At 51.4% G+C, this 288,358-nt stretch overlaps 6 protein-coding genes across 13 annotated transcripts; 3 read left to right on the top strand and 3 right to left on the bottom strand.

The window, feature by feature from the left end:
* The first annotated feature begins 103,504 nt into the window (after positions 1-103,504).
* Positions 103,505-149,816, top strand: LOC144943225 (leucine-rich repeat and fibronectin type III domain-containing protein 1-like). Of its 2 annotated transcripts, none has more exons than XM_078870527.1 (3): positions 103,505-104,463; positions 119,497-120,934; positions 147,427-149,816. In XM_078870527.1, the coding sequence occupies exons 2-3, from the start codon at positions 119,517-119,519 to the stop codon at positions 148,490-148,492; spliced, it is 2,484 nt and encodes an 827-aa protein (XP_078726653.1). In that variant the 5' UTR covers positions 103,505-104,463; positions 119,497-119,516; the 3' UTR covers positions 148,493-149,816. The 2 variants fall into 2 exon arrangements, with proteins under 2 accessions (XP_078726653.1, XP_078726652.1); XM_078870526.1 differs by having other exon boundaries at positions 119,494-120,934.
* VTI1B (vesicle transport through interaction with t-SNAREs 1B) lies at positions 149,048-237,872 on the top strand. 2 transcript variants are annotated; one of them, XM_078870529.1, is made up of 7 exons: positions 149,048-149,052; positions 232,859-233,032; positions 234,073-234,131; positions 235,412-235,603; positions 236,579-236,752; positions 236,948-237,009; positions 237,153-237,872. In XM_078870529.1, exons 2-7 carry the CDS (start codon positions 232,933-232,935, stop codon positions 237,244-237,246), a joined length of 681 nt encoding a protein of 226 aa, XP_078726655.1. In that variant the 5' UTR covers positions 149,048-149,052; positions 232,859-232,932; the 3' UTR covers positions 237,247-237,872. The 2 variants fall into 2 exon arrangements, with proteins under 2 accessions (XP_078726655.1, XP_078726654.1); XM_078870528.1 differs by lacking the exon at positions 149,048-149,052 and having other exon boundaries at positions 232,810-233,032.
* On the bottom strand, positions 181,339-190,547 carry L3HYPDH (trans-L-3-hydroxyproline dehydratase). 2 transcript variants are annotated; one of them, XM_078870700.1, is made up of 6 exons: positions 190,412-190,547; positions 188,421-189,537; positions 187,826-187,995; positions 184,928-185,050; positions 184,104-184,241; positions 181,339-181,948 (listed from the first exon to the last, which is right to left on the bottom strand). In XM_078870700.1, the coding sequence occupies exons 2-6, from the start codon at positions 188,998-189,000 to the stop codon at positions 181,823-181,825; spliced, it is 1,137 nt and encodes a 378-aa protein (XP_078726826.1). In that variant the 5' UTR covers positions 189,001-189,537; positions 190,412-190,547; the 3' UTR covers positions 181,339-181,822. The 2 variants fall into 2 exon arrangements, with proteins under 2 accessions (XP_078726826.1, XP_078726827.1); XM_078870701.1 differs by having other exon boundaries at positions 188,421-189,461.
* LOC144943324 (potassium channel, subfamily K, member 16-like) lies at positions 200,024-207,641 on the top strand. The gene is made up of 5 exons (XM_078870698.1): positions 200,024-200,404; positions 200,791-200,905; positions 204,949-205,115; positions 206,564-206,732; positions 207,259-207,641. The coding sequence occupies exons 1-5, from the start codon at positions 200,189-200,191 to the stop codon at positions 207,639-207,641; spliced, it is 1,050 nt and encodes a 349-aa protein (XP_078726824.1). The 5' UTR covers positions 200,024-200,188.
* Positions 216,828-231,801, bottom strand: VIPAS39 (VPS33B interacting protein, apical-basolateral polarity regulator, spe-39 homolog). 4 transcript variants are annotated; one of them, XM_078870522.1, is made up of 20 exons: positions 231,454-231,801; positions 230,116-230,202; positions 229,865-229,982; positions 229,049-229,243; positions 228,846-228,911; positions 228,591-228,652; positions 227,623-227,682; positions 227,012-227,104; positions 226,399-226,432; positions 225,384-225,486; positions 224,845-224,872; positions 224,653-224,726; positions 224,343-224,418; positions 223,270-223,404; positions 222,763-222,804; positions 222,562-222,651; positions 220,949-221,035; positions 219,676-219,765; positions 218,821-218,925; positions 216,828-218,126 (listed from the first exon to the last, which is right to left on the bottom strand). In XM_078870522.1, exons 1-20 carry the CDS (start codon positions 231,460-231,462, stop codon positions 218,106-218,108), a joined length of 1,575 nt encoding a protein of 524 aa, XP_078726648.1. In that variant the 5' UTR covers positions 231,463-231,801; the 3' UTR covers positions 216,828-218,105. The 4 variants fall into 4 exon arrangements, with proteins under 4 accessions (XP_078726648.1, XP_078726649.1, XP_078726650.1 ...); XM_078870523.1 differs by lacking the exon at positions 228,846-228,911; XM_078870524.1 differs by lacking the exon at positions 229,049-229,243.
* Positions 237,873-246,583: 8,711 nt separating the features above from the next.
* LOC144943222 (cysteine-rich motor neuron 1 protein-like) lies at positions 246,584-286,613 on the bottom strand. 2 transcript variants are annotated; one of them, XM_078870519.1, is made up of 16 exons: positions 285,140-286,613; positions 269,878-270,132; positions 267,796-267,916; positions 267,264-267,382; positions 262,689-262,871; positions 262,108-262,305; positions 258,486-258,614; positions 258,121-258,277; positions 257,291-257,412; positions 256,711-256,920; positions 253,872-254,087; positions 252,739-252,981; positions 251,815-252,006; positions 251,338-251,454; positions 249,728-249,933; positions 246,584-248,388 (listed from the first exon to the last, which is right to left on the bottom strand). In XM_078870519.1, exons 1-16 carry the CDS (start codon positions 285,450-285,452, stop codon positions 248,215-248,217), a joined length of 2,955 nt encoding a protein of 984 aa, XP_078726645.1. In that variant the 5' UTR covers positions 285,453-286,613; the 3' UTR covers positions 246,584-248,214. The 2 variants fall into 2 exon arrangements, with proteins under 2 accessions (XP_078726645.1, XP_078726646.1); XM_078870520.1 differs by lacking the exon at positions 262,689-262,871.
* Between the last annotated feature and the right edge of the window lie 1,745 nt (positions 286,614-288,358).

Genomic DNA, 288,358 nt, shown 5'->3' with positions numbered 1-288,358 from the left:
CTCGCAACATTTTTTAAATGTGATATATCTTTTCAATAACATTGAAAATTGTAAAACATTTAAAAATGAAAAACTTTTACAATTTTAAAAATGTTAACATATTTTATAACATTAAATTCCGAGCAACAATTATCCATTTTACATTCCAGAGTTTTTTTGCATTGCTGCAGGTGAAATGAAGTACCCAGGGTTTGTCTTGATCCCCGACAGGCATGCCGAAATATGCCTTGTCGGCCTCACACATCTTAGCAGATGCTTCAGCAGAGTACTTTTTCGATCTTGTCTTGATAAATTGGCCGCAGACATAGCAACATGCGTCTGCCGGATGCTTGCAGCCTCTTGATGCCCTCTCAGAAAAATGCAGATATGTATCCACTTAGGCAGCTGGAACTAAACTGAACTGGTAGGCTTAAGGCCCTTGTATTTATACTACTATTTATATTACTGCGAAGTTCTTGAATGTTCTAAAAGTTTCTCCAAGTTTACTAAGCACTGAATCTATCTGGAATGTTCTTGAAAATAGGTTAATTAAAAATATCACTGTCCTGGTCAAAAAAGCAAAGCTTGTGGGGAATGATAGCCATTTTTTTACTTTTTGAGATATAAGCAATTAGGAAATTCCACTTACTACCCAGGAACAAAAAATAATACGAAAATTGTTCCATAATGTAATGAGAGAGGGTCAAACACACATCTTTTGTCGTGGTGCACGACCACAAATAAGAAAAAAACTCAACACAGTCGTTGATAAGCTCTGTGTGCGTGGCCCTAGTCAGAACAAATAAATAAATACTAATGGTGACGTTTTGGGCAAGGATCCTGCTTTGTGTTTTTGTTGTCATGAATAAGGACCATTACAAGAAACGTCGCCTATTGTACATGCTGTATACACGGCAGTGTCATTGACAAATGTGTCGAGGCGGCTGTTTTGTTGTTCGCTTGCTTTTCCGTTTTGCCGGCTGCAGTCATCAACCCAAACGGTGCCGAGGAGAGCGACTGCACCGGGCGGGGACGCTGCACAAAGGCGGCGGCGGCGGCCACTACGACACCGACATCTCAGCGAGGAACACGACACCCCAAACAATTGCCGGAGTAATTGACGCGCTTGACGGTTAACGCAGCATCAATGTAACGACTGAATTAATAATAATAGTAATTACATTTTTTTTTTTACTTTTTCCCTCCCATTTGAACAAAGAGGTAAGACAGCATTTTGCAAAACAATTTTTTTTAAATTATAAAATCGCACCTGCAGCCGAGCCGTGCAGCGCCGCGATGTTCGCCGCCCTTGTCGATCGCAGTTGCCACCACTCGCGATTTTGAGAGATTATTTTCTAAACATGCCTTCCTGCCACAATCGCTTCTCCCCTCGCAGTGGAAATGTCCAGCAGCTTTAATTTCTTGGACTACATCCCCACTGCTCAGTCCCCCACTCCCTTCAAGCACACGGCACACAGCACAAACTCAAATCAATCCTCGCCACGCTCTCGAGCTTTTATTGAAATTCCTTCACAGCGATGTTTGGTTAATTTGACAACGCTTCCACTTTGGATTTTCTTGCCAAAGCAGTGAAGTCCTCCGTGGAACTGACACTCACGAAATGACAGCACCTCTAAAATTTACCGAACCGAATTTTAAGTTAAAGTTTGATTCATGGTATGATCTTCAATTTTCACAACATTAATTCATGTACATGAGACGTAAGGGGTGCATCGGTTGATTGGTTAATTTTGTATTGATGTGTAGTGGTGATACGCGCTGGGTGTATATGTCGTGTGCCAGCGCGTATGTACGGGTGTGTGTGTGGTGACGCGCGCTGACGGGGAGGAGCAGGCGTCAGTGCGCGGGTGGGGGTAGTGCTGCTGATTGGCTGTGTGCCGGTGACGCGCCCAGAGGGAGTGATCGGGTAGCAGCGCGGTGTGATTGGTCGGGGAGTGGAAACACGCGCTGAGCGGAACCGGATCGTAGGGATAGCGCGTGGGGATTGGGTAACTGAGGAGCGGTGCCGACGTTGAGGTCCGCATCCGCTCCGTCTCCCGGGAAGAAGGGGTATATAAGGTGATGCACAGAGGAGCAGGGGCAGAAGTGGAACCATCTAAGAATGAAGACGAAGGTGCAGAGATAGAGCCCGGAGAGGAGAGTAATGGAGAGTAGAGGAGAGTAAGGTATAAGTGTGTAGCCAGCGAGAGAGAACGGTCTACACGAGTTGAGTAATGTATAGTGTGTAGCCAGCGAGATAGAACGGTCTACACGAGCTGAGTAATGTGTAGTGTGTAGCCAGCGAGAGAGAACGGTCTACACGAGTTGAGTAATGTATAGTGTGTAGCCAGCGAGAGAGAACGGTCTACACGAGCCGAGTATGCATACGGTGTAGCCAGAGAGAGAGATGCAAAGTCTACACGAGGTGAGTGGAGAGTGTAGCAGAGGCGCAGAGTCTACACGAGGCGAGAGAGGAGTGTAGCCGAGGCGCGGAGTCTACACGAGGCACAGAGAGCCGGCAGCACAGAATCCAGAGTCAAGAGAAGCGCATTGTGAAGAAGAAAGGCCACGCGTTGTATTGTTACAAGTCAAGATTTAATAAAAGAAGTGTGTTCCCGTCAAGGAGTTTCCTGCCGTCATTTTCCAATACTTCATCTGGCGTCAGAAGTGAAACGGGCTTCCAAGTATGGAGACGAGGAAGACCCGTAGGACCCACGGGATTGACCGCGAGGAAGACCTGGACGACTCGGGGCCGCTGGTGGCGGGGGGTGAGGAAGAGGACTTGCCCACGCTGCAGGGTCCGTCGACGGCGCCGGCCGAGCGACCGGGGACAGACGCCGGGCTTCGTGAGGCGCACTCCCGACTGGCGGAGCTGCTGCTCGCCGCCGCGTCCATCTTGGCGGAGATCAGCTCGTCGGGAGGAGCGGGGACGGTGGGGGACATTTTACAAGGTCGCCCCGCAGATTCCCGCCAAAACGAATGGGGGATTCCCGCCATTGCGCCTGGGCCTACTTTTGGCGGGAACGGCGAGCGCCACGTGGTGGTGGGTTCCCAAGCGCGCGCATCGACGTCATCAGCGCGCGAGGGGGTCCGCCATCTTACGTCTGCTGCTGGAGCCGCCATCTTAGACACCGACGGACAGGCGGAGAGGAACCACGAGGCGGATGACTTCATTTTTCAGCAGCGCCTGCCCACGTTGTCAGCCTTCAAGGCGGAAGGCGGAGACTGGGGCCAATTTCAGCGAAGGTTTTTGGCGCATCAAGAGATGTCAGCGTGGTCCGATGCTACGGCGCTGCGGGCATTGCCCGCCATGCTGGACGACGATGCGCTCGCGGCCTTCAGGGCTGCACGGAAGTCGGACCGCTCCACGCTGAAGGATGCGCTGGGTTTGTTGGCCAGGGTCTACGGGCCTCCCTCTACATGCCGCCATCAGTTCTACGCAAGACGGAAAGCGGCCACGGAGACCGCGCTGGCCTATCGCACGGCGTTGCTGGCTCTTGCTGATGCTGCGTTCCCTCGGATGGACGAGGAGGGCCAAGACGCGATGGTTTTGGAGCAGCTGCTCAAGTTGGCGCAGGACCTGGGGGTCCCTATCAACACAGCTGACGAGATTGATATTTCTTCTTTGAGAGTCGCCACGAGTATTCAAGCGCACGAGGCCCTACAACGGAAGCAAGGCGTTGGTTGCAACGCTGCTGTCGTCGCAGCCCCGGGTTTGGTGGTCGCCGAACCCCAAGTCGTCAGCCCACGAGAGGAGGCGTTCGCCACGGGACGACCGGGGGACTGGAGGCCGGGGGCCCGGTCGCCTCTGCGATCGGGCCGAAAGTCGGAGCAACCAAGATCTACTCCGACCCTCGTCACGTGCTATAACTGCGGCCTCCGGGGCCACGTGGCGTCCGGGTGCCGCGCTCCGCGGCAGCGCGCCATGGGAGCTCGGCTGGACGACGACCGAGAGCCCAAGTCATCTCTACAATCCCCGGCAAGTCGCGGCACCTCACACGCTCGGCCTGTTTATTCGGCACACATGGGACGCCGCGTTGCGGCGGAGGAGGGCCGGTTAAGGTTCGGGGATTCGGTTCGGCGAGGAGGGTTCGGCCGGGACCAGGGAGATATTGAATGGGCGGAATTGGGGCATAGAATTGTGGCTGCTTCGGCGGGTTCGTCCGTTGTTACGGGATCTATTGATGGGGTTGAGATTAGGGTGTTAGTGGACACGGGGGCATCGGCAACTATTATATCGGACCTCATTTATAATATTCTTCCAGTCCAATGTCGTCCGCTGCTTCCAGTGGATGTGCCATTTTACGCCGCTAATGGGGGATCGTTGGGCATTATCGGTCAGGTTAGGGCGTCCATTTGCATTGGAGATATCAAATTGTCGGGGCCCGTTTTCGTTTCATCTTCTTTGGCAGTTCCGTGTCTTTTGGGCACTGACTTTTTGGCTAAAATGCCCATTAAAATTCTTATCGATCAACGATGCATTGAACTGCCATCGGGTCGCCGGATTTCATTTTTGACGGGCCCTACTGACATTCGGACGGCGTGCGCTACGATACAAGTGGTGGCGACGCAGACAGTGCAAGTGCCCCCGGGTTCACAGATGTTGATTCCCCTCCGGTTGCGGAAACCATGGGTGAGGGAGGCTTCGGGACAGAGTATGCTTTTGGGTCCTTCTAACAAGGCTGTCGGGGGTCTTGATTTATCGGTGGCTCACACTTTGGTGCGGGCTGACAGGGATCCGTTTGTGATGGTTTTGAACGCGGGGTCGCGACCAGCTGTCATTCCGCAGGGCACCGTGCTGGCTCACGCGGCGCAGGTCCCTGGGGATGATGGGTTGGTTGCGCAGGTGGGCTCGAGCCCCGCGCGGAACGTTGAGCCAAGGGAAGACCTTGAGTGGGTCCATTCGTTATGTGCCGCCTCGGACGATTTGTCGGCGGCGCAGTTGGGTGCGCTGCGCGAGTTGCTCATTGAATTCTCTGATGTATTCAGTAAACATAAGTATGACATTGGGTGCACGGATTTGGTGCACCATCACATTGAAACGGGCGATGCGGCGCCGGTCAGGCTAAATCCCTTCCGACTGAGTCCCGTGGAGAAGGAACATGTTCAGTCGGCTGTTAACGATATGCTAGAAGCCGATATTATTTCGCCCTCCTCTAGCCCGTGGGGAGCGCCTATTGTGCTGGTTAAGAAGCAGGACGGGTCCCTGCGATTCTGCGTTGATTTCCGTCGCCTGAATAAGATCTCTGTGGCTGACGCGTATCCGCTCCCCAGGATGGATGAGTCCCTCGATGCATTGTCTGGTGCGCGATATTTTTCGACTCTTGATTTGTTATCGGGGTTTTGGCAGTTGCCGCTCGACGAAGAGTCGAAACCTAAGACAGCATTTCGGACTCCAGGGGGGCTGTTCCAGTTTAACCGGTTACCCATGGGACTTCACTCCTCTCCAGCGACGTTTCAGCGACTTATGGAGCTGGTTTTGTCGGGCTTGCAGTGGGATACATGCTTGATTTATATGGACGATGTCATTGTTTTCAGTAAAACGTTTGAGGAACACCTCCGGCGATTGAGAGGGGTGTTCTTGCGAATGCGATCGGCTAAGTTGAAATTTAAACCGGCCAAATGTCACCTCCTTCGTAGGTCCGTTAGATACTTGGGTCACATTGTCGATTCTTCGGGGATCTCCACCGATCCCGCGAAGACGGATTGTGTCGGTTCGTGGCCGACACCTACGTCCGTTTCCGACGTGCGTAGTTTCATCGGGTTTGCTTCTTATTATCGGCGGTTCGTTGAGCACTTCGCCACTATTGCAAAACCCTTGCACGCTCTAACGGCGAAGGGAGTGAAGTTCAAATGGGGACCGGAGGAGGAGGCCGCGTTTCGCTCCCTCCGGGACGCCTTGGTGGGTGCCCCACCCTTGTGTTATCCCGATTTTGCCAGTCCCTTTTTGCTGGACACGGATGCTAGCAACACGGGCATTGGGGGGGTGCTATCCCAAGTCGTTGGGGGTGTCGAAAGAGTTGTCGCCTACGGTAGTAGGGTGTTGTCTCCGGCGGAGCAGCGCTACTGTGTCACCCGTCGCGAGCTGCTTGCCATTGTTTTTTTTGTGCAGCAGTTTAGGCCATATCTTTATGGTCGTCACTTTACAGTCCGAACGGACCACGCGGCGCTACAGTATTCATTGAGGGTCGCCCAGCCCTCGGGCCAGTTGTCGCGTTGGTTGGAAGTCCTCCAGGACTATCAGTTTACGACTACGTACCGTAAGGGGTTGCGACACACGAATGCCGATTGCTTGTCGCGGTTGTTGCCTTGTGATGAATGCGCGTGTTTGTCGGGATCGGCGCGCTGTAAACCGACGCTTGCGGGGGAGATGGGGGCACTGGCTGCGACAGCGGGCGCACCGATCGGGGATGATTCCACTGCCTCTCAGGGTCGGGACTCGCTGCTCTCGCTGTCGCTCAGCGAATGGGGCCGCCTCCAGATGGCGGACAGCTCGCTGCTAGCATTGCGCCGCAAGGTTGGGGGTCCCGAGGGGGACCAGGAGCGTACCGGCTCCTATGTACTTGAGCGGGGCGTGTTATTGAAATGGGACAGTTTGTCCCGGCGGAACGCACTCGTGGTGCCTTCCGCTGTGAGGGGGAGGGTTGTCTTGGCGGCACACGAACGCCTCTTGCACTTGGGAGTTAACAAGACGCTTGCCCTGCTTCAGCGTGACTATTACTGGCCGGGAATGGGAAGTGATGTGGTGCATATTCTGAAGGGGTGCGTTGAGTGCGCCAGGCGTAAACCACCGGCCGTGGCAGCTAATCCACCGCTGCAATCTATTCAGGTCTCGCGTACCAACGAGCTCGTTGCACTCGATATTTTGGGGCCCTTCCCAGTCACGCCGAGAGGGAATAAATATTTGTTAGTGGGGGTCGAATACTTTACCCGATGGCCTATGGCGTGGCCTCTCGCTAACCAGTCGGCAGCGGCTGTGACGGATGCCTTCGTCCAGGGCTATGTCCTGGACAAGGGGGCTCCCGAACGCCTGCTGACCGACCAAGGTAAACATTTTTCGAGTAAATTGTTGCAAGAGGTGTGCGATCTGTTGGGTACCAAGAAGGTGCGTACCTCCCCGTACCACCCGCAGACTGACGGGATGGTGGAGAGACTCCACAAAACCTTGACTTCCATGCTGTGCCAGCAGGTGTGCGAGGCACATGTAGATTGGGACCTGCAGGTCCCGGGAGTCCTTGCTGCGTATAGAATGGCCCCCCATGCAGCTACGGGGTTTTCCCCATTCTATTTGATGTACGGTCGGGAAGCTGACCCGCCAATAGAAACGCAACTTGGCCTGTCCGCTCCACGAACTAATTCTAATTTGGCAGAACATATTAAGTTTAATATTCACAAGCTGACAGAGGCGAGGGAGGCCGCGCGGCTTAATTCGCGGGCTCGCCAAATTGCTAATGAACGGTTGCGGGCACGGAAGGTGTCCATGCACGAATGGAAACCAGGTGACAGGGCCTGGCTGCATTGCCCTCAGGCACCCTTGGCTACGTCGCCTAAATTGTTGAGACCGTGGAGGGGACCCGTGGAGGTCGTGCGTGTTGCACGGCCCCAGTGCGTTCAGATAAAGTGGGGAAAGCGCCGGTGGTACGTTCACCCCTCCCGACTGAAACCGTTCTCGCCTCCATATGGCCTCCCCTTGTGTCGTGATGGCCGGGCGTGTGACGTGACCGGCGACCCAGAGGGGGAAATGTCTCTGCCTGATCCACACGTATTTTCGCCTGATCTGCTCCCAGGTGTCTCGGAACTGACAGCTGCCGATCACCGGCGGCCGGATCCCCGCGGCGGGGCCGGCCCTTTCAGGCCCGTTCCGCGCCGTCTGGAGCAGCCGGAACCGCCGGACGGTCGTCAGTGTCCCGCCCCATACGATGGACCCGCCAGACGGACTCGCGCCAGGTCGTGCTACTTTGCATGACCTGCCTCGTGAGGAGTCGGGGCAGTTGGAGCGCCTCGTCACTGCGTGTAGTCGCAGGGACGTGGGGCGCGTTCGTTTCGAATTTGCTCGTATCGTGTTATTGTTGACTTTTCGGGTTCATTGTCAATCTGTACATAGTTATTCTTGTTGTTGTTGTTGTTGTTGTTGTGTTATGTTACGGGGCACACTCGGGGGGTTACGGGGTTTTTTTTTTGTTGGTTGTCGTTTTATCGTCGCGGTTGGTTGTTGTTAGCAGCCGGGCCGGCTGCGAGCTATGTGGGAGGGGGTGATGTAGTGGTGATACGCGCTGGGTGTATATGTCGTGTGCCAGCGCGTATGTACGGGTGTGTGTGTGGTGACGCGCGCTGACGGGGAGGAGCAGGCGTCAGTGCGCGGGTGGGGGTAGTGCTGCTGATTGGCTGTGTGCCGGTGACGCGCCCAGAGGGAGTGATCGGGTAGCAGCGCGGTGTGATTGGTCGGGGAGTGGAAACACGCGCTGAGCGGAACCGGATCGTAGGGATAGCGCGTGGGGATTGGGTAACTGAGGAGCGGTGCCGACGTTGAGGTCCGCATCCGCTCCGTCTCCCGGGAAGAAGGGGTATATAAGGTGATGCACAGAGGAGCAGGGGCAGAAGTGGAACCATCTAAGAATGAAGACGAAGGTGCAGAGATAGAGCCCGGAGAGGAGAGTAATGGAGAGTAGAGGAGAGTAAGGTATAAGTGTGTAGCCAGCGAGAGAGAACGGTCTACACGAGTTGAGTAATGTATAGTGTGTAGCCAGCGAGATAGAACGGTCTACACGAGCTGAGTAATGTGTAGTGTGTAGCCAGCGAGAGAGAACGGTCTACACGAGTTGAGTAATGTATAGTGTGTAGCCAGCGAGAGAGAACGGTCTACACGAGCCGAGTATGCATACGGTGTAGCCAGAGAGAGAGATGCAAAGTCTACACGAGGCGAGTGGAGAGTGTAGCAGAGGCGCAGAGTCTACACGAGGCGAGAGAGGAGTGTAGCCGAGGCGCGGAGTCTACACGAGGCACAGAGAGCCGGCAGCACAGAATCCAGAGTCAAGAGAAGCGCATTGTGAAGAAGAAAGGCCACGCGTTGTATTGTTACAAGTCAAGATTTAATAAAATAAGTGTGTTCCCGTCAAGGAGTTTCCTGCCGTCATTTTCCAATACTTCAGATGCATAAAATGTGCAAAGACCAGTTTAACACGTAGGCTTCCGCGAACAATATCGTCCATAAGTGTTTTTTTTTGGGTTAGACCGTGTAAATATATAAATGTGTCGTTTTGCCAGTAATTAAAACTAGCTTCGTCAGGCGACAGCCAGATACAGCCAGATTTGTGGAGAAGTCTAATAATTTAAATGCATGACTATGAAGGGCAGCATACTTCAATAGGGGTTACAATAGGGATTACCGTTGGTACGGCTATTTTAATACACACAATAGACAGTAAGTACAACATCAAAGGGCTCGCATTACGCATAATGTACGTTGCCTCAGTAATTCCCCCCCACCCCCCACGTGGTGCAAGAGCGCAGAAGGGTGGTCACCACATCGACGCCTCTATATATAAGAAGCGAAACAGTAAGACTTCTCCACAAATCTGGCTGTTGCCTGATGACGCTTGTTGTGATTACTGGCGAAACGTCGTGCTCTGATTGTAAATGTTGTGGCTTAGCTCTCCAACACACAACCGGTGGTGCTGTACTAGTGACGAATTGGCACGTTTTGTTTACGTGACAACCCTTACTAGTTGGCTGTGTCGGGTGGTGGCGGGTTTTAACGACACATTTATATATATATATCTTGAATTTGCAACGACCATTGTTTACTGAGTGAAATATTGCAAGTTGCAGGTGAAGATTTGCCATTATCTTCGTAACCATAAGAGGCACCATCACACTCGTTGCCAAGTTGAAAAAGAACTGGGCTTAAAATTAAATTTCAGCTCTGTTTGTGACAATGCATGACGTGACCTTGATGGGGGATAGGTTCAATAGGTCCACTCCTAGCTTACAAATCTGAACATTTTCCAAGTAAATGCTGATACTGTGCACGTTGTATAGATGCATGAATTCTCATTGCAAATATGGAAGCTTGAATCCCACGAATCTTTTTTTCAGTAGGGTGCTGCTCCACACTGAGATGTTTGGCCAATTCCATGAAGGTTGTTTGTTGTTGCTTCGTGCAAACGAGGGGGTAACACTCGGCACTCTCGTCTCCTGCCCACGGCGCAACCTACAACACCTGGCAAGCCCTGGTGGTTACTCGTCCAAGTGCAGGGCAGTCTTAATAGCCTGCTTAGCTTCTGATAACCAGCGACATTGGACACATACAGATTGGTCAAATGTCTGTTGGACTTCTTTCGCACCGTACGTAGTCAACCGTGCCTATCGGAGGTGCGGCACGGCTGGTGATTGCCATACCAAAGAAGCTGCGTGAGCGAAAAAACGAGAAACGACTTTGTTCTCCAGCGACAGTCAAGCGCGTGTCATCGTGTTTTAAATTAATGACAGCATGCCCGCTGCATTGTTTTTGAAAATGTTGCGCTGATTAAAACATTTTTTCTTCCAAAGGCCAAACTGTGAGGGGGCTACAGTTGTGCAGCAGGAATCCATCCCATGGCAGCACGGTGCCAGAGCTAATTGAGAGTAGCAGCATTACTTTCCCTTGGACAAGGACAGAAAAAAACGAATTTATAAGTTGAGTAATGACATCGCAAGCCAGGAATCACTGTTAAAGTTTTTTTTTTTAATTAAAAAGGAAACTGCTCCATTTTACAAGAAACGCGTGCCGGGAAAAAAAAAAACCTTTACCAAATATTTATTTAAATGTTGCGAAAATAGCTACACATGCACTTGTCTCTGGATCCACACACGCATAAGAGGATGCAGGAAACACTGACATTTTTGCCGTGATAAAAAAAAACATCCCATTCGCTAAATTAATCAGTAAAATAGCGTTGCAAACACTGCACGTTCTATCTCTAAATGAGAATTTAATATGACTAGTGAACGCAAACAAATCATTTCACCATGGCACGTTTTTCCCGATGGAAAATAAATTTCATATTTATAACCTCGCGAGAAAATATTAAAGGGATCTCCATAAAGTCTACCTCGCATATGCTCTACATATTGTATCATTCCCATATTGAGCTTCGCCTTGCAGCATTTTGGGCGAGGGGGTGGGGGAATTGTACACAAACACCAAGCGTCTGAACCTTCGCATTTCTTGAAATTGACTCCCGCGCTCTGGCAAATGCCTATGAATGGGTGTTTGTAGTTCACGCAACCCTTGAATGAAAATACAAATTAATCACACGGAAACAACGGTGACCTTTTGTACCATGAGTGATGCGGAGCCCTCGGCTCTTGGACATTTTCCACGCACACACGAGGTCAGCGAACGGAGAAAACATTCTGAGTGGTCCGTAGCCTTTGTTCACTGCTTCGGCAAATACATTTGTATTTTTTTTACCACGATGAATGTTTTCCAAATAATTTATGATACCTTTCTTCTTTTTCCCTCTCTCCGTAGGTAAGTGCGTATACGCGCAGGCATAACGTAGATAGAAACAACAACAAAGCCAACGGAAAATTCACGTGCGGTTGTTTTCTGTTGTTGCGAAATTAATATTTCAAAAGTCATCCACTGGTGTAAATAGGAAGTGCATGTTATTTGTGATGTGCAACGCCAGGTCGTCACTAGTGAAGATCAAACAACGGGCTTGCGCTAATATCAACGAGTAGCACTTGAAAGGCAACGAGCGACACGAGGAAAATGTCCTCGGTGGATCAACGCTCCCCTAGATGCCCTCCGCCTGGGTGTGGGCCCTGGTGGGAGCATCGTGTTCACACGCCTTCACCGTGACCGCTGGAAATGAAGGGTGCCTTAATCCTCTTCATCAGCAACTGAACCCTCCTCGACGAGGTGAACTCATGCAGCTCACCGAGAGACATTCCTCTGGATGCGTTGAGCATGCAATGCCAAGCTTCAAGTAAAAAAAAAAAGCCACAATTGTAGTACAAAAATATAAAGGCCTACTTTCATTTGCTGGCACTCAACGTTCTGAGGTGAAGTTTAATATAAACTTGGAGAAGCTTCATTATTTTGTAATAAAACTGTCGCATTACAACTCATTCCTGCTCTCGCAACTCATTGTCTTCTGGTTACTTATGAAAATCCGTGTCATTAACCGTTTGCGTGAGGGCCACGGAAACATTAACGCTTAAATACAAAGCGTCACAGGAAATGTCGGCAAATAAATCAAATTCGGTTAAACAAGTATTGATCGGGAGGAGATTGAATTCCAGATTAAACAAGTGGATACAGTCTGGGATTGGAATGGAGAGAGCATGTTTTAAGAGATAAGGTAGGGAATGTGTTTTTTTTTATGTACGACGTGTATGATGGGTGGAGTGGTGGTATAGTGGTTAGCACGTTGCGTTATGAATCCATCGTCGCGAGTTCTAACATCAGTGGCGAGTGATATCATAACCGGGGCAGCCTTCCACTCACTCCTTCGCTAACTTGCACTGACCGGCGTGGTGAAGTATGGTCAAACTAGCCGCCATTACGACACGGTGTGGGGAGGCCATCATCCAGCAGCAGATTGACCAAGGGTTGAAGATTATTGCTGAAAAAATATTTTTAAATGTGCATTTCGCTGATTTGCTTAATTCTTTAAGCGTTGATTTCCGCAACAAAATTGCATGCAACATGAATTTCAAGATTTATTAACGTTTGTCAAGGAAGCACAAACCACCGGAGCTCTACATTTATTTCGTGACAAAATCAAATGGACACTGCGCAGTGTTTGTTGTGAAGCCCGCCACTTAAAATATACGAGCAAAATCGTTGCTGTACACGTTGCTGTTATCGTCGTTATAAAGACGATTAGACATCTCATAGGGAACCGCGGAGCCCATACTTGAAACTCGATCAAATGAGCTTCTGGGTTCTTTGGCAGCGGAAAACACAAGCCTCGAATTTGCTTCCCCCAACTCGTTTCTGTTGAGAAGCTCTTACACCGTGCCGCCTTCATCATGGGGTAGAGACAGTGCTCTGTCTATGCCCTGCGGGTACATGTGTTTCTGAGTTTCTAGCTTTGATGTTGGAGCACTTTGCGAGCTTTAAAGACGGTGCTGCTTTGGATTTAGGTTGTGAAATTGTTTGAAATCTACCGAAATGCACATTTATATATATATATACACACACAAATGTAGTATTAATGGTACCTTGTATCATACCAGTACCCATAATAATCCATGCCTCGAGTTCCCTGGCTGGCTGTTGACTGGTCTCTTTTCCACCCCAACCTCCGATTAGCACGGTTGGTTACGTACGGTGCTAGAGAGACGTTCTTCACACATATAGTTCATGGCCGTGGACCATTGCCACAGAATTTAGCTGGATAACTAGCTAAACGGAATTTTCATGTAACATAATAAACAATGGATTGAAATGGTGAAATAAATTCGGAAGACATTTCATAGATCGTGACACCTAAGAGGTGCCGAGTGACCAATACAAAAGACTGGCACGGTTAATTTAGAATTTATGTAACCTTTCAATGTCCCCGTATTAATGCAATAATTTTTGCCAGAATAGTATGTAAATCGTAGAAAATGTAAAGGAAGAAAATCTCCCGATACATATTATAGATGCAGTGCGTAACAAAAACAACCTTGAGTGCTCCGAGTAGGGGGTTGTGAGAAGAGCACGACTAAAAAAAAAGCCCCCAGCTGTCTCTTGTTTTTAATTTGCAGAGCAAACAAACTGCGTCTCTACTCAGAGTGGCACGGAGCTCGAGGCCCTCGTTGGAGCTGTCCGCGGTGCTGATCGCAAGCCGCGTGGAATCGACGGAGCGACGCCGCCGTGCGCCGCGGTTGACCGGAAGACTTTCCCCTCCTCCCAACGCGTAGCGGCGCGGCGTCTTCTCGACGGCTTCAGAGAGTGAGTAGGCGTTCATTTGTCCACGTTCATGAACAGCGTGATTTTGAGTCGTGCCATAGATCATTTTGTCACGTGGGTTTGGGCACTTGTTTGTTCGTGATAATGCCATGCGAGAGCACACAGTGAGGGCACTTGCTATTCACGAAAACACAAGGAAGTGGCTGAAAAAATAATAAATCTTAGCTTGACCTATAAACTCCGTGGCATTTTGCAGGCATGTTTTACAAAATGAAACACTTTTAACGAACAAGAACATTAAATAAAGATGTAAAATTAAAACATGAGTAATGACCTAATGTTCGTACTCGGACATTCACATTCTCATACTAATTGTAAGAAATGCCCCTGCGTAATGGAAAGCCAGACGGATTTAAACAAATGTGGTTATATAACGATTTAGACCACATATATCTTCAGACGTTTTGATACCATTCCACACGCGTGCCTCGATTCTCACAGCACGGCCGATTGGATTCAAAAGATAAATGAGTTGTGGTAAAACTGCTTCTTTTCAGATAATTAAGAGGAGCTGTGATTATTCATGCGATTGGCATAAGCGAAAGCACACTCTGGTCATGTACCGGAGACACATTTCCCAGGAATATTCTGGATTCTGCTCACACGCACACGCACACATTTATCAACAGAAAAATGAGTGACATTGTGCAAATGTTAAAGAACATGCAAATGTATTGCGCACAGATTGTCTTTGCAAGGAATTTATTTTAAAGGGACGTTTTTAAAAAAAAAATGACCGTAAAAAGTTATTTCTCGAAAAATGTATTTTATTAGTATTCCTCGAATGCAACGAGCAAGACTGATTTGGGCCACTCTGACTTATAAATGAGATGAACCCATAGTAAATGTGACATTTTGAGGTTAATATTGTATGCAGGGATTATGTCGGATTTTGAGCATTTAAGTCTGTTATATAATGTACCACGGCCACTTTGATTGCAAGGCAAAGGAAGGCGATCCTCTGAATGCTGTTCAGAAAAGCCGAGTGTTTTAAAAGGGATGCCGCGTGATTCCGTCTCACCACAGTATCTTGCAGCTCATGTCACTGTCAAAACAAAGTTATATACATCACTGAGGGCCAGAGTTCAACTCCAACTCTTTCCTGCTGAATTGGCAAAGTGTTTTACCTTTGTGACAGCCAAATTGTGTTAAATTGACTCCTAGAACCAGAAATTTGTTTCCCTTCAAAACCACAGAGCCAGAAATAAGCGCTGGGCCAACTTCCATACTTTGAACGATAACAATAGCTGGGTACGGTGTTGGTCACCAACCCCGGCCATGCCAAAGTGACCTCAATCACAGCGCTGTCCAGACCGCGTAACAAGCGCCGTGAGAACGCGTGTCAGGCAGCTGACACATCGCGATGTGTCACTGTCATCGCGCGGTTTCTGGCCGGCTGGGTTCGGTTTGAGCATCGATGGGCCGACTCCACACGAATTCTCCGCTGCATTCGCGAGGGACGCCCCTTGATGAGATGAAATGCCCAAATGCTCGGCTTGTTCATTCAGAACGGGGCAACAAATACCCTCGCCGTGGCAGTCCCTGGCAGTGGTGAGAAGGGATGGGTCTCTGATAGGCATCACTTCCCTGCCTCCGTTGGAAGTGGAAAATAAACGGGGCAATTTGGTTTCCATTTTCAACCAAGCAACCTCCAAGTACAGTCGTGCACCCCAACTCCATCAGCGTTGGTTATTTAGCCAGGAGAAATCCTGGTGCAATGCCACAGCATCAAGTCACCATTCGACCGAGGTGATGTTGCATGTGTGTGGGTGCAGTGGCATAGTGGTTTGCATGCTGCACTATAAACGCAAAATCACAAGTTCAATTCCTCGACATGACTCACATCAGCGGTGCATGCTATCTGCCTCCCGTTTCCTCGGCCTGCACTGACCAGCATAATGAATTATGGTCAAGCAAACCCGATGACTAACCTGTCATCGCAAGGCCTTCTTCCAGTAGTGGATTGATAAAAGTCTGAAAGTTGTTATTGATTATCGTGCATGTAACCAACGTTTGTCTTTAGTTGTTAAAATGTGGGATTCAAGCCCCAACCGTGGCACGCAGCTGGATCGTAACAGTCTGCTCGGTTGCACACCACACGCAGTGTCAGGGAAGCATTTTTTTCAATTGCTTCCACGGAGGGTCCATAACAATTTTCTGTCAACTCGGCGGCCTGACCCTTCCTCCTCGCGAGGAGAGAGCGGACCGAGTCTCAGCGCTTCCCATCCTTGGCCGTGAGTTTCTACAGAGGCTGCAGCAGCAGCAGCAGCCCGCATCGCTCTGAATAAGGCGTTCAATTCGGTGCATCAAGAGACACTTTGGGAGGTCCTGCGACTTTGTGGAATTCCTGCCAGGGTTATTGATTTGATGTCTGCTTTGTACTCCGAGACCCAAAGTGCCTTTAAGTGTGGATGCGGTATCTCTGGCTTCATCCCAGTAGTAATTTGGGGTGAGGCAGCAGCATATATGTGCTTACCCCTACACTTTGTGGGACGCGTTTGGACCGGGTGATTGGTCGGTAGTCTTTGCGGATAATATATCGGAGAAGTCTGGGTCACTGACCCTGCCTTTGCTGATGATACTGTGATTTTTGTGCAGTCGTTCAATGTTCTTGTGTTGGTTATTGATGTTCTGCATGATTTCTTGTCTACACAGAGAATGTACTCCGAAAGTAAAGATGAAATGTGTCAGCTCAACAATACGGGACCACTAACTGCAGCAGTTTTGGCGTGACGCTTGATTTTCATCAGTTGACTCTGCCCACAAATATCTCTCTGCAAGGGCAAATTCTGAGTGGAGGGAGGTCAAGATAATTAGGCATCATCCTCTACAGGAACCAGAGATAACATAGGTTCCACAGGCTAACTTGGGTCCCGTAGACTAACGTAAGACCTATAGACTAGTAGAGGAGCCATTGACTAACATTGAATCCATAGACTAGCATAGGACCCATAGACTAACAAATGACCCAAAGAATAAAAGAAGACCCACAGACTTACATAGGCCACATGGACAAGTATTAGACTTGGATGGGTGTAGGGACTACGGGCCCCTAACTGCAGTCGATTAGCACGGTTGGATATACAGGGTGCGAAAGAAGTTCAACATAGATGCATACAAGCGCTGACAGCTGCTGTGGCGAGCGAATGTGTGGCAGCAGGGCCTCACTCGTGGTGTTACACCAATAGGGATCGAGGGATGGAGTCCGCTGGGTGGATAATACCGCACATTGTAATAGGCATATGCTCCCCCCACATGCCTCAATTGGTGCGTAATGGCAGAGACTGCAGTTGTTCCTCACAGCACCCCCTGGCCGCGACTACAGAAACTAAACCGCGGGTTCACTGTGTCTCAGCGGCGAGCGCTTTGGCTATTGGGCCAGTGAGCTGCCTACAGACAGCACGCGCCACCGCTAGGCGCCTCCCGTGGGGCCCGTCATTCCGTCTCGTGGCAATAAATGAGCCGCTATCGGATGCGTTCCGACGTCTGCTCGACGTCTGTAGCCCGTGGCACGGGCTGGAGCATTCTCAAGTGCGGCGTCAGCACATTCCCGAGACCCGTGACCCCTTTGCTGGCAGCCTCGACCACAGGCACGTCAGCACGCGTCACCGGGCTACGTCGCTCGCGGTCACTTTGTTTTGATCAAATCGGCGCAGGGCCAGGCGAGAAGCCAATGCCGCTACGTCGGCGCAGACGGGGAGGTAGAAAAAGCAGCGGCAGCAGCAGCAGCAGCAGGCCTCCTAGATTCGGTTTCAGGGACGGTTTGAAACCATTTAAGCATCGTTTTGGCAAATGCACGGTCCTTGAAATCAAAACAACAATCATGAAAGGAACGTGAGGCCCTTTCATTGGGACATTTCCGAGCTACTGTCGTCGGATTTGTGCGCGAGTTAGACTCAAAGATACAAGGCGCATCAGCATTCAAGTGACGCCTCTGGCATTATCCACCTCTGTCCGCTGGAATTAAGGCAGTGAGCCCCTATTTATGAACAAAGTACATTCCCTGATGCCCTCGAGAAAGCAATTTGGCACGCGCCGAAGCTTAGCGCCGATGCTTTGCGGAGAAACCCAAAAAATAGCACTCGTCGGCACGGTCGTCCCGCAACAAAACATGGGCCCCTTCCGACACGGGTCTCTTAACCTTGGCCGTCGAGTTGGACCCAATCGAGTCCGCGCGGATGGTGCCATGCCGGTGGCAGTAGCCTGGCAGCAGCGCGAGCGACGCGCTCTGCAGCCAGCGAGGCTCTCTCCTCCCGCAGCGGAATGCACGACGCGAGGTGGAAGTGTGTCGATGTGCATGAGCGCCCTGCCACCAAGCCAGCACCAATGCACAGCGGACAGCTCCCGGTTCCTCACAGGGCTAACGACATAGACCGCGCAGGACCATTTTAATGAGAGTGATGGAAGTAAATAATGCCACTGTGTGCACACTCATGAGTTCCTTGGTAGACTACAAATTGTTCAGAATTTGCGGCAGTCGGGGTGCTCACCATGACGTGACCACATTTCCCACGGTTCTCTTATAATTGCACTGCCTTCCGGTCTTGACACGAGTCGAGTTTAAGAACCTTCTTACTCGTTTTTAAAGCCTTGCATGGGCTGGCACCACCGCCATATATTCACGAGTTAATTCATCCAGACCACCCCCTCAAGGTGGTTAAGATCTGCGGACTCCGCCCTCCTGCGCGTCCCTCGATCCCGGCTGCGTTCATAGTGGCGAGCGGACCACTTGCTGTGTCGGCGCCACGGTTGCGGAATTCCCGACCGCTGGCAATTCGTTTATCCGATAGTGTGGTCACTTTTAAGTTTCGTCTTGAAAACCACATCTTCTTATGTCAGGTTATTCTATTTAGCTTCTCTGTTTCTCTTGGCCTTTCCTTATCCTTATTCTCACAAAGCCGCCTTAAGACATCAGTGGAAGGCGACATACAAATACATGTAAATTATTATTATTATTACCACACGTGCTTTCGTCATGCCCTCGTTTGACTGTATTTAATAATTTTTATCGCAATCAATCGTCAATAATCGATTATGAACAACTACACGGAACGATGTTCTTGATCAGTGCGTACTGCATGGAGCGACATTTCGATCAGAAACATTGACACCGAGAAAGAAAACTGAATGGAAGCTGAAAAGTGTGCAAATAATCATGGAGACCTGGATGCTGGGAATTACACTGAGCGAGAGAAAGAGGAAGGTATGGATCGGGGAGCAAAGACCATGGCATTGCATGCTATTACAATTAATTGAGTTTGGGCAGAACACCTCGCGAGAAGGGATGATTGCCGATGGCTGAGTCTGGGGACAGAGTGGCAGCCATGGCAGGGAACAGACCCGTGAGGGTGGCCGCAGCGCGATGGGTGAGATGGAGTGGTGAGATCAGCCCATGGGCAAGAGCGAGGTGCGTTGTGGCATCTCAGGACCGTGCTGGAAGGCGAGAGCATGAGGAGGCCTTCATCGAGCAGCGGGTATAAAATGGCTTATGATGCTCACCGCGACACTATGGGTGTTCAGTATCGGTGAACAATGAAGGTGAAGCCAATAATGACAACAATAACTGACATATGCGGTGATCGAGGTAGAGCAGCGGCAGTATGGTTCACGCACTTCGCTATTAGCCCGGCGACCTGAGTTCAATTTGTTCTGCTTCCCGCGCGCCTCGGATTAGCACGGTTTTTCTACGTACGGTGCGAAAGAAGCTCAACGTACATGCATACACGACTAACGTCAGTGCTGAGTGATATTGAAACCGGTCCTGGGACTCCCCTTCACCAATGTCCACAACCGATGTCCACGGACCATCGTGGTGAAGTTACGGGCAGGCAACTCCCACGACCGACACGCCGCAGGGGAGGGTTAATGCGTCGGCCCCGTAAATTATTCCGAATGTTTACGCGGCAGCTTCGTCGGTGGCTTCATCCGCACGGAGGAGGCAGCCAGAGGAACCCCCCCCCGCCTCCTCGCTTCAGCGTGCCCCATCGATTATATCGCTTTGCGGCTGCTTGGGCAGCGGCGATCCATGCGGTGCGGGGGTCTCGTCGTCCCCCTGTCTCGGAGTGCGGAGCGGAGGGGTCCTTAACGACTCGGACCCCTGTAGGGAAAGTGTCCCAAGTGACTACTTCAAAGCGTCGTGCGCGGGGCTTAATTGTTCACTGGATATTTAATTTGCACGTGGCTGGTTGACTGGGCCTGGCAGCGTGACTTGTAGCCATAGGCATAGCGAGAGGGGTGTTGGTGTGGTGTGCCGGGCACGGACATATCTTCGGGTCGCTAGGAGTCTGTACCGGGAAGGAGGCTAATAGTCACAGCCTTAACAAGATGTATTCTGACTTAAAACTTTCGTGAATGCAGGAATTCATATTGTTCGTGGTTTTTTTTCCACGTGACTTTCCCGAAATAACCAAAAAATATGAATATGTACAATGAATGTGGTGTACCGGGCGCGAATATATATCGTGCAGTCTAGATTTGAAGTTTTCGTGACTGCAGGGATCCATACTCTTTGGTTCTTTCGATAAAGTCACGTAGGTAGAAAATAAAATATTTTTTATAAAATAAAATAATTTTTATTTGATACCTACGTGACTTTACCGAAAGAACCAAAGAGTATATTGTGCCGTGTTTCACCAACCCGGATGTAGAGACGCGGCCGAGATGAGGCCCCGCGCCGGTTCGGTGGATTTATTCGCCGCGCGACATCAAACAAAAAAAGTTGCGTAACTGAAAAAGGAGCAGATCAAATTTAGCGGCAGATCGTCGCTCCGTCGCGGGCACAGCTCCCCGCCGCCGACTCTCACCGCTCCTCTCTTCGCCAGCGGAGCGGGCCGGCATTAAAGTTTCATCGAGCTCGCCTTCCCAGAAGAAACCGTGGCCCACTTGGCCCTCGCAGCGACCAAATGAACAGCAGTCGCGCAAACGTGCGCCGGTCAATAGCAGCTGCTGATTAATGGCGTAATGAATTTGTTGCAACGAGAGGGTCGGTTAAACTGGAGACCGTTTCTTAACCCAGCGTGTCGCCCAAATGCAAATTGCGGGTATCGATCGGGCTGCTGCTGCTATATTTTAGGTCCCAATTGTGACTACATTAAGCATTACTTAATATTTGTTCGTGATTCTCAATTGCCTTTCCTGGGCCACCCGAACGTACCTGCTGGTGTGCTTTGAATGTAAATGGAAGCGTCTGTGATCACCTTCCCACTCACGCCGCACAGCAGACACAGGCGTGCGTTGGTTAAGCAGCAGAGGCTTAATTAAAAGTGGATGATTGCATTTTTCAATATAATGTAGCTCGCAGTGAACGCGTAAAAAAAACAAATGCAAAGTAAATTCAAGGAGACAAATGCACGCTTTGTTTTCAGAGCATATTCAACTTTTGAGATTATACCAAATAGCTTAGTGTTGCTTTGAAATGTTAAGCTTATTGCTATTAGTGTATGAATTGCTTTTTTACGAACTTGCCAGAAATATATGATAATACACAAGCTAATATTATTACCAACATTGATTTGTAGATGTGTAACAGCACATTATGCAATTGTTGGCTTACCATTGCCAGGGTATTTTAGTTTTTATTTTCCGTGATTATATTACTTTGAGTGATTCTATTGCACAACACTTTGCATGGGATTTAAAAGCAATGAACAGCGAGGTAAAGAAAGTAATTTGATTATACTTCAGACTTTAAAAAGCGAACAGCTCTCCGCTCGCTATCTCAGTGCATTACTCGGCATGCATTAAATAACGGCAGGACTGCCTTGAGGACACATAGGGGTGTGAGCCTCACTTTGGAAGGACCCGACGTAGGCCTGAGAGTGAACACGACAGACTCGACCCTTGACGTTGGGCGAACTGCGTCTCTGGGCTGCACAGTTCCCACGGCTCTGCAGCCTCGCGATGCTGCACTGCGCTGTGGCTGGTCGAGTTTTGTCTCCTCTGTTACTGCGGCTCAGCACTACAGCCAGCAGCTTGTCAATCGGAAGCTTGCGAGTTCAGTTCCTGATGAGGAGTTGACTCAGCCTATCATCCATCTGGGATAGATACAATGTATGTATGTTGAACTTCTTTCGCACCGTACGCAGCCAACTACTCTAATCTAGCACCGCTTTGTAGGGAAGTGAACAGTTGGTACGCCCCATTGATAAGCTCACCCCTGCCATAGTAATGTGGAATTTGCACCAGAGGCTCAGGGCTGCAAATGGGAGATGAGCACCACCTCCATGCTTGTTTTGAGAAAGAAAAAACGTTGACTGCTGTCGTTGATTTGGCTATTATATTTCGATTTAAAGCTTTCGTGACTGCAGGGATTCATATTGTTGGTTCTTTCGGTAAAGTCACGTAGAAGGGAAATAATAAAATATCGTTGTATTTTTATTATTGTATTATTACCCTTCTACGTGACTTTACCGAAAGAACCAAGAATTTGGCCACTATAGTACGTGGCCATTGCCTCTGTACAATTGTACTGGTCGTGATGCGGATTGGAACTGATGCTGCACCGCAGCCGATACAAGTCCTTTGTTTCGCCCCTCTGGGCCACTTGTTGTTTGCGAGCCTCCGAAGCCGCGTGTACGACGCTCCGTCGCTTCTTAATGACCGCAACCTCGTGCCGTCTGGCACACGTGACGCGTCACGTGCGTCACACGTGACGCGTGTTTACAGGGCCGCGACCGGCCAGAGCGTCAAGTCTCGGCACCCCTCTGCGATGCCACCCTCGGTTGTGACGTGTGAGCCCCCACCCGCCCCCTCCCCTAAATAAACGGAGCTCTCTGATGTCGACTACGTCTTGCAGGGCAGAAGGCGGCACACGAAAGAGCATCAGCATAACAAGCGGCGCGTCCGTATGTCTGTCTGTCTGCACGCGTGTTCGTTTGTCTGGAGAAATGCTCCTAGACCACCCCCCCACCGCCTCACAACATTAATTGATTAAGGCGTCAGTTGAAAGGTCAGGATATGCAGGGTCTGTGAATGAGGTCGATACAGTATTACAAAATAAAATTGATCTTTGATGTGATCCTTTTGGATAAGTTGGCAACAGCTGTCCTGGTACCGCTTATCCGCTCCACCATTTACAATCGTCCGGCACAAACTGATGAGGCTCTTTTCAATATTGTACAATGGATAGGCGTGCGCCGTTTGGGATGGTCGAATGTGAAATGTAGTGTTAACACATCAGCCGATGGGCTTTCCAGAACAATATTATCGGGCGGCATTTTAAACAAAGAAAAACGTGGACCAATTTTGGCCTTTTGCGGGTTCTTATCAGCAGAGTCAGGCTCGTTAAACAAACATTGCCGGGTCGACAGATCGCGTTGGCAAGCGCGCTGCCTGCCTCTAAACCACTGGGGCCTGGTCAGCACAAAAAAGCCCAAATGAAGTCGGTTAGGTTAACAACCGTGCCGCATGTGGGAAAACCTGGAAGAAAACCCAGCACGCAGATGACAGGTTATCAATACTATTCATAATCAACGTTTTTGGGTTTAGATCGCGTTATTTATAAATGTGTCGTAACCCTCCACCACCCGACACGGCCAATAAGTAAAAAAAAATGATGACGTCACCCTGCTGCTGCTGCTCTATATAAGAACGGGAGACAGAGGAGAGCCTCACCATTCTGGCGAATTGCCCGATGATGCTGGATGCAATTACCAGCGAAACGTCGTAAATGTTGTGGTTTCACGCTTCAACACACCGGTTGGCTAAAGCAGTGAACTATTTGTCTTTTGTCAACGTGACACTTTTTTACTGATTGGCCGTGTCGGGTGGTGGAGGGTTACGACACATTTATAAATAACGCGATCTAAACCCAAAAACGTTGATTATGAATAATATTGGTCGCGAAAGCCTACGTGTTAAACAGGTTATCAATACCTTCAAAGCTCTGCACAGATGGATTAAATCCACCACTGTGCTGTTAATGTCTGGGCCACCTCGGAGCTCGGCGGGCTTGGGAGGTTGGCGGTTGTTTGTGGTCCATCGAGGCCTCGCCGCCAAAGTGCTGGATTACTGCACCCGGCTATTTTTGCTATTTTTTATTCATCAATAAGTGGTTCTTTATTATCTGCTCAAATATGCATTTCGCCATTTGGAAAGTACACCTGTGGGGGGGAGCAAGCCCTCCGAAATGCCCTGACGCACGAATTGATGAGGGAAGCTTGGAAAAAAGGGGTCAATGTGGGAGGGAAGGGGTTGGAGCGTGGCAGCCACAAACCGATTCAGTACATTCAAGAGAGATTACACATAAATGTGCTGTTTTTGTACACGCATCCATGGGACTGAATCATCAGAGCGGGGGCCGAATTGAACAGTGATCTGCAGAACGCGCTTTGGTGTGGACACCAACCCAACACTGGCACTGTCTGTGTGTTTGTGGCTTTGCGCACAGGGTCTCAGCAGGGCCCTCCGGCTGCCTGGCTCTTACCCGCCATGTTGTTTCCCAGTGCAAGTTCCTGGTGCACGCTAGCACCATGTCATTCGGATATTACCCATGGGCATCACTGTAGTCATTATTGTAACACTGATATAACCCTAATCGTCACTGCCGTTGTCATCATCACACTGATAAATATCATCATAATTATTGTCTTGATGTCAGCATTATCATCATCATTGTCATAATCATCACTGCTATTGTTCCCATTATTAACTTAATCGTCATTATTGTCACCAAATCGTCGTGGCCAATGTCATCGACAATATCACTTGCTAACATAATCACCATCGCCATTGTCATTATTGCCACAATCGTTAGCATTATCATTGTGGTCAATATTATCACCGAAACCCATTCCCAACTCGCTGGCAGGTGAAGACCCTCGCTCGCAATGTGAGTCCATGCAGCTGCAATTGATCTCACTCCCACACGCACCCTGGTTTAATCTGGTCGCTCCGTCTCCTCTGTTTTTTTGCGCGCCCTCCTGCGCATTGCCACTGCTGCCCACCGCCGTAACACTCCATCACCGGTGAGTTTCCAGCACTGCTCTCGGCGCGTCACAGCCCCCACGCTGTTGCCCCGACCACTGAAACCGGCCCGCAGAGGCTAAGCGATGTGCAGCGGTGGGGAAAGAGGACACAGACAAATCAGATTTGCTTTGAACCATGATGAATGGGTGTTTCAGTGTCTTCTTGCAGAATACAACGCAGTCTGGAGACAGGAAAGTTACAATGAAAAAAAGTTGTTCCTTATTTCTTTCTGTTTGTATCAAAATCTTTTTTTTTCTTCGGATGAGCCGGTCAATAATTTTCTGCAGTTTGACTTTTTGAAGACTGTGCAATTGCGCGTGTAACAATAGCATTTCGTTTTCTTCCGTTCACATTGTTTACGTATTGTATAGAAACAATGTTACGATGTCCCTTCGGCTTGCGAAATATGTTTTCATCGATTTTATTTTTACGCAATAACTACCAAAATGTTTCTTAGTGGAAAATAAATAACATCGAGACTTTGCATTTGATAAAAGCCAATCTATCACTCAATAGGCCTTGTTGTTAAGCAATTACCAAACATCGCTATTCTGGCAGCGCTGTGGCACTCAAATCATAAATACTGTTTTAAAATGTGTTTAGGATTCATAAAGATGTTTAATGGAAACTACTGTGTCAATCTGTGCCTTTTAAAAGAGTGACGTTCGGCCGCACGGGTTAAGATGCAACTTTACAACATGGGCGCGTTATGGGAATATTAATAGCCCAAAGTAAACAGCGGCAGGTTCAATTTTCATTTTTCGAAAAGTACGGAACCTTTTAACGGAATAACTCTAAGTGGAGGCACACTTAAGTACCCAGCTAATGATGAAACTAATTACTGATTAAGGGTTTTCAGAAGCCTCCAGTAGCAAATTTTGCCATCTGTCATAACAAAATTACGAGCACAATTAGCGAAAATTCCCCCTCGTGTTTCTTTCCCACTGATTGCGAGGAGGAGGAGGAGGGGGAGGAGGAGGAGGCGTTTAAGGAGTGCAATGCGAGCCCCGACCAACCACGGCACTGTTCCCAACCAAAGCGCGGCCGCACCGCTGCAGTGCTTGCGACAAAATCAAATTGCTAACGACACAACAGCCGACACGTGTTGCCAGTCGTTAACATCGAGGCTTTACATGGAGAAAGTAAATACATGTCAAAAAGGTGACGCGTCAATGGCCAATCCTTAAGTGTTTTTTGTCGTCTTCTTCCGAACAGATACATATGCATAGCTCATGACATTTTGTGCGCGCTCTGAAAAAGGGTCATTGCCCGAAACGTTGCCTGTTATATGTGTTTTTGTCCCCATTTCAGGAAGCTCTTCCAAGCCGCTCTCACGTTGACAACACTAAGCCGTAGCCACGCGGTAACCACTCAAATCGTTGAATAAATTGGCTTCTGAGTTAAACACAAAGACAAACGCAGGCATCAGTCCAATGTGACTGTGTGCACATGCCCGCCATTATATATGCAGATACGCTTGCTGTTCAAGTGTGTACTGCATTTTAATATTTGTACATTTATTCTCTGCCAGAAATTTCCGGGCCAACTATCGGTCATTTTTGTTTGTTGTATAGCGTGCATTAATCACCTCAATTACAGAACCTTCGATGTGGCTCTGCACCCGAGGCTTGTTTTAAACATCACGCAAAACGCGATTCTTTCGCTGTACAACGTCACATATGTGACTCCGTCGAGGACTGAGGCATAGGCTGATTATGAGAACAAGTCGGACGTTGAACTTCATACGAATTGGCAGTTACATCGTTTCACAAACACCGCATTTGGGTGTGGGCAGTCAATCGGCCAAGTCAACATACGTGACGGTCGGATATCCGACGTTGAACCTGCGGACACACACGCACAGTGGCGGTGACGTCACCACCGCGCTTGTGCCAGGCTATGTACACTTTGAGGCCACGTGGAGTTGTCGATCGCTCCCGCTGGCAGGAGGTCACGGGGCAGACCCAGGTGCCATGGGTTGACTGAGATGACTGGCCGATGGACCACCTGCATCGGCCAGTCAACACACACACAGCAGCACGTACACGAGACCAGAGGTCTCAAACGGGTTTTGATTCCTTACCCGTACCCGTATCCGGCCGCACCAGGGTCGCAAACGGGTACACGTACCCGGCCGTACCCGTACCCTACCCGGCTGGGTACGGGTAGGGTACGGGTATCGGGTACCTGATTGCGACCTCTGGGATGAAGCCATGTTGCAGGCGCGGGTGGGTTGATTCTAGGAACCTGAATTGTGAGAAGAGACAAGACGTTGGGAAATGAGTGACAAACAGTTACTTACCAGTGACTCACGGTCTACCCGTACCAGGCCGCACCAGGGTCGCAAACGGGTACCCGGCTACCCGTACCCGGCCGGGTACGGGTAGCCGGGTATCGGGTACCCGGTTGCGACCTCTGCACGAGACACACTGACGCTCGGGTGTAGCTGTTACTTCCAGTCTAGCACCGCCACAAGACGCCCTCTCACACGCCACGTAATTAACGGATGAAAGTTAAGTCATCGGGTCGCTCGCGAGCCGCAGTGATTTTGCACGTGAGAATCGGTGCTTGATTAATGAGCTCATTACGGGCCCCACGGTCTCTAAACCGCCCCGTGGCCTGCACCGCGCTGCGGCCTCGTCGGGGTGACGAGGAGGTGTGGCACCCATGGCGATCGAGGTGGCCGTACCGAGCCAACGCACGGTGCGACGTCACAAACAAGCGCCTTCAAGGGGCGCCCTACCGCATTGTGTTAAATTCACTCTCAGCACGTTGCAATGCAATTTACGGCCAATTAAATTCAACTCCGGGGCCCTTGTTAAGTGACAGTTTTCTCTCGGAGAGCTGTGCCCGTACCTTTTCATGACCGAGCCGCCGTCCCTTGATTATTAAAACCGCAGATAATCAGTAATTCGGCCAGCAATTATGGAATCATTAAGCACCTCCCGTAAAGGCTGGCAATCAGTCATAAGTAATAATAATGCAATGATAAGAGTAGATAATTACAGGCTGCCTTGCACGGGGTGTGGCGATCTGGAACAGGAGGGCCGAGCCCGTCGTAAAGAAATATATCGTTAAGTTTACTGCCCCTAAAGCAGTTGTTTGCAGGCAAATGGCCTTCGGTGCCCTTGGCAAAAAAAATAATCAACGCGACAATGTAGGGGTAGGCGTGATTGTTCAGACGCACACATTCTATACGACAGGCGAATGGGTAGCACAGAGGTTATCCCACGGCGCATATGAACGTGGCGACCCGAGTTGGATTCCCAGCAGCGATATGGGATCAGCGATAACGAGGTCACGTTCCGCAGGTCTCCTCCCCTTGCGAAGCTTGGTCAAGGGATTGCTCGCCCTTAACATAAAGTTACTGTAGACACCAATCAACATCCTACATAAATGTTGAATATTCACAAAGCTGTTCCTTATAAGATCTAAGCCCCTAATTCCAAAATCTTTAGACCCCTCTGACGTCGAACATGCAAGATGGCGTCCAGAAGGAAAACTATGAAATTATCCCACTTGAGAAACCCATAAAATACTGCCTAATGTCCTCCTAACCCACTTGACGAGAAACCCCAAACGTGGAATAGGTGCAATCGGTTAAAGGACCTCCTTTCCTGCTTGAAACTAACAAGGGCCACAGTCACACACACGCCGGCTCAGAGGGCAGCGGCGTTTACCGCCAGTCTAGGCCACGTGGTCCCAGCTCGTAGCGCTCTCTCCGCTCCACCAACTTGGGATCACCACGCAGAGCCATGAGCTGGTGGGAATTGTTGGGACTGTGGGATCGTGAAGACCATTAGTCGTGGAGAGTGAGCTCAAATGTCCCACGGTCTGAGCCGGGCCAGGATTGCTCAGCTCGGCCAGCTCCAGTTGAGATATTATTGGCACAAATGCTCGCTGTGGGTTCACAGTGCAATGTGCTAGCCCCTGCGCCACCACTCCACTCGTCTGTCGACGTGCCCACCTGCACATCTAACATCACCCAAGAAATTGTGCCAGGAAAATACTTTCAGATGCCATCCAGACCTATGAGTCTGTGTCGTCGACCACCACCCCCAGAGCCATTCACATGACCAGCATACCACAGCCTGAAATGACCACCGGCCAGTTTATCCCTGATGCCCTTTACCCAGAAATAAATCAATAATATCCCGTGCCCTGAGTGTTGGCCAGGACAGAGCTCCTGCTGCAAAGCCTTCACGGAGCTGGGCCATCGGCAGAGGAGACGGTGCCAACGTGAAGGTATTCACAGTTGTGCTGAACAGCTCTCCGTCGCGTGTTTGTGTTGTACCGAACGCTGTTATGTGAATGCACCTCCCAGCACGTGGAGCGAAACGTCGGACATCGTGCTGCCGAGTAGAGCACGCGGTGCGAGCCGAACGCGCGTCGGTGAGCCAGAGACGACTGCATCGCCGATAAGTCTGCCAGCCGGTCAATTCACGTGCGCGAGCATCGTTGTCAAGAATGAAAGAAAGAGAAAAGAAACGGGCGCATGTTGTTTTTTTTATGAGGACCGCGAATTCTTTACCGGTCGTTGCCGAAAATGAAGAATCGTTGTAAAATCCACATCTATATTTTACGTTTCATTGCGCTGTTTATGAATGAGCAATACGTGGGCAATAACGCATTTCGCTGCATCATCAATTTGTCCTTTCGCGCTTCCAATACTGGGGCTCGCGGCATATCCCACATGGATAATGAGAGAAGCGTTGCCTTTTTGCCGCTCTGACCAAACATTTGGTTTGTAAAACAATATCTGTCTGAGCAGCATCTATAAAGTTGTAAAGTGATAAACCGTTTTGTTCGGATTCGAAATGGAATTCAAAGTGTGCCAAGCACAACGACCGTAAAATTGTTATTCGAGTCTGGGGGTAAAGGTTGTTAAATAAAAATGTTGAGTCAGTGTGGATATTTTAAGCAAATGTTAGCAAGTGACACTTTTCCATTGTGCGCTATAAACAGGCGTGCGGCTCGTCATTTTTGTCGATTTATTGATAGCACAGTGGATGTTGTGCATGCATTTCGTCGTCTCTTCGTGAAACGTTACCAACAATGGTGTGGGAAAATGTTTCTGGAGGTTGCAAGTCACAAGGCATTGTGATGCGCCCAATTTGTTCCTTGTAAATTGATCCTGGCAGAACCTCGTGCACGTACGCGCACATTTCTCTCCCGCTCCCCTTCTCCCCATTGTCAATTCAAGTGGCGCGCATCTTTTCGGCATCGAAGCGGAGCATCGCACAGGTGCAGCAATAGCTATATATTTGAAAAAAAACGGGGCGTTTTGAAAATTCTCCCCGCTCAAGAAGGTCACTGCGAGTTGCTCCAGTCGGCCTCCGTGGCGGGAAGGCTCCCCGGCCGCCCGCGTTTGCTCCCAGGTTGCCGTCACCCCTCCCCTGCAGCATGCCAGTGAGACAATTACGTGCCCACTTCGCGCCAGGCCTTGGCTTCTTTGGCACTTTCACGAGCCTCGGAAAATTCTATGAAAAATAAACTCGCGCCGCGGGGGGGGGGGGATTGATGAATCGCGTGCGCGCGCACGCCGCGGGTTCCCGCACGGGGAGCGCGAGCGGCCGTCCAACCTGCGCGGACGAACGCGCGGCCGCGATTTGGGTCACTCGGTTTTTTTCCCTTCCGGCGGTGATGAATAGGTGGGCGCGTGCAGGCGAGGCCTCCGTGGATTGAGCCGTAACCTTTCCGCAAGTGACCATCACCTGCGCGCGCAAAAAAAAAAAACATGCTTTACAATGAGTCTAGAAAAAACGGATAAACGGGAAGGCGTTTTTGTGTTTCTGTTGAGGGATGACATTACGTTTCACTCCGTTCGGCCGCATGACCGCAGCATCGGTGGAAATTGAAAGTTAACGCCGCCCGCTCGTCTTCGGACTGTCGTTAACGATCGCAGCTGAAGGGGTTAATGGCATCTGCAGTAGCTTCCTTACATTCCCACAGCGCTAGGTGAGGGCGAGGTCGCGGCCCGTGTCGTGCGCTTACCCTGTTGTTCCAAGCACCAGCGAAGGAACGCTTATTTATCCGTAGGGGGCCTTTCCTAATAAAATGGCACAAAGTGTCAAATGCAGCGCTTGGCTGCGTCACGGCAGTTCTAAATTGCAACCCTCCGACACGTTTTCCAAAGTGTAAACACAACACTTGGGGTATACTAAGTGCTTGTTGTCGCGTTCCCCGCAGACCTCTGTTCAACTCTCACACCTTCCTAACGCCCCCCCCCCCTCCTCGTCATCTCACCTCACCCCTCACCGCGGGACACATTTTGCCGATGTTCCTGGAAGTGCTGGAATTGCCGGTAAATGTTCTCCTTCGCCGCGTAAACACCACATGGGGCACTGCCTGAATACACGAAGCACCCACACCGCTAATCTTTAGCTCAAGCGCGTAACCAAACGGATCTCGGTGAAACAATTGTGCCGTCGAGTACGCAGTACCTCGTGGGAAGATATTGAGCTGGCTTCAGATGCGGCTTTGCACTTTGTGAATATATGTTTTAGCAAGGGGAATTTTTAAAAAATATATTTAATCAAAAGCGTGCCACTTTCTTAGTTCATAATTTAGTCCCGACACGTTCTGTAAATGGTGACAAAAGCCATGGCAACGGCAGAATACGCGCAGGCTGTTAGCGCACAGCAGTGTGTGCGTGAAATGTGCTCCTTCGCATGACACGCATGCAAGGGATGATCGGGGTCGTGCCTTCTTCGCGCTGTTGATGAGCGCGCCTCTGTGTGTTGTTGTTTTTGTTTCGTTTTACTTCGGCTGCCCCTTGCTTGACGTGGCAAACTTGAAGTTAAACAGCACGAACGCTGTGAAGTAGTTAGTGCATATTCATAATAAACGTTGTTCGGTTAGATCGCGTTATTTATAAATGTGTCGTAACCCTTCACCACCCGACACGGCCAATCAGTTAAAAAGTGTCACGTTGACAAAAGACAAATAGTTCACTACTTTAGCCCACCGGTGTGTTGAAGCGTGAATCCACAACATTTACAAATTTTGAGTACGACGTTTCGCTGGTAATTACATCCAGCATGTCGTACTAAGCGAAACGTCGTGGATTCACTCTTCAACACACCGGTGGGTTAAAGTAGTGAACTCTTTGTCTTTTGTCAACGCGACACTTTTTTACTGATTGGCCATGTCGGGTGATGGAGCGTTACGACACATTTATAAATAACGCAATATTAACCCAAAAAACTGTATTATGAATAATATTGGTGGCCGAAAGCCTACGTGTTAAACTAGTTAGTGCATCATATGTGTTTGTTGGCCCTACTTGTGTCTATGATGATGAACTGCTTGCTATATTTCTACGTACAAACGACGTACAATGAGTTTTGCGGGTGGCGTTGTATTCCTTTAAAGAGCATAGTGCGTTCAACAATGTTTTATTTGTAAGCCAACATGAGCATGCTTTTGTGCGCGCACATGGATGATACGATTCTTTTTTTCTCAGGCCAAATAAATCTTGGCAAACACGACTGCTTTATCCCGCTGCTGGTATTTAAATTCGCGTCCCAGTTTAATTGGGGGGAAAAAAATAGAGGCTCGTTCACATGCAAATCGACTTTTTTTGCAAAGCCTTCAAATATATTAATATTATTTGCCTTATTGGGTCCCCCATCTCGCAACCTCTCAAACCACAAAGTAATAATAAAAGGATTTAGAGATCTTACAAATATATATGATAATTTGTAATACAAACATGCTGTTCTTCGTTGTAAAATAAATGTGTCGTGGTTAGCGCACTGCCCTATGAACCCTCGGTTCACATCAGTGGTGTTGAGTGATTTCCCAGTGGTGGTGATATCCCAGTGGTGGTGAGTGATATCCCAGTGGTGGTGAGTGATTTCCCAGTGGTGGTGATATCCCAGTGGTGGTGAGTGATTTCCCAGTGGTGGTGATATCCCAGTGGTGGTGAGTGATATCCCAGTGGTGGTGAGTGATTTCCCAGTGGTGGTGATATCCCAGTGGTGTTGAGTGATTTCCCAGTGGTGGTGATATCCCAGTGGTGGTGAGTGATATCCCAGTGGTGGTGAGTGATTTCCCAGTGGTGGTGATATCCCAGTGGTGGTGAGTGATATCCCAGTGGTGGTGAGTGATTTCCCAGTGGTGGTGATATCCCAGTGGTGGTGAGTGATATCCCAGCTGATCATAAACCAGTCCTTCTACCCGCACACTGACCAGCGTGGTGAAGCAAGGTAAACAACAACAACAACAACCCGATGACTGACATTGAAAGACGGATATTTCTACTTCGACAGTGGCCGGACAAAAGGCCGTGATATAATTTCTGTTTTTTATTGTGCAGAACATTAAAGGGAAATAACCACATCGACTCCCTCCACCACCAACGTCCCAATCAATAATTTAAGACACTTGAAATAGTTTAGGACAATCCCCCCCACCACCCCAGCAAATAAATCTGTGGAATTTGTCAACAGCGCGTTCGTTCGCACAGTCCACACATTGAGTCTGTCCGTGTCGCGAGTGCCATTCTCGTGGCTGCATCACGCAGCAGACGGGCGGGTGGGGTGGTGGGTATATCTCTGCCCCTTTTGCCGTTCCCTCTGTCGAACGCCGCGAACAAAACGAACTGCATTTCATTTCATTTCCCCCGCGCCGCGATCCTTGCCATTGCACGGAGCGATTCCCCGGTCAGCGATCGACGGCGCCTTTGCCATTGACAATGGTGTTGAGTATTTTTTTGCGCGACAGTGGCGCGGGTAATTATTTCACGGCGATGTTAATTGCCGTTGTTAACCCCCAATGAACGCAAGAGCGTGCGATAATTGGGATAATATCTTTGCGGAATGACGCTTCGCCTCCGCCATCTGCAAGAGACCTCTAATGGTGCACGCGTCTAGGTTTACTTAACGGATAGTGTGTCTTGCAAATAAACGCTCGCAGAGAAGGCGTGGCAATGGCACACAATATGGTTGGGCAACCTTGCTAGAGATTTGCCTATTTTTATTATTATTAATTCACGATTTTATTTAACTCACCTCGTCTGTTGTATCCTCAAAAAAGAAATCTTGTAACTCAATTTTTACGCACTTCCCAATCTGATATCGACTGCAAACTTCGTATAGGTATGTCATGCTGATGACAACACGATATTCTATCATAAAAAAAAATCCAAACATATTTTAAAACTTTTTACACGCTTTCATTTAACTTACTGTATGTGTTGTCGTATCCAAAAATCTTGTAACTCTATTTCAACCGTATTCCCAATGTCGTATCGACTGCAAACTTGGTATAGCTATGTCATACTGATGACAATACTATATTCTATCATTAAAAAGAAAAAATATATATTTTTAAACAATGTTTTTAACGGCTCTTATTGTCCACGCTCAACTGACGTTGCCTGTCAATCACCACGTGGTCCCTTACGTCACGGCAAGCCTCGGGGAGCCACACCCAGGGGCGGGGGATGTGGAAGGAGGGGAGGGGCGATGGGGGAAGGGGGCAGGGGGAGGGGCAGCTCGGACAGGACATTTCATTAAAGCGTGTTTAAAAAAAAAGTATTTTTAAATATTTTATTACAATATTTATTTATTCCTTGGAGGTTTTGTTGTTATTGTTGTTGTACATTCTCATATAATTTCAAACCTTTTTTTTCGTATTGCTGAAAGTTTAAATTAACAAAACGTAGCATGGTGCATCTGATTGATTTTTTTCAGACTCAATCTAAATAATAATGCGGAGAAAGTTTTTTGCAGGAAACGGTTCGCGTGGCTCATCGTCTGAACTGACGCCTGCTGCGTCCAACGGGAGCTCGCGAATTGATGTCTGAGCGCCCGCCTACGTCAATCAAGCACGGAGCCCTGATAAGTGCTGCTTCATCAGCTACGGATAGCGTTGCACCAGAATTCCCCTCTCCCAAGGGACCTCTTAAAGCTCTGCACTCTGTGGATTTACCGTTTCAGATTTTTTTTTCAGAACATGGACAAAAAATGCAAGTTTGCCTTGATCAAATAGTGGGTTTAGGTTGTGGCTATTCACCCAAATGAGTTCAGTGAAAATTAATTAAGTGGCTTTTGACATTGATTTATACATGTGATCTTTATACATAATTTTAAATATGTAATTATATATTGAAATGTCAGAGTTTGGGCCTCATGCCTCATCGTCTGTTCCATGCATGCACATATACATACCTGAATACGAAACAGTTGAATATTCTCAATGATTTTTGCTTTCAAGACAGAGACGTAATTAATAACATAAGCAAGATAGAGATACTTAATTTTGACTGTTGTCAAGAATCGGTGTGGGCTTGGGCCAGACACGTCGCAAGAAGGAATGATGACCGGTGGTCAAGACCATTAACGGAGTGGCAGTCAAAGGAAGGATCATGCCCTAGAGGCCATCCACCAGGGGGATGGAGCAATGACATCGGCGAGTGTGCAGGAGCTCGATGGATAGTTGCATTGTGAGACTGTGATGAATGGTGATGGCTTGGAGAGTTCGTCACCCAGCGGTGGATAAGATGGTTATCATGAATATTGAAACGTTGATAAATCAATAACACCCAAAAAATGACAGTACATATTTTTTTATCGAAGCTGAATACTGTGACCACATGAAGAATGGAAACTGTGGCTCATTGTAATGTGCTACCGTTGTCTCAACGAATCTGACCTTGGCCTGGGACTCGCTCTTTAACTTGCAAGTCACGCATCCTCACCATTGTCAAGTCCTTTGTGAAGAAGACAATGAACAGAGAGCGGAGTGGGTGCTGTGCGAAGCTCGGTGAGAGGTCTGAACCGAGTGGGGAGTCAAATCGCACAATAATCCGAAATACGGAAGACTATATCATATTTTTTTCGGGAAATAATTAGTTCCACAATTTTCTTTTTGCACTGGTGCCAAATTGCCAGTCGCAAAAGACAAAACTCTGCCACTTTCATTTTTCAGCATTTTTCTCAGCTGCCTGTGATTTTAAATGGAACGTGGCGCCATCGATATTTCACCTAACAGTTCACAGTCTCTCTACACACACAGATGTACTGTATAAAACAGTGCATTGTGGCTGATGGCGACTGTCTGCAAGTGTTTAATCTGCAAGCGCACAGCTGTTTGGCCATTTTTTCTGGGGGCAAATGTCAGGGCGGTGCAGATTTGGTGTGGCTGCCCTCTGGCCAGCACATGCGGCCGTGATCCACTGGGGGATTTACGTCTCTACAAGCTCTGTGGGAAAACTTTTGTGATACATATAATTGCTGTTGTGCCAGTAGTCCATAAACAGGCAGTTGTGGCAATAGTGCGCGTGCAGCACACGTCCTGATGTGGCGCAGCTGTTGAGAGCGTCGATTGCTGCTGCACAGCACCCAGCCCAGCCACCCACAAAACACAAATCAGCCTCAACTTTTCTGACAAGAACTCAACACCTTTTGTTGAAAAAAAAATCGCATATAATAGGACGTATTTTGGGCAGTGCGCCTTCTTCCATATGTGCTGTGAAGAAGGGGCATAGTCAGGAACGTCGCCTGTTATATATGTACTGTATATAAAACCAATTTTATGACGATTTATTGACAGATGTTTTCAGTTTTTGTTATTTGTGCTTCTGCTGCACTGCCAAACCAGATTCACAAAAATGTGAATAAATAATAGTCTATTCTTTGCGTTTTTCGGTAAAGTCACGTAGATCTAAAAAATAATAAAAAATAATAAAATATCACGTTTCGATCGCAGCACAAGCGGTCATCATCATGAAAAATGGGGTTAGCTTTTTAAAGACAATTGCTTATAAAGGTTTGAAATGGGTGTAGCCCAAATGTCAGCAGCCAATGCCAATGCAAATGGCGGGCAGCGACTTCAGCGGTGGTGGGCTGTCCACCAATCACAGGGCTGCCAGGCATAAATTAGCATGTCAATGCAAGATCGCCGAGACTCCTCGACGGCGAGTGCGCCAAGGTGGCTATGTTAATTTAAGAGATTAGCATGTTCATTTTAGAAGCTAACCCAATTTTTCTTGATGTGTTGCGATTGAAACGTCGTGATATTTTTTTACATTATATTTTCTATCTACGTGACTTTACCGAAAGGCCCAAAGAATATGAATTCCTGCAGTCACGAAAGCTTTAAGTCAAGATTGAAATAATAATCTTTACGTCAATTACGCAGACACTATTGCAATGGCCATCCGCTCATGTACGCCCAATGATGTGCCAGTTGTTTCGTTTGCCTCGCGTAAAAGAAGCAAAGGAATTTATTTTCGGATAAACCTGTATCAGAGAAGTGGCCCGGAAGATGACGTCACGAAACTATTTCCAAAGTCACGTCAAGAGCCCCCCCCCCACGTCCGCGCTGCACACAGTGTTCACCACGCGTCTATCTGACGGTTAACATTGAATGCGATTTTCTTTTGGTGCGGTCATTTGTGTCCGTGGGGCGAACACCATCAACTCACTGCAACCTGAGAACCCGGTGTTAAACGCGGGCAGCAGAAGCCTGGACAGGGAACCGATGGCCTCAGCGCTAACCGCTCGAACCCCCTTGAGCCTCCCGGCCTCTTCACGCTCACATTATTGAAATTGCTGTTCAATTAAGATAATTTTTGTTGTTCTGTTTATTTACCCAGGAAAGCCTGAGTCTCAACGACTCTTTGTCTTCAAGAGGGTCCTGGCACATATTTCAGCCGAGCATGAAGATTGCTGTTTGTTTTTGCCACTGAGTCATTTGCGGGGGTAATTTATTACAATTGGGAAATTTGGACCATTGCACAGGCACACTACGGGCCAATTCGCGCGAATGACGTCACGAGTTCTTTAACAGCCACCTGCCTTCGTGCAACATGAAACGACCCACCAGACGTTCTTGTCGGTAACAGTTTGTACCATTACCAGCGTTGATTATAATATGGCAAAACAGTTGTTAAAAATTACCTAATCTTCATTAAATATTTCATCAGCTATGGAAATGCCAGCAATGTAAAGGTTAATAGCATTTTAAATTGGCTCCCCCCTTATAAACCGAAAAAGTGGACGCCTTTAATTAACAAACTTGTTTACTACATTGCAAGAGCATTGGTTATTGGAGAAACTGGCGCTGTTAACATTATGCATTTTATATGTATTGAAATAACCTTAATCTATCATCAGTGCACTATAATTCCACACAAAATCACACACACCCGCACGCACGCACACACATCCATCTCTGTGGATGTGCGCAGGTGGACACTGCGGCTACGAGAGTGCCCAGTCAAGGTCGAGCGGGATCTTTGTTGTTGTCCTGGTCGGCGACGCCAATAATGGCGAGCGGCCGTCGCTGCAGCTGACAGATGATGTGAAATGTACGCAACAGCAGTCGGCTAATTGGCAACACCATTTCCCAGGTAATGGATATCTTGGCACGCTTTCCGCAAGTACATTGTGTGGCTAATTAACGTCCATTTACATGCTTTTAGTAAACCCTGCAACTTGCGCTACCTGCGCATTATCTTCAGCAAGGTGGTAGTCGGACAAAACCCATCCGAGAGGCAATCTCTCTCTCCTTAATCGACTTAATTCTTTAGCGCTCCGCTGCAAATAATTTGTTCTGGACGTGTGCGCTCGTGCAGACCGAGGAACGGACGCGTGATGGATGGAGCGGCTGACTCCACTGCTTAAGGTGTTCGCGGTTGTGCTGCTGCCTAGCTCTATCCCATGCACCTTCAGGTTGTAGCCCGCGTTGTTCAGCGCGGTGTCCGATGTGTTGGGAGCTTCATCGGGAACTCTAGTGAGGAAGCTTCCGGCACATGGAAGAAATGCATTGGGGAGCGGTAACACTGTGTATCAAAAATAAACAAAATTTTGTCCCTGGGTAGTAAGTGTTATTTCCTATTTGCTTATGCCTCAAAAGTTCAGAAAATGGCTATTATTCCCTACAAACTTTGCTTTTGTGACCAGGACATTGATATATTGAAATGTACCTATTTTCAATGAGAAAACCTGTGCTTTTGTGTCATTCCTTCACGTAAAGTCCTGGTCACAAAAGCCAAATTGTGGGGAATAAAAGCCATTTTATATCATTTTTAGGCATAAGCAATTAAAAAATTACACTTACTACCCGGGGACAAAAATCGTGTTACATCGTGTAATCAATCGCGTGGAAATGACAATAGATGCGGTGGTGTGGTCACCCCTCGTGCGTGTGGGTGTTCTCCGGGTAACTCTGGCTTCCTCCCACATGAAGCCAAACTCTCTTTAATGGAATTTGCCAAGCAGCCTCATGCAGGGCCCTCCTATATAATGGGTTTGACACTCGGTGAGGCTTTTCTGAGTAAGTACTTGGCAATATAATTTACGTCGTCGTATGTAGCACCAGCAGTTACATCTAATGACGTGTCACATTGCTGGTGGAGCAATGCACCACCAGCAATCTGATGAGATGGGAATTGTGACAATTTGGGCTCATATTTCGATCCGAGAATTGACTTTTTGTTTTCCTCATCGGTGGGTGAATGGTAGCGCCTCTAGTGGCTGTAGAGGTGATGTGAACCCATGACATTTGAGAATGGCAAAATTGAAAATTACCCGGCGATTTCTGCACACGCGTGCATCGTGAGCCCACGAATCTATATCACTTGAGCTTATGCATGCCTCCACCTCTGCAAGTCGTAATTGGCATCTGGAAGACTTCTGGATAGCGCTAGCATGCAGGTCAAAGAGCAGAGTTCAATGCTTCCATTTCCCTCATCATCAGCCATGATCAATCTACTGGGAATACAATCCGCAGCGCTCAGCGGAACGAATGCCTTAGTAGACACCAACATGTGTGCGCACGCGTGTGTGTGCATGCGTGTGTGCGTGCGTACGCATGTGTGAGCGACTGACAATATGACGGGAAGTGTCGTGGATAGCGCACTGCGCGACAGAGTCGGTGGCCGAGTCCATCTCCCACTCGCGACCAATATCTGTGGTCAATATATGAACCGGTCTTTGGACTGCTCCGAGGTTGACTCAGCCTAAAATGAGTACCTGGTGTGGTGTGTAAAATTCAGCACTGGGGAGACAAAGGAGGCTGGATGTGGTGTTGGCCACCCACCACCTTGGGCATTCATAGATGTTCGCTAACAGGACTTGCCCCAACAGTCTGGTCAAAGTATATACCGGGGATCTGTGTCGTTGTGCCTGAAATGACAAACTAGCAACACAAAAAAACTTTGTAAAGGTCTGTTGGTATTGTTTTGATTAATAAAGGGGAAATCTGCAATTCTCACGTCGACTATTGCACAAATGAGGCTGTGCACATCTCTGGCACACGGAGTGCTCGGAGTTTGTCTCCAGAAAAGCAGGTGATCGAGGTAGTCTGCCTCGGATGAGCCCGCGGGGGATTGCAGTCGTGCCTAAGCCTCAATCAATGGGGATAATGTCATTAAAAATATATTGCACGGGCAAACATTTTTATTGGACTTTTAGTTACTGTGCGTGCTCTTAGGAGAACGCTTGAAACACTACTCCGGAGCAAACGTACGGATGCCGCCGCCGACGGCGGTGACGTTCAGCCTGGAGACTAAAATGAACACAAATTCAAATCAGTAAAAATAAATCACCGCGTAGACAGCCTTGTGAGATGCTCGCATGGAGGTGTCACAAATTTATCTTCATTTGGCATTGCTTTACTGTAACCATATGCTGTTTGTTTTCCTTGGAGTTTCTCACTCCTGTGTGCTGTGTTTTTCTTGTGCGGCGCTGGGGTTTTATTCCTGCGCTCGCTAAATTAATGTCTGCATTTGCCCCCCCCCCACCCCTCATTTTTTGGGGTGTTCAAAATAGAAAATATCAAAAACAATGGATTCAATGTCAATAAATATTTGGCTAAATTAATCGGTTCAGTTGCTGAAGAAGCGCTCAGCTCGTGCAGCGAAACGAACAACGCGGCGGTACGACCCTACGTGGTGGTGCTGATGAAAAGGCAAACGTCATTTGGGGTTCATTGGTGCCGACTGCCACATTTGCTTTAACATTGCAATCGTCTGAGTGTGAGGGGTCTTCTCAGATGAGCAATGTCCACTTCATCGAACTGGCACACTCGAGAGGAAGCTCGCGTAAATTCCATTGACTGTTTTTTTTTTGCACACCACTTTGAGGATTAAATTGCATCACTATAATCGGTAGTTCTCTGCCGAAGTGGTTTACCGCCCTTACTGCGCCATCACAGCACATTCCCAAACCAAACTATGCCACCTCTTTTATAATAAAAAAAAAATGTCAAAAGCCAATCGATGTCATCATAAAGAAAAGTAGGTGCTTGTCTGCCCAGTGGCAGATCTCACATTGCAAATGTTAAAATTTCAGTCTGGTAAAATTCCAGTAGAGGATAATATAATACTCTGTGAATGGCCTTTCAGGTCTCTCTTGCAAAGCAAATATTCCATTGCGGCGGGGCCCTCGCGCAGTTAAATAAAACCGCATTGAAGAGTTTGTCATGAAATGGATGGCGCTCTGAAAATTCGTCTCGCCAGGATGGGCCGGCTCTGCCGCCCTGTGCAGAAAACAGTGCTTGGTCTGGTTGAGGCGGTTGAGGGGTTTGAGCCAGTTGGGGGGGGGTTGAGGCGGGTGTGGCAGTTGAGGAGATTAATGTAGTTGAGGGGATTAAGGGGGTTGAGAAGGTTGAGGCAGTTGAAGCGGTTGAGGAAATTGAGGCGGTTGAGGCGGCTGAGGGGTTGAGGCAGTTGAGGGGATTGAGGGGGTTGAGGGCTGGTGTGGACGTGCGTCAGAAATGAAACGACGCCGTTTAAGCGCTGAGTTGCAGTGCATCAATGCAGGCGGCGTGGGCTGCAGCCATTTCATTTGCTGAGTAACGGAACCTTCCAGGGTGAAGGGTCCACACTTTATTGCGTCTCGTCCACACATTTCCTGCCCCCGCCCTGCAGTGAGCACTCCCCCCCCCCTTTCTCCCCATTCAGGGACTATTTTCTTCTTGTGGCTTAAGGCCATAGAGCCGACTGCTGTGATCGATGGCACATTTTAAAAATCAATCTAAATCGCTCCGTTTACATAGTCAATAGCATTTGTGAGTCGATATGCTGAATCACGTTTCTCCAGATGTACTTAAATGTGAAACACAACGGGGCCTCTCACAGCTGGGGATATTAAATTATCTATGCACATGATCACCGTGGGCTGGACTAGTGGCGCAGCGGCGAGCACACTGCGCCAAGGACTCGGCAAACCTGAGTTCAATCTCCCATCGCTGCTAACGGTCATTGGAGAGAGAATATCTGCAGCGGTCCTGGCACCTCCACCTTCACCAACACGCACTGACCGGCACGGTGAAGTAAGGTCAAACAAGTCCCCGTCCACATGGTCTGGGGAAGCCATCATCCAGCAATTTATATTCTTGCGAATGATGTGGGAAATATCTTCAAGATCTAAATGCTAATGCTAAGGGCTTTAGCAGACAGTTCGTGTAGTTCTGCAACTATATGGTTCATAGTTTGGGTTGCCTGACGACAGTCGCACCAATGTGGCTTGTCTTTGATTATCATCTCTGAAGGAGATGTGCGCATTGGCCAGTTGATGTTCTTATGCGGTTGATGGTTACACCATCAGTGTCGTCGAGGAATGTTGAAGCCAGAAGGTGCGATGCTTGGGTTCCGATTGAGGTGTCTATTCTGGACGCCCGTGTTGTTTCACTTTGTTCACTAGCGTTTTCTCTAGGAAAGGGGATCAGAAGTTAATTTGAGGGTTTGATGGTTGATGGTTAGGTTGTCACTGACGACAATATGTATAAACTCCCTTGCAATTTGAACATCTCTGCGGATAAGTTTGGCAGAATGTTCGCCAGGGGATTGGCCATCCATCTCAGTGTTCCATTTGTGATGCGCATTGGGTTATTTCACGGTGCATCTAATCGGTGTTGTGTATGAAGCTCCCTGGACCACACCGGAGCGCAGTGACTCTGCCACTGAGTAGCTCAGCGAGAGAGCGGCAGCACATCAGCTGAGGCACCCTCGGGTCGTTCCTGTAAGTTTCTGTAGCGGGGCGATTCTTGATTTGCTCTTCATACGCATCTATTTTTTGCTGTGGAGCTTGATATTTCAGGCTTGTATTCACGATCACCTCTCGATATCTTGAGGTGGGGTCATAGGGCACTGGGCTACCACAGGAGGACACATCAAGGGTGGCATCCTGTGCATGATTGTTCATGTGGAAATCGCTTGTGGTGGATTTGGAGGGATTTGGAGGGATTTGGTTGGAGTCTCCATTGATGGAAATATTCCTCCAATAAAACTAGATCAGCTGTTAGAGTACTGGCAGCTCTCTCTAAATGTGTGCCCTGTGCTGCAAGGGTTACAGTATACTGTGTATGAACTTGAGAAATTATATACATGGCAGGTCACTAATATATGAATATGATGTTAAGTAGCGACGGTGCTAGTACCGAGCCTTGAGGGAGGCTATTGTTCACAATTCTCTTGCGGCTGTGTTCACCAGCGAGGTGTTCACTCCAAAAGTTCGGTTTCTAAGCATCGCCTTGATTAGGTAAAACGTAGATCTGTTGCTTGCGGTAATTGACTCAATGTGCATGACTGCTGATCTGCGTTGGCTGTTCGGAAAATTGCCTGATTATTGTTTGTCCTTTTAGATGTTATCCCTGGCTTCGTCATCGTCTGAGTAGCCCCATTGTATCTGCTGGTGCTGCCGCTGGCAGAGCTGGTGATGGCCATTCTTTATTCGGGGGTTTATATACATTGATGACCATCACGTGATCAACAGTGACGGTTATTGCCAATGTGCCGCCGCTCATGGTGGTGGAATTCAGAGGATAGTCCTTTAGGCCTTGCCTGATGAAGGTGTTGAGGCCATGTTTAAGGTCGTGGATAAATGGCAGCAACAAGGATATATTGTTATTATTATACACTTATTCTGTGACTCGCCATCCGTTTGCTGTCCTCAGCGTGCATCTTCTGTAAGGCAACGACGTCAATGTTGTTTTCACTTGGATTTCTGGTCAGGAACTTCACATTTAGTTCTTGAGAGTTATTCAATACTTGGTTGGATCACGCAAAAACCCTCGTCTGATAGGTTTCTTGGCCTTAACAGGACCTTCTTTTGGCATTCGGCTCGACTACTCATTGAATCTGGATTCAAAATCAACGATGCTCATTTTCCTCCCGATGCCGTTGTGCGTTCGTTGTGTTTACGGCGACGTCAAAACACGTGTAGTGTTGTAAAGGACGGGCTTCTAAACTTCTTTATGGCACACACTGTGTATTATTTTAATACACAGTCCCTATCACACAAAGGGGGTATATGGTCCCCTCACCCGTTACCCTGAGGAGACACAGCCTCCGGACCTTGCAAGCTATCTAATCTCCCTGCTATCCCAGCGTCCTCTGGCTGGACCTAGGGGATCTCTCCCCGATCAATGGTTACTCTGAGCCTTAGCCCTGATAAGGGCTGGAGGGCTTGGTCCAGGGTCCTAGATGTCTTCGGCCGACTTGGGTCTTCGTGTAGCAGAACTGGCCAAGAGCTTTCAGCGCTCTGGCTTTTATACCTGTTCGTGGCCGGCTTGTCCAATCCCCGGCCACCTTGTGGGACCCTCCGATTGGTCCTTCCCAATCTGGCGTTTGGATCCTACCTCACCCCATTTGACCCTGACCGTTTGATTGAGCGGGAAAACCTTGTTTACGATCCGCTCTCTCACAGTTTGCGAACAGCGAGTAGTTAACACCACTACACACGCAACACCACGTGGGGCCACCGCGAGAGGGGCCACCGTCTTACACCCCTCCAGCAGCGGCTTGACACAAGGCCCACAACACACGTGGTTACGAGTCTTGTATCTGCACAGTGATATTTCAATGGGTGCAGGTGCATCCGACAATGTATTGGCGACAGCACTACTTTATGCAAATGAAATTATTTCGAGAATCGCGTTTCCATCATTTAACAAGCATTAATACACTGCAGGTGATGTGCAGATGTACATCGCCTCTGGCTGATGCGTGTGTTGACGTATTTGGCTTGTTTATTATGCAGCGTAATGGCTAACAAACAGATGTGAGCCACGTAAGCCGTGCAATTTCTTTGTGGCTGTTTTTACGCCCTCGGCATTTGCCATTCTGAAAGATGAATGTGGTCTTCATTCGGCAACGCAGCTCTCTCTCGCTGTCTCTCTGTCTCTCAAATAGTCTTCCTCTACCCGTGTTTACATTTACAAAACTTTGTTAATTGTAAAAAGCGGTTACTTTTTCCAATTACATGTATGATCATTAATCATTGAGTAAATTCATAATTATTTTTGCAAGTTGTGAAGCGTGCGTTGTCCATAATTCACGTAGATTTTATTTGAAAAACTGAACAATAAAATCCTTCACAACTTCTCGTTTAAAAAAAAAATGAAATCACTTCAGAGGGTTTGCCTGGAAATGTTTAATTTCACGATGGCAATTAAAAATCATTCGTGCGACTCCTATTTGTTTTGTATGAATTAGCGGTGGTCTAAGCAGGTGGTGTGGTGAGGTTATGTTTGTGTGTTTTTATGTTTCTTGCTCACGGTAAGAAATTGGAGAAATATTCAGCTCAGCATGAAACGCCACTCCTGCTGCTGGTGCCTTGGATGTATCCAGGGGAATATGTCAGCGTTAGGACTGTGCCGTCGTGATTTATGATGGTCATTACAAAGGATGAGATGTGCCCCTTACCCAACCCAACAATTCAACATCAAGGCTGCCAGAGCCCGAACTGAGGAGACCGGGCGTGTGTTTGTTAGATCAAGATAAAACAACGGCTTCCGGATAAAAATATCCGGAAGCCGTTGTGGGAAAAAAATATATATTCTGGCGGTGACATAAATATTTATACGTCTAAAACGTGGCCATGACCAGCGATATTTTCATATACTCTGCACACCTCACTCAAATGTGGGGGAAAAAAATTGCAATTTTATATCCGCTGCTTTTGGTGGCATCTGAATAAGGTTAAAATGGAAATGGATTGATGGACGGGTGGGCCGCTGAACGAGTGTGGAAACGCAAGCTCTGCATCGCCCCGCCACAATTCGGGCGAGGAGAGGAGGAGGAAGTTTCCTGTTTCTCTTGCCCTGAGGTCGTCTCAGGGTCACGCGGGACCTACCGGGCGCGTCTGTCTGCACGCGATCCGAACGAACGCCTCGCCGCACCGGCGAAGCTGCCACCCTCGACGCCGTCAACACCAAACGCGTGCCTGCCGCGACGCGCAGCACGCAGCACTTTGATGTCTCCCGGTGAGCTCGCGGGCACTTCCGCTCGCGCGGTCGTTAATTGAATACGACAAACTCATCGGAGCAATAATTTCGTCAAAATGAGATCTTCATCGCTGGTCGAAAGGAAAACTGGCCATGAAAATCAACCCAATGCCCTTCCTCTTAAATCGTGGGATGGGGGGGGGGTGGTTGACCTTCACTCGTGCACGTCTGTGCAACGTGGCGGACGGCAATAAAATACCGCCAAGTGAAACCAGCCTCGCGTGATTGCCGAGTTGTGCGCACGCCACCACCACCACCGAGCGTCGCACCGTGCGGGGATGGGGGGGGAGGTGTGAGAGAGGGGGTGGCTGAGCCGTGACCCCGTGGCTCAGCGGCGATGGTGCTCGCAGCCCCCCCACCACCCGCGCGGAGCACCGGGCCTGCGTCATCCCCTCGATTCGCATGCAAATGAGGCGCCCGTTCGAGTTACGCGATTTAAGCAAAGCTGCGGGCTGATTGGCACGAAAATCCGTGCCTGGCGGTAAAGCCGCGGAGATCTGCGATTGTCGGCTAATGCGAGAGCGGTGGCACGGTGGTGAGAGCGCCGCTTTGCGGAGCCGCCGACTACGTCGTGCTCAATTGACGGGCACGGCTAACGTCGTTTGGTCGGCGGTGAGTGAGAACCGAATCGGCCTGGGGCACCCGCGGATTTCAACAACCCCGGCGCTAAGCACTGCGGTGAAGTATGGTCACACGAAACCCCCCCACGACCCACGTTAAGAGGCCTTCATCCAAGCGTGTGCGTGGCAAAGGGCTGATCATTTTAATGTGTTGACGTTGTCGTTGAGTTGATGCTGGAAACGCATTTTAGAAATATGCGAAAAAATTACAGAGCCTCTTTAACCAGTTTGCTGGATGTATCGTGCTATAATTACTGTCAACGAGGATTCCAAAATCCCTCCAGCACAGCGCTCCGTTACAACTCACTCCACTACAGCGCTCCGTTACAACTCACTCCGTTACAACACACTCCAGCACAGCGCTCCGTTAAAACTCACTCCGTTACAACACTCCAGCACAGCGCTCCGTTACAACTCACTCCGTTACAACTCACTTCACTACAGCGCTCCGTTACAACTCACTCCACTACAGCGCTCCGTTACAACTCACTCCACTACAGCGCTCCGTTACAACGCACTCCGTTACAACACACTCCACTACAGCGCTCCGTTACAACTCACTCCACTACAGCGCTCCGTTACAACTCACTCCGTTACAACTCACTTCACTACAGCGCTCCGTTACAACTCACTCCGTTACAACTCACTCCACTACAGCGCTCCGTTACAACTCACTCCGTTACAACTCACTTCACTACAGCGCTCCGTTACAACTCACTCCGTTACAACTCACTTCACTACAGCGCTCCGTTACAACTCACTCCGTTACAACACACTCCACTACAGCGCTCCGTTACAACACACTCCACTACAGCGCTCCGTTACAACTCACTCCGTTACAACTCACTTCACTACAGCGCTCCGTTACAACTCACTCCGTTACAACTCACTCCACTACAGCGCTCCGTTACAACACACTCCACTACAGCGCTCCGTTACAACTCACTCCGTTACAACTCACTCCGTTACAACTCACTTCACTACAGCGCTCCGTTACAACTCACTCCGTTACAACTCACTCCACTACAGCGCTCCGTTACAACACACTCCACTACAGCGCTCCGTTACAACTCACTCCGTTACAACTCACTCCACTACAGCGCTCCGTTACAACTCACTCCACTACAGCACTCCGTTACAACTCACTTCACTACAGCGCTCCGTTACAACTCACTCCGTTACAACTCACTTCACTACAGCGCTCCGTTACAACTCACTCCGTTACAACTCACTTCACTACAGCGCTCCGTTACAACTCACTTCACTACAGCGCTCCGTTACAACTCACTTCACTACAGCGCTCCGTTACAACTCACTCCGTTACAACTCACTCCACTACAGCGCTCCGTTACAACTCACTCCGTTACAACTCACTTCACTACAGCGCTCCGTTACAACTCACTCCGTTACAACTCACTTCACTACAGCGCTCCGTTACAACTCACTCCGTTACAACTCACTTCACTACAGCGCTCCGTTACAACTCACTCCGTTACAACTCACTTCACTACAGCGCTCCGTTACAACTCACTCCACTACAGCGCTCCGTTACAACGCACTCCGTTACAACTCACTTCACTACAGCGCTCCGTTACAACTCACTCCACTACAGCGCTCCGTTACAACACACTCCACTACAGCGCTCCGTTACAACTCACTCCGTTACAACTCACTTCACTACAGCGCTCCGTTACAACTCACTCCACTACAGCGCTCCGTTACAACGCACTCCACTACAGCGCTCCGTTACAACTCACTTCACTACAGCGCTCCGTTACAACGCACTCCACTACAGCGCTCCGTTACAACTCACTTCACTACAGCGCTCCGTTACAACGCACTCCACTACAGCGCTCCGTTACAACTCACTTCACTACAGCGCTCCGTTACAACGCACTCCACTACAGCGCTCCGTTACAACGCACTCCACTACAGCGCTCCGTTACAACTCACTCCGTTACAACGCACTCCACTACAGCGCTCCGTTACAACTCACTCCATTACAACGCACTCCACTACAGCGCTCCGTTACAACTCACTCCGTTACAACGCACTCCACTACAGCGCTCCGTTACAACTCACTCCGTTACAACGCACTCCACTACAGCGCTCCGTTACAACTCACTCCGTTACAACTCACTTCACTACAGCGCTCCGTTACAACTCACTCCGTTACAACTCACTCCACTACAGCGCTCCGTTACAACTCACTCCGTTACAACTCACTTCACTACAGCGCTCCGTTACAACTCACTCCGTTACAACTCACTTCACTACAGCGCTCCGTTACAACTCACTCCGTTACAACTCACTTCACTACAGCGCTCCGTTACAACTCACTCCGTTACAACTCACTTCACTACAGCGCTCCGTTACAACTCACTCCGTTACAACTCACTTCACTACAGCGCTCCGTTACAACTCACTCCACTACAGCGCTCCGTTACAACGCACTCCACTACAGCGCTCCGTTACAACTCACTTCACTACAGCGCTCCATTACAACTCACTCCACTACAGCGCTCCGTTACAACTCACTTCACTACAGCGCTCCGTTACAACGCACTCCACTACAGCGCTCCGTTACAACTCACTCCGTTACAACGCACTCCACTACAGCGCTCCGTTACAACTCACTCCATTACAACGCACTCCACTACAGCGCTCCGTTACAACTCACTCCGTTACAACGCACTCCACTACAGCGCTCCGTTACAACTCACTCCGTTACAACGCACTCCACTACAGCGCTCCGTTACAACTCACTCCGTTACAACGCACTCCACTACAGCGCTCCGTTACAACTCACTCCGTTACAATGCACTCCACTACAACGCTCCATTACAATGCACTCCCTTACAATGCACTCCGTTACAACGCACTCCATTACAATGCTCGTTACAACGCTCCGTTACAACGCTCTCCATTACAACGCACTTCGTTACAACGTACTCCATTACAACACTCCGTTACAACGCACTCCGTTACAATGCACTCCGTTACAACGCACCCCGTTACAACGCTCTGTTACAACGCACTCCGTTACAACGCACTCCATTACAATGCTCCATTACAACGCTCTATTACAACTCACTCCGTTACAACGCACCCCGTTACAATGCACTCCATTACAACGCTCCGTTACAATGCTCCGTTACAATGCTCCGTTACAACGCACCCCGTTACAATGCTCCGTTACAATGTTCTCCATTACAACGCTCCTTTATAACGCACTCCGTTACAACGCACCCCGTTACAATGCTCCGTTACAACGCTCCGTTACAATGCTCCGTTACAACGCTCCGTTACAACGCTCCGTTACAACGCACTCCAGTATAGTGCTCCATTACAACGCACTCCAGTATAGTGCTCCATTACAACGCTCCGTTACAACACACTCGAGTACAGCGCTCCGTTACAACGCTCTCCACTACAGAGCTCCGTTACAACGCACTCCGCTACAACGCCCCGCCGCGGCCATTGCGGCTGCGCAGGGCTGTCGGGTGACCATCTCGGCACGTGGCTCGAGGATAAAATGGCCGCACCCGGGCAGAGCCCCCGAAGAGACGGCGCCTCGGAGCGGCGGGCCTCGTTGAGCTCGCCACCTGCTCCCCCCGACCGCCCCACGCTCGCAGGCGCCGTGCACGAGGGACTCTAGAGCTCGAACTGAGGGCAACGCAGATGCCTCGTGACCACTGCCACTTGAAGGGGGAGGGGACTGGGGGAGGTCACTTGAAGGAATCTCAGCGATGACTCCGTGACATCCACTTCTGTTGGGCCGCTTTCCAACAGGAAGGATAACGCATTGCTCTGAGAGATTCGATGGTGAGACGCCGGATGAAATTGGGGGGGGAGGAGGGGGGTCCGGGCGTGGGGGAATGGCCAACAAACAAAAAATCGCGGGCGAGTCCGGATCGCACCCTGGGCCAAGTGCTCGGTTTTTAGTGGGCAATGCGGTGCGCTTCACCCAGCGTGCCACATGGCGCCTCTGAATGCAGCTGGGCAGGCCGCCCGCGGAAGCGCTTTTCGACTTCCCAGCGTGAACGCTCGGTGGAGACATCCCGCTGAGGTCAACTTCACGGCAGCGTTTTATTTCATTTTACTTGAAATACAGCAACAACAGCAAAAAAGAAAACGCACCAAAACGACAGATGATTGCTTGCCTGATAGCATGGCCATGAACCGAGTTTGAAATTTTGACTTAAACTGTCGTGTTTCAAGTCGTCATTACTATTTTACTGTTGTTCTTTTTTCTACCTACGTGACTTTACCGAAAGAACCATAGAACATTCTTATGTTTTTTTCTGTAAAGTCGCGTAGGTAAAAAAATAATATTAAAATTACTTTTATTAATTAAAATGTTTTACTTACGTGACTTTACCGAAAATACCTAAGAATATGAATCATTGCAGTCACGAAAGCTTCAAATCTAGAACCATAGAATACTCGTTAGAAATGTAACCATGGATTCAATATCATTTCTTTCCAGCAGCAGAAGAAGACGTGCACGCTTCCTTGCACCGGGACAAGCATCGTTCTGTGCGATGCCTGACCAGCGACACGCGTGGCACTGCCTGGGTTGGGTTTCTCATGGCCTTAGCGACGCCGCGAGATTCCCTGGAGGGCTTAGGGTCCAGCTTACCATGAGGCGTTGCACGCTTCCATTTTGCCGTACTTACTTATTGCATTTGACTCCGCCGTGTCGGCAAGTTTCCCAGACTGGGTGCCCAAGCTGGGCTAACAGAATGTCTCCTCGTGTTTTTTGGTTCACTGGTATCTCGCCCTGCTCTCTGTTCGACACAATTCCGAAAGCTGCACCAACAACTCTTGCGTTGACCGGCTTCATTGTTAAATATATCATTTACATGAAACGTTTATTAGTCTATCTGCAGTGCTTTAGAGGAGTCATTGAGACCTGTATTGCTTCAACCCCACATGCGAAACGATGAATTGTTGACATGCGGGGGTCACGATTTGAATCAAGAATCACTTATTTGTGTTCTGACATGCAATGCCTTGTAATGCCTCCAATCGTATCTCACTCAATCCGATGCTTCACGAATCGTGAGAATAAGAATCGACTGATTTGATTAATCCATGCAACATTGTACCCACACACAGGCCATCACACCTCCGTATTATTCAAGAAATTTCCTCTAAATCGATTCTAAAACAGCCTCAAATGTACCGAACCAATACTTTGACAGGGATCTCAGCCGCCCTCCCACCGTGCGCCTACTCTACCCACCTGCAGCACTTACGTGTTTTTTTCTAGCAGAATTTTGACTTGTACCACCCGCTTTCAAGGTCAAGCTGCCTTTTGCCACTCATGCCGCGAGGAGGAGAACATCGCCTACAGCCGACCATGCACAACCGCTCTCTGAGCGCCGTGCCAAACATCCCGACCGTCAGAGCGACACAGACGGAGAGGGCACACGCACGCACCCGCGCCTGGCCATACACAGAACCCATCGACCTCGGACAGAGCTGTCTAAAGACGAATACAACGAAAACAAAAAATCGGTCGCCATTTCCAAACGCGCGAGGCGTGACGGCGAACAGAGCAGAGCAGCAGCGCGCCACGGCAGCCTCCCTGCCCTCTCCTCCCTCTCTTCCCTCCCCTCCCCGCCCCCTGCGCGTGGCGAACTCGTTCGAAGCGAGCGTTTCGCACGCTGCGACGCGCGACAAATCTGGGAACGTCACGCACCGCCGAAAGGCTGCCCCCCGCCTCGACCACCTCGCCCGCCTCGCCTCGCCCCGCGTCTCACGAGAAAACGCGATTTTGTTTCTCAAACGGCCACGGTGCCGATCGACACGACGATGGCCCTTCGGAGAATCCGAGCGACATCCACCGAAAAACGCTGCTCGCGAAGGGAGGCCACTCGTGCCGATGATGATTTCCATGCAGCAGCAGCGGCGGCGCAGCGTCTGTTGTTCAATGTTCCTGCGGGACAAGGTGTTGTATCGACCGTGAGCCCAAGTGCCTGCATCACCCTGTGTTGTTTAGGGTAATGTGTGGCTGTTATTGTCGTTGTTGTTGTTTTGGCTGACCAGTGGTATCAACATTGTTATTGCACCCCAAGTGGCATTTGGGAACAGGGCTCTGGTTACAGGACTTGGCTTTGAACTCGTTCCCGCCCCCCTCCCCTGTCCGCACTCGGAAAGCCCCAAAGTTCTGTGCAACATCTCACCCCCCCTGCTCCTGGCACCATCATCGGTTGCTGGCGTAAGGGGCTGAGATGTATACGTAGAGGCATTAACCCTATTTCGGCGTTTTCAATGCTTTCCAGGTAAGGCTGTGCAGGTCTACACATCTTTCTGGACAATGGGAACAGATGAATCCTTGTAGAAAAACATCCAATATAAACACCTTTTTAAATAATAGTTTCAACTTGTACTGCTATTCGGAATTCCCCTGATAGAAAATCAGCCGAGTTGACGAGAGGGTTGCGCAAACTTCAGCGATAAAACGTCAGCACGATAAAGGATAAGCCTCTCGGCCTAGGCGATGACGCGACATGCCGTGCGTGCTGTGCCTCCGAAAGGCGTCGTCTATGCACGATGCCAACTCGCGACGTCACGCGCCACGCGCCACGTGACGTCGTGCGGCTCAGCGGCCGCCGTTCATATCGCTCATTCAACACCTCTGAGGATACACGCACATTGGAACACTTGACAGAAGCCGTGCGTAGCTAAGTTTAACCAGGAGTGAATTTGTCCGCAAAGCAGAAACGCTGCCCTTTCACATCCATTGCTTCGACTTGGGGGGGAGGAGGAGGGCTGGTTTGGGCTGACATCTTACACACAGCGACATGCTATTGGTAAAGCAGCAAAATGGTTTTGTCATTTGGAACAAACTGTTTTGTGCTCCGTTGTTGACCACAAGGCAGATTAACCCGCTTCCGAAAAGCCACTTGTCAGTGTGGCTACGTTGGGGCGTAATAATTTGCTGTCGGTACTGAGCCACCGGTTTACTGAAGTTTTTGGGCACCGTGCCCCCTAGTTCTACAAGGACTGTGCACGTCGTGCCTTGACTACGGGCCCAAGGCTGACGTGTTCATTGCCCTCGCAAAGGTTCTGCGCTTGAGCTCATTTATGTCGCACTCCCTCTCCCCACGCGCCACCACCCCCGAAAAATGTTTAGTCGGTGATGATGATTGTTAAGAGCATTACAATAGCGGCAATGCGCGAGTTATTTTTCAAATTTGGGACCATGGTAGAGGCATGCGATGGTCCACTCTTGCGACTAACATCCTTTTGAGTTCACTCCAGTGGAGGCCCTTCTGTTAGCAGTGGCAGAGGCAAGCAGTTGCAGGGCTGCAGCTTTATCACGTAAATGCTATATCGCAATTGTATCATTGTAATTTATGTATCAGGACCGTAATAGTCAAATGTAATCAATGAACACGTTCATCGTGACATGTTTGCTAATTTCACGACGGTACATTACAATGTGGATTTATGTAACGTCGACGGACACCCGTATCTCCGGAAGCTGTGCTGAACAATGGGACATGGTCATTGCTCGGCAAAGGATGCTGATACTGGTAGGAACCTCCTGGTTACACCAGCCCACAGGGGATTATTGTGTCCGTCGTGCAGGGAGGGGTTGGGTGGGGAGGGAGGGGCTGGGTGGGGAGGGGAGGGTGGGGAGGGGAGGGGCTGGGTGGGGAGGGTGGGGCTGGGTGGGGAGGGGCTGGGTGGGGAGGGTGGGGAGGGGCTGGGTGGGGGGCTGGGTGGGGGGGAGGGGTGGGGCTGGGTGGGGAGGGGCTGGTCACCCCGTGGTGCCCTTATAAAACGTTTAACCTACTCACGCCGGCTTGTGCCCGCCCTCACAGTCGGGAATATTTGCGGAATACACCACGCCGCCGTTGACCCTGGTCATTAACCGAGCAATCCAACGTTCCTACCAGCTCCCTCCGCAGGAATGTGTTGTATATTTTTTTTATCTAAATAGAAAGAGGCAGTCACAGACAGAAGAGAAGAGGGAGGTTTTGAGCCTGGACTTGAACAGGGACATGGAGTCTACAGCACAGATGGCTGGGGAAGGGAGTTCCAGAAATCCGTGGTTGCTGGAGCAGAGAGTGCGTGAAGGGGAGTAGAGTGAGTTTAGAGGGGACACGAGGGGCACTCGTGATTGTATTATGTCACCTAGTGCAAGATGTATTTGAAACAAATAGTAGATTTGCTCTTTTACTTTTGACAGCAAATCTGAAACAAAAACTTCCCGTCCACGTTGCTCTTGAAAAGGGAGAGCTCAAAAAAGAAGAGGAAGGATCATCGGGACTTTCTGTCGCGCAGTTGGAGCGATTAAATCGGCTCATGTGCGGTAATTATCCAGATTGTTGCATCGCGAAACGATGAAAAATTGGCGATGTCTCATTGAGACCTTCACCCAGCCGTGGAGAGACCGAGATTGGCGACGGTAATGATTGCAACTCGCAACTTTTCGCTGTGCCACCTACCCCACGGCACGCGTCCTGGCGCTCTGCACTGCCGGGTGGCGCGCATCCCACCCCGGGCATCCCCCCCCCCCCCGCGTGGCCCCCCACCCCAGCACGCCCCCACCCCCTCGCGCGCCCTCCTCCCTCGTGCGCCCCCCCCCCACCCGCTCACCGACGGCGGCTTCCGCCTGCTACGGCAGCCGCTCTCACACTGTGCGCCTTAGCTGTATCAGAGAAGCGCTCCGGGACTTTACGGGAGCGCGGCTGAGCTCAGACCATCCCCAGGGATTGCGCTCACTGCCTCTGGCGTCTGATATGCACGGTCCAATTCGGCACCGGCTGGAATCAATTTGAAGGCGTTCTTGAGCGAATGAGAACTGGCCTTATGCCTGGATACATTTACGGACAAAAAAAAATTGGATTGTCATTCATTTTTTTTTATTCTGCTAATAACCGACGAGGTGGCTCAGTGGTAGAGCGAGGAGCTCTCGGTCGGTACGTTGCGTGTTCAACTCCTGACTGGGGGTCGATTCATCCCATTAACTCTTCGGGGGAAGTCAAACGGAGATGTCCTACTTTCTTAGAGCTGTAAGCACGAGGTGAGCATTGCCTCGATGCTCATTTGAGCAGAAAATCGCTTTGTTTAACATCTGTCAACAAGGTGAAGCCAAGATGGAAACAATTGGCAAATACTGGGGAGCACTGTCGAATCACGGGTCACTGAAGCCTGGATTTAAACCCAGGATTTCAACGATGATCGCTCAGTGTTTTCACCCCTAAGCACAATGCAAATGATGAGGATTACTTTTGGACAATCAGGAAGGCGTCGTTTACTTTCTGGCCTTAAGTGATGGACAATTGCGTGGCAGGCCTGTTCTCAGCCAAGTCTCGATGCAGCCCTTGCTGAAAATATTTGCACAAATCACCGAGAGATGCACAGATGCCTGATTCATGACTGTTTGTAAAAACAACTTTACGTAGCAGGAACGTGTTGTATGACGGGTCGTGAAATTGGCTCATGAATATTCATATCCCTGTCGTAAACTTGGTTCTCGGGAGGAAATTGGACAAAAGTGCATGGTGGAGCACTCAAAACAACTTCGCGTCCCGTGTTATGAGCATCAGTTCTGATGGAACAAAAAATAACCCCAGGTAAATGCAAATACAGTAATGCGAAGTAGCTGTGGAATTAAAGTCACAACACTATAAAACAAAATTGATGGGCATGCATAACGCCTCTGTCCGTTGGAAATTTTAATAACCCACGAATAACTGTGCTAATCAGGAAAATAAAAAAACACACAAAATTCAACCCATCATAATGGTATATGCAGTAGTTCGGGCAAAGCCCAGGCTGCGAATTAAGTGTGGCTTTTTCTTTATCCGTGCAGAAAATTTACCGTGCATAATTAAAAGTGTAAACTTGTACAGTTATGTGGTTTTCACTCTTGGTGGATTGCGCGTTCCAGCATCTCATTACCAAGATAGTCTGACTTTATGTTGGCCTAAAAAGGGCCCTGCTAAACAATCCATTTTGAAATGCTTTCAATGAAATGAGTCATTTAAATTCAGCATGGAGCCTTAACTTTTGCACATAAAACACACGCACACAAAATGGGAAGAAAAAAAAAGACATTAAAAAAAAACATGTGAAATGACCGACCACAGACGTTGTGAATAATCGTGGAAATGGAGGCACCTGGATTGCTCAAGTTCTGCCACATGTCATGGTTTCGTGATATCTGCAAAATTGCGCATTCAAGCTCTGCGGGGTCCCATCTCGGCGCGTGCATTGACGCGGCGGCGTATTTATGGGGGCTCCACCCAGAGCTGCAGTTTGCTGCGTGCGAGGCTTATGCTCTCCCTTCTTTACGGCTTCTCTTCTCACCCGTGGGGAAATTGTTATTCTTAGACCCTTTTTTGTTGCAGAGTTGGATCTCATCCAAGATCGTACAGTGAGACTTCCGAATAGAGGGAGGCCACCGGAGGTAGAAACACATGCTTTCATCGCTCATTGTTCACAGCAATAGAGTAATCGCGATGGAGCAATGGAAATCAGGGTTATTACATCACATGATCCATAAGAGGTGATGGGGGGGGGGGGCTTGAGGAGGCCTTCGTCCAGCAGTGGATTGACCATGGATGATAAATAAGTATTGGCTCTTTGCCAATCCACTGCTGGATGCACGCATTCGTACTGCTTTGGCCATGGCGGAGGCTGTTTGACCACACTTCAACAAAGTGGGCAGTTGCCAGTGTTGCCGCTCTTGTGACGGATCAAACCCGGATATATTGTTCGGTCAGCCTAGATCTGACAACACTGCAGTACACGATCAATACAATTCAACGCAATAACGGTTACAGATCTCGGTACAATTCGATTTCTGCCACCCGAACACAAGTGGCAATACCCGGCCGACCACGGTGAGCGCGGATTGGTGAAGGGGGCATGACCCCAAGACCAGTTCAGGAACCGCTCGCCACTGATGTTAAACCGTGGTGGAATTACGAATCGGCGGTTGCCAGCTTTGAAAGCGCCGTTTCTCTAATTACTGCACCACCCCATAACTCGTATCGTAGACAGATCGTTATGTTTAATGAAACGCGTTTACTGATGTTGTTGTTGTTCAAACAATGGCTCAACCAAAACAGAGGAATTAAAAATGTTTTTTTTTATTAAAAAGCTCTGTGTTGGAGATAAAAAAAACAGTTAATGACACAATCATCGGGAAAAGTATGAATCATTTCTTGACCGCGTTACAACGCTCGCTAATTCCAGAACACCGCCGCGGGGATTTTAAAACCATCTCCAATTTCACTGGGCTACCAATTTCTTGCCAGAAAGAAAGTGTAATATTTCAGTCAAATTGTTCAATGAAAGACCCTCATTTTCACTCACAGATTATTAAAACTAAGCTCCCAAATTAAATGTTCACGTAAGATGCAACAGGAGAGTGGACATTTAGTTTTTTTCACACCATTAAAATCTATTGGATATAATTATACTGCTGGATAGGAGAGATTTGAACTGTGTGTTTAAGACAGGAGGTTGGCATTCGTGGTGCTGCAATTGCTCGCGCACTGCCCCATGAACCCAGCGAGAGCTGAGTTTGATTCCAACTCACGGCTAATATCAGTGACGAGTGATTCGAATCAATCCTCATCCCATCCCCATTCACCACTCCACATTGACAAGTGTGGTGAAGTATGGTCAAATAGCCTACATTGCTAACCCGTCGTAAGAAGACCATCTAATCCTGGATTTACAAACGGCTGCAAATTATTATCATTATAACCACTCCCAATTAATGATATTACATATTAAATATACACAACTCATTGGTTTTATATAATTGCACAAAACAACGAATGTGCTTGGTGAGCTTGTGTCTCTTGGTTAAGTGGTCACTCTGTTTGTGTTGATAATGATTGCGGTTTATCGTTGCCACGCTTGTTGAGGGATATATGATGGTGATGGTCCCTGATGGTGATGACCTCTGATGGTGATGACCTCTGATAGTGATGGTCTCTGATGGTGATGGTCTCTGATGGTGATGGTCCCTGATGGTGATGACCTCTGATGGTGATGACCTCTGATAGTGATGGTCTCTGATGGTGATGGTCTCTGATGGTGATGGTCCCTGATGGTGATGACCTCTGATGGTGATGGTCTCTGATGGTGATGGTCTCTGATGGTGATGGTCTCTGATGGTGATGACCTCTGATGGTGATGACCTCTGATGAGTACGGTCTCTGATGGTGATGACCTCTGATGGTGATGGTCCCTGATGGTGATGACCTCTGATGGTGACGATCTCTGATGGTGATGACCTCTGATGGCGATGACCCCTGATGGTGATGACCTCTGATGGTGATGGTCCCTGACGGTGATGACCTCTGATGGCGATGACCCCTGATGGTGATGACCTCTGATGGTGATGGTCCCTGACGGTGATGACCTCTGATGCAGGGCGAGCCTTGTGATCTTGTCCTGTGCGTGCTCTCCACAACACACCCGGCTCTTTAGTTGATACGTCAATGTGTCGACTTTACACTCGACATGGCGTAGGTGGAGGTGGATACATCGGGTGGACAGGAGGATATCGGCGTCCGGGAAACGATTGCGCGCTTTTGCTCGCTCGCTCCGCTTGGTAAATGAGGCGAGTTTGTGTCGAATAACAGAGGCGCTGGGATGAGGGCGAACGAACCAGGGAGGCAGGGAGGGTCGCATCGTCGTGCAGGGACACGCGTGCTAATGGGAGCGTTTGATTCCTGAGCTCCGCTGGCTCTAGCGCCAGTGGCATTATTCCCCACTCCTACCTGCTGTGTGTAATAAAGTGCCTTCGGGCAGTGTTAGAAAACATATTTCGAGCCCCATTTCGCGTCGTTATTTTCCTCGGGGCGCTGCTCTGCGCTGGCTTCTCACCGCGGCTGTGAGTCACGAGACCACGTGACGGGGTAAAGGGGGCGAGGTGAGGACCGTGACCCCCCCTGCCTCACGACTGTGAGTCACGAGGCCACATGACGGGGTGGGGGGGGTGAGGACCGTGACCCCCCCTCACTCACGGCTATGAGTCACGAGACCACGTGACGGGGTGGGGGGGGCGAGGTGAGGACCGTGACTCTCACCCCCTCCCCCCCTCACGGCTGTGAGTCACGAGGCCACGTAACGGGGTGGGGGGGGGTGAGGACCGTGACCCCCCCCCTCCCCCACGGCTGTGAGTCACGAGGCCACGTGACGGGGTGGGGGGGCGAGGTGAGGACCGTGACTCTCACCCCCCTCTCCGCCTTCCCCCTCCGCGCCCATCGAGAGCGCCGCCATCCAATCGTAAACTTGTCCCGAACACACGACGGTCAAAGTGCTGCGGTCGAGATAATAATGATAACCATCGTCGTTTGTCTATCTGGGAAAGAACCGTGCAGTACTATGGGAACCTCATTTGCCAGTAAAAATATAATTGGTTCTTTACCCTTCTATCTGGCAACAAAACTGACACCTTTTTACAAGGAGTCATGTTTGCATAGACCGCAATACCTGCAGTCATAATACAAACAAAAGAACATAACTCTGATAATGTGCACTGTCCTTGAAGTTGATTGGTCCACACCCGAGACAGCTTTCCTTAGAGCCTAGTCTCACATGGGTTGGACCAGATGACGCCAAAAGGCGCACAACTCAAAGACAATGCACCATCAGAGTATGAGAGCTCGGGGCAAGCATCTACACTATGGGAACCTCATTTGCCAGTAAAAATATGATAATTGGTTCTTTACCCTTCTATCTGGCAACAAAACTGACACCTTTTTACAAGGAGTCACGTGGACCAATCCACTTCAAGGACAGTGCACATTATCAGAGTTATGTTCTTTTGTTTGTATTATGACTGCAGGTATTGCGGTCTATGCAAACATGACTCCTTGTAAAAAGGTGTCAGTTTTCTTGCCAGATAGAAGGGTAAAGAACCAATTATCATATTTTTCCTGGCAAATGAGGTTCCCATAGTGTAGATGCTTGCCCCGAGCTCTCATACTCTGATGGTGCATTGTCTTTGAGTTGTGCGCCTTTTGGCGTCATCTGGTCCAACCCATATGAGACTAGGCTCTAAGGAAAGCTGTCTCGGATGTGGATCAATCAACTTTAAGGACAGTGCACATTATCAGAGTTATGTTCTTTTGTTTGTATTATAACTGCAGGTATTGCGGTCTATGCAAACATGACTCCTTGTAAAAAGGTGTCAGTTTTGTTGCCAGATAGAAGGGTAAAGAACCAATTATCAACCGTGCGGTAGTTCAATTATTATTTTTTATCTCGGGAGAGTCCCGCAAACATTAAGAATATTTGGCCATTTCCATCAAAGCGTGTGGGAGGAGATAACCCGCCACACACGAGGGGGATAAACACTCGACGCTTCATGAACACTTCTCTGCCCAAGCGTCTAACTCCTGGGCAGTGACCTATCCGAGTGGTAACCAGGCTCAAGTCTGCGGAACATCAGGGATCCTGAACGATCGGATGCCCCCTCGGCGATCTGGTGCCAGTCGGAGCGAACACGCTGATGTCCTGCGCAGGGCCGTAGCGCTGTGTATCTGTGCAATAGCCTCAAGTGTTGAAATGATCTTCCACTGTGTAAATAACAAACAAAAAACATCACAATTGATTCATGAAATCTGTAGTGTAATGTAATGTGTCTCAATCGGGCTTTCGCTTGTTATAAACCAGCAGTTTTTAAATTGAATAGAATAATTGAATAGAGTTCAACTTTTGAATGTAGCGCTTTGCCTTGATGCTCTGTGTAATGACCGACATCGCAGCAGATATCACAGCTATGAAGGCAACACTCAGACTCCACATGCCATTTGTGCCTTAGCCACACAAGATTAACGTAAGATCTCGCTCGCAATTTCAGTAAAACTCAAATTTGACTCGAAGCCGTCTGCAGGTTTTCCTTCTGCCTGAGCGATAATAACAACGCCGTTATTCCTCCAGATCCGCCCCAACCCCCGTAACCCATCCCCTCCTCAAGTAATTAGATTTTTTAATAAGTCAGAGATAAGCATGCTTAGCCATAAAAGTCACACCTAATTCTCGCTTTATTACACAGTAATAAAACAATGCTGTTGCAGGAGCGGTGCCCTTGCCGTTCATCACGTTGGCAGTATTGTGCGGTGTCACCGTGGCCATGAACACCCACAAGACTACACAAATGTCAGCCCTGAATGAGTTACGCTGAAGCGAAAAACAACGCGCCGCTCCCTGGATTGATTCCTGGTGGAACGCCGCGTGTACTGGAGTCAGCAAAGCTGTTACCTTCCCACCGCAAGCAAAACAACCAAACGAACAAAAAAACTGCCACGCATGGACGAAGTATGGATAATGCATAAATATGTATGTTTCATAATCATAATCAACGTTTGTGGGTTAGATCGCGTTATTTATAAATGTGTCGTAACCCTCCACCACCCGACACGGCCAATCAGCAAAAAAAGTGTCACGTTGACAAAGGACAAATAGTTCACTGCTTTAGCCCACCGGTGTGTTGAAGCGTGAAACCACAACATTTACAATATTTGAGTACGACGTTTCGCTGGCAATTGCATTCAGCATCATCGGGCAATTCGCCAGAATGTATGTTTGATGAACTTCTTTCAAGCCGTACGTAGGCCACCGCGCTGTCGTGGCCAAGTGTGCTCCTGCGCAATGAGTATGGAGGCATTGCTGCTCACCTCCACTTGACATCCTCGAGCCAAAGGTGGTAATTCCACATGCATGTGGCGAGGGCGAATCTCTCCAGAGGACAATCGCAATTGACTTCCCCACTAAGTGGTATCTACTTTATCGACCCCGGAGGGATGATGGGCCAAGTAAACTCAGGGATTTGAAGTCGCAACCTTCCGATTGCGAACTGCTACGGCTGAGCCAGCCAGCTGCGTCGCGCGAGGTCTGCATCGTGAATAAAAATCACCGTGCAGCGCTGCTACACACAGCGCCTGGCATCAAGCGAAACATTCGAACCAAGTCATGTAGATAGAAAACAACAATAATAAGAAATACAAATTAAAATAACTTTTTTAAATAAATTTGTTTTTAATAATAAAAGCTAAATTGCTATTTTTTGTTTAATGTAAAATGTATTTTATCATTTTAATTTTAATTTTTCTATCTACGTGACTTTACCGAAAGAACCAAGAATATGAATTCCTGCAGTCACCAAAGTTTTAAGTCAAAATTCGAACCATCCCTTGGCAGCGCTGGGACAGCGACGTTTGACTCCCAAAATCTGCGCTGATAACTTCATGTTCCCTGCCACGCCCCGCCCCTTCCCGCCCGCCCCCCTCCGCGAGTCTCCGGCACCGCTCCCCATGTGCGGCACTCCGAGGGGTCATCGACGGCAGATCGGCACGCCGGCGCTGAAATGCCACAGTGAGCTCGGACACGGCTCCCATTGCAGGGCGCATTGGCAGCCGTGACAACTTATTGACGGTTTGCGGGGAGCGCTCGACGATCACTGTCACGTTCAGCGACGCTTACACGCCACGGTCAATACGACGAGGGGGGTACCTGCGCGCGCACACGTGTGCACACGTGCGCGCGCGTGAATCCTCTGAGCGAATCGAGATGTGCAGCAGCGACGAATGGTGAAAACCTTTGGAGCACGGAGCGACCGGAGATGAACTTTCCCAGGCGAGCGCAAACACGAGCTCTGTCGAACACGCTCGTCGGTGAACACCTGATGTTTGCAGACCCTGCGTGAGCCTGAGAGAGGCCTTGATAGAATCAGCCCCCCCCCTCCCCCCGTGAGATTAGCTCACGTCACATCAGTGCCAAGATGCATCACCCACAGCAGATCGGGGACATTGGGTTTCTGTTCGGCGCGGTGACCTGTTTGCCTTCTCACACGGCAGAGCAAGTGCTCTCTTGCAGCCGTTTGGACGACGAGCAAAGCCTCCCCAGGCCCTTCAGGCAAAGCAATGACCAATATGTTCCCCTGACTCCCCAGAGGACGGCTCGCTATAATTATACCATCTACACCGCGGGCAGTGACCACGCAGGGCTCCAGTTTGCCGCGGGGCGTTGAAGAGGACACGAAGCCGAAAACCACTGTCTCCCGACACAGGAGCTGCGGCACGCTGGGAAATCCATGCAGCACGGACAAGGGGAGATGTCATCTCGCAGTGGCCTCAAGTTGCCCCAAGTTACCCCAAGCAAATAGTAACTTGAACTCTGCGCGTGCTCAGGCCAACTGGTAAATATGAATATGTTTCAACAGAGTCGGATAACATAACAGTCATCACCTTACCTGGTTGATTACGTTACATTCAAGTTGTGCACGACATAGATCGGCTGGATATATAAGTGTGTTTCCTAGAGTCCAACTCACTGATGCTTGAAGGACATTTAGATAACATTCATGTGTAAGGCCGCCCCAGATGTTCCAAACAACAATACAGTCCTGCTACTACTAGAGGGCTGCTACAATTTGGCTGGGGTGGGGGTATTGGCATTGTGTTAATGGCACTGGTGACTTGAGTTCAATTCCACACCATGGCTAACATCAATGGCTAATGACATCTTAAAATATCCTGGGCCAGTGTGGTGAAGTATTGTCAAACAACCCTTGATAGGCACGGTTAGGGGAGACCTTCATCAAGCAGTTGAATTGTATCATAATTATTATTCTAAACGTATGTATTGTGAGTTTAGAACAGTATGCAACGAAAATATTGCTCTAAAAGGACTGCTGCACATCACGGAAATTTAGAAACTCTGAAATGCATGGGATTATAGGATGATAAGTGGAGAATTTTATAAATCAATTGGTCATATATATGCAAATTTGAATAAAAAAAGTGTGGAATGTTGGCCACATATAACACATTAGAGAAGAGTATGGTAATTGGCTACCATAATGCAGAAATATCAGCATTTTGGAAATGGAATTAGTCCCGTAATTATATGCACGTGGAATGAGCGCAAGTTATGTGCAAGGCCCTTTACTCTACCAGGAGGGCTACCCAAGGATTATGACATATCTTAGAGTATTGCATGGACAGGGGGGAGCGGTGGTACAGTGGTTAGCACACCGCAATATTAAACCGTTGACCCGAGATACATTACCATCCACGACTGGCATCAGCGGTGAGTGATGTCTGAATTGGTCCTGGGCTTCTCTTCGCCAACCTGCACTGACTTAGGTGGTGAAGTATGGTCAAAATAGCTGCACGGCCGACACAGTGTGGGGTGGCTCTCGCCCATCAGCGGATTCACAAAGAGCTGTAGATTATCTCTCGCGGAGATGCGCCGTGTACGGAGGTCTCTTCCTGACAAGGGTTCTTCACCTTTCTTCTGACCACCCTGACCATAATCCGAGTGCAATGTCAGTTCTCCCAACGTTTTAAAGTTTAAGTACAATCTTGAACAATTCCAGAATGTGCACGTTTAATAATGCTCTGCTCTCCATCGCTATTACACGCATGTGCATTGCAACAAACTCATAGGTTTTTTTTTATCACCAGCCCGCAATCGCCAGGGTGGTGAAGTATGGTCAAGGATTCTCCACGAGCGGAACGGAGAGGGAAGGCCTTCATCCGGCAGCGCATTGCCAGAGAGCTCGAAATAATCTCGGTTTATTATTATTGTTGTTGTTTAAAAATCACTTAAACTTGGAAATTCATGTCACTAAACATAGCACCCAATCTATTTCTAATTGAATGATATCAAGCCACGAGATGCGGGATGGTCAACAGCTTCGTTAGCAATGTTCCAAGATGAACTGATCAATGCCACTACAACACGCCGTCACACGGCAACCCCTCGATTTAACGTTTTAATGCTGACCATCACCGCCACGCGGATGATGGTCAGCCTCTACACCTCCATTGACTCCATTAACCCAGCCTCGCCACCCACTCTCAGCATCCTGTCCTGACACGGTCTCGTCCCCTGCTGAGTGTTGCCAAGACTGAAGAAGCAACAACTCCTCATCGGCAAACAAAAAACTTCAGTCTGAGTAAAGACTCCCGTTTGAGCTTGCGCCTCCTAAACTCTGACACGACACTGGCAAAGAGTGGCCAACATGCTGGACTTGTCATTAATACAGAGTTCCCGTTCTATCCCCGCGTATATAAGTGCTGCAGGACCTCACACATCCATCTGCACATCTCCTGCAGCTGTCGTTTACTTATCTCGGTGGCTGCCGCTGAGACCCTGATCCAGGCTTTCATCTCTACTCGACTACTGCATCTCCCAATCTCTGGCTTAATCTCTCATCTCTCAACTCCAATGATCCAAAATTCCACGCTGCGAAACGTCTCACCCGCACCTGCACACGAGACCCCTTGATGCAAATACTCTAACCCCTCTCCCGTCTCACAGTTAATCTTGAATCAATTTCAACACGGCACTCCGCAGACTGGTTCCCGCTGCTGCCTACCTCTCCCCCCTCACACACTCTCCTACCTCTCTGCCATCTCATCGCACTTCACTCCGCTCGACACACCTTCTGGCAAAGCCCCCCAAATCAACGTTGCTCAGAGAGAGGTTGCCCATTCTGCTCTGCTGCCCCAGTGCTCTGGGACTTTCTTCCCCGCAACCATCCGTGCCGTCAACGCCCCTCGCCCCCGTCGACTCCAGGGACCCCCGTTCCAAGTCCGCCGCCTGAACCTGGCCACCGTTGTGGGCAGCGTGTTGACATGACGTCAGCTTTAAATTCTGAATCAAACCAGACTGTGTTCGATATGAATTCGTGTTATTTTGTGCTGCTATTATGTGTTGTTGTCTATTTTACTCTTGGGAAATAATAATGTTTACAACAAAACAAAACTAAACACGTGCCAAAACATTGGGGGCTAAGGTCTTGTCGAGCTCTATACCACTTCAGAAAATGTAATGAGAATCATTACATTATTTGTAAAGAAAAAAACTACAACTATACACTGTGTACACCCTTTTCAACAATTACCCGTACGCACCCGGGGAATGCGCGTCCTTTTGAAAGGTGTATTAAATTAATTAAGAACGTGAAACGCTACACAATGGCGAATAATTACCATATCATAATTACAAATCTAACGGTGCGTGGATTGGGTACGCGGCGTGCCGCCTTAAAAGGCGCAACCGCACTCGAGGGCGAGCGAACGGATTGGGTCGTTTCGGAAGAGAATGAACCAAGCGACGACGAGTCGCGGCTCTCGAACGCCGCAACCCCGCGTCCCGCTCGGCGGAGTGGGGGGCCCTTTATGCAGACCCGGCAAGCCGATTGTGAAAATTGCGTAAATAAAAGATGAGTCCCTGAGATGGCGCGCGTAGAGGAGGAGGAGGCAATGATTGCCGCATGGGCGCGTGGTACGTGGGGGGCGGGGGGGGCACGTCGCCAGGCGCTTTGTTTTGTCACCGACGATCGCCGTTCGAATCTGGCAGGCGGCCCCGGTTAATGCCGCGAGGTATCCGCCATGAAATAGCACGCGTCTCACGGCAGCGGGGCCGGGGGGGGGTGGCGGCGTTTAAGATCCCGTGGTGCTATTCGGAGAAGAGCAGCCCATTGTGCGCTGGAGCCGTGCTTCAAAGTCGCCGCGGTTTTTTTTAAGTTACTTGCGAAGAACTCGATTGGGAAGCAGAATGGAGACTCAATGAGGCTTTACTGGGCAAGCGAGCAGATTTAATAACTAAAAACAAGCACGCTCTCGTGCTTGTTTTTAGTTATTAAATCTTTGTGCTGCATGGGTGGCAGACGCTGCCTTGTGTTGGACTGTGCTTCTATGCGCCAGACAACCGCATCACGTTCACGCGGGATGTGCGTTTGTCCCCTGTCTTGTCGCGTCGTCTATTCAATCATCGTCGTCGGGGTGCCCCGCACTTGCTGTCCACGCGGGGTCCCTCCGCCTCTCCCGACCTCTCGCCACCATCCCCGCCGTTGTTCTCTTTGTTTTACGATCAGAGGAAACACGAAGATGTCTCGGTGTAGTCGGCACTTTACTTCGTTCACCATTTCGTTTTTTTTTTCAATCCTTTGCTTTATGTGCCCCCTCCCCCCCCCCCCTTTTCGAATGAAATATTTCACGAAAGATTGTACGCTCTGCTCTCCCCCTTCCCTCTCTCTGTACCCCCTCTCTCTACCCCCTTTCTCTCTACCCCCTCTCTCTCTCTCTACCGCCTCTCTCTCTACCCCCTCTCTCCCTCCTCTATGTCTATGTTTTTTTTGCCATCCCGCGGTGCCGAGAGACCGCGTCTGCTGGGGCTACCCCCCCCCCCCAATCCGATGCTGCAATGGTCCGTGGCGTGACACCGAAAGCGCAACACACGAGTTCAAATCGGGGCAACAGCATCAAACAAAAAATGAGCCGAAAAAAATATCAGCGGAAAGATCTGAGGATGCAGCAGAGGTTTTTCTTTAAATTTCTGAAGTGCGCACCCCACGATCGCAAGGCTGTCCTTTAAGCAAGGCCTTCCGCACTATGAAATCAATACCAGCACCGTGAGTGCCTCGCTGCACAAGTGTGGTTCGTGAATTATGAATGCCCTCTTTGATGTCCTCCGTGACGACCTGTGGCTGCTGCTAATAATAGGACAGGTCATTAGATTGTCTATCGCGCCGCAGAGACAAACGCTTTGCCACGATCACCCACGCCGGCTCTTTAACGTGGCGTAGGAACGTCTCATCATAACTTTAGAAAGCCTCTTGATATGCAAATTCTTTTGTCAAGGCGCTCTTCTTCCCCCCCTCCAACCCAGCTTAAATATACGCTCCAAGCTTGGTGGTGCTTCATTCTTCACCTGAGGACGGCTGCTTGCGTTGTGGCCGAAACGTCGTGAGAATTATTTAATTATGTTTTATTTTTATTATTTTATTACTTCCCTTCTACGTGACTTTACCGAAAGAACCAAGAAGATGAATCCCTGCAGTCACGAAAGCTTTAAATCGAAATTTAGAAAGCGTTTTCAACCCTTCGACGCATTTTGATACGTTGTACGCGACGGAACTGACACGTTCTCAAGACAATGCGTGTCTACTGTATACAGAGATCACGGTTTGTATGACATGTCCCAGTATAGAAAGTATATTTGTTTGAATTAATTGTATTGTGTACGTTCAACACGCGTCAGTTACACATGAGAATTAAGGCAAAGCAGGTGAAATAGCAAAAAATGTTTATCCTCAAAGATGAATAAGTATGCTCTTTCACGAATAAGCTGGGAATTAAATGTATGTATACATTTATTTGAGTAATCTCATTCTCATAACGTGTTGGCTGCTTCTCAGTAATGCACATAAATATAAGAACCACGATGTGACGCAAGCGCATTGACGGGGCCTTCTCTGTTATTGAGGTCTCAGCTCCTGAGTAGGTTTGAATGGTGAGAATTTCCATCTTCTTGGTTTTTTCGGTAAAGTCACGTAGAAGGGAAGTAATAAAATAATAAAAATAAAACATAATAAAATAATTCTCACGACGTTTCGGCGACAACGCAAGCAGCCGTCTTCAGGTGCGTTGTAGCCGAAACGTCGTGAGAATTATTTTATTATGTTTTATTTTAATTATTTTATTACTTCCCTTCTAAGTGACTTTACCGAAAAAAACAAGAAGATGAATCCCTGTAGTCACGAAAGCTTTAAATCGAGAATTTCCATCTTTATTTTTTTCAGAGAAAAAAAAATCTTTACTCTTAGGTTTTTTCGGTAAATCTTTCTCTTGTAAGTTTTGCCGAAAAATCTGCTTTAATTACTTAAATAAAAACGACAGTTGCTGCTTCATTAAATGTGCAGTTTAATGAACTGTCGTTGTTATTGAACATAATATATATTTTAAAAATCGTTTTTAGCTGAAAGGTCGGTCTCCTTTACTTCATTGATGTAGCACTCGCTGCTGTATAAGTATCTGCACATCAGCCACGTGTGTGTGGATGTGAGCTTTGTTTTAATGGCCAAAACTATTTAAGTTTCTAAGCCAAACCCAGATAGCAGAGTGCCACATTAATTGGCCTTCACACGTGTGGATTGAGTAGGGTAACATTTTCAAGTACGGTAGAAAGTTTTATGAATGTACCTTTTGGCTGTGAGCCTTCTCCTTTCGAAAGAAATTGGCCAGAAGGCGAGGCAATTATTCCGCACAGTTGTTAATTATGTTGTGAGTGTGAACCGTTTGCATAAATCCTCTCATTACTTTCTCGACGTCTTCATTGGCCATCGTGTCTGGTGGGGGCGATATAGTGTTCGGTCCACATTGGCTCACTGCCACTCACGCGCGTTCGTAACACACAGATACTTCTCCTCCTTGTCCACCTGCTCACACTGGGACCCCACAGCGCTCGGTCCACAACAGCAGAGGGGAACTCTCCGCGTGTGTTAAGGCAAAACGTCGCACGTTGCAGATACACGGCCACTGGAGAAAAAAGTTGAGTGCTTGAACAGGCCGGAGAGGAGAATACTGAGATGGATTTTGGGAAACGAAGGGGGAATTAAAAAGTTAGAACCTTGGCATGCGTCACTTTTATTCTGGAGAAGTTAAGGGAGGTGGGACTTAGATGGTTTGGGCCTTGTGTTGTCGAAGATACAATTAGAAGAGAGATTAGAGACCCATAGACACAGAGAGAGACCCGTAGATTAGACGTGAAATGGAGATGCCACCAGTGCAGGGCAGAAGAAGCAGGTGGGATACTGGGGGGGGGAGAGATGGGATTATGCGGTGGAACGATATCATGAGCTCCATACGATCATCAGCAATTATCTAGAAAGGTCCCGCACCTAACAGGGGTGGAGCGTTTGACACCTCTGCATCGGAATGTCTGGAGATGATGATGATGAGGAGGAGACCCATCGCAGACTACCACCACTCAACTCTCCACCCCCTCGTGGCTTTTTTAATATCCAATCAGTGCGCTTCGTTTTGTCATGTGGACACAACCATTGTGATGCATGCATGACGGTCGAGGCAGTGCTCATCATCTGCGAACAGCCCTGAGCCAGTGGTGGAAATTCCACACAACCCATCATGGGGGGGGGGGGGGGGGGTCATATTCATATGACAACTACTTCTCATATAAGTACTGCAAAGTGGTAATGTACCCATCTGAGTCAACCACCGGCCAGGAATTGAACTCGGGAACCGTCAAGACTGCATGGGCGGTTCGCTTAATGGTAGAGGTACGTGGGCCAGTGCGGACGGAGTGGTTTGTTTAGGCCAGCAGTTCTTAACCTGGGGTGCCCTTTCTGGGGGTGCGAGACATGCCAGATTTTTTGTTAAAAGGTAAATAATCTAAAACACAAATTAAGCACGGGCACGTAAGTGTAGTGTTCTAATTCACAGACACTAGTAGGAGATACTCTCTCTTTTATTCCGGCCTTCACAGCCCCAGGGGATAACTACATACCGGATCCGGACAGCCAATATGCTGCCAGACCCAGAGCTTGAAGAGGGCGAAGATCACGATGACGAATGCACGACGAGTTCTACTCCAGATTGCAGCAGCCCCAACTGTTTATCAGAGCTCGCCTTATATCCTGCCCAGTGTGGCCAGGCTTTGCCCTCAGCTCCGCACCCCTCTGGATCCCCGGGCTCCGTGCCTTGCCCACAGGTCCAACTGGTGGAACGGCCTGTTACCCATAATTCTATTGTCTACCAATCTTACAGTGGCACGCACTACAGTGACTAATTCAATGTCACTACATTGCATGAGTCCCGGCTGACCTCCATACTTCGCGTAACGGGACGACGAACACCGCAATATCCACGCAACATTCGCAATGCCTGGCAACAATCCAGCCCCCAAAATAACAGCAACCCAATGACGAGTAGGGGCGGTCATCTGAACCGAACCATCTTAGAACGGGTCCTTGTCGCCGGTCCCTCGTATGGGCCTAGCACAGGTCCCCCTAGGGACCCCGGGGGTGACTCGCAGCTGGCCCAACGAGCACGGTTCCCCATGGGACGAAGATGGAAGAGAGGAAGAAGTGGGTGGCGGTTGTACCATCCACCCCAGTCCGCCTGTGGGTGGCACCACCGGCAGTTCCATGGGCGTCAAGCCCTGGGATCCTGCGGATGAGTCTCGCAGAGGCAGAACCTTCGTAAATGTACGCCCGTCCCCGTCGGACACATTACAGACCCGGCCATCAATATGGTGGAGATGAATTTCCCTCATGAGGTGGAAAATAGGGTTTCAGCCGTGACGGGTGCACATACCAACGCCTGCGACCAACCTGGATCCGTACACACTGCAGCCTCCTAACCTCAATTACCTCCACCGTGCCCTGCCGTGGCCTGTGTAATTTAGATGTGCCCATGGGCACCTGAGGGCAATGCAGCCACGATTTCCGATTCCTTAAGCCCAGCCAATGTTTCATTTGCAGCCTGCCGTTGGGCCGAATTTCCCCAGGACGCCTCCTGTGTTTCCGTCAACCACTTCAGGGTGAGGCTCATTAGTCCCGGCACAGCGACTCTCTTTTTGCTTGGCTCAATATTTAACTGGGCTTCCATGGGGGGAGGGGGGGGTCGCATTCTCTCCCGTACATCAAAAAAATAGGAGAATCCGGTAGAGGCATGAGGGGCCATCCTATAGGCCGCAAGAACTCCCTGAACGTGTAGGTCCCACTCGGAATGTGCCTCGTTGACTTGTTGGCACAACATGGACGTAAGTGTTCTATGTAAACGCTCTACCATCGTCAGTCTGAGGAGGGTAGGGCGAGGTTCGAATTTTCTCCATACCCATCAAATCACATACCTCTTGCAACAACTTTGTAAAATTTCGGCCCTGGTCCATAAGGAGACGTTCCGGGGCCCCCTTATCCAATACATAACCGTGCTGGAACGTGTCCGTAATGGACGCTGCCGACTGATATGGTAGGGGCAATGCCACCGGCCACCGTGGCAGGTACTCTACCCATAGCAGCAAGAATTTATTTCCGCTCAGAGTGGTAGAAAATGGCCCAAAGATGTCGAGAGTAACAAGCTCGTTTACACGGGATACCCCAATGGAGGACTGCAGCGGTGGTCGGGTCAGTCTCGGCGGGGGCTTCCTGCGGGAACATTCTAAACATCCCTTGCCATCCCGGGCCAAAAGAAGTCCCACTTCAACGAAGACAACGTTTTCTGCACCCGTAGGTGCATCTGTAGTGTTGTTCAACACTGAGGCACACACTCTGGACTGGGAGGCAACACTTTTCTTTAACAACTTCCCTAGCGGGTAACACTGAACGTAATTCGGGTTCTATCGTAGGTGATGTGGCCAACTATGTGAGTAGGGAGTTAACTCTAGACGAAGACCCGGAGACGACAAGACACGAGACCCAGGCTTGATTCCACAGACGAGCCAAGAACATGCCCGGGACTGCCCCTTTATGCTTCTGAGCATGGCCTCGCTCCGCCTTCGGCCACGCCCCTTTCGAGACCTTTCCCGTAGGATCTCAGCTGAGCATCACGTGCCCTCCCGGGTTCAGTCAGGCCATCACGTCATCACTTGCCCTCTCAGGCCATCACCAGGACCATGCCCCGTAGGGCTGGCGGACATGCCGTACCCACTCTGGTGCTAGAAAGAGGCTCCAGACGCATAGCTGCACTCCTGTAAAGCAGCTGGCGCGAACACCCTAGTGACACCATTTACGTCACTTCACATCAAATCGCACATGGGCAGCTCTCGTTACTCTACCCCGCAGAGCAGTTGGCACCACGATACAGTACCGCTGTACCTCCGTATCCCAGCGCATAAGTAGCCCATCTCGGAGGACCACGGGGTACATACCCCCTGGATCCTGCCTATCGCTTGGTGCATCAACAGGGCGCCGTAACTTTAGTAAGGAGGCATCCTCCGCTTAGAGGCGCCCCCATTCCTCGTGCGCAAGACCAATATTATTATCGTGCGCCATCCCCAGTACGCGTGGCGGAGCATCCACCGATGCTACCACGGCTCCTGGCTCCCCCGCAATCTACCTGCTTACAATGGCCGGCGCCCATCAAACATGCGCACTGGCTCTTCGGCGATAACCGTGACAAGAGCGTCCGCGTTGCAGTGGCGCAACCCTTTCCTATAGGTGACTTCGAATGAATAATCTTGCAAGATTTCTAACTATCGCAAGAATTGCGCAGACAGCTGGTCAACGCGTAGCGCGTATTGCAAAGCCGCGTGATCTGTGCGTACCATGAACTGCCTACCGTAGAGGTACGGGCGGTACAAAGTGCACGATAGGCAACAACTTGTGGCATGTAACACAATAGCGCTGCTCTGCGGGGAACAGCACCCGGCTACCGTAAGCGACCACATTCTCAACCCCGTTCTCCAACTGCGACAATACAGCACCGATCCCGGTATCACTGGCGTCCGTATCCAACGTAAACGGCAAGGAGAAATCTGGGTATCGAAGGGGGGGGGGGGGGGGTGCGTTCACGAGGCCATTGCGCAGGGCAACAAATTCGGCCTCTTTCTCAGTCCCACAATGAAACCTCTGGGCCCTTTGCCATGAGAGCATGGAGCAGTTTCACGATGGTCGCAAACCCGGGCATGAAGTGGGGGGTAATACGACACGAACCTCACAAAACTGCGGACCTCACCCACCGACGTGGGGGCTTGACACGACCCCCATGGCACTCGTCAACAGCCTCCACACTATATATTATTGGTGCTTTCGGTAAAGTCACGTAGAAGGGAAGTAAGAAAATTATCTGTCGGGGAGACAGCGTCTGAACGCTGTCTCCCCGACAGACCTGGTCTTCACCTGAGGACGGCTGCTTGCGTTGTGGCCGAAACGTCGTGAGAATCATTTTATTATGTTTTATTTTTATTATTTTATTACTTCCCTTCTATATAACTTATGTTTCATGAAACCTATGTAATTGTTAACATGACAAGAACCACTGGTTGAGGCCGCAGTGAGTTCTGGCCTTGGGGGACTGACCGAGGGAGTCTCCGGCCTGGGCGGGCAGTGCCCTGCTGTGGTGGGGGAGTCTGTAGCCCACCAAACGTCATTAAACATCAATTAAGCGGTGCCCATTGTTGATCACGGAAGTATCGGCTTCTTTTTTTTTTGTCAAGATGTCTCGGTCAATAGCGTGGCGAAATTGAATTTAATTGGACCCGTAATTACCGGTATAATTCACGTGTGAAAAATCTCAGTGTGTGCGTAGCCGGCCGCTGTTAATTGTAATGTGTTGGGACATTTCTTTTGCCGAGTGTATTATTATTGAATATAATTATACAATACAATATAATTTGGTTTAATGTAGCGGTGATAGTTATTCACAGTGACATTCGAATATTTTTTTTATTCTTGGAAATTGGATTGAGAGAAAAAACATGCACCGCGGTAAACGGAGGATATACAGGGTGCTTAAAAAACTGTTAACACTTATATGGGACTATCGTTTTAATTAGAAAAATAACGGATAATACACTGGAACATGATAACAAATGTATGTTAATAGCTGCAAAAAGACATGGAGTCTTCTCCAGGTGGTAGTCCAGAGCCTGGAGGCACATTTCTCGTGGCGTTGTTGCAAATTCTCGGAAGTGTTAACATTTTATTGAAGCACCTTGTGTTAATCCGACTCGTATTTGCCGATGACGCAGCCGTTGAAACGAGCAACGGGAGAAAACCCCGCGCGTTGCACGCGTAGTGAACAAAGGGGTGAAGGCTGCGATAATTGGCCTCGAGATGAATTTCGATGTCTGGGGGAAAAGTCGCATACGTCAACTTCACTGAACAAACAAAAATATCTGCTGGAGAAACACGACCAAAGACCAAACCACAACCGAGCACTGTGTACCTAAGGGGCCAGAGTCACAAGCGACGACACGGGGCCGGTGTGCTTGTGGAATGCACAGTCACATAGCCGTGGGCCCGAATGAAGGGGGTTTAAACCTCGAGTATTAGCCGCTCTGACATACGTATTGGAAACAAAGACATGGGCCAAGAGAAGGTGGAGAAATCTGAAAGAGTACACACTGATTCGTGGCAATGCGCATGCGTAGAATTGCACCGAGAGACGGAGGAACGCGGGGATCAGAGAGCTCACACAAGTTAGAAACATATTCACTGTTATGAAAGGGTAAGGGAAGGCTTTGGCAGAACCCATTGCTCTCAAAGACATGCTGGCCGAAGGTCAAGACCAATGATGCAGTGGGAGCCAATCAGAGAACACGAAGGGAAATATGTGACCTACACGCGCCAAACAAAACAATAAATACAGGGAGCATGGTAAAAGAAGAAGTTAATTATTTTATCCTTTGAAAAAAAAAGGTGACACATTTTTTACTGTTTGGCCGTGTCGGGTGGTGGAGGGTTACGACACATTTATAAATAACGCGATCTGACCCAAAAAACTTATATTAAGAATAATATTGGTCGCGAAAGCCTACGTGTTCAATTGAGTATGATAATCATTGATACGAGTCTAACTTATTTTTTATTATTCTCAATTCTATATTTGTTATTTATTGTTTCAATTGTGCATTATTAAATATATGTAAAAAAATAATTGTCGTTGTTAGAGTGATGAGTCAAAGGATATTCATAATCTCTGCTGTTCGGATGCTGGGGTGACAAGTGGGCTATGTCCTTGCCAAATTTTGCCCAGCTGACTCAAAAACTTAACAAACAAAAACGTGTACACAGAACAATGATACAGCACGCATATATGTACTGCGTCATATTTCTTATATACAATGCACATTGAGGGATGGAGTAGGAGTCCTGTGGTTCGCACACTTCACTAAGAACCCCGTGACCCGAGCTCACTTTCCCATTCATGACTAACATCAGCAGCGAGTGACATCCGGACCAGTCCTGGGCGACCCCAGCCCACCAACTTCACCAATACATACTGGCCAGTGTGGTGAAGTATAACCAAACAACCCCTTTGACCAAAAGATTTGGAGAAGCCTCCATCTAGTCAGTGGATAGATAAAGCGCTGAAAAATCATTATCTTGCATTATTTAAAAGGCCATCGATTCTTGCAATATGATGTCTGTTTGTGCAGTGGTAAAATATTTGACGCAATTTTTTTTTCAATCCACCGCCATAGATTTCGTGTTCACGAATCTTACTGTAATCATCCGTATTCATCAATGTGTAGTGAACGCACGTGCGAGCTATTTTTACCGTGGTGGGAAGTAACAATTCAGTTCCGGCAAGTCCCCTTCCACAACAGCGCCCCCCCCCCCCCCGTGACCCCTCTGCCACGTGCGAGGGTCTGGCCGGGCCGTGGTGGTGCCCCAGAGGTTCTGACCTCGGCGCCCTCCGCGTGCGTTCTCCCCGCCGTGAACGTCACCATTTAAACGTTCCGCTCAATGGGTTTGGTTTTTTTCCGTTTCTGCGCGGTCGCGCCGTTGTGTGTGATGCGTCCCCGCTGGTACTTGACACATCACCCCTCCCCCCCCCTATCACCACGTTCGCGCCCTAATCAGCCGGCTACACGTTTTAGCGCCGACCGTATTACAACCGGATGCCCCCCCTCCCGCCAATCTGCCCCGCCGGTATTTGAGACGGGAAACAAACATCGCACTTCTTATCTATCAGCGAAACGCAGCACGCCCGGAGCAGATGAACAAACAGTCCCCGAAGCGGCGCGGGCCGAGTCGTGAGCGTGCGCTCGGCACAGATGAGATTCGCGCGGACCACCATCAGCGCATTGTAAGCGACGTTGCCTCCTTTGCTGCAGGGTATTAAATATAACATTGTAGAGCTGTCAGCAATCTATTCTGGCATTGCTCTGGGCGCTGTCTGCCGGGGAGCACTTTGATCTCCATGTAGCACGATTTAGATGGCGTTTTCAAGGCAAAATATCAGATCCTAAATTTTTCTCTCGGGCAGGCTGGGCCTTCTCTGCCTCGACGCAGTTCAGAGGCAAAGCAAGCGAGGGTCTGATCAATAGCGGTGCCTGATGAAAGGCATGAATATAAATGTGCACCATATAAGTTTGCCGTTTGGAATAGACAACTCAGCCGGATGATGATTTTACGGATGTGATACAATGAGGTATTGATCGCCACATATCTGCACTGATGCATTGGCATTATGTATTGTGCGTGGTGCCAATCAGAATATTGCGTGCGTCCCAGTTTGCTTGAACGAGCAAAGAGACCCGGGCACCTGTTGCCATTCTGCTTGTCGCGTTCGCTTCAGCCCCATGTCTAGCTCCGTCGCAAGGATCTGTAGTCGAGTTTACAGCCTCTGCAGGAGCTTCCGTGGCGTCAGGTCAGCACCCTGGACATGCAATCCAGAGGTCACCGGATCAATTTCATCTTCTGGTGGCGCAGTTTCAACAGTGGCGCAATTTTTTATTTCTTTCAAATCGACCCCCAAAACCCCTCGCCACTGGCTCCCTACACCCAACGACTACACCCGCACTTGTTCCATCGGCCGGTCGATTGTCGCGGGATAAAGTGTGGGTACGCCCGCTTCGACCAACGCCTCGAGTCAAAATGGAAGAGCAGACCAAACACCATCCGATGTCTGCCGAGCATGAGGCCCTTCTGCCAGCAGGGGCGTGAGCAACGAGCAAGCAGCTGCACGCGCCGCACCCGCTGCTTGTTCTCCAGCCTCTACGAGTAGGACCTCCGTGCCAGCCATGCGCGACCGCAAGTATGTACGGTATGGATGTTGGACTACTTTCGCACCGTACGTAGCCAACCGTGCCAATCAGAGGTGCTTGGCCGATCGCACTCGCGTTGTCGCCGCTTCACTCCTCACTCCTCTGCCCCCCCCCCAAACCCCATCTCTAGGCTCGTGGAACAATCTCCCTACCGCGGCGTGGCCTGGCCGACTGTACCCGTGGCGGCTCGCGGACAAGATGCGGTTGGAGGCATCAAGGGGAGGGGTGGCTGCCGGCGGTCGTCCGCCACCGCGGCTCTCAGCGTGCAAAAAAACACCCCTCTTGAACGGCGATGTCGTCCTTTGTTGTTGTTGTGCGCGCGTGATCTCTTCTCGCCCGAAGCACGTGGCTCGGCTGCAGCAGCGTTGCGACAATTATGTGACAGGTCGCTTTTTTTCTCTTTGAAGTACCGCGTTTTGTGTGTGTGTTTTTGCACCTTGTGAACAGCAGAGTCGGTTATTTAAAGGGTTATGGCAGGCTGACGGGGTTGAGGAGGGGTGCGGAGTGGAAGGCGTGGGGGGGATGTGTTAGTTTAAATTGTAATGATTGTAAAAAAAAAATACTCGAGTTTTCAGGGTTTAGGAGAAAAATGTGAAAAGCTGAATGGTGTCCTAAATGTCAGGACGTCGGATCGTACTTTGGCTGCCATCCTTCGGCGCTAATTGGATTTGGAGAAGAGCTCATGTACGCTATATACCGGTCCTAATAGCCTAACATCTTGCTAATAGACAGCGCATTAATTTTCTGTAAAGGAATTCAGCATGCCCTTTGTGGCACACCGTCGGTAATTACGCCTTAAACTCGGGTGTCCAAGTTTTAGGAAAAAGTTGTTCAGCTGAACAATCAATTAATTAATTTACATTTTTTAATGGATTTTTTTTTTGGGGGGGGGGGCTGATGGGTTAAAAACATTTCTGCTGAAATTTCACAAAAGTAAAAGGGCAACAGCTGCCTCTTGCGTTTAGTGAATACAGACGTTACGGTTATTTTTTTTTCTTCAAAGGGCTATGCATGATAACATTAACGTGTAACAACATAATCTACGTATAATCCAGTAGTAACCAAAGCAATGTCAGCTTTCCAATCCCACCTTGCGCAAGGTCACGACTTTGCCTATTCTGCCCCCCATGGTCTGGAACTCCCTTCCCCCAGCGATCCGTGTTCTCCATTATCCTGCGTCGGTTCAAGTCCAGGCTGAACATCTTCCTGCCGTCCTCTTCGTACGACCGACTCTTAAGTTTTGTTCATATATATATCAATCGTGGATATTCCACCTCGCATGCAGTCAGCTCTAGGTTATTATTCTGCGATAATAGGGGGGGGGGGTGTAGGGGTTGGAATGTGCCAATGTTAAACAAAAGCACGTTGCAAATGAAGACGGTGAAAAACCCGCTGCGTCTTTATTATTTTGTTTATTGAAGTAACCGTGACCCCTGGGCACCGAGTCACGGACCCTCGACGAGTGAGGAGCCCGCAAATAACTGAACCGCACCACGGTAGCACGAGCGATACGAGCGTGGCTGATGGCACGGCCAGGGATACATCCACAGTTATCTCGAGATGCATTGAGAAGCAGGTTGCGTCTAATTTTAAGTGCTGATGATTTTTCTCTCCCCAATCGTGCCCCATGATCATTTTACAAGCGTACAATTTCAAAACAGAACAACATTATTTAGAGATAAATAATCACCGAACATTTCTGGCAGTCAAGCGTGAAGTCTTCTCTGTTTACCCGATAGCAATTCCATCTTCAATCCCGCAGGGTACCTGTGTTTCATGTTGTTTTTCTTTTTCTACAGGTCTCCTTGTTATCGAATGGATAGATAAGTTGGGCTACATTTAATTTATCAACCGCATGCGATGTTTTAAAATAAGTTTAGATTCACCCCCCACCTCCCCGATAAGAAATAACGACGCTGAAATGGTTTTCATCACGCGGAGTCATCGCTATGCACAAGCGGACCTGTCATGGCGAGCGGCGAATATTAAAATCGCAAATTGAAAAGCACTTTGAAATACCCACCAGGAGGTGTGGCGTCCGCTCCCCCCCCCCCCCACCCCGTAGAGGTATTCGTACACAGGGCTGCCCTCCTGAGATAGAAAGAAAAAAAACCGGCAAAATTCTTCGATGACACACAGCAATTAGCAAAATCATATTTTGATTGATTGAATGCAGCTCTCCAAATGAGAACCCATTGAGACGACGAGTCTCTTGCAAGCTGACCCAGGTCAACAAGTAAAAAAACAACAACAACGCAATGCAGTTGAGAGATAAGCACGCCGGAGCTGAGAGATTTACAAGAGACATTCGGTTGCTCGGTGCGAGTAGAGACAGTTTATCAATACAGATTGCGCATTGAGTTGTCGATAAATACGCAGTGTGAATACACGCAGCGTAAATCGACACAGAGTGTGAATAGCAACGGATTGTCACGAGACGCGTGCCGTGCGTACACGGAGCCGCGGGATGGGACGCGATCCGAGAGGATGCCCAGCGGGGAGACGGAGCGATTAAGCGAGCGCTTGTGCTGCACGTGCTCCTGGGATCCTTGCAACCCGCACGAACTTGAGAATTGGCGGCACTTTGGAGAGGCACTTTGTCCGAGCAGCGAGAGCACCCCCGCTGTTACTCATCTCTCGGCTCGTCGCAGGTGAAGATGGCGCCAGCTTCAGGTTTGGCAGTGCCAGGGCGCGTGCCATGATTGCTGTGGGAGCACGTTACTCAAAGAGGGTGGGGGGCGGGGACAACTCTCCCCCGCTGCCACTTGCTGTGCCACACGTACCACGTGTGATAAATATACGCACGTATTTACCAACACAAAACAAAGATTCCCCCGTGTAGCCTTAACAGACTGTTGGGGCAAGTGCTGTGGAATGGTAGTACTACGCCCAACCGCCTTTGTCTCCCCAGTGGCGATGTTTATACACACCAAACCAGGTACTTATTTAAGGCTGAGTCGACCTAGGGGAGGCCCATGACCGGTTCAGATAATCGTCACTTGGTGTTGGCCGTGAGCGGGAATCGAACTCGGGTCGCCGGGTTCATAGCGCAGCTCTAACCGCTACACTACAGCTCCCCACAACAACAACAACCGCCATTCGCCACTAAGTGGCGGTGACGTCACCACGACGCTTGTGCCAGGCTACGTGCACGTTGAGGCCACGTGAAGAATCGAACGCCCGCTGGCAGGGGGTCACGGGACAGACCCGGGTGCCACGGGTCGACTGACACACTCCCCACACACACGTACACACCATACACACGTACACACCACACACACACGCACACACCACACACACGCACACACATGCACACACCACACACACACACGCATAAACCAGTGGCTGCTGCGTTGCCAGTCGTGCTCACGAGCACATAAGAAAAGAAGATCAACACGATATGTGCTATGAAGAACGACCATTTCCCCGAAACGTCGCCGATTATATATGTGTTTTTCTTTTAAGGGCATAGTGTCGTTGACGAATGTGTTGAGGTTTTGTCTACGTATACAGTGACTTGCGAGCCACTGAGTCAGTGAGTGATGTAAATTCTCATGATGCTCTCGAAGGCCGTTGGAGCTCAAATTTGGCACGAATATAGTCGAGTATGTTTACAATGAGTAAACCTTCTTTAAAAAAAATCTTGCCCATAGCAATATTGGGACGGTAATTTTATTCATTTATTTAGCTTTGAACCTAGGTATTCGAAAATATATTTGGGGGAGTCTTGAAGAGTGCCAATTAAAATATGATTTCAGATATTTGGCAACTACCTTTAACGATCCATAATAGAGGCTTTTGGGTGAGATCGCGTAAATATAAATGTGTCGTTAAACCCACCACCACCCGACACAGCCAATTAGTAAGGTTTATCACTTAAACTAAACATGTCAATTCGTTACTAGTTCGGCACACGGGTGTGTTTGAGAATGAACCCACAACATTTACAATTCGAGGACGACGTTTTGCCATTAATTACAACTAGCATCATCAGGCGGACGACACATTTATATTTACGTGATCTAACCCAAAACCTGCTATTATGGATAATATTGGTCGCGAAATCTACGTGTTATTCTTTTGACGAGTTTTCTCACGGGATTTGAAATAATGTGACGTCAAAAGCCAACACAACCGAACCAGTGCCTTTAAGTAGCATCATCATCATCCGCCATGGTCAATCCACAGCTGGATGAGGTTTCGTCTTCTCTCATGGTCATGGGACGTAATAATCCACGTAGCACCTCTGCACCGACCAATTTAATCGCTTCATCTCCAGGGTGGACGTGCAGTTAATCATATACATGGACTATATCTTATACTGCATATACTATTCTATGCATATAGGAGCTTTAAATACAAGCCGGCACAATGAAAATATGTTAAGCCTGGTTGCCCTTTGATTGAAAATACAGCATCAGCAGCCGTCTATTATAATTTTATATTTTCCATACAGGCTTGAGGAAATGGCATCCCTGGAATATCTCACACTGACAATCATCGAGCGGTTTGATGACACACAACGGAGGTGCGCTGCTCGCAAACAATTGGAAGGCACAACTCCCATAATGCATTGCGTGCGTGTGACCACCGCGCAGTACGTATAGTGCTCTCAGCCTTGCCTAAACCACCAGCGTGTGGCCCGTACGTGTGTCGTTAGATCTGCTTTTTTTTCCCTCGAGCCTGCACGCGTGTTCCTGTTGTGATGGGTTTTCTCAGCAGTCACATAGAGTGATGGGTTTGAGATAAGCACAGAATGCTGGATTGGTTTGTGGTTCCGTGTTTATCATAAACGCATGCGTATGGGTCTTGTGGGGAAACCCGCATTAAGAAGCGTTGACCTCTCATCCTGTATCATTAAAGCAAATCCCAGACCTCACCTGATTGCGGCATTTTGCGCTCTGCACAAACAAGTAAATTACCTTTCTTAATGGTTTTTGCCTAAAGCTTAAGGAATCCTCTTCATTGCCGGCTATAATTTCAGTCTCCGTCGGGTCATTACTGGCACATTACATTCCGGCTCCAACGCACGCTTCCGCCAGAGCCGCTGTGAGGAAAAAACGGCGCCCTGGACAAAGGTTTGCGCGAAACATTCATGAATTTCTAATCGTCCAAGAGACGTAATTATCCACGTGCGCCCGGTGACCTGCACCAACGCAGGCTCCTGTTGGAATGCATATTATTATCCAAGTATGACCTCGGGTTACTGCCATGCATATCGTTGAAAGGGCCTTCCCTTCTTGCCAGCGGCTGACATGCCCCCCCGTACAATCATCATCGTCATTGTTTATTCATGAGCAGGTGAAGCTCGCCGAGGTACAATAGCAGGAATCGCTTGACACGAAGAGCGCCCGAAGAGAACACGTTCCCACCGCGTGTCCTTCAGAACATAAAACACCGCCGAGTCGCCATTTAACCCGCCGCGTCGAGCAGCCCGCAAGACGCCGCGGCTGCGCGATGTTCAATGGTTACAAATGGACTTTGCACGGGCATCCTAAAGCCCCGTTTCGCGTCTCGGCGTGCCTCTCGTCACGTCGGCCGCCGCATCAGGTGCGGTGATGAGCAACCCGCCTTCGCCGCTCGCGGGACCCGGCCGCCTTCAAGGCGTACGGGCCAACGTCTTGCAACGCGTCGTCGAATAATTACCCATCAAATGGGAGGGGCCGGGGGTCTGGCAGCGGGAGGCCACCCGGTAAGTCTGTTTTTAAACAAAGCAAATGCACTATCGATCGCGGGCTCTCTCAAACGCCAGAAAGTCTATTAGCTCTGGTGGCCACGTTTATTTATTATTATTATTTTAAAAGCCCACACACACCTAGAGACGTGCAGCAACACCAGAGAAAGCTGGCCTTGGATGTGTAGCAGCATAGGAAATGCGCGGCCCATTATTGCCAGCGTGCTATTGAGAGGCTGACTGTAAGTCCTGTCATCTGTATTGCCTCTCTCACCACTCACACGCAGCCCATTAGCTCCGCGTGTTCAACCGCGTATATTGGTGTACACAGCGTTATGCGTGTGCATGTGCAGTAGAAGATGGTCTAATGATGTACATAATAAGCGTGATTTGTTATAGATTTATTATTTTCTGTAATGACCTGACTGAAATAAAATGAAAATTCATGACTCAATATCAGCGCCATTGAAATACGATAGTAATCATCCAAAATAGATTCCTCTTTTAAGTTAATGTAGCAGGGCATCGCTCCTTTAGCCCGAAAACATATTTGGGTAGATCAAATCCTTTTGAAAATGTATCACGATAACAGCCCCGTGAGGCAAATTTGCAACGTGAACATTGAAAATGCTATTTGATAATGGCAGAAGAGCGCGGTGGCTAGCTCGCAATGCTCTGAACCTGGTGACCAGAGTTCAGACTCACACTTTATTATTTCAGCTGATGAGGCCCCCTTTGAGAGTGACCACAGCCCAAGACCATCGGCAGTGGCGGCAATTACAGGACATTGGCAGGGCGGAGGGAATGTGCAAACTAACACGAGCAAAAACAAGAGTTTAATTGACTGACCACAGTGGCAATTGATTTATGAACCAGACCCCCCCCCCCCCACTTACCAACACTGACCAGTGTGGTGAAGTATGGTCAAATTAACCCCAATGGTCGAGGCCTTAATGCAGCAGTGGATCGACCCGCTGAAAATCATTACAATCAGCATTATTGTAATGATACATGAAGCGTTTGAGTTTGGAAATACTCCGACTATCCGATGCAAACACGTTTATGTACACAGAACCATAATTGTTTTGCCATCTGCTGTTTCTTTGTTAACATTGCCCACTCCACCGGAAAACTGTTACGATGTTTCTAGGGTGGTCAGTGGCTATAGGCATTATGGTTGCTGGTTTTCATGATTTTTGCTTATTAACTTGCCAATTTAAAGAAAATGTACCCACAAGGCCCGTTTGTTTGTATTGCATTGGAACGTCCCATGCCAGAGACGTCATGTAACCAAACGCACCGTGGCTTTCATGGTGCCGAATTTCAATCTCGTCATTCATATGCCAACGACGACGGTGACATTTGTGCCAATTATTGATCCTCCCAAAGCAAACGTTCTCCGAGTCTCAAGATTTTCTTGCAGGAGGGTGATGCTAAAATTGGGATGTTTTGCTAATTCCGTTAATGAGCGTTTTGCTTCACGTGGGGATAAACCTAGGGCACCCAGAGACAACCCAGCACGCATACGAGGGGGGTGACACTCAGTCGCGGCAAATCCTGGCCACATCTCGCAGTCCCACGCCTACAACACCTGGCAAGCCCTGGTGGTCACTCATCCACGTACTAACCTTGCTCAAGTCTGCTGAGTTTCCGGGATTCATTGGGATCGGGCACGTCTTCGAGTGATTTGATTGTTAGGAAAGTCATCGTGAATATACATGAATTAGTTGAACACGTAGGCTACGTTAATTAGTAATGCCATTGATGTCAGTGAGGGTTGGCGGATCGCTCAAATGTTGTGAAACTCCCTTAACGTGAGCGTCGAGTAGGTGACCATCCCTGGTCCACCAGGAGAAGGCAGGACAGCAAGTGGGTTATTGGCCATCCGTTTCCATTTGTATGGGACCAGTATTTCCCCTTCAGTTTCCTCTCACATCTTAAGAATAACAACAACGCAGGACCCTCCTGAAAATGAGACTTACAATGCAGTGCGGCTTTCCTGGATAAATACATGTAAAATAGTCGTATTCATCACATACGACGAAGATCGGGATGTTGCAAATCCAATATTGCGCCACTCAACATTTATCCACTCTTGTTTATTTTTTTTTGCTGAAATGTCATATTTCACTAATCGAGCACACTTCATCTATATCCCTACATCTGCAGCTGTAGCAGCTTCTTAGTCATATGACACAATGCATTTGCTGGTAATTTCAAGGGCACAAAAGCTTAAAATGCATGCGCAGCACGGTTTGAAATGTACCCTGCAATCTATATTGTACTTGAACTAAAAATGCTCCTTTCCAGTTTCAACACCGCATATTTTTTTTTATTTCTCGCAAGGCCATTTATGGTTTCGTTGGACAGGAGCGAATGTTGCGACTTTAAATGTCTGAAGCTCGTCTCTAACAATGCAGCTACGGTGCTGGAAAGAGCTGGCACTCGTTATGCTCGTGGCAAGGGGACAGCGCTGCACACGAAGGGTGGCCATCACTCCGCATCAGATTTGGCTCTCTTGAGTAATTTACTCCAATGTTGACACTAAGTAAGAAATATGTTTTTTTTCAGGGGGTGAAATGTAACGTTACCTTGAAGCCGTGAGTCATTTCTCAAAACGCCTCGCATTCGGGAATGCCATCTCACACGGCATGCGTCACCGAGAGCCGCCTCACACACTTCGACTGCAATGTCACATTGGACTCCCGAACAAGCAAAACAAAAAAGCTGAACTTACAATAAAAACACAGACAACAGCAGAGTAAGTTTCTCCTCCCCCCCCCCACGTAATCTATCTCTACCTTCGCTTCTAGCCCCGCCCACTTCCCCCCCTCCCCCCCAGGTATATAATCCCTCTTCACAACCATCCCTTCGGCATACGCCAGCGATAGTTCTCTCGCTGTGGTTGTCCGCAACCGATGACGGACGCTTGTGTTTTCATTTCGTTTATTTTCACCTACGTGACTTTACCGAAAAAACCCAAAGAGTATGAATCCTTGCAGTCACGAAAACTTCAAATCTAGAACAGTTAAAAGGATGAGAATGACATCCCAAGACGGTCTCTCGATAACAATCCTCCACGAACGTTGATTTCGTTATTTATTACCCAGAGCAAAGGCAGGCCGACGCATGAGTTTGGCGGTACAGCAGCGAGGGTCACCTGACCGCTCTCTCGCCCTAGCGCACCCGTCCGATTACTTCCGTCGCGGCGGACTCAAGCTGTGCGGCGAATTCGCCACGCGTGTTATTGCGAAATTTAATTCAAATGGCCACGCGTAACTGGTATTTTTAATGCGTCGAAATGCTCAGAATGCCAGCTTATCTCGAGCGCCGCAGTGTAGCACTGAAAGTGGTGTCACCACCGACAAGGAAACCTCTCCCACCACCACCCACCCCCAAACTTCATGACCTCTAACCCCTCTCTCTGCGGGCTTAACTTCGGCGTTATCCCGCGCAGGCACGAAGCCACGTGTACACGGGTGACCTATTTTGTAAGTGGTGATTACAGAGGGCTATGTGCAGCATGAGCGGTTAATGCCTCTTGTGTTTTCCGCTGGGAATAATTTTTAACACTGATCTCGCACCTTACAGCCAGTGCACATCACGGCTCGACAGCGTTCAGACGCGAGACCTGAAGGGTGCATTACGGGCGGGCGAGAACGCTGCGTGAGTCATAATATATGTATGATAAGAGATTACTCTTGGAGATTGAAGTCCTGAAAACACTCCATTGTCCAATAAAATAAAACAAAAAAAACCCCGTCTTGGGAATACCCTATTTAGAGGCCATAAATGGACGGGGTCTGGCGAACGCTAATACGCATCTGCTTTGAGGTGAGCTCAAAGGGTTTTAACCCCATTTGGCGGATAAGCATCTCTTAATAGGTATTGTCGGCAGTTTCGCGAGCGCAACAAATGCATACTAAACGAGACGAGCCCGAGGTCGCGGCATAGCCGGATGGGGCGGGGGGGGGATGATCTGACTGGCACGCGTCCACAGCGCGGTGATTCATGCCTTCGTAGAGCGGGCGAGCGGGGTGGGGGGGCGAGGGTTTGCAGAGAACGGCAGCAGCTTCGGCCGTGTCGATAGCTCACGTGGCAATGGACAGACGGCGCCAGTTACCCTTTCATTTTTTTTCCTTTCACGTGTAGGTTTTTTTTTGCGGGAGGGTCACTGCTTTCCCATTAGATTTTGTGGGCCACAACCCATTTCCCCCTTCAAGTGGGTATTTTTTCTTCACGCCAGAGGACAACTCCCTCCCTTTTGGATCTCATGAAATCGTGATTCATAAGTAACGGGTGCAGTGGGTTTGTGTGTGCTCAGTAGAATGTGAGTGCAACCTTCGCCCTGCGGAAAAAAAGATGTGTTGTGTTAGCCGCGCTTCGCTTGGACAGGTTCGCGCTGTCCCTAATTTATTGTGAACCCCTGCTCGCCCCCCACCCCCCCCCCCCCCACTGATTTTTATTAAAGGCATTCGGTAAGAGTGAAAGCTTCTTCTTGATTCTTTCGGTAAAGTCACGTAGAAGGGAAATAATAAAATAATAAAAATAAAACATTATAATATATTTATAATAATTAGTTTATCATTTTATTATTTTATTATGTTTTATTTTTATTATTTTATTATTTCGCTTCTACGTGACTTTATCGAAAGAACCAAAAATGTGAATCCCTGCAGTCACGAAAGCTTTAAATCGAAAAAGAGTGGAAGCTTGTTAGTTAGTTCGTCGAAATGTTAACGAATTAAACCGGCGAAGGTGTGTGGAACACAACGTGAGGGCTGCTTTCCATTTCAAATGAACATAACTTAGCAAACATCAGAGATGAAACATCGTTTCCAATATCCAAGCACATTGTGGGATTTCAGTCTGATCATATGTGTGCGTGCATGCAATTTTTTACATGAATTTTATCTTTTATGGTAGAGCAGTAGCACAGCAGTCAGTGCGCTGCACCACGAACCTGGCACCATGAGTTCAATTCCCTGCCTCGGCTCTCATCAGTTGGTGACATGTGAACTCGTATGGGCCCGTTCCCTCCTTGCATCAATCTGTGCTGACCAGCTTGGTGAAGTACGGTCAAACAACCCCCATGATGGACCATGCACAGGCTGACCTTCATTTATATTTTAATTTACGTAGTTTTGCCGTACCAATTTTCTCGATATATAAAATTAGATTTTTTTTTAAATAACCCTTTGTCAATGCACTGGCTACGTACGGTGCGAAGGAAGTTCAACAAACGTAGATCAACTGCTTAATGAAGGCCTCCCCGTGGAGTGTCAGTTGTGTGGTTATTTCATCATACATCACCACATCGGTCAGTGTGGGTTTGCTGAAAGGACGGTGGCCCAGGAGCGGTTTAAATTTCAGAAGCGACTTGGCCACAAACGATAGCTCAGCGAAGTGGCTTATCATTGCAAAAATATGTAGCGGCCACATACTGAAAATGCGTGATGTTGATTCTAAATGTGGAGGGAAAAGCTGGAGGACCCGGAGAAAAATCCGCGCGACCACGGGGAGAACAAGCAAACTCCAAATACACAGCAGGCATAAGGGTCGGGATCGAACCCACGACCTCCTGTATACCAGGCGAGGGAGTTAACATCTCATAGCCACCGTGATGATGATGAGAGAGAGACACCACAAACTCCAAATACACAGCAGGCGTCAGGGTCGGGATCGAACCCACGACCTCCTGTATACCAGGCGAGGGAGTTAACATCTCCTAGCCACCGTGATGATGATGAGAGAGAGAGACACCGCAAACTCCAAATACACAGCAGGCGTCAGGGTCGGGATGGAACCCACGACCTCCTGTATACCAGGCGAGGGAGTTAACATCTCCTAGCCACCGTGATGATGATGAGAGACCACGGGGAGAACAAGCAAACTCCAAATACACAGCAGGCATAAGGGTCGGGATCGAACCCACGACCTCCTGTATACCAGGCGAGGGAGTTGACATCTCCTAGCCACCATGATGATGATGAGAGAGAGACACCGCAAACTCCAAATGCACAGCAGGCGTCAGGGTCGGGATCGAACCCACGACCTCCTGTATACCAGGCGAGGGAGTTGACATCTCCTAGCCACCGTGATGATGATGAGAGAGAGACACCGCAAACTCCAAATGCACAGCAGGCGTCAGGGTCGGGATCGAACCCACGACCTCCTGTATACCAGGCGAGGCAGCTGACATCTCCTAGCCACCGTGATGATGATGAGAGACCACGGGGAGAACAAGCAAACTCCAAATACACAGCAGGCATAAGGGTCGGGATCGAACCCACGACCTCCTGTATACCAGGCGAGGGAGTTGACATCTCCTAGCCACCGTGATGATGAGAGACCACGGGGAGAACAAGCAAACTCCAAATGCACAGCAGGCGTCAGGGTCGGGATCGAACCCACGACCTCCTGTATACCAGGCGAGGCAGCTGACATCTCCTAGCCACCGCGGCGCCCATCGGAGAGCGCGGAGTGCGCGGCAGGCCGTGCCGGAACGCGCGATCGGCCGCCATCCAACCGAGGCTCAAATTAATTTGCGTCGGTATCTGGTAACGCACCGACCCCCGCCTCACAGCCTCATCGCACACAAACAGTGGCAGGCGAGATCAAATTACTGATTGGCTTTGTGCTCAATATATCTCGTCCAGTGCTCAGGCTTGGGTAAACACTGTGCTCGCTTGTGCATTAAGGACGTGTTTTACAGAGCCATTTTTCCATTCAAATGATGAAAAATGCATCCAGATTTACAGCGCGTTTTTGACTCCGTTGGTGAGCATTTCTGAAGCGAAGCCCCTGTCAGCGTCCATGTGCAAGCATTATAATAAAGTAATTACCAGGAGTAGCTGCATTACAAGATTTCTTTGCATGCATCGGGGACATTTGGAGAATAATTATCCACCTTTATCTGTCCCGTTTCTTTTTTAAATTTAAATGTCTTTAAAAAGACATCCTCACGCGTCATTCAAGTGGGTGACCTAATCTCGGCGCGTACGCCAAGAATTTACAATGAGCCCGATTTAAATGAAGCCGTGCACTTAAAGTTTCGTTTTCTTTTCCTCCCGGACTTGAGAGAGAATTATATATGTGTCCGTTCTTTGCAAGAGGGGTCCTCACAAAATCACCGTGCATTTTACCATCGCCACCAAAATGTCACCTCTTCACAAATACATCGGTCCCAAGTTCTTACGTTGCGTCTCGTGCTGGTAGAGACCGACCGTTTGGAAGGATGTAGTTTTGGCTCTCCTATGCAATTAATTGGAAAAACTCCAGACAACGTGCTGCACAAACATCGCAAGCCGTGCCCAGCGACACTCGGGACGACTCGAAAACAACGATGGGACGGAGAGCTTCACAGCGGCAACAACAAAAAATCCGACGGGAAATGGAATTTGGGAGCCGAGAATGTGGCGGTCCTCGGAATGTGGTGAACTCAGAGGCTGGCAGGGTGGTCGATCAGACCACAGGGCATGCAGATAGCTCGAATGCCCCAGTGGTTACAACATAAAACATAATAACTTTTCCACATGCCACGATGGTAAAATAAATTTATACCCAAAGACCTGGTTTGCATTATATCACTTCTTGCCTCCAGCCAACCAGCCCACACCCTTCATATATCTGCACGGATTTTCTTATTTATTTATATTTTTTATCGCAATTACTTTTTGTTGTTTTTCGCTGCACTTGGTGGACCTTATTGTAGCTTTCTACAACGTATATAGAACGTTATGTTCAGACGCTGCGAAAATTACGAAACAGATATGACATTTTATAAACAATTTTCCAAATCATTTAGCTTATGCTGCTGCGGTTTGAATTGTCCTGAAAGCGATTTACGACGAAGCTTAGGGTACTCAAGTAACACAGAGCAAACGGTGAGACGTTCCTCAAAATGACAACGGCACTTGCCTGCTTGATGCGTGCTTGTGTGCCGTGTGTGTCTGGGTGGGTGCGCGTGTGTGTCTGGGTGTGTGCGCGGGGGGGAGCGGTAGTGTAGCGGTTAGCGCGCTGCGCTATGAACCTGGCGACCCGGGTTCGATTCCCGCTCACGGCCAACACCAGTGACGATTATCTGAACCGGCCCTGGGACTCCCCTAGGTCGACTCAGCCTGAAATGAGTACTTGTGGCGGTGTGTAAATATCGCCACTGGGGAGACAAAGGCGGTCGCGCGTGGTGCTGGCCACCCACCCCCTCGTGTACCGTTCCGGCCTTCATAGGTGCTCGCTAACAGCACTTGCCCCAAGAGTCCGTTAAGGCTATACGGGGGGTCTTTGTCTTTATCTTTTGTGTGCGCGTGTGTATCTGGGTGTGTGCGCGTGTGTGTCTGGGTGTGTGCGCGTGTGTGTGTGTGCGTGTGGGTGTGATTGCGTGTGCGCGCATGTTAAATCCACGTGAGCCGTCGACATTCGCTTTAACGTCATCCAAATGTGAGCCATTCCTTTGCTCCATACGTAACGATTTCTTGTCGAACATCCTAGTATGTCGCGCTCACGTTAAGTAATTTATCTTAACATGTTGCAATTAATTATACTGCTCCAGGCCCGTGTAAGACATTGCGAATATACATTATAAAATTGTATAAAATTCGCCTCTCGTATCTGTCACGGCCTTTGACCCTGCCGCGCTAGGAAAACAACCCAGTAAATCAGACGCGTCACGTTTCTGCAACATGCTTGGACAAATAAACTGCTCAAACGCGCAAGTGAATGAATACGTAAAAAAACAAGTAAATAAACCGCGCACTTGTAACTGATGATATTAATCCTCCCATCTTTCTCCTGTGCATTAGAGTATGTCAGTGTAGTGCTCTTGTATATTGATTGTCCTACCTCGCTGCATTGCGGCCAGAAATAGAACGCTGCGGAAAACGGCAGGCTGAACCAAAAAAAACCACACGCACACACACACACATTCGACGCACCACGCTGCCCAAGAACGCGAGGAAGTGCCATCGAACGCCAGCCTCGGGTCGCACCTCACGCCTGGAAATTCGTGCCTGACGGGCGCCGTGGCAGCTGTCGCGTGGCCACCGCCGGTGCCACGTGCCGCGATCTCTGCCCGGGCTCCCACGACTCTCCGCTTGCCGCCGGGCTGCGGAGGCTTTCGGACGCCGGGGGGAACGCGCGCTCGAGCTGCGAGCCGCCAACGAAATTCTTGGAACGCATCGGGAACCGCGAGCCTTTGCTGCGGCGTGCAAACAACATCGTGGTCGTCGTCGTCGTCATTATTGTCAGCCGTGATTAATCCACTGCTGGACGAAGGACTCCCCAACACCGTCGCCATACCAAATGGCAATGGGTTTTAAATAAGCTCGCTTGCTGTGTTCCCCGTGGCTTGATACAATTGCCCGATGGTGGCCCGGTAATAATGGGTTATTAGTGGAGACATTACGGGATATGCGCAGTTATCGCGCGATGTTACTGTTATCACGTGCTGTTAAAGGTAATTCCCAGGTTATTACCGTACAAATATTAAACGTAATCGTATTTGTTATAATCTGCCATTCACAGGATATTGTGTATTATTGCCGCTTATTGTCAGGGGTTTCATTTTTGCACCACTTAGTGCGAGAAGCGTGACTGTTGTGACTGCGCCCGGAGAGGCAATGATTTTGCACAATGCCGAGTCGCTTTCATGGCGGGTGTATGTACCTTAGCCGCTCGATGAATGTGAGCTTTTCCCAAAAAAACCTCATCAAATCTCCCGGCCGCCTCTGTCTCATTTCTCAGTTCAGCCTTCGACTGCAATCCATTCCATTTTACTTAGGTCCGTGCCTGTTTCTTTCAGCTCTCTCTCTCTCTTCGGCCCAAACGCCCCCCCCCCCCCCCGATCCCCCCAAACCCCAGCCGCTTCTTTCTCCGATGAATCTCTCTCTTCCATTCTGTTCCCAAGAGCACACCAATTCTGGCAGCCACTGCAAACTATATATTTATATATTTAATCCTGATGCATCCCAATTACCACACACACACACACACATGCCGACTCACCAATTACCACACACACACACGCACACACACGCGCGCACGCCGGCTCGCCAATTAACAATCACCGAGCCATTATTTTTTTTATCAGCCCCCGTGACCACTGATGTACTGGATGTAAATTCTTGAAATTCTATCATATTATTCAAAGTGAGAATGAATTCATAATCTTTGACATGCACTGTATGGAATCACAATTTGAATCGCTGATGGCAGACAAACTGTGAAATTGCAGTGCGCGCGCACACACACACGGGCACGCCAAGACGTTTATTGTAGCTAATGACAAATAAAATGTGCATTCGTCTGTGTACATGCGCGTCGGTTCACAAATCCTCACACGAATTTAAATCATCCGCAGTATCAATTCCAGTGGAATTTGGAAGCAAATGCTCACTTCGATGCAAGAGGTTGGAGGTTCCGCTGCCCATCACGTTTCTACTCGACAGGGCCGGTGCAATTGGACAGAATCAATAGCAATATTTAGCAAATGTTAAGTACAATATTACGGCGACCGCAAACCCGTGACCCTAAAGGTCACTCGATCTCGACTCTCCACGTTCCACTCTTTTCCTTGTTGAGCAGGCTATGAAACTCGTGGCTCTGCCTGAAACACATCGACTTTCAGTGAGAATCGATGAGAAATGCTATGTATTGTTTTCTTTTTTGACCTCCGTACAGTCCGAAGAAGTCTATTTTAGAGCCGCAGAATTCGCAGTGAATATTTCGTGGACTTCAACGGGGAGAAGGAAAAAAGAAAACCGGAATCATCAAACGGGCTGCCGGGTTTGGCAGGCACCTTCACTACCCAGACGCTGTCCACAAGACACCCCTGCAGGTCACATCGTGCCATTATAAATAGCCACTCGGTAGATTTTATTTTTCACTTAAACTTTAATCTTTTTGCTTGCCGATTGTTTCGGAGTCTTTTTCTTGTTTGTTATTCAAAAAGTCAAGATGATGTATTGCTCAAGCAAGCATTGAGGCGGCGCTCCTCTGCCATTTACAGCCCTGAGCCGGTGGTGAAAATTGTTGTTCTATCCATAGCACAGCCACTGTTGACTTCCCCACGAAGCGGTGCTCATTTTTCTCGACCCCCCCCCCCCCCAAAGGGATGATGCGGCGAGCTCACTCGCAACCGTCGGATTGTGAGCCGTTGTCCCTCCCCCGCCGTGATGCCCGCTCGGTCGCGTGACTAATCATGCCCACAATCCCATCGGTGGGAGGAGCGAACTGCGCGGCAGCGATGGTAGCTCGGGGTTGGTTGCTGGGCCGGTTGCTCGGCCCGCAGCCGAGGCTTTTCCACGGGGAGCGTCCCAGCCACCACCACCACTACTATCGGTGGAGGGGACGCGGGGACGCGTGGCGTCGTGGGACCCGGGCCATCGTGGGCGCAACGAGACGTGTAAGTGTGCGCTGATGGTGCCCACCACCTTGGTGGACGAGTGGGCAGTGCCCACAGCGGTGGGCGTAATTCCACTTTTGACGTCCCTTTGCTGCCAGCTGTAGTTGGAAGGATTGTAATTGCAGCAGCAGCGACACATTTGTTTAGTCATTGTTTTGCGCCGAGAGTTTGCCCGAGAATTAATAAGGGTGCATAACTATACAAACACTTCGTAGCGGCTACTGCAAATATCCTAATTGATGAATTGCATGTGCCATTTTATTGATTTAATTGTGTACACAAAATTAATGTAGGTGCATGGGGAATTATTTAATTGCTGACTTTACAAAATAACTACGTTCAAATCACCACTTTTCGGTTGTGACATCGCACGGAGAGGACAGATTCATGATTTAGCATGTAGGTAATTTATTTTAATGGCAGAGTTCACATCCTAATGATACCCCAGCCAGATCCTCTCATAATGAACGGAATAAAATATATATATACAAACCCTGCCCCTCAAGTTAATAAGCACATTACATTGTCATCGGAATCCTAACAATGCTCGGGTGTTGTGTGTTTGCATTCACCTTGGGTCAGCTGTGATTGAAATGCCACGTGGATGCGCTGGCTATGACTGTCGTCAGATCTGTGAAATGGTGGTGGCAATTAACAGCTTCGTCTGCTGAGGAAAGGGTGAAAAAAATCCGTATGATCTCAATTTTAGGTGTAATAAGGACGTTATAAATAACCTCACTTGAGCCTTTCACGCCTGAAATCAACAGCTCCGCGGTATAAATATGGGCCCGCGTGGGCCGTCACCAGTGACATGAAATGCACAACTTCCCTCCGATGCCATGCGCTTCACGTGGGGTAGGCGAGGTGCGAACAACACATCCGAGTGACCTGTGCTTGTTGTGTAAACAAGGACTCATTACTCTTTCATTAATACTCCGCTTGTGCACCGAGAAAAGCCTCTCTGGGTCTCATCACTCCTCGTCAGGAGAGTCCTGCTACAGTTTCGCAGTCGAAAGCCGACTAGGATTGCCGTGTCTGCCAAATTCAGTAGCTGGTGAGTAATGTTTTCAAATTTGAACCGTGACGTCGGCACACAATGCACTGCTGCTCTTTGAATGGCATCGCTGCATCTTTGGTGTCCATTGTGTAGTGAGATTGTGTTTTATTAATCGTGACCGGCTGGATTCGAACTGCGAACCTCTGCAACTTATAGCGACCGTGCCACATCTGGGTTCATTAAACCTTAATCAATCAAAGTTGTGTCACCGCCAGACACTGCACAGAACGGACACTGTGGTGGACGAAACTTAACCCGGCCAGAAGATGTCATTATCGAGGTCACTGCGTACGCCAGTCACCGCACGCGGTTGAACGCCGGGTCGGTCCTCTTGGTCACGCGGTGCCACGTGTTAGCGCACTGGACTCACCGCTTCGGTTTTCCAACCAGCAGTATGTATGGGTAAACCACAGTCCATTGGCAGGTGTGGGGGGGTAAAGTGTGGGTATTTCCACCTCTTCCACAACGACTTGGCTGGCGTGGAAGAGTAGGCCAAATTGCTCTTCGCAGGAACTCTCAGAGCTCCTTATCGTCGAGTTCCTACCGGCATGAGTGAGCAATTGCAGGGCTGCGCCTTTGTCAGTTTACCCACAATTCCCGTCATTAGCTGTGGCCCGAATTCACCCGAACGAGCGACTCAGATCCGGCCGCCGGTCAGCGGTGGCCGATTGCGTCCGAAATCAAAATTGTGCAAGCGACCCCCAGAAGCGAGTGTTTTGTACGCCGCCGTAAAAAATGCACTTCCGCGGTGAGATTAAGGAGAGGAATTTTCGTTACGAAACAAAAGACGCGTGCGGCTTTAATGTGGCAATAAAGGTGACATGGCGATGCAGAGCTTTGGGGCGGCTCCATCCATCTTCGCGCCGGGCGCACGCGGGCGTCCACGCTCACGGCGCGGCAGCTGCGTTTGATTTTCTTTTTTATCTCGCGCGCGTGCGTTTGACGCTGCGTGCGTTTGACGCTGCGTGCGTGCGCGTCTCAATTCAGCGCGCGCAATCCCCCCCCACGCCCCTCTTCATGTTTACAAAACAAAACCTTTTGGCGGCGCTGCCGTTCGCTGACGCTACTTTGAATAATGAAGGAAAACAACAGAGCGAGTCTATATGGCGCCCGGCTAAAGCAGCTCTTCTTGTCTTGCGCCACTCCGCTGACCCCGGATAGCGACGGCAGGTTTACGCTGTTGAGCACGTGCCCTCGTCGGAGCCTTAATAATGCGGTGTGCAGTGTGGGACGTTATTGCAAGCTCCCCCACCCCACCCTCTCCCCCCATAGCTTTACCGCTCTGGCCTGTTGAGCATTAATACGAGGGAGCTTGAGGTCTCCGGGTGGCTTGGAGGTCCTGAGCGTTGAGACGGCACCGCTGAGATCCTGGGTTCTAATCCGGGTTTCAGCCATCCTGTGATTGAACGGGGATCGCAACAAAGTGCGTGTGGTGAGTTGGATGGCGGTCACACAAGTGGAATAAATTGAGGGAGCGAAAATACTAGACGTGTGAATGTAATCTATGGCGGAGGGTGAACATTGCCGGGAAGCCATGCCAGTCTCCCTGGATGGCCCGAAATCAGATTTGCCCCCACACGGGCGACAAGAGACACATGAATTCCCACCCCCGCATCAACACATTGACATCAGTGGGCCGAGCTTCCAGGCCTGTGTGTGCAAGCACGTGGTGATGTCTTGATGAAGTTGCAGGGTCATGGAGCACAGGCAGTTGCCTGGTTCGTGGACTCCCAGTGGGAAAAAAAAAACTGATTATTGAGCCTCCCACATCGATGGACGGCCACTCCCCACAGCGGCTGCAGGCGCGCTGGACATTTGTAAAATGCAACAATAATATCACCAAAAGCACACACATCCATTGGTGAAACCGTTGTATTCATCGGAGCTCCCCACCCCTCCTCCCCTCCCCACCCCCCCATGACACGGGACCCCACGGGAGCAGGTCCTCCTGATGGGGCAGGCCGCCCTGTCGTTGACACGTGATTGGACTTTGTGTTGACGTGACACGGGGGCGATTTGGTGATTGGCCTGCGCCCTGATTGGACACTTTGGACGCTTTGATTCGCCACACCTTGTGATTTAAAACAAATAGATTGCATTTAATGTAATGAAACATTGCGACGACACGGCGGGGGTTGAATCTGGACAATTTGGCTCATCACACGTGGACGGTGATTGCGATGTGGGCCACACACAAAATACAATCTAATGAAATCGTGAAGTGGATGCCTGGAATTACACTGTGAAGCTGAGAGAGTAACACGTGCATTAAAGAGCAAATGAGAGTTAGAAACAATCTATTTAGGGTGCTGACACGACCCAGCCGATGGGTAGCGCCTTCAACTCTGGCAGACCGCGCTAGTTATTTCTGCGGGTGTATACTGACCGCATAATACGTGTGCGCCGTCTTTCTTCACGGTGGAGCTTAAAGATCCGCCGACGCCATTGCGGACGAGTAGACCGCCGTCGTGATCCAAATTTGTAGAAAATAAAAAAATAAATTCCTACCGACAAACTACTCAACAGGGATTACACAGCAGCAGCAGCATCACGACAGACTAAGCCTGCGAAGCAGAGCGTCTCAATAATAGCCCTGTGCCTATAACAACTATTTTTTCTACCTACGTGACTTTTACCGAAAGAACCAAAGACCAAATGCACTCAACGGTAATCTTTTCTTATTTTATTTTTCTCCAAAAAGTATTTTTAATAACAAAACGATATCGGGTACACAACGTAGAGGATATGAAAGGGGGTTCTTGACACCAGCGCAGACAACACATTGCGGATTGCAGTGCAATGGAAACTTTCCTAAACCGCACGTTTCAATGAACTGTTTTAAGAAACTCTACAATCCCCCGGTGTCTTCCGAAGCTTTGATACCCCCGAAGGGAAAAAAACGGAGCAGAGGGGGGGGGGGGGCTAAATGCCATAATTAATGCTCTAAGGAATGAATGCCCACTGGAGGTGAGGTAGTGAAGTGATTCCATGTTTGGTGGTAACCTTCCTCCCTGCCCAGTGATATTATTCTTACGCAATTTTTTTCTCACGCTAAACATTTGCAAATCTGTCGGAAGGACACAACTGGAAAACGATGCAGGGGCATGTGTGTCCGAGGACTGCTATTGAAGACAACCATGATCACGATTATGAAATGGGGCAGATGGGAGCAGGCTGGAGTTTTCTTGCAAGATTAAACTTAGCAACGAAATGCAACAGAGCAATGCGCCTAAAGGATACAAATTGTTACTCGAGTGTATATTCCCCGCTGTGGTTCAGAGATATAAACATTGGCAAAGAAAACGGAACAACAAAACAACAACAAAAAAGTGTCACAAAGACGCACGGAGAGATGCGTGCTTGGAATTAGCCTGAGAGACAGAGGCGGGAACAAGTGGAGTGGAGAGCCAACGCACATCGGAGACATCATCTTGGACGAGTGATATCCGAATCAGTGTGGCCCTCTCGCATTCACCGACCCGCACTCACCGGCATGGTGAAGTATGCTCAAAGAACCCTCGTCACCGACGTGACGTGGGTGCAGGCCAGGGAGCATGCCGACCAAGGCATGCAAGTTGGTGAAAGCCTCGCCGTCTATTGGGCCTCAGTGCCCGCGTGGTTTCGTTGGCAGGTCAAGTGCCGTTGTCAGCACACTGCCAATGCTACACACCTGGCAAGCTGAATTTGATTCTCGACCACGGCTAATATCAGCGGCGAGTGATGTCTAACCTAGTTCTGGGCCTCCCCTAGACGAGCTCAGCCTTAAATACGTGTTCGGTGTGGCGTGAAGGCCTGTAATCCAAGGCGAGGGTTGGTGGATCACCGCAACAAATGTTGCGAAACTCCCTTCCCGTGAGCGTCGAGGTACCATAACCCTGGTGCGTCAGGAGAAGGCAGTATAGCAAAGTCGTGGACACCGCCTGATCCCTCTGGACGGGATGTTTGCGTCTCCTCCTCGCCCACGTGGCTTTTCTGCGAGTGCTCCGGTTTTGTTTCCCCGTGCGTAGGCCGATAACACGTGAATATGTAGAGGGCCGCAGAACTTGGGCAATCGTGGGCGCCGGTTGCTTTCCGCATGGCTGGTTACTGCTGGCTGGCTACATACGGTGCGAAAGATATTCAACGTCCCGTACATGCACCACCCCCACCCCGTCGTCTCTGGCTCCTTCTCCGGCCTTTGAGTCGTCGTCTCTCTACGAGAGCGAGCCGATACTTTGCGGTGACGCGTTGCTAGTTGACGCTGTTATTATTTTTGTTGTTGTTATTTTTACGGTTGTTGTCGCGTTTTAAACAACAGACATGGGGGGAGACAAAGGAGTGGCGCTGGATACACCGCCCCCCACCTCCCCCTCGTTAGTGGCGTTGTGATATCTCAACCTCGGGAACTCTCGCCCTCCCCCACTTTTCGCGAACCTGCACCGACCAGAGCGAAAGAAGGCCTTCATCCAGCAGTGGATCGTCGGCAAATTGCCTGTGCATCGCGAGGCGTACCTCGACTGCGAGCGACGCACATCGGATCGTGTCGCGGAACGATTGTGAGTGGTTCTTGCAACGAGGCAGGGGGAGAGAGAGAGGGAGGCCTCTCTCGATCTCCCGGATTGCCACTCGCGCCCGTTTCGACTTGTCCCGGAAGACGGCCACAGTAGTGGGTGCTCCGTGTACGCGTGCGTGTACACGTAGGTGAGCACACACACGTGTACACGTGGGTGGGCACACGTGTACATGTGAGCACACGTGGGTGTACACGTGGGTGAGCACACGGCCGTGCAATTGCTGCTTTTTTGCTGCTACAAATAAAGTGTGACACAGCCCACGGGTGAATTCACCCAACATTAACCGTGCTCATCCACGACAGGACAGAGAGAGAGAGAGAGTTCTACACTCGTTACCAACAGAGGCTGCGTTTCGAGTCTGTCTGAAGCGCTCTAGATGAACATTAATTGATCACGCTGATTATGATGATGGTTCGGGTTGATTTGATCAGATAGGGAACTAGTGGTATTGAAGTAGGGCGCTTAGTTAAATTGATTGTGTAACCGAAGATATATTTCGAAACGCTGCATCATTAATCATGCACGCACTCACGTGTGCTACAAAGACTAAGATCCCCCTCCCCTCTGGATGGTTGCACAGGCCGTTGGGGCAAGTGCTCTCATCGCTCGCACTCGCACGTGCACGAAGCGATGATTGCGTGAGCCACGACGTCTCCGCACGGTGCGGGGCGACACGAGGAGGAGGAGGAGGAGGTGGGGGGTACACACACCACATGGGTAACCTTGCATCTCGTTAATATGCCGAGGTGGAAGGCGCGGAGTTACGCTGAGTGACTGCGACAGGCGAGATCCGGTTGCGGGAGCGGAGAAAAATCACGAGGGGCTCCCAGAGCTCGCGGCGCACAGAGCGCGGGGAACGAGAGAGGGGGGGACGAGAGGGGGGGGGACGACAGGGGGGGGGGGCGAGAGGGGAAGTCCGCAACGGGCAGCCGGGCAGAGGCGGCGCAAGGGAGAGCGTTGCGGGTGGGAGGATTGGAGGGAGGGCGAAAGCGGGGGGGGGGGGGGCGTGAGAGCGCAGCTCGGGGTCGGTCTTGTGGTGAACTCGAAGAGGAGGAGGATGAGGAGTGAGGTAAGGGGGTCGGGGTGAGGTTTCTGCGGGGAGCGATATGAAGGTGCCGAGATGGGGGTGGGGGGGCAGGGGAGACGTAGAAAGGGAGCGAGGGGAGAGCGATGGGAGGCTGGGAGCACGAGGCGAGGAGAGAGGGGGGTGAGGAGCAGGAGAAAGGTCTGGGATGGGGAGCTAGAGAGCAGGGAGGGGAGAGGGGAGCGGTGCAGGAGCGGAGGGGAGCGGTGCGGGAGGAGCCAAGCGCTTCTCAGCCTCTCTCACCTCCCGAACGCGTTCCTACTCATTCCCCCACCCCCCACTCTCTCTCTTAACCCCTCCCTCTTTTCTCCCCCCCCCCGCTCCCTTCTTCTGCCACCTCTCCGCTCTCTCTCCCTTCCCTGCTCCCTCCCAGCTCCCCATTCTCCTCTTCCTGTCTCCCACCTCTCTCCCTCTCTTGACTCCCTCCCTCCCACTCTCTCCCTCCCTTCCCTCCTCCCCCGCGGTCCCAGTCTCCCCGCGCCTCCGTCGCCCGTTCTCTTTTGCTCTCCGCTCACTCCATCTGCAGCCTCCCCCTGCCTCCATCCTCCGAGCTGCTCCAGGGCTCGTCCGGAGAAAGGGCTGCAAGATGGAGTGAAGCTGCTGCTGCTGCAGGGAGTCTTCATCTTGGCACCAAGGGAAGAGGAGGAGCAGGAGGGTAGGGGCTGGCATGGGCTCTGCGGGTCACTCTGACACCGGTTAATGGGATGGGACTGCAAGATTAAAGGGGAACACATGGGATTTCAAGCGGCACAGCGAAAGCGAGAAAGAGGTTTCTCGCGTTATCTTATCTTGCTGACCCAGCCCGCGCGCACCGCTCTCCACGGTGCCTTGATATGGATGGAGTCCGCTGCAGGAGATCTCAAGCGTGAATCTGTGATGTGTGACACGGCGGTCGTCGGGCGAGTGCAAACTTGAGAATGAGAGAGACCGGCGGGCAGACGGGCAGGCAGGGTGGACAGCGAGGCGCTCAGAGAAAGCAGCAAGCCAGACAACTGATCCTCTCATCAGTCAGACAGCCCACGAGCCGCATCAACTCATCGGCCACCCAGGCGCCTATCCGGCTCGCCATCCAGACAGCAATTCAGGCCAGCGCGTCGTCTGATCTGTTCTACATCCAGTTCGCCATCCAATCTGACTAGCTCTAATCCACTCGCAATCCAGCTGTCCAACCAGCAATCCAGTCCCAGCTAGCTGTACATCCACTCGCCATCCAAGCATCTTTACAGCCATCAAATCCAGCTAGCCGTATACATCCACTCGCCGTCGCAGCCGTCCCGACCAGTTTACTATCCACCCAGTCCATTCATCCATCCAGGCATGCATTCAGGGCCAGCCATCCTCCCATCTTGTTGAAACGCCACCGGGCGCCCCGAGTTGAAGAAGGCGGCTTTGCGAGCCTGAAGAAGACAGGGGTAAGGGTTGAAAGAGAGGTGGGTGGGGGGTTTGGGTAGCGGGGGGGGGCGTGGGTGCTCCGGCGGCGAGGCCAAGGATGAACGCGCGATCGGCCACCTATTCCCTATCAGCGACAGCGAAATCCCTCGCCGGGCTCCGGGCCAGCTTGAGATAATTACCCGCGATCAATAAACCGGCGCGATATCTCAAAAGTGGTTGGCCTGGGAACCCCCCCCCCCCCAAAAAAAAAAATCAAGAATCATCTAAAAGAGGAAGAAAAAAAAGCGAAGCATAGCCGAGCGTCGTATATGCACACAGATTCGTACAGCCGCATACCAACACTCGCGTCAACACGTACACACACAGTTACGTACACCTAGACACACATCACGAGCCGGGGGGGATCGGGCACGGACAGGCAGGAGATACGCGCAAGGCTTCTGCTGCTTCTGCTGCTGCTGCAGCTCGCTTCGCCACGCGGGCGTCTGAACGGGAGCGGTAGGAGGAGGAGAAGGAGGAGGAGAGGGATGAGTGGAGGGGAGTGCGCGCCCACGGGATGAGAGCAGCAGCCGGATCCAGTCGAGCAGAGCGAAGCGCAGCGCTCGGCGAGGAGCACTGAGAGCTCCGCGCGACAACAGCAGTGGAGCAAAGGGGGGGCCAAGGGATCCGTAGCACGAGAAAGAACGAGGAGCGCTGAGCGGGGTAAGGGAACGCCACTCTCTGCTTTGTCAGTACTGGATAGCGAATTCATGCAGCTGCTGCTACTGCTGGACAGCTGCTGATGCTGCTGCTTGCTTCACAAGTCTCGCGCTAACTCGACAGCAACAACAGCAGCAGCAGCGTCACTACCGCTGGTCGCGATAACTCTACTGCTGCAGGAGTGAACAAGCGACGGCATGTGGCACACGCCGTAGCGGACTCAAGAGGAGCGAGCGAGCGAGCGTTCGGGATTGCGCTGCGGAGCGGAGGGAGCGATGCTGGTGTCGAGCGGAGCGCAGACGCAGCCGCGCATCTGCATGTGACCACTCAAAGGTACGCGGCGTCTGTGTCTCTGTGTGTGTGTGTTTCACCACCTCCCCGCTCCGTGTGGCACAGAGAAGGCAACACACGGTAGCATTGCCTTCGTGTATTCGTAAGGCGTGGGCGCGTGTACACGTGTTCGTGTGTGTCGGGAGCGGTGGTGTAACGGTTAGCGCGCTGCGCTACGAGCCCGGCGACCCGAGTTCGATTTCCGCTCACGGTCAAGACCAGTGACGATTTGCTAAACTGGTCCTGCGCCTCCCCTGGGTCGACTCAGCCTTTAATGAGTACCTGGTGCGGTGTGTAAACATCGCCAATTTGGGAGACAAAGGCGGCCGGGCGTGGTGCTGACCACCCACTCCTTTTTGCGCCGTCTTGGCCTTAATAGCTCGTCGCTAACATAATTTGCCCCAACACTATGTTGAGGTCTACAGAGAGGATCTTTGTCTTTTGGGGAGCGGTGGCGCAGTGGTTAGCGCACTTCGCCGACGAAGCAGGCTACCTCGGGTTCGTTCTCGGCCACAGATAACATCGCTTGGCGAGTGGAAACGAAATCTATGATGCGCTGTCCCTAAGTCGACTCAGCCTTAAATAAGTAGCTGGCTCGGTGTGCAGACATCAGGACGGGGAAGACAAAGGCGTGGCGCGTACCACGCCATCTCCTCGTCGTGCGCCGCTCCGGGCTTAAGAGGAGCTCGCTGACAGCAGGTGCCCCACGAGGCTACATTGCTGTTGGGGGGGGGGGGGGATCGTTGTCTCTGTTACATGCTGCACGTCACATGTCGCGGGGGTGATGTATGCTCGAATCACGGTTGCTACGCACGATGTAATGTACATGTAGCCGATATGTGTAATCATATACCGTAATTAAGAGGAATGACATTAAAGCTTTCGTGACTGCAGGCAGTCATATTCTTTGGGTCTTTCGGTAAAGCCACGTGGATAGAAAAAAATAATACAAACCATCACGACGTTTCGATCGCAACACAAGCAATCGTCATCGGGTGAAAAACAAAAGTAATGCCATTCATTCTACCCGGATAGTCCGACTGAGTCTCAAGACTCTTTTCCGGCAGGGTCCTGGCATTGGGCTGTTTGGCCTGTGCCGATCATCCACCTTCACGAGTTTATTGATGCTTATTGAATTGTTATACCTGCGCGTGCCGTTGGTGGTCCAAAAAAGTGTTGAAATTCACGAGCTTTCATTTACCCGTGCGGCACAATAACTTCCGTCCGATACGAAGATTACCGGAGAGCCTCCGTACTCATCCCGATGGTTCAGTCGTCAGGGCGGCGTGTCGATCTGCACGTAGTTCCACTCGTAGCGTGCGTTCTTGGGCAGTGGGAAAGTGGGGGCAGGCGGGCGGGCGGGCTAGATCGGTTCAGATATCACTCGCGACCCACACCCGATGTTCGCCGTGGCCGGGAATCGTTAGGTCAGGGGCTTCGAGGTTTGTAGCGCAGTGTGCGCGATCCACTTGCGCCACCACTCCGATACAGTCTGGATATGTCACTGGGTGGTTGTGGTGTTCTAACGCCGCGCTGTAACGCGAGTGCGCATCGAGACTGAGGTTTGATAACTGAGAAGGGGGGGGGGGGTGTTGTAACCGTCCCGCGGTGGGGTCGGGAACCCCGATGTGCGGAATGGGATCCCGCGGTGGGGTTAATGACACCCTTGGCTGGGTTCCATGGACGCTGCTCACGGTCCTCTTTCATCTCCGGGGGGGGGGGGTGCTGCGCTAAGGCACGAAGCTAGATGATTAGACAGGGTGTTGATTGGTCGCAACTTTTGGAAGGTTGTGTCGCGGACGCTGCTGTAAGTCGCATACAATCAGCTCCCTGATGTATACAACAACAACAACGAGGATGACGTGAGGTGTTGTTAATCGCGTCGGTGCTGTTGTTGACACCTGTACCATGATCGCGTCGTGAGATCGACCCGCGTCCGTTTGGCCCGAAATGCAAGTCGCTCGGCAACACGACGAGTGGCGGGAGGGAGCCTCTCGAATCGGTTCGAGCAGACGGCTGCCGCTCGCTCCTGAGTCACTCACTCATCGCCTGCTGCTATGGGCGGGGGGGGGGGGCGTTGGTGTGGCGCCGATAATTGATATCTGGAGAGATGCTGGCGTGCATCGGCAAAGTGAAATGTTCAATTACGGGACCCGCGGTAAATTGGTGTTTGTGTCGCGCTCTCGTGCGGTACGTACCGCCTGGCCCAATTCTCACATCGTAATCACCAAAAGTAGTGCTTTATCTTTTTTTTTTGTCTCGCCTCAGTGTTCGCAATAATATTGTCGATAAATGGATGCTCTCGAAAATGTATACTTCGATACAGGCAAAAAATAAAAAGCGTCAGCGTTCTCTTAAAATGTTTTACCCGTGTGATAATTATTCACCAAGTCTCTACGATTTCCTCCCCCTCCCCCCGCCCCGTAGACATTCGTGGTAAACAGATACACACACAGCAGATATAGTGGTCGCGTGGATGTGTTTGGACTTTTCTACAAATAGTGCACGGGAGGCTTTGACCAATTAAACTCGGAGCAGTAAATCAAGCGAGACGTGTCTCCTCCACACTACGATAGCTCCAATCGCGTCTAATTGGCGTGCTGTTTGTTGTTGTTGCTATTATTATTAGTGTTGTTATTTGCATCTCCCTTCTGCTCTCGGCGTAGCGCTCTACGTGACCTAGAAAATGTCTCGCACCCACGCCGACCCGAGGAGATTTTCACAAAATCCAGTCTTGGGAAATGGCAATGATGGGCCCTGCCGCATGCGACTCACTGGCGTTCCGCAGGACACAAAGCGACCTAAATGCCTTCAGGGTGGCCCAGTGACGCGCCTTCTTGGGACTGGCTGGCCAGGTGGACCCACCTGTTTGGGTGACCCACCTTTGATACGGGTCAGCCAGGTGACCTATCTTGCTGGGGCTGGCTGGCAAGGTGATCACACCATGTCTATGGTGGCGATGTGTTCTACTCTCGTTGGGACTGTCCAGGTGACTCACCTTGCTGCAGGAGTCAGCGAGGTGGGACATCTTGCTCGGGGAAAACTTTCAATGTGACCCACGTGGTCTGGGAACAGGCGGGTGACCCGCGGTATTGTGAGTGGCCACGTGATTTGCCTTGTTGAGATTAAGCAGGCGAAGCGCCGAGCTGGGGCCAGACCTGTGACCTGCCTCGCTGCAGTCACGCACAGCAGCTATGCTGATCTCAGCTGCTCCAGAGACACTTTAATACGATGGATTATATTCCATTGAGCTGTGAGTGTCGACGGAAAGTGCGTAATGATCATCACGCACTTCGCGGCAAGGTGATGATGGAATATGAATAGCCAATATCATGTCCCAGCGTTACAAGCGCTCTGCAGTAATGGATAAACCTGTCATCTCACCTGATTTAGGTGTCCCAAAACAGGGCCCTCGTTTATGTCGTTTTGCTTTTAGAGAGCGATGCTGTCCTTTTAAATATGTGCCAACAATGCGTGTGTTTGATTTTGATAATCCATTCAAATGTGAATGTTAAGTGCGTGGATGGATATGATTGTTGTCGTTGTTGTTGTTTTGGACGGGTGTATGTCATACGTGAGTCTACCTCTGAGCACTTTCTTAGGTCACTCTAGCAATTGATTACTGCCGTCCAATACAATCAAGCCGCGTCACCATCACACGGCAGTTCTATCACTACATACGTTGGAAACAAAATCAAGCCATCTCATGCTAATGGCAATGACAGATCTTACAAAACTGACAGTGTGTGTGTACACTCACTCGTGTACACCGCAGTTGTGTACACCACGTGAGTGTACACCACGTGAGTGTACACTCCGTGAGTGAGTGGACACTACGGGAGATAGTGTACACGAGTGAGTGTGTGTACACGAGTGAGTGTACACTATCTCCCGTAGTGTCCACTCACTCACGTAGTGTACACTACTAGTGTGTGTACACTCAGGGAGTGGGTGTACACTCTGTAGTGTAGTGTGACAATCCTTGTGTGCTGGTTTGTTGTGTGCCTCCGCTATTAAATTGATTGAGTGTACACGGAGCAATACAAGTTCGTGTGACATTTAAGCAACGTTGGGCGCCCTCGCACATTCCGAATATTCGCGACGCATTAGCATCGCATTTTAACAACCAGTGCGGCGTGGTTATACCATTAACACAGCTCGTATTGTGATCAAATATCGCGTTCCATTCCATTAACACCACGTAATGATTTTTTTTTCCAATATAAAATCGCGCACTGCCCTCCAGAGTCGTCAGACGTACAAATTGCGTAGGTATAAGATGGATCATAATCCTTTAATCAAAGAAATATAATGCTCCGTTGCATATCCTGACCATTTGTAATTGATGGGCGCGCCAGCGAGCAGTAATACAGCTGTGTGAGCTGCAAACAGCAAGACGGATGGCGGCCGCGGCGGAGGAGGAGGAGGGTTTTCCCTTTGCAAGGACTTTAAAAAAAAGGCGTAGAGGTCTTTGGCTCATATCGCTGAAATGTGAGACTCCGAGCAGGGAGGGGGGGCGTGCGATCGAGTGCGTGCGATCATCCTCACGCACCGAAGGGGCACCACTCTGCACCCCCCCCCCCCCACCTCCTGCTCGTGGTACAAGCGAGGTGCGTGGTCCTCCCGAGCCGCGCGCTCAGTGGGATCGTCATTTGGAGTCGTGTTCACGCGAGAGAGCCTTCGGGAGGGCTCCCTGTCGCCGGCTCGCCGCGGGGTAAAGACGACAATAGTCGCCTCGGACACCAATGTGTGGACAATTACGCCGTGACCCCGATGCGATGCCATTATTCGCTCGCCTGCTATAAATTCGGTGTGCTCATTGAGAGCATCGGCAAGGCCTTGCTTCCTTCCATTGTCCTTCCCATTGTTACGCTGCCTGCGTATCCATTGCCCAGTATATGGACGAGGGGTGAGTGGGCATCCCTCCGTGCGCCCGAGTGCACAGATCGGTGTTACGCGTGCCACCGATTGTGAAGGGTGCGTTTACATAAAAGAAAAATACAAAAATGGGTAATTGGCGGTGTTGTGTCTACAGTCAGTGATGGGTCAGAGTCGTCAGACTAAACGGTGAAAAGAACATCTCTAAACAATAGTGTAAAAGAAGAACAACAGTGTTTTGCCACGATGTGGAAAATCCACAATAACCACGCCAAGGAAATGGGAAAGCTACCCTTGTCCGCGGTGGCCAAGTCCGTGCGTGCACCTGGCGTGCTGCGTGACGGTGTGAGCGTGGCGCAGACACAAGACGCCACCTTCCTAAGGACAGGGTCAAACAAGGCGCTCAAAGTGATGCATCTCCTGCTTCACAGTCCTAATGCGCTGAGTTTACGTAACGGGGGAAATGTTATCTGGGACATTTGATGAAGAATGTGAACGGACTTATAGGTTAGATAAATATCATTGCCGCTTTCCAGTATTAAAGTATGTAAAAAAAAACAAGAATAGGTTTCACTCTGTCTGGCAATAAAACAGACTAGGCCCTAAATGAGGCTGTTTCTGGTGTAGGCCAATCAGTTTCAAAAGACATTGCATATTTTGAACATCTTAACACATCTCGTTTCATTGCCAGAAAGGGTAAACCCTCTTAAAAATGTTTATATCATTACCGCCTGCTTGCATAAACACAGTGGTCTGTATGTGAAATACATAATGATAATAATGTACAGCCCTGTGTGAATCCACTACCGTGCACATGAATTCCCATGCTATGTTTGTTTGACCATACTTCACCATGTAGGTCAGTGCAATTTTATCATCAGCCACGGTTCATCCAATTTCGAATCATGGCCCTCCCCATGTCGTCGCCACCCATGCTCCAATGCCGCCATCTATCCCACTCCTTCATATGGAAGTTGTTTTGCCATACTTCACCACACTGGTCAGTGTGGCATAGCGATGTGGGAGAGGGGTGCCCAGGACCGGTTTCAGTTATCGCTCGCCACTCATGTTAGCCGTGGCCGGTGTGGAAACGCGCGCGCGTGCGGTTTTAATGCAACAGCGCAACTCGTGTTCTGTGTCTCGACGCATGAATTAAACTTGTGTGTTTTGGTCCAACAGGCTACTTGGCTTTGCCGACCAATTTTCATGAAAGAGGATTTGTTTTAGTAAGCTCTGGAAAGCGTTCAGCCTTCTGGGTCTCATCAGCTTAGCAATTTGTAAATCATTGAGAGCAAGGCGTGAAATGTGCCCAAAGTTTGACTTCCGGAGTCACGGTGACTGACCACGCGTTAATGTGACCTGGCAGTCTAGCCCAGACAGACAAGGCAACGTTCCCCCGTATAGTCTCAACAGACTGGAGGAGCAAGTGCTGTTAGTGAGCATAGCTCACGTGGGGGTGGGTGACCGGCACCACGCCCGGTCGCCTTTGTCCCCTGGTAGCGATGGTTACGCACCGCACCAGGTACACGTTTGATGCTGAGCCAAGGCTCGTGCCATGATCGGTGTGGGAGCGCCGTATTCTAAGGGGGCCCAACTCTCCCGATGCCCCATGCCGTGCCACACGGACCACGTATGATATATATACGTACAGATATACCAACAAAAAACAAAGATGCCCCGTATAGCCTTAACAGACTGTTGGGGCAAGTGCTGTGGAACGGTACACATGGGGGGGTGGGTGGCCAGCCCCACGCCCAACCGCCTTTGTCTCTCCCAGTGGCGATGTTTTTTACACACCGAACCAGGTACTCAATTGAGGCTAAGTCGACCTAGGGGAGGTACAGGACCGGCTCAGATAACCGACCCTGGTGTTGGCCGTCAGCGCGAAACAAACTCTGGTGGCCGCGTTGGTAGTTGCGGTGCGCTAACCGCTACACCACCGTCACCCCCGCAAGACGGACAACGCCACCACGCACACACACACAGGCGCTGCGTGCAGGGCGGGCGGTACCTTCCCGTGATGGATGGCGAGCACCCCCTGCTGGCGCCGTCTGCCCACACTCAACCGCCAGCGATCCGTGCCAGTGGTTGGCCGCATTGCCAAAAGGGCGCTGCTGCAAGCAAAGCCTGCTGCTGCTGCTCGCTGCTGTCCCGTCATGGCCGAGAGCCACGGATATCCATTCGGCCAGAGAGGTCTGTTCGCGTCGGCTGGCCAGGAATTTTTTTTACCGTTACCCAGCACACCACATCAAGTATAGCTCTCGCTATGGCTAGGACTGACAGTCAAGTTATGCCTCCTTCATTCTATCTGCAACAGGGGCGTTATTCAGTGATCCATTTGTCTCTGTGCGAGACTGTGGGGCTGTGTGTGTGTATGTGCCTCTATGTGAGTGTGCGGGTCACTATGTGAGGTCAGGGCTTCACTATATCCGGGCTCGTCCGGGTCATTGCCCCAGCAAATAACCCCGTACAGCGACGCAACGCGTCCCTTCGCTTCTGCCGCTACGGCTGTGTCTACTACTCACGTGTCACCTACTCCGGTCCAGAAGCACCGCTCAGAGCCCACACATTCTGGCACTGTAAACCCTCATGCAGGACACATTGCGTGGAAGCCACGGTGGTTGTAGTGGTTGGCGCGCTGCGCTTTAAGCCTGGCCATCTTCAATTGATTCCCGGCCAACATCAGTTGCAAGCAGCCCTGTAACGCGATCTTGGTTCGAGCGGAGTGGGCGGTGGGGTGTGGAACACCCACGCGGGTACGACACTGCACTGCCATTTGCTATGAGAATTCTAATGGGGGTTCAGCCTTGAGCGGGGGGGGGGGGGGGTTCACCCCCCTCCAGTCTCCCTGGCACGACGGGGCTGGCTGGTGGGGGTGGATAACCGAGCTGGTTCGGGGCCCCGCGCACTGTCCGGCGCGGTTGGTGAAGTATGGTCAAACGGTCCACGTGACCCCGCGCGGCACTGCGGGGTAATGCCTTGACCCAGCGGCGGATTTGCCGAAGGGGCTGTCTCGAGACGACACTGAACGAAGGCGACCTCCTGGCGCCGCGGTGGCTGGCGAGGCAAAGCGCGCGTCGCTCACGGCGGAAGACGCGGAGAGGTCTCGAGGGCCACCCGCCTCGACGCGATGCGCGGGGTGGTCCGCAATGATCTACGTTAGGGGGGGGGGGAGGCGGGGTCATCCGCACTCGAGCACCTCGTGTGTCTCTCGCAGGGGGCTCGCTCTGTCAAGCCGTCCGTCGACCGCTCGCCAGCTCGGTCATCTCACCGTGCCCCGCCTATGCCGCTCGTCTCGCTTATTTTTTGACGATCAGAGGAAACAAGAAGATGCTCGGTGTAGTCGGCTCTTCGCTTCGTTCATCATTTAGTTTTTTTTTTCAATGCTTTGCTTCATGTTTTCTCCCCCCCCCCACCCTTTTTAAATTAAATATTTCATAAAAGATTCCACGCTCTGCTCTCCTCTTTCTTACCCCTTCCTTTTCTCTATACACCCTCTCCCTACTCTATGTCTATGTTCCCCATGTTTTCTATGTAATATTTTTTTTCTCTCTCCTGCCGTCCGTCTCTCCTCCTCTCCATCTCTTCTCTACCTGCGATCACCACCAGAGTCGCTTCTCGAGACCCGCTCCTCTTGTACCGGACACGGCGATCGCCTGTTGTCCTGGTCCCGTGTTTGTTTTCTTTCCTTCTTCCCGTCTGCTTTGTTGGACGCCACTCACAGGCGCAAGAGCGCGGATTTGTGGCTCACGGATGGTGCCGCGTGACTCAGCAGGAGACTGCGTGGAACGCGTGGCAACGCTGCCCGAGCCCGGATTATGTACTCCGGGGGAGGTTATCGAGTGGCTTTCTTTCCGTCCCGACGTAACTCCGCGCAAACAAGGAGCAAAGCTGGGATCAGCGACGTCCCCCTTAATATTCAAGGCGCTACTTCGGCGCTGTGGACACAGCTGCCGTCACTCAGAGCTAACGTAACAAATCACGCGTTATGCTAATACACGGGCAATTAAGATCTGGATGTGACACGTGGTCACGGTCGCTCGTTATTGCAGACCCGCCATGAGGGTGGGGAGTGGGGTCAGACAACTAAATGCATTTGATGTACACACAAATACAAAGATCTCCCAGTATAGCCTTAACAGAAATGTTGGGGCAAGTGCTGTTAGCGAGCACCTATGAAGGCCGGCACGGCTCACGATGAGGTGGGTGGCCAACACCACGCCCGGCCGCCTTTGTCTTGCTCGTGGCGAGGTTTACACATCAAAACCAGGTACTCATTTGAGGCTGAGTCAACCTAGGGGAGGTCGAGGACTGGTTCTTATTTAATCATCACTGGTGATGGCCGTAAGCGAGAATCGAACTCGGATCGCCGGGTTCGTAGCGCAGTGCGCTAACCGCTACACTAGCGCTCCCCACACGCACAAGCAAAGGCAAAGATCGTCCGTGTAGCTGTGCCCACTGTTGGGTCAAGTGCTGCTAGCGAGCGCCTATTAAGGACCTCCTGACGCACGATAGGGGTCAAGTGGATAGCACCACGTCCGGCCGCCTTTGTCTCCCCGGTGCTGCTATTTACATATCGCACCAAGTACTCATGTAAGGCCGATTCATGCTCAGAGATGCCCAGGACGGGATTCGATATAATTTGTCGATACCGCAGATTCGTTCAGCTGTTTAGCGGTGGCCGCGGTTTAAAACCCGAGGTCACCAAATGTGAGGTTTCCACGGTCCTTTATTAAAATGTTATATTTCGACTTGAATCTGGTCTGACGGCACGTGGGACTTCATAATCAATCGCTACTTCAGTCGGCCCTCCTTCCAGCCGGTCTCCATGGACCACAACGGGAAACAGCGAAATACGACTGGGCAAATACAACGCGGTGGTTAATTGTCCCAGTGAGTGCAGCTGGAATGTCCACAGACGGCGACTCTGCCAAACAGCAGCAGCAGCAAAAGCAGCCACTCTTGAACAGCGCTGTGCTCCACAGACTGCGCTCTCCCCCTTTACCAATGTGCGCTGAGCACCGCGGCGAAGTGTGGTCAATTAGCGGCGACGTACCGCGCGCGGCTTGGAGGAGGGCCTCATTCACGTGCGTCTCTATTGAATTGGACGAGAGGCACTCTGAAGTGGAATCACGTGGTCGCGCACATTCACCCCCAGGCGCTGCCCACTCGAGCCGCGCGCCTACTTCAGGGTTACAAACTTGGGAAACAAAAAGCACGATCGCCATTGGCGTCTATTCACCCCAAAAGAAAAATCAACAACAACCCCGCAAGCTCAAGGTCTCCCCGTTGAACGAGGGACGGCCGCCGACGGGGCTGGGTGCCGTCGCCGGTGATGAAAAACCGGAGAGGCCGTGCGGCGGCAGCGGTCCCGGCTTTCATCGGGGCAGCTGTCTGCGAGGTGCGTCCCGCGGTGGCCTTGCGAACGCGAGTCAAAGGGTGCTCTCCGGGAGCGCCTTTCAACGCCGCGGGTTGCCCGCGTGTCCGCGCTCCCGCGAGGGGGCCGGGTGAGGGGGCGGTTGGCGAGGGGGCGGGGGGGGGGCACTTCCCACGGGCCGCAGGCTGCGCAGTGGCGCGCCCGCCCCCCCCCCCCCGCCGCACGTGAATAATCGCCGAGGCAATGCAGAAATCTGTAGCTACCGCTTGGAGGGAATATTGAGCCAGATGTAACAGAAATATTTTCCATGAGATTTTTGGGTGGTGGGGGGTTATTCGAAAGATGTATTCCCCACGTTGTCACTCACTACATTGGGCTGTAATTGAAAAAAAAACTCATATGAGACCGACATTTTGCTCTGGGCTTGGCAGGCTCAGCGAGGACGGAGGGATGTCAAACAGGTGATGACAGCGGGATGACAGAATGGGAATGCCACAACAGAAGCGGCGACAGCAGCGACCACACGCTTAGGGTGGTTGCCTCGCAGTGCATTGCGTCTTTTGCTGGAACTGATCTACAGACGGTCCTTTCCAAGTGAACGACTACAATAACAACAACATGTAAATGTGAACAATTATGCACAGTTAATAAAAGTAATAATGGAAATAAAATAAAATAATAAATCACGACGTTTCGGAGGCAACACAAGTCTCCGTCATCAGGTGGGACCGTCACAGTTTAAATTACTGCATCAATTTATTTTATTTTTCCATTATTACTTTTATTAACTTTTAATTTTATATTTTACCTACGTGACTTTACCGAAAAAAACCTAAGAGTATGAATCCTTGCAGTCACGAAAGCTTCAAATCTAGAATTATGCACAGCCCCCTTGATCAATCCACCACTTAGTCCATGAGCAGCCCAGACCAGAAACCACAACTGGCGGTTACGCCTGAAGGTGGCATCACTTTGGCGGCTCCAATTTGTTTACGTGGCCAATGACAGTGCATTTACGTGATAATCGTCTGACGTGAGTTCGATTATCACGTGATGATTCGCTCTCATTGGCCGTGTACATGAAGTCGGAGCCCGTCAAGTTTCTGCGACCTTGGGTGGCACCGATTTCCGTTGTGGCCCGTGGACTCGGTGGATGAAGATGCCATGGGAGAGATCTCGGTGGGGGTTGTTTGACTTCACCACACCGGTCAGTGCGGCGAGATTAAGTGGAACCCTGGACCACCAGTCAACCCCAGAAGATATGAATAATAATAACAAATGGGAACAATAAAAGTAAACACAATTCTAAATGGGGAACCGGGAAGAGAAGAAGACATAACAGAGGAATGGCTTGTCGACATAAGATATGTGGTGCTTGAAAGACGTGGCACTACTTGACCATATTGGCACAAAGCAGAGAAAAGTGGAAACAAATTACGAAATGTGCAGTGGCTACCTACGGGCTATCTACCTATGGATCGTGATGATGATGAAATCTGGATACTCGGTACGGTTATGATTGTGACAAATACAAATCTTTTCCAGCCAGGTGGCTCAACGGTAAAGCGAGGTTGCCAGTTTAAATCCTGGTTGAAGGTTAAGTCAGCCCTCTCAACACAGAGCCCCCCTTACTCTCCCCCTTCCCTTGTTGTAGGAATGTGTAATTTCCACCCCTGGCTCAGGGTTGAGCCCTTTGCTTGAGTTTCTCGCGGTTTCAGCCGCCCATCCTGACCGCCACTCTCGCTGCTGCCCTTGCTCAGCAGCGAGCGGCCCCGTGCCGCCTGATCAATCGGACAGACGTTCAGGTGTTTGATGTTCAGGTGTTTGATCATCTTCCCGGGCGGAGTGGCTGTGCGCGTTCGCTCAGCTGGTGAGCTCGTTGGTCAGTGGGCGTTTGCGCCATCAACATGCAGGTGGGCGGGCGGGCGGGTGCTGAAGCTCCCAGACTTGACAAAGTCCGGGAGCCATGAGGCCAAGTCCGATTTCAAGGCCCTGTCGCGACGTGTGACGTCACACAGCGTTAGCGGAGGCGAGCGCATGACGTGTGACATAATCGCCTCGGTCGACAAGGCTTACGCGCTAAGTGATGGGTTTTTTTTGTACGTTTTGGGCAACAGTTGGATAAACTGGGCCAGCTTTCTCGAGGAAAGGTCCCTAAATAGCAACACAACTTTACACTGACGTATCGTGCATCCTGGTTCATCTTTACGAGAGTTATCTGGACCGCCCTCTCATACGGAGAGAGCTCATACATGACCTCTCGTAACTTTGATTACACGGGACCATTGCGAAGCATCCAAGCCCTCAAAATCCTCAGACTGAAGCCAGAGCCCAGACGCCAAGATTAAGGATTTTTTAAAAGTCCAAAGTGATTTCCTGCTCAAATAAGCATTGAGGTGGTGCTGAGAACGTGTTGGGATTTCCACATTCAAATAGCAGGGGTGAGCCTCTCCACAGGACAACCACTGCTGAATGAATGATCTGAGTCAATGCCCAACCAGGATTTGAACTCGCAACCTTTCCTTATTGCGAACCTGCTCGCGCTCTCTCGCTCAGGTGCTGAGGCACCGGCCCGGGGTGAGGTGACGGACGATGGCCTAGAGCACGATAGAATGTTCTAGGCCGGCCTAGGGTCTGAGGACCAGGCTCGAGGGCCCAAGACTGAAGGCAGCTCTGCATTGTGTGTGGGGCATTGATCCCTGCAGCAGGGCCCAGCTATCTCCCCGAGTGCTCACCGCCGCGTCTGGCGAGGCTGCCTGGGCCCGTGCAGATCAATATTGATCTCTAGCCCGCGCACGGCACCCAAAGTGCATTCCCATTAGGCGTCGGTCTGGTTCGAAACTAATTTCAATTTCGCAGTCGTGAGTATCAACATTATCTTTTAATATTCGGCCGAAATTATCCGGGCCCTTACCGCGATGTTTGCGCGGGCATGTGAAGGTGGGAGTCACATTGGTTTGAAAAATCTGCCGGTCACGTTGGGTTAAGAGGGTGTCATTAAGCTGAACGGCAGATGTGAAATGTCTCTCTCGACCAATCTGTTTTGGAATGTGTTGCAGCTGGAAAGTCTGTCTGGATCGTAAAAGCAGTGGAAGACACTGCCGGCGTGACGATTTTGCTGAACGACTCGTGCCTAATTTCTTTACAGATAATTTAGCATTTTCTCATCGCCGTGGACGGTTCTTCAGGCTTCGTCATTCACGGTGCACGCTCGCAACGCACAGAACCACGGACAGCGACCACTGCCACTGCTGAGCGCGAGTCTGCGAGTAATTGGGTTACGGGGCAAGGGGGTAATTCGTGGATTTTTTCCCACCAAAAAAAAATGTAGACTCGCTTTGCCGCTTGTTAATCATTTCCATCCTAAAATGTTTTAAATAACGAGCAGGCAATTCCACGTGCAGTGACCACCAATTTACATCTCGTTGGCAATAAAGTTTTCTCAACAAATCCTGTTAGCCGCCAGGACTGCACGCCATCCCTCTTCTTGGCAGTAATGCGACGTGACGAATGTTGTTTTATGCCCCTGTCAGGTTGGCATTGCGCGCGTAGAAGAGCGAATGCTTAAGGAGCTTTTGCTTCGCGTCATTTTGATAGAAACCCCCCCCCCCCCCGAGTGACCACTGCCCGTTTAGGTTGAAGCAGAGATCGACAACGCACGGCACGGCCACCCTGCACCGCCCCCCACCCCCCCACCTCTCCGTTTCTGAAACGTCTTCCATTCGCTGCAGTCGTGAACGACAATAGTCACTAACGCGTGGTTCTCGTGTTATGCGCGATGTTGGAGAAGGTGCTGAGCAGGTCAGCAGATCACAGTTTTCTGCGGGGGGGGGGGGGGGGCATGGTGCCAGTCGTGGTGTGTGCTGTTGCCTGGCAACCAGAGGTTCGTGGCCGGAGCAGCCATGCCCGAGTCACGCAGCCGAGCGAGCGGCGCGCGTGCGCGGCGCCGCGCGTGCCGCGTGTTGCAAAGGGTTCGCGGTTCCGATCAGAGCGGCCGCCTTGGTAAATTCTGTGGGTGTATTAACCATGAATACGCACCGCTTGCTCCGCAGCGGACGTTAAAGATCCCGTAAAATATTTCGATACAGCGTGCTCCGTTGTGTGCCAGTGTCGCGATCGTAATTTGCAATTAAAAAAAATACTTGCAAAAAATATTTTTGTTTAAACTGCATGGCTGGCGGACCATACTCGTCTGTGAAAAGACGTGGCCTTCCGTCGTGAGAGCCTTTCTTGCGCTACAAGAACGACACGAATGCCAAACGTACGGATGGTTGTTATTATTATTACCACCATCAACGTTCTCGGTGGTGAGGCTCACGTGAGAAACGAGGGCAGCAGCATCGGGTCTCGGGTCATCTTACAAGGCGCTCACCACTCGGCTCGTTGCCTTCATCTACTCCCCCACTCACCCGTTCTCTCGCTCGCTCTCTCTCTCTCTCTCTCACCGTGTGCAACTTCATTATATAATTGTAGCTGCCTACGATCGGTCCGTATGTATGTTGATGTTTGTGCAGTATGCCAAACTTCTTTCGCACCGTACGTAACCAATGGTGCTATCGGCGGTGCGGGGGAAAGACAACAAACGTCATTTCTCACCCGACACATTTTTGTTTTTGCCCTGATTTGTTTTCCTTTACCGCCTCGCCCCTTTCGTCAGGCTGGTGACCCGGCTCAACTCTGTTGTTCAAGTGAGCCATATTTTTGTTTCACTGCTCCCTCGAGTGCTCAGCCGGTCAACCAAATTAAATCGAAACTCATGCGATTGTCTCCTCCGGCAGCAGGCGCGTGGACTGACGGCGCCATGGCCCAGCCGCCGCTGGGGCCGCAGGAAACCCGGCTGCTGGCGCCGGCCGTGTTGACGCTGCTGGCGCTGCTGCTGCACCAAGCGCCTGCGCTCTGCCCCCGCCGCTGCGTCTGTCAGAACCTGTCGCCTTCCATGGCCACGCTGTGCGCCAAGAAGGGGCTCCTGGCCGTGCCGGCCACGGTGGACCGGCGCACCGTGGAGCTTCGCCTCGCCGACAACTACATCACGCGCCTGCGCCGACAGGACCTGGCCAACATGAGCGGCATGGTGGACCTGACGCTGTCGCGCAACGCCCTCGAGGAGGTCGAGGCCGGATCGTTCGCCGACCTGCGCGTGCTACGCTCGCTCTACCTGGACGGGAACCGGCTGACGAACATCAGCGCGGACACCTTGCGCGGCCTCGCCAGCCTCCGCCTCCTCACCGTGAGCTTCAACCAGCTGGATCACATCGCCGAGGGCGCCTTCGACGACTTCCTGCTCTCCATGGAGGACCTGGACCTCTCCTACAACAGCCTCGAGAAGGTGCCTTGGGAGGCCATCCAGCGCATGACCAACCTGCACGCCCTGGGCCTCGACCACAACCTGCTGGAGCGCGTGGTGGCGGGGTCGTTCGCGCACCTCTACAAGCTCGCGCGCCTCGACCTCAGCTCCAACCGCCTGCGCACGGTGGCGCCCGACCCGCTGTTCTCGAGGGCGCAGGGCGCCGGCGGGGGCCTGCTGGCCGTCAGCCTCGCCGGCAACCCGCTGCACTGCAACTGCGAGCTGCTGTGGCTGCGGCGGCAGGAGAGGCAGGACCTGCTGGAGACCTGCTCGTCGCCCGCGCACCTCTCGGGCCGCGCCTTCTGGGCCGTGGGCGAGGACGAGTTCGCGTGCGAGCCGCCGCTCATCACGCACCACACGCCGCGCCTCGTCGTGCTGGAGGGCCAGCGGGCCACGCTGCGCTGCCGCGCCGTCGGCGACCCCGAGCCGCGCGTCCACTGGCTGGCGCCCGGCGGCCGCGTCGTGGGCGCCTCGGGCCGCGCCGTCGTGCACGCCAACGGCACGCTGGAGATACTGTCGGCGTCGCCCAGGGAGGACGGCACCTTCACCTGCTTCGCCTCGAACGCCGCCGGCGAGGCCATCGCCAACGTGGAGCTCAGCATAATTCACCTGCCGCGGCCGCCGAACGAGACCGGGTGGGCGCGCGAGCCCGACCCGGGCTCCTCCGACATCGCGACGCCGAACCGGCCCTCGTCGTCCACGGGGCCCGGCACCAACGCGAGCGAGAGCAAGGCGCACCACAAGCGGCGCGTGGCGGCCGTCGACGTGGCGGCCACCTCGGCGCTGGTGCGCTGGACTGCGTGGAAGGGGATGCGCGGCGTGCGCATGTACCAGGTGCAGTACAACGGCAGCGCCGACGACTCCTACGTGTACAGGCAAGCCCCGGCGCGCGTGCAGCACACCCGGCCGTTTGTGCGTTCATTCACTCGCGCAAATTCATTCGCGACGTGTTTCATTCGTTGTGACAAGTCTTTCTTGTTTTGCTTCTTTTCTGCACGCATTGGGTTCATTCGTTATTTAATGAATTCATTGGTGCAGTCGTTGTTTCGACATGCATTGCTTCCCGTGGGTTGCAAACTCTTTCTGGTGTGTTCATTCTGAGCGCCATCCGCCTCCGTACAAGTCCAGGTTCGATTCTAGCGCTTCAGTTTGCTCGGTCGCTTGCCCATCCCCGCTTCCCCTCTCTGCCACCCTCAGTTATCGCCTCCTCGCCCCGCCTTCATGCCTCTTCCCACACTCAATGGACGTAAGGCCGACATTTCGACGCAGTTGCACATCCGATCGTACCCTGCTGCGTTGATCGCGTGATTTCGGAAGAGGACGTCTCTGTAAATGGCATCGGGCTAACGAGTGCCTTAAACAAAATATCAGCGGTGTTTTTTTGCTTCTTACAAATGTGCCAAACACATAAGCCCGATCTCGCATTCCCTGGGAGGTGTCAGCGGCTCCGGTATTTTCAAACTCTGGCAGCCGTGGGGTCTTTGCCACCGCTCGTATCGCGAACGGCGTGCGGGTGTGTGGCAGCGTGCACACACGCGCACACTCATCCACGTGCCGGTCTTGCTCCACGTTGCGGTTGTAGGTGGAGAAGATGTTGCTCATATTTCTTTCTTTCCTGTAACGGGCTCATTCAAATGTCGCCTTTTTTTCTTTTCTAGCCCCGCGTGCATGCGTACGTGCACGCGCGCCCGTGTGTGATTTCAAAGGTGCGTGGGATTCATATTCTTGTTTTTTTTCGGTAAAGTCACGTAGGTAAAAAATTAAAATTAAAATAAAGTAAAAAATAAAAATCACGACGTTTCGGAGGCAACACAAGCCTCCGTCTTCAGGTGGTGTTGCCTCCGAAACGTCGTGATTTTTATTTTACTTAAATTTTAATTTTTTACCTACGTGACTTTACCGAAAAAACCCAAGAATATGAATCCTTGCAGTCACGAAAGCTTCAAATCTAGAAGTGCGTGGGATTGTGTCTTTGTGCTCGCAGGGAGTGGCCCGTGGCCCAGCAGCGGGTCCGCGGCGCTGTGTTTTGTTAATTCCTGGCGCCTTTCTTGCGCGGTGACATTTTCATAACGCCGAGCCCGGAGAACGTGACCCCTTTCCCTTGCGAGCCACCATGAAAATAACAAGACCTCAATGAGCGTTACCCCCCCTCCCTCCCCACCCCATCCCACAATGTCTGTCTGTGTATGTATATATGTGCGGTGCAATAAAAGCTTAACAGGGAGAGGGATGTAAGGAAAGAATGTGGCATCAACGCACTGCAAATTGACCGCTTAAAATACCACCAAAATCGTCCGAGGATTTGGTCGTGGAGATGAGGTGGATGATAATTGTTTTTTTACCCTACTATCTGGCAACAAAACTGACACCTTTTTACATGGAGTCATGTTTGCATAGACCACAATACCTGCAGTCATAATGCAAACAAAAAACATAACTCTGATAATGTGCACTGTCCTTGAAGTTGATTGGTCCACACCCGAGACAGCTTTCCTTAGAGCCTAGTCTCACATGGGTTGGACCAGATGACGCCAGAGCTGTGCTTCTACGCGCCTTTTGGCGTCATCTGGTCCAACCCATGTGAGACTAAGCTCTAAGGAAAGCTGTCTCGGGTGTGGACCAATCAACTTTAAGGACAGTGCACATTATCAGAGTTATGTTTTTTGTTTGCATTATGACTGCAGGTATTGTGGTCAATGCAAACATGACTCCTTGTAAAAAAAGGTGTCACTTGTGTTGCCAGATAGAAGGGTAAAAAAACAATTATCATATTTTTACTGGCAAATGAGGTTCCAATGATGAGGTGGATGTTTTGGTGGCTGCTGCTGCTGAGGCTGTTGAAAAGCAGACGAGCGGGCCGCGATGATGCAGGCGCTCTTCACGTCTGTGTAACTCGGCTTTATTAATAATGCAGAGCTGTGCTTCTACCGCATTATTGCGCGCACGCTCGGTACCGTTTTTCATCTCCGCGTGGGGGCTGTGTCTCCTGTAATGCAATGCGCCTGTCCCTTTCTGTTGTTGTTGTTGCTGTGTTGACGGGAAGTGGAGGGTTACGTGGTGCATATGGCAGATAGCTGGATGCTGTTCCAGGTGGCCTGTGCGGGAATGCGAGATGTATTTTTTAAATTGCATCGCACGCCCTCGGAATGCGAATTAATGCAGAGCGTGCAGTGCGTGCTTGGGTGCCGCAAAGTGGGAGGGAATTTGCAAAACGCAGTGACGGAGAGGGACGCTTAATTAATTATACTAATTACCTGAGGCTGGCCTGCAGGGCTATCTGTCTTTTCTGTCTGTCAGCCTGTCCGCTTGTCAGTTTTAAAAAATGAACGTTCGGAGAAATAACAACATCACCCGTTTCCCTGGCCGCCACAGGGCCGTGAAGCAGATGTACAAGAGGGTGATTAAGAATTCTTTGCAATGAGCTGAAATGAATTAGAATTAACACAATTGATGTCCCTTATTTATGCCACATCGTAACTCCGGCAATTCATTTTCACTACTTCAACGCACCACCGTGGTTTTTGCTGACCTGATAGTCTGCAATTTTCATGGTCCTCCGCATCGGTTTAATGAAACCAGACAGCATAATGTGGCTTCTCTCAACATAATGACGTTAGCGAGAGTGCGGTCGGTGGAAGAAAAAAAAGCCCCCACGCAAGGAACTTGCAGGGAAATGCATCCACCGGAATTGTTGCGTTCAAAAAAAATTCAGTGAAGCGACAATCGCGTGCGTTGTTTGTGCTGCACAGAAATGGGACTTACTTCCCATTTGAAAATAATAGACAGAGCCAAAAGGGTGAAGTATCGAAGCTGCGCATCGTGAAAGCTGTATTTGCAAATGTCCCCAACGGAGGCCAGCGGCAAAATGAAATGTATCTGAGCGCACGATGGGTGATGATGATTGATAATGATTTACAAATGCAACCCTAAACTGCCGGATATATCCCTAGTCGGGACTCGCGTTAGCGCTGCCCGGACATTCAAAGGATCCACACCGTAAATAAAACATCGCGCTTTGCATGACAGAAAAGGTCAGAAGAGAGAGAAAAAATGTTTGTCTTCTTGCGCGGCCAACACGGGTCTCAGAAATATGGATCGAGCTCAGCGCTTCCTTTGAGCTGTTGCCACCACCATCGACGAAAGCCCCCCCCCCCGACCTGAAATACCTCCACTCTGGAAGATTCATAATCAGCGTGGCAGTGCTTTGAAATGCAAATGCACGGAAGGGCATAATAGTCGGCGGCGCGCTTTCTGGATAGACATATTTTTTGGCAAAGAGGCCTCTAGGGTGCCGAGAGCGGTTTGGAATTGCGGGGTAGGCTTCCGTCTCCCCAGGCAGCCCCCGAACGCCAAATGCGCGCTATCCCGTGCAACATTACGACGCGAGTAATCGCGACGGTACGACGCTGGAATGCTGATGGCACGGAAAAGCGATGTTTGTGCGCAAACAACAAGCTAACACTGTTTGCCTGTTCACCTATTTTGTCTTCTTTGCCGCTACTACGAGCATTTATTTCTGATTGGATGACTTCTTTAACACTCATCCCAGCGTTCAAAGCGATCGATTGTTTATCCGCAGCTTTATTTTATACACAAGCGACCAAACGCTTTCGGTAAACGTGCGCACGTTTCGCCGGCCCCCGTTTGTCTCGCTCGCTATCTCTTCTCGTGAGAAACTTCACTTTAAAAAGCTTCACCTGCGGTAAGTTTAATGGCCTCATACAACTGCCCCCACCCCCCCCCATACGCGCCAACATAACGAGCAATTACAGCCCCGTCATTAATGCAGCAAATAGCTGTTGCCATTCTGCAGCCTAAATGACTCCGCTGATCGGTCGATGGAGACATTCCTGTCAAGAGCAGCGTGGACGACGACGATGATGATGATGATGATGACGCATCAGTTTTGAATACATCTCAGCAAAGTGAATCATTTACAGCTTGATCCGTCGCCACTGACCTCACAATGCCTTATCAATTTGTCAATTAGTTACCAAACATTAAATGTTGCAAATGGGCCTATTATTTTTCAACATGATTGAAACGTTCATTGTTGTGAAGTCACCTTCCTTATTAATTCACCGAATGACTCGGGACATATTAGCTCGCGCAATCTTCACACGCGCGCGCGCGCCTCTTTGCCCGGCACCACCCTGGGAAGGCGGCACCGCGGCGATTTGCTGTTTCATTTGCGGTTGCGAAAAAATAGCTCGTTCTGGCCGTTCCCCGTTAATATAAAAATAGACAACACGGTGGGACTCATCCGGATCATTCGTCACGCTCGGAGCCGATGCCGTTCTCGAGCCATTAAGATCGCGGTGCGGGGAAGCGCTCAGTGGAAGACGAATGGCTCTTGGATTGGCGCGGGGGGGGCTATGTCCAGAGCCATCATCCCGACTCTCTGCAGCACAGCTACCTTGGGGGGAGCGGTGGGGGGGGGCAATTCTTCATTCTGAGACAATGGACGCCCGCCCCAGCCATGCCCTTTTATCCTGCGAACCGCCGTAACCACACCTAAGCCCGCCCTCTCTCTCTTCCCACCAAGGGGTTCAGAGGTCGAATCCGGCAGGCCGTCCTGGTTAATACTAAAACGGGTTTGACTTGGATTTGGCCAAACATCCCCATTGCTTAAAATGTACCTGTGAATTAGTCGATTGGTATTTCGCGCAGTAACATCGCCACCCTATTGAGAAAACTTGGTAGGAGATGCCTAAAATATAGCCTTGAGGCTCAGTGAGGCTTTGCTGGGCAGACATGTGGAATCACGATAATAACAATGCTGCATTCGTATTGACAACATCATACTGCTGCCAAGTGGACGATAAATCCCGTGACATCATTTGAAGAAGGGTAGACCATTTCGTGCAAGCATCCATGGTCCCAACTTGCGAAATTTGAAACATTTACTCGCAAAAATCATTCAATTGAGAAACACGGCAATCGTTTCCACATCCCGCGAGAACTTGGCAAGACCCTCTTGAAAACGAGTCTTGAGACTCGGTGAGACTTCCCTGGGTAAACAAGAAAAGTAATCTTAGTTATATTACTTGAACAAAATAATGACACTGATAATTCGCTGTCGGGAAAAAAACCCACATTCCTTCCATCCACTCCGGGGGCAACCCCCTTCAGAATTTGATGTGGCACAAGGCTTTAAAATATGTTAATGTGGTGGAAATGGTAATAGTATGTTAATAAAACATTAAGAGAGCGCAAAACCCCCTAATTAATGTTTTATTTATGGTCGACAGTTGCTGAAAATGAACAGTTTCCCCCTTATGGCTTCATTAATCATCTCGGCTCGGCTCTTGTGTGACCCGCGCTTACAAACGGAGGGCACCTCGCACACGAGAATCAGCATCTCCTGAGCCCTGCGCCTCCTCGGCTGCTTGAATGCTGCTCGTAGAAGGGTGTTGTCTCCCCCAGACTATCAAAACTCGTACGAATCTTGAAACAAAAACGAGAAATCCGTCGCACTCTTATCCGAGCGCTTTTTTTTTCTTCTTCTTTTCTCCCACTCTGGGTCTACTTTGAAAGTATCATGCAGATAAGGGGCATCCCGAAGCCGTCCAGATACGACTCCCACGTTTCATGCCGGGGAAATTAATCGGCTGGGATGAAAAGTGAAACCTCAGAAGCCGGAGAAGGTGACCTTCTCTGCGCTGCCGTGACCTTGAGCCAATCGCATGGTTGCCACCGTCTTAGGTGCAATGAGCTGGGATGTATCGTGGGAGGAAGTGGGATATCGCACGATGTCAGAAGACGCTGGTGGGGGGGGGCGGCGCCGTGTAAATGTGTCGCGTCCCCAGTGGTGTCGTGTTATTATTGATACACCGGCTGGTTCAGTGGCAGAGGGAACAAGCTAGAAATCGGAAGGGTGTGAGTTTAAATCTTGGTTTGGATGAAATAAATCGATAGCCTGATTGTTGTTGTACTGTGAATTAAATGGCCCCTGCCATATGAAAGTGGAACTTCCAGCAGTGGCTTGGTGCTGTTAAGAAGAGATGAGGAAGCACCGACGCATCGATGCTCATCTGAGGCCGAAATCAATTTGACTGGACTTGACTTTAACCTCGTGCAGGGAAGACTTGACGATTTCCCGGGATAGCAGCCGATCCCGGGAACACGGAGAAAGGCTACGGCCCCCGGTGGTGGTGGCGCCGAATGGCCGAGTGGCCGAGAGGTCAAGAGGTCGAGAGGTCGAGCGGCTGAGCGGCCGAGCGGCTTTGCGGGCCTCTCGGTACCGCGCGTTCATCCGGGGGCGTGTCGGAAAGGCCACGACCCCGTGTCAATCGACTAATTGGCGGGGGCCCGGAGGAGACGGTTTGGATTAGCGATACTTTCGGGCCTGGTGACCGATTAGCATCCAGCAAGATCCGACTGCGGAGCCAAAATGCCGTCGAGCTGAAAGCATTCATCAGCAGGGTCCCGCGCGCTCTCCCCACGCAGACAGATTATCCCTGTCGCCAGCCGTTAGGCTGCTCATCTGGCAAGGAAAAAAAAAGCTCCTCTGCGTTTCCCCCTAATGCACTCCCTGGTCAATATTGATAAATCGTAGCAGTTTTTCGGCGATATCTTTGTTCCGTGTTCTTTACGGCCTTTCCGTTTATCTTGCCATTATCTTTGCGTCGTAAATTGAACAAATAAAGTTGTATCGAATAAACAGCAAAGAGAGCGTGGACACACGAGCTCATCCCCCGAAGCCCGCTGTTCAGACGACAGAAAATTAGAGGGTGAAGGTGGAGAGGAGCCGTAGAGGGGTTTCCGTTAGCTGACCACCGCTCCTACCTGGCACGCGGGTTGACCAGTTGGATGCACCATTAGAACCTCATTTGCCAGTAAAAAATATGATCATTGGTTTTTTACCCTTCTATCTGGGTGAACGCGCAGACCCGAGAGTTGGACGCAGGGCTGTGGCGCGCACGTTCCCTGCGAACGGAGGGCACCGCTAACGTCAACACCGCTGACCTCAACTCCGCTAACCTCAACTCCGCTAACCTCAACACCGCTGACCTCAACTCCGCTAACCTCAACTCCGCTAACCTCAACTCCGCTAACCTCAACTCCGCTAACCTCAACACCGCTAACCTCAACACCGCTAACCTCAACTCCGCTAACCTCAACTCCGCTAACCTCAACACCGCTGACCTCAACTCCGCTAACCTCAACTCCGCTAACCTCAACACCGCTGACCTCAACTCCGCTAACCTCAACTCCGCTAACCTCAACTCCGCTAACCTCAACTCCGCTAACCTCAACTCCGCTAACCTCAACACCGCTGACCTCAACTCCGCTAACCTCAACTCCGCTAACCTCAACTCCGCTAACCTCAACTCCGCTAACCTCAACTCCGCTAACCTCAACTCCGCTAACCTCAACACCGCTGACCTCAACACCGCTAACCTCAACTCCGCTAACCTCAACACCGCTAACCTCAACTCCGCTAACCTCAACACCGCTAACCTCAACTCCGCTAACCTCAACACCGCTGACCTCAACACCGCTGACCTCAACACCGCTAACCTCAACACCGCTAACCTCAACACCGCTAACCTCAACACCGCTGACCTCAACACCGCTGACCTCAACACCGCTAACCTCAACTCCGCTAACCTCAACACCGCTGACCTCAACACCGCTGACCTCAACACCGCTGACCTCAACACCGCTGACCTCAACACCGCTAACCTCAACACCGCTAACCTCAACTCCGCTAACGTCAACACCGCTGACCTCAACTCCGCTAACCTCAACACCGCTAACCTCAACACCGCTGACCTCAACACCGCTAACCTCAACACCGCTAACCTCAACTCCGCTAACGTCAACACCGCTGACCTCAACTCCGCTAACCTCAACACCGCTGACCTCAACACCGCTGACCTCAACACCGCTGACCTCAACACCGCTGACCTCAACACCGCTAACCTCAACACCGCTAACCTCAACTCCGCTAACGTCAACACCGCTGACCTCAACTCCGCTAACCTCAACACCGCTGACCTCAACACCGCTGACCTCAACACCGCTGACCTCAACACCGCTGACCTCAACACCGCTAACCTCAACACCACTAACCTCAACTCCGCTAACCTCAACACCGCTAACCTCAACACCGCTGACCTCAACACCACTAACCTCAACTCCGCTAACCTCAACACCACTAACCTCAACTCCGCTAACCTCAACACCGCTAACCTCAACACCGCTGACCTCAACACCACTAACCTCAACACCGCTAACCTCAACACCACTAACCTCAACACCGCTAACCTCAACTCCGCTAACCTCAACACCGCTGACCTCAACACCACTAACCTCAACTCCGCTAACCTCAACACCACTAACCTCAACTCCGCTAACCTCAACACCACTAACCTCAACTCCGCTAACCTCAACACCGCTAACCTCAACTCCGCTAACCTCAACTCCGCTAACCTCAACACCGCTAACCTCAACACCACTAACCTCAACTCCGCTAACCTCAACACCGCTAACCTCAACTCCGCTAACCTCAACTCCGCTAACCTCAACACCGCTGACCTCAACACCACTAACCTCAACTCCGCTAACCTCAACACCACTAACCTCAACTCCGCTAACCTCAACACCACTAACCTCAACTCCGCTAACCTCAACACCGCTAACCTCAACTCCGCTAACCTCAACTCCGCTAACCTCAACACCACTAACCTCAACTCCGCTAACCTCAACTCCGCTAACCTCAACTCCGCTAACCTCAACTCCGCTAACCTCAACACCGCTAACCTCAACACCACTAACCTCAACACCGCTAACCTCAACTCCGCTAACCTCAACTCCGCTAACCTCAACACCGCTAACCTCAACACCGCTAACCTCAACTCCGCTAACCTCAACTCCGCTAACCTCAACACCGCTAACCTCAACACCGCTAACCTCAACTCCGCTAACCTCAACTCCGCTAACCTCAACTCCGCTAACCTCAACTCCGCTAACCTCAACTCCGCTAACCTCAACACCGCTAACCTCAACTCCGCTAACCTCAACTCCGCTAACGTCAACTCCGCTAACCTCAACACCGCTAACCTCAACTCCGCTAACCTCAACTCCGCTAACCTCAACACCGCTGACCTCAACACCGCTAACCTCAACTCCGCTAACGTCAACTCCGCTAACCTCAACACCGCTAACCTCAACTCCGCTAACGTCAACTCCGCTAACGTCAACTCCGCTAACCTCAACACCGCTAACCTCAACTCCGCTAACGTCAACTCCGCTAACGTCAACTCCGCTAACGTCAACTCCGCTAACCTCAACACCGCTAACCTCAACACCGCTAACCTCAACTCCGCTAACCTCAACACCGCTAACGTCAACTCCGCTAACGTCAACTCCGCTAACCTCAACACCGCTAACCTCAACACCGCTAACCTCAACACCGCTAACCTCAACACCGCTAACGTCAACTCCGCTAACGTCAACTCCGCTAACCTCAACACCGCTAACCTCAACACCGCTAACCTCAACACCGCTAACCTCAACACCGCTAACGTCAACTCCGCTAACGTCAACTCCGCTAACCTCAACACCGCTAACCTCAACTCCGCTAACGTCAACTCCGCTAACCTCAACTCCGCTAACCTCAACACCGCTAACCTCAACTCCGCTAACCTCAACACCGCTAACCTCAACTCCGCTAACGTCAACTCCGCTAACCTCAACACCGCTAACCTCAACTCCGCTAACCTCAACACCGCTAACCTCAACTCCGCTAACCTCAACTCCGCTAACCTCAACACCGCTAACGTCAACTCCGCTAACCTCAACACCGCTAACCTCAACTCCGCTAACGTCAACTCCGCTAACCTCAACTCCGCTAACCTCAACACCGCTAACGTCAACTCCGCTAACCTCAACACCGCTAACCTCAACTCCGCTAACCTCAACACCGCTAACCTCAACTCCGCTAACCTCAACACCGCTAACCTCAACACCGCTAACCTCAACTCCGCTAACGTCAACTCCGCTAACCTCAACACCGCTAACCTCAACTCCGCTAACGTCAACTCCGCTAACCTCAACACCGCTAACCTCAACTCCGCTAACCTCAACACCGCTAACCTCAACACCGCTAACCTCAACACCGCTAACGTCAACTCCGCTAACCTCAACTCCGCTAACCTCAACTCCGCTAACGTCAACTCCGCTAACGTCAACTCCGCTAACCTCAACACCGCTAACCTCAACTCCGCTAACGTCAACTCCGCTAACCTCAACTCCGCTAACCTCAACTCCGCTAACCTCAACTCCGCTAACCTCAACTCCGCTAACCTCAACTCCGCTAACCTCAACACCGCTAGCCTCAACTCCGCTAACGTCAACTCCGCTAACGTCAACTCCGCTAACCTCAACTCCGCTAACCTCAACTCCGCTAACGTCAACTCCGCTAACCTCAACTCCGCTAACCTCAACTCCGCTAACCTCAACTCCGCTAACCTCAACTCCGCTAACCTCAACTCCGCTAACCTCAACACCGCTAGCCTCAACTCCGCTAACGTCAACTCCGCTAACGTCAACTCCGCTAACGTCAACTCCGCTAACCTCAACTCCGCTAACCTCAACACCGCTAACCTCAACTCCGCTAACCTCAACACCGCTAACCTCAACTCCGCTAACCTCAACTCCGCTAACCTCAACACCGCTAACGTCAACTCCGCTAACGTCAACTCCGCTAACCTCAACTCCGCTAACCTCAACTCCGCTAACCTCAACTCCGCTAACCTCAACACCGCTAGCCTCAACTCCGCTAACGTCAACTCCGCTAACGTCAACTCCGCTAACGTCAACTCCGCTAACCTCAACACCGCTAACCTCAACACCGCTAACCTCAACACCGCTAACCTCAACACCGCTAACCTCAACTCCGCTAACGTCAACTCCGCTAACCTCAACACCGCTAACCTCAACACCGCTAACCTCAACACCGCTAACCTCAACTCCGCTAACGTCAACTCCGCTAACCTCAACTCCGCTAACCTCAACTCCGCTAACCTCAACTCCGCTAACCTCAACACCGCTAACCTCAACTCCGCTAACCTCAACTCCGCTAACCTCAACTCCGCTAACCTCAACTCCGCTAACCTCAACTCCGCTAACCTCAACTCCGCTAACCTCAACTCCGCTAACCTCAACTCCGCTAACCTCAACTCCGCTAACCTCAACACCGCTAACCTCAACTCCGCTAACCTCAACTCCGCTAACCTCAACACCGCTAACCTCAACACCGCTAACCTCAACACCGCTAACCTCAACTCCGCTAACCTCAACTCCGCTAACCTCAACTCCGCTAACCTCAACACCGCTAACCTCAACACCGCTAACCTCAACTCCGCTAACCTCAACTCCGCTAACCTCAACACCGCTAACGTCAACTCCGCTAACCTCAACACCGCTAACCTCAACACCGCTAACCTCAACTCCGCTAACCTCAACTCCGCTAACCTCAACACCGCTAACCTCAACTCCGCTAACCTCAACTCCGCTAACCTCAACACCGCTAACGTCAACTCCGCTAACCTCAACACCGCTAACCTCAACACCGCTAACCTCAACACCGCTAACCTCAACACCGCTGACCTCAACACCGCTAACCTCAACTCCGCTAACCTCAACACCGCTAACGTCAACTCCGCTAACCTCAACACCGCTAACCTCAACACCGCTAACCTCAACTCCGCTAACCTCAACTCCGCTAACCTCAACTCTGCTAACCTCAACACCGCTAACCTCAACACCGCTAACCTCAACACCGCTGACCTCAACACCGCTAACCTCAACTCCGCTAACCTCAACTCCGCTAACCTCAACTCTGCTAACCTCAACACCGCTGACCTCAACACCGCTAACCTCAACACCGCTGACCTCAACACCGCTAACCTCAACTCCGCTAACCTCAACACCGCTAACGTCAACTCCGCTAACCTCAACACCGCTAACCTCAACACCGCTAACCTCAACTCCGCTAACCTCAACTCCGCTAACCTCAACTCTGCTAACCTCAACACCGCTAACCTCAACACCGCTAACCTCAACACCGCTGACCTCAACACCGCTAACCTCAACACCGCTGACCTCAACACCGCTAACCTCAACTCCGCTAACGTCAACTCCGCTAACCTCAACACCGCTGACCTCAACACCGCTAACCTCAACTCCGCTAACCTCAACTCTGCTAACGTCAACTCCGCTAACCTCAACACCGCTGACCTCAACACCGCTAACCTCAACACCGCTAACCTCAACTCCGCTAACGTCAACTCCGCTAACCTCAACACCGCTGACCTCAACACCGCTAACCTCAACTCCGCTAACCTCAACTCTGCTAACCTCAACTCTGCTAACCTCAACACCGCTAACCTCAACACCGCTAACCTCAACACCGCTAACCTCAACACCGCTAACCTCAACACCGCTAACCTCAACACCGCTAACCTCAACACCGCTAACCTCAACTCTGCTAACCTCAACACCGCTAACCTCAACACCGCTAACCTCAACACCGCTAACCTCAACTCCGCTAACCTCAACTCTGCTAACCTCAACACCGCTAACCTCAACACCGCTAACCTCAACACCGCTAACCTCAACACCGCTAACCTCAACACCGCTAACCTCAACACCGCTAACCTCAACACCGCTAACCTCAACTCTGCTAACCTCAACACCGCTAACCTCAACTCTGCTAACCTCAACACCGCTAACCTCAACACCGCTAACCTCAACTCCGCTAACCTCAACTCTGCTAACCTCAACACCGCTAACCTCAACACCGCTAACCTCAACACCGCTAACCTCAACACCGCTAACCTCAACACCGCTAACCTCAACACCGCTAACCTCAACACCGCTAACCTCAACTCTGCTAACCTCAACACCGCTAACCTCAACTCTGCTAACCTCAACACCGCTAACCTCAACACCGCTAACCTCAACTCCGCTAACCTCAACTCCGCTAACCTCAACACCGCTAACCTCAACACCGCTAACCTCAACTCCGCTAACCTCAACTCTGCTAACCTCAACACCGCTAACCTCAACACCGCTAACCTCAACACCGCTAACCTCAACTCCGCTAACCTCAACTCCGCTAACCTCAACACCGCTAACCTCAACACCGCTAACCTCAACACCGCTAACCTCAACTCCGCTAACCTCAACTCCGCTAACCTCAACACCGCTAACCTCAACACCGCTAACCTCAACACCGCTAACCTCAACTCCGCTAACCTCAACTCTGCTAACCTCAACACCGCTAACCTCAACACCGCTAACCTCAACTCCGCTAACCTCAACACCGCTAACCTCAACACCGCTAACCTCAACACCGCTAACCTCAACTCCGCTAACCTCAACACCGCTAACCTCAACACCGCTAACCTCAACACCGCTAACCTCAACACCGCTAACCTCAACTCCGCTAACCTCAACACCGCTAACCTCAACTCCGCTAACCTCAACACCGCTAACCTCAACTCCGCTAACCTCAACACCGCTAACCTCAACACCGCTAACCTCAACACCGCTAACCTCAACACCACTAACCTCAACTCCGCTAACCTCAACTCCGCTAACCTCAACACCGCTAACCTCAACTCCGCTAACCTCAACACCGCTGACCTCAACTCCGCTAACCTCAACACCGCTAACCTCAACACCGCTAACCTCAACACCGCTAACCTCAACACCACTAACCTCAACTCCGCTAACCTCAACTCCGCTAACCTCAACACCGCTAACCTCAACTCCGCTAACCTCAACACCGCTAACCTCAACTCCGCTAACCTCAACTCCGCTAACCTCAACACCGCTAACCTCAACACCGCTAACCTCAACACCACTAACCTCAACACCGCTAACCTCAACTCCGCTAACCTCAACACCGCTGACCTCAACTCCGCTAACCTCAACTCCGCTAACCTCAACACCGCTAACCTCAACACCGCTAACCTCAACACCGCTAACCTCAACACCGCTAACCTCAACTCCGCTAACCTCAACACCGCTGACCTCAACTCCGCTAACCTCAACACCGCTAACCTCAACACCGCTAACCTCAACTCCGCTAACCTCAACACCACTAACCTCAACACCGCTAACCTCAACTCCGCTAACCTCAACACCGCTGACCTCAACTCCGCTAACCTCAACTCCGCTAACCTCAACACCGCTGACCTCAACTCCGCTAACCTCAACACCACTAACCTCAACACCGCTAACCTCAACTCCGCTAACCTCAACACCACTAACCTCAACACCGCTAACCTCAACTCCGCTAACCTCAACACCGCTGACCTCAACTCCGCTAACCTCAACACCGCTAACCTCAACACCGCTAACCTCAACACCGCTAACCTCAACACCGCTAACCTCAACACCGCTAACCTCAACACCGCTAACCTCAACTCCGCTAACCTCAACTCCGCTAACCTCAACACCGCTAACCTCAACACCGCTAACCTCAACACCGCTAACCTCAACTCCGCTAACCTCAACACCGCTAACCTCAACACCGCTAACCTCAACACCGCTAACCTCAACACCGCTAACCTCAACACCGCTAACCTCAACTCCGCTAACCTCAACTCCGCTAACCTCAACTCCGCTAACCTCAACTCCGCTAACCTCAACACCGCTAACCTCAACACCGCTAACCTCAACTCCGCTAACCTCAACTCCGCTAACCTCAACACCGCTGACCTCAACTCCGCTAACCTCAACTCCGCTAACCTCAACTCCGCTAACCTCAACTCCGCTAACCTCAACTCCGCTAACCTCAACACCACTAACCTCAACACCGCTAACCTCAACTCCGCTAACCTCAACTCCGCTAACCTCAACTCCGCTAACCTCAACTCCGCTAACCTCAACACCGCTAACCTCAACACCGCTAACCTCAACTCCGCTAACCTCAACTCCGCTAACCTCAACACCGCTGACCTCAACTCCGCTAACCTCAACTCCGCTAACCTCAACTCCGCTAACCTCAACTCCGCTAACCTCAACTCCGCTAACCTCAACTCCGCTAACCTCAACTCCGCTAACCTCAACTCCGCTAACCTCAACTCCGCTAACCTCAACACCGCTGACCTCAACTCCGCTAACCTCAACACCGCTAACCTCAACACCGCTAACCTCAACTCCGCTAACCTCAACTCCGCTAACCTCAACACCGCCCAGGCGCTGGGCGACTTGCGCTGCCGTCGCTTCGGCGGCGGGAGGCGCTCACTCCAGGCAGCGATGCTCATCTTTCTTTCCCCGCAATCCCCGCGCTATGAATGAATTACCGCACCGCGCTGGGGAGTTGCCGCGGCGAGCGCCGTTGCACTCCAGATTCCCAGCCGATGCCGCCGTGCAGCTTACGCAGCAACAAGAACGAGGACGGAATTCTACACGGATTGTCATGTTGCGTCATTTTCACCGCGTAATTGACGAGCCCTTGCATCCACATCAAAGCACTTCGTGCAAGTCATCAGAGACCGCAGTCTGTGAATTTGATCCTTTCATGGTCCGTATTTAGACTGCGGTTGATCTTTCTACACTCCCACAGCACTGCCATGCGCATGATCTAATCATCAATTAAAAGCTTTATTCTGATGCACAACAACAATGCAGGTAATGTCTCTAAATCCAGGTCATCCCGTACTACACTCGTTGCTTCACTGCCTTTAACGGCACTGTCACCGTTCACGGGAGCAGATATCCAGGCTGCGCGTACATTGTGCACGTGGCGAATGTCGGTTGCTGTGGTTGTCTCCGCCGAGACCCCGGCGAGGGCGGCACTGACGAGATCGGCCCCCCGCGCGCACCGAGGCGGCCACGACGGCCTCGGCGTTCCGGCACCCATCGCCGTCTGCAGCTGACGGGCTGCGCGCCGACATTCGGCAAACGGGAGTCATCGGCACAATCGGCGCGCATCCAGGCGCCGCCGCAGATCGTCGCCGACGCCTTGGCACGCGCCGAACGGAGTTGAAAGCCTCGGGCTAATTATTCATCGGCGATGTTGTTGTTCTTGTTGTGCACTTAACGCGGCGTTGCCGTAAAGCCGCGGCGACGCGGCGCGCCTCGTGAACCGCGACCTTCTGCGCCCGCTGGAAATGTCCTCGTCCTGTTTGTGTTGCGCAAGAGAGCGCCGTGCGCGCAGCCCCATCGCTGCCGGGCGCAATGGGCTCGTTCATCAACATTACCCTGGCCCCGGCTGCGGCGCAGCGGTCACGCAGACTCCAGCGGTGCCCGTCGCAGGTTGCCGTGAAGCGTCTCTGAGGTCGCTGTGGATCCATCGCCCGGTTTCCACGCCGGGGCAAGGGGCGTGCGCGAGAGAGAGACCTCGCGCCTCCTCGCCAAACATCGCCATGCCGCAAATAACTCAGAGCAGCGCGAGCGAGTCGCTTCAACACTCGGATCCTCAATGTTGCACCATCCTCTTTGGTTCTTTCGGTGAAGTCACGTAGGTAGAAAAATAATTAGCAAAAAATAAAAATATATTATTTTATAATAATTTAATAATAGATTATTATTATTTTATTTCGAATTTTTCTACCTACGTGACTTTACCGAAATAACTAAAGAGTATGGATTTCTGCAGTCACGAAAGCTTCAAATCAAGATTGTTGCACCATCGTTTCTTATGTCAAGCTGCCTACGTCAAGCTCACGGCCAAACGTTTAAGGTGGCTCCTTTTAAGATGTGGCCAGATTTTAAAACAACGCGTTTTGGTTGGGGTGCAGCCATGTGACCCAGTTATTTGCACAGTGCACTACAATCCCGGCGACCTGAGTTTCATTTTTGGACATGACTAACCTCAGTGGTGAGTCATATCTGAGCCCATCCGTGGCCCCAACCACATAACCAACTCACACTGACCAGCGTTATTAAATATGGCCAACAATCTCTATGGCCAAAATTGAGTGGAGAAGTCTTCATTCGGCAGTGGATTATTCGTGTTTTAATGTTGCCTTGGTGCCTCTGTGGTAAATAATCGAGTGGCAGCCAATGAATGGAATGCATCCGATATGATGTCCACGAAAGAGATGGAGCAATGAAAATCAGTGTGTACACAGGCGCTAGGTGGATTATTAATATGAGTGAAAATTTGGATTGAGAATCGATTGGGTTTCTGTTTGTAGTGAACGCAGTGCCTCTAAGTCGCTGCAGGCTTTACATGACCCGAATTGGCAACCAATGCATCACAAATCCAATAGCATGTAATGATTTTTTTTTACACGTGAATTTCTACGCAGGCAAGGTAAAGAACGGTATGAATATCCGACCCCCCTACGCGTCCGTCGCTGCTTTTTGCCACGAACCGGGCACAGGCCACACTATCCCGAAGGTGGAGTCCACGTAGTTTTGCAAACAGCAACAAATGCATGCACCCCCTTGTCTACTCATTGAAGTTCGGTTTCAAAATCCAGGCAGCTCTCTTTAGTTAATATGCCGTGATAATTGTCTTGCATTAAAGTATGAATATTCGGATGTGACAAATGTGGGTTTTTTTGCACTTAGGCATACACAGAAATCAGCATATTATAATTTTAACGTGGTTGGAGACTAATTTAACTTTCATATGCTTCCCCGTGCCTTTAGGGAGAGGCTGAAACAAAATTAATTACAAACTGATACTATCTTATCAAGCACGCCCCGTTTAATGAAATTGTATTAGTTGCTGTAATCTACTGATTGTGTCCTGAAATTAACCTTTATATATATAAACTGAAAATGCTAAAATAAATATGAAAGCTCAACTCCTCTGGAATAGTTTTGAAGGCAAGGATTAAAAAAATAATCTGCGAAATGTTAATATCGGGTGTGTTAAGTTGTATGCATATCGATGCAGTTCAGACAAACTACGGCATTTTTTTTCGTTCATGAAAGTAGTCAGCAGGGTTTTGCGTACAGCTAACTGCTGATGAGCAGTGGTGGAGCAATGAATCGATCCATCGATGGTTTTGATTCTCAAACTTGCGGTGCACGCAGTGAATTGCGTGTGTGGGAATCGAGTCTTTCCGAACCACGCGTGTTGCACGCCAGGGATCTTCAACTGCATTTTGCATTCATCACGTGAATAGAACCGGCATGTGCTAGTGGGCCATGTGATGTCATATCACTTGAAAAATACGCTGTGGTGTCACTTACCACTGTGATGTCATACAGCCAATACATATCCCTCGTATGCATCTCTGTTATCTCCAGATCTTGCTCCGCTCTCTCTCTCTCTGCCATCTCGGCAGGCCACACTCCCAGAGCCGAACGTGAATCTATCGATCTCTGAGTGAGTCTGTGGGTCAATGAGGGTGCATGGACCTCCAGGGGAATCTATCGATCTCTGAGTAAGTCTGTGGTCTATGTGGATGCATGGTCCTCCAGGGAAATCTATCGATCCCTGAGCGAGTCTGTGGGTCTATGTGGGTGTGTGGTTCTACAGGGGAATCTATCGGTCTCTGAGTGAGTCTGTGAGTCTATGTGGGTGTATGGACCTCCAGGGGAATCTATCGATCTCTGGGTGAGTCTGTGGGTCTATGTGGATGCATGGTCCCCCAGGGAAATCTATCGATCTCTGAGTAAGTATGTGGGTCTATGTGGGTGTGTGGTTCTACAGGGGAATCTATCGATCTCTGAGTGAGTCTGTGGGTCTATGTGGGTGTATGGTTCTACAGGAAAATCCATCGATCTCTGAGTGAGTCTGTGGGTCTATGTGAGTGCATGGTTTTCCAGGGGAATCTATCGATCTCTGAGTAAGTCTGTGAGTCGATGTGGGTGCATGGTTTTAAAGGGGAATCTATCGATCTCTGGGTGAGTCTGTGGGTATATGTGGATGCATGGTCCTCCAGGGAAATCTATCGATCTCTGAGTGAGTCTGTGGGTCTATGTGGGTGTGTGGTTCTCCAAGGGGAATCTGTAGATATCTGAGTGAGTCTGTGAGTCTATGTGGGTGCATGGTTTTAAAGGGAAATATATCGATCTCTGGGTGAGTCTGTGGTCTATGTGGATGCATGGTCCTCCAGGGAAATCTATCGATCTCTTAGTGAGTCTGTGGGACTATGTGGGTGTGTGGTTCTCCAAGGGGAATCTGTAGATCTCTGAGTGAGTCTGTGAGTCTATGTGGGTGCATGGTTTTAAAGGGGAATCTATCGATCTCTGGGTAAATCTGTGGGTATATGTGGATGCATGGTCCTCCAGGGAAATCTATCGATCACTGAGTGGGTCTGTGGGTCTATGCGGGTGTGTGGTCCTCCAGCGGAATCTATAGATCTCTGAGTGAGTCTGTGGGTCTATGTGGATGTGTGGTTCTCCAAGGGGAATCTGTAGATCTCTGAGTGATTCTTATTCACCCAAATGTCCTGGTTGCCAAGTATATTTTCTGAAAACTGTGATTTTCTCTCCGGTATAAACATTTCTGGAATAAATGCTTCAACTCATGATAAGAGCGAGCGGCGGGGCTCCCCGAGTTGTGGGCGGGGCTCCCCAAGTAATGGGCGGGGCTCCCCGACTAGTGGGCGGGCTCTCCGAGTAGTGGGCGGGGCTCCCCGAGTAGTGGGCGGGGCTACCTGAGAAGTGGGCGGTGTTACCTAAGTAGAGAGCGGGGTCAATGTCAACCAGTATTCCCGCACGCTGTGTGGGTCGTGCAGTGATTGAGTGGGCGCAACTGTGTCGATGTGGGCATCGCTGGTTGAGCGAGGCTCTGCCAGCTCACCACGTGTTCTGGTTAAGCCTCCCAGAAATGTGGTAGCCCTAGTGAACAGACTCACTGCCGTCATTTGAACCTCATAGCGGGACCCGTGGTCCCATAAGCCCCCCGGCTCTCGCATAAACTGCGTTGCGACGTCATTTTATGTCTGTTGGAGGCGAACGATACGGCAATGTATTCCTCTCGACGAGCTCTACACGATGCGCTCATCAAAGTTGTGTTTCTTCTGGGCATTTGTCCTCGCTGCGCTTGGACATGGCATGAGAACAGAATGATCCGCGCCAGATGGGTCGCCGCGTTTATGTGCGCGGTGGGACGGAGTCGCCAAAAATTAATGAATTAATTACGATTTTGACTTCCGTTTTTTTGGGACCCGGGGTCCCACCATAAGGTTCTAGATTTGAAGTTTTCGTGACTGCAAGGATCCATACATACTCTTTGGTTCTTTCGGTAAAGCTACGTAGTCCCTGACGTCCACACTTATATAAACTCCTTAGCCCCGGCATTTCTACCACTTTAGTAAAAAAAATTCTAGCTGAGATTTTCACACCTGATGATGATGATTGCTTGTGTTGAAACGTCGTGATTAAATGCATATTTATTCATTTTATTTCTCTTTTTTTACCTACGTGACTTTACCGAAAGAACCAAATAGTATAGATACATTTTAATTATCGTTTCTCGAATTGAAGTGGCCGTGGTGATCTTTGTCAGCACGCCTCGCGTGTAATCCCCGTGTGTCCCCGACGCTTGAGTGAACTATCAGCCATTGAGGCCTCAGCGATCACATGGCACCCTGTCCGAGTTTGTTTGCTTAACTAACCAGATGAGAGCTCAAGAGGCCAGGAACGTCCCGTCTGTAGGAGTGACCCTGATGGTGGAGGGGTGACCTCCTACCGCTGGACAAGAACCACGTGACCGCGAGCCAAGCATGTCCAGCCGATCATGACTCGGAATACGTGATCAACCAAGTTCTGTTCTTAAAGCTTCTGCCTCCTGTGTAGGGGACTGGGTCCGACTGTGAAGGTTATTTAAATAATTTATTTTTTCATATAAATCACGGTTAACGAGCGCAGGTTCAAAGGCCCAAGACGCCAACTGTCCAGGGACACAGCGCGCGATTGAAGGTGTAATAGATACGAGTTAACGCGTTTACTTGATTGAGCAATGGTATAAGAATGTGGGAACAGAGACGATGGGAGGGAATTCCAGAGTTGAGCAGTGCCAGGGAAGACGCAGAGACAGAGAAAGCAGTGCTGTGACCTGCAGTGTGGTGACTGGGTAGGTGAGTGGATGGGTGAGTGAGTGTGTTGTTGTGACCGGCAGCGTGGTGGTTGAACACCGTGTGGGTAATATGACAGTCAGTCTGGCAGATCGAGTCCTCTAGATGGTTGGAGGAATGAATAAGTGAAGGGCACAGGAACAGCAACAATGGTAATAGCATCAGAAGAGCGATAAGGTGGCGACTAACTGGAGGTGAGCGGAGTGTTTCAGTGGTTGCTGGATCATCAATCACCCCAACTGCTGTTTGATGTTGGATCCTATCGCGTGGAGCGAAGTAGGAGCTCGGTGCTCCACCCCAGATGTGACAGCAGGATTCCAACTTCGCTCGGAATATGTTCTTTGTACAGCGGCGGTCATAATTATTCAGAAATGAGGGAGCCTTTGGCACAGCAAAAGGGACTTCCAGCAGAGAAGATCCTGGCGTTGCTCCTCAAGCCGGCAGTCGGATCCCACCGAGATGGAGCTCGGGTAAAGCCGCTGCGATTAACGGATTTTTTTTTTATTTTTTTCACTTTCAATGCTGAATTGAATTCTCAGTGGTGTGACTGCGCGTCTTCCAGTGCTGTAATTTATGCAAAGCTCAGCAAATCCCTTTTAACGCAGGAGGCTAATTTAACATCTTCCCCCGCTCCGCCTGCCCCCCCCCCACCAGGTTACTCGACATGAATAATGCGCGCGAGCTCGCGATTGGCTGCCCCGTGCCCTCCATAAAATTGCAAAAGATCTACCCCGGAGAGAGAGAAGAGAGAGGCCTCCGCTTCTCCTCTCCCCTCTCTCTCTCTGTCATCGCTCTGAACCGCTGCCTTCTCCTCCAGCAAACCACGGCCCCGTTGACGGAGCCCGTGGTCATATCACTAACCCGCAAAAACTCAATACTTGTCGATGACCCTGCCATCTAGAGTTGTCCCCCCCCACCCCACCCTCCTGTCCATCTGCACTGGTGACGTCCTTTCCTTTTCTTAAGTCCAGGATGAAGGCCCTCCTCTTCTACCTGAGAGTCGTGATGCCTTCGATGGGTTGCGCTCCTCACATTTCCACCTCCATCCCCGCCTCTCATATCCCCACCACTATCACTGAGCGCTAGCGCTGTGCAACAGCCCACGACCGCATCACCTCTGGTTGACATATCTCGGAAGCTGAGACTGGCTCGTGCTTAGGTTGAGATCCCGAGCGCTGTCGGCATCAACTCGCGAAATGTTCTGGAGATGGCAGTATAGCCAAGGATTATTGAACCGAGCTGTGCAGGGATGTATCTCCTTATATGCTGTTGCGCGGCAGGGTGGGCCAATCGTAATATGTGTGCCTCACAGCAAGATGTTCCTGGGTTCGATTCCCGAAGCGGGCCACTTTGTATGGGGTTTGTATGTTCCCTAGCTTTCTGCATGGGTTTTCTCCGGCTTCTCCATTTTTCTCCCATAGCGAACATAAAACCACCGCACAATATCACCGGCATTGGCCAAAACATCCCAACGCTGAACAATTACCTGCAAATGACTCAATTGGGATTGCACACAGCAGCAACATCGCCTCAGTCTTACGTAAACTTGGCAGGACCCTCCTGAGGATGAGTCTCGAGACTCGATGAGAATTTTCTGGATAAGGGCGTTCTAATTACCGACTCGCTTCGGGAGCTGCGGTCGAATTCCCGCGAACCACCGATGCCACGTACATTGCGTTCACAATGGCAGGTTCATCTTCTTGGTTCTTTCAGTAAAGTCACGTAGAAGGGAAATACAAAAATAAAAAACATAATAAAATACAATTCTCACGACGTTTCGGCCACAACGCAAGCAGCCGTCATCAGGTGTTCATTCAGACGCTGTCTTTCCGACAGACCTGTTCTTCACCTGAGGACGGCTGCTTGCATTGTGGCCGAAACGTCGTGAGAATTGTATTTTATTATGTTTTATTTGTTTTATTTTATTATTTCCCTTCTACGTGACGTTACCGAAAGAACCAAGAAGATGAATCCCTGCAGTCACGAAAGCTTTAAATCGAACAATGCCAGGATTCTCGATGCGTTCTGCTTGCTCCTTCAAGCCAGGCCCCGTCCGATGCAAGAGGAGGCGTCTGCGTGGCGTTACGCAATTTGACATCCACCGGTTGTTATCGGGATGCGTTATACTGCTTTATACTGTATACGATGTATGTATAAATACACAGGACCTTCAGAGAGGTTTCGAGATCAGAGCAGTAAAACTGCCATAGCCATCTATCAATATAATGCAATCGTATTATTTATTGTCGTGGAACATTGAGAAACTAAAATGACGACGAACTTCGGACTCGCGGGACCACCACGGGAAGGGGAGTAGAATCGATTACACTGGTCAACACACTTTTTCTGGCATAAGGTTTTCCAACGGGTTTAATATAATTTTGGGGTGCTGATTCCAAATCTGGCATCAGTTTTTGTCTATCACATCAGGTTTTTTAGATATCAAATATTCGATTTTCAATAAAAATTGCAGAAGAAAAATATTAAATAAATGTGGATATCTACATAAAATGATATTATAAATACACTATCCTCAAACTGCAGCACCATATTTTAACACTAAAGCAGTCACTGACTCGCAACAACTTGCAATCATAAGTGACAGAGTTAATTTCGGGTAAAATCAATGAAAACGGGGTATGCCGATAGCATAAAAATGAGATGTGATAGAGCAAATCTGAGATCAGATTTGGAATCAGCACCCTGAAATTGTATCCAGGCCAGAACATTTTTTATTTTTTTTGTTGACCAGTGTTATGTAAGGTGTGGGATGATGTAAGATTTGGGATGATGTAAGGTTTGGGCTGATGTAAGGTGTGGTATGTCAGGTGTGGGATGATGTCAGGTGTGGGAACTGGGAAAGGAACGGGAGAGGGACTCGAGAAGAGACGTAGATGATAGAATATGATTTAGAGAAACGGGAGCACACGCTCAGGAAAGGTGAGTATTGGCGGTGGGTCGCGCCAGACACAGATTCGCATACCTACTCGCTACTGATGTTAGCCGTGCCTGGGAATAGAGCTCGGGTCGCCGGGTTCATCGGTTGCCAAACCAGGGACCCATCTATTCACCTCAATCTGACGTTAAGCGTATTGCGAAGTGTGTAGTTACGTGCTAATGGAATAAGTGCATTGGTGTCAGGGTTTACGACACGAGAACGTAATGTTGGTGTTTGAGTGATGGTAATCATTATTATTTTCCTATTATCTGTACGGTGGCTCTCGTAAAGTGTCAAAGTTTATTACATGCAATCTCATTTGCGTTTTTTGTTATTTTAGTCGCGTTAACAAAAAATGTTAGTCAGGCCTACTCAAGAAAATGGTTTACAGATAATTAGGTTTCACGTTGCCCCGGTGGTGAGAGAAACGTGGCCGAGACCTGTCGATGTTGCCGCCCGTCAGTCTCGCGATCGAGCCGAGTCGGTCGCCCTGGTTAATACTGCGCCGTCTTATTCGCAGTGTCAATGTTAAAACAACAACAACAACAACAACAAAAACAACCCATTGAAAGGGAGCAGGCCGTTGTGTGCCAGCTTCACGGTCCAAATTTTCCAACTTTGAAAGTTAATCGCAAGTGATTCTGCAAACAACGTTGCGGTGTACAGGGTGGTTGTGACTTCATCATCATCATCATCTGCGTGGGACGCTTCACTGGAATTCATGATGCGCAGCACTTCGCTCTCGCGAGCCTGACAAACAGCCGCGGCAGCAGAATTCCACTTGCCGATGGCATTACGAGGAGAAGTAAAAGACTCTTAAATATTTGAGAAGGGGCAGTATTTGTTTATTGCGATTTCGCTGACACCAGCCGATGAGAAGAGCGAGCGACGAGGCCTTGCTTACGCGGCCACGTTCTGCAACGGAGAGCGGCGACTGCAACTCTCACGCGCTCGTTTTGTTGCAGCAATCCGCTCCCCGTGGCGAGGACGTCGCGCTGTTTATGCTGCAAACAGCAAAAAAAGCATGAAAGTGATAATCTTATGGCGGCTTTTTGTTGTTGTTTTGGTTTGGATTTTTTTTTTTACTTTTTTGCTCGGTTAACAGCAGATACAATAAATACGTGACTTACTGGCGCCGTCACACATGACACCACGCAAATGATGGGGAGGGGAGGAGAGGGGCGGCGGCGGGGAGCAGCGTCTCGAGAAGCCTCGAGCCAAATCGGAGAAAGCCATTCTGACGATCTGCTCCGGTCGCCCTGAGCACGTTCGCTCGGAAATGAACGCGCCCGCTCGATAATGAATTGCCGAAAAATTGTGACTACTGCAGCAATTTCACCCCCCCCCATTTTCCTGCCCCCGCGGAGCCGTCAGCGAGGGGGCCCTCCTCGCCACCGTCATCGCTCACGCGGCAGCGATCCGCGGCTATTTCTCCGCGGCGCGGGGGGTAATGCCTCCGCTCCGAAACGCAAACCTGATGACCGTCACCGCCGCTGCGGCGGCGATGCACAAACGTGCGGCTTTACCGCTCTCCTCTAAGTAACAACATAAATTGCGGCGTGCGATCCATGCGCGCGCGCGCCTCTCTCTCTTTCACGGCGCGGCGAGCGCACGCGCGCGGCCCGTGACTCACCCGTCAATCACGCCTCGGCCTCCATCAGCTTCTCATTTAGATTAATGTCAAGATTTGCCAAACCTGCACCCCCCCCCCCCCATACACACACACCCTGCGCTCCCGGCAGCCGTGCCGCTGCGATGTTTAAACGTAATGGTGTTTCCGGACCCAGTATTTCCCACCCTGCACTTATCTCCCCAGCAGGGACACATTGTGTATGCGTGTGCGCGATGACAATGCCCAGCGGTTCTGGCGTCGACATTGCGAGCGTGTCGTCTTATCGCCGTCGTTCTATAAAGTTAGGGCAAAGGCGCAGACCTGCGAATGCTCGCTCACGCCACTGCTGGAGGAAGAGGCTTCGTTAGAGAGACCTCTAGATAGCCCTTAAAGGAAAAAATGTCTCGCGTCTTGCATGCTGGATAGACGTGTTGGAAGATGTGGGAGTAGCCACACTTTACCCCGCTACACGCGACCTGGCAATCGACTGACTGTGAACATACCCCGCTATTGTTATGGGTGGAAAGAGGAAAATCGGCGACCTCTGGGTTGCAACTACAATGCTCAAAGCGTGACACCGCTGTGGCAGCGCCCCTGCCATTAAAACAGCAACGACTACGGTATTGATGACGGTGGCCATCTCGCGTGCGTGTGTGTGTTCACGTGTATGTGTGCGTGTGTGTGCACGTGTGTGTGTGTGTGCACGTGTATGTGTGCGCGTGTGTGTGCACGTGTATGTGTGTGCACGTGCGTGTGTATGTGTGTGCGTGTGTATGTGTACACGTGCGTGCGTGACCCCCGACCCTGCAGGATGATGTCTCCGGGCAGCAGCTCGTGCCTCATCACGGGGCTGCTGCCGGGCGTCGGGTACCAGGTGTGCGTGCTCGCCATCTACTACGACGGCACCATCGTGCCCTCGGTGGCCGCCACGCGCCTGCTGGGCTGCGTCGACTTCGTGACGGAGGATACCGGCGACGGCGACTCCCATCTCTGCTCCTCCTCCATCGCCTCCTCCATGGCCAACGGCGGCGCCATCATGCCGGGCCAGCTGCTCGGAGGCACCATGATCATCATCATCGGAGGCATCATCGTGGCCTGCCTGCTCGTCTTCACCGTCATCCTCGTCATCGGCTACAAAGCCTGCGCCGCCAACGACGGCACCACCAAGACGTCGAGCCGGGCGAACGGCGCCGGGGCGACCGCTGCCGGCGGCACCTCGGGCCCTGCCGGCGCGGCCGACGGCTACTCCGCCGCGACCGCCGTGGCCGCGTGCCACCCCAACAGCAACAGCAGCAACAGCAACGGCAACAACGGCGCAGCGGCGGCCCCCGCGGGACTGCCGGCGCAGGCCAGCTACGGCGACGTGGTGCGTGAGCTGAACCAGCTGAAGCTCGCCAAACCGCCCGACCCAGCGTGCGACGTGAAGCCGGCCACGCTGCCACGCGCGCCGCGCACCGCGCGACTCGGCGCCGATCTGGAGGCCGAGTCGCCGGCTGCTGCGGCTGCTGCTGCGGCTGCTACGGCGGAACGCGCCACGCTGCCGCGACGGCTCGCAGCGCACCGGAGGTCCGTAACGTCGATGCCGCAGCGCTCGGGGGACGTTTCTCCGGCGGACGGATCGACGACGCGTGCGGTGTGGCCGCGCGGGGACGGGCGCAGGGCGACGCGCAGCTTGTCGTTCGACGGCGGCAGCTTCCCCCACGGAGTCCCCCCGCTCGGGCTGAGCGGCGCGGGGCAGCCCCGGCGGGCGGGCGGCATGTGGACCAAGCGAAGCATGTCTGTCAACGGGATGGTGCCCAGCGTTGAGGACGGGAAGTTGTCCGGACGCAAAGCCATCTTCAGCAGCTCCGACTGGATCCTCGAGAGCACTGTATGAGCGCAGGGCAGCGGCGCTCGCAAAAAAACGAGAGCGGCGAGTGACGGACGAACCCCCCCCCCCCCCCCCCGCTTTTGGGAATACGTCAGCGGAGATAACAAGAGCACAGGAAGGACACTGCGACAGCAAATGTAACCAGAGATTTAAATAAAGTAAAAAAGATGAAATATATTGTAACAGTATTTAAGGCTTCAGTGGCTCGCTCAGATTTTTGAAAGCATGCACCATCTACGAAGCGCCTTTACCCCAGGAGAGCGTGCGCGTGTCTGGCCATGAGTCGCCATCGCCCCCCCCCACCCACCCCCCAGCGTCAACGCGCCCCGTTCCGGCCATCGCATCAACCTCGGCGCGTCGGGGAGTGGGTATAGGCAGCGACCCGCGAATAAACCCGTTTACAGAGTAGCAGATGTATGATTTGTCCGTGGGCACGACGGTATGCAAGAGTGACGAGCGAGCGAGCGACTCGAGGTGGAGGTGGCTCCCGTAGCTTGTGCTGGCACTCCACTCCCCAACGCCCCCGAGTTTCCGGGCCAGCGCCTTCTTCATATTCTTCTTCTCCTTCTGTGCAATACGCGGAGCCGCGCAGAGCGAGCCCGAGTCCTTGGGAGCACCAGCGAGCAAAGAGGGCGGCTTTGCGCTTGGCCGGGCAGCACACCGGCCCAAGCAGTTTCCTCGACAAGAGAATGCAAATAAAATGATAACGACGACGACGATGATGATGATGATAATGACGATGGTGATTTAAAAAAAAAAATGCAAAATTTTGGCAATGTACAACGGCCTGCATATAAACACAGCGGTTGTAACTAACGGTCGATGTTTTTTTTGTGTGTGTGGAGTCATTCCGATGTCACGCTCGTCGTTCGCAAGCGACTCCTCCTTGCCTGGTGGATGGGGCTAAGGGAGGAGGGAGCTTGGGACAGTCTGATGCCCCTTACCGTTCTATTTGTGTGATTCCGGGAGGCAGTCCGCTACTTGCTGCTTTGCAGCCTCGCTACGAGCATCGCTAAATGGGATGAGTTGATCGACTACTTAATTTATATTTTCAATCTTGCAGTTTACTCAAGTGCTATATATTTGTCAACTGCCAAGAGGGGAAGGAGCGGCTGCGATTTCGTTTTGTATTCTACTCCCCGCGAAGGTAGAATGTGCGAGTCATTAAATTGACCCTATTGTGTTTCGGTAAAGAGATGTGGACCCACTGTCGTGTACATTATGTCAACACGGGGCCAGGTGTACATATGGTGCTTTTTAAAAGTGGATTAATCAGTTCGCGTGTTGCGGTCAGTGCTTGAATGTTGGTTCTTTTGGAGCGATGGTGGTAACTTCCTTGGTGTACAAAGTGAAGTAAACTCGATGTAAATACTTCTCTCCGTCATTATTACCACCGGTGCCACGCGTAACACGCACACACACACACACGAAGACAACGATCCCCCCTGTATAGCCTTTAACTGTTGGGCTAAGGTGCTATTAGCGAGCACCTATTATGCATATATACATAGCACACGCATGCGCCACTGTCGCCAATGTTCACAACTCTGCGAGTTCGTCACCAGATCGAGCGATTTTAGCGATTTCCCGAGAGGCAACATGTTGCCAGCGACATGCCCAGAACGGCTTTCTGAGACCGACCCATGAGGGCGATTTCAGAGCCGACTCCGCGTGCGGCTAACAATTCGTCGATCGTTCGGTGACAATTTTTTTTCATTCGTCGAACAAGTCCGACTTCACGACTTCTTGTCGCTAGTTGGCAACACTGGCTCACGCGACTGCGTTCGGAGTCGCGTGAGAGGGCAGCGAGGCAGGCACGACTCCCCGCTCCCTGGGGCACCAGCTGCTCCAAAAGCAACGCTGGTTCCGGAACCCGGGGTTGCACACCTGGGAAATCAGTTGCACTCAACTGGGTCGCACGCAACTGAAATCGATTGCACGTGGACGTCCCCGCAAGCAGTTGCGCAACCGCTTGCTCACCGCGGATTGCGGACTCTGTTCGCTCGACTCGTAGGGACGCATTCCATTGCGGGCTTCTTATTGGCGGGAGCTGTGATCGATCACCGCCATCCTGGAAAGCGCCGTCCGATTTCCTTGTTGGGCAAAAAACTGTCTCAAGAATAGAGGTTCTGCCCCGCTCACATGTGGACAGAGCTGCCGCGCGATGATTGCCAGAGATCGATTGGGGTCGCGGGGACCGATCGCCCCGGGGCGGTCGTGCCATCCCCCCTCCCCCACCGGCCGGGGGTGCCCACCACCCTCCTTCCCATGTGGAAGGGGCCCACAGAGCAACCTGCCACCCCACCCCCCCCTCCAGCCCCCAAGCCGTTGGAAAACAAACGCACAAATTTGAAAAACATTGGAGGGAAATATTAAAGTTGGATCCGTTTTTTGACGTCTCCCATCCAAGAGCCATCACCTTCTTTCAAGATTAATCGTGTTTTTGCTTTTGGTTCTCTCAGCTCATTAATCTGAGCAACATCAGGGCTGGCAGTAGTTAGCCGTGTAATTAGACGACACCAATTAGTCGCGTGTAATTAACAGGCGCGCTCGTCATTATCTCGCGCCAGCATTGAGAGACGCCCTGCCCGTGCCGTCCTCTCTGCGCGCGGATATCTAATTGGCGCTATTAATTGGAAAGCGACTTTACGGGTGCGTGTGTGTGTGTGTTTTTTTTGAAGCCTCAAAAGAAAGTGAATTACTTTTTTTTAATTAAAATTGAATTATTGTGCGGGGCGAACAGGCGCGGGTGAGAATTGGAAATCGGTAGCCGTGAGGAGTCGCGAAGAGACCCCCTCGTCTTGCCGGAAGCAGCAGGGGCACTGTCAAGCAACAACTCATTAATGACATGCATCGTCAGAGGAGTTGCGTAAACTGTTGTGTTCGTTTAATTAAGCAACAAGTTGCATGCGACAGAATCGGACTCGGATAAAAAAAAAACACACACACACGCATACGAGGACGTTTCTACAACCAGTTGCGAGCAGTTGCGCAACCGGTTGCTTACAGTGGAGACTGACACTTGTAAGCACCGATCTGCTTGGCGATTCGTCGCCACGTGTTTTATTATACGGCGCACAATTTCGAACTGTGAATTGGTTGTTGCGATCTCTGGCTTATTTTTTTTATTAAATTCGCACGTCCACTCGCTCAGATGTGGACAAAGCAGCTGCAGGCGGCTATGTTGCGCGATGGCCTCGAGGGCGTTTGGTTGGGAGGAGGAGGCGGTAGGAGGAGGGAGGAGGAGGAAGGAGGAGGGAGGAGGGAGGAGGAGGAGGGAGGAGGAGGAGGGAGGAGGAGGAGGGAGGAGGAGGAGGGAGGAGGAGGGATGAGGAGGGATGAGGAGGGGGGAGGAGGAGGCGGGAGGAGGGGGAAGAAGGAGGAGGGAGGAGGAGTTAGAAGGGAGAAGGAGGGAGGAGGAGGTGGGAGGAAGAGGTGGGAGGAGGAGGAGGACCCGGCTTTGGGACTGCGGGCGATCGAAACCCATCGATGAACGACGCTGCGAGCCAGCGACGGCGCCTGGAGGAGAGAAACTCCGACAGCCCGGAGCGATTTCCGTGAAAATGAAACTGGTCGCTGGCGTGAGTTGTCGCGCTTGTTCTGCCCAAATTATCCGATGTCCTCTCGGCTCGTACCGCGGGCGTCGTTCACCGCGATGCCCGACGTTTCGCTGCACGTCGCCGGGAGCTTCTTTATCGTGCCAACACAGCCGCGGTACAACACCGCGTTTCCGCATGCTCTGGCAGTCGGACCCACGCCAGCCCCCACCGCCACCGTCTGTATTGCGGCGCGCGGCTCATTAAGGAGGGGGGCGAGCCGTTGGCTCCGATTCCAGGTCCGCGGGGCCCTCTTGCGCAGCGCAGCCAGGCTTCTTGTGGCCATCGATCCGCCCATTAGTTGACGTTGCGCCCAGGCAACGCACCACCGCAGCCACGTGGGAGCCAGAGCAAGGCTCTACCGGATTCAGCGCACCGAGTTGCACCCGTGACGAGGCCATCTGACAGCTTGGTGCACTTGGCCTTCAACTTGATCATCATCTTCTTGGTTCTTTCGGTAAAGTCACGTAGAATAGAAATAATAAAATAATAAAAAATTAAATAATTCTCACGACGTAAAATAATTCTCACGACGTTTCGGCCACAACGCAAGCAGCTGTCATCAGGTGAAGAACAGGTCTGTCTTCTCGACAGACCTGTTCTTATTATTATTTCCATTCTACGTGACTTTACCGAAAGAACCAAGAAGAGGAATCCCTGCAGTCACGAAAGCTTTAAATCGAAATTGATCATCATCACCAACAGGCGTGGTCCATCCACTGCTGGATGAAGGCCTCTCTCCAAGACGTCAACACCTCTCGCGATCCTGCGACGAGTTTGTCCGCCGAACACAAGCACGCGAGCACATTTACATCGCTCCATCTCCGCGGTCGAGGGGCCCCTTGGACGCGTTCCATCTCCTGGCTGTCATTATTCTTGACCGTCGGCCATCGTCCGTCGTAGCTCCAACGTGCGCTGCCCAGGTCCACTCACTTTTATTTCATCATTATTTGAGTGGTGTCTTTGCCATGCGTGTGTTCTCTCATCCGCGCGTTCCCGTTTCTGTCTCTCGGTCTAGCAGCAAGTCGCCGCTAGAACGCGCGCCGCCGCGATCATTCTTCACGGGCTTTGAGCAATTGTTCTCTGAAACGACGGAGGTGGGGGGGGGGCAATTTACCAAGATGTTGTAACCGTCGGCTGATAAGAATTGCCACCGTTCATCACGCTCCGCGAAATTGGCTCCTTCCAGCCGAACCCCTAACAAAAAAACCACACACACACAAAACAACCATCGCGGAATCAGCGAAAAGGGGAGACATTGGCGCGCACTCGTTTTCCCTGCTACACATTCGACTGCCAGGGACAACAAAGGCAACAGCACGCGGCCACAAAACTCCGCCTGGCATTGTTCTATTACATCCACTGTCGTGCCAGCGCAGCGGACCGAGAGCTGCACGACAACTACCTGTGCGGAGGTGGTGGTGGTGAGGGGGGAAGACGACATGAGAAGAGATGAACGCCCAAGTCGTTTGAAGTCACGCGGCTCGTGGTTTTGCAGCGCAAACGCGACTGGCAACGTAGCGGGTTCAGTGCCACGTGGAGCCGCCCCCCCCGCCACCCCCCCTGATTGCTGGGCTATTGCGGGTATTTTACACATTAAACAAAAGCAAGCTGCCCTGCAATCTGTGCAGTCGATCGCCCGGGTCCGATGTGTATTGTTTTTCGAATAACGTTCAGTGTTTAATGCTCACGTTTGGGTGGCGGTGGTGGTGGTTGGGGTGCGGTGGTGGTTGGGGTGCGGTGGTGGTTGATTGTGTTGACGAGAGACGATAGTGTTTTTTCTTGCGAGACTTGGATATGGACCTCTTATTAAACAAAAAAAACGAATAAGGAAGGTCTGATTGTCGTAATAAAATTATATAGAGTACGAGCATGGCAGACTATAACAACAACAGCACACAGCCCTGTGTCCAGTCGGTGCTGGATGAAGACCTTTCCACACAACAATCGGCCATTGCGAATTATTTGAACATATCTCACCACGCCGGTCATTGCAGGTTGGTGAAGGCCGAGGTACCAATGACCGGTTGAGATATCACTCGTCGTGCTGGACAGACATTGAACTCGGATGGTCGGGCTCGGAGCGCAGTGCCCCTAACCACCCTTCATTTACATATCAGCGCACAGAGGTCTGGGGTGGGGATGGGGCGCGTGCGGGTCTAAGGGGCAAAGGTCACGGCTCTTGAATGCACGCGAGGGAAGCGTTGCGCGCCACGCGCCACTTACAGGCAAAGCTCCCACTGATCCGTCTGTCCGGGCAAAGTGTCGGAATTCTGAGTCAGTGTGACATGGTGGCGCGCTTAGAACTGTCGCGCCGCCCAGCGTTATTGCCGCTGTTTCAGATACGAACGCGACGAGTGACTGTCTGAACAATGCACGCTATTAAATCGCCGACCTGTCCAGGGATCAAGCTTAAGTGCTTCGTTTACAAAAATAGCCGCCGCTTTTAAATGCGATTTCCGTGGCTTAGCCATGCACTTCAGAATTCGAGTGAGCGAACGGTGCCGCGTAAACGTCTCTCATTTGACGATGCTTAAACGGCCACGACTGGGCAATGAATCAATCAAAATAATGGGGAATGCACTTCGATCTAATTAAATGGCACGAAAGAGCAGACGAAGGCACCCCGTTTGGCAAGAGTGGAGGGAAGAGGGGGGGGAGGTATTTATTTATTATGTTTTAATATTTCCCCAGCTTCATCGTAACGCGGATAATCAATTTTGAACTCTTCGAAAGCAGAGCGACCCTCCATGTTAGAGAACGGAAGCGGACATCATAGAGTTACCTCTGAGATCCGCCCTAGTGACCCCTGGTCCACATAGCAGGGAGGGCATCACTCGCCCACCCGTTCGTCCACTGAGTAGAGGCAGCGGCATGCGGGGACGACAATTTTCAATTTCTAGAGCTAGAATTTAGCCCAATTAAGTGTGGAAACAACTGTAATGTGACGGGGTTTGTGTGCGCAGGAGTCGGTGACCCTTCTTGAGACCAGGAACTCACTACACAAAACAGCCCAGCTTCATCACAGTGGTCGACCAAACGTGGATACTGGATTCGAACCCAGGCTTTCGGCGGTGGCAGCTCAGCGTCTCGCAACGTTTGAGCAAACCCGTCACCTGCGAGGCGAGCCTACCCCACGTCGTCGCCATAGCAAGGCAACGGCGTGCAGGGACCGGCGTCGGCGGAGTGAAGGGGTCGTTCGACACACGGCGTGGCCCGCGATGCCCTATCAACCAACGTATGCTTATTCTTAGGTTTTGTCGGTAAAGTCACGTAGGTAAAAAGTAAAAATAAAAATTTATGAAAGTGAAATAAATAAATAATGATTAAAACACGACGTTTCGGAGGCAACACAAGCTTCCGTCTTCCGTCTTCGGAAGCTTGTGTTGCCTCCGAAACGTCGTGATTTTATTTATTTATTTTACTTTTTTTAATTTAAATTTTCACCTACGTGACTTCCGAAGACGGAAGCTTGTGTTGCCTCCGAAACGTCGTGGTTTATTTTTTTTATTTTTTTTTATTTTAATTAAATTTTTTTACCTACGTGACTTTACCGAAAAAAACCTAAGAATATGAATCCTTGCAGTCACGAAAGCTTCACATCTAGAACTAACGTATGCTTCTTCGTGTGTCCTCCACACCTCTGGGTATCGTCTCACACGAGAGCGTTCGGGCTTTTCCAGACGGAAGTAATTAGTTTTATACGGCGCAACATCTGACTGTTGTTACAGCAACATCACTGTTAATTAGCACTGAGGCGGTGCCATCTGCGTTCGCCGAGTGCATTTAATTGCGGATCTGTTTTTAGCGGGTGAGATTTATAAATACGAGCGTAAAATGTTTTAATTGCACCACATGTCCACACACGATGTCTTCATGAAGAGATTCGCGTTGCTCATCGCAGGACGTGTGGAATGGGGTTTTGTTTGTGCGTCGGTGCGAACGGCTCGCGGTGTTCCAAACGGCTTTCACGGTGTTTGTATCACGTGATCACGACATTCTCAGCCTTGCCGAGACCACCAACTCGAGCTGCGAAAGCGTGGCCGTCCAGGGCAGGCAGCAGCGAAGCAGAGCGCCAACTGTGGACAAATTTCGTCCGCATCACGCCTCATCGGTTTTCGTAATTTACACAACGTTTTGGATTTCTAAACGCCAGCGAATGGGAGCGACGGCGCACGTGTTGGGTGCGCGCAACGACACAGACGTCGCACGAAACGCTTCCTGAACTTCCCAACAGGTGTTAGATATTCTGCTGGAAACGACATTGGTTTGCACATGTACGGATAACAGCCACGGCAATGATCGATATGAACACGAACCTCTCGGGGGGCGGGGAGCTTCTGAAGGGCTGTAGGAAGGGGCCCCCCAGCTCACTCCCTCGGAGGAGGCTTCTCAACAGACGTGACTCACCCCCTACCCCGCCGGAAATGGCCTGCGCAGGGACATCGTCGCTTTTGGCCACGCGGCAGCAGCAGCAGCAGCAGCGAGGGGCTGAGAGCGGGGACGCAGCAAGGGACGCCTCCATCGCCGGTGGTGGGAGGGGGTGTGGGGAGGGGGGGACAACCCACCCCAGTGGTATTCGAAACTCTGTGGTAAGTGGGGAAGGAGGGGCTCGGTTGTACGGCTCGCGATCTCGAAGGTCGCGACTTCAAATTCCCGGTTGTGGGTTCACGCGGCCAGTCATCTCTCCGGAATCGATCAAAAAACAAGTTCCGCTTCGTGGGGAAGTCCACGGCGGTTGACCTGTGGAAATACTAGTACAGTACAACAATGGATTTTGCTAACAACACAACGCAGCAGCAGCATCATACAACACCCGTTTTATGTGGTGACGGTGGTGGTGATCACCCGTCAAAGTGCTTTCCAGGCTCAGCTCTGGTTAGCTTTTTGAGATCCGACAAGATCTGGCGGCATTCCGGCTGATTTGGTCGGAGGACCGCTGGTGGCTCGGCCTTCGGAGAGATTTGTCGCGACTCGGGCCCTCTTCTCTCGTCCACAAGCACCGGCACCACCAACCCCTCTCGCACTCGACTCGTGGCCCCGTCGGGCTCCCACTAAATGAAGGCCCTCTGGGTTTTGCTTTTGGTACAAATTTAGCGCTCCACTTTGGCTGTATTATTCCCTCGTTCAATATTTAAGCCAATTCAAATACAAACCGCACGCTCGGTGAAAGAACATGCGTGTATTAATTTTAATGGTTGTAGAAAAAATCTGACAGTAGGACTCGAGCAGTGATTGATTTTTTTTTGCTACATTCCCTTATGCCCCAGAGCACCTCGTGGTCCAATCTGTCATAAGCGGCACGTCAAATGTCAACTTTTTTTACGTATTAACTTGCATATGTATTTATCATTGTTATTAAAAAATGCAGTAACAAACGGACAATTAACCACGAATAAACCTACATTCATCTACGTAAGTATTTGGCGGAGCGGTGCTGCGATGTTTAGTGCAATGGCAGTGTGGCGAAGTATGGCAACAACTCCCATTGCCGGCACAGCGTGGTGAGGTTTTCATCCAGCAGTGGACTGACAAAGGGTTGTCATTTAGTTTTAGCCGTGGCCAAGGTGCGACGTGCACTATTACAGCGCAGGTCCATACGAGCGTGGCAGTGGCTTTTAGTCGCCCTCAGTCGAGCAGTGGATTGAACTTGGCCGAGGACAATACAATTAAGCCGACCGGTGTCTCTAAGCGTCACAAAAAAACTCCAATGTCCTCTTTGAACAGAAACAACCGTGGGGTGAAACGCGAATTGGTAACCCAACGCTAAATTTGAAACTGCCAGCGGCAGTGAGCACTCGGGGCCAGGGTGGGCGTCGTTAGGGGCAGGGAGGGGGTGGAGGGGCGGCTGGTGGATCGCTTCTGGACGGTGCGTCGTCCTCCTCTGAGCTTCGCAGCCGCCGTCGCCCGCAGCGAACCCTGGACATGAAAACCGGGCCGCCGCACCGCCGCAACGCTGGACCGCCACACCGTCACACCGTCACACCAGTCAGCCACCTGGCCAGACGAGAGCCAGAAACAAGCCCCCCACCCACCCACCCAGCCTCCACTTTGTGCTTCTAAATAACCTGCGAGTTGAATGTATAACGTCGTCTTTTAAAATAAAAATAAAACGTAGATATATTCTATGCCCCCCCCCAAAACGCCAACAAATCCTGCTTATGTTGTACAGTTGGCTTGCATCAATGGTGAATCAGACCATCTAGAGCTTACATGTTACCAATTACAATCATTTATGGCCCCACACGTACGATCACTGCAGCAACAGAAGCAGCAGCACACAACATCGCGCTCACAGCTAACGCGGCGCAAACACAGCGGACACTTGCGCAGGCTGTTACATTTATTCGTTACTGGCAACGTTTGGTGGTCGCAACGAATCACACATCAAGACGTCGCCTTCCAACGAGGGCTCTGTTGACCGTCCGAAGATACCGCTGCGATCTACACGCCCACTCAGGCGAATAGAGTGCCTTATTCATAGCCTCGTGCAACCCAAGTCAAAGTATTTGATATCCGGTTGCTTCCCCGGAGAATCGACGGCAATTGACGCAGATTTATCGCTTCAGCTTAAATAGGTGTGGGTTTTAAATGAGTGCATCTGCCGCAGGCCAGTGCTCCTAACTTGCCTCGCATCTCAATTTTCGCACCGGCACTCTCAAATTGCTCGAGCCCAGCGGTTCTGTAGCCGAGGGGCGATAAGGAAAAAAAAAACGATTCCGGGAATATCGGTCCCAGATCTCGACTGCCCATTGACGACAGCTGTCAGCCCTTATCACAAATCGGGGCTCATCTCGGCCAATTACGGCGGCCCTTACACGCAGGGCCTATTGGATTCAATTATTTCTAACAAGGCGTACAGTTTGTTGCCGTTTGTACTCGAGGTCGACGCATCACGGTGGAAATAAATCGAGTTGTGTCCGCGTTGCACTCATTGCGCTCTGCGTGAACGTGTGTGTGTGCCTTTGCGTTCATGGGGAGTGGTAGTTAGCGGTTAGCGCGCTGCGCTCTGAACCTGGCGACCCGGGTTCGATTCCCGCTCTCGGCCAACACCAGTGACGATTATTTGAACCGGTACTGGGCCTCCCCTAGATCGACTCAGCCTTAAATGAATACCTGGTGCGGTGTGTAAACATCGCCACTGGGGAGACAAAGGCGGTCGGGCGTGGTGCTGGCAACCCACCCCTTCGTGTACCGTTCCGGCCTTCATAGGTGCTCGCTAACAGCACTTGCCCCTACAGTTTGTTAAGGCTATACGGGGGATCTTTTTGTCTTTGTAGGTTGCGCCACGAACTCGCCGACCCGAGTTCGATCCCCGCTCAGGGCCAACAGCGGTGACGATTTTCTGAACCGGTCCCGGTGCCTCCGCAAGGACGAGTCAACCTCAAAAAACAATTACCGGGTGCGGTGTGTAAACATCGCCACTGGGGAGACAAAGGCGGCTGGGCGCGGTGCTGCTCACTCACCGCCCTCGTGTGCCGTGCCGGCCCTCACAGAGGCGCGCGAACAGCACTTGCCCCTACCGCCTGCATGTCCATGCGGCGAGCATCGCGCACGGGAGACGCAGCCAAACGAATGGTTTCGGTCGCGACTTCGCGTCCAACGCGATCATCGACGCGTTCACGCCGTAGAAAATTCCATCAGAATCTGCTGCGAGACGCTCCGAGACAGTCCAAGCGACGAGCATCGCGGTTCGAGCGATACCCGTCGCCCCGCGTTTAATAGCCGAACGATTCCAAAGCTCCCGTGACTCCTCCACTCGTTTTGTTTTGATGGAATTGTGCAAATGATCCTCTCGAAACGGGCAGCAACAACTGCCCCGCCACCACCTCCACCCATCCACCTTCTATAAACAACTGAAATAATTGACCGGACCAATTCCAAAAAAAAAAAATAGCCGCAATCCGTCTTAGCAAATACCCGCGGCCGCTCGGCAGTGGCGCAGGTTAATGATGACGATGATGAAGGCTGAAGCGCCACCTTGCAGCGGCTGCAGGCTGGGGGGGGGGGGGGCGGAGGAAGGGGGGGGCTGCATCCTCCAACGTGGATCTGAATATTGATGTTATATTCGGGCGCCAATTAAAGGCAACTGGCGGGGCAGACCGCTCTGCCTCCCGGTGCCGCGATTCACCACCCGCCTCGTTGCCTCCCGGCGCGCCCCGCCAGCTGCATCTCGCTGAAGAAAATGTTTAGCCGGTGGGTAAATGAGCCCTCAATGTTGTGATTTAGTTTCGCCTATTTGTCCACAGGCTGGCAGTGCCACGCGAGCAGCCCCGAGTTGCACGAGGCTGCTCGGTGGCTCTCAACACGTGCTGGTCGCGACGGCGCGCACACATTACAGGTAAAGGCGCAGCCCTGAAATCGCTCGCTCTACGCCACTGCTTGGCTAGAGGGATCGACAGAAAGGCCCTCGAGGGAGAGAGAGAGAGCAGTTTAGGCCACTCCTCCACGCTAAGCCAAACGTATTGGAAAACGATGGGAATGTCCCACACTTTTCCCCACCACGTGGTCTGTGAAATGGCAGCGCCTTCGTTAATTCCTCACGCTGTAGGATTCTAAATCTATTCATGATTTGAGTTTATACTGCTGGGTAGGGAGAGGCCCGACGATTTGAGAAACTTGAGTCTTATTGTTTCGCCTGCCGCGCCGGAAGATCGAACCCAAGCGGCGACAGCGGGCTTGCACATGCAGCGTGCGAACCATCGCAGCCCCAGCAGCAGCAGCATTTGCAGCAGTAGTAGCAGGAGCAGCAACAATAGCAGCGGCAGAAGCAGCAGGAGCAGCAGCAGCAGCAGCAGGAGCAGCAGCAATAGCAGCAGGAGCAGCAGCAGCAGTAGCAGGAGCAGCAACAATAGCAGCGGCAGTAGCAGCAATAGCAGCAGTAGGAGCAGCAACAGTAGCAGCAAGAGCACCCATAGCAGCAGTAGAAGCAGTATCGGCAGGAGCAGCGGCAGCAGGAGCAGCAGCAGCGGCAGTAGCGGCAGTAGCAGCAGGAGCAGCGGCAACAGCAGCAGTAGCAGCAGGAGTTGGAGCAACATTAGCAGCAGGAGTAGCAGCACCAGCAGTTGCAGCAGTAGCATTAGCAGCAGTAGTAGCAGCAGCAGCAGCTTCCCTGCCGCACTCAATCCGAGCGAGCGACAGCTGATGCGCCGAGCGCGTTGACCTTTTGCGGGCAGGGAATTAGACAAGAGGAGCCATGAGCACATTTTACTTCTATCGACACTTTGAGGCGACCTATAAACGGTTCCCCAACTCCCCACCCCCCCAAAAAAAAAATCGTCGAATGTCCTTTCTTTCATCCGGGCAGGAAGCTCAGAAGCCCGAAGCATTCAGAGCCAGCCGCGACAAACATTTCGAGGCGCGTGTCGTCTGTCGGGGCCGGCGTGACCTTATCGCCCAGCTGGAAGTGGGGGGGGAGAAACACACTCGCCGAGCCACGGACACCCCTCCCAATCGATGGGAGACAATTTATCAACTATCGACTCAAACGGTGAAAGCTCCAAAAGCCTTCCATTCATCACGGACGAGTCGGAGACTGTCCGCGGGACGGTGTCGTGGTGGCCTCGCGCGGCGAGGAGCGAGCGCCGCACCCGGTCCACGCCCCTAGGTTGACCTCGCTAATAGGGTGACCTCGACGATAGGGTGACCTCGCTGATAGGGTGACCTCGTTGATAGGGTGACCTCGCTGATAGGGTGACCTCGCTGATAGGACGACCTCGCTGATAGGGTGACCTCGCTGATAGGGTGACCACGCCGATAGGGTGACCTCGCTGATAGGGTGACCTCGCTGATAGGGTGACCACGCCGATAGGGTGACCACACTGATAGGGTGACCTCGTTGATAGGGTGACCTCGTTGATAGGGTGACCTTGTTGATAGGGTGACCACACTGATAGGGTGACCTCGTTAATAGGGTGACCTCGCTGATAGGGTGACCTCGTTGATAGGGTGACCTCGTTGATAGGGTGACCTCGCTGAAAGGGTGACCTCGTTGATAGGGTGACCACGCCGATAGGGTGACCTCGTTGATAGGGTGACCTCGTTGATAGGGTGACCTCGCTGATAGGGTGACCTCGCCCCTAGGTTGACCTCGCTGATAAGGTGACCTCGTTGATACGGTGACCTCGTTGATAGGGTGACCAAGCTGATATGGTGACCTCGCTGATAGGGTGACCTCGCTGATAGGGTGACCACGCCGATAGGGTGACCTCGCTGATAGGGTGACCTCGCTGATAGGGTGACCACGCCGATAGGGTGACCACACTGATAGGGTGACCTCGTTGATAGGGTGACCTCGCTGATAGGGTGACCTCGTTGATAGGGTGACCACGCCGATAGGGTGACCTCGTTGATAGGGTGACCTCGCTGATAGGGTGACCTCGTTGATAGGGTGACCTCGCTGATAGGGTGACCTCGCCCCTAGGTTGACCTCGCTGATAGGGTGACCTCGTTGATAAGGTGACCTCGTTGATAGGGTGACCAAGCTGATAGGGTGACCTCGCTGATAGGATGACCTCGTTGATAGGGTGACCACGCCGATAGGGTGACCACGTTGATAGGGTGACCTCGTTGATAGGGTGACCTCGCTGATAGGGTGACCTCGTTGATAGGGTGACCTCGCTGATAGGGTGACCACGCCGATAGGGTGACCTCGCTGATAGGGTGACCTCGCTGATAGGGTGACCACGCCGATAGGGTGACCACACTGATAGGGTGACCTCGTTGATAGGGTGACCTCGCTGATAGGGTGACCTCGTTGATAGGGTGACCACGCCGATAGGGTGACCTCGTTGATAGGGTGACCTCGCTGATAGGGTGACCTCGTTGATAGGGTGACCTCGCTGATAGGGTGACCTCGCCCCTAGGTTGACCTCGCTGATAGGGTGACCTCGTTGATAAGGTGACCTCGTTGATAGGGTGACCAAGCTGATAGGGTGACCTCGCTGATAGGGTGACCTCGTTGATAGGGTGACCACGCCGATAGGGTGACCACGTTGATAGGGTGACCTCGTTGATAGGGTGACCTCGCTGATAGGGTGACCTCGTTGATAGGGTGACCTCGCTGATAGGGTGACCACGCCGATAGGGTGACCTCGCTGATAGGGTGACCTCGCTGATAGGGTGACCACGCCGATAGGGTGACCACACTGATAGGGTGACCTCGTTGATAGGGTGACCTCGCTGATAGGGTGACCTCGTTGATAGGGTGACCACGCCGATAGGGTGACCTCGTTGATAGGGTGACCTCGCTGATAGGGTGACCTCGTTGATAGGGTGACCTCGCTGATAGGGTGACCTCGCCCCTAGGTTGACCTCGCTGATAGGGTGACCTCGTTGATAAGGTGACCTCGTTGATAGGGTGACCAAGCTGATAGGGTGACCTCGCTGATAGGATGACCTCGTTGATAGGGTGACCACGCCGATAGGGTGACCACGTTGATAGGGTGACCTCGTTGATAGGGTGACCTCGCTGATAGGGTGACCTCGTTGATAGGGTGACCTCGCTGATAGGGTGACCACGCTGATAGGGTGACCTCGCTGATAGGGTGACCACGCCGATAGGGTGACCTCGTTGATAGGGTGACCTCGTTGATAGGGTGACCTCGCTGATAGGGTGACCTCGTTGATAGGGTGACCTCGTTGATAGGGTGACCTCGCTGATAGGGTGACCTCGTTGATAGGGTGACCTCGCTGATAGGGTGACCACGCTGATAGGGTGACCTCGCTGATAGGGTGACCACGCTGATAGGGTGACCTCGTTGATAGGGTGACCTCGCTGATAGGGTGACCTCGCTGATAGGGTGACCTCGTTGATAGGGTGACCTCGCTGATAGGGTGACCTCGCCGATAGGGTGACCACGCCGATAGGTTGACCTCGCCGAGTCAAGCCACGTCGGGTTTATTCGAAGTATTGTCATAGCTACAGTTATTATTCTTATGGCCACATTGCTCTGGGGTTAGGCCGCCCAAGTCTCCCTCCTGCACTTGTGCTCAATGTACCAACACACATAAGCGGACGGAATGTTTCATACATGTCTCCCTCCACAAACAACGAACGCGTTGCTTACACAACGCATCGGCCGCACTGCCCTCTGGGAGTGCGATGATTTCAGCAGCATTGTGTCAAGACAAGCACAACTCTGGACCGGTTTCGACACACAGCGTCTCATCGGCAGAGTGACGTCTGCGTATTTGTTTGTGTTATTTATATTCTCGAGAACGATGCCGATGGTTACGTTGAGCTGAGTCCGTGTAAGGTCTCCCCCCCCCCCACTACCCCACGAGTCGCCCACCCTGTCCCTCGATGTCACCCCAGCCCCTCTCAAGCCCCTCGCTACGTCGACTATTCCAGCTCACCTCTACTGCCCGCTCCCTCCTCACCTTCATCTCATCTCTGTTGCAAACACGTTGGTGACGATACATCCCTCCTCACTCCGCATGAAAAGTTTGAAAGTTCCTTGGGACTGATTCTTAAGAGCATCGATTTGGGCAATGAGACACTCACCCCCCCTTTCCCTCTCTCTTCCCCACCCCCTTCCATTTGAATCTTCTTCTCCAGGGTTATCAGAGCTTAGGAAGACACCAGGGGGTTGTAGAGTTGATTGAAACGTGCGGTTTGGGCAGGTTACCATAGTACTACAATCCGCAATGTGTTGTCTGCGCTGGTGTCCTCTGCGTTGTGTACCTGATATAGTTTCGTGAATAAAATAAATTTTGTAAAGAAAAAAAAAACAAGTTCCTTGGGGTTGCGGCGGATGCTGCCGAAAAGTCTCAATGATCTCAGGCTGCTCCTCTCTCCCTGTCACCGCCGTTTGTTACTGGACGTTTGGCATGTTCCTCTACATCACACAGCACTTGTTCGAGTGGCGCGCGGGGTGGGGGGAGGGGGGTTGTTTACCATTTCCATCACCACCGCATAATTCAATGCAAAGCGCGATTTCGCCACGTAATATCGCAATACGTTTAACTCAGCGGTGGCATTAAACAGCTGCCGTGGTTGTCAATGTGAGCCACTGCGCGCACCGTAGCGTCCCGTGTGCCACAACAGTTGCTTTGTGCGAGAATTAAAGACGAGATTTTTTTGGACAATGCTCCCTCATTCGCGATGCTTTGCGAACCTGCAACAACGCCGCGTCTCTTTCTCACGCCGGGCACATTCGCAGGTGAGTCGGTGGTCCACAATACACTTGACTCATCACCTCACCAGAGTCCGTATCTTCCTTTCATCATAAACAATTGTCTTGCATTTTTCGACCGTACAAATCGCCGGTATAACTTGTAGAGCTCAACGGGTTTTCTGTTGTTGTCATTTGCCGTGACTGCTTTTGTATTTTTTTTCTCGACTAACCCACATCTCGCTTGGAGATTGTGGACTCGAAACGTGGTCTCACTCAAATCCCGTCTCGGTACAAAGAGTCGATTGACATTCGACACAGGCGCCTCCTCCCCTTCACGAGCGCTTCCACCCTAATGGATAAGTTCAATTTGAATGTGCATTTCGTTGAGGGGCTGTGTTATTGTTGTCTTTGTGTGTGGTCTGGCACTGTTGTTGTTGTTTTTGTGCTGTGTTGTTGCCTTGCCTTATCTTGCATTTGGTGTTCACAAATGTGCAGGAATTCATGTACTCATGCAATTTGCACTGATATAATTTAGTTCATTAAAATTGTTTCGTGACTTGCTTACCTTTTCTCCATTTTGCACTCCAATCGCGCTGTTGTATTATTCGTCGGTGTGGCTCGCTGACCCGCCCCAAACCTGGACATCTGTGAAAAATTCTCTCCATAGCTTATCGGATTCCTCCTCCAAGTCTATATCAAGATTCTTATTCTGAGTATCAACGGCCATTGCTGAAAACGCTCAATCGATCTTGGTTCTATTTTGGGGTGGCTCCGTCCACCCTGCTCTCCTGGGGCGGGGGGGTCAAAGGGCAATACCCCCCCGCCACACACAAAAGAGGGCCCCACAATGGGCCTGTTTTTGTCTCTGATGAATGAGGGCTCACCTGGTATTCTCGTATTCAAGCCCTGGCCTCCAAGAACCTTTGGGCAGCGCTGGTCTTGACTGCAGAGATCCTGCCCCCTGCTCCGCAAGAGAGCCCTGGCTTTGGACGCTCGACTCGTCCTCTGCCTGAGGCTGTCTCTCTCTCTCTCTCGGGCGGCTTCTCCTCCTGTCACGTCGTCTCTGACCCGCCGCATTCCCCGATGAAAAATAACCTTCCCACCGCCCCCCCCCCCCCCGTGGCTCTCGAGATGAGCGTGACTCCTCTCTACGGCGTCTCGAGATGCCGCCGCATGAGCACGCTCTCGTGCATCCAAATCGCGGTGCATTATCTCTACACCGAGGGTAGAGTGGTGGCGCAGTGGTAAGGGAACTGCTGCTTACCCTGCGAGCCTGGCGGACCTGAGTTCGATTCACAGGCTCAGCCACCATCGGTGGCGAGTCACGTATGAACTGGTCCTGCACCTTCCACCCCCTCTTTCTTCGTTCGCCCACCCACAATGACCAGCGTGGTGAATTATGGTTAAAAAGCCTTCACCGCCACGTGCCGAGGAGCAATTTGTGGCTTTCCCAAGGTCCAAGTGGGGCAAGGCGCCTGAGATTCTAATTTACACCTTGTTCTAAACATGGTGCATACAAAAATGAAATCGTTAAATATTTAAAATGTGCGGCATTTATGTGAAAAAAAAAAACTGTCTAAGCTGTGTAAACACCGCATTTAACTCGGGTGTATGTTCTGTGAACGTGTAACAGCGCGCTTTTGAGCCATTCTGCGCTTCCTGCGGAATAATAAAATCCATAAAATGATAATTTTCCTCCTAGAAGTGCCAACTAAATGTGCCGGAGATCCCAGGAGTGTTACGCTCCAATCCACCGCCACCAGAACCCATTTGGCGGCATTCCAAGCCATCCGCCGCGAGTTCATTTGACGGTAAATATTGCATTGCCTGCGCTAATGCTTTAACACTCTTGACTCGTTCGGCGGAGCGCACTGACCCTAAATTGAGGCATCTTAGCGCGCTTCATGTGACTCGCATTGAAATGAGAACTTTGCATGTGCCTCCCCTGATAAGCTTCAAACGCCCTCTCGTGGGTCATGGAGAAACCCGTGCATCTGCCGATGCCTTGATGGTCTCGCGAGCTCCAGATACGAACCCTGTGCACATCCTCAGCGACACGCAGGGCGCTCTGCAGCAGTGCCACGTTTAACCCCGTACGGTGCAGGGCACATTTCGGCGCACCGCTCGTTTTGACGCTTAACGCTGCAGCTCCGCATGTCCCCTGCTTGTGCTCGGTTTCACGAGCCCCTCCGAGTGAGTGGGGACCTGCTCTAGAAAAGTGGTGGCGCTCATCTCCATTCACAGCGCTGAGCCAGTGGCGGGAATTCCACATTCCCATGGTGGGGGTGAGTCTATTTCCGTAGGACCGACTTAATATTTAATGCAGCACACACTCCGTGTCGGTGTTCTGATTGATGATGATTTAGGCCCTTTTAGTTCATCACTAAATCTGGCCGCCCTCATTAGCTGAGCTTGACACATAAGAGCCCGGCAGTTTCCCTTTAGAAACAGACACGCACACATGCAAGCAATGCAACCTCACATGGGCTTAATTACTGCGAGGCGCACAGTTGCAGACGCAGCGGAGTGCAGTCCGTTTACCCGGTGGCCACGATCGATTTTATTTTGTTGTTGTTGTTGCAGGAATTGCTCCGGTAACAATAGCCTCTCTCTCTTTTCATTCCATTCATTCCATTTCGTCCCTAGCTCACGACGACCTCGGCACAGGCGGCGCTCTGTGCGTCGCGTCGCAGCCCGTTTCTTGGGCCAATCCGCCTCGCTCACCTCAACAGGACTTTCACTGAATAGCACCTCCCTCGTGGCCTATCCCGCCAGCGACACATATCGACTTACGCAGCTGCCGGGTCTCCTGCCCCCCTCCCCCCCCCCGTATTCATTCTCTGCTCTGCCCCGCAGAACTCTGCTGGAGCAGTGGCCGTGTCCGAAAGCGAGAGTGAGGCCCGCAGAAAACAAAAACATAAGAATAATCCCCTCTTTTCGGAAAACAAAACAAATGACATTACACTGTGAACGAAGGCCGCAAGCCGGCAATTTCGCGGTTTAAAAAGGCCGCGCATGTAGCCTCGGCGCCGCGTGCGGTCGTGAGCGGTGGGCGGCATGAGACTTCGCGGTTCCGTGCGGGGGAAGCTCGCACGCGCTCGTGATTCTGTTCGGAATAAATAGACTCACGGCGGCCGGCCGGCCGACAGCAAGCTGGGGCACGGCAGCCCGTTGATTTAACGAAAGGTCAACAGATTTTCCAGCGACACTGCCCTGAAAGGAGACACGCGTACATGTATATTGGGCGACGTTTCGGATAACGGCTAATGCACTCATACGGAGGACTGTTTCCCGAAGATGATGAGAGATGATCTCTTTCCTTTCTTGATGTGAAGCTTTCGTGACTGCAGGAATCCATACTCTCTCGTTCTTTCGGTCATCATCACCTGATGACGGACGCTTGTGTTGCGACCGAAACGTCGTGTTCTTTTATTATTATTTTCTATCTACGTGACATTACCGAAAGAACCATGATCTCTTTCCTATGAAGAAATACCATTGTCAATAAAACAATGTCTATTATATTTTATATTTTAAAGCCACGGTGTTGTCGACGAATGCGTCGACTTATTTTTGTTTGTTAATGGAGGTTATGCATTTCGAGTGCATGATCACGAATCAAATATTTAATTTGCCGAGGGGCCAGCCTAAAATTCTCAACGTCGTGATTGCTTTCAGTGGGCACACAACCCAGCAAAGGGGAGAACGGGGCAGTGGGGGAAGGGAGCAGCACACAGAATACATCAATGACATAAATGTCAAATCTTCTGTCGCCTTTAATTAGCCTTGCTTACTTAACCCGCTGCCATTACGGCGCATGTCAGACACGTGACCTTATGCCACCAGCGCGGCGGCGGCGGCTGTGGTGAATCGGCGAGGTGGTGCAAAGCTTTCAAGAATATCGAATTGAAATATCCACCTGGCCCGGAGGCAGGTGGAGGGCTTGGTGAGAAGGGGAGGTCACGTGGGAGAGTCTGGCTTCCGTTCCGCGAGACTGCGAATTCTCAACACAAACCAGGTTTGCGCTGAATTTTAAGAAGCCGCTGGCTTTTTTTTTTAATCTGTGATTTTAACAGGAGCCGGTAAATGAATGTGCCGACAGAGTAACAGTTTTCTTTTTGAGTTATCGAACAGCTAGCGGCTAGCCAGGGTGAAGGTGTATCTGGAGACTTGTTAAATCTGACATGCCTTTAGGGAATGTTACAATTCCCAGTTGGTGATTTCATACCATTGCACCCGTGTAACAGCATAAGTGGGTTTCTTTGTTGTACGCGTGCCTGGAATGCATGAAATGGACACAGTTGCACAAAGTAAGTTAACGCTTTAAAATAGTACATTACGCACATACTTACATAGATAAACACACACACACAGCAACAATACGATAGAGATACAAAACAATGAAAAAGTGGATATATTTGTGCAGTTTGTATTAATATCTCCTCCGTGATACATTTTGCAATAACTGGGATTAAAATTTCATAGTGCTTGCACTCAAAAGTTGTCCTCTGGCTTTCAGAACCAACGCTGCCAGTTGACAAATTGCAGCTTCACAAGAGCCAGAAACAGCCCTATAGTTTGGCCGAGGCAGTCCCCGACGGTTGCATAAAAAGGCAGTCTCAGGGTGACTCCAACCCCGCCGAAGTTTTTTTGCGAAAGTCAGGATTTTGTCCCCGGTTTAAAATAGTGCTGCCGCATGTTCGACTCGTGATACGGGCTAAGCTTCCTGAGCTGTGGGCGGAGCTACCTGAGTAGTGGGCGGCGCTCCCTGGGGAGTGGGCGGAGCTACCGTAGGAATGGGCGGAGCTACCTGAGTAGTGGGCGGAGCTTGCTGAGTGGGCGGGTCTACTTGATGAGTGGGCGGAGCTACTTGAGCTGTGGGCGAAGATACCTTAGGAATGGGCGGAGCTATCTGAGTGGGAGAAGCTACCTGAGGAGTAGGCGGAGCTACCTGATGAGTGGATGGAGCTACCTTGGGAGTGGGCGGAGCTACCTGAGGAGTGGGCGGCGCTCCCTGGGGAGTGGGCGGAGCTACCTTAGGAATGGGCGGGGCTACCTGAGTAGTGGGCGGGGCTACCTTGGGAATGGGTGGAGCTACCTGAGTAGTGGGCGGGGCTACCTTGGGAATGGGTGGAGCTACCTGAGCTGTGTGCGGAGCTACCTGAGGAGTGGGATGAGCTAACTCCGTGGGCGGAGCCACCCGGTTTGTGGGCAGTGCTCGTTATTAAGTGGGTTTTGGTTCACCCGAAAAGCGGGCAGAGCTGGCATGGTGCAGTGGCTGCCAGCTCAGCGCGCGTTCCAGTTGAGCCTCGCAGAAATGTGGACAATTGAAGCTCCACACTCGAAGCTAATGGTCCAAGCTCTAGGCCAGTGGCTCTTTATTAACCTGCGGTGCACGCTGCATCCCCTGGGGCTGCGAGATGCCCTTTCTGGGGGTGCAAGACATGGCCAAATTTGTTTTAGAAGGTAAATAAAATTCTGCACGGGAACGTAAGGACAACTACTTTGTTTAATCGAATCTATGTATTTATTAACATTGTACATTTTAATGATTGGGAACCAAAGTGGCGCAGGCTGCGTTGAAGGTTAATAACCACTGCTCTAGGCTGTAGGGTGCTACAAACAGCTTTTTCCTGTATCGATGGGGGAGCACAGATCATAGGAGTAACCCCATCCCCCAGTTTTGAACAGGGAGTAGAGCCATTTCCAGTGCCCCCAAATCATCATCATCCATAGGGCAAGTGCGGTGTGTGATCACGACTTCGTTCCTTTGAGAACCAAAGAAGCTTTGGAAAGCGTGTAAAGTCGCACCGTGTCAGTCCGCATGACCTGCAGTATGGGAAGCATGATTCTGCAATACTGTACTGTAAACAGTCTCGACACAGATGGTGCCATGGGCCGCACAGAGAAGAGGGGGGCAGAGAGTGGGGGGAGGGGGATAAAAGGGATGCGTCCCAAGCGCTCATGCAAAAGAGGGACCCACGGCACCTGTGCGTTGGTTTTTTTGGAGTCATTAATGGATAACGAGCACCCGCGAAGGATTCTACCCCGGGCCTCCAGGAGCCGCTGGGCACACTGTGATGGCATTTTTTTTTATATATGAAAAAAGAAGAATAGGTTTTTACCCTTTCTATTTGATGTCCAACCACCAATTAGAAACATTTTGCTAAATCTGGTTCAAAGACAATGCGTGTATTATCAAAGCACGTTTGTTTGCATGTTCGCCACGAGTACTGTGTGTGGTTCATGCGAATTTGATTCGTTGAACATTATTATATTCGGTGTTTGAACATCTTAACACAACTGTTTTATTGCCGGAAAGGATAACACATATTTGTATTTTCTCATTCTTTGATACTGGTAAAAAGGTCCCATTTTGGCATTTTGCTTTTTTTGGTCGGGTTCATCCCGCTCATCGTGGGGGTTGACGATGCCCCCTGGCTCTGAGCTCAGCTCGGTGCGCGGCCTCCGAGGTTGGCACCGAGCCTCGCCAGCCACGCTAATTGCCCTTTCCTCGCCGCGATCGCCGCCTGTTGTGAACGCGACTGGATGAGCGCGCGAGAGATTTGTCTATCAGCCAGCAGCGCCCATCGACCCCGCCCTCACCCCCCCCCGTGACGAATCTAGGGCCGTGGGTTTGATCGAAGGTGTTAATTACAGCAGAGGCAACGAAACCGAGGTGAACGCTCGCCTTTATTAACCCGCGCACTCCCTTGCATTTTGTTTACGTGCGCGCGCGTGCGTGTGTGTGCGTGGTGCGCGCGCGCGTGCACGTGCGTGCGTGGCGCGCGTGCACGTGTGGCAAGCGAGTAGTGACGCGGTGGAAAACCGACCACCGGAGTTCGATTCCCGGCTCACGGCCAATACCAGTCGCGCATGTCTAAACCGGTCCCGGGCCTCCGCTAGGTCGACTCAGCCTTAAACGAGTACCTGGTGCGGTGTGTAAGCATCAGCACTAGAAAAAAAAAGACAAAGGCGGCAGCGCGTGGTGCTGCCCACACCGCCGCATCTTTTGCCGTGCCGACCTTCCCAGGCGCCACTCGCTTACAGCACTTGCCCCAACAGTCTGTTCGAGGCTATATACGGGGAGGATCCGTGGTTATCTGTGCGCCTAATGCCGCCGTTGTTGTTCTGTTTTTAACCCCTCTGGCATCCGCGAGCCGCTTGAGGGAACGAAAGTCACCTTAGCGCAAATGTGCATCGATAATGGATTGCCGGCGCCGCATCCATCACAGAGCAAGGCCCCCCCCCACTCGCTCCCCCCCTTCCACTCGCACCGACTCCCCCACCCCTCCCCCACTCGCACACCACCCCTTCACTCGCACCCCCCCCACTCGCACCCACCCCCCCCACTCGCACCCCCCCCCCCCACTCGCACTCCCCCCCCCACTCGCACCCCCCCCCCCACTCGCACCCCCCCTCACTCGCACCCCCCCCCTCCACTCGCACCAACCCCCCCACCCCTCCCCCACTCGCACACCACCCCCCCACTCGCACCCCCCCACTCGCACCCCCCCCCCTCGCACCCCCCCCTCGCACCCCCCCTCCATCTTCACCGCCTTTGAGGGGATCGTCTTACCACCACTCTGCCGATCCCCCTCCGCGCCACCACCCCCCCCCCCCCCCCAGTATAGTCATAACATTATCATACTCTTTGGTTCTTTCGGTAAAGTCACGTAGATAGAAAATAAAAATAATAGATTACGACGTGTCGATCGCAACAACAAGCGATCGTCGTCGTGATCTATTTATAATATTTTCTATCCACGTGACTTTACCGAAAGAACCAAAGAGTTTGAATTCCCGCCCTCACGAAAGCCTCAAATCAACATCATCACCTTTCACTCCGGCTGTGCGCGTGCAGACGGAGAGCGCGTTCCGTCAAAAATCGTCCAAAATCGCGTGACGTCATTTATGGACGGCCCCTAATACAAAACACGCGTCAGCCGTCTCTATAAGCTTTCGACACCAATGTCAACTCCTTGCCGGAGACCAGTGACGTCAGAACCGAGCATGATTCTAATTACTCACGCGAGCTTACCCAGGGAAAGTCTGACTGAGTCTCAACTCTTTCAGGGGGGTCCTGACACATTTTTCATTTTCGCAGGAGGAAGTGGGGGGGGGGTGCAATATTCCTCAGTACTGCATGTGCAATTTCAGTTGAGTAATTTGCTGGTGGTTTTTCAGCATAGGTTTGTTTTGAGCCAATAACAACTAAAGTGTAAGTGTTTATTTTTTATGTAGCTATGGGGAGGAAACTCAGAGTAAACCCATGCAGAACAAGTGGTGGCGGGATCGAACCCAGACGCTACGCAACCCTTACCGCTCAAGGCAGAGAGAGAGACAGGGGGGGGGGACAATCTAATTTGCGGTGGTGAGTGGGGGGCACCCAGACCGCTCAACCCTCCCGCCCGTCTGTGCAACTGCTGCTCGATCTGGCAGAAGGAAGGAAGCGGTGGCTGAGGGGCGGTGGCATCAATGGCATTGGCCATGATGACCTCTTTAGGTTGAGCCCGATTGCCTCAACAGCCAATCCGAGGCGGTGCCTTTGAAGGGGAAGGGGGGAGTAAGGTCAAATAATTCGCACGTCCACGGACCTGGCGTTACGTCTGCTGGGCCACTTCGGGTGGTACGAGCGGGTAGCGCGTTCGGCGATTTTTGTAGATGTTCGCGGTTCAATTCCAGCGGCGGCCCTGGTTATCACTGGCGGGTGTATTAACCGTACAACCACAACGCGCCCTCTGATTCACAGTGGACGTTAAAGATCCCGCGACGTCATTTGCGACGTTCGAATATGAAAAGCTGCCCGAAAATCACTCCGTCGGAACATCGACGGCAATCACTTCGCAAACTTTTGGCAGGGCCCACCTGAAAGAAAAAAAAAGAATCACGAGACTCGGCGAAGCTTTCTTGAGTAACGCGAGGGCAATAATAGAGTACGATTAAAATCAGCTAATGCCGTGCAGGCCCTAGGGCAGCAGAGTAACTTGATGTCGAGACGCTGACAATCTCGTTAGGAAGCACTTGCGCCGTAAATTGCCCTCTCGTGATGTTGCGGCCAGAATTTGGCTGCCACGGGATTTTGGCATGGAACTCGTGAAAAGAATCAGCTGTGCGAGGAGACGCTGGTCGAGACCGAGCGGCGACAACCAGACGGGCGCTCGGGATGAGACAGGAAGACGCGTGGCAAGGGGGTATTGTGAGCTGCGTGTTGTGTTGTGTTCAGCGGCAGCGGGGAGCGCGCCGCGCCACGAACCCGGCGACCCGAGACCGATTCGCGCTCACCGCCAGTATCAATAACGAATATCTGATCCGGTCCTCGGCCTCCTTTAAGTCGACTCAGACTTAAGTGAGCATCGGGCGTGGTGTTGACTACACCTCCACCCTCCTCGTTGCGTTTCACTGGTCGTCATAGGTGTTCCCTAACACAACTTGCCCCGACAGTATGTGAAGGCTATACGGGGGATATTTATCTTTGTAGCGTGTGAATTGTTTTTTTTCCCTCCCTATTTCTCCAGAAGCATGATGGAGCTGACGTTGAGGTTTTCTACAGAAGAGTCTCGTATTAGACCCGTCAGCGCCTTTTGTTCCTCCTGTGGGATTCAAACACATTTGGTGCGTGTGTGTGTGTGTGTGGGCGACCGGGCGCCGAAGCCATTTAGCGAGAAGCCACGGGTCTCGACCGACATGAATAGTGCATGCGCAAGTGGCAGTGGCCCAGCGACGCGTGTGGGTGTCACGCGGCGTGCTCGCTCGCTCGCTCTCCCGAGTCGCGCACGCGCACCCAACCGGTCCGATAGCGCGTCCCTCAACCCTGCGCTGAAGCACCAGCTGCGACACGTGCCCACGACGCGTGCCTGCACACCGCGTGGGCCCTGCGACACTGCACAATCCTGACGGTCACGGGTTAGATTCTCGGCCAGGTCGATTATATCAGCGGCACGGAGCAGCTCGATCTGTCTTTTGAGCCTCCCCTAGGTCGAGTCTGCCGAAGCAGCACCTGCTGTTGTGTGTGAACCTGAGCGTTGGGGAGTCAAAGAACGGACAATGACCACCAGGGCCACCGAGACGCGGGAACAGAAAGGGGGGAATCATTCGAGGCCTCACACAAAAAGAGGGCCTCAGAACGAGCCTCGTTTTGTCACTGACGGATACGGGATGGGGGGGGGGGCTAGTGGAAGGCACTGATGACAAAATCTAGTTTATGACCAAAACACCCGCAATGTGCAGGGCCTCTTCAGGTCTCAGAAACCCAGCCGGGTATCGCCTGGTTAATGCGTGGATGTGCCGCCACAATGCGTACAGGAAGTTGGTGCATGGTGCCGCGTGGGCTACGTTAATAAGGCACTTTACATCGAGTCTGTTTCTTGTGAAATATTACACGAACGCATAATTGAATAAAACACGCTATAATACGTTCTATTAACGCGTTCTATATAATTTGATCTATGCTCGTACCTATTGTGGGCTTAAGCGTTATTAATTGTGCCTGAGCGCGGCTTTGGAGGCGAGCTAAATTAAGGGGAGCCCAGGGCGACGAGGCCGGAGGGGCGGTGGTGGACGTGGGGGGCCGCCGCGAACCACGTGGCTCGTCGTCACTCGGAATATAAAAGGTGGCGCGGGGAATCACGATCATCATCATCATCGTCAAAATCGCCAATCCACCAATCACGATCATCCGACGATGGTCAATACGTTCAGTGGCGTGCAGTTGAAGGGATGAGCACCCAGGGCTTGCCAGGTGTCGTAGGCGCGGGACTGCGAGGTGCGGCCAGGAGCTGGCGATGCCGAGTGTCCGCACCTCCGTCCCCGACACTTCACGGTTGAATGCGCGGTGCCGGATTTTTTATTTCCGGGTCTCTGGTTTCATCCCACGCGAAGCCAACCTCGCACAGATTAAGTGAATCGCGCCGCCGCAGCAGGAACCCTGCCGAGCGGCCGAGGCTCTCCTGGCCAATGGGGAATCGTTATTGCTGACCTCACTTTGTTCTCCAGACGACACCGATTAGTTTTAATTGTTCGTGTGTGGTTTCCCCTTTCGCCCACCAATTGCTATTCGTGAGAGGTTGACGACAACGCCGCGCACGGCGCTCGCGTTTACCGCGGGACTCTCACGACGACCTGCGGGAGTCGTCGCGCACGCATCATCATCATCATCACCACCAACACGACCACCAATCGGCTCAGAGGCACTCTGAACACTGCCGCCGGTGATAGCGAGGTGGAGCTGTCAATAACCTCGCGAGGCGAAGCACAGCCCATGATCGTCTTGCCGGGTCCCACGAGAGCAAGGCCGTAGCCATGGAGCCAACATTGGGGGAGACCAAATCTTCCAGGGGGTCTGGGGGTCCCCACGCCCCCAGAAAAAAAAATCTAAAAAAAAAATCCTGCCATTTCCTGCGTAAAATATAAAAAAAATTCACTGACACATGGGATTGACTTTTTATTTATTTTTAACAATAATGTCTAATAGTGTATAGTATTACATTGCTCTGTTTATTTCTTTTGTACCTCTTGTTTCATTATATGTAATGGCAGAGATTAGGGATTTAATAAAGTACAACCATAACCACAATCATATAAACATAAATCTATTTTATAGCAATATATTGGGGGGGGGGCATTTTGAGCATATTTGAATATTGGGGAGGATGTGTCCCCCCCAATATATATTATAATTACGGCCTTGCACAAGAGCGACTTGAAATCATTCCAATGACGACACTTCACCGGATCTTGCAGTTCAGCGCGGTAATGAAATAATGTTTGGTGAAATGCGCTTGTTAACACACTCTATGTTGTAATTCAAACGAGGACGAGGATTCGTGTTTAATGAAGTGCTCTACATGGAGCTGCATCTCAAATCGCTTTACAAAACACGAGCCAGGAAATTGCAACCCACACCACCCCCACCTGATGCCAGCACCCATCCCCATCAAGCCTCACCATGTCCATAGATTAACCGCTGTCTCAATCATAACAACCACCAATACACCACACCCCATCCAAACACCACCAACCTACCACATCCAATTACCACCAACCATGCACACCAATAAATCACCTCCACCCACACCATCTCACCTCCACCCAAACCACCTCACCTCCACACACCACCTCACCTCCACCCACACCACCTCACCTCCACCCACACCACCTCACCTCCACCCACACCACCTCACCTCCACCCAAACCACCTCACCTCCACCCACACCATCTCACCTCCACCCATACCACCTCACCTCCACCCACACCACCTCCACACACACCACCTCACCTCTACCCACACCACCTCACCTCCACCCACACCACCTCACCTCCACCCACACCACCTCACCTCCACCCACACCACCTCCACACACACCATCCCACCTCCGCCCACAACCATCTCACCTCCACCCACACCACCTCACCTCCACCCACACCACCTCACCTCCACCCACACCACCTCACCTCCACCCACACCACCTCACCTCCAACCACACCACCTCACCTCCACCCACACCACCTCACTTCCACACACACCACCTCACCTCCACCCACACCACCTCACCTCCACCCACACCACCTCCACCCACACCACCTCACCTCCACACCACACCACCTAACCTCCACCCACACCACCTCACCTCCACCCACACCACCTCACCTCCACACACACCACCTCACCTCTACCCACACCACCTCACCTCCACCCACAACACCTCACCTCCACCCACGCCACCTCACCTCCACCCACACCACCTGACTTCCACCCACACCACCTCACCTCCACCCACACCACCTGACCTCCACCCACAACCATCTCACCTCCACCCACACCACCTCACCTCCACCCACACCCACAACCACCTCACCTCCACACACACCACCTCACCTCCACCCACAACCATCTCACCTCCACCCACACCACCTCACCTCCACCCACACCACCTCACCTCCACCCACAACCACCTCACCTCCACACACACCACCTCACCTCCACCCACAACCACCTCACCTCCACACACACCACCTCACCTCCACCCACAACCATCTCACCTCCACCCACACCACCTCACCTCCACCCACAACCACCTCACCTCCACCCACACCACCTGACCTCCACCCACAACCATCTCACCTCCACCCACAACACCTCACCTCCACCCACGCCACCTCACCTCCACCCACACCACCTGACTTCCACCCACACCACCTCACCTCCACCCACACCACCTGACCTCCACCCACAACCATCTCACCTCCACCCACACCACCTCACCTCCACCCACACCACCTCACCTCCACCCACAACCACCTCACCTCCACACACACCACCTCACCTCCACCCACAACCATCTCACCTCCACCCACACCACCTCACCTCCACCCACACCACCTCACCTCCACCCACAACCACCTCACCTCCACACACACCACCTCACCTCCACCCACAACCACCTCACCTCCACACACACCACCTCACCTCCACCCACAACCATCTCACCTCCACCCACACCACCTCACCTCCACCCACAACCACCTCACCTCCACCCACACCACCTGACCTCCACCCACAACCATCTCACCTCCACCCACACCACCTCACCTCCACACACACCACCTCACCTCCACACACACCACCTCACCTCCACCCACACCACCTCACCTCCACCCACAACCACCTCACCTCCACACACACCACCTCACCTCCATCCACTCCACATCACCTCCACCCACACCACCTCCACCCACACCACCTAACCTCCACCCACACCACCTCACCTCAACCCACACCACCTCTACCCACACCACCTCACCTCCACCCACCCACACCACCTCACTTCCACCCACACCACCTCACCTCCACCCACTCCACCTGACCTCCACCCACCTCACCTCCACCCACACCACCTCACCTCAACCCACACCACCTCTACCCACACCACCTCACCTCCACCCACCCACACCACCTCACCTCCACCCACCCCACCTCACCTTCACCCACCCCACCTCACACCCACTCCACCTCACACCCACTCCACCTCACACCCTACCCAATCACCGTCATCCACCCACGGCGCTGCTGAGTTGCTGGAGCAGCCAAGGCACATGAGAGGCGCGGTGTCAAGAGGCAAGACCCAACCTTTTGGATAAAGCTGCTTAAACAAACACTAATATGTCTATATTCGCTTCATGAAAGGGTCGCCTTAATTAAAGATTGAAATGTAAATTTTCATTTTATTACCTAACCTCATGAGTCATTTGCATTCTTTTGCAACCAAGGTGCCTATTTACAATGCAAATTAGCGGAAGGATCAGCGTTGAGACAACGTTACTTCAATAAGGGCAAGCTGCGTGTTGGCAGTTCAAAGTGTCCAGCGACCCAAGCTCAACTCCTGGATACGGCTAAACATCAGTAGCGAGTTGTATTTGGACCCTCCCCTTCGCCAAACCGCACTGACCAGCGTGGTGAAGTATGGTCTAACACACCCCATGTACAACGCGGTGTGGGATTGCCTTGGTCCAGCAGTGGATTGTAAACCACGACATGCTTACCGTCGTCGCTGCTCATGGGGACGATTTGGCCGTCCAGCCACGCGGTGACCCGGCGATGACCTGCAGGGGTTAAGAGATCCCTGGCACAGCACTTGTGATGAGGATCAAACCATCCAATCACGCTGGGCACTTTTCTCTCCCGAGTGGTTGCAGCGAGGCTCCCACTGCACCCACTGCAGGTGGTGCAGGTTTAATGGCGTTGCACCACGACCCCCCCTGGAGTTCGATCCCTGGCACTGGCCAACATCGGCGACGAATATCTGCACCGGTCCAGGGCCTCCCTTAGGTCGAACCAGAATAACATGAGTGCCTGGTGCGTTGCGTAAGCATCAGCACCGGGGAAACAAAGACGGCCGGGCGTGGCGCTTGCCACCCACCCCCTCGTGTTGCCGTGCCGGCCTTGACGGGCGCTCGCTGACAGCACTTGCCCCAACGGTTTGTTGGGGCTATACGGAGGGGGGGGGAGCTTTGTCTGTGTGCGCGTGCACAGCAATACGTGGGCCGCTGCTGCTGCTGCATGCCACCTGCTGGTATCGCCTTGTTAACGTTGCCACTTGGATCTCGCCGAACGGCGGTGGCCGCAGTAACCATAAAAGCTCAATTTGCCCTCCCCGGCGTGACCGTGGCGGCGTGCGTGTGGTTTCTCCGGCAGCAGGAAGGCCATTCGTTATTTTTTTTGTTAAATTTTAACGATCTTAAGCTGCTCCGTTTGTATTAGTGCAGAAGCACCACGTAACAGCAGCAAACAATCAACACGTTCGTCGTCAATAACACGTACGGAACTACCTTAAAAGGGCAAATATATTTACGAAGAGTTGACGCTTCGGGAAATGTACCTTGATGTATATGCTATGAAGGACCGTTGTCTGCAACGACATCTGTCACTGATTGTTCCTCTTTGCTTTTATTGTTCGCTCTGCAAAACAATTGAGTGCAGTTTGTGGCCAGTGAAGCTGAAGATGACCGTTCAAAATTAGGCCACTTCAAGGCAGCTTGCTGTGTAACCCCAGCCTGGCCACAGTCGCTCGTGAAGTAACGACCGCGCGGCTCCGCTTCTGCTTTTGCCGGTCTGCCCCAAATACATTTATTTACGCAGTGCGAGCCGTTACGCGAGCGTGAGAATTTACTCCGCGCAGACGCACAAAGGGCCGTTCCCCGGCTCTGTTTGTACTCGGCTGAGCAATAAAGCACGCTCGCGTTGTGTTGTTTTGATCGTTCCCCATGCAACGCGCGGAGAGCCGCCGAACGTGCCGCTCAGCGCGCGCCGTGAGACCTCGATTTTCCACCGCTGGCCACGTCGGGCAACGGATTTTTTCGAACGTGACGACGGAGCGACCCAGCGGTGAACCTACGTGGGTGAGCGTGCGCGGCCACCACCCGTGTCCTGCCCGCGCGTCAAAGCAGCGACGGCACCCTCCGCCAGCGACTGTGAGAGACGTGCCCACCTTAGGGCTCCACCTTAGGGCTCCACCTTAGGGCTCCACCTTAGGGCTCCACCTCAGGGCAACACCTTAGGGCTCCACCTTAGGGCTCCACCTTAGGGCTCCACCTTAGGGCTCCACCTCAGGGCTCCACCTTAGGGCTCCACCTTAGGGCTCCACCTTAGGGCTCCACCTTACCGCCAAAGTACGGTTCACATCGGCAGGCGACTTATTCCAAAACGTAAACTGCCGTTATATTTTGAATCGGTTTGTAATATTTTTTTACGCATTCATTCATTTGCAGTTTTATTCAGGAACAAGAGCGATTGTACATCCTCAACACGTGCATTTTTTCGGAAATCGGGCTTCATCTGCAATCGCCATCCGTGCTAATTCAAAATCTGAGCGTGCATCCGTCAGAACTTAAACCCAACGTCGCGAGAGCCAGCATTCGCTGCAATTATTTATCAGCAAGCCAGGGCTGGCAGCCCCGCCAGCGCCGCCCCCGTGGAGTTTCTCCGGAACGCCCCGGCGATCGCGCGGCGGCGCCTCTGGTGGCCGTGGGCGGACGGCAGCGACTCCAATCGGCGGGAGCGTCCCCGCCGCACTCGATCGTAGCGGAGGGCCCGGCGGTCGCGTGCCCTCCTTGCGGGGGGCAGCTCATCTCAGGAGGAATCCCGCTCCGAGCCGGTCGCCCTCCTCCAGGGAGAAGCGCGCCGTGCCTACGTAGTGCGCCTCTCCGCCGACCTCCACGATCACGGCTGGGAACCGGCCACAGCGCAGCTCCTGCGGCACACGGTGCGGCGGGCGCGAGTCGTTACGGACGAGGACCCGCCGATGACCCCCCCCCCCCCCCCCGGTGCCTTAAATCATTATTCACCGTTCGATTTACGCTCGCCGACGAGCGGCCAAACGGGGACGGCTGAGGGCCCCCGGAGGGCCCGCGTCAGGTGCGCCAGACGGATTTAAGGTGAACTGTGAGGAAGGCCATCAATCACTCAGCCAACGATATTGGGCACATGCCGCGAGGGAATTGTGGGGAACCCGCGCCGACTCATTTTGCTCCACCGTCAGGGGGGCAGCAAGAAAATAAAAAATGAACCCTGCTAATTTTAAAATCTCAACTCCTCGGTGCCTTGCGGACACAGCGGATTAATCATCTCCGATGTAACAAACCTTCGGTCCTAAGGTTAAAGGGGCGAGCCTTGCGGGGAGTTGAATGCTTGCATGGAAGGCAGGAGCATGCGAGTAATTTTTCGTGCGTGCGCGACGACTGAAACGTGCGTGATGCTGCGCCACTTGGAGCGAAGCCAGTTTGCTCGAGACTCTGCGGAACTCTGCGGGAGGAAGCTCCCGGGGCCTCTCGACCCATCGTCACGAGTGCGGCTGCTCGGCTTGATTTGAATCAGGAGAAGGAATCCCACGGTTGGTTGTGAGGCACCAACCGAGCGGAAAGCGTACACTCGAAGCCTTCGGTCAACCGGCAGATTTGACAACATGCATTACGGTCACCCTCCGGAGACGCTCCTATTATTATTATTAGTTAAAGAAGCCATGGCGCAGCGTGCAGACTGCAGCCACTCTCGGGCCACGGTGGGAGCCACCGCAAGTCAAGAAGCCCCGCGAGCACCGCTCTCCATTTGCTCCGCCAAACGCGGCAAAAGGTGTGAATGCACGTGCGACCGACAAAGAAGATCGCCCACGTAATAACTCACGGCCCCACGTAAATCCTTACGGCTGGATGAAGGGGCCTCCTCGTCTAAGATCGACGAAACGGTTCCAGTGTCACTCGCCGCTCACGTTAACCGTGGCCGGGAGTCGAACTCGGGTCCGTGAGCACGGCGGGCAAAGCACTGCAGCGCTGCGCCCCCCCCCCACCCCCCGCGCCCCCCTCAAACGTGAGCATCATATCAGCAGGTAATTTACATATCCATTGCATAATCACCGACTCTTCAATTCTCATGCGCAAACTCTGGCGTGTGTACCGGTCTGTGACTCGATGCACCGCGATGTGGCTATTATGAAACAGCGGGCGAGCCGAACCTCTTCAGTATGCCTTCGGTGCAGGGTGAACCATCCCGATAATGGCAACACAATCGTCAATAACACTGTGACCTTGAAAAGTAAACAAACAAAAATAGGGAATGTTTCAGGTAATGGCCCTTCCCCAGGGCACACAGAGCGGTGCAGTGGATACGATGTGGCACCTCATATACCAAGGCGGGACCTGATAAGAATTATATTATGAAGACAAAAAAATCGTGGCAAACAGTTTTTACATAATCCCCTTAGTGATGCATTCCTGGGCGAAATTCTCATTTGAATCGGGGATTATAATCAGCATAATGCACTCTGTGATGTATTGCTGGGCTCTATTCAATCCCCCTGATTTATAAGGACCCTATTCTCCTTCTCAACAGTAGGTGGAATAATTGTTAAAGCGATGGCCTCATAACTTTCATGGAGAATGTCAAACTATTGTTTAAGTGCACTGGGACTAGTGGGAGATATGCACAGGCATTGAAGTTTATCAAATGTTTTATCCGTGATTTTTCACGATTCGGATTTCGCTGCTGATTTCCGGATGAATGAGTGAAAAAAAAAATCAAGCCTGAGTACATGAAATTCCCGATTATCCAAAAAAATATGTCTGGCGCTGTGTTCTTGCCAGACACTGGGAGCACGTTCATAATGGGCAGAAGAAAAAAGAACATGAGTGACATTAGCACGTGACACGAGTATGCAACGTGCAACGACCAGGACATCCGAAATGAAAACTCCAGAAAAAGATTATCCGTACGAATCCGAAATCCCAAACGTTTCAATCCAAAACTTCTCCCGACCATTTTCTCGGGAGGCGTCTATACACGGCAGATGAGCCCGTGCGGTGAGACACGCCGACGGCGGAGGGCCCCCGTGTCTCGCCCGGAGCGCCGCTCACCGCGATGGCCTTGCCGCTGAACACGGAGCCCGTGGTACCGCTCTCAAAGCGCCGTGTCTGGCCAAGGCTCAGGAGGCCCCTGCGGTGCTGCAAGGCGACGCGGGCCGTCACCCCCGACCCCGTGGGGCTCCGGTCCACCTGGGGCACAATTCGCAGTGGTCAGCGCGACAGTGGCCGGGTGGCCCCTGAGACGGAACGTCTGGGTTCGAATGCTGGTAGCGGTCGCCTGTAATTGGACGGGTGGCTCAACAGGGGAGTGAGTAGAAGGAGTGAGCAAGGTTGGGAGCTCAAATCCGGCTTGGGCGTTAACTCGGCCCATCATCCATCCAGGGTCGACAAATACTGAAGAATTAAAAACGTCAGTTTCACATCGGACAAATAATATTTGCTCTGTGTGGATAAATATGCTCAATTGAAGCGATCATCTTCCGAGGCTGTTCTCTCACACAGGGTGATGCCCTGCCAGCTGCAGTGCTCTGAATCGAAGTCTGTTTATCTAATCGCATGGTCATGATAGCACAATTGATATACCATTTGTAAATTATATGAAAAGAAAAACGAAGTACAGCCGTTTGTCGGTCTATCACTGGATAAAGGCCTCCTCACGATGCATTCGGTCATGGAGCTTTTTTGACCATACTTCACCACGCTGGTCACTGCCGGTTGGCAAATGGTAGGACAGATCACGACTGGTTTAGATAGCACCCACCGCAGATGTAAGCCGTGGTCGGGAATCAAACTCGGGTTTGCAGGATCGTAGTGCGGGTTGCACTCACCGCCGCGCCACCGCCCGGCGAATACAAAACGAAAGGTGCCGGCGCTACCTGGGCGTCTGCGAAGACGCAAACGTTGGCCGTGGGCTCCTCCGAGAATCCATCACTCCCGTCGGTGAGGATGGTTCCATAGAGGAACGCCAGCTCTTCGCCGTCCGGGTGGAAGAGCCGCACCTGCCAGGGCAGCGTAGTACGTGAACACGAGCCGCGCCAACTACAGCAACACGGACCAGACCAACACGATCCACGCCAACACGAACTGCACCAATACAAACCGCACCAACACAAACCGCACCAACATGAACCTCGCCAACACCAACCGCGCCAACGCAAGCCGCTCCAACGGCAACCGTGCCAACGCTGGCCGGGCGAACGCTGGCCGCACACGCCGCTACCGAATCCCTTGACCGGCATTGCCATGAATCCAACACGGTGCCACCGCTCATAACGTGCCGCTTGTGTGTACGTGCGCAGCTATGACCCGCTTTTTAATCCGCTGCTGGATGAGGGCCTCCCCATGGATTAGGTCCTCCCCATGCCAAGCTTGCGGTGAGGTTATCTGACAGTACTTCACCATGTCGGGTTAGAGTATGAGTATGAGCGTAGATTGTTGGAGCACGGCACAGTACGACAAACGATGTTGCTACGCTGCCCTCTGCTGCCTTCAACGCAGCCCCCGCAGCCATCCACGGCGCCGGTCAGGCGCGGCGATCGCCCATCCACGCGCCATCCAGGATCAACCCTGCTTCACTGGCGAGATGCGATGGAGATCGCACGCATTCCGCGAGATTTCATCATAAATGTGCGTGTGTGTGTGTGGACACACGTGTGTTGAGGGCAGCACGTTCCCGTGATTTATCGCCGAATCGGAATGAAAAGCGCAATTTCTGGCATCTGTCCTCGCTCTCGCACAATATCTGTCGAGCCGTTCCAGCAAAGGCAACAACACAAAAAAAATACTGACATTTTGGGCTACAATTCAGGGTGAAAACACCCCGCGTATGAATCCCTTTCAGATACAAAAGTGTAAAGGTGAATATCGCTCCGCTACCGAAATCTGTCATCCCTCTATTCCTGTCCCTACCCAAAGAATGTCCCGGGCTCTTTGACCAATCCAATGACATTTCCTGCTATAGACCAGCAACACGTTGCATTGCTTCGGATAGTGGGTGGGGGGAGGGGGCACTTCACCGAAAAGGTCAAAGGACGTCGCGACGTTCCCAGGAATGGGAACGTCGCGACGTCAAGGTCAAAGGACACGGGTTGCTGGAGGTTTATGTATTCTGTATATTATTAGAGACATCACCGTGAAAGAAACCGTCGTGCCTGTGAAGCTTGCGCGTTGCAGCAGCATTGTGCTAGCGAGAAAAGAATGCCGATAAAACCACAAGGCAAATGTTACTCATCGTCGTCATCATTATCATCGTCGCCATCGTCACCGAAATGTTAACACCAATTCAGAAGACGGGCGACGTTAAAAAAAACCCACCACGTTCGGCAATAACGCTGCGGCTTTGACTGGAAAAATATAGACCAGGTGACGTTGCGGGCAAAGGCCCTTCCTCGTAGCGCACGTGTGTTCTTTGTTAATCATGCCGGTGCACAACCGCGAACAACAGCAGCAGCAGCGTCACCAAATAATCCACGGCACGCGATGTAAGATAATAGCATGCAGGTTGGGTAACATTGACAAGGGAGAACAGAATGCAAATGACGGCGGTTAAAATATTACTTGAAATGGGGGGGGGGGGGGGCGGTGGGGGCCGAGACACCGCGGCGGCGTTAACGCTGCGCCGGTGCTGGGTCGACCGCCGCCGCCCACGACGACAGCGCCGCGCCACGGAGAGACCCCCGGGCGTGAGGGCAGGACAAGAGCCTCGCGTGAGCCAGCAGCGGCGTAGTGGCGGTGGCAGCGGTGGAGATGAATATTTGCTCTCGCGAGACAAGGGAGGAAATTCCGAAGCCTCGGATTGCAGGGGTTTACCTGATGGACTTCATCCGTCTGCAATCGTTTTCGGTAAATGCCTTAGCGCGGACAAATGCGTGTGTGGCCTTGGTAGTGTCGCGGTGAGTGCGCGGCGCTACAAACCCGGCGACCCGAGTTCGATTCTCAGTCACGGCCAACATCAGTGACGATTATCTGAACCGGTGCAGGGCATTCCCTAGTTCGACTCAGCCTTAAATAAGTACCTGGTGCGATGTGTAGACATCGGCACTAGGGAGACAAAGGCGGTCGGGCGTGGTGCTGGACATACAACCACGCCCTCGTGTGCCTTGCCGGCCTTCATCGGTGCTCGCTAACAACACTTGCCCAGGAGCCTGTTAGAGGCTATACGGGGGATCTTTGTAGCCTTTCACTGCCATGTGAGAGGAGGTGAAGCATGGATGAGAAGCTTTTGGCAGCAGGGAGCCTCCGTGTGTGGAGTTTGTCTCTACGCCCCCTGTTCTGCGTGAGTTTCCTCTGGGTTCTCCGATTTCTTCCCATAGCAAAAGTTAAAAAAATGTGTCACTGGTATTGGCCAAATATCCCAATGCTGACAAATGCCCTGCAGATTAGTCTGTTGTGATTATGCAGAGCAGCAACATCGCTGCCTACTGCAATAAACTTGGCAGGACCCTCCTGTGTCTCGAGACTCAGTGAGCCTTTTCTGGATAAACAAGCAGAAAAATAATACTCAAAGTAATAAAAGCGAAAGACTTTGGTGCGTGGGAATCCCTCGCGATGAAAGCATAATAATCAGCAGACGATTGGCTTGGGATTAAACCTCAACTAGGGGTGTGCACCAGGGCCCTCTGGTCCAGCCTCTCCTTCTGGACCTCATGCGGGTCCAGCCAAGGTTGTGGGAGGCTCAGGTGAGAGGGCAAAACGAGCGTACGGCACCGATCGCGCAAGCGAGGAGCCTTACAAACCCATCCCCGCGTGTGTCTCCCCCGTCTCCCCTTGCTTGCCTGCTTCTTCACCGCCTCCGTCACTGCGGTGGCCCCTTCGACCAGCGCCTTGGTGGAGGACGATCGGACGTCCAGGCCCAGCGACGAGGCGCTCAGGAAGGCGTAGAACGTGCCGCCGTAGGCCACGTCCACGGCCAGCTGCCCGTAGCCCGGCACCGCGACCAGCTCGTCTGTACGGCAGCAGCGGCGGCAGCAGCAGCGGCGGCGGCGGTGAGATCGGTGTGCCCCAGGGGGCACGGGAAGTTGGCCAAGCGCGGCGAGGAGGATGAGGATGAGGAGGCGCCGCAGGCAAGAGCTGCTGCACCGCTAACGGATTGACTGATGAGACGAGGCTGGCACCGGGATGCAGGTCGATACGGCGCTCGCTATGGCGCGCACGACTAATATGAAATGTAATTTAAAATAAAATTGAAGATCCATCGCCCGCGACGCCGCCTTCGCGCCATCAGGGGTCGTCGCTCGCTTTGCGCTCCGAGCGTCGGGCCGCCGGGCCGAGCGCCGCGTGCGCACGGCCAATTTGCGGCGCCGCCGGGGCCGCCCCCCAACCGCCCGCTACCCCCTCCCCCCCCCCGCATCGCCAGGAACCGGCGCTCACCCAGGCAGAAGGCGAAGGCGGGCACGCTGTGGAAGCGGACGTGGGGGTCGCTGGCTCCGTCGGCGCCGCGCCGCACGAAGGCGGTGACGAGCCCGCACGGCACCTCGATGCGCACCTCCGTCTCCGGCTCGGCGCCGTCCACCGAGGGGGCGGAGGGCGCCGGGGGCGGTGCGAGGCCGAAGTCGACGGCGAAGCGGCCGAGGGCCAGCACGGCGTGGCCGCACATCGTGCTGCAGCCCTCGTTGTGCACGAAGGCGGCCGCCAGGTGGGCCCCGGGCTCGGCCGGCTCGGCCAGCACGGCGCCGTACATGTCCCGGTGACCGCGCGGCTCGTTCATCAGCAGGCGGCGCGCCGCGTCGTGCCGCGCGCCGGCCAGCAGGGCCCTCCGCGTGGCGGCCGCGCCGGGCCCCAGCGCCGCCTCGTCGGGCCAGCCGGCCAGCACGACCCGCAGCGGCTCGCCACCCGTGTGCATGTCCAGCACGGACACGGGTGGCGTCGCGCCGCAGCCCGGGAGAGGCCGCGTGGTGTCGGCCGCGATGCTCGCCAGGGTGGCGCGAACGCCGGAGCCCGGGCCGCTCATGGCCACTGTTGAATGCGTGGGTGTGTGAGTGGCTGTGTGGGTGACTGAGTGGGTGGGTGTTTAGGTGAGTGACTGACTGGGTGGGTGATTAGATGGGTGGGTGTGTAAGTGGCTGTGTGGGTGAGTGGCTGTGTGGATGACTGAGTGAGTGGATGGGTGAGTGGCTGTGTGGGTGGGTGATTGGGTGGGTGGATGAGTGACTATGTGGATGAGTGACTGGGGTGGGTGAGTGAGTGGTTGTGTGGGTTCGTGGCAGTGTGGGTAACTGTGTGGATGAATGATTGTGTGGGTGAATGAATGACTGGGTGGGTGGGTGGATTAATGTGTGTGGTATACAGTGGGTGGGTGATGGCAAGGTGGATGGTGGTGTGAGCGGGTGGTTCTCTGCGAGGATCGGTGGTGACTGTGAGTGGCTATGGTCCAGTGGCTAATCGTGGATGGGTGCCTGGAGGTGGATATGTCTGGATGTGTGTGGCACGAGCAGTGAAAGTGTGCAACGCAAAAATGTATCTCAACGCAAGACAAAAAGGCACGCACCTGGAGGGGGTGGGTTGAGAAATGTGATGTCACATCAAAATGCGCAACTTTAAGTAAATATAGACAACACGTTCTACTTAATTAAATATTATTTTTAATACATGTTTTCTCCTACAACATCAGTGCAGCGCTACGCACTACAATGACAATAGTTTAAAGCGATTTGAAGCATGTTTTATTTTCAAAATGGAAATATGGTTTTGGGGGGGGGGGAGCAGAGCTTTGTGACGTCACATTTGAGGGGGGTCTGACTTTTTGTGACGCCGTGTGACGAGGGGGGGATCAAAAATCGTCCAAAATCCCGTGACGTCATTTATGGACGGTCCCTTATTACCGCATTCTCCGCATCATAAGACACATTTTCCCTGTACTGTACATGTGACCAGCTTTACATCACTTTATGGAACAGCTGGGCTGCTCGGTTGTACAGTTTTCGGGAGCTTATCACAGCTCAATGCAGCGACGTCAAGCACCGGTGCCAATTCCACATTGCCAGGGCAAGAACCGTACCTCTCAAAATGTACGACCACTCGACTGTCCAACAAAGCTGTACAGTACTGAGTGTATCGACCGCGGCGCGATGATGGGCCTGGTAAAGCCACAAAGCAGCCCCCGCTCACGCGAGGTGGCCGTGATAATCGCCGCTCGCGATATTCGAGTTGACGATTATCGCGATATCGGTTTCCCTTAACCTCCTAATTGTTGCATCACGGGACCCGGACAGAGGGCGACGGTTGGGGGATGGGGATGGGGAGGGGGTCCTTCATCCAGCAGTGGTTATGACCACGGCTGCCGATGCTGCTGAACAAATGCTTAAACCGTTGCATTGACAAGACGCCCCCAGAGGGTTGCACTGCATGCGGGATTTACAAACCGCGTAGCTGAGCGCGATGCGAGGGATGTCCCCGTCTCTGTGGGCTCAGCTTCGACTCCCTCCCCCCCGTCTTTGTCTCTTTCTCCAACTCGCTGCGTCGACAGCACCACCCACGAGTGGCCACGTCGCGGCAAGAACTTCCTGTCACTGCAACTCCCTTTCCTCTCTCCTCCTCCTCCCTTTCCTCTCTCTCCTCCTCCCTTTCCTCTCTCCCCCTCCCGTTCCTCCCCCCTCTCTCTAGACCCCTGGGCAAAGGGATCCCTTGTGGGTGGAGGGGCGAGAGAGAGGGGGAGGAACACATAAAGCAAAGCACTGAAAAAAAACCGAATTGATGAACGAAGCAAAGTGCCGACTACACCGAGCATCTTCTTGTTTCCTGTGATCGTAAAAGAGAAAGAGGGGTGATGACACGGGTGGTAGTGGCTGGGGTGAGTGCCGGATGAAGATAGTGCAACGCCTGTAGCATGATGTTATAAAGGGGCCCTAAATAAAAATACATTAAAACACACATTTTTTACTTGCATAGTAAAGTAAATGTATGTTTTTTCATTTCCTATACAGCCAGATAATGCGGATTATTCCGGATTATTCTAGTAGCAAAAGTAGCTACATATATGCAGACCAGTCAGTCTGCATCAGCAGTAGGCCATGTTTTCCCACCTGATGACGGACGCTTGTGTTGCGCCCGAGACGTCGTGATTTAATTTAGTTGTTTTCATTTATTTTATTTTTTACCTACGTGACTTAACCGAAAAAACCAGAGTATGAATCCTTGCAGTCACGAAAGCTTCAAATCTAGAATTAGCTACAGATGCAACGGGCCCTGCACTTCCAAGGGCCCTGCGCTAAATGCTTTCAAGCTATCAAATCCGGTTCAGTGATTCTGCACTTGCTCTATTACTATAGTACTATACCGCCTTCAACTTTTACGAACGACTGGGTGTTTAAGGTTAGCGATGTGTCGTATTATCTGGCTGTATAGCAAATAAAAAAAATACAATTACTTTACTATGCAAGTAAAAAAAATTTGTGTTTTCATTTTTTTTTTAGGGCGCCTTTATAACATATGCTACAGGCGCCCGCATCAGCTTAATCCGGCACTGAGCAAACCACAATCACTCTCGCGTCCACACTCCCTGCGCCTTCAACGCGCAGTTAACCGAGCGCGGGGAAGTATGGTCCAAATCTATCGCCCACGAAGCGCAATCCAGCAGTGGATTGACAAAGCAGCGCATTTTTCGTGTAGAATAAGACGATAATCTTGAGGCCATTTACGAACAGCATCGTCGCCAGCTTCACAATGAGACTTCGAAGCAAATCTCCCGTCCACGTGCTGATAACGCGTTTAGCACCGCAATTGAAAGTCTAAAACGGCCTTTAAAATGTTCTCGAAAAAATCGTGTTCATACCCTATAGCTGATCTCGTCAAATGATCCCTCTCCCAAGGGTTCGCCCATTCTGCGCCAGTCCAGTGCTGTAGCGGAGATACCACGGCTCCAGACGGACTCGATGGGAGGGTGCCTCTTTGTTCTTGGCTGGCCGCAAGGTCTGAAACTCAATGACGCGAAATACAACAAAGTCATAATAGTGGGCGAGAAAGCAAATATAATCAGCACTCCGTCCCGTGTCTAACATATGAATAATATATATTGCTCTAGTCCATCGGCGTGTTGACCTTCCAGACAAATACAATCAAGTGGCATTTGTTTAAGAATGAAAACTACAGGCCGGCTTCGGACGTTCATTCTGCCGACTCCATCGGGGTCTTTAAGCCCCGTTTTTAAGGCCTCGACTTTTCTCCTCCGTCCGCGCGCGGATGTTCTTGTGAGTTGGGCCGTAAATCCTCGTTTACAACTGCGGTTTATACTTTTGTCTGTGACCCCGACAGGGCCGTGTAAATCAATCAGTTTGTGTAAATCAACCCAAGACCTCCCCTGCAGAGTGGCCCGTGTCTCCAAACGACGTGGACCCATAAGCGAGGACGAAGCCCAGATTGCATCGCATCTCACACAATGTGAAGGTGTCACGGTGGATGCTGTGAGTATTGGGAGCGTTTTACAATTTTAAGGTTTTTCTTTTGAATGATCATGGTGGCGGCGATGCCGCAGGTGGTTCGCGCGCACTGAGCTTTGGACCACCTGAGTTTGTTTCCCGGCCACGGCTAACATCAGTAGCGAGCCATATCTAAACAATATGGACAGCTCCTGGGTAACGCCTACAGCCCCGCACTGATCAGGGTGGTGAAGTATGGTCAAACAACAGGCATTGTAAGGCCTTCATCCAGAAGTAGATTGACAAGCAGCTGTATTTATAAGCATCTTTTAAAACATGAATCTGGACCTGTTTCGATCTTTTGAGTCTCATCAGAGCGATTGTTGGAAAGAACACTCACTCCAAACGACAGGGACATGTTCAGTGGACATATCAATGTTGTATTAAAACAATCCCTTAGATCGCTGTTAAAACATGTATTTTTTTCATCATGACGCTTATTTATCCAGAAAAACCTGAGTCTCAAGACTGTTTTTCAGCAGGGTCCTGGCAAGTACTTTGCACGTGTCAATCCATCATCATAACCGTCTATGCTTCGTTCTTCCCTTAAAACGTACATGTCTCCTTACTTACCAAAACTCCCCTTCCCTTCAGCATCATTAACTCCATCCCTCTTCCCAACTTGCCTACCCATCCATCACACTCACTCATCATCATCAACCACTCACTGGCACTTTCATCCTCGTTAATTTTACGCACCGTCATATTCATCACGCATTGCCATCCTCATCAACTCATCTAATCCCATTACCCTATTCTACCCTTCACATAGTTCATTATTTGTTCAGCGCCTTGGTCAAGACGCTATATAAATTAAAATAAGATAAGACACAAATTTAGTTTAGCCCTGGGATGTTTGGCCAAGGCTCAGAACCAAACACGTTGCTGGTTTTACCCTCGACACTGCAGATGTGCCACCCCCTTTCTCCACAACCAGGAATCAAATGGCTTGCATCTTCGGCAAGCCTATAATCGCTGCAGCGCTTCCAATGCTCAATATCAGGTACAGCGCGCAAAATTACCCGACACTTTTGCGTCAAAATAGCGTCGAGAAATATAAAAAAACAAGTATTTCACCTTTTCTTTCACGGAATGTCCGCATCTTCGGCGTGCCAACGAACACTTGGGAATAAAACAAATGTATCACGCAAAATTGGCGACGTCTTTGGCCATTTGAGTTAAAACTTCGAGGAGAGTAACCGCGCGTGTCGCTGTTATTGTTGTTTACGTGCGTTGTTGTTGTTGTTGGTGTCGTAAACCCGCTCGGCGTGCTCTGTCCAGAGGTCCCTGACCCAGGTGCTTGTTTACGAGGCCCTCTATCCGGTCGGGTTTCAAGGCGCCGCTCTGGCCACCACCTCTACATATTTATATTGTCTCACAAATCACAGTAACGGGCTGTATATTCCTCTCAATGGTGGACCGTTTCGACTTGTCTACATCTTTTGCACGAACCTCGCCCGAATATTTACTCTGGGCCGAAATTGTAAACCCCGACTTTTTCCATTCTTTTATGACGTCGGGACGTTTTAAGCGTGCCACTGTGTACACAATGCGTTATTTGCACGGTACGACCGCCGCACATTTACGATTGTGAGAAAGCGTAACACGACGGCAGCGCATCATCTCGAGGGGTCATGATTCGGGTCACGATCCGAGCGAACGCACACGCGATACGGGCAGGCATCGCGAAGCGAGCGACCTCAAATCTCATTACCAGCACGCACCTTGCATTCGAGAGGTCGCTGGACATATTCGCGCCCGGGGCAAGGCGCACTCTCCCCTCCTCCCTCCTCCTCCTGCTGCTGCGGCGCCGGCAACGCCCCATCCACAATTTGAACCACCACGGCCTCCAACTGCTTTGCTTTGTTTCGAACAATTCTTGCTCCGCTCTATGGAGCGGCGCCTCCCCCTGGATGGGTGTCCGTGGCGGCCTTTGCGCCCTTGCTCCTCCGACACGGCATGGCACTGCCTGGCACCACATGCTGCGGTGTTGATATTTACCGTATTCTGCTCCGGAAAGTAAGGCTCCACAAATTGCAATTTAGCCAAACCCTCACGTTGCTACGGGGAGGCGTGGTGGAGTGCGCGGTGTGGTGATGAATTGACTCACCACGAGGCCACCCGGTTCATTTGGCTCGGCAAATTGAAACGGCGGCTCCTGCTGCCCTTGGCTCATGATCAGGTCACGGGTCAGGTCAGAGGATCGCGACCCAGACCACAACCACTTTCTTTCATACCGAGTCGCCCCCCGCCCCCTCATCCACGCACTTACCCGTCCTGCCCCCCCAATGTCGGAAAATAAACACGTGTGTGGCCTGAGTGCCAATGTAAAATCGTGACTTCATCAGCAGCAGCCATGCTCTATCACTGCTGAAGGCTCCACGATCTCAAAACCCATCTCACTCCTGCATATGAGCTTATCTCATAACTCTTATCTCCAATATAATCTTAGGTCATCATAGGTCATGGTCTATCTACTGCTGAATAACGGCCTCCACCCACAACGTCTCCGTCATTCAAGGTCCCGGTGATGCTACGATCCATCTCGCTCGTGCATATGAACCGATCTCATCGCTCCATCTCTGCGGCGGTAGCCCTCCTGGGCGCGTTTTCTCCCGTGACGGCCATTCGGTGACCGCGCAAACTCATCCATCGGCCGTGACAAATTCTGGTGCCACTCTCTTACACAAACATCGCATTGCTCGCCGTGGGATGGCCTCAAAACAAATGGGGGATGTGTGTGGCAGGGCTTGGTGCTCAGCGGTTAAATTATTTTTGTGTTTTAATTTGCCCCAAATCTCATCTTCATTGCGCTATTGGAGACATTCACATGACGAGGATCCAATCCGGATCAGTCGAAGGGCCGTGCAAGTCTGCACGATAGAGAATGGCCGGTGGAAGCGGATTTCACAGAGATAGATTTAAGATCCCTTCAAGTGTCCTGGCTCACATAGTAGAGGGCAGCACTTCGCCACCCGCTTGTCGCGTGACCGGAGAACCGATATTTACAATGTTCAGAGTTGGAATTTAACCAAATCAAGTACAGAACCAAACGTATTGGCCCCACTTCTTAACGCGGCTCGGGTTGGAGCTGCTCAGTTGCTTCCAAAGACGCATCAACGGCTCAGCCGTGGCCTGGCTCAGGCTACGCTCATGGAAATCCTCAGCACGACTGGGAGCATGTTAGAGTTGGCTCAAGTGAAGTGTAGCTGTGAGTCGGCTTATTGGAGCCAGAGCAAAGCCTGAGGCCGAACCGTGACTCAAGAATACACGAACCTTAATGTGATCTTTTTTCGTGCAGCCATTGATGACCGGGCTGAGGCCATCAACTCTACTGGACATCTGTGAAAATGAGTTATATAGCTCATCGGATTGTTCCAGTATAAATACACTTATACTGAACAGGCGGCTGAAAGACGTGGATTTAAGCCCAGGACTCTCAGCGATTGCCGGCTCAGTGTCTCTCGGAGCCACCTGAATTTCACGACAGCCGCCTTCGTGGTGCGAGCCGCTTCCTCCTCCTCCGCCACCGCCGCCGCGTGTATTGACTCAACGCGCATCTCGCCAAATAGTCGCTCGCTCAGAGGTGCGGCGAGGTTATGGGAGCACAACGATGGGGGGGCGGTGGGGGGGGAGGCATGGAAGGGTGGGGGGGGGGCTCGCTGGAAATTGGTTTTCACGTCAAAGCTTTACAAACACTCATTACTGCGGTGATTTATGTGGCCCCGTGGCTAGCGGGGTGAGCGGTTGCGAGGTGAGGGTGAGCAGGGTTGCGTGCCGGTGTGCATGGAAACAAGCGAGGGGTGGAGGAGAGGGGTTTTGGGGGATGCGGTGAGGTAGTCGAGGGGGGGGGGCATGGTGAGCAAGAGCTGTGTGACGATGCATCGTTCTTCATTTGCCGCACGCGATTGAGTCACGTGATCCCGGCAGCCACTAGAGGTCGCTACATGCACCAGATGGAAAAGGGAAAAGATCGCGACTGTGTTGAGTGCAAATCCCACGTGCGTGGCACACGTGGCCACGTAATTCAGATGATTTAGTTTGACACGGATAATTTCGCGACTAATATCATCCATAATGTAGTTTATTTGGGGGGTTAGATCGCGTAAATATATAAATGTGCTGTTAAACCCGCAACCACCCGACACGGCCAATTGATAAGTTATGCTACGTAAACAATACATGCCAATTCGTTACAATATTTTGTTTACGTGACAAGCCTTTCTAATTTGCTGTGTCGGATGGTGGCGGGTTTAACGACACATTTATATTTACGCGATCGAACCCCATAAAAAACCTCTAATTTGGATATTGGACGCGAAAGCCTATTGTGTGTTTAACAGTCTGCAGATAGACTATCGCGACCTACCAACGGCATGAGATTACTATCTCGGAGACCTTCACCACGCGGAAACAGGTTGCGGGGTTCACAGACGGGCGAAACCTTTGCAAGAGGAAGTTCAGCTCTCCCCGCTGTGTTTGCGTTGCGAACGCGAATGATCCCGTGACCTTAAGAAACTCCCCAGCGCGTCGAGCGAAACGTCAGACATCATCATCATCATCCCTAACAAACGCGCTCTGACGTCGCCAAATAAAATAAAAACTCACCGGAGAGAACCAGGGATCACAGCCGCGACAAGACAGGCAACAGGGGGGACATGCATGGCACTGCAACTCCCGCGCGTGGGAAGCTCATGCTGGGTTGCGGTGGGAGTTGGGGTGGAGGGGGCAGTACTGGCGATAGGCAAGTGCGGGGAGGGCCACCCAAGCAGAAATGACGGCCGCATTATGTCACGGTTGTTGTGCCGTCAAGTCACAGTTGTTGTCACGTAATTAAGGCAATAGGCGAATTACCACAGACTAATTACGATTACACGTGTAGCGAGTCACTTCGGAGACGCTAATAGGAGGAGGCACATACGTTTATTCTACACTTAAACACTTCTGTTCACACACGGGATAACTACGGACGGGGCACGCTGCCTGACCCACGACGCCGAGGAGACGAAGACGCAGCACCTTAGATTCCATTCCAAACGACAGCTCCGATCCATCCTCGGGACCTCCCTTTTATGCCCCCCAGCGTGGCCTGGCTCCGCCCTCGGCCACGCCCCCTTTTGGAACCTACGAGAAGGTTCTGGGCTATACCCCACGTGTCCCCTCTGTCACCTTTGCCCTACCTCCCTTACCCCGGCCTATCACGTGCCCTGTTAGCCGACGAGGCTGCTACGTCCTCAGATGCCCTCTTTCTGCCAGCAGCCAGCGCTACGCACCCTCGTGACCCATTCCATGGCACTGCATGCTCTTCTGGCAGATCGGCTGCTACACCCACAATTCCCCTCTCTGCCAGCAACCAGCGCTACACGCCGTAGTGACCCATTCTATGTCACTACACATGTGTTACTACACATGTGTAGTGACATGTGTAGTGACACACATGTGTAGTGACATAGCTGGATGTCACCATGCTGTGGGTGCAGTACCGGCCCTAGAGGGGCACGGTGTGTGTGTGTCGACCTGAGGGGAAGGTCAGGTAAGGCCATGACAGTCTGGTTGACCCGGGAGGACACGTGACCGGTATAGAATGACAGGGGGTCCCCCAAGATGGGGCTGTGAGGGTCACGTGATAGGAACCGAGGTTCTTCGTGAAGGTTCTGGAAAGGGGGCGTGGCCAGGAGCGGAACCGGCCACGCCGGAGAGAATATAAGCCGAGTCCCGAGAGGGATCGTGGCTGTCCGTCCCGGGGAAGAAACCCTTCGACTACGATCTCCGTTCTGCGAGTCTTCCAGCACGTGGACCCGGGCAGCATGCTGTTGGTCCCAGGTCCAGAGTTAATAGTTACTCAGTAACCAGTGTAGTTAGCCAGGGTGGTTACCACCCTAGGTCGTTGTCTTGTTAAAGGGTGAAGTCATCCCGTTGTGTTGGAACTAAATAAATGCGCTGCCTCCAAGTGGCTATGTTAATGTGAGAGATTCGCATTTTAATGTAAGATCGGAGAGCGGCCTCCATGAGGGCGTGGAGGTGGCTATGTTACTGTGAGAGATTAGCATGTTAATGGGAGATCGCAGAGCAGCAACGTCGAGCTCGGTGAGCGAGGGAGCGAGGTGGCTTTTTTAGTGGGGAAATTTAACCTGTTCATGTAAAATCAGAGCCCCGCCCACTTCGTTTATGACCCTTGGACTACACCCATTTTAAACCTTTAAAACTGTCTGCCTCAGCAGCTGTCCCCCTCCTTTTTCTTCCTGATGACGAATGCTTGTGTTGCGATGGAAACGTCGTAGTTTTTTTGTTATTTTTTCTTATTTTCTTGGAACCTATCTACCAAAAGACCCAAGGATATGGATTATTGCAGTCACGAAAGCTTTAAGTCAAGATTTAACAGAAACTATGCGACTGTTTTTTTTATTTGACCAGGCAAGACCCGCTGAGCTGTTATAGCTCTTTTTCAGAAGTGACCTGGTCACAAATGACAGCTCAACATACGTGGCTTATCATGTGGAACTGAAAATAAAACTCCAAATATACAGGGCTCGAATCCACAACCTCCTGTATACCAGGTGAGGTAGTTAACATCTCGCCACCGTGGCGCACCCCAAGAAGAGACGATGGGAAGGGAATTCCAAAGCAGCAGTGCGAGGGAAGAAGCAACGAGAGAATTGTTTGTTGACACGGCTGGAGGAAACGACGAGTGGAGTTCACGGGGACTGTAGCCATGGTGGTGGTGGTAGCAGGGACATAACAGTGACAAGGAGGCGAGCGAGTAAGGGGCCATCCATTTAGTACGTACGCATGGAGGGAGGGGAGGGGTGGTTAACCCAAATGCGTACGCTTGGGTATGGGGGGTTCTACTGACAATGTACGTACGCATAGGAAACGGGGGGGGGGGGGTGAAGCCTCGATTATAATTTGTCGACATTGGCCTTCAAATGAGCCACAGTTCAGTTTCTTCAGCTGTGAGACAACAAGTCCTGCCGGGAGAAGTAGGACTGTGGGAGAGGTGTCACTCGTGTGCCACCGTGCCCCTGACTGCAGCTGTCACGCAGCTCAGCAGAATAAGTGGCCAAGGTACGCAACTTAATTATTTAATGCAGCCGGCGGTGGACTCTATCTGTTTGCTTAAACGCGTTAACATTATTAATCCTTCATCTTTTCTACGTGGATTAAATATCGGCCGTTCTATAGAATTCGGGGGGGGGGGGGGGTGCGTCAGGCGTACGTACGCAGGTCGGGGGGGGGGGGTTTGGGGGGGTGTAAAAAGTCCGCGTGCGTACAGGGAGGGGAGTGATGGGTCAAGTTTTGACAGCCTTTGCGTACCTACTAAATGAATGGCCCCTTGCTGCTTGGCGCCACCCCATTCGTGATTTCTGGCTGCTGTAGAGGCACGCAACCTCCCACTCCTCCCGCCCCAAACGCAGCGCAGAACCACAGGAACCTCCCCCCCCCACACCCCCTCCCGGGGTCTCGACAAGCGCTAATCAATTAACCGCCCCGCGCAAACTTTTTCCCAGTTCCTACACCAGAACCGGGTGTTTGCTCCTCGCAACGTCGGGTTGAGGGAGGTCCAAAGCGAGGGGGCGAGTTGTCTGCGTGTGGATCGGGTCAGACGAGGAGGCGAGCGCGTTCGGCGAGAGACACTCGGTTCGCTGGGACGCGCGTTTGGCTTGAGACGGGGAACTGCAAAGTGAAGGCGAGGCGCTCTTGACGCGCGGCGCGGATGTCGCGGCCATGGGCTGCAAAGGAAACAAGACTTGCTGCCGGCACTGGTGGGGCTGGGTGGTAGCCCTGGCTTACTTCGGCTACCTGCTAATAGGAGCCGCCGTGTTCCAGGCCCTGGAGAAGGCGACCGAAACGTCGAACCAGGAGAACCTGCAGCTGGAGAAGCTGGAGTTTCTCCGCAACTACACTTGTCTGGACGCACAGGCGCTGAAGCAGTTTGCACAGGTAAAACCACTGCACGTTCATGTGGCATATTCAACACCCTCCCGTGTGTGTGCTCGCCTGTAACAACAACAACACCACACCCCCAGTATGGGCTGTTGTCACGCAAAGGACCTAATGTCTTACTGACTTACTCGATACTTTCCGGACCGGCTCTGGGTTAGCTCGGAGTAGGGAGTGTCTGCTTAACACAGTCGCAACGGCGTTGTTAATTTAGGATTTTTTTTATAATCATGGGATGGCATGATTCGTATAAATGGCCATCCTGTCGCTCGTTTAAGATGAGCGGTCCCGTGGCAGAGAACCCCGTGTGTGGTTCCGGACACCCCCAGAGATACCCCCGTTTGTGGATCCGGACTCTCCGAGCTCACAGACGTTTCCCCTGGCAGGTGGTGGTGGAGGCCATGTCGCAGGGTCTGCACCCCGAGGGGAACTTCTCCAGCATCACCAACTGGGATTTCAGCTCCTCCTTCTTCTTCGCCGGGACGGTGGTGACCACGATAGGTTGTTGAGCGGCGTGGGGTGGGGGGATCAACTTCTTAAATATATTAATGATAATTGACTGTGTAACAAAACTAATTTTGGCCCTGGGTAGTAAGTGTTATTTCCTAATTGTTCATGCCTCAAAGTACAGAAGATGGCTATTATTCCCCGCAAACTTTGTGGGGAATATAGGAAAGTGATATTTTGAAACTTACCTATTTTAAATGAGAAAACGTGTGCATTTGCGTCTTTCGTTCACATCAAGTCCTGGTCACAAAAGCAAAGTTTGTGGGGAATAATAGCCATTTGCAGTGCTTTTTAGGCATAAGCAATTGAAATATAACACTTAGTACCCAGGAACAAAAATTGTGTTACGTAGTGTAACCTAAAGGCAAAGGTGCAGCACTGCAATTGCTGTCAGAAGCGACCTTCCGCTACAGAACCCCGCGAGAGGTGTTTTTGGACGACTCTTCCACGCTGGGCAGATATCTTACGAGAGGTAGGAGTAACCCACGATTCACATCACCAAGAGCGATTTTGTCGATCGGCCAATTTTGGTGAACCCATTTATACGCTGCTGCGTGGACAGAGACTGGGATATTTAAGGAACGTGCCCCGTTGTTTCAATTTCCGCGCCGGGAGATGGAACCGGCGACCTCTGGATTGCAAGTCCGATAACCATGACCCCACTGCAGCATCAAACAGCATCATCATTAATATTTATGATGAAAATTATTATTTACGCAGGAAAGCCTCGATAAGTCTCAAGGCTTGTTTTTTCAGAAGGGTCCCGCTGCATTGGGTTTGTATTTTCAGATGTTTTCAGCCAGTTCGTGAGTTGCGTTTATTATACAAGTGGGAGGGAAGCCAGAGCACCGGAGAAACTCATGCACGCAAAGGGGGTAACAATCTATCCCCGTACAGATAGAAACAGATGCCGATTAGTCCACACGTTGCTGTACTGCCTTCTCCTGGCGAGTCAGGTTATGGCACCTCGATGCCCACGGGAAGGGCGTTGCACAACATTTATCTGGTGACCCACCAACCCTCACTGCCTTCACAGCGCTGGATAGCAGGCAGCCACTTGCATAGCCACCACCGGCCGGCTCAGAATACAAATAAAAACCCTTCCTTGGTCGATGGCTTAAATGTATACACGCTATTGTATTCCATTTGCACAATGGAGCAACACGTACTACCTGTTCAGAACATCATTAGGTATATGTAGCATTACGACTTCAGACGCTTGGGGGATTTTATGAATAGCAGGTGCTCAGTGCACGCCGATAGTACAAAGTGGGCAGTAAGACTGAGCCGTTGATTATAGTAACCTATGGCAGGTAAACAAAAGCAAGTGTGCGGGGTCATGGGGTTCCAGAGACAATCACGGCATTCGGGGGGGGGGGAGAAGCAAAGGGAGAAAGAATGTGTGTCCTGCAATCGAGGAGCTGAAGACGGAGTGAGCCGTGGCGATGGCTATGGCATTTACGATGCGCTCTGCAGAAGGGACATTGCCCAAAACATCACCTATTATATGCAGGGTCAGTGACGAATGCGTTGAGATTTGTTTTTTTCTTTACTTCTGGGGAGGTGCGGCATTGGCGTAGCAGCCACCCTGATACAGACTACTCTACCTGGCTGGCCCTGACTACGGCGCTGTGAAGAAGGGCCATCTGCCCCGAAACGTCGCCAAATGTACGATCCTTCCCAGGCCACCAGTGTTACTGACGAAAGGTGTTGAGTTTTTGTTATTGTGGTTGTCGTCTCGGTAGAGATGACGCCGCAACGTCGACTGGGCATGCGGCTCTTGCACCGTGCCCCGCGCCGATTCGGCTCCATGGCTTCTCAGGGCTCTGCGCTCACCTGCGGTGGCGTTTTGCCTTCCCAGCCCATCCCAATTCCCAGCTGCAGGCACACAGCCTCTTGTTTGAACGATTTCTTCAAAACAATATTCAAAGATCAAGCCCAAAAACAATGTTGAATGTGAGCTTCATTGCTCTACCACCATCTATTTTATATATCCAGTATATATGCATCTAAGGGCACTCATTGTACAGTCGTGTGTCATATGAATGCCAAATATGAAAATTGAACAGAGAATGAGAAAGGGGCGCTGGGGTAAGGTCAGGGTCCGTGGGAGGGATAGTGCTCGTGGCTGGTTAACGAGTTGGTTAGTCTAAGGGCTAGTGTTAGTAGCTGATGGACTAACTGTTTAAGCTCGAGGGGTCGGGCTAGTTACATCAGAATCATTATTTACGATGGAGGAATTCGATAAGCGATGAAGTTCTTTTTCACAAATCTCTAGCGGGGGGTCAGCGAGTTACATCAACAAACGACACAAAGAACGATATTAAGAGCAAGAAAGAGATACGGTGAGCAAGTCTATCTAAATAAATAAAGTTTACAAGTACGCGTTGCATAAGCACACACATTTCTGCCAAATTGTCAACACCAAATGCAAGCTTGGGCAAGGCAGCAAACTGCAACACCATAATAACACACAATAGTCCCTCGAATGCATTGTGCAGTGACATCGAACTATAAATATCTTATACGATTTACGGTGTTAAGGGAGGAAACAAGGTTGTTCCAAAAACTTTGGTGCTGCAACGGCAAAGGCGTTTGTCACCTATTCCAATTCTTGTTCTTAGAGTAAGGGGTCGTCCATAAATGACGTTACGCACCATTTGTGACGATGTGTGACGAGGGGGGGGGGTAGAGAAATGTGACGTCACGTAAAAATGCGCAACTTTAAATACATATAGACAACACGTTCTACTTAATTAAATAGACTTTTTAATACATGTTTTCTCCTACAACATCAGAGTGCAGCGCCACATTAAATACGCACTTCAATGACAATAGTTTAAAGCGATTTGAAGCATGTTTTATTTTCAAAATAGAAATGTTTTTTTTTTTGGGGGGGGGGGGGGGGTGTAGAGCAGAGCTTTGTGACGTCATATTTGAGGGGGGGGGGTCTGACTTTTTGTGACGCCGTGTGACGAGGGGGGGGGGGGGTCAAAAATCGTCCAAAATCGCGTGACGTCATTTATGGACGGCCCCTAATGACGCCGACACGTTGGAACTATTATGTGCCTTCATTCGGACACAGCACTCTCTCGGCCCAGACTTCGTCTTGGACCCCGGTCTTCACTCAAACCTCTCCTCCCCTCGTGCTCTCTCCTTTTATCATCCCGAGCCCTCTTTCTCAAACCTTCTCTCTCACCCCACTCTCCTCATCCAATCCTCTTCCTTCTTCCCCCAACGGTTGACAACAGTCGTCTTTAAATTCTAACTTCGCTTTGCACCTTTTCCGTTCAAACCTCCCCTCCGGTCCCATTGAATATTGCCTCCCAATCAATCTCTGGAGGCCTCTCTGTGCCAATCGGAGGCCTTGGCCTACTTCCTGGTAGTCCGTTTATTTCGGGTCAGTGATCTGGATTTTCGGTCATTACATTAGGAAAGGCAATTCGATGGATATCTTCGGTTTCTTGGGTTTTACAATGGAGATAACGAATTAGCTAAGTATAGCGCAGCTTTGTAAATAAGGATTTTATGGATGAACAGGGCCCAGTGTACATTTCGTCTTGCATCGAGTGATGGGAGATTGGATTTTAAGTAGAAGTCACAATGGTGGGTCCTGTATGGTCCATCCAGTGCAAATCGAAGAGCAGAATGATGAAGCGGGTATTAGTCTGTTTAGTGATTCATTAGAAGCTGATTGGTAAGCAGTGATGCAGTAGTCAAACATTATAGAATGATAGCCTAAACAATTTGCAGGCGCAGTCGAATTGGAAAACTGCGTTTCTGTATAAATCCCATAATTTTTATAAGATTTGAGATGTGATCAATATGGAGTTGGAATATAAGTTTTGAATCAATCAGTAAACTTAAGTATTTGAAGGGCTACGTTTGCTGTATGTATGTTGAACGTCTTTCGCACTGTACGTAGCCAACCGTGCTCATCAGTTGTTGTCTGTTGTTTCCCTGTGCCTCAGAATTATAAACACATCCTGAGCACATTACAAACGTGCAACTTGAATGCTGCTCAACTGTCTCGGCAGGCTACGGACACCTGTCGCCCAATACGGTGGGCGGGCAGGTGTTCTGCGCCTTCTACGCGCTCTTCGGAATCCCGTTCAACGTGATCGTGCTCAACATGGTCGGCAAGAGCATCACGCGGTACGCCAAGCGCCTGGAGATGCGGATCCGGAAGAAGGGCTTCAACAAGGCAAGGAGACAGCCAGGGCGCACGCGCTTGTGCGCTCTTGCACACACACGTGCCAGCGTGCAGCCTGTGCGGACCGTTGGGGCGAGCGCCACTAGCGAGTGGCACCTGTGAAGGCCGGCAGGGCACACGAAGCGGGTGTTGCGGCCATGGCCACGCCCTGCCACCTTTGCCTCTCCGGTACTGCGCCAGGTATTCGATTACAGTGACTCCTCTACTAACGAACGAGTTAGGTTCCAGAGGTCTGTTCGTAAGACGATTTGTTCGCAAGTCCAACTTTACTCACGTCGATTCCAAACATGTTGTACAGCATGTATATTAAACCACAGAGAATGAATTTAAAAGTTGTATAATCTCCTGTAGATGCAGATGCCACTGGTACTTCATGTACTGCAGATATAGATGCCACTGGTTCTTCATGTTCTGCAGATGTAGATGCCAATTCCGTTTGGTGCTCGTGTTTCCTCTTTACTCTCTTGAAAAACTCATTCCGAACAGGCAACTGGACATACGGGCAGGTTTTGTTCCTATCTCAGAATGTTCGTAAGTCGAATGTTCGTAAGTAGAGGAATCCTTGTACAGAAGAGTTGTGCGAGGTCAGGTCAGGAACCAGTTCTGATATCACAGGCAACTGAAGTAGCCATGGTTGGGAATCAAACCCAGGTTGCCTGGTTCGATGTGCAGTGGGCTAGGCACTGTATCGCCACTCACACGAAGCACACGCTGTAGGCGCAGCTTTCATGTACCAAAAATAAACTACGCCTTAACCTAAGTGGAGCAATGAGTCTGACGCGTGTTTGACGTGTCTCAAATCAAGAACTGTTTCTTTATTTCTTAGTTGCACAAAACGATCGGTTTCCAAAGTTACATCTCGTTTCTACTTGATCACGTGATCACACGTGGTCAAAAGACTGTCCACTCGCTCCATATTAGGGTACTCCTGGCTTCCGTTTTGCTGCCAGACCGGAAGTGACGTCATGGGTTCAACCAACGGAGCATTTAACCAAGGGGCATTCTAAACAGTTGAATATTCCAAGTCAAATATTCCCAATCTTAAACAAATGTATGACAAATGTACATCAAATGTATACACATAAATAATACATTCACTTTCTGCCTTATGGCTCTTACACTCGCACACACTTGCACCAAACAGGTGGCTCAGCTGGAGAGCGAGCAAATCACGATCGGAAGGTTGCGAGTTCAAATTCTGGTTGGGGGTTGACTCAGCCCATCTTCTCACCAGGGTCGATAAAATATAGTACCACTTTGTGGGGAAGTCAAGAGTGTTTGACCTATGTAAGCACTCGCTCCTGCCATGAGAACGTACAATTTCCACTCCTGGCTCAGGACATGATTTAAAGGACCGCTTTACGCACACGCGCCAGCCACGTGCCAACGTTGGTGCAACGTTGCCTGCTAAACCTACCGCACGCGACGTTCCCACGCAGAGGAAGGTGAAGGTGGCCATTGCGCTGCTGTCGCTGCTGGGAGGGACAGTGCTCTTCCTGCTGCTGCCCCCGCTCGTGTTCGGCGTGCTGGAGGGCTGGACCTACACCGAGGGCTTCTACTACGCCTTCATCACGCTCAGCACCATCGGCTTCGGGGACTACGTGGTCGGTGAGTGGCACGGAGGGCGCGATTGCCCTGCGCCGTCGCCCTGAGCGAGGCTTTAATGATGACACACGCGATGAGTTCATTTGCACCCCGGTGTTGTTATCGTTATTACCATTACGCTTGTTCACCCAGGATAGCCTCGCTGAGTCTGATGAGAATTTTTAAGTGTCCTGTCAGGTTTTCGCATTTGGGGAGGGCCACGATTGCTGTGTGTTTCCCAATTAACTAATCTGACATATTATAGGATCATGATGCTGACAGACAATGCCCTAACTCTTCTTCAACTGTGACGTAAACGGTACGTTGTAATTTTACAATGAATACACCTGCGGTGATAGCCAGGGCGACCCGCTGCAGTGTGTACACATCACCACTGGGGAGACAAAGTAACTGGGGCGTGGTGTTAGCCGCCCACACCCTTGCGCGCCATGCCGGGCCTTGATTAGGTGTTCACGAATGGAACTCTCCCCAAAAGTGCCAGAGGCCACAAGGGGGACGTTTTGTCTTTTTGTACGTCCGTGCACCGCAGGAAACAACCCAAACCGCACGTACGCGCACAGCTACCGCGGACTGGTTGCCCTCTGGATCATATTCGGCATCGCCTGGCTCGCCGTCATCTTCAACCTGTTCATGGGCATCATAGAGGAGTCCAAGAGAGTGCTGAACAAGGTTCGTTTCAAGCCGCGACAGAACGGGAAGTTCTGCGTGCTGATGTGCGCCGACGCTCCCATCCGGAAGTCGGGCAGCACCTCTGACGAGAGACTGGGTACCAACTACGGCTCCGCAGCGACGCCCGAGAAGGAGAGCGCAGAGCCCACGGGCGTCTCCCGGACGCCATCCTCCACGGGCAGCATCGACGGGGGCGAGGCCGAGATAGCCCTCAAAGTGTTGGGGGTCGCCAACGCTCACTGACGTCGTCATTCCGCGTAGCTCTCCTTCCGACTGGGGAAGGGGGGGGTCGTGTGGGCGGGGGAACAAGCGAGGCGCTCCATTCGCCTCCTGAAAAAGCTGCCAGCATGTGGAGTGAAACAGTCGGCGTCATCGTCGTGAAACACACCGGGAGTGCTCTGCAAAGTAAAACGCTTGACAAAACGATGAGGAAAAAAGCCACGCACGCGCACGAATTCCGCAACATGACGTCACACGCAGTGCCGCCATCGGGAGGCGAGGCACGAATGCTGATGCGTGACGTCATTACCTTGGCCAGCAAGGAAAAAAACTTTTAGCGCTGGTTTTTATTGCTCAATTATGGGAACCTCTTTGGTAAATTTGGCAGATGGTGTCTCGGGTCAGTCTCTAATAATAACGTTACTTTAAACTTAAATGATGTTAACATTGGATCATATTCCACCCCCTCCCCCTATTGTATCTATCACGACCGTGTAGGAGAGTAAGGTCAGCGTGGTCGCTTTGCTTAGACATTTTTTTGGATAAATAAGGGTACTGTAGTACGTTTGGTAGAGAATACAAAATATGTACGGACATGAACAATAAATATTATGTTTATAAAAACGGTATTGACGCTAAGATTACAGCCCATGTTGGTGAATACTGGTAGCACAGCCTTTCCCCAAGTGGAACCGGCCAACCGCCTTGGACCATGGGCAGTCTGTGTTCCACACAGAGGAGGCTGTTGTGGGGTCGCTTAAAGAGAAATGGTATTGTACCAGACCTGCTTATCAGTCCCTATCTCTGGCAGGGAGAATATTTAACTTGAAAAGGTGTAACGGTTATGAGGGCAGTCCATTTGTGTGCTGGGCCAGACATCGTTCACCCTGACCAGCGTTATCATAACTTGCTTGCAAAGGAATCGACGAGCACACCTGTGCCGCACGTGTGCACGACCCAATGATGTAACAAATTCGCTGGTACACGAGCCAGGAGTCTTGTCTGAAAGACGCGTCCGTTTGAAGACACCGAGGTTTCTTGTGCATTCTCACAGAGCGCACGAACGGTTAAACGCAGTGCTCCACGTTTTTTGTATCGCCCGTGCCAGTTGACTGATAGCGAGACGGCACTTGCAACACAACTTCTTATCTCCTGGCAAAGTGTACTCCTTACCGAATAGAAATATAGTTTACAACTTTGGACTTGATATGTAAACAGCTGGGTTTTTTTTTCTCCTTCCACGGGTTCAATGATACGTTATTGGCAACTCACTACAAGGCCGTAATTATAATATATATTGGGGAGGGGGACACATCCCCCCCAATATTCAAATATGCTCAAAATGCCCCCCCCCCAATATATTGCTATAAAAATAATTGCTATGCTATGTAGATAAAAAACAACAATTTGCTAAACCTTGTGGTTATGGTTGTACTTTATTAATCCGTAATCTCTGCCATTACATACAATGAAACAAGAAATGGTAAAAAAAAGTCAAAACAGAGCAATGTAATACAATACACTATTCGACATTATTGTAAATAAATAAATAAAAAGCACATGCCATGTGTTAGTGAATTTTTAAATATTTTAGACAGGAAATTAGTTTTCAAGTTTAGATATTTTTGTAGGTTGGGACCCCCAGACACCCTGGAAGAGTTGGTCCCCCGCCCCCCCATGTTGACTCCATGGCTACGGCCTTGACTCACGATATAGTTTTTTATTTAATCGTTGAACATCTTGTGCTTTACATTTCCGTCTTTCAAGGCCACGTAAAATATATCTATAATCTAGCGGGCAAAGGGAACAAAGAGAGATTTCGACGCGGGCGTTCTCAGTCGCACGCCGTCGCCTGTCGCTCCGCTCGGGCACGGCACGGCAACTGGGGCCTGGGGCTGTGTCGGTGGGGGGTTGTGCCGAAGGCGTGCGATCAAACCGAAGGATGATGATCTTTGCACCACCTGCGTTCCTCGCACTCCCGACGCCGCTTGGGAGCCGCAGCCATATAAAGTTTTAGCGCTCTGCCGCGCGTTTATCAAGGGCACAGCCCAACAATCGTCAAATCCTTGCTGCATGTGTAGAAGCCATGATCGCGTGCACATCTCTGAAAATAAACTGACATACATTCTTTATTTACAAATGTAGAAACTCTTGCGGTTTTTGTTGTTGAGGCGGTCGTGCATAACTTATGCCAACGTTATCTGCAAATGTTTTCATGTTTTCAGAACTGATGTTACTGATGCTAATCAGCAGCATAATTATATTATCCGAGTGCCGAATAGTGTTTCTCGAATATACTCATTGGATGGACACTGCAAAATTGAGGCAACGTGGATGCAAAAATGATATAAGCCGCATTTATCTTGCAGCACGCATGCCGTCTAACCGTGAATAAGCTGCAAATTCTAGACAACACCTTTTCCTGCCGTGGAAATGGACACTGGAGGAGGCTCCTGCCCAGGTCGTGGTGCCGTGGGCGCTGCGATAGGCTCACCGCATCCTCGATTGGATTTCCTCATTTTGTCAAAGCCTTGAGCGATGGGTGGGAGGGGGAGGCAAAGCTCGTTCTTGGGGCTTAGAGCTCACACCTGCGATTGTACACAGCCTGCCACCTCCGGTGCCTTCCCCGCATTGTTCCCATTCGCACGTCAAACATGGGGTTGCCAACGGAGCGACTGAACGCAAACTCAAAGGGGGTGGGGGGGGGGTTCCTGTATTTGCGCAACACACACGCCGCCAAGGGAAAGGCAGGTAGCTTGCCAGCTGCATTAACGATCGCGCGCGGCTCCTTTATTAATCCACTGCTGGATGAGGGCCTCGAGTCACCGTGCAGGTAGCGGGCTATTTTTTTTTACCATACTTCACCACGCCGGCCAGTGTGGGTTGGTGACGGCGGGAGCACAGAGGTACAGCACAATAGATTTTGCAGCACTGCGCTCTGCTGTCTACCGCACTGCTTAAGAAACTGTAAGCTCTGGCAGCGGTGATAAATCCAGCTGTGCCATAAACAGGAGCTCGGAGAGAACTTACAAAACCGTGCTACATGTGCAAAACAACTCAACACATTCATCAATAATACTGCCTTAAATATATATAACAGGATCTCATTGGCGAATGTGTTAATTTGTTATTTGTGCTTGTGCGTCGCTTAGCACTATGTCGCGTGGGAGGTTTTAATATTTAATAATCTTATTAGTCTCATTGTCTAGGGGAATGTTATTCTTTCACATCAAATATAGGACCTTTTCACATGCCAAAGGTCACAAGGTCTCGCCCGCAGGATACAAACCCAGAATTGAGCAACATACTGCGTTGATGGATAAAACCACACGAGACCGAAGCCGCTTCTCAGTATTTTCATAAAATCTACATATCAAGCGGCACCAGCGGGGAGGCGTGCGCCATCGGGTTTCAGCGACCGCCACGCACCATCGCGAGACGCGCATCCCTCGCCGGCGTGGTGCAGCCGTGCATCCACAGTGGTGCAAGTGTCACGAGCACTTAAGAGATAAGAAGTCTGGTAAAAAATAAAAACATTAAGGAATAATTTTTTGTTAAATCTCCAGAGTAGAACAAACCGATCACTGTTGCCTCCCAGCGTGACATCTCAAGCCGGTTGCATCTGATTTAAATGAAATGTGGTGTGAAGCTGGGGGAGGGGGAGTGTCGTGGTTTCCAGGCACACTGGGTTAGTGGACTGGAAGTGACACCGCGTTTCCTTACCCACGCGTCGGCCCTACGTGACGATGGGAGCCCCCCCCCCCGGAGCGCACAAGAGCGCATTCATATCCAGCGCGACTAACCACAAGCGACGCTTTGAGCACGAGTGTCATCAGGCGACATTTAAAGCGCAGTCACAGCGCGCACGTGCTGGGGGAAAATCAGGCCACCCACAAATACAAACGAGACACATGTTTGGGGACGAAAAAATAAATAATGTAGTCGTTGTTACGTAAGAATTGTTATTTGTTTTTTAAAGCTTGGTTGTTCGTCGCTTCAACTATATGGGTGTAACGATGTTCATACCCGTCAAGCCCTTATCAGTGCCCTACCTCGTACCAGACCAATTCAGACCTTATTGATCACCCCGTGCCGTTATAAATCTCAACGTTTATTCTACGAAGTCCCATTACAAGGGAGAAAAATAGACACACAAAAACATATGCGCGTATTGAAACGGATGTACGCCGTATGGACCTGAAAACTCAATTGCCCCGTACAAAAATACGGGGTAAACGTACGGGTTGACAGATATTGATTTTTACTTTGCGGGCAGTCGGCGTCTGCAACTTATATCGGCGTTTGACAACCATTTCACGTGAGACGACGCACGTCGATCATTGACGACGAATATCGCGAAGTATTAACGGGAATGCAATTACTATTGTAATGAATGAAAGTAAAAAGAATTGAACCTGTACACTCGGTGCAAACTGGCTCAGTGGGTGAGTGTGCTGATGACTCTCATATCCGGTGATTCAGTAACTCGTATTGCACGGCAATGATGACATGTGTACACTCACGCGTCAAATCGTGCGCAAAGTGGTACATCGGTTAACGTGAACGTAAAGTACTTGCAAAAATTTCGTATGACAATGGAGTGACCAAAACTGTACGAACGAGACATGTGTAAATACAAATGTGACGGTGAAAAAAAGAGCCAAAATACGTTTGGCCGACGTGGAGGAGGCGCTTCAGCCAGCGAAACGTTGCAGTGGACTGCACCGTTACGTTTTGCGCGCTCGCTCCAGCCACCTTGCGTACGGGAGCGTCATCACAAGCGGCACCGTTCCAGAATGCCCGGCTGGAGAAACGCGAGCGCTTCATCGCTGTGCGGCTGTTCTCAGTGGGGGTGGCGGGGGGTGGCGGGGGGTGGCGGGGGTTGGGAGGAGGCGTTGCGCCGTCACGGCATTCGTGCCGCGGTGGAGCGCAGCATCGAGCGGCTTCTTCGGGTGACGGCAGCGCCGAGCGAGCACACGTCCCAAACTTTTGCCCCCTACGACCCCCTCCACCAATGCCAACTGTTTCCACCCCGTAGAGTTTGGTGACCCCCTAAATTGTGGAGAAGGTGGAGAGTGGTCGGAGAGGGGGGGGGGGTGATACGGTGGTGGGGAGGCAAAGCCACCAGGGCTGGAGATGTTTCATTTACCACCGGTTGAAAATCTGGCATTACTGTCACAATGATTAGATAAGAGCTCTGGGTGGCTCAGAGGGCTAAGACTACGACGTCAAAGAAATGAGTTGGTTGCGCTGAGATCCTGGATTTGAATCGCGGAAAGCCACTGATGATGAATCACGGCTCTCAAGTGTAGAGAGTTAATGGGCTCAGCTATGTCCCCAAAGGCTGCGCAACAAAAACAACATTCAGTTTGGATTTTCACTTTGGCATATTCCGCCTCTGAGAATTTAACATTGATTTGACGTGCGACAAAGGCGTATAACAGCTCTATACACTTCGTATGCAGGACAGGCCTATCGGAAGTGCGCTCGAGGTGACTCGTCTCCTGGGGTTTTTCTCCAACACGAGGTGGTGCACTGCTGACTGCAGAAGTTCTGAAGTCTGATTCGTCTCGCGATGTAAACGTATTCGCCGCGTGGGAATGCGTTGGCTCAAAAAAGAAGACACCAAAGAAATGCATAATAGAGGTTCTTTTTTTTGGGTTAGATCGCGTAAATATATAAATGTGTAATTAAAACCCGCCATCACCCGACACAGCCAACTAGTAAGGGTTGTCACGTAAACAGAACATGCCAATTCGTCACTAGTGCAGCACACCGGTGTGTTGGAGAGCCAAGCCACAACATTTACAATCTGAGCACGACGTTTCGCCAGTAATCACAACTAGCTGCATCATGTCGAGGCGTAGATAATATATAAGGAACGAAACAGGTGGAGTTCACAAATATGGCTGTCGCCTGATGAAGCTAGTTGTAATTCCTGGCGAAACGTCGTACTCATGGTGTAAACGTTGTGGCTTTGCTCTCCAACACACCGGTGTGCTGTACTAGTGACTAATTGGCACCCACCGGGCCTTACCCGCCGCATGTAGCCGCCCCTCTCTCTCCGCCCACGAGCCGGGGCTCATGCAGGCTTGCCAACTCCAAGCAATAAGTCACCGGATGAAGCTGAAAATGTCGCTAGATTGTTTTGACGTTCGAAGGTCGTCGAAACAAAGTCGCCAGAATACTTACGAAATATTCCAGATAGTAAAGCTCAAGAAATTGCTAGATGTCACGATTCTCAGCAGTACTTCAGACGAAGGTGAGTGGCGTTTCAGTAGCATCTTTGATGACTTTGTAACAAGTGCAGTGAGCCCATTAGAGTGCTGGACGGTGGTGAGGTCGTGCTGGAATCGGGCAGGATTGAAGGCAGTGCGTTGGATGTGCATTGATGAAACGCGGAGTAGTTGCGTGTGAGCACGTGGTTTATAATGCGATAAGGGGGGGGTGAGTAGTTACGAGGTGGGGACGAGCCCTCGGTGCGTGTCGCCACATCGCCTTCGAACGCAGGAGGGCTTCCATTTAAATCTCAATATCGGAGATCCCTGGCACAGCAGCGCCCGGCGGTGGCCCTCGCAATGAAAAGCCATCATGTTGGCGTCTTCGATGTCACTTCATCGCCGCTGTCCGCATTAAAAAGGTCCCCGAGAATTGTCGCTGGTCGCTATCATGCTTCTTTTTCCTTCTTCCTCGCAAGAAAAACGCAAAAGTCGACAGATCTGGCGATAAATTCGTTAAGTGGGCGACAATGCCGGGGTTGAGCCAGTGACGTGGGCTCTGGCTGGTGGGAGGCATGTGAGCAGGATACGGGTTTCCGAGTAGTTCTGGCAAATGTGTCCATTGTTTCAAAGTAACCTGACTGCCTAAGCCATTGTGTTACCCGAGTGACCGCTGACGATCGCAAAAACAGGAAGCATTTTTGGGAAGCATCAACGACGATGCAAAATCCGGTGTGAGTCTTGTACCGTGTCGACTGGTAGCAACGTTCTAGCACGTGTGAAGGGGCATGCGGTGGCAATGGTGACAGCGTGTGTCTCTCTCTGCATGTGTCTGCCTATGCTGTTCCTGTGTCTATGTTTTATCATTCATTCTTACCTGATTATGGTTGCTTGTGTTGCAACCGAAACGTCGTATTCCATTATTATTAGATTGTGTTTTCTACGTGACTTTACCGAAAGAACCAAAGAGTTTTACAAAGTAGTTTTCCTTTATCTGCCAGCGCAATCTGAACCAACCGCCACCACTCCCATTTAACAAACGTGTGTTTGGCAGCGGCAGGTTTTGTGAATGACTCATGTTGAGAACAAACGAGTGTCACCCACAGCTTCACCGGTGACCCCACTGCTTCGCATTTCAGTTACAATTATTTACACAAGAACATTTTACGGAGCGACTTTTCATTTAACGAAAAAATGCTACATAAAAGTTCACAGGGGCCGTCCATAAATGACGTCAAGCACCTGGGGGGGGGGGGGGTCAGACATTTATGACGATGTGTGACGAGGGGGGGGGGTTAAGAAATGTGACGTCACATCAAAATGCGCAAATTTAAATGAATATAGAATTATTATAACAACACTAATTGTTATAAGAACGCTCCTACAACACCAGAGTGTAGCGCCACATTAAATACGGAAATATGGTTTGGGGGTAGAGTTTTATGACGTCATATTTGAGGGGGGGGGTCTTTTTTGTGACGCCGTGTGACGAGGAGGGGGGTCAAAAATCGTCCAAAATCACGTGACGTCATTTATGGACGGCCCCACACACCAATTGCAACTTGCATCCCCATTGTTGTTGCAACCCCCACGCCAAGATATCGAACCGATCCAGTGCGCTAACCATTATCCTGTACCCACGGTAGCATGTGCCGGGCATTAGAGATACAGCAGCACTTGCAAGGAGCGGCTCGTGTGGCAACCGCTGGGCTGCTGGGCTACTCCTTGTGGTATTGTTGTTGACGTGTTCCGTTGATGTGTGGTTATTGATGTTGTTCTTGTGTTGTTTGTGGTTGTGTTGTAGCACACGCGCCGGCTGCATCACAGGATGCAAAAGCCCATCCAGCTCCTTCACACGAGCCTCCCATTACTCCGTCTCAAATATCAACGAAACCATCATTGCGGGCCATGGTCTATCCACTGCTAGATGAAGACATCCCCTTTCCAGTCGCCATCTTTCACGTGCTCATGATGTCACTGTGACCCATGATGATGTTTTAGTTTTTTTGTTGGAGTCATAAGATACGTTTTGCAGGTCAGCTTCACAGGCCTGAATGGGTTAATTTACAGTAAAACCCTGGATAGCTGGTTGGGCTATTTGGGGTTTTACTGTAAAATAAAGGATGCAGACTCCACATTCCTCCACCATAAAGCCACTTGCTTGTGGAATTCGCCAAACATCCCAACGTCGCAGGACCCTCCTGAAGCAAATAATCGAGTCTCAGCGAGGCTTTCCTGGGTCAATAATTCACATCACAGGTATGCCTTGCTTTACGAAGGTTTGGTTCTTCTTCTTGGTTCTTTCGGTAAAGTCACGTAGAAGGGAAGTAATAAAATAATAAAAATAAAACATAAAATAATTCTCACGACGTTTCGGCCACAACGCAAGCAGCCGTCCTCAGGTGAAGACCAGGTCTGTCGGGGAGACAGCGTCTGAATGAAACACCACCACGCTTGGAGCGTATATTTAAGCTGGGTTGGAAGAGGGGAAGGGCGCCTTGACAAAATAATTTGCATATCAAGAGGAATTTAGCATATTTATGGGAAATGCAGGTATGTGATTAGTACTACTTGTGAAATGCGTAGGAGGTGGGCGGGGGGGTTTCAAAGTCAAATTATGCCCGTGCATTATGCAGGATTAGCAGCATCAAAGGGAGGGGATAGGGGTAGCATTAATAAAGGGAAGGAATGTTAATAGTATGTAGCTGCAGTAACATTTTGCGTGATCGCAATTGACAATTTCCGCGTAGACGGCTGTGATGGTGGGAGGTGTAATCTCCCGACAGCAGTTGAAACAGAAAACAATAAAAGACTCTCGGCTTTTCCAAGGAGATGCCATGATGCTCTGGAAAGTAAGACGCATCTCCATATTTAGTTTTGAAATAGTGTAAAAAGCATTATTTTAATGTGGAGATACAGCATGTATATTCTTAGCATGTAGTCTGTGTAGTGGTGTTTGCCAACTGCTCACGAGCGCTGATGTAACCCAGACATATAAACACGTGGATTCAGTTAGGTATTGGAAAAGCGTTTAATTGCAAGGTCGTAATAAATGCCAAAAAACAATCTTCCAAGTATATTAAGTGTAAGCACTTGCAAATAACAATATTTCCAATACAACACAATTTCACGGTATAATTTTTTTGTAACGCAATTTCCAGTTTGATATTTATTACAATAAGCCAATGTGGCACAATACCCGAATCAACTGTGTTTTTTGTATACAGTATTTAAGTGTCAAATAATACGAATCAAAGGCCGTGAAGACCCCCCCCACAAAAGCCGTCACCATTCCGCACGACCACCACAATCGTTGAGAACACTGCGTGCGATCCGATCTCATTGCTCCGTCTCCTTTGTGGATCTCCTCTCGAGTGCGTTTCCCCTCCTTCGGCAGCTACTCCGCGATCATCCGTGATCACCTGCCATCGTCACCTCTGGCAACGTGCCCTGCTCAAGTCAAGACGATGTCTCCAACTGGGCGTATGTTCTGTCTGTCAATGTAATTCCAAGCATGTGCCCCCTGATGCTGCCTTGCACTCTTAAGATGTTTTTCTTCCATGTTCTTTTCCAACGTCCACGATTCTGATCCAAGTCATAGCAGGCAATTTGCACTGATTGACAACTTTCTTCTCAAGCCACATTGCTATGCTGCCTTTCAACCTGCTCATGTCCAACTTATGTCCTCACGTTAATTCTGGTCCCCCTTAAATAACTCGCCTGGGTATTCACACTCTCGTTGTTCTAAAGTTGCGCCCCTTCGAAATCAGTTTGCTTCACTGTTGAGTTTTAGATAGTTTTTTCCAGTTCGTAAAAAGATCAATGTGACTCTCACACGAAGCAATTTCAAACACAGATTCCAATCGTGTGAACGCTCCATGTGCTTAACACAATACTGTTGCATAAAAACCGGCATTTCGAAATCATAGTTGTTTCTTAAGACGACCAACATTTGAACATGCCAGCCTATAAAAAATGTTTGATTATTATGGTCAGGACATAGTATAATACATATAAAAAAAACCTTCATAGATATTCAGTATTCAGCCATGAGTTTACATGTTTATAATGTTGTGCACGATGTTCTTGGCTTCCCTGCATGTCCAGGCTCTTACTGTTATAGCAAAATATATACATCAATCTCCAGTTAACAAACGTATACCTAGGGATTGCGTAATCCAAGTAACATATCATACCATAAAGATACGTCATCTTCAGTCGCGAGTGGTTTTTACAAAAGGGTAACTTAAGAGGTGCACACTTGCCATGTTTAATTCTTCCATTTAAATTGCTGAAAAGAGAAAGAAGACAATGTTTAGTATTACACCTGATAAGCAATGTTTACATTTCTGGCATATGCATGCATGTAGAACTTCTTTCACACTGCATGTAGCCAACCGTGCTAATCGGAGATGTGGGGAAAGGACAACACAATAAAAGCAAAAGGCAGTTCTAAAGAAATAAGTTGTCAATCTAGATTTAAAACCAGAATTCCAAGTCTTGCTCAATGTGATACACTCCGAACCCAAGCTGCAATATAAAGTACATAACCAGTCCCATTGTACATAATATAATTAAACATCATAACAGATTATCATTATCCATGGTCATTCCACTGCTGGATGAAATGCTCCCCAAGCCACTACCGCCCCTCACAATCCTTTGATGTAACACGCCACCACGTAGCACCTGCACACCAACTGATTTCATCGCTCTATCACTCGGTGGACTATACCTCACAATTATTACAGACAGTTAACAGCACTTTGCCATGTATAACATTCCGATTGTCATGGTTATGATGTTGATCGAGGTGGGAGTGGCGCCATAGGGGTTTGCGCGCTGTGCTATGAGCCCATAAACCAGTCGGATTTTCAACCACGACTCGCGTTATTTTATGTCATGCCTTATGAATGACACCCGGCTATGACGGCGTCATTAACACAAAAGAGTAAATAGGGTGGAGTGAAAAATAAACATCTCACTGGGTTATGCAGGACTTCAACAATCCTTTGTTCCACCTGGGAGCCAGCCTCCACTTCCTTCTTGTACTGAAGCAGTTGCTGACGATCCCTCATTTGGTAGAGCATCTGCGGTGCACGGCAAGAGAGCGGCAGAACGACGACATCATCCGCACTGCTCCGTCAAGCCCCTCTCTCACGGCCGCACAACGTTCACAATGGCGTGACCGTGCATCAATTAAAAGGATTAAATGGAAATAGCACAAATTTCAGCAAAACACGGCGTGTTCCAAACACCCACGGCGCTACCATCTGCGTGCACTCCTGGTACCCCACGATGCATGCAGATGAATTGGGGGTTGAGATACAAGATGGAAAAAAAACTTCACCACCACCGTCAAACACTGCTTATTGACGAGCTATTACCTTTCTGCACTGCTGCCAATGCAACCTTTGGAAAATGAGTGATGCCGTGCTGGGTGTAGAGGCAAAATGTGTATTAATCTGCATGACCCATGGTTAATCCACTGCTGGATAAAAGCCTCCCCCAATCCACCACTACCTCTATTTTTTGTATAATTATGGCCAAATCCCACTAACATGTATTACTTTGTTTTAAATATAAAGGTATTACTGTGTGCACATAACTTGCATATATTCGTTTTGATACCCATGGTATTATTACGTTCTGTTAATATGAAAAATGTATAAACTTTCCACAATTTAACTTTCAATGCATTTTCAAAAAAAGCCTTGTTAAGCATGTCAGGGGCTCACAACACCCAAATATGTTAATGCGTTGTTGGAGATTGTGCCTTGGAACAACCCGTGTTGTAAATTGCGCATTATAAATGAACGCGATGACAAACGTTGTCTTACATCCACAACGATGGAATGACACTTGTGCTTGATTGCAAGATTCAGCTTCAGCTCTTCATCCGTCACCAGCATAATGTATTCATGCAGAACCTGAGACCCAACACAGTCATCATTCATGATACATCCTTGCTGCATTCATACAGAACTTGTATGTATGTTGAACTTCTTTCGCACCGTACGTAGCCAACCTTGATAACCGGAGGTGTTGATCTTATGATTCAAGCACAGTTAACATGATGTATTTATACAGAATCAATGAAACAACCGCCGTGAGTATGTGTGAGCAATGTGTACGTCAACAAGCATCAAGCTATAACCACTGAAGACACATTCACAATAATGGCATTGCTTCAGTTTGCAATGTGCATGTAATAATTAAAGATGTTATTTAAGCATTTCAATATCTTGGGTTGGCAGTTACGTAGATTATAATTAGTAGTTATTTATTAAAATGCTTGACTTGAAAAATCCCTTGGAGATGGAAAATCTCGTTTGCAACAGTGTACCGCCATTCACCACTAATTGGCGTTGACAACACCACGGCACTTGTGCAAGGCCACGTAAAGTGTCGAACGCCTGCTGGCAGGTCACGGGACAAACCCAGGTGCTCTGGATTGACTGAGATGACTCGCTGATGCACCACTTGTGCCACCTATTATGCTAATTTGCTCTGTCTTATCCACCCGCCACTCCGCTCGTTGTTGTGAGCATCGCTCCTCTGCCCCCTGTTGTTACTGGAGGGCGATTGCCTCCAACTGCCCAGTAGTGTCCTTCACGAGCCTCCTCCATAGGCCGATCTTGACACCGCCGGTACCAGTCTTAGGCAAGTCCACTCCGTTCTAGATTTGAAGCTTTTGTGCCTGCAAGGATTCATACTCTTAGTTTTTTCGGTAAAGTCACGTAGGTAAAAAATTTAAATTAAAATTAATAACTTTACCGAAAAAACTAAGAGTAAGTCCACTCAGCTCTACATCCTCTTGCACCACATCACTCCATCCCTTCTCGAGCCCATGCAAACGTAGCAAACACGTACTGACATGCATATACGAACAATTGAAATGCATAAAGATGCTATGCCTTCCAGATGGGTCTCCTCAACACAGTTTTGATGTTGAACTTTTTCATTATCTGCTTGTGTGATATGTCCCAAACAATTATTTCTAAGGATACATCACTTTTAAGTACAATCACTTTTTCGCAAGATCTTTGTCCACATTTGTTCAACTCAAAAGGTGGGGACTAACGATAACGGGCGTGGAGAACGTCAACTCACGTTTGGCGGTGCGTTGTTTTTGCTGACAATGTCCACCACCCTGTGAAACCCTATTGGGGCCGTCTTCTTGAGCGTTCCAAACCATCGCTGTGAAAGAGTAACCAGGCAGACTTAGTCTTCACAACAGTATGATGCAGACATCGTACATCACCGCTGCTTTACAAAGCTCACATTTAGCCATGGCCAGAATCCTGCTGCTGCCATATCTGGAGTGGAGCACCCAGGTCCTACCTCGCCATACTTGACAGAATTCAACATAAAGAAATAAAGTTTATTGATGATCCAGCACTCACTGGTTCACTTCATTAACTCAGTTACCGGTAGTCAGTCGTTTGCTTTTCACTCTTCTATTGTTACCAGTAGTATTCTAGATTTGAAGTTTTCGTGACTGTAGGGATCCATACTCTTTGGTTCTTTCGGTAAAGTCATAGTAGGTAGAAAATAAAATATAATGCCGTGGGCTCTCATGATATTGTTTTTTTCCGAGACCAAGGTACTCTGCAAACCTTCGGGCTACTATCAAAGGTTTCGATTTAAAGCTTTCGTGACTGCAGGGATTCATCTTCTTGGTTCTTTCGGTAAAGTCACGTAGAAGGGAAGTAATAAAATAATAAAAATAAAACATAATAAAATAATTCTCACGACGTTTCGGCCACAACGCAAGCAGCCGTCCTCAGGTGAAAACCAGGTCTGTCGACAGCTATAGCGTCGCCTCGACGGACCTGGTTTTCACCTGAGGACGGCAGCTTGCGTTGTGGCCAAAACGTCGTGAGAATTATTTTATCATGTTTTATTTTTATTATTTTATTACTTCCCTTCTACGTGACTTTACCGAAATAACCAAGAAGAAGATATCAAAGGTTTGTTCATGAAGCCATCCAGATATATAAACATAGAAAAAACTTCAACCGAGAAGATGGATACAAATTGAGCAATCATTGGAAGGATGTTATTAACCAGGTAAAACCTTAACTGCTTTATGGTGTTGCCTTCATATCCGCATCTCCAGTTTCTTCAGCCTCCCACTCCCAGCCCCAATCACTTCCCCCCCCCCGGCATTTTGCCGTGCTCGCCCTTTTCCTAATCCCTCTATCAGCGCTCCACTCCCCCGACCCCACACCCCCCTCTCTATCTCTCCTCCCTGGCTCCTCCCTCCCCCTCTCTTACCTATATAGCCTCTTGTTACAGCAGCCCTTTTGCCCACTTCGGCAATTGTTTCTTGCTGTGGTTGTCCCACCTGATGACGTACGCTTGTGTTGTGCCCGAAACGTCGTGATTTAATTTTATTTTATACCTACGTGACTTTACCGAAAGAACCAAAAAGTACCAGATGTATTGTTACCGGAAACTCCAGTCATTGATTACCCCACCCATGTTTGGGACTTAGTCTAACAGACTGTTTCATCTCATCCATGTGTAGTGACATCGCGGATGTCACTGTGTGTTGCAGGCCCGAGAGGGGCACAGCGTGCGATGTACTCACATCACGGACATCACATATGTTACGACATCGTGAATGTCACTGTGTCATGCCGGCTCTAGCGAGGCACGGCGTGCGATGCATTGTCATCGCGGACACCCTGTAGGAATGGTGAGATTAGAGATGGGAGTACCTTGGTGGTCAGAAGACTGTCCACATCTGTCCAGGCCTTAAGCTTGGACCTTGCTGCCAGCGCCGTCCACAAAAACTGCTTGTCCGTGATCTGCGTCACACGCCAGATGAGAACGTAATTTGGCTTTGTAGCACTGGCAGCATTTACATACACTGCTTGAGTAGTGAAACGATGATAACACTGAAAGAGATCATTACTTACGCTGAAATTCTTTCGCAAATTGACAGGGCAACTCAGTGACCCCTACGAGAAAGAAGAAGAAACACAACACATTAAACACAATGAAAATCGCCCACTAAATACATATGTTCGTGTCAAGATGGAGAATGCAAGTCTATTTGTATGTATGCGTGTTGAACATATTTCGCACCGCACGTAGCAATCCGTGCTAATTGTAGGTGCGGGGGAAGGACAACAAACACAAAAATCAGTTCTCAAGAAATTAGTTTTCAATCAATATTTAAAAGTGTATAGCTCCAGTGGCTTGCTAACATCAGAAGAGCGTTCCATATGGCCTCAAAAGCGCATCTGAAAGTGCGGGATAGAGTGATCGTCTTTGTTTGATGGCTAGGCAAAAGCCACTGCGAGGATGACTGGAAAATTCATCGAGCGAAGCCAAGAGGGGCTAAAGTAGACTTGGCGAAGCTGGACAAGGCCGACTTGAGATGGTGACTCGAGAAGGGCTTGTGAGTGATGGCAGTGACTGGCCTCCTGCTCTGCGTAGTGGTAGAAGCAGCAGTAGTAGAACGTGGTCACGAGAGGCATGAACAGGATGGACGCCTTGCGTGGGTACTTCTTGAAGATCTCCAGTGTCCCTGCCGCCTCCACCTTCTTGTCGTTGGCCTGCGAGGCCACAGCAGCGCAGTTTTGTCATGTTGTGATGGTTATGGTCATATTAATGTGCAAACATACCTCATCCGTTTTTACACGTGAAACAATTAACTTAAGATAATATTGACATACATAAATTGCCCAAATATGCAACGTTGGAAACCTTTACAAATGTACTCCAACGTCAACACGATGGAGTACAATGGTGGCATAATGATGGTGCGCTGCACTGTGAACCCAGCAAGTTCGATTCCCGACCAGGGCTAGCGAGATCTGAACCAGTACTGAGCCCCCTTTTGTCAACCTGCACTGACAAGTGTGGTGAAGTATGATCACCTTATTTCTATGACTGACACAGCACGCATGGGTAGGCTTTCATCCAGCAATGAATTGATAAAGGGATGTGAATTACCATTAATAACACATTGCACAACCGTGAAAACCAGAGGTGCGGGGGAAGGAAAACAAACTAAACACAAAAAGCATTTTCAATAAAGGAGTTTTCAATCTAAATTTCTAGGTGCATAGCTCCAGTGACTTCCTAATATTGGAAGAGCGTTCTAGATGGCCACAGAAGTACATCTGAAAGCGCGCAATCCAGTGACCATCTATGTTTGATGGGTGGCCAGAGGCCGCTGCTGCGAGGATGACTGAAGTTTGCGTGATGGTTTATGCTCTTGACGAGATCAGCAAGGTATTGTGGTTCATTTGTGGCAAGCACTTTGTGTGTAATGAGTGCGACCTTCTAATGTATCAGTTCAGTAGCCAATGCAGCTTGGAGAGCACTGAACGGATATGGTCGGATCTTGCAGTACCCGTCATGATATCTGCCAAAGAATTTTGTACACGCTGCAGATTGGTAATGTTTTTGCCAGATGTCCCGTAGAGTAGTGAGTTGCCAAAATCGAGCCTCGTCAATACTTTGCTACAGTATATTATGGTGACACTACCTCAATGATGATCTGTCGTTCCAGGAGGGTGTATTGATCACGAATGTGCCCCGAGTCCTCCATGCTGAACGGCAGGCTGTCGTGCACAGGCCAAGTCCATAACCAACCCCAGACAATAAACAGATGCAAGACACATTTACAACAGCAATTACATATTTGCATGCAAAACATTTACTTTAAGACTCAATTAACATTATGTATAGTATGGAAATGACCACCATAAAGACATTCAACTAAGTAAAAGCAATAACATTATAAACACAAATATGAATAACATACAGAACAAACCAACCGATTAATTTTGAATTACCTGAAACATCTCTTTAAGAAAGCCACTCTTTTTTCAGGGTCCCGCATTGTTTGATGAGTCTTGTATTCCATGAGCTTCAACAACAGGAAACACACATCAGCATAAACAGTACAGATATGCTTCACGGTATTTTAACACTGGATGGATATTGTAAGGACTGAAAAATGCTATATTTTTAAAAGACGCACTTACTGCAGCTTCGTCTGCCTTTCCCATTGACCTGGAATGAAAAATGCAAATATAATTCATGATTTTCATCAACACTATATTCACATTACAATCCTCTGTATCACCATAACTTCCCCCCAAAATAATGCACATGCCGTATTCTCCGTTGAAGACACACTTCTTTTCCCTGTATTCTAAAGCAAAAGTTAGGGGTGTGTTTTATCATCCTGTATGTGTGCGACCAGATTGTCTAACTTTATTGACATCCGGCAGTTAACACTGCATTCGATAACTTTATACTTTGCATCCTTATTTCCTGCATTCCCTGAATGTCTTTTTTTTTTTGGAGTGCATGTTGCTTTGCCAGAGGATCTTATAAGCTATAGGATAACACATGGGTATTCATAGTTTCGTACCTTATTCTCAAGATTATAAAGTTAAAACCAATTGAATATAGCGGCTTTTGTGGCCATTAGATTAGGTACGTGAAGTGATGCTGTGCGCACCCACCCCAAGGGTGAAGCGGGGTGCAAGGGGATGGGGGAGGGGATGTGTGGCCTCACGTGAGCAGCTCCACAAGCATCTTCCAGTCCCTGCTCCGCTTGAGCAGGTGCACCAGGTGATTAGCGGCCACCGTCCGAGTGATGAGCTCGCCAAACAGCACCTCTGTGGGAAAGACGCACAGCCCGCGCGTCACTGCGAGCTCGCTGGACATTCGGATACATCGCAAGGCCAAGCAGCTGTCGTCTTCCAATCAACTGCCATTTGCTTCGTGTGGTAACATGCTTTATAAAAATCAACATCGTTCGTGAAGATCGTTCGTAACAGAATAACAACAAATTTATAGGTCCATCAATCCACAAGAGCAAGTTAATTTCATAAAACATTTTCTAACATTGACCGGACACGTAATATGAGTCTATATCGGACAGATATCATATACATATAACAATAGGTTTAACCCTTTCTGGCAATAATGTGCTGTTCACCTTTTGGCGTTCTCTGTTCTAACACTTTGAGACGAGGTAAAAAAGAAAGCTGTTTCTGGTGTGGACCAATCCGTTTGCATGTTTACTACAAAATTAAAATAAATGAAAAAACAACTAAATTAAATCACAACGTTTCGGGCGCAACACAAGCGTCCTTTTATATTTTTTACCTACGTGACTTTACCGAAAAAACCAAAGCGTATGAATCCTTGCAGTCACGAAAACTTCAAATCTAGAAAACATGTTCAGTACGAGTACGTGTAGTTAATGCAAACCGGATTCCTTGAAAAAGGTTTCAGCTTGGTGTTTTTAACATCTTTACACCTGTTTTATTGACAGAAATGGTAAAACCTATTGTTATATTTTGATACTGGCAAGAAAGGTCCTATATTATTAGATATCATACACACTTTTTCCTGGTTTTTGCAGACCATGAATAGGCGTTTAATTCAATGGAAACTAATGCAGTCATCCAAACGCTCACAAATCGAGGGTAAAAAATAACAGGTAAATAAGTAGTCATGCATTGCAAAATCAAGTGCATGTTGTGTTTGTTGTGATAATCATTTCATGGCCGTTTCATATTTACCTTTTCTCAGAGTAGTCTTTAGAAAAATCAGTATCTGCACAAAAATAACTCGGTTATTGATATGCTGCTTCAAAAGTTATTTTGTGATATTATAACATATCTGACTGCATAACAATACAAATGATTTTGCACCTTCGAAGTTTTGGCCTGACAAAGAGGAAAAAACCATGGATATGCATGGATTCTGTAACTCTTTCCAACATGTGTTTGTCTCCGGAAATATTCTCAGTAATAATGTCATGCGCCGTGTGATGATATCACATGTCGTCGGGAGGGGGAGGCGATTCTCACTAAGTGTGATGCCGCGAGATAACAGCACCTGTATTGACGACATCTGGAAATGTCATGCGTAATTAAATCGCGTTGGCCGAAAAGGCAAATACTTTTAGCGCTCATGTTTTCCACCAAGTTTTTGGTGACCTTTTGATAAATCTTCATGGTTTTCTACATTGCAAGCCCCTAAAAGCAACAAAAAATATACGCGAAATTTTAAATTACATTTGATCTTCAAGAGAATTAACGTGAATCCACATTACAGACACGCGGAGAGACGGACCGAGATAAAACATTCAAACTTTTCACTTTAGTTAGACAGTGTAAAAGTCACACTCACAGCTGTGATGACATTGCCATCATGAAACTGAACCGCACGGTCCAGAAGTTCCAGCTTTTCCTTCAGTGACCTGTATTGTTCCAGACTGTATGGCTACACAAGAGGGACAACGTTTTATATTTCTGGAAAAAATATGTTAATTGCAGTGTCCTGTTCATGTCCATGTCATGGTCATATGTATACAAATTGCGAGCATGCCATAATAAAGCACTGTGACCACCTCTTTGCTCTGGATTATTTAAGATTTTTTTTAACAGTGTACATGAGTACACATACAGCACATTCTCAACCCACGACATGGGGAGGGGTCATGTCGTGCAGGTCATGAGGATTATTTGACTATACTTCACCATGCTGGCTGGTCAGTGCAGATTTGTGAAAGTGAATGCATAAACATGGGAGCATAGAAGTACAGTACACCAATGGATATTTCTGCACTGCCCTCTGCTGCCCATCACATAGCCCAGAAAGCTATAACACCTGTTACGAATGGTGGTGGACCACACTCAGGCACTATCCAGGCTATACTGTTCAACATTAGTGAGGTGTAATCATGTTAATAAGGTGTGATTATATTACTAAGATTAGAACGTAAAATGTAGGTTACCCACATTGCCCTTAAACATCTTCCAGATTGTCTCCTCTGGCGACAAATGTTCAGTTTTCCCCGTCTGCAGAACCATGAAAAAGCATACAGCGCACAAGTTAATTCAAAAGTGTATGTGGCAGAGCTACACAAAACCACAATGTGAGCCTGGTCTGTATTTCAAAGGAGTTTGAATAATTAAGCGTTGGGCTTTTAGCGAGATGTGTAAAATGTGATAGCCTGCAACTATACTTGGAACCAACAAAGCCAAACCAATACCAAATGGCTTTGCAAAAATTATTCTGCTTTCCAATCTAATATAGTTTGGCTTAAGCAGCTTGTGGCACCTACCTGCAGGCTAAACCACAATGCTTAGACTGAGATATGTGCAAGCAAGATGTGTGAGCTTTACACACACATCTTGCTTGCAATATTTACACTCTTGGGGGAGGGGGGTTCAGATGACTGGTACTCTGCGATGGGGGATGGATGCCTGGAGGCAAAAAGTGAGCTGCTTCTTCTTTGTACTTCTGTCCCCCGCCACCTCCACCTATTATGAAGTGCCAACCTCATTGACAACGATCCCCTTCTGAGTGGGCACCAGCTGTGCTATCCATTGTGCCGACACCCACTGGGTCACTTTTGAAAACCGGGTCACTTTTTAAAACCAGGTCACTCTTGAAAATTAGACTATTCGGGTCTGTTGAGCTCTCAGCCATTTTAAACAAGTAAATTAGACTTGACAAGCAAAGCTCCACATGTGTTGAGGTTTTTAATATACATCGACATCTCTATTTTTTTTTGTCAATCCACTGCTGGATGAAGGCCTCCCCGAGGTCATGCAGCTCATGGGGGTTCTTAGATCATACTTCATCAGGCTAGTTCGTGTGGGTTAAAGGGGGTGGGGGGAGAAGCACACAAGTACAGAGGAAGAATTACCTTTTCTGCATTGCCCTCTGCCAAGTGTTGGCACTAGCCATGGTGCGCCAGTACCTGCTGCAGACGGCGGAGTCGCTGATTATCGCTGGAGGGTCGAGGCAACGCACTCTCCACAACTATGTGCACAACAAACACAAGACACTAATGCTAAAACAACGGCAACAGGCAACCCAAATGATAATTAATGGTATTGATGCGTTTCAGAGAACATACACCACACATTTGTTTTTTTATAATAATATAATTATCCTGTACAACTACTGTGGTAGAAAGTTAAACTGAATCAAATCCTAAAAATAAAACACTCGCCTTCAGAAATCGACAGGGAGCTACCAAAGCGACCTCCTGGAGAAGTGTCTTGTCCAAAGCTTGGCACTGCAAAATAACGCTACGTCACAAATTTTACTTGAGAACAAATAAATTTTTGAATACAGCTCACTCTGGATTGACTATGCTTCAGTCACACACACAAGCCAAGCCCCAGCAGGTGTTGGTGATGAGCGGCGAGGCACCTTTAGCCGGCATGCCCAGCGAGGTGAGCGAGTGACCGGAAGACAAGCTGCGCATGGAGGAAGACAAAGCCGGCCGGGAGGGGAGGCTGTCCCTCATGCCACCTAGGAAGCGCTGCGCCGACCCCAAGGCACCTCGGCCGCTTGGAGCCCCAGCGGAGCCCTCCAGGGTTAACGGTGGACGAACTGGTCTTAACTCTACACGTCAGGCAGCCAGGAGGTAATGTAACAACAGCTGAGTGATGTTTGAAAATCTAATACGTTACAATTTTAATTTACGTAATGTCTAAATGCAACTGCATCTAAAGACGCAATAAGGAAACAATGGGAATATTTAACTCAACATGTTACGTTTTAGATACATGTACATAACTGAATTGTTCTTTAAATTACCGGTTAGCCAAAACAATAATCTTTGGCGTGTTGTTAAAAAGTGTGGACACAGTGTGACAGCTTTATTTGTTTGGCTGTGCCGGGTGATGGAGAATCCTGTGACAGATATTTGGTCAGATCATGATGTTGTGGCCTCACCCAAATATTCTGAATCAGTGGGTATATTTTATATGGAGAATGAGACAAACAGGGGGAAAATGGTCTTGTACATGAATATTTAAATAGAGGCAGGGAGTCCACAGCATGTATGAAAATGTAATGGGTGTTCTAGACAATGCGGGCAGCAGAGTAGAGCAAGCAACCTCACTCCTAAAATATTAGTGCCAGAGAACATTTAATTTGTAATTGATGCAACTTGTTTAAAATCAATTATAATGGAGTACACGTGTTTGAGATTCTTTTCAATCGCAAGAAAATAACTCCAACCTTTAACTGTGGCTTCACTCCAGCTGATGCTTTCAAAAGAATCGTCCTCATCATTGTCGTCGTTGTCCAAGGCGCTGAAGCTTTTCATACTGCGCACCGTTTTCTTCGACTCCGAGAGCTGCACACAGCGAGCGGTGGTCACAAGCCGATTGCTCATTGCGGCACACACACCGCAGGGACACACACAAACCGTATTGCACGCCGACACGCGGTTAACTCTGTGCTAGCTGTACACCACCACGTATGCTTACCTGACCCATGTCATCGTCAAAGTCGAAACCCTTACACTTGGACCCATTCCAGTATTCATTGTCATCTTCCAAACTCTGCTTGGTCGACTGCAAACAAATCGCAAAATTAGTACTTACACTTCACACAACATTCGTATACTCACTCATTAGTATTTACACAACATTCGTATACTCACACATTAGTACTTACACTCACATATTAGTATTTACACAACATTCGTACACTCACACATTCATACTTACACTCACACATTAATACTTACACTCACATATTAGTACTTGTACTCACACATTAGTACTTACACAAACACAATTCCACCATTAATGATTCACGAATCAGTGCTGTCAAACGTTTCATTACCATCATCATCATTAGCCATCGCCAATCCACCTGCCATCCATCACAATGTTGCAAATGTAAACAACGCAGCACATAAACCGATTTCATCGCTCCATCTCCCCGTCCGTCGTATTCTGGGACGCTTTCCATTCGTCAACTGGAAGGACTAAATAGTTTCGCCACAAGGGGGCGATGACATTCTCCAAGCCGGAAGCGATCAAGCAGATGAATGAAAACCCAGTGTGCAATACAGGGCATAACGCGAGACAAATGGACATCTCGATGTGGTGGCGAATGCATGGTAACAGCAGACTACTTGGAGGTGGGGTTGGTGGATGACGCAAAGATTGCGTCTGCCATTCCGCACCAAAGTGCAGTACAAGAAGATATTCAACCCATCTGTGCGGAGTGTTATCCGCTTCGTATCCGTGGTTTCACCACTTCACCGTTCACTTAACTTGTAATCGGTCAGATGCTGTGAACACTTAAATTAGAACATAGTTTACTTCCGCATATTGGCCCTCTGCATATACAAACACTGCACGTTACGTGAGGTCAATTTTACGTATGTTCATGTAGTCTTGCAAATAATGTTATAGTGTCCAGTATATTTTGCAGGGCTAGTCGTAGGGTGCAGTGCAGAAACATCAATTGTACTGTACTTCTACAACACGTCTATGCTCCCCGTATTTACTACCAGAGGTCGATTCCCGACCACGGCTATCACCAGTGACGAGTTATAGCTGAACCAGACCTGGGCCTTCCCCTTAATCGGCATGATGAAGTATGGTTACACAACCCCGAGGACTCGTACGGAACCCTTAATCCAGCAGTTAAATGACAAACGACTGCAACATCCCAAGTGGAATTGACCATCAGACTGCGTGGCCCTCCCCAGCCTTGACATTCAGCGAAGTTTAGCTTGACAGATTACTGACAATATGTACCATCATAATTGTCACGGACAGTATCATATTTCCAAACAGATATCGCCTTACCAATGACATCGCATTCACGTCACAGTGCAACGCGCCGCCGCCCCTGTGGTCGAGGGACCGCTCGGCTGTGCCTCCACTACCGCCTTCCCCTCGCCGTCCCCGGCAGGCTAACTAGGCGAGGAGCGGTCGTGCGGGGCCCTTTAGGTTGCCGCACCGCCACGGAGAACGCCGTCGCCGCTCGATAGACGCAGACACCGGCCCGAGCACACCACCACCACCCACCACCACCACCCAGGCGGCGAGTGCGGCCGCCTCTCAGGCGAAGCCGCAGTCGAGGAACGAAGCGGGGGGCATCACCAGCAAAGGAGGAGCGAGTTGGGAACTCCCTCGCGGATCACGTGAGCGATCGGCCCGTGTGATCGCGGTCACGTGAGCGATCGGCCCGTGTGATCGCGGTCACGTGAGCGATCAGCCGTACATATTAAAAGGCGACGTTTCGAGCAATGTGGCGTTCTAAAATAAATTTGCTTGCCGTGAAAAAAACGCCGTTGACCGAAACGTCGACTGTTCGCGGCGTCATTGACGAATGTGCTGAGTCTCCAGTAATGTCTACAGGGACACCTGTGAAACTACTGGGACACCTGTGAAAATATTGGGACACCTGCGAAAATATTGGGACATCTGTGAAATTACTGGGACACCTGCGAAAATATTGGGACGCCTGTGAAATTACTGGGACACCTATGAAACTACTGACCCACCTGCGAAAATATTAGGACATCTGTGAAATTACTGGGACACCTGTGAAACTAGTGACCCGACTGCGAAAATATTGGGACATCTGTGAAATTACTGGGACACCTATGAAACTACTGACCCACCTGCGAAAATATTGGGACATCTGTGAAATTACTGGGACACCTATGGAACTACTGGGACACCTGTGAAATTACTGGGACACCTATATAACTACTGGGACACCTGCGAAAATATTGGGACATCTGTGAAATTATTGGGACACCTATGGAACTACTGGGACACCTGCGAAAATATTGGGACATCTGCGAAACTACTGGGACTCCTGCGAAATTACTGGGACACCTGTGAAATTACTGAGACACCTGTGAAACTGCTGGGACACCTGCGAAAATATTGGGACATCTGTGGGGGGGGGGGCAAGAGCTTTTTTGCTCATCGGATTCCTCCAGTGTCAATACATTTCAATACACGTGATTGTCACGTGACACGGAGCCAGCGGCCCGGATTGCCAGCGGCCATCTTGGGTAAGGGAACCGAGAAAGATTCCGAGGAGCGGGGGGGGGAGAAGACGTCCGCTGTAGAAGTGGACGGAGCTCTCCCCACCCCCCTTTGCCTTACCCAGTATGGCCGCCGTGTGGCGAGTCGCGGTTAAACTCAACGGACGACGAGGCGGCGACCCGGAGGTTCACCGCCGCGTTAAAGAGACCGCCACTCATCAGCGACAACTTCCCACTCAGCCCGGGCCTCCTCCTCGGTCGTTGTCGTCGCCATCGCCCAACCATGTCCTGCGAAAACTTCGAGACTCTTCAAGAGGAGTACCTGAGCATTTACCAGAGTCTCAAGGCGAAGCTGGACAGCACGCTGCCAAGATGCCACGGCGGTGAGGCGGGCGGGCGGGCGGGCACCGGCCCACGAGCTTGGAGTTGAGCCTGTGCTCCCCCACTCCGTAATGTTTATTTCATTTACTTAGAATAATGTGGTGTCCACAACAAAAATGGGCAATAATACGTTGAGATTAAACTGGCGATGTGTGTGTGACAGACTCCGTGCGAGATGTTCAACGTTAAACGTAATTAAAATTAACTCCCCGTTGCACTGTAAACAAGTTGGGAGCGTTTTTAATTCCTTAAAATCCTGGTTGAGGGTTCACTCGACCCATCATCCTTCTGGGGTCGATACAGTGCGGTTCCCCATTGCGCCACCGCCATAGGCATGAGGAATTTCCACCACGGACTTCGGGCTGTAAACAGGATATGACCACTGTCTCAATGCTCGTTTTGGCAGGAAATCTATTCTGCCTTTACTATATTATTTAGCAATTGTACATAATATTTACAGATGGGTTGTGCCTCTTCTTGTTAACATATTCATTCGAGCAACTCGTTTAAAGTGGACCAGGAATGAACGTGCTGCAATGTTTAGTCTCTCACCGACAACAGCGCAGTTCTTTCATTGGGTTACAATTTGCACAGGACAGCCGTGGTGGTACTTGAAGCGATGTTGGTCACGGGTGACATTTGAGTGATTTCGATTTAAAGCTTTCGTGACTGCAGGGATTCATCTTCTTGGTTCTTTCGGTAAAGTCACGTAGAATGGAACAATAAAAATAATAAAATGAAACATAATAAAAAATAATTCTCAACGACGTTTCGGCCACAACGCAAGCAGCCGTCATCAGGTGAAGACCAGGTCTGTCTGGGAGACAGCGTCTGAATGTCTGCTTGCGTTGTGGCCGAAACGTCGTGAGAATTATTTTTTATTATGTTTTATTTTTTTTATTGTTTCCATTCTACGTGACTTTACCGAAAGAACCAAGAAGATTTGAGTGATTGTCCGTTATTGGCCCAGAGCGGCCTATTCGCCGAAAGGGAATGGCAGCAAGTGAGTTAATTCACTAACGTCTCGTTATTTTCTCTGCAGAGGAGAAGAAGCGGGTGACCAGGGAAATTGAAAGGAGTTCGGAAGAGGCTTACCTGCTGGTACCTCTTTCACCTCAACTCCAGTCTCTGCGAACTTCTGGCGTCACATCACTGGGGTGCCACGGTGGCTAGGAGATGTTAACTACCTCGCCTGGTATACAGGAGGTCGTGGAGTTCGATCCCGACCCTGACGCCTGCTGCTGTATATTTAGAGTTTGCGTATCTCCCCGTGGTCGCGTGGATTTTTATGCGGGTCCTCCGGTTTTTCCCTCCACATTTAGAAACATGCATGTGGAGTATTTGGCTGCTATAAATGTCCACATGATAAGCCACTTTGTTAAGCTATCATTTGTGGCCAGGTGGCTTCTGAAAAAGGGCTATATAGGTCCGTGAGCCTTATACGTGGTGAAATAAAGAGAGTAAAGATAGTCTTCTCCAACATTATTATGCAATGTATAACATTATGCAATGTACATATTCAGCCATTTTGTTAATCCACTGCTGGATGAGAGCCTACCCATGCCTTCCGGGTCGTCGGAGTTTTTACTATACTTCGCTACGTTGGTTAGTGCAGTTGGTTAAGGTGGGGATCACACGTGGGAGCATAGTAAATCACAGCAATGGGCTTTACTGCACAACCCTCAATGCAGCCCCATAGCCTATAACACCAGTTTTATAACGTGATGGTCACCCATCTAAGCACTATTCATGCTCAAACATGATTACTGAGATTTGAAGAGACTGGTTGCATTGATTTGATCATAAGACCCCTTGGCAAATCTGCACATGGAATGCAGGCACTGTCTGCTGCAAATAGCTGGCCTTTTGAACTCCTTAGCATCAAGGAAATGCCACAGCTACTGATTGCATCAGTAAGCCCAGGGGTATGTGAAAGAATAGTGTTATACCTCCGATGAGCACTGTTACCTATGTACTGTGCGAATGAAGTTATAAACATAAATAAATAATAACTGGTCATGAATGAAGAGGTATATTGCCGAGAAGACTATAACAAATGGCTCCTCATTTAAAGTATTGCAGCGTGTTGGCCAATATCTTTCAACTACAGATCTTGCGACCTCCACCCCACAGTGCACCTTTTTGTGATACCTATCTTTACATTTTCATATAACTGAAGCCACCGCACACTGCACACACCTCATAGTTCGTCATCAACGAAAAACCACCACGGTGCGTGGGTCGCGAAGACGGAAGTTGAGCGACAACTGCCCTACATCGTGCAGTACAAGAAATGAGAACTGTTTTTTTCAACGTGACTATACGTAAGTCGGTCTTGCGCACCGCACGTTGATGTCTGTGGCTTCTCCCGCTGCCCACAGCTGCAAGAGATGGAGGAGGAGCTGAAGGGGGCCCCGGCGCCGTTCCGCATGCAGATGGTGTCGCGCATGCGTGACTACCGACGGGACCTGGAGCGCATCACGCGAGAGACCCGGCGTGCCACGGACCCAGCTCTTTCTGCCCGCTCCGACCTGCTGAGCGGAGGGTTGTTTGCAGCTCAGAACAAGGAAAGCGTAAGTCGCCAGCTCCATTGCCTAGGAACATCTAACCATTTTTTTTTCTTTCAGAACAGTTTTCAAAGAGGAATGAAAAGCATTACACATGCTTTTCATCTAAGTTTGAAAGTGTTAAAGCATTAGTTCTTGTCCGTCTGCGTGTAACCGTGGGATACGATGACTCGTAACAATCCTACGAATATTAAAAAAACTCGGCACATTTGTTCCAAACACTGTGGTTTTCAAAGGAAATATATTTTATCGGTGACATTTCTCGCAATGACTCTTCTTCATAGCAAATCTATAAAGATGAAAATGTATAGTGTCAAGTTGTGCTCCTATTCGGGACTTGCAGAATATTGGCCACCTTGATCAAAGGGCTGCCAGCACCCTCCTTGGCAGAGCTGCTTTCCAAGGCTGATCTCACCATGGTCTATGGATGTACTCCTCCCTCTGCGCCTGCTGTGATTGATCCTGTTACTTGTAAATTAAACTTGCCCAAGGATCAAAGCATACTGAAAGCATTACAAAATTCATTCACATGCATGATTTTTACTGGTAGGAACCACCTGGTTCCACCAGCGCACATGGGATTATTGTGTCTGTCCGTCGTGCATCCAAAAATGGGAGGGCTGGGTGGGGAGGGGAGGGTGGGGAGGGGCTGGGCTGGGTGGGGAGGGGCTGGGTGGGGAGGGGCTGGGTGGGGAGGGGCTGGGTGGGGAGGGGAGGGTGGGGAGGGTCTGGGTGGGGAGGGTGGGGCTGGGTAGGGGGTGGGAGGGGTGGGGCTGGGTGGGGAGGGGCTGGTCACCCCGTGGTGCCCTTATAAAACTCAACGTTTGTGTTCTTTATGGTGTATATTTTTTTGGGCTGGCTATGACAGCGTTTTCAGATAATATGCAGAGGAGTCCGCTAGTTACACTGAGGAATGTTTTCCACCTGCTCTTTGCGTGTGTGTGTGTGCGCATCCATGCGGATCTCCCTAATGCGAGGTAGGCCCAGGTGGCCTCGGACCGCGCACGACTGCTACAGGGCACCGAAAGCCTGGGCCGCGCTTCGGCCAGCGTTGAGCGTTCGCATCGCGTTGCTGTTGAGACGGAGCAGATTGGGAACGAGATCATCGACGAGTTGGGAACACAGCGCGAACAGCTGGACAGGACGCGTGACCGGGTATGCATTCAGTGGAGACTCTGTCTCCACAAGACAGGATTTCCCAAATACAAATTGAACCCCATAACGCCCATAAAACAAGACCACATCACCTTAGACGCTCCGTCAATTCACATTGTATTTGAGATGCGTTTTCAGTTGCATTAAGTAATTGAATTATGGCATTGTTAAATGTTGAATTTTCTTTTCTTTCAGCTTACAAATACAGGACAAAACCTATCAAAAAGCAGGAAAATACTGACTACAATGTCACGCAAGTAGGTCCTACAATTCGCCACGATTTCTCCTGGCATTTAAAACTCGCTTTGTATCATGGAGAAGTTTATGATCTTGGTGACACATTGATACCTTGCAGTGTGGGAAGAGAATTAACGAGCTATTTCTGTTGGTGGTTTTTCAGGATTGTGACCAACAAACTCCTCCTTGGCTTCATTATCATCCTCGAACTTGGAATTCTGGGTGCTGCTGTATACTTGAAATTTTTCAAGAAATGAGCATGTTATATTCCAGTGTTTAAAAATGTCAAACTTATGAAGCTTAAACACATGTATTGTAAATACCATACTATCTTTTGATATTGGCATGTATAGATTCAGTATGCTCTAACTTTGCATCGCAATGAAATAGTGATGTTGCTTTATAAGATGTGCCACATGAGGTGGAGCGGTGGCAAAGTGGTTAATGCCCTGCACTTTTAACTGTGTGAGTTTGATTCTGGGGCATGGCTAAAATCTGTGGTGAGTGATATCTGAATCAGACCTGGGACCTCCCTTCACCACCCACACTGACCAGTGTGGTGAAGTATGGTCAGACTACCCTCATGATTGACATGGCATCGTAAGTTGATTGACAAAGATATGTATATTACCATACCACAAATTAAAATGTGTGATTTAGAGCACAAGTAACTTTGTTATTTGTATTATCACATGTTTGTCATGTAAAACTTGTAAATACAATTTGCTCTTTTGCCATGAATGCACTTGGAGGAGAAATGTTTAGAATATTATGAAAGATGTAAATGTTGAAAGTGGAAACAAATATGCCCAAATAAAAAAACTGAATGCTGCTTGAATTTAGGTTGTATACTTTTGATCAAATAAAAATTACATGAAGGCGATTTTTGTTGTCTTATCTGTTATCTTTTGAGAATAAACGTGAGAAGCTGTCATAGCAACTGGAAGTATAGTGGTCCGTGGAACGGGTATGATAGAACCCAAATGCGTTGTCTTAATTGTCATGAAAATACCTCAGGAATCTAAAACAGCAAAATGTTCATCCAGCCGTTTCCCATGGTGCTCTACTGTCCCTCTGTTCCTGCCATTGTTGCGTGGCCTTGTGGACATCAACCAATACAATCCACTGCTGGATGAAAACTTCACCAAACGGTTGCCATCTCAAGTCATACATCACAGTACCCTAATGGCCCAAGCTGAACGTGAGCGGTGCCTGGGAACCCTGGAGGGCACAATCGCACCAAGCCCTCCATGGGCGTCCCACATTTAAACAACTCTGGGATGTGGGGTGGCCGATTACTCGTGCCCCTTTAAACATGGTAGCCGCCCTGACGCTCTGCCTTTTGAAGGCTCATAAGTGAAATATGACACGAAAAAACACATTCCTGCGGAGGGAGCTGGTAGGAACGTTGGGTTGCTCGGTCAATGGCCAGGGTCAACGGCGGTGTGGTGTATTCCGCAAATATGCCCGACTGTGAGGGCGGGCACAAGCCGGCGTGAGTAAGTTAAATGATGCATTTTATAAGGGCACCACGGGGTGACCAGCCCCTCCCCACCCAGCCCCACCCTCCCCACCCAGCCTCTACCCACCCTCCCCACCCAGCCACTCCCCACCCTCCCCTCCCTGCACGACGGACGGACGGACACAATAATCCCCTGTGGGCTGGTGTAACCAGAGGTTCCGACAAGTAATAGTGTCACAAAAGCACGTGTCGGCTCTGCTACTCCCATGGGTAGTGCAGTGCTGATGCATGCTCTGTGGGTGGCGCTGTTGGTCTACACCGAAAGTCTGGATATTGCCTCCCATTTGTTGACAACTCCATTATAAACGTGGCCCCCTGGTTGTAAAAGTCCGTTAAAGATGTAAAGTGTGGGGTTTATTGCCACGCTTAAATGCGAACAAAGTATTTAATTTCTCAAAATGTTATCGTCATTTTATTTTGTCTTGTTACGCGAGTTTTAAAAAGTTTAAAGTTTATAACCGAGTGACAGCCCCTTGTGAGAATACTTTTTTTAACAGGAGACCTGCACCGTAAATAGTGACCACACTTAAAACAAGGTGGTACAAGTACATCTGGATATGTGTATTAGTATGTTGGGCTCGTGGAAGTGGCACATGTCAAAGTAAATGCCTGAATATAAAATAAAACCTGCACCTCGCTGCACCACTAAAGAGCCCAGGAGTCAGCGCCACATTTCCCAGCAGTGAAGACAATTCCTCCAGGCTCGAGAGCCCGGCTGAGACCGCATACCTGACAAACCCTTGGTGCCTACCTTATTACATACCAATTCAGGTCTTATTGGTCACCCCGTGCCCTTAAAATATCAACGTTCATCCTACAAAGCTTCATCACAAGAGAGAACACAAACAAATAGACATTTTACTGGTATGAACCTCCTGGTTATACCAGCCCACATGGGATTATTGTGTCCGTCGTGCAGGGAGGGGCTGGGTGGAGAGGGAGGGGCTGGGTGGGAAGGGGAGTGTGGGGAGGGGCTGGGTGGGGAGGGGCTGGTCACCCCGTGGTGCCCTTATAAAACTCAACGTTTAACCTACTCACACCGGCTTGTGCCCTCCCTCACAGTCGGCCATATTTGCGGAATACACCACGCCGCCGTTGACCCTGGCCATTGACCGAACAACCCAACGTTCCTACCAGCCCCCTCCGCAGGAATGTGTTATTGTCCGTATTGAAACGGCTGTACGCCGCGTGGACCTGTAAACCAAATTTCTCTATACAAAAATACGGGTAAACCGTATGGGTTGACACGGTATGAGACCGCGTGGGATGGTTCTGGAAGCCGGGATGTTTTGGTTAGTGGAGCCTAACTAAGGCCCCGTAGGATTGCCCTAGAAGTGAAATATCTGAGCTGCATGAGGACCCATTCCAACTCCAATCCGGTCAAGTAAACGCCAACCCTGCAGAGCTTCCAAAAAGAGAGAAAACCGTACACAGTTACAATCGTGAATACTCCCAAAAAACCCTCGTCCTACATCTGACCAAATCAACCGGAATATGCCCAAATCTTGGATTGTATGTGAGATTGAGCCTGGGATAGTACTTCGGGTGGGCGACCGCCGCGCATAACGCAGACATCGTCAGGCTACTGTGGGGCTAAGATGTCAGCAGAGGGCACTGCAACAGAGTCAATTGCTGTGCTAGAAAATCTAGCTGTGACGGTCCCACCTGATGACGGAGACTTGTGTTGCCTCCGAAACGTCGTGAATTATTATTTTATTTCTATAATTATTTATATTATTTTTAATATTTTATTTTATTTGTTTTACCTACGTGACTTTACCGAAAACAACCTAAGCGAATGAATCCTTGCAGTCACGAAAGCTTCAAATCTAGAATTGCTGTGCTGCTGTGCGTCTCCGCTGCCGCCTTCGCCAATCCGTAACTGACGATCTTGGCCAAGCCACATGGTGAACAACTCCGAAACGATGGCCACGACTCGCAGCACCTGCCCGGGGACATTCGCATCCGGCAGTGGATTGACAAAGGCGGCGGGGGGGGGCTTTACAAGTGCGCGTTGTTATTGCGGGAGGTTTGTTGTTGTTGCTATCTATGCTAATTTAAAACGCACGTGGGACGAAGAACAATCGAAACGCCAAAGCAGTCCCGACATGAGCGAGAGATCGGTTTGGCGCATCGCAAAGCTCGGCGACAGCGGCGCGTCTCGCCGGGACACCTCCAGTGAGCTCGCCCATCCGCGCTCCTCAAAGCGGCTATTTTGGACTCAGGAATGCGCACAGCTGCTCCTTGTTAGTGGCCGTGTGCGTGCCATTAGGCAGTCAGCCGCCCGAACACACGGCGAACACACGGCAGAGTCTGCCCCACTCTGCCGAAGCATACGCGTCGTTTGCAGGGTTTACGCGCGGTCCCTTTAGACCTCGGATAAGGCTGATGGGCACGAGCGGCAGGTGATTTGCGGTCCAACGGAGACTAAGTGCTCGTATTCCTGCAGCTCCGGAATTGAACCTTGATTGCATGTATGTTGAACTTCTTTCGCACCGTACGTACCAAACCGTACTCGCGGAGGTGATTACGTGCATGTCACGGTAGGAAGTGTTCATTCCGGTCTCTCGCATAAGAGGCCAACCCTTCGTGTTGGAGAACGACCCAAGCGGTTATAATGGAGCTACTTCTGAGAAGCCTTCATGTGACGTGATACACTCAGTAAGGGGGGGGGATCACTTTCCCCCACCTACTCTGCCATAAGAGAGTAATATCAACTGAAATGTAATGTGGTGTTCGATTTTAGCAAGTAATTCGTGACCGGACTGAGACGACACTGGTTTTGAACCCCAGGATCTCAGCAGTGCCCGATCAGCGCTCTGACCTCTTAGCCACTCATCCACCTTTTTTCTTTCCTGTGTTTGAGCATTTGAGAGGCATCGATTGGTGAGAATAGTGGCCTAATGTAAGGGTGCCAATGTAGGGAGTCCTCATCTGGTTTCCACAGAGCTGTTCTTTATGAAGGCAGATGCTACTTAGCAATGCAAACACTGGATTTGCTAATGAACTTGATAAAGTAAACCAATGTGACTCAAGGAGAATACTGCATTTCAATCATTGCATATGAACTGTTATGGCATGGATCAGATACATGAAGACAGGTAACGAAATTGAAACAAAAGTAGAAACATGTGCAAAGAAACGTGGAGATGTGCGTGCTGACAATTACACCGAGAGACAGAGGAATGAATGCATCTGAAAGCAAAGGCCAGTTGGAGACATCGCTACTATGATTCAGCACCGCTGATGTTCAGGTCGATGTTGGCGAGTGAGCCAGTGGACGTCTTCACGAGTGCTCTGGTGAACATCTGAAGCGCTTCAGATGTTCACCAGGGCAAGAATGCATCACAATGGCTGTGTGCTTTTTGAAACACATTTTGTGTCTTGTTTAAAAGTTATGGTTTTGCTGCATGCACTATGTTTCTGTTATAAAAGGCTTTTCCCGTCACTTTAATATTTTACAGATTTCAAATATATTCTGTATTTTAATGCATGGCCAAACCGATCTAGAGCTTTTCTTGTCTTGAATGAACGCTGCTGAAATTGTGTTCTCCCAAAGGCCGTTGTGAAATAAATACTTTTATTATTTGTATGTGCAGAGACGGATATGTGAAGGGGGCATATTGTCTGTTCATGTATTGTGCTAACGTAGCAAGGCTGGTAAGCCTAGCAGGGTTGGTAAGTCTTACCTAATGTCGCGCAAGGATAAGAGGCGGTGCAGTGTGTGTGTTGCGTGTTTACCGAGGCGATATTGAAATTCCCCATCTCACAGAAATTCACTTGGCTAAATTGCATTCTTCAAGGGACGGCGTTTACGTGCGAACTTCTCTGTAGTCTCCTCCAAGCGTCTGCTCCACATTACCGAAACGCCTTGGCCCCCCCGGCTTTAGCGCGCAAAAAACACGATGAGATCAGAGCGGCGCGGCTCTCATGCATGGGGGGCGGGGGAGCGCTGCAAACGCAAAGCGGCCACCAAGGAAAACAACAGCCGCCCTTTCATCCCGCCGCGGTGAGAGGCGCAGAGAGCAAGGGGGCGCGCGTCTTCCCACGACGTTCCAGGCGCAGACTCGGCACCCAGACCCGGGCCCGACACGGGCACACGAGGAGATCCGCGGCGGCACGAAGGCCACGCCGTGGTGGCATCTGCTCGGCTCGTTCTCCCCTTTGCGACGTTTTTTGTTGTTGTGTTTGTTGTTGTTTTTTCGGTCATTGTCAAGAGCGACGTGAATGCTCAGTGTTTAGATACGTCCCGGCAGCGAGCGAACGTTGGTTCACGTTGTCTGCGACGGTTCAAAAGGACTCGGTGGAAGAGATGGATGGCCACGTCCAGCGGATGGGTGCGTGTTGGTTCCAGCAGAACACATTGGCTCAGATTGACATCATTCGTTTTGTAATATCTGCTTCGGCAGGCAGTTCTCTATCATGCGTGTGCTATGAAGAATAGCAATTATCCCGAAACGTCATATATATTATATATTCAAATTTTAAAGGCCAAAGTGTTATGAAGGTCGTGTTCAGGTTTTTTTTATCTCGGAAATGGGGTGGGGTGTTATAAAAGCGTTTGTCACCCCAATGCATGTCTCTTCACTAGGCTGAAGCTACGACTTTTTTGACATGGCATTTAATTTTGTTTCAACAGTTTTCTGGGGACATAGCCAAACATGAAGTATTATCCACAACTGCAATTGTAATACTGTCATTGACCCAGTCGCCACCCTTACACGATCCTCTGCCGGGTTCCCACGCCATGTGATCGGCTGGACAAAAAAAAAACCTCCGTCAAAATAGCTAAACTCGGTCGAATTTGCTCAACCGCCGATGGGCAATTCTTGGTGGCAAACGTGTACACAAGTGGCACCGTGCCGAGATACACAAGTACGTTCCATTGAGCACCGTGTGATTGTGGACTGTGGTGAGAGCGCACTACCATGTGTGAACGATCCATTCGGATTGCTGCGACGGAGTGGAAACATTCTTAAAAATAATACGAGGCGCCCCATCCAGACGCACGAGGCGCTCCACCCACGGCCACGCGAGGCGCTGCCACCCACAGCTTCGCGTGGGAGTCAAGCCGAAACTTTGCGAGAAACCAAAAAAACCCGGAGGGCACACGTTCAACAGTGCCCATTGCCCGGCTACCTCCCATCCCAGCCCGCGCCTGCTGTGGACAATGGAAAACGTTTGATTTGACAATCGTGGGCGAAAATTTTGCAGTTCCTAGACGGCGATTGTGAAATATTGCGCTGGTGAAGTGTATTTAGCATTCACAACTGGCAGTGTTGGCCTTGATTATAACTTGTTCCTTTACTCAAATAAACACGGCAGAAACAGGATAGCGAAGGTAATTGTGTGGCCATTGTTCAGCTACCATTTCGATGGCATCCAAGAGTATGGTAGCAATTTTCACGGCATTCAAGCGGACGTTCCTGTAACGTTAATGACATTTCAAGGGAAGCGAAGTCGGAAGTCGCAGAGAACAAATTACTGGAGATTCCTGTGGAAATTAACGTTTCGTTTTATTTGTGCTGTCCGCAGCAATTTACAGTGCTCTACAGAAGCGACGCTTTTACAGGCACCCCTTGCCGAGCGCGCGGTCGTCACGCGCACGTGGCACGCGCAAGTGGCACGCGCAAGTGGCACGCGCAAGTGGCACGCGCAAGTGGCACGCGCAAGTGGCACGCTCTCGGCCCGCATCCACGCCGGTGTGTCACGCTCTCCACGCGCCAGCACGGACACCCAGGGGAGTGGCGGCGGCGGGGGGGGGGGCCTCCTTCCCTCCCCCTCATCGCGTGGAGCAAAAGCGGCGAAAAGGAGACCTCTCATCAGGCATTGATCGTTGACACCATCCCTCGTTGGATTTTTTAAAAATATAAGTAGATTTTTTTTATTTTCAAAACGGGACTTAAACGGTATGCTTTCAACGTAGGAGGGCAATAGATATTTAATTTATGTTTAATAGCTTCATGTTGCCCCCCCCACCCACTCCTCCTCGGACGCACACGCGATTTCCTCCCCACTGCCCCCTATCGACATCGGGTAATGAGACCAAGAATCCGTCAACTGTTGTTGAGGAGCAGTGAGACACCGCATGATAGAGCATGCGCCCGCCCCCCGTGGAAGTGGATATCAGATAACTACAGAAATCTCTGTTTATTCATAGTAGGAGACAACACTTTTCCACCTGCCCTGCTACAGCAATGCTTGTCAGTGAAACCAATGTTTTGCATTGTCAGACTTGCAATTCAGTCAGATTAAGGTGGCCCATGCATACAGGATCACTGCCAAAACCGACCACAGTTGCTCCCCAAATTCAGTGCAAACCCAGTCAATGTGATCGTTTTTTCGTGCAGTCATTGCTGACCGGGCTGAGGCCATCAACTCGCCGCGACACCTGAGAAGCCGTCTCCATCACTGGTCGGCTGCCCAGATTCCGACTGGGAATCTCCAGCGGTGCCAGCTCAGAGCTCCGACCTCTGACCCACCCGGCTGCCCCCACACGGACCCTTGATATAAACACACACACATAGAATGGAGCGAATGACACGTGACCCAATGTTGACTCGCTGCCGTCAGGGAGCCCGCTGCTACACATCGCCCACAGCTCATCCTTTCGGAGTAATCGACGCGGAAGGTTTCTTGAGCGGTAATGTTTGGGCCCTGCTACCACAAACCCCAGAGACAACATTCCACCCGATGTAACAACTGAGCGAGGATTCTAGTTTTAATTCCCTTAGAAAAGAAACACGGTGATACATCCTTAAAATGCATCGTGCCCTCTTAAGTTTTAACTCATTTTCTTCGCTGCCTTGAAGACGTTGGCCCGGAGATGACAATACATAATTTGATTATGGAATACATCTGTGCGGAGTGTTCACCGTTACCTCCTCGTATGCCCAGATTGGACTCTGCTCGGTTGGTTACCTCCCACACGAAGCCAAAGTCTCATTCACGGCAATGGCCAAACATCTCAATGTAGCAGGACCCTCCTGAAAGAGAATCTTGAGACTCGGCAAGTCCTTCCTGGGTAAACAAGGGGTATCACTATTATTGTTTCTTATTTAAGTTAATAAACCATCTCTATGGCCCACTGCACAGAAACCTATCACCTGACTGGCCGTGCTTGGTTGAAAACTCAGAAAATCATTGGCCGATATTGTCTAACTCGAGCAGATAGGCGTAGCTACAAAAGCAGGGTTTCCTTTCTCATGGAATGCTTTCTGGGGGGCCTCGAAACCCAAAAAATCCAGGAGCCTGAAATATTCTCTGGAGCTCTGCGCCGGAGAGCTCCGGCTGAAACGAAACCGTTCGTAACAAGGAACAGCAGCAGCAGACTGTGGCTATGCTGGCTTTGGGGAATTCTGAACACAAGCAACACCAGAGTAAACCTCCCAGTTGTTTCCAACCCAATCGCCACGACCATGAGATTAATAAATTACTATTTCGATTGAATGTTTAATATATAAATTAGGGCTTATTCAGAGAGTTGAGGGACCTAACAGGCACTTGCAGAGCGAGCATCCGTCCACGCTGACGCTCGAGACAGCCTCCCCTGGCGGGCACCCTTGCGAGTTGCGTCGCTACCACCCGGAACGCGGGCAGTGGCGTGCCGCTCTGTCACGTGGACCACGGGCAGTGGCGTGCCGCTCTGTCACGTGGACCACGGGCAGTGGCGTGCCGCTCTGTCACGTGGACCACGGGCAGTGGCGTGCCGCTCTGTCACGTGGACCGCGGGCAGTGGCGTGCCGCTCTGTCACGTGGACCGCGGGCAGTGGCGTGCCGCTCTGTCACGTGGACCACGGGCAGTGGCGTGCCGCTCTGTCACGTGGACCGCGGGCAGTGGCGTGCCGCTCTGTCACGTGGACCGAGGGCAGTTGTGCTCCACTCTGCCGGTTGGACCGTGGGCAGTGGGGCGCTGCTCTGCCACTCGAAACGCGTGAACAAAAGTGCCAGCGTATCGCTTCGTTTCTGTCTCGTTCATATTCATCCCCAAGCAAGGTTTCTCCACGATCGCCTTGCGGAATTCAAGGCAAGATGTTCCAGCCAATAAAAAAAATATATATCAAAACAAAATACACTTTCATTATCTGTATTCCGAGCGATCAAAGACAACTAAATAAGTCAGCAACTAGCTCCAGTTATACTTAATTACATTAAAGTTTAGTTCTTTAGTACATTAGCTTTATAATTATTCTGTTATTAAAAAATATAGAAATAACATTGCCAAAGCATTAACAAACAGCGCGACGCACGAGCCAACAAAAACACCTGTACAGAAAGAGGGAGCACAAGCCACGTGGAATGCCTGAACGGATACTTTTTGGGAGAGAGATAACTCAGAGAGACAGATACATTCATTCATGACAATTCTTTCTTTCCCCGTCTGACATTATCTCTTTTTGCATCTTGTATGTCGAGTGGTGATACTTTGATTGCGACTGATGACACCAGAGCCTATTCAATTTTAACACAGAGTAAGCTGTGTGTGTGTTCGTGTTAGAATGTAAAAACTGGATTAATAAAATAAAACATTACTTTAAAATAAAATAATAAATTAAAAAGTTGGTCAATCTTCTGCCGACTGGCCTCATCAGGCCGTGATGAGGCTCGTCAGCTGACACATTGACGAACTTGTGGCTTCGCCTCACTGTGTACTCATCAGCATGGGTTCTAATGAGCGACGTGGCAATAACTTAGGGAAAGTCGACCGCCGTTTGAGTTAACGAGCAGATCTCAGCTACGGGCGGCACTTGGGGTTCTGGAATGGCCCAACATCAAACCTGCGAGCAGTGCAAGTACCTTTCATGAAAAACAAAATAATAACTTGGATATAAACAACACCGTGTTTGCGACAATGCAGCAATAGTATTAGATCTCTGAATTGGCACGGCCCGCCCAAGAACACCACGTGTACTGACATCATGAGAACTCTGCTTGATCTCAACAAAAAACGTAGTCAAAAAGACATTGCTATGAACGTCAGATATTTACATTATCACATCCTATATAGTGCTTTTATTTTTTTTTTTATAAAATATGAAGAGTAAGCAAGACAAAACAAATCTATAAGCAAAATTGAAAAAGGTGCTTTTAAGGCTTTCTCGACGGCTGTAACGAATTTCGCACAAATCGATCTCCTTGTCCGTCTTCTCTGTGACGTCGCCACCCATCGTCCATGCTGCCCACTCTCCGACGGCCCAAGTTCCCAACGCTCCAGCTGCCCAACACAGCCATGAGCCGCCCAACACAGCCATCAGCTGAGCAACACAGGCATGAGCTGTCCCAACAGTCTCGCCTGAGGTCGCCCAAGCTGGCTGACAAAATCGGCATTCATTTTCCCGATGATGAGAACAAAACATTTTTTTTATCTTCTTGAAAATGTGGACGAGAGTGACTGCGATGACGCAGTTCTAGGAAATAATACGGGGTTGACCGTTATATGAAACAAAAAATCTAATTTTGTTTCCATGTCGATCGTTTTTATTTTTGTTTGAACCTTGCAGAATTATATACAAAGCGCTATCGGGGGAAGAGGGGCTTCGAGGGCAGCAGAAAGTGCACATTGCAGAAGAGTCAAGCACTGGGAAGAGCAAGAGACGACAGGGCACCCTCCGCCGGCCGGCAGGAGGCCTGGAGGGCGAAGTCCGTGGCTCCGGGGGGGGGGGGGGTCCGTGGGGTCACGGGGTCGCCGGGATGCGTGGGGGTGTCACACGCTGGCGCCGCTGGGGCTGATCATGCTGTAGTAGCCGCTGTAGCGAGGGTCCGGCTCTGCCAGGCGCTGGACCTTGGCCGCGTTGTTCAGCGGCGGCTTTACCACCGCTGCCGCTGTGGTGGCGGTGGCGGCCGTGTTCTTGTCCAGGTCGTTGTTCAGGTAGACCGTCTGCAGACACGGAAAAAGACGACAAACGAGTAAGAGGAGACTGTAACATGAATTGAGATATCAAACAGAAACGTGGATATCAAGATGGAATTTGAACAAAAGCTTACAATAGGTATCTATAGTTGGTGTTTGAACATCTTAACGCCTGTATTACTGCCGGAGAGGCTAAATCCTATTCTTTTTTCATCATCTTTACACCGGAAAAAAGGGTCTCATAGATAGAAGCTGACGAGTGCGCATGCAGAGAAGCATGCTTGGAATTAGACTCAGAGACAGCAGGGGGAAAGCATGGATCCGAGAACACCCGGTTCGCATGTGTTTCCTTCCACGTGTTATGTGAACAGTCCAAGTGTCAAGTTAATTTTGTTTAACCCAGTGAGAACTCAAGCGACCAGGATAGAGTCACATTTGCATGAGTGACCCGTAGAATTAATTTGCCAGTCGGGGGAAACGATTGCCGCTGTCTGTATAATCCCTGTTGAGTAATTTGCAGGTAAATTTCGATTCTGGGCACGCGATGGTGGCCAACCCTTGCGAGTGACATCACAGGATCTTAAACGTCCAATGCGAAACAGACGGCGCGTAGTGTTACAACGGCTTAATTCGAGCCGTGAACGTCCGCTCGGTGTGCTTCCGCTGTGCCACGGCCTCACCGCCATCGCACGAGCTACGCGCACGTCCCGCGTACAAGAGGAGTGTCTCTCGCTCGCTGGCGGCGCCTGACCAATGCTCCGCACAAAACTGGGTGCTCCGCAAGGCCCTGGACGGCGGTCCGCGATACCCGCCGCAGACGCGGCTATTTGGGGTGCGGTTTAAACTCGAGAAATTGTCGCTGGTGCGCGGCGGTCAACCAATTTTGTTTGGTCCAACAAGTTTTGGAACCACCATTGGAACCTCATTTGCCAGTAAAAAATATGATAATTGGTTTTTTACCCTTCTATCTGGCAACAAAACTGACACCTTTTTTTACAAGGAGTCATGTTTGCATAGACCACAATACCTGCAGCCATAATGCAAACAAAAAACATAACTCTGATAATATATGCACTGTCCTTGAAGTTGATTGGTCCATACCCGAGACAGCTTTCCTTAGAGCCTAGTCTCACATGGGTTGGACCAGATGACGCCTTTTTGTTTGCATTATGGCTGCAGGTATTGTGGTCTATGCAAACCTGACTCCTTGTAAAAAAAGGTGTCAGTTTTGTTGCCAGATAGAAGGGTAAAAAACCAATTATCAAGTTTTGGAACCATTGGACGCTGCGCGCGTCACGCGGACCACCATGGCGCGCGTGCGAGGCTTGTCCCGTGTACGCCGCGCACGCGTGGAAGGGCACCGTGCCTTGACGGGCGGCTTGTAGAGCTGCAGGGGAATCCACTGGCGCCGCCGCGAGTGCAGGAGCAGCACAAGCACGACGAGCAGCCCCAGCGCCAGCGCGCCGATCACCACCCAGAGAGGCCACACGTCCGCACCGCCGGCAACGCCGGCAACGCCGCCGCGCCGGTCCACGCTTGCCCCGTCCACCGCACGCTGGCACCCCAACTCGTCTGGAGTGCCGTGTACACGTAAGCAGACGGACGGACGCACACGCGGGGAGACGTAGAGACACATGCATGGACACACGATAATAAACAACAGTTCCCCTGCTGAGCTGCACCAGTACCGCGCCGCAAGCGAGCACAAGTCGTCACGGTGACGGAACGCGGCTAGGAACATGAACAGCCCTGCTGGATGAAGGCCTCCCAAAGACCATGTGGGGTTGTGGGGATTATTTGACCATACTTGACCATGCTGGTCAGTGCAGTTTAGAGTTCAATTAAGGTGGGGAGCATAGGCACGGGAGCAAAGATGTATTTTGTACTGCCCTCTGCTGCCCACAGACACACAGCCACACAGTCACACAGCCACACAGCCACACAGTCACACAGTCACTCAGACACACAGTCACACAGTCACACAGTCACTCAGACACACAGTCACACAGTCACACAGTCACTCAGACACACGGTCACTCAGTCACTCAGTCACACGGCCACACGGTCACACAGTCACACAGCACACGGTCACACAGCACACAGCCACACAGTCACACAGCCACACAGTCACACAGCCACACAGCCACTCAGACACAGTCACACAGTCACTCAGTCACACAGTAACACAGTCACTCAGTCACTCAGACACACTGTCACACAGTCACTCAGTCACACAGTAACACAGTCACTCAGTCACACAGTCACACAGTCACTCAGTCACACAGTAACACAGTCACTCTGTCACACAGTCACACAGTCACACAGCCACACAGTCACACAATCACTCAGTCACACAGCCACACAGTTACACAGTCACACAGTCACACAGTCACTCAGTCACACAGCCACACAGTCACTCAGTCACACAGTCACTCAGTCACTCAGTCACACAGCCACACAGTCACACAAACACACAGTCACACAGCCACACAGTCACACAGCCACACAGCCACACAGTCACACAGTCACACAGTCATCCAGTCACACAGTCACACAGTCACTCAGTCGCACAGTCGCACAGCCACACAGTTACTCAGTCACTCAGTCGCACAGTCACACAGCCACACAGTTACTCAGTCACTCAGTCACACAGTCACACAGTCACTCAGTCACACAGTCACACAGTCACACAGCCACACAGTCACTCAGTCACACAGTCACACAGTCACTCAGTCACACAGCCACACAGCCTCACAGCCACACAGTTACACAGTCACACAGTCACTCAGTCACTCAGTCACACAGTCACTCAGTCACACAGTCACACAGACACACAGACACACAGTCACTCAGCCACACAGCCACACAACATCTGTTAGGGTGGTCGCCCATCCAAGCACTTTCCAGATCAAACTCATTCCAGGCGATTTGAATTAAGAACATTCGCCCCGCGCCAAACAAGATGTGTGCCCTTACTCGAATCCTCCGACAGCGGCCCCATGACGCAAGCGATGGGAACCATCTCCGTGACGGCCTCGACTTCGTTGGACCTCTCAGCGGGCACGCTCGCGGGCTCCGAAGGCAGCTCGTCATCTGGAATGAGACGCCCCGCACCCCGCGTTAAGCTTTTCAAAGACACATTCTGCGAGCGGCGTGCGTCCGTACGCCAACAATCGCCCCGTTCGCCCGCCCACAAATGGGAAAACACAAAAGAGCACAAGAGATGCGGGGCTGCTCGACTGTCAGCTTCTGTAAACATGTCGTTCGCATTCGTGACACTACCGCCACCACCTCCACCACTACCATCACCATCACTGCAGTCACCACTACAACTACAGGAACTCCTGCCACCACTGACACTATTGCTATCACCACCAACACTACCGTCACCACCCCCGCCACCACCCCCGCCACCACCACCGCCACCACAGGTGTGACACCGACGCAGCATACCTGGGCACGCGAGGCAGCAGGATCCGTCGAGGCGGACGGGGCGGCTGCAGGAGGGCCGCAGGCAGTCCTCCACGATGCACACGGCCTCGCCGTTGCGGCAGTGGCAGTGCGTGCACTGGTCGGGGCTCCAGCGCTCGCCCTCCCCGTAGATCTGTTCCTCGTAGTAGCAAACCTTGAGCGGCACGATCACCTCTGCAATGGCGAGAGGACACGCGGCCGTCGCGCGACGGTGAGCGGTGGGCGCTGGACTTGCGACCCGGAGGTCGGCGGTTCAATTACAACTCCCGGGCGCGGCGGTTCCGAAACAACGGTGCGAGTTTCTTAAATCCGACCCGCCGCTATCCACCCCGGCGGCACGGGCGAGGACGCCGCAGTGAGTCTATCGGGGCAGGTCGCGTTTGTCGGGGTCAAGTGTCGGTAACTCTTCCAAGACATCTGTGGAAGGGTAGACCAAAAACTCTCTCTTGGAGGCCCTTCTGCCCAGAGTAGCATGAGCGAGCAATTACAAGGCTGCGCCTTCGCCTTCATTTCCCAATCGTATTGCATTTGAGATGATTGGGGTGGGGGGAGGGTGCTGGTGGGGGGAGGGTGGTGGGTGGAGGGTGGTGGTGGGTGGTGGGTGGTGCGTGGAGGGTGGTGGTGGGTGGAGGGTGGTGGGTGGAGGGTGGTGGTGGGAGGAGGATGTTGCGTGGAGGGTGGTGGTGGGTGGTGCGTGGAGGGTGGAGGGTGGTGATGGGTGGTGGTGGGTGGAGGGAGGGTGGAGGGTGGAGGGTGGTGGGTGGAGGGTGGTGGTGGGAGGAGGATGTTGCGTGGAGGGTGGTGGTGGGTGGTGCGTGGAGGGTGGTGATGGGTGGTGGTGGGTGGAGGGAGGGTGGTGTTGGGTGGAGGGTGGTGGGTGTGTGGAGGGTGGTGGCGGGCGCTCACCCAAGCAGTAGGGGCAGCATTGGCCCTTGCGCAGGACGGGCCGGCGGCAGCTGAGGGGCTGGCAGCGCTCGGGGAAGCGCACGATGCGACCCTCGCGGCACACGCGGCTCTCGCACGCGTTCGCCTTCCACACCTCGCCCTCCAGGAAGATGTCTCCGTCCTCCGACACGCAGTACTGCGGCGCGGCGCCGCCGACGCCGCCGCCGCTACTCCCGTTGCCGTTCGGCGCCTCCGAGGCGCCCGCTGGTGTGAAAAACGTAAAAAAAAAAAATTCTTCAAAGAAGAAGAAAAATCACGCACGCGAGTTGGATTCCGCGGGCGGCGTGGGGAAGCGCTGCATCGCAATCGAGCCCGAGTGGCCGCCGCTCGACCCACATGCTCGACGCGTAGCTTCACATGCCCGTAGCGACCCCTGCCGCACCCCCCCCTGCCCATCACCCCCCGCCCCCCCACCCCACACACCCACATACTCAATAAGGCTGTCCCGTACGGTACTGCGCAATTGAGCCCAGAGAGCGTGCACCCGACAGCACGCACGCTCTCTCCGCACCTCCCACGTGACCCGTTTACGTGAGCGGCGTGGATATGGGGCGCTCGGTGTGGGCGCGTTGCGAGTGCACGGGCGGCGGACTTCATGGCGGGCCGTGCAGCGAGCGCTGCCTGCAGGTGGAGCGCCAGCTGGCACGCGGCGCGGGGGAGCTCTGCGTGCGCACGCCCATCTGGGCACCACCACCCCCCGCCCTCCCCCCTGCCTCCCCGTTCCACCCCCTTTCCGCGCTCGGCTGGAAGAGTCAACTTCACCGCGAGGAAAATCGCCGCGCCGTTCCCGCCGTTACCGGCTGTCGGCGGCGCGCTCGCGATAAACAGTTCGGAATGGGGGGAGAATCGTTTTGCAAAATTCACGCGCTGAAGAAAAACAAAACCGACTGCATAAAATGCACCTGAAATTAAATACCCATCAAAAATGTGTCCATTATTTTTCTGCCAATTTGCACTAACGATAAATATCCGTGATACACCCGGGGGGGGGGGGGGGGTGGGTTGGGATGGGGGGGCGACCGACCAGGGGAAGCGGGGGAGCGTCCCCTCGAGCGAGCGGGTGTGCGGCCGGGCGAGTGTGCGTGCGTGCGGACCTGGGCAGGAGAGGCAGCAGGATCCCTTGGCGCGCACGGGGTCGTGGCACAGCAGCGGCGGGCACACCTCGGTGTCGCAGAGCACGCGTCCCGCGTGGCACGTGCACTGGGTGCACGAGTCGGCGCTCCAGCTCTGGCCCTCCACGTAGTACTCCCCGCCGAACGCCTGGCAAACGGCGTGCGGCGCCTGCTCGGGCCGGTCGGCCAGCGAGTCGTCTGCGAGGGTCACGCGAAGAGCAGCGGCAGCTAAGCGAGGGAGACAACGCTCGTGCCAGGCTAGGTGCGCGTTGAGGCCACGCGCAGAGCGGTGGCGCACGAGTGCAATTGACAACGGCGCGACACGTTCGTCGATAACACTTGAAATGAAATATATACGAACGGTGACGTTTTGGGGTAATGGCCGTTCTTCATGGCACAACAATAAATTTTGTTTTATGAAGGAGGGTCATTGCCTGAAACGTCGCCGACTGTATATTTTTCATTTTAAGGCAGTGTTATTGACGATCGTGTTTGGGTGTTTTTTGGTGACGTGTGGTAAGGCCGGCTTTCTGGCAGGAGAAAGTTACGGGAAAGACGCAAGTGCTTCAGCTTGACCGAGATGACTGGCAAATGCACCCCCTATGCTCCCCACTGTGCAGCAAGGGAAACGTGTGCACACAAAGATCCCCGTATAGCCTGTGACAGACTGTAGGGGCAAGTGCTGTTAGCAAGCACCTATGAAGGCCGGCACAGCACACGAGGGGGGTGGGCAGCCAACACCACGCCCGGCCGCCTTTGTCTCCCTAGCGATGTTTACACACCGCACTAGGCACTCATTTGAGGTTGACTCGACCTAGGGGAGGCCCAGGACCGGTTCAGATAATCGTCACTGGTGTTCGCCGTGAGCGGAAAACGAACCTGGGTCGCCAGGTTCGTAGCACAGCGCACTAACCACCACACTACCGCTCCCCATGCGTGCACACGCACACGCGCACAATCATACGCGTGCGCACACACACACGCGTGCGTGCATGCGTACTGTGACGCACGGAATTCCCTAACGTGCGTGCGTTGGAATAGGAGATCAATATTTGCGCACGCATTCCGTCGGCGATTTTCAAAATAACAAAATATTGGATGCGAAACGCTCCTGTTTGTTTTGTTTTCAAAGCGTTTTTAGAGCCGGGAGTAATGAATACTGCAGCAATAAACACCGCGGGGGTTGGGGGGGGGGGTGAGGGAGGGGGGGGGTGACGCGTGTTGGTGCGAGCGTCGCCCGTGGCTCGACCTGCCAGGCCGACGCGGCGGCCCGCGCAAGTTAAAACCAAACACAGGGCCATCGATTCAGGATTTTTTAGATTGTGCTCGTTTCCACAGGGCGCACCAACGCCCGGGACTTGCGTTGCTCCTTCTAGCGGTCGGACACATAAAGGGGGCCTGTGTCCCGCAGCCAAGGAAATGTCAGGGCCTTAGCAAAATGTTTTAAGAGGCGAGCCAGCATGCTGCGCACAAAGCGAGAAAAAAAAAAACCCCAGCCCTAATGAATGGCTTCCCCTGTTATCCGCTCAAAGAGACGGCAGAAACGGCGCTGACCACAAAGGGACGGAATTCCCCGTACGATTTGTACTAAATTTAAACACTGTAGAAGTTTGGGAACAGAAAAATTTCAGCACGGCTGACTTTTAACCTCTTTTGTTTACCAGAACATTGCCGTGGAACATTTTGATGGGGTTTTTTTTTTTTGCCATCCGCGCACAAAATCACAGTCACGGTGCCTTTATTCTGAATTGTAAACGTGGAGTCACATGAGCCCCGACTAAATTGATATCCGGAGTTTGAGATTTCCTCCATTATATCAGGCATATGCCACGATTTAACGCGAAACAAAGCGGCCATTGTTACCTTCATACAAAATAATTCCCATTCAGCTGCGATGAATATTCAAAGGTTACTTGCCCAGGGTTGAAAAAGAGACACGGGTGTGTGTAGGCTCATGTAACAGGCCCATCCGAATCCATTCAAGTCACTCTGAAATCCACTTTGTGATGACCTCTCACGAGAGGCTTACGTGCGAGAGCTGTCATTGTGTGGTGGAGGCGGGGGGGGGTTGCGCAAAGGGGGGACCGGGCTGGGGGGCCTGGGCATGTGACCGACCTTCCCAACGCAGCCGCTATAGCCAGCCACGTTTCAAACTGCGGCCCCCCCCAGAAAATAAACAAGCGCTCACCTTGCTTCAGGTTCCGAGGGCAGTCCCCGACTTTGACACTGAGAAGACGTTTTAAAACCCACGGTCAGGTTACGTGAACCACTCGGACTGACGCCCCTGTGGTCGTGGCATCGTACGCCTTTTGGCGTCATCTGGTCCAACACCAGTGGAGACTAGGCTCTAAGAAAAGCCGTCTCGGGTGTGGACCAATCACTTTCAAGGACAGTGCATATCATCATCAGTTGTCTCTTTTTGTTTGCATTTTGACTGCTTGTGTTGTGGTTATTGCAAAAATGATCCCTTGTATAAAGGTGTCAGTTTTGGTGCAAGATAAAAGGGTAAAAACCTATTACTATTGGTGGCCACTACGCCCCCCCTCCTTCTGGAGCTCCCTTCCCAGGCAATGCAATCTACCCCCCTCTCCTGCTTTTCAAGTCTTCCTCTACAATCCCCGTGCCTTCAGACCCCTTCATCGCTTCCGTTATCACCTCTTCTCTCGCTCTGTCCATCCCCCGTTCCCCCACCACCCTTCCCTCGTATTTCCGTGCCGAGAGACGTCCGTCACGTCGTCGTTATTGCGACGACGTGACGGACGCCGCCCGCCACGGGGGGCGCACGACGAAAGCGAGCGTTGCCGGAATTCGGCGACCGTACCGGCGCACGCTGGGCAGCAGTGTCCTTGGCGCAGCTCCGGCGTGGGGCACCGTGGCACGGGACAGGCGATGAGCGCGCACATCTCGCGCCCGCCCTGGCAGTAGCAGTCGCGGCAGCCGTCGTGCCAGCTCTCCCCGTCGGCGTAGCGCCGCCCGTCCATCGACGTGCACGAGCCGGTGGCGACCGGCGGCGCCGGCGGCCCTGGAGCGACTGGAAAAAAAATTATTCGGAGGTTACCGGGGATCGAGGCCGTAGACTCGCTACATCTTGAGAGACCGGTTTGGTCACGGGCGGCTGCCCCAATTCGAACCCGGCATAGTGCTCTCGCCTTCGCCGACCCGCGCCGACCAGCGTGGCGAGGTACGTTAAAATAACCTCCACAACCCACGTGGCACGGAGGTTCCAGTGGGTCGCTCTGAAGCCAAGCCGCAAGCGACCGCAGACCCCGGGCGTCGACCGATGACGCGTCGCAACCTGGCGCCGCGGCGTCTCGCATCGGAGACGAGAGGGATTTCGTCACGGGCGTCACACGTCACTGCCAAATCCGCGTCGTCCCCTCGTGGTGAAATCCACGTCGTACCTTTGCACCTGCAGAGCAGGCAGCCCTTGCCGTTCTCCGCGTAGCCGTGGAGGCAGAACTTGTCACACACCAAGTCGGGGCACTTGACGCAGCGGCAGCTGTCGCAGCCATGCTTGTTCTTGCTGTGGATCGCAAACGCACCACACACGCACGCCGCGGAGGTCAAGGGGCAGCCGCGTGGCTCGCTGGGCATCGATGCGCAGTCAACAGCAATGCCAGCCCAGGCACCGCCGAGATCCGGGGTTTAAATCCGAGGTTTGGCCGTCCGTGATTAAATCGGGTTTTACGGTCGTGTGGCGAGCTCATTGTCTCAGCCCAGTCATCAACAGATACCAAAGAATCTTTAACCTTGGTCTTCGTCACTTCACTTGGATTTTTCCTGATACGAGAATGCAACGTTCTGCTTCATTCGAACAATGCGCGGCAGGTGCGGCCAGCTGCTTCGTGAAACGAAAGCGTCGCCCGATTGTGAGATGTGGTCTGTCGATCGCGTAACCGACTACACGCTCACACCTCGCATGGGAGCGACGGCCGCTATGCATCGTGCGACTCCCGATGCTGTGGAATTCATTACGCGGTGATAACGCTTTGAAAATATGCCTTTCGAATGCCGTATGAGAGGACTCCTAACAGATAGCACGACTGGAATATAATTTTGGGAGAGGAAAGCGACAATAAAAATACCGGCCATCGCGTGGACCTGCACCAGCAGGCGCCCAGTCACCTCGACAGGCAAGACAGACACGGGCACCCGGCAAACGCGCAACGTTGACCCAACGTTTCCCCGACGTTCCCCGGAGGGACGGCACGCGGCAGTTCGGCGCGCTCACATGTATCCGTAGGGGCAGCGCTTTGCGCAGGCGACGTGGCGACACTTCTTGGGTTGCGGGCGGCACTGGCACACCTCGCAGCCGTGCCGGTCGGTGGCCATGCCGTGGGGGCAGTCGAGTCGGCAGCCCGAGATGACGCTGCGGCAGTGCTCCGCTTCTGTGGGACGGGGGGGCGGGGGACAGGCGGGTGGGGGACATGGGGAGGGGGGTTGGACAGGCGAGGGGGACAGGCGGGAGGGGACAAGCGAGAAGCGAAAGGCAGAGGGGGGGGGGGACAGGCGGGTGTGTGAGTCGCGTCATTGGCACCGTGGACGCGCGGCGGCGTCTGAGCGGCCGTAGCCGGGTGTCGGGCGCGCGTGGCTCACTGGTCTTGCAGCGACAGGTTCGGCACCCGTCCGAGTCGAGCCAGAAGCCGTACGGGCAGCTGTCGTCCGTGAGCGAGCAGCCGAGCAGCGGGGAGCAGAGCGGCGGGCGGATGGTGATGAACGTCGGCTCTGGAAAATGAAATAAAACCCGTCACGAGCGGCAATAACCCTAAAGTCTCGCGTCCGTTCCATTGCACAGAAAATACAAGTGAAGGCGCATACATTTGTGTTGCTAATTACTTATTCCACATGCAAATCGCATCGTGGAATCACATGAATGTTGCCAGCCTAGCAGCACTAAACAGACACGTCATGAAAGTTATATTTACTAAGCGTGGATTTAATATTACTATATTAATATTACTATATTAAATCCACTCACATGGCCTGAAATTACTCTGCCCCAATGAAAAGCAATTTTTTTTTTATGATTTAGGGTTGAGATTCTCTTAAGGAATCAATTACTTTGCTACCTGTGAGGTGGCAATGTAGCACCTCACACGGCTGCAAGGGGTCAGATGAACTAATTAAGTGCGATTTGCACGAAGAAAAAAATAATAAAAATGGAAAATACAATCAACGAGCATTCGAACCGCATCTTGTTGGCGAGTCGACACATCACTGCGACGCCGAGCATGTACGCTCGGTGTGCACGCGAGTAAACCGAAGGAATTGTCCCAGAAGGTCGCCGCGTCATCATCAGGGGCTCTGAGAAGAACGACCCCCGGGCCGGCAGGCATGGACGCGCTGTGCGCAGTCCCCCGCGTGGATGCGCTGTGTGCGCGTGTGTGTGCGTGTGTGTGTGCGTGTGTGTGCGTGTGCGCGTGTGTGTGTGTGTTTGTGCGTGTGTGTGTGTGCGTGTGTGCGTGTGTGTGTGTGCGTGTGTGTGCGTGTGTGTGCGTGTGTGTGTGTGCGTGTGTGTGCGTGTGCGCGTGTGTGTGTGCGTGTGTGTGTGTGTGCGCGTGTGTACGCGTGTGTGTGCGTGTGTGTGTGCGTGTGTGTGCGTGTGCGCGTGTGTGCGCGTGTTTGTGCGTGTGTGTGTGCAGGCACGCGGCACAGCTTAGCCCTGCTGCTGCTGCGGGGCGGGGCCAAAGCCAAGCACAAGCACACAAACACGCACACACAAGCACACACACACACACGCACACACACACGCACATACACACACACGCGAGCTCGCAGAAAACACACCCGCGCTTGTACGCTCCTCTCCAAATAAAGCGCGTCCAATTACTCTCTCCCCCCGCCCCCCCCCCCAACGCTAACGCTGGTATTTGGGCGCTGGTTGCAAATGCCAAAAAAAGGGGACCTGTTTGTGTTGTGCAGTTGCTGTTGGTTATGAGAATGTGGTTTCGAGACCGAGGCTCGGCCACTTAAAACTTCCTGCGCGGAAATAGGCGGAGGACTGCGGAGCACATTCGTTCTGCTCCCCCCCCCCACACCGCTGGACGCAAAGGACGGGAACCTTCGAGATCCAGAGCGTCTCGCACTCCGCGGTGAGCGGGCGGAGCCTCCGCCGCGCCCCCCCCTCCCACTGCCCCCACCGCCAACAGGAGGCCAACCCGAGTTCACACCGGAGCGAATTAATAGTGCTAGTGACTGGCCACTTTATGAGTTAAGAGAGCCCCAAGAATGTAATATCGTCCACGGGATTACGTCCTATGATGGGTAGGTTTTCAATAAGCTCTCGAGCCTTTTGGCATTTCATTAAAATCCGCAGTTGAAATTGGCCGAAAGAGTTACACACTTTCAAAAATACCATCATATCCCTTTCAATCAATCCGAGCCCATGGCAGCGCCAAAATTAACAGCACTGAAATAGCGTGCGCACTATTCTATTCGGTAGGGAAAACCAAAAGCGCTGCCACCGCGACCACTACCGCCGCTGCGGCCACCGCACATCTCTCAACAAATTCCCCCGAGCGTGGCAACTCGGTACATCTTGTATTCCGGGAGCTGATGCGCGCGGTGCCAGCACAGAACGTCAACAGCGACCTGGCCGCCCCACGGCCCTCCCAGCAATGTCACCGGACAGTATGCATGGACACATTTTTATTCAGTGGCATCACGGAGAGCGACGGAGAGCGAGCACAAGGAGCAAAAGGCCGCTCTCGTGCTGTGGCGTTTACCATCGGAAACTTTGCTGGATCATCGAATAAGAAAAAGGCACAGCGATGGCTAAAAATATTCTGGCAGCGAGGGTACAAGCGTCGTCCTGATGTTTCGTGCCTTCTGCTGCGCTTGTTCCTCTCTACTCCGACTCACAAGATACCACCGTACGTGCTCTCCGCCCAGCACTTCCGATGGGCGTGTGAGTGACTGTGTGAGTGAGCGTGTGCGCGAGTGAGCTTGTGTGTGTGTGTTTGTGAGTGTGTGTGTGTGCGCGCGCAATTTTTTTTCTCTCGCAAAAAATGTTTCCACTCGTGCTGCCAATAAAAACCTCCCCAGCTGTGAAATCTGGGTCAGAACTCGGCAAGATCCCGCTGGAAACATTTTCGGACTGACGGGCGGGTGTGGGGGCAGGGACCCGATGGCCTTTTTGAAAAATCCTGCCCCAGCGAGGGACTCTTGAGGGTCAGTGCAACCGGCGACGCGACGAGAGCGGCGACGCGGAGGGAGTCGCGCGTGCGCGCGCGCTCTTTGGAAACTATTGCGAACGCTCCGGTGGATCCCAAGCCAGTGGCTTCATCCAGAATTAGCCGTGCAATGTTTTGTGCCCAAAACAAAAGGGCTAATTTAGCTTCCATCTAATTTGGCCCCAGCCTGGCTATAAACAATGCAATCTATTTTATTCAGGAGCCTATCCAGAAAAAACCTTGATGAACTACGTGCGAGCTCTGCGCTTGAGTTACTCTCATTCACTCATTCATTGATTCGTTCACTTGCTCACTCACCCACTTGCTCATTCTCCCACTCGCTCATCCATTACCTCACTCATGAATCCGATCTATTGCTCATTCATTCACCGATTCACTCACTCATTCTATCACTGTCACTCACCCTATCATCCATTAACTTATCCACTATCACTCATTCAGTCAATATAACTAAATCACTCACATTGCACCACCCAATTACTCACACATCCACCCTAATACTTCCATTTACACTGTCACTCATTCACCCTGTCATTGACTCACTCATTTAATGGCTCACTCAGCTATCAAATCACTCACTCGCGAAATCATGAACTATATCACTCATTTGTACACACACCGCACCACTCGCCATTCACTCTCTGGCGTATTGACCTGTTTACGGTGGTGGTAGCAGTGGCAGTAGCTGTGGGGGTGGCAGTTGTGATAGAGGTAGCCAGTGGCAGCGGTGGTAGTGGTAGCGGTGATGGTAGCGGTGATGGTAGCGGTGGGGGTGGCAGTGGTAGCAGTGATGGTAGTGGAGGTGGCAGTGGTAGCGGTGGTAAAGGGGGTTGCCAAGGTGGTAGCGGTAGCGGAGGTTGGTAGCGGTGGTGGTAGCGGTATGGGTGGCAGTGGTGGAGGTGGTCGTGGTAGCAGTGACGGTAGCGGTGGTGGCAGCGATAATGGTGGTGGTAGCGGCGGCAGCGGTAGCCGCGGCAGCGGTGACGGTGGTGGCGGCGGTGGGGGTGGCGATGGCGGTGCCGTACCCTCGCAGACGGGACAGCACTCCCCCGGCACGCGGATCGGGTTGAGGCAGCTCTGGCCGCACGCTGTCGCGGTGCAGTGGTGCTCGCCGTTCACGCACTGGCAGAACGTGCAGTCGTCCTCGCGCCACCGGTCCCCGTGCGCACGGATCTGCCCCTTGGCAAAGCAGCCCGCGGGGTTGCTCACGGGGAAGACGGGATCTGTGCGGGAGGGCCGAGGTGGAGAGAGGAGCGAGGGGGTGTCAAGAAGGATGATGAAAACGTGGGAGCCACACACGAGCAGACCGACTCTCAAAGCGCACGACGCAGGCTCTGCCAACGGCGTCCCGTCTCCTGAACTTTGTAGCCACAGAAATCGGCCAGACCACGGCGCGTGGAAACCAACGGCTGATCCCGAACGACCAGTGATGCCCTCTCACCGGGGGTTCATTCCCATCCCCCCCCAAAGACACCAGATGAGCGGGGAGGGGGAGGGATGTTAGGGGAAGAATTTTCCGGATCTCGGCCTCACACAGCTCCGGCCGACTGAGATGCGACGAGGAGGCGGTGCCGGCAATCGCCCTCGCACACGGGGCGGCACTCACCCTCGCACACGGGGCAGCACTCGCCCACAGGCACGTAGTAGCGCTGGCACGCGAGCGCGCCGCACTGCGCCGAGAAGCAGAAGGAGACGCCGTTGTGGCAGCGGCAGAAGCGGCACGCGTCCATGCGGTACATCTCCCCGTCCGCGTGCTCCATCCCGTTAAACGTGCACGACGACCTCGTGTCTGCAGGGGGCGGCGGGCGGCGGGGTTGGCGGGTGGGCGGGTGGGTGGGTTGGTGTGTGGGTGAGTTAGTGGTGGGGTTGGTGGGTGGGTGGGTGGGTGAGTCAGCGATGGGGTTTGGTGGGTCGGTTGGCGGATGGAGTTGGTGGGTGCGTAAGTTAGTGGTGGGGTTGATGATGGGTAAGTCAGCGATGGGGTTGGTGGGTGGGGTCGGTAGTGGGTGGGGTTGGCGGGACGGGGGTGGGATGGGGAAACAGGGGAACACGTGCTAAGCAAGAGATGCGGTCGATGCTGGCAGCCCGCCTGGGGTAAATGGGGCGGGGGGGGGGTTAATGGCCGCACTGCAAGGATTTAGCCGGCGCCAGTGTACAGCCAAGTGAACCGTGGGCCGCTCGTGCAGGCGACCGAGTTGTGTTATGAGAGTGAGCCGAGAGCGTAGCCACGGGGTATGAAGCGATCGGCAGGGCCCCATCAAGTCCCAATGGGCAGTCCAGAGTAGAGCCGCGGGGACTCATGGCCGTGCCGCGTAACGGGTCGCGCCCAACGCCCCCCCCACCCCGGAGTCACGGTCACTCACTTCAGAAGCGCGACCCCTAAAGAGCACCGGCCACCCCTCTCTACGAAGACATTATCCACTCCGCACGTGTCACGAGGAGGAGGAGGAGACGCACGGGGAGAGGGGGCGTCGACATCTCTCGGCACGATCGAGGCCCTCGACCCCTCCGCGGGTTCGAGCGGCCGCAGCTCGGCACCGCTCGAAGTTTCCGGCCCGTGAGCCGACACGGAGTGAACACACGTCTGTGGTTTGCCACCCTGCTGCCACATTCCTCGGCGCCGCCTATTTCCGAGGCTCGTCTGTGGATGAGGCTTATATTTGGCGTGGCCGATGCATTTTATTCCTCCGCTATATATTTTTGTTTCCCGCGCGTGCGGCTGCCTGCGATGAGAAAGCGCACTCTTGTGCGTTCTCGGCACGCCACCCACTTGCCGTAGCCTTACCAAATCTCGACCGTCACACGCGAGCCCCCCCTCCTCAGGAGGGACGGCCACAAACTGACCCAGTGCTACGAGCACGTATGGGCGCAAAGCCACCAATGTGCGACATATTATAATGCACGGTACTTTCTTATTGAAAATTCATAACTGGCACTGTACTGCACAGGAGGGGTGGAAATTGTGCATCGTCTATCTGCCACCGCATCTCAAAAGACCAACTGGAAGAGCTGTGCGGTGCAAAATAATTTGATCGAGATTTTATATCAATAAAGAGGAATCATGGGACCTCCTTTGCCAGTACCAAAATATGATAATAGGTTTTTTCCCCTTTTTTCTGGCAACAGGTGTTAACATTTGATTTGAAGCTTTCGTGACTGCAGGAATTACTCTTTGGTTCTTTTGAGCCTCGTACAGCTGTACACCTTTTGGCGTCCTCTGGTTGGAGACGAGGCTCAAAAGAAAGCTGTCTCTGGTGTGGACCAATGCATATACTATCAGAATATGTTTTTTGTTTGCATTCTGACCGCAGGCATTGTGGTTAATGCAGACATGATTCCTTGTAAAAAGGTATCAGTTTGGTGTTTTAACATCTTGACACCTGTTTTGTTGCCAGAAAAAAGGGGAAAAACCTATCATCAATAAAGAGAAAGTCTGTCACGGACAGAGGAATTGAAAAGTCTTAAGCCTTGGATTAAACAGGAGCAAGGAGTCGATCGCTTGGACGACTGGGGGAGGGAGGCGGAGGCTAAAAAGCCACAGAGACGAATGAGCGACCTCCCACCGAGCGAAGGCTGTAGAGCACGATCCCTTCGTAAATACGCCCCAATGGAAGTGCGCAAAAAATCTCTTCATCAATTGAACCATCACTCACATCGAGGCCCTCTACCCAGAGCCAAGCCACCCACGAATTGCAACAAAAATGTCTCTGATGTTCAATTCCTGCCCAAGAGGCATGGGGTGTAAGCATCTCCGATCTACCGGAGCAGATGTGAATGATCGCCGAGATTTACGCGAATCCACGAAACAGGGCCCAAAGTGAACGCTTCCCTTGGCAGGGGGCCACCCGCTAACGCTGAGCGGCTGATGACATCATTATTTTTATTGAAACATCTTTCCGCTATTTTTTTTGTTCTGATTTTAAATGTGCCAACAAAACCCTATAAAAAAATTTGCAGGAAGGAAAGTGGATGTGTGCCAATGAACAGAAAAAAAATTGTCCCTGGAGATTTAGGGTCCGTGAACTAAAGATAAATTATTAAATAATTCCTTAAGTAAACCTCCGATGTGTTACACGGCTGAGCTAATAACAGTTGCGTGTGCTTTTTGTTAAATGATTGAAACAAAAGATCTGTGCGGCTCGAAATCACTGCCAATGTCCTGGACGCGCTCGGGGACGAAGCGTTGCATCAGACGCAGAGCAGAGGCTCCGGCGGAGACTGGTGCCACCACCACCACCACCTCCCCAATGCACACCCAGCTTCCACCCCCCCCCACCCCCCCCCCCGCGTTGGCGCACGCCGGCGACCCGGCGCCTCGTCGGCGGGGACGGCGGTTCGCTCGACACCCCCTCCACTGGCTCTGCTACGAGGCGATTGGTCGATGGTGGCACCAGCGAGCGTCTCGCTGTCTTGGCTGCGCAGATATACGAGCGCTATCCCCGTCGTGCGGGTGGTGGCTTTTCCCCGGCTTCTCCGGTCTCGCCGCACACAAAGCCAAACGAATCAAACCCACCCCCCCCCCCCGACGTAGCGGGACCCTGTCCCCGGAAGGGAACCTCGCAACGCCGCCACCATTATTGTTGTTGTTGTTGTTGACGTACGGGGAGGAAACACGTGCGCACGACTGGCAGCTGGACATGGAGCGCTCAAAAAATAAAACAAACACCCCCCAGCAGCTGCAAGTCACAGCTTGGGCCGAGCGTGTGGACGCCGAGCGGAGGGAGAGCGCGCCCCGGGGAGCGGCCCCGGGGCCCCCCCTGCACCCCCACCGGATTTTAGCAGCTTCCTGCGCAAACACGTCCAAGCGGCACGGCGGCCTGCCGGAACCGTGCGGTCTGTTTTTTTTTGGTTGCGCGTTTCTCTTTAAATTTCGCGTTGGGCCTGGGCGCCGTGCCAAGCGGTGATCCCAACACGACTCCGTGCTCGGTCGCTCGCCCTTTACTCCCTGGCCCAGGCCAGTTCATCGCCGGCGGGGACGGCTCGTATCCGCGCGGGTTGGCATCCTGGTTGTTTTTGCACGGGTTGCCAAACCGTGGCCGCTGGTCCACCAATGTGAAAAATCGTAATGATGCCGACGTTAACGGGCGGCGAGTGCCCAGCTGTGTAACGTTCCTCAAGCGAAGCGTCCCCGTGCGTCATGCCACGCGAGGGGAGATATCACCCCGGGAAGTTTCATGCAACAGACCGAACGTTCTCTAACGATGACCCCAACTGAGAAAAATGGACGGGCAACTAACCCAAGCCCGGACTTAACAAAATCCAAAAATCCTCACCTTCAATCTAGCCTCAACAATAACTTTAGATTTAAAGCTTTCGTGACTGCAGGGATTCATATTCTTGGTTCTTTCGGTAAAGTCACGTAGAAGGGAAATAATAAAATAATAAAAATTTTACAATAAAATTCTCACGACGCTTCGATTGCAACACAAGCAATCATCATCAGGTGTGAAAACCACAGCAAGAAATTTGAAAAAAAGTGGCGTTTTTATTTTAGATTGTGCTTAAGAGTATTGACATCAATACTCTCGTGAAATAATTAACAAACGATTATTATCCTTGCAGCAATTAGTCATGAAGAGTGGAAGGTATGGCACACTCATTTGCAGAATGATGTCAAAGTCACCCGGAATGTGCCCCCCCCCCATCTCATCAAATCTCAGAAGCCGAGAAGTGGTGAGCCTGGCTTGTGCTTGGGTGGGGGGTTACCATCGTGCGTAACAGATGTTATAGGCTGCTGTGGGACTAAGTAGTCAGCAGAGGGTAGTGCGAAAAAATCCATCGTTGTACTGTGCTTTGCTCCAATGTCTATGCTCGCAACCTTCACGAACCCACACTGACCAGCCCGGTAAAAAAGTACGATTGCGTAATCCCCATGACCCACACAGCATGGCAAGGTGCTCATCCAGCAGTGGATTAGCACAGGGGCTGTGCATGTGTCCACTGCGTCACATCGCCCCTAAAGTCCCATCAGAACCGTTCTGTGAGAAATAAGAAGGACTTGCCTTATGGATAGATTGGTCCCCACCATCAGAACGTGGAATTTCCAGAGCTGGGTTTCAGGCCAGAAGATTTCACAAAGATCCGCACGCGTACAGTTTCCCGACGCCGCGGAGAGCATGGCTCTGTTGCCGAGTGTTGCCGTACGTTGCCGTGCGTTGCCGGCCCTGCGGCGGCCCCTTACCGTTGGCGCACTCGTACTCGTCGCAGCAGCTCTCCACGCTGCCGTTGCCGTGGGCGACGAGTCGCAGCACCATCCCGGCGTCGCACGTCGGCTTCTCGCACAGCACGGGACACTCACACCTAGAAGAGGCACGTGGGGGGGCGGGGGGGGGGGCAAGCGGGGGGTGGGGGGGGCGTCACGGCACAGCAGGGTCAACACCGTACAGTGACATGCGCGCCCGGGAACAGGGCCGCCGAGCCAACGGTGGCCTGGGTGGCTCACGAGTCGCGGAACTGAGCCACCCGGAGATTGGGTTCCAGGTTTCAGCCACCAAAAATGGGTCGTCGAATCCTTTATTTAACCAGGGGAGATGACGTCAAGCCACGTGAGAAACACGAAACACTACAGCCTCTTTTGTAACAGGTTACGTGAAAGACATCAGCCCATTTCGCCGATCACCGGTATGAAAAATCCACTCAATCCGAAAGCCTAGCGTAGGCCCGAGCTCGTTCATTCTCGGGAGCCGAGAGACGGGCAGCGGCGCGGAACTCACCGCGCGGGAAGCAGGCAGCAGCCGTCGTGGCTCTCGGTGCCCAACGCCACGAAGCTGCCGGGGGGACACGTCACCTCGGGCACCGAGGGGCAATCCTCAGGGATGCAAGTCTTCCCTCGCGCTGCAGAGACAAAGATCCCCCCATGTAGCCGACACGGACTGTTGGGGGCGAGGGCCCACGTGAGGCGGTGCTGTGGCCAACACCGCCACCCCCCAGGGCCGCCCTTTTCTCTTCCAGTGCCGATGTTTAAACACCGCGCCCCGGATGCTATCTTTTTTTTGTTAAGGCCGAGTCAAGTTTATTTTTGTTTAAGCAGTTGAGAACTCAAGAGCCCAGAATAGTTTGTGTTTGCTTGCGTGACTGGGGGTCATTAAAATGACAAGAGCAATAACGTACAAAAAAAGTATGGCAATGAAGCGAAGAGAAATCAGAGCAAAAACAATTTGAGAGATCACTCGCCGTGGTTGGGAATTCAATTCTGATCGCTAGGTTCACAGCGCAGCGCGCTAATCACTGTGTCACTGCTCCACCTTCGTGCCATGCGCACGCCAAACACACACACAGCCGTGTGGGTAATTCCAAGTGTGACAGCCGCTAGATTCGACCTCTCGGCGTGGCAGTTGAAACAATGGGGAAAGTTTCTCAAATCCCCGTCAAGCAACGCAAAGGGGCTCACCGCACACAGTCGATCGGCAGGTTCGCATGCAGTGGGGTAAAGTGTGGGTAAATGCCACGTCTTCCGAGACATCTGGCCGGCGCTGAATAGAGGGCCAAAATACCCCCTGGTGGGAAGGAGGTGGGGGGGGTCTCTGTTGCTCCCTTTACTGGAGGCCCTTCTGCCAGCAGTGGCGGGAGCGAGACACTGCAGGGCTGCGCCTTTGCCATTTCACCTTTGACCCAGCGATGAGTAAACACAGTTGTGCGGGACGCCGCGCGTGGGCGTGTGTTTTATGCGCGAGCTTGCGTCCGCGCGAGCCGTTCTCTGAGAGCCATGTGGGGTCCTGACGGGTGCTGGTGTGGGGTGGGGGGTGGTGGTTATGAGGGTGGGGGCCGGCTAGGAGGGGTGGGGTGTAGGATGAAGTGCACCTCCTCAATCTATTAAAATCCATCCCCCCGATTAGCGGCGGCCATGAATGTGAAACGGGAATCAACATGCGCATGTCGAGAGCGCGCTGCTTGCTCTGTGGGAGAGGATGAAATTAGACAAGGAATCTTTGTGCGGTGTTTTTTTGGCTTTTCCTGCCACAGTCCGGCATTGGCAGTTTTGAAAGGGTGGCCTCTGTTTATCCCTGGCTGCCAAGAAACCCATCGTATACACATTGGCGCTTGATCTCATTTTCTACAACTGCCCAAAACATTTTAAGTACTGGATGTAAAAAAAAGGACTGAGGAGGTCTCTGTGTTTCTTTCGTACACTCCGGGTTGCGCTCCTTCACATCGTTTAACCTCCTAAAATAACAATGCGACAGCTCCGTCACGTGATCGCAACAAAGCATGGAGGACTTTCAATCAGCATAGGACAACCTCCCACTCAGAAACAAACTCAACGACGTGCGTCAATAACACTTGTGCGGGCTTAAAACAAAGACAGATATGTAGTAATTGGTGAAGTTTCAGACAACGTGCTGACCACGAAGGGGATTGAGTGGAGCCTCACCAGAGTGAAGGGGTCCAACGGGGGGGGTGGGGGGGGATGAGTGATGAGTGCGTTGGGAGCAGGATTGACAATTGTCGCGCGAGTCCCCATGGGTCAGTGTCCCCGCGGTGCGTAAACGAACGTCCGTGACAGCCAATCACCTTTGGGCACTTGTCGCGACCACTGGGCTTCATTTGCGTACGTTTATCAAGGACTTGTCATTGCGTAGAGGTGGAGCGTGGAGATGGAGGGGGTCGCGAGCGGACAACGGGCTACGTCGAACTACTCCCCAAGACTTCCCCCCCACCCCACGCAGCCAGAGCGACCACCAAAAGCCAAAATGTGATACGATGGCCCGATCACCCGCAGAGAGATCGGCACCCATGGCCGGGTACAACATCCCGGCGGGAACCGCCGCGCCGCAGCCCCGCCGCTCCCGACTCACCGTCGGACCGAGGAGCGCAGACGTGGAGGTCGCAGCAGCGGCCGGGCGTGCGCTGGGCCTCGGCCACGAGCACTCGCACGCCTCCGCGGGGGCAGTCGGGCAGCGTGCAGCGGGCCGGGTCGCACTCGCAGCGCGAGGGCAGCGCGCAGCACTCGCCGAGCGGGACGTGGCCCAGACGCAGCACCGAGTCGATGGGGCACACGGGCGGTGGCGGCTGGTCCTCGCACACCACGTCCAGGCAGTCGGGCGGAACCTCTGCGCGAGCGCGGGGAGGGATGGAGAGAGAGGGGCGGACGCTCAGGCGGTGCCGCCGGGGTCGCTGTCGCCTCCCGGGAATCTCGGCAACATCGCGGGCCAATATACCGCCTTGATATCATCACCACCGTTATTTGCTGAGCATTATCGTGATCGTTGTTATTTACTATGAATCAGCTTAATACGACTCTCATCATAAACTCCTTACATCATCATCTTTATATCATTATCATCATCAGTTACTTTGCAAAATCATTATCATCACCTCCTTAAATCATCTTAATATCATCATCAGTTACTAGTTACCAAGCATCAACTTACTATCAATATCATCATATTGTAAGCGTCTTTAACAGCCATGATTACTCCACTGCTGGATGAAGCCAAACAGTAGCCGCTTGCGCATCACCGAGCGGGTTTCACTCTGAAAGAGGCGAAGCCATCACGGGCACAGGAAGAAACATATACCGCTGTGCTGCTGTCTGTGGGCGTCGGGAAACACGAGAGACCAGAATAAAGTGCGATCAGAATGGTGGTGGGATGGGTGGCTGGTGGTGGTGGTTTCGTGGAGTAATTGCTGTGTTGACATTTGGAGCCCTTTTGGCTGCATCAGCTGGACGTGACGTCCCGTGCCAGTGAAGGGCCCCCCACAACACGACACCACACGACTACTTCTGGAATCACTCGACCCGGAGGTTGTTATATTTTTTTGCTCCCAAATTACAAAGTGACATCTGAACCGGACCCACGCCGACCAGTGCGGTGAAGTACGGTCAAGCAAGCCCCATGACCGACACGGTGCGTGGCACAGGCAAAGTGCAATCGTGTCATAAAATATGGTATGACTTGTGAGATATTAACGCAAGTGAATTTGTAAGTAATATGCATGTCCCTAACGGGAAGATTCTCAAAACATGCCCCACAGAACCTCCTGCTACTGTCCATGTCATGTGATGAATGGCCTTCTGCAAACAACGCGTGTCTGGAAAAAAACGCAAAGTAAAATCAATCTTCAAACATGAGACGCAACACTCAGGGAGACCTGGGTATTTTTGAAAAGTGACATTTTTGGTTCTATTAATTAAGTCGCGGGCCATCAGACGACGGAGCGATTGGCAAGCGAACGTGGCAGAGGGTGATGCAGCAGCGTTTACAATATGCCGCGAGGGCCGAAACGGGAGGCTCAGGTGCGGAGTCCAAAGGTGAGCCCTGTCCCAGGGGAGTGACCTCACGACCCGGGGAGTTCCGCGTGTCAGCATCAACAACAATAGCAACAACAATGGCAACGACAACAATGGCAACAACAGTAGCAACAATAACAAGAGAAACAACAGTTGCAAGCCCACCAAGTCAGCACATGCGGGACTTAATTTCTCACTGAGCTGTATTTTTGGGTCAGTGGTAGACTGGAGTAGATGGTGCATAGCTAGAGATATACTGGATGTGGTGGGCAGCAGACGAGAATTGGCGCTCTGGCAATTTCCCCTTCGCCGAGTGAGCAGAAATCTCGCGACCAAATTGAAAGGAATTAAGCATAGGGTTGTCTTCAACCAGCAGTGGACAGAACGTGGGCCGTGATGATTATGGCATTGGTTGTTCTCAACATAAGGCAGCTGAAATGATGCAATGTGTTTACTGAATGGAGCGTAGGAGGGGGGCTAAGCTCCACCAACTGGGCCAACCGCGATCCCACATCAGACCACACTCACCTGGCCTAATCACTCACCTGGGGTGACTGCATTCACCTGGGAAACCACTCATCCCGGCGAACAACACCCAAACAAGCTAACCGCAACTTTAAGGGTGTGGCCAGAGTGAGACGTTGTGACAGCAAAACTAATCACGTTACAACAATAATAATTTACAGAGCCTTGTCAAAGGCCTCCTCAATGCCATTTCAGTCCCGGGTGTTGTTTGGCTGGTCAGTGCGGTGGTTAGGTGGGTCGGCCAGGCCCAAGTCAGATATCAACTCGGGTTACAAGGTTCATGGCGCAGTGCCACCCTAACCATGACCAACACGCGCACAACAAGCTTAACTCGCATGGAACGCTCGAACAGGACCGACCATGCAGCTGCTGCGGCCTGGACAATTCCTGGCAAATTTTAGCGCGCGGGATTTCGTAAACCATTTTCAGAAAGCTACCTCCGTAAACCTACTGCTGTGAACCGGCACTTAGCGAGGTGTGGACTCGCGCCGTTGCGACATCCCCTGGGCGTTCTCCCACCGCCGACACCTGCGAGCCACTCGCAGTACGTGGACCGTGGCCGCGTCTCCCGGGGCTTTCAGGCGCAGCCACAGCCGGGCCCCCACTATCTGCAATCACACGGCGAGTCGGAGCTCGTGACGAGGACGCCCGGCACGGAATGCACGCGATGGAGGGAAACAGCCGTGCTAAGAAACGGAACTCAGCTATTTTTTTTATTACTACAGAGTGTCCCACATTCGTCTCTACACAGGCACGTCCCGCTCATGGTGGCCTTTCTTGCGTGGCAATAAAACAATAAATCGATGCACGTCTGCAAACCTACGCGAGGTGATGTCAGAAATTCCTTTCACCCCCGGCCTCCGGACTTGGCTTTGGGAGGGCCTTGTAAACATTGGGAAGTTTGGCCGATTCCACGGACGAGATTTCGGCATCGTGTCGTGGTGAACCCTGGAGAAATCCCCTCATGCGTACAAGGCTGGATCCTGTACCGTCATCGATTGGTCACCCAGCGGTCCATCGCAACTGACGCGTACCCTGACGGCACCGGCGGACGACTGCCGGGTACAAGGAACACCGCTAGCGAGGAACCGGCCATGCTGAGCGACGAGGGGGCGATGGCGTGACGGCGCCAGCGCTCTCCGACACGCGGGACGCGGCCGGTTAGGACTTTAAACGGTCGCCAACCGCAGCCGCCAGGCTTTTAAAAGTACAAATTCAAAATAGATCGGGAAACACGACCTACGAATGCGTCCAGCTGGGCGCAGCGAAGGACACACCGCGGCGCGTCGATGCGCTCTCCGTAGCGGCTGTGTTTACGCGACGGGAGGTTCCATTGGCGTCACCGCCATGAGCGCTGCGCTCCCACGCTGCCAGGCAAGTCGCCGAGTGCCCTGCCATGACCCCGCGTCTCAACAGAAATGTCACGGTCGCCGGTTCGCGGCTTCCATCGAGAATCGGTTCAATGTTTGGCCTCCCGCGGTGCCGTACTGACGAGCTCGTGTTTTTTGCTGTCTCGTCCGCGAGCTGTTGCTGACGGAGGACAACGATCACCGAGGACAATCGCCGGTGGGGCCCGAGCAGCTCGTCGGGATCGATGTTCGTCCGACGGAGGGGCGACATTCCACGGAGCAGAAGTCGCTCTTGCCGAGCCGCTGCGGTTCTTGTCTCCGGCGCCGACATCAGCCAAATCAAGAAGCTCAAGAAATGTTGAAGGCAAGAAGGAGAGCCCAGGAAAAGCGCATGCTGACGTCCATCGCTGAGAGATCTCTGTCTACGCTCGTTTTCATCCGAATCCTTCTGCTTGAACGTACCCGCGGGACGTCACGCCGCGCTCAAGGTAACTCTTTGCTTGACCAAACGAAGGCAGTAAAACCCGGGGCACAACATTCACGAGGGGGCGGCCCCAAGCCTCCCGAGGCCACTGCGCTCCGACCAATGTGGAACTCGCCCGCTGCAGGGGCCGCATTGACCGCGGCGTCGAGAGGGGGAACTCGCCAGTAACGAGTGGCACACCCGACTCTGCCGATGGGACCCGGAAGGTCGAAACCAATCCAGAGGTTGGCATTGCATTTCAGCGTGGGCACCTACAAGTCTTGTAAGGCCAATGCACTTGATTGACACGTCTTACCGGGATAGTCCCTTGAAACGGGAGCAACCCGTTTGCAAGAGCGTTTAGGGTAAGGCTGAAGGAAAAGAAAGCCGCTTGCACGTGGAAGACGCAGCAGAGAAGTCGGTTTTACTCACGACATTTGATTCCCCACAATGTTCCGTAGCAGCACACCACCCGACGAGCTGAAGACTCCCCGCAATCCGAGAGGTTCCCCCCAAAGACCCCCCACCGCCCCCCACATCGCCTCCCCCCCTCCCTTCCTCCTCAACTCCTCCAACTCCCCCAACCCCAGGCCACAAATTAGAAGCGAGCAAGTTCTAAATAGCCAGAGGGCAGGGTGGCGGGCGGTGCTGGGTGGGGGTGGGTGGGGAGCCGGGGGGGGTGGGGTGAGACGTGGGGGCGGTGGGGGCTAAGGTGGAGGGGGTGAGTGTCGGGGTGAGTGCTGGGGCGAGACTCGGGGTGCGAGCAAGAACGGGGTCCAAACCCACGACCACAGGCATTTCTACCGTTGCCTCCGCCACTTAAAACAAACAGTTGGACGAGACATTTTTTTTCGTGTCGCTGGTATGTTAGACACAACAACGCCCTCCTCCCTCCACTCCCCCAGAAATGCAAACACGCACGCACACGCGCGCCCCGCCCGGCACCTCCCCATCCAAAGGTTCCTCCCCCAAGCCCCGTGTAGCTTCAACAGACTGTTGGGGCAAGTGCTGTGAGCGAGCAGCAGCACCTTATGAAGGCCAACGGGGTGGGTGGGTGGCCAGCACCACGCCCGACCGCCTTTGTCTCCCAAGTGGTGACGGTTACACACCGCACCAGGCGCATTACTGGACATCTGTGGAAAGGAAGTTTATAGCTCATCGGACTCCTCCGGTGTGAGATTCTGATCCTGACTAATTTGAGGCTGAGTCGACCTAGGGGAGGCCCAGGACCGGTTCAGATAATCGTCACCGGAGTTGGCCCTGAGTGAGAGCCGAACCCGGGTGGCCGGGCTTCGTAACGCAGCGAAATAACCGCTGCGCCACCGCTCCGCGTATCTACACACGTACACACCTACACACACACGTACACACAGACACACGTACACACGCACCACCCTGCTGCCCACTCCCAACAACACCCCCCACCCGCCCCACACGCGGACGCACGCGCTGGCCTGCCCGCTGCCCGCTTGTTTTTCCCGTTTCCCGTGAGCGTGCGAACGAAGGAACGGCGATGATGATGATGCGGTGGTGGCGTGTAGCGGTCGGTCGCCTCGTCTGGCCTCGCGGATTCCTCCAGCGGACGTGTTTATTCATCGCATTGGCGTCGTCCTTTCCCCCCCCGCTTCGCTCGCTCGGGCAACGCTCCTCTCATCTGCGCGAGTTCCAGACATTCCTTTCTGCCACTCGGCCGAACACACCCTGCTCGCTCGCTCGCCCTCGCTCGCCCTCTCGCCCACAATGCTGCACTTGAGGCCCATAGATACGCGGCACGGATAGAGTAATTACACAGCTCCCGTGAGCCCCCCCCCCTCCATCAATCCCCCCCTCTATCCCCAGCGAATCGACAAACACGCGGGGCTCACGGCCGTGAGGACCTCGTGGAAACTTTTCCCAAAAACCACGGGGGCACCAAGCTCCGCGCACGACCGCGGCAACCCGCGCCCCACTGAGCACGCGCCCGACCCTCGCTCGTGTTCGACTCCACTGCTGGACGAGGACCCCCCCTCCCCTCTCACCCCCCCCCCCCCCCCCGTGGCGTGGCTATTTGACGGCACCAGGCTGGCGAAGGAGCGTAGACACAGAAGTAGGGTGCGAGACATTTTTGTTTAAGAAATTCTGAAATCTTCTCCGCTACCCGTCGCGTAACGGCGACGCCGCGCTAATGCCGACCTGCGGCGCGCGTGGCGTGCCGGTCACGCACCCGAGGACTTTGCGGGCTCAACCCCGAGCTGAGCGTTCCAAGCGGTGATGGAGATCGGGCGCAGTCAGAGTCGTTGGTCAAATGCCTCCGCTCCAAGTCAAGCGGGTATCCTGCTCTCACGAGCCATGGAGTTACAGTCCTGCAACTAGCAAGCGGTGGAAATTCCGCATTCCCATGGAGGTGAGGAGGGGGGGAGTTTGGGCGGGTGGAGAGGAGGAGGAGGGGGGGGGTCTATCCACAGGGCCACGATACTTTTGTACAAAAAGTAACTTTGGTGCAACACGGGCATTTCCTATCCTCTCTTGAAATGGCGCGTCTGCCTGCTGCACGCCGTCGCGTGCGCTCACGGAGCGCCACGAGGGCACCGTGGACGATTCCTCAGACACCCCGGAGCAGATGTTTCCTCTCCTGCGCTGTCACGGCTTAAACCGGTGACCTTAACCAAACTTCCAACAGAAACTTTCGCTCTGACTAATCGACCTGAAAACGGCGATCAAGGAAACAGCCGCCTGCTACCGCCTTCTCTTCCGAGCTTTTGACTCCCCACGTTCCTCAATTCCCAGACGGGCGTTGCGATAGCATGGAAAGTACCAACAACTCCCACACCGCCGAAGGGTAAGGACACTCAATCCCACGGTTACAAATGTTTATTCTGAAAATCCATGACTTCCGTATTCGTGGAAATGACAAGCGAGAAGCAGCCCCCCTTGTGACCAACTACCGACGCCCTGCCCATGACTAGGGTTTAACATAATAATCGAGTTTATAACATCATAGAGTTTATTGATCAATCGTGAACCCATCCCCCAGTCACCTTCTACGAACGACCACTGTCGGCAGACTTTATGCGTGCCGCAGCGCAGTAAAAATTCCACCCCCACCTTATATAACCTGCTGCGGGTTCGCACTTCAAGCACGCAACACACGTAACACGCATGTAACACGCATGTAACACGCATGTAACACGCATGTAACACGCGCGCCAGGCTCCAGTGTAAGCGTGCACATCGAGTGTTAAACGCACCCCCCCCCCCCCCCCCAATAAAACTCTGACGTTGTTTTCAGGATGGAACGTGCGCTGGGCTGGTTGGCACGTCACGTTTGCTTGTTCAGGAAACTGCCAGCATGCGGTGCGAAACGTCGGGCATCAAAACGCGTAGCAACCCGAAACCACACCGTAGAGCCCAACCCTCTGCAACGCACACGGTAGTCACAACAACAACAACTACAACAACTACAACAACAACTCGGGGCAGCCCCGGGGCAGCCCGCCTGAGCTGCGGAATTGACAGGGGGACCGTGACGGCATCTCCTGCCTCGGCCATCGCTGGATTTTGTTCCAACACGTGGCCTCAAGTAACCCCGGGTGGAGACAATGGCCGTGGAAAAGCCCCACAACCCCCACCCCAAACCTCCGCATATCGGCATCCTCGGCATATTTCGTGGAATCTATGGACACTAAAGCTCTCCGCCGTGTTTTGTTATTTGTCGGTTACTTCATCATGAAAAGAGACGAGGCTCCTTTCCGGTTGTTTACCTTCAAAGTGAGGGGCCAAGGTCCCCGCCTGACACGCACACGCACCCGCACCCACACACGCAATGCCTTCCTGTTTGTCTGGACAGGATCTGCGGTGTCCGGATTTCTCGGCCTCTTTGGCGACAAGCCGCTGCGGTTTCGAGCGCGGCTCTCTGCCCGACGAGCGCCCTCCGGAGAGGAGCGACGCTCGTTGTTTTTTTCTTCGTGTTGCGCCAGCGAGCCGGCTCGACGCACGCGCGCACACCCACGCGCGCACACCCACGAACGCACCCACGACGCGCCACCGCAGACGAGCCCACCAGACCCCGCGCGTCGGACCGAGCCACCTCGTCCACGCGGTCCGTCGAGCCGCAGAGCGCGCGCACCGCCAGGGAGGCGCCGCTCGAGGCTTTAAGAAAACCAACGCGGTGCCAAACTGTGATGTCATTAAAAGAATTACGAAAAAAAAAGCATTCGCTTGCCAAACTTTATAACAATTATTTACGTCCCCCTTTTTTTTTTGACAGGGAGGTCTTGGAAACGAAAATTCCATCCGTCGAGGTGCAGAGCGGATTGATCGCCGCCGCGATTTTCTCTTTTATGAACAATTCTTCGTGAGCTCCCCGCACGCGCCCGCTTCTCTCTCCAAACGACGCAGGTCCTTACGCGCGATAACAAAACCTTCGCGCGGCCTGCGCGAAGGTTTTGTTATTGCGGTGAGGGCGCGCCGAGCCGAGGAAGTGCGGTGGCGAGGAGAGGCGACGCGAGGACAAGTCACGTCCCGCACACTGGCGGCGCTCCCGAGCACACGACCGCCGGCAGAATCCAGCCCCGGGACTCTCGCTCCGAGCGAGCGAGCGAGCCTGCACGGGTTTTTCTCTTTGGCGGCTACCGAATTGAACCGGCACATCGCTGCCGCGACCGCCATGCGCTGGAAGCGAGCAGCTTAGCACTAATGTGCAGTGGCGTGCGCACGCTCACTTTACAGCTTACTGCGAGGCGGGGATTACGAGGCGAAAAACAACCCCGGCGTGTTCGTCAATTTGTCGCACGGATTTTCGTTTTCTGCGTTCGGATTCTTTGCGGGGTTTGTTGCATGCAATCTCACTGCGACACGAGACAGGTACTCGCGTTTTCCGAAGATTCTGCAAAGAACGAGTCGTGCTTATCATGGCACGGTGACCGGCACGGCTCAAACCGAGTGTGCTTGGTGCTTGGAAATGCGTCTTGCAGGGCAGGAAAATGCCACAAGGACTCTTTATGGTCATCACGAGGGCTGCTTGAAATGGCTTAAGCGTAGTATTCGGAGTTGCTACGCGCGGCATTTTTTCACGGTTAATAAATATAGACCATTCCTTTCCTGTTTGTTGGTCTTAGAGGCGCGCAGAAGCATTCTTGCAGAGAGGGACCTTGACGACTGCAATCGCAAGCAGGGCTCCCAGACGCCAGCCCTAGCTGACTCGAACCAGAGCCAAAAAACCCGAGCCTGAGATAGGTCGGGCCCCTTTAAGCGTGATGGAACCGCCTCTTCCGACACATCGGATCCATGTGGAAGAGTAGACCAAGGACCCTCTAGAGCTCCCCTCCAGTGGATGCCCTTCCGCTAGCAGTGGCACGGGCAAGCAATTGCGGGGGCTGCGCCTTCACCCGAAGGCTTGAAATGCACGAGCTTGCGGTGACGGCACTTCGCTCGTCTCACGGCACACCCCGGATCTGTGCGACGCGCCGTCGTCACCGGCGGCGCCGATAACGTCTCCCCGATGTGCCGCCAGCCGTGCCGAATCCGTGCTGTGCTCCCGCCAGCCCGCCCTGCGAGCCACGGTTCGGTCACCGGGCCTACGCGTGGGCAGACTCCGGCATGCAGCGCTGCCAAAAGCAATTGCCAGCGACGTGAAATGAGCAAAATGCGAGTTTTCTGTCTCACTTACAGACCCTTATATGGCCAAGAGGAATACTTGAGCAGTGTGTTCAGGCAGGAAATAGTGAAGTCACATTGGAACATGTTGCCCGAAATGTTATTTTTCAGTTCCGTTCACATCTGAGAACCCACGCAACACGCATTGCTTTTTTTGGTTTGGGTGGCCGTGATTATTGCACCACCGCCCGCCCTCCACCTCCTCCTCCTAAAAAAAAAGGGGACCTTTGCTTAAAAGCGAATCCATACATTCATCTTTGGCTTTGCGGCTCCCAAAGGACAGCCGCTAACAAAAGCGCCATTATTGCAGCGCGACAAAAACGGCGCCGACCGCTCATCACCTCCCGCACAGCGGCAGTGGCGACGCTCTACACCCCCCTGCCCCCCCTCTCCCCGAGCTACCGGTTGCTTCGCGAGTCCAGGAGGCTCCGCTCTGTTTCCGCAAAACTCTTGCAATGTCCAGGGAGTCCGTGAGTTTGGCTCGTGCCGAACGTGTTTGTCGGGACTTCGCGAACCTGAATCAGGGCGCCTGCCGCCGCCGTCGTCGCCGCGCTCATCTTCGCTCGGTGGCCATCGCCACCGATTCTGCGCCAAAATCCCGATCGCGGATGCAATCTGAGATCCGATACCAGGAGTGCCATTTCCCTAGGCCCGGTATGGTGCATGTGTACGTGTACGTGTATAAACTCGGCCTCAAATGGGTACCTGGTGTCGTGGTATAAACATCGCCACTCGGGTGACAAAGGCGGCCGGGCGTGGAGATGGTCACCCACCGCCTCGTGTGCCGTGACGACCTTCATTAGGTGTTCGCCAACAGAACTTTCTCCTACAGTCCGCGAGGACTATATAGGGGAACTTTGTGTCTATTGCGCGTATGCCTGCATGCATGCAAGCGCATGTGTGCGTGCGCGCGTATGTGTGTGTGTACGCGTGTGTGCGTGCATAATCTGCAGGGACTCTGCTTCCAATGCGGTCCAAGGGATGGCCGCAGCCCACATCAAACCCCGCCGCAACAAAAACACCGCGTGGACCGCGTGCAGGCCAAGACACTGAACCGGCGGAACGGCTGCCATTGTTGCCACGGCTACGGGACCGGGAGGGGGGGGTGGTGAAAAAACGTCACCAAAACAAAAGCCCGGGGAAGCTCAACCGCATTGACCTTTGCGCGGACGGGGTCACCCGCCTGCCCCCCATCCCTTATCTGCAGGTCGTGCTGCAATACGGCCTCCGCCAAATGGGGATTTTTAGCCTCGCCTCCGTCACTCGAGCGCGATAGTGCCGGGGTCAAAGGTGACGCAGCCACCACGTGAGCCCCGATTGACGTTTAATTGTTAATCAAGTGCGGCACTGTGTCCACAAAAGCCGGAAGCTTTCCACCAATGGGAGATAGAGGATGTGCCGTGGCCGGGTTTCCTCCCCAACAAAAAGCGTTGCTCCAATGCACTCTCTTTGGTTATGTTTGGGGGGTGCAAGCCCACAGAATGTAATGACCCTCTGGCAGACGCCGCAAGGCGTGGAGCGGCTGAGCGAGTGGTTAACAAGCTGCGCGACGAACCCGACGATCCGAGTTCGATTCTCGGCGGCGAGCGACATATGAACTGCTCCTGGGCCACCCCCCGCACCACCCCTCTCCCCCCTTACGCCAACCAGAATCGAGAATCGAGGAGAGAAATCCCACGGCCTAAACGGCGTATGGTGGCCTTCATCCAGCAGTGGATTGATCAGTATCGATGAAGCTTTGAACACCGAGAACGGCCGAGAATGTGCTGGGGGGCACAGAGGACAAAGACAAAATCCCCCATATAGCCTTAACAAACTGTAGGGGCAAGTGCTGTTCATGAGTAGCGCCTATGAAGGCCGGCACGGCGCGCGATAGGTCGGGTGGCCAACACCACACCCGGCCGCCTTTGTCTCCCCTAGTGGCGATGTCTACACACCGCACCAGGTACTCAATCGAGGCTGAGTCGACCTAGGGGAGGCCCAGGACGGGTTCAAATAAACGTCATTGGCGTTGACCGTGAGCGGGAATCGAACCCGGGTCGCCGGGATCGCGTTTGCGTCATGCACGCGTCTGCCCAACCGCCTCGCATGGCGAGACGTCGTTGGCAGTGCCAGGCTAACAGACGTCCTTCAGTCCCCTGCGCCGTGCGTATATAATTACATATATTGCATATCCGTGCCCGGTGCCCTTTTAGCTCCTGTGAAGCGTCGCATGGAAAACAGTGTCGCGTTACCCCCGCCGCAGTGTCGCGTGGCACGCCCGTAGCAAATTGGGCAAACGCCGAGCACAACATTGAAGCTTTACGTGCTTTCACCTCCCACCCCCACCCCCCGACACCCAACACCCTCCACCTGCGAGCCAAGTTGACGGAACCTTTGCCGCAGATCGGCAGCGCTTCTCGTGGCCGCTGGGAAGGTCCCAGGTATGCGCGACGGGGGTTCCTCCAGCGGGGGCGCTGGCGGCGGTGTCGCAAGAGTTCAAGGAGTGTGCCGCAGAGGTCGCAACCGGGTACCCGATACCCGTACCCTACCCGATACCCGGCTACCCGTACCCGGCCAGGTACGGGTACGGGTACCCATTTGCGACCCTGGTGCGGCCGGGTACGGGTACGGGTAAGGAATCAAAACGCGTTTGCGACCTCTGGTGTGCCGAGGCGCTTGCCTGCGAGCGCCTCGCGGCGTTCGAGCTTCGAGAGGAAGGAATCTTTGGGGGCGGCCGCGATGAGCTTGCTTTGCGGGGCCACCTTCGGCGGGTCTCGAGGATTATCGCCGCGGTGGTTCCAGGCACGGTGGCGTAGTCGTGGCGTGCGCGCATTCGATGCCCGTCCGTCTTGCGTTAAAGCATCCGCGCCTCTTAAGTGGCCTCCATGAAAGGTGTGGGGGTCAAACATCCCAGAGAGCAGGAGCCTCTTGGGGTTCGGCCAGGAGAGGGCAGTGCAGAGTGTCGCCCCCCTTCGTACCCGGGGGGGATGGGTTGGGGGGGTTTCTAGAGGATCTTTCTCGTGTACCTCCCCCACACGAAGCCAAACTCGCGCTTGCGGAGTTCGCCAAACGTCTCAAAGTGTAAGTAGCACCCGACTTAAAACGAGTCTTGAGACTCGAGGGGCAGAGGAGGAGGATGGGGGCTTTCTCCTGGGTACATGATTTGTCATGAGTTGGAAACAAGCCAACATTGGTCCATTGATAAAATAATTCCGAAACATTTTTTTCAGAGAACAACTTTTTGTCCAAAAAGCCATTGCCCTGAATTTCAAAAATAAATTCCTCTCTCTTTTCCCCTTGGCTAGAAAATCAAAAAGCCACTCCCCCCACCCCCCACCCCCCGTACTTTGGCGTGTCGTAATTTCTCCTTTAAAACACAGTCGATGTATTAAGACGGCGGCTTTCCGGCTAACACAGCGTCAGGGGTGGTGGAGGGGGGGGGTGTTTGAAAGTGCGCAATCGCAGGAGAGAGCGAGAGTGAACTCGAGGCTCCATTAATACCACAGGAATGCACCTCGGAGCGTCGGGTGACACTGTGCCCCTAATGGGAACGCGCGCACTTTTCACAACAAAAATGACGCCAATGATTTACCCCGAGAAAGCCTCGCCGGGCCCGAGGACTCTCTTCCAGGAGGGCTTCTGCTACGTTGGGATGTTTGGTCAATGCTGTTCATTAACGAGCGCGGCGCTTCGTGCGAGAGGAAAGCGTGGAGCAATGACAACTCTCCGCTGCTGTGTCCGATGGGGGGCGTTGGGGGGGTGACTTTCGGCACTGCCATCTTCTGGCCACACGACGTAGCCCACGCCTACGACACCTGCCAAGCCCTGGTAGTGGTCACCCACCCATGTACTGAACAGGCTGAAAATCCCTGCTTAGCTTCCGAGATCCAACAGGACCGGGAAAATTATGGAAGATTTCTGGGCCACGTGCACAACTCTTACGTTCAGTCCACGAGTGTGCGCAGTCAATGGCACCGCGTGTGTTTGTGTCTGTGAAGTCTTGGGGAGCGGTGGCGTAGCGGTTAGCGCGCCGCGCTACGAACACGGGTTCGATTCCCAGTGACGATTATCTGAACCGATTCTGGGCCTCCCCTAGGTCGACTCAGCCTCGTGCGACTTGTAAAAAATCGCCACTGGGTGAGACAAAGGCGGCCGGGCGTGGTGCTGGCCACCCACCCCCTCGTGTGCCGTGCCGGCCTTCATAGGCGCACGCAAACAGCCCTTTCCCCAACATTTCTGTTAAGGCTACGCGGGGGATCTTCGTCTTTGTAGTCATCCCGAGACTCGTTGGGCTCCCGTCTCCAGCCGCGCACCGAGCGCCAAAGGTGTCGTCGGCAGCGCTCTGCGCGAGACGTCGGCGCGACGGTCTCGAAGGCTCTCGCAGGGCACACTTCGACTGGAGGCACACGCCGCCGACGACGACGAGGTCGACACCGTGACGATGCAACACGCCGGGGCTCCTTTCTCGCGTCACGTGCACCAAAGGACGCCGAGCTGGTGCACGCGAGATGCTGCTACTGCCGGGACTGGGTTTGACCTTAATTGGGGATCATATCTAAGCGGGTTTAGCCTGCCCAATGACCGGACGCGCTCGGGTTAGCGTTGAGATCGGGGTTCGGTGTGAGCTCAGGCTAGAGGGTGCGTTTAATTTAAAATAGCTCCCAATCCTTTGTCGATCGACTGCTGGGCAAATGCCGTTGTTGGCCATGGGGGCCGTTTGACCATATTTCACCACACTGGTCAGTGCAGGTTGATGTTACTCGCCACTGATGGTAGCCGGGCATCGAACTTGGGTGACGAGGCTCAAAGCCCAGTGCGTAAATCACTCCAGAGTTTGTTTTAGGATACCCGGTTAAAACACAACCCCCCACCCCGTGACTCCCACGCAGATGTGATGGTCGGGGATTACACGCGCAGAGCTAAAAACAAAGAGAGGAACGGGGAATAATTGGGGGGGGGGGGGGGACACACAAACAGCAACTGTGGCTGTTGAGGAGGGCACGCGGAGTTGGGACGCATCGGTGAGCAGGGACGGTGGGCGATGGACGAACCCGGTGACGGAGTGGGAGGCAAATGGAAAGGAGAGAACGCGCCCGAGGGGACGGCAGGGGCGAGCTGGAATGTGCAACCCCATCAGGGATGGCGATGACGTGGGGAGTCTTTCATCCAGCAGTGGATAGATAATGGATGCTGCTGATGATGATGGAAGGGAGACCATCGAGAAGATCATGACTCGCGATGATGATTGTGGTGGTTGACTTGGGGATGTTACGCATCCAGTGATGGAGAGAATGAGGAAGTATGATCAAGGTTAACACGACGACTCAGCGATGATGGTAATGATGACCAAGGTACACGAAGATCAGGGTGACAATGCGGACGTCTCCATGCAGCATTGGAGATGATGATGATGAAATACGGACAACCTAACAGTCCACCTTAGTCTTCTTGGTTCTTTCGGTAAAGTCACGTAGAATGGAAATAATAAAATAATAAAACATAATAAAATAATTCTCACGACGTTTCAGCCACAACGCAAGCAGCCGTCCTCAGGTGAAGACCAGGTCTGTCGGGGAGACAGCGTCGGCTGCTTGCGTTGTGGCCGAATCGTCGTGAGAATTATTTTATAATGTTTTATTTTATTATTTTATTATTTCCATTCTACGTGACTTTACCGAAAGAACCAAGAAGATGAATCCCTGCAGTCACGAAAGCTTTAAATCGAAAAAGCCCACCTTAGCTCAAATCACTGCTGCTGATGACCACCACCACCACCACAGAGTGCCCGCCGACCCCCAATGCGCCCCAGCAGTCTCACAACGAGACAGCGAGCGAGCCAGGGAGAGAAATCCGTCACCGCTGTTGGGACTCACCCTCGCAGTGTCCCGGCGTCATGCTGAACCCGAGTCTTGCGGCGGGCGGCTGCGCGCACCGCAGGCCCCTGTCGCACGTGCCCAGCATGTCGTACATGCCGCCGCACGCCTCGCCCGCCTGCTTGGCGCATGCGTGGCAGCAGTGGCACACGTCAGGCACCGTGCCACCCGCGCAGCCACGCGGCGCCTCGCAGCGCGCGCGGTCGCAGAGGCACGAGAGGGCAGACGCCGAGGAGACGAGGAGGGCGCCGAGGATGAGGAGGATGAGGAGGGGACGACCGGGGCGAGCTCCGTGGCGAAGAGGAGCAGCCATGGCACGGACTCGTTCACTCGCTGCGGCTGGCGAGGCTGCTGCTGCTGCTCGTGTCGACCGACAACTCAGACTCCACTGCCTCTCGCCTCTAGTCCTTCGCGTTTCCTCCTGGATGACGCGCCGATGCTACCCACCGCTTGCAGTCCCACTCTTCGCTTCACCGCTCCTGCCTCCAGACACGAACACGGCGAACTAACTGCTACAGTAACTCGGCTCACTTCCCCCCCTCTCTCTCTCTCCTCGTGGCTGACACTCGAGAAGACAACTCGCTTGCCACGCGTTCGCGCCCCCTATCACCACCCTCTGTGTGTGTGCAGGCAGATAAGACTCCCAGCGAATCTGCGCGTCTCTTGTGGGTTGGCCCCGCTCGCGTTGGATAATTCGAGATTTAGGTTTTTGTCGATCTCTCTCGGTTTACGCGTCTGTGTGTGTGTAAGGTCTAACACTACCTGCAGTGTGAGAGAAGTGTACGTACTCGCGGCTGTGTTAGGTAAGCGCACGCACGCACGCACACGCGTGTTTGTGTGCGTGCGAGGTGTTCTTGGGACTCCCCGCCCTGAGTGGCGCCCTAGACCGCACGCGGCTCGCTCGATGTTCTGAGCGAGATTCTCTCTCTCCACTAACTCTCTCTCCTCTCCCCCCAACTCTCTGACTCTCCGAACAGTAACGACTACTAGTCCCCTCCAACTCAACGCTATGAATTATTCATACAGCTGGCTCGACTGCAACTTCCCACAAAAAAACAGATGTATCCTACCCTTCCTTACTTTCTTACACTTATCCCGCCATGCGCAGCAGAAAAACAACGAACGGCAACTTGTTTACGTCACACTGCTATTAGCAGCAGCAGCAGCAGCAACGACAACCACCTCCAACTCCACGTAACAGCAAAGGGAGTAGGAGACTCGCCCTGGCTGCGTACACGTGTACTGCTGTGTTTTATATATCGCCTCTCTCCCTCTCGCTACACACAAGTTTGGCTCAACGCTTCCCTTGCCCCGCTCTCTCTCTCTCTGCTTCCTCGAGTGCTGGCTCGGCTATGATGATGGAGACGCGGGCGGAGCAGGGCAACCCAGACGACACCGCCCTCCGCCTTCTCTCCTCCCTCCCCCCTTTCTGAGTCTCGCTCTCCGTGGGCAGTGCCGTACGGCTCCCTCCAACCCACGGTGCTTTGAGTCGCTCAGCGCTCTCTCCTCCCCTCCCTTCCTCTCTCTCTCTCCACCCCACTCCCCGGCTCGGTCAGAGCTGTCAATCACAGTCGCGCCTCCCTCTCTCATCCCCTCCTCGCTCGCCCTCCTCCACCCGCCTCTCCTCCGTAAGAGTTCAGCAGCGGCGGCAGAGACAAAGACGCGCCCGGCGCGTAGCCTCTCACTGACTTTTGGCGACGAGTGAGCCTTACGGGCGGGGACCCCGGGGTCAACGAATAAACGGAGGTCAAAATCGTAATAAATGTATTTATTTTAGGCGACTCCGTCCCACCGCGCAGCATGAACGCAGCGACCCACCAGAAATCAATCCCTCTCGTTCTTCACCGAGCACCCGCCGTTGCCAAAATTGCCGCAGTCGTAAACAAAACTTTGAAACTTTAATTAGCGCATCGCGTGGAGCAGGGGGCTTATGGGACCCCCGTGGTCCTTCCGTAAGGGTCAAGTGCTGTTGGCCAGCACCCTATGAAGGTCAGCCACGCCCACGAGGAGCCTGGCCTGGCCAGCACCACGCCCGGCCGCCTTTGTATCCCCGCAATGCCGCCGCTTGCACACCGCAGGGGGTGGTGCTCGTTGAAGGACGAGGGGGTGCAAGCGCCACTTATGTGAGCCGTGGCCGGCAATGGAACCCAGGTGGGGATGCTGATCACCCTTGCGGCCCTGTGAGTCCATCTCTCACCCGGGATGATACAGTACACACACGCACGTGCGGTCTGGCGAGACATCGTGCTGCGAGTAACCACCTACCTACCGGCCTCAATAGGTGCTCGCTAACAGCGATCACAGAGGGGGGGACAGTGCGGGAGGGGGGGATATAATGGGGCGGTGGCACGGCGATTCGCGCCCTGCCCGAGTTATCGGCTAACATTAGTGGCTCGTGGTGTCTGAATCCGGCCCTGGGCCTCCTTCCCCTTCACCAACCCGCACGAACCAGCATGGTGAAGTATGGTCAAACAAGTTCGCATTAAACCGTCGTGACAGCAGTGTAGTGACTTTGGGGGGTGGTTGTGAGTTGGGGGGGGGGCAGCCTCTGCGCTGTTCGCTGTTTGTTCGGTACCGACTTGCGTGTGGTGCCGAGGAGGGGATGTGAGCGTTGTCGCCATCGGATGGAGGGGAGGGTTTTCCGCATTCCTTCGCGGTGGAATGTGACCCCCACCACCTCCTCCTCCAGCAGCATCACCACCATCACCACGCCAACATCACTACCATCACCACGCCAACACAACTACCATCACCACGCCAACATCACCACCACCAACAACCACCACCAACCACCACCACCATCAACCACCACCACGCTCCTCACGTTGAATCATCGAGCAGAGTTCGGCGGGACACACTGACCCAGAGCCCTAGCCTGAGCAGAGACACGGAGACAGAGACACGGGAAACAGAGACACGGAGGCATGTACAGGGATATGGAAAGAGACACAGAGAGAGACAGAGAGAGAGAGACACGTGAGGGTCAAACAGGTGCCACAGACACGGCGTGTACACACGTAGAAATAAACACAGAGACAGAGAATAGTCAGAAACACAAACACGCGGACAGACACCGACACACACACACAGAGACAGGCACACCTAGACACGAGACAAAGACCCCCCGTATAGCCTTAACAGACTGTAGGGGCAAGTGCTATTAGCGAGCACCTATAAAGGCCGGCACGGCACACGAGGGGGTGGGTGGACAGCACCACG

This window comes from Lampetra fluviatilis, chromosome 30 (genome assembly GCF_964198595.1).
Source record: "Lampetra fluviatilis chromosome 30, kcLamFluv1.1, whole genome shotgun sequence".
NCBI classification, from domain to species: domain Eukaryota; kingdom Metazoa; phylum Chordata; class Hyperoartia; order Petromyzontiformes; family Petromyzontidae; genus Lampetra; species Lampetra fluviatilis.
This window is presented reverse-complemented; position numbering and strand designations above follow the sequence as displayed.

Excerpts from the sequence above, each read along its gene's own strand:
- LOC144943222 (XM_078870519.1), bottom strand. The coding sequence starts at position 285,452 with ATGGCTGCTCCTCTTCGCCACGGAGCTCGCCCCGGTCGTCCCCTCCTC. Across the intron at positions 262,306-262,688 it reads GTGCTGCCCCGTGTGCGAGG|ATCCCGTCTTCCCCGTGAGC; the intron begins GTGAGTGCCGCC and ends CCTCCCGCACAG. Across the intron at positions 249,934-251,337 it reads GCCGCTGTCGGAGGATTCGA|ACGAGTTGGGGTGCCAGCGT; the intron begins GTAAGGGCACAC and ends ACGGCACTCCAG.
- LOC144943225 (XM_078870527.1), top strand. The coding sequence starts at position 119,517 with ATGGCCCAGCCGCCGCTGGGGCCGCAGGAAACCCGGCTGCTGGCGCCG. Across the intron at positions 120,935-147,426 it reads GACGACTCCTACGTGTACAG|GATGATGTCTCCGGGCAGCA; the intron begins GCAAGCCCCGGC and ends CCGACCCTGCAG.
- LOC144943324 (XM_078870698.1), top strand. The coding sequence starts at position 200,189 with ATGGGCTGCAAAGGAAACAAGACTTGCTGCCGGCACTGGTGGGGCTGG. Across the intron at positions 200,405-200,790 it reads CGCTGAAGCAGTTTGCACAG|GTGGTGGTGGAGGCCATGTC; the intron begins GTAAAACCACTG and ends TTCCCCTGGCAG. Across the intron at positions 200,906-204,948 it reads GACGGTGGTGACCACGATAG|GCTACGGACACCTGTCGCCC; the intron begins GTTGTTGAGCGG and ends CTGTCTCGGCAG.
- VTI1B (XM_078870529.1), top strand. The coding sequence starts at position 232,933 with ATGTCCTGCGAAAACTTCGAGACTCTTCAAGAGGAGTACCTGAGCATT. Across the intron at positions 233,033-234,072 it reads GCTGCCAAGATGCCACGGCG|AGGAGAAGAAGCGGGTGACC; the intron begins GTGAGGCGGGCG and ends TTTTCTCTGCAG. Across the intron at positions 234,132-235,411 it reads CGGAAGAGGCTTACCTGCTG|CTGCAAGAGATGGAGGAGGA; the intron begins GTACCTCTTTCA and ends CGCTGCCCACAG.
- VIPAS39 (XM_078870522.1), bottom strand. Across the intron at positions 226,433-227,011 it reads ATGGCAATGTCATCACAGCT|ATACTGATTTTTCTAAAGAC; the intron begins GTGAGTGTGACT and ends ATTTTTGTGCAG. Across the intron at positions 224,419-224,652 it reads TTCTTAAAGAGATGTTTCAG|CCTGCCGTTCAGCATGGAGG; the intron begins GTAATTCAAAAT and ends TGTGCACGACAG.
- L3HYPDH (XM_078870700.1), bottom strand. The coding sequence starts at position 189,000 with ATGAGCGGCCCGGGCTCCGGCGTTCGCGCCACCCTGGCGAGCATCGCG. Across the intron at positions 187,996-188,420 it reads CGCCTTCGCCTTCTGCCTGG|ACGAGCTGGTCGCGGTGCCG; the intron begins GTGAGCGCCGGT and ends GCTGCCGTACAG. Across the intron at positions 184,242-184,927 it reads GCGTCTTCGCAGACGCCCAG|GTGGACCGGAGCCCCACGGG; the intron begins GTAGCGCCGGCA and ends ATTGTGCCCCAG.